This window comes from Stigmatopora argus, chromosome 11 (assembly GCF_051989625.1).
Source record: "Stigmatopora argus isolate UIUO_Sarg chromosome 11, RoL_Sarg_1.0, whole genome shotgun sequence".
Lineage (NCBI taxonomy): Eukaryota > Metazoa > Chordata > Actinopteri > Syngnathiformes > Syngnathidae > Stigmatopora > Stigmatopora argus.
In genome coordinates, this window is record NC_135397.1 from 6836513 (window position 1) to 7085000 (window position 248488).

Genomic DNA, 248488 nt, shown 5'->3' on the forward strand with positions numbered 1-248488 from the left:
CAACTATAAAGCACATCATAGTGACCCTTCCAAACCAATAAATACTATACAATTCATTCTTGTTATGTAAACCGTTATGGTCTACATGTCTTCTAGTTTACACGTTGTACATGCTATTGCAAATGTAATTCCACTTTTCTACCGCTAGAGGGAAGTATATGTTTTGGCTCCCTCAATGAAAAGATCTCAAAACAGATGACATTTCCTAATTTTGAGCAACGTGGACTTGTTGATACTATCAAAAGTGGGGATGCCCTTAAAAAAATCTTATTAATCTTTGCCTGATTGGCGTTAAGTGAATTCTTATCTATTGTTCAAGTCTCCATGTTTTATTAAGTGGACATCAATTTAAAGATAATTAAATCCTGCTAAAATTATTGCACATTTTACTTTTGAAATTATGCGTTGATAGTGTCCATAAATTCTGCAAGTAAAATGTATGGTCGTCCCCAAGTGCTGACCTAGAATCAATAAACACGTTGCAACATTTAAATAAAATGCCTTTCGAAACACCAGCCCCACACTGATTTCAACAGAGAATTAATGGTTAGTATTTCTTAACTAGCAAACTTGAACGTTTTGTTATTTGGGTGCCTCTGCCAGAATGACGTTGTAGGGAGCGCAACCATGTTGGTATTTATGTTAATGACTACCTTCTCGACCAATAACCGTGCGCCTGTGATAATCCTCAGCCAATCGGGAAGCATCACTGTGACTCACCAAATAAGGAGCGACAACACCATATAAGGAAAGAGTATCTCTTTATAAGGAGGAAGCTAGTCCCCGTGCTGTCGTATTACTCCGTCGGTTTGAACGCTAGTCCGGAATATTGATTCTTTATCGATTACAAATCGCGAAACGTTGCCTGTTGAGTCTCTGAGAGAAAAGCATGTTTTATTAGGTCGATCGCTAGCTAGCATTTGCGCTGGTAACAGTTCATAAGCCGGACTACGTGCTACGGCGGAGCAACATGGCGGACGCTTTCCGCCTTTTCCTTTTTGAGAAAGTGCTGAGAGTTTTTGGACATTAGAGGAGGGCGAAGCGAACTGAGGCGCCTTGCGAAGGTCCTTCGAGCGGCATCACTTGGCAAAGTTTGTTGCCCATCTTTCCCGATCTCCGTCGAACTGCCAACGGGTCCGCTTTGTTTTCATTGTGTAGCCCGGTCGTGCATGCGATTTGTTTGTCCTTAACAAGCTCCAGCTTGGTGGGCTGGTGTCAAACAGTCGCGCGACTGATTAGAATGTTACCGAGCCAGGTTGGGTCGGCACCACAGGGAAACGCGTCATCTTCGGCTAGAGGAACCGTCGGACTCGGCTCGGCTTCCGTCGTCGGCGGGATTCGTCCCGTCTTGATCCGATCTGGGCAAGCTTCTGTCGGTGAGAGTGCGAGCGGGGCAGGGCGGCACGGAACCAGAGAGGCGCTCGGGATGCTGGGGGCGAACGGTCCAGGGGGTCCGCGTGGTGTGCGATCCGGCAACGGGACCGGCGTCAGCCCCCTCCAGGCCGCCATCCAGGGCAGCATGGTGGGTCTGAACGCGGGCTTGGTGCTGCCTCACGGCGCTAGGTTCGACCCGGAGAGGGAGAGCGTGCCTCTCTGCAGCGGCTCGGATAACGACTCGGACTCGGGGGATGACGACGACCCGGTGGCTACGCTCGGGGACAGCAGGAGAGGGGTGAAGCGGGAAAGAACCGAGCTGGAAGCGGTCGCCACGGGCCAGGAAGTCGGGGGAGTTCCCGGAGCCTACGGCCTCGTTCCCGGGGGAGTAGCGGGGGCCAAGCCGGGGAAGAAGACACGTGGGCGCGTCAAGATCAAGATGGAATTTATTGACAACAAGTTGAGGCGCTACACCACTTTCAGCAAGAGGAAGACTGGCATCATGAAGAAGGTGAGTCACAACATCTCGTGCTGCAGTCCTTTTAATTGGCACTCGTTTTGCCTCCATTGCAGTCACATTGCATGTACAAGAACACCTTTAGCCTTTAGGTAGTATGTATGCTCCATACTTAGGATGTCTAGCAGTGAAACAAAATTGCACTATGACTATCAGATTGCTGTCTAATATGTTGCCAACAACATTATATGGGGAACAGTTTCCGTATATCTGTTTAGGTAGGTGTACCTTATGTTTGGATTTGTGGTCATGAGTGGAATTAATGCCACAAGTATAATGCAACTCTTTAATTGAGCAAAGGTCAATATGTGTATCTACATACATCCAAAAGATTTGGAAAAACTGCAGGTTGCCCAAGCCAATCAAATTACATTAACAAAACAATGTACCACCTGTAGCATGCTGTTTTTCCCCAATGTTAAAGGATGTCAGAGTACATGGAGGAAACCCAAGATGAAAACATGCTGGAGCCAAGATTCGAACACTGAATCTCGGTAATGTGAGGCAGACTTGTTAACCATACACAAAACTAAGAGTGCACGACGCAAGTATCCACACTTTGAGGGATCCTGACAAAAATCAACACAAGTACACTTGGAACATGCAAACTCCACACACAAAAGCCATAGTCCCTATTTAAGGCATCTGAACGAACCACTCAATCAGCATGCTTGCTGAACCTAGCAATTGTACTTTAGTAGTTTAAATCCAAGTCGTCAACATTGAAAACTATTTGTAATATTCAGTGAGCGAGGGCACGACAAGAAACAGGTGTCAAACAGACCTAGGGCAAATAACACTTCTATTTATGACCACTGCGCCCGCCAACAATCACGCACATTCACATACACTCCCTCCTTCCTAAACGATGCTTCCAAACTCACCGTGATCGACCTTGACTCTAGGTTTTATGACCTAGTGTGCGTGAGACACAATGCACCGGAGCCCTTCAATGCGGTGAACGGTTGCTAGGACAGCCTTCGGTGCACAGTCTGTTCTCGGTGGTGCCGAAGCAGTGCGCTGCTCGCCGGCGGCGGCCATGTGGCGGGCAAAGTGGCATCAGTCCTTGAGGTGCCAACAGCTGACTAAACCCACGAGGCACGCACAAACCAGAGGACTGCCTGACAGCAGTCGAGCTGCATGTGCGCGCCGTCGTGTCCTCTGTGTGTTGGTATGTCATTGTATTGTCCACCTCAAGGTAGAGCTTCCTCTGCTCATCAACTCAGTCACAAATATTATTCTGATACTCCTGCATTTTAACATGATTATACACATGCACGACATAGCCTGCTGCATTGTGCACGGTTTGTTCTTCTATGAATCTCAGATGGTTGTCGTGGAAACTGAGGTTTCTTTATGTAGGCTCTTGGAAACATGAACATCATGTGAAATGCTGTAAGAACGGACTGTCGTAAAGTGCTGTGTAGATTACAAAGATAAATCTATTTTGACGAATACTTGGTCAAGAGGATTAAGGCATGTTCAGGCCTGCCCGGTTTTTCAGAACATGGCTTACGTCACGTACCTATTTGCAGGTAACAGGCATTATGGGAAATGTTGTTTGGTTAGCAGTACGTCGGCTAACATGACCGAGCCTAGAGCACAACAATCCCGTTAGATCATGCATTATTATTATTATTTTGTATATTGAAATAAGGATGGTACATATTGAAGAAATTTTCAAGCTCATACTGCGATCAGACTATCTCCAAGTAGACGATTTATTCATTGTATGGTCTGGCCGTCGGCCAGTTTTCTGTTGATGCTTGACACTGCTCCTTTTGCAGAACTAGTTTGATCTTCTTGCTTCATCCATCTTCTGAGCATCTTTATTTTCCCTCACTCCAATGGATTTTGCAATGCGCCCACGTGATCTTTGAGCCAACAGCACTGGGGTCATTACATCATTGCAATGCTAAAAGTACCATGCTCGATGGTGTGCTTCCATTACGCTGTAATAAAACAATTTAGCTAACTGCCGCGCTGGTTCACGTCGAGTGTAACAAGATGATGGCGATGGCGCAACCCCTTGGCTTCATCACGCACATCCTCCACATAAGTGGTGACTCATTTAGATTTAGAGGCTCCTTCAGAAGTTGATTGTGAGTGCAGTCTCGCCGTGTTTTAACTCGTTTGCGTGTCGGGTTGTCGGCTGACTGGACTCTGTGTCTTTCTGCTGCATTATATATTATGATAATGCAGAGTGCTGGTGGCCGTGCAGTTTTAAGCCAATCATATCCTGCCCTCAGGCTGGCCCACTGTCACTCCCCCGTCCAGTGCAACCTGCTGCCCCACTGCAATCACTCTCTCAACGGTATCACATGCTCTATTCTGGAAGTCTTATCTTATGTTATTTTGGCTTCATTTACACGACAAGTCACACTTGACTGGTAGGCTATTTTTAGTTTGGCAATGTTTTCTTAACCAGGATGTTTGATCCAGATGTTCACCTTTGGGGTCCTCTACATCCCGCCCTTTAAAGTACAGCGTCACAATGTTTTTTTTCTGCAGCTACAAGAAGAGGGAAAAACATACACAATAAAATTCAAAATAGCAAGTTTTCAACCCCCTCACTCGAAGCACTCCACAAAGTAAACACAAGACCTTTATGCAACATACACCTTAGGACAGTCCTCCCTATTTCATTAAATATTTCCTTTTTGATTTTTACTGTTCAGGAAGGCCCTATTGTTCAAATCACACCAAAGGTTTCTAAAAGAAGAAAATACACCATTATTGAATTAGTCAAAAACCATACATGGGTGTTGTGGAGACAGTACTTATCCAATGTTGCCCATGTTTCAGCATGGCTGATTATCCAGGCCAGAGAAACATTTATTCAACTTAATCATTTTCATTGCTTTGGATTTTGTTATCAATGATTTCCCTTTTTGTCACCATACAAAAGGAAAGAACTAAAGTTAGACTTATGATTTGCACATCTCAAAAAGTGAATGCAATGTTAATTTGGACCGATCTCGTCCCACCAGGCCTACGAGCTCTCCACCCTAACAGGAACCCAAGTCCTGCTACTCGTGGCCAGTGAAACGGGTCACGTCTACACTTTTGCCACCCGTAAACTCCAGCCCATGATCACCAGTGAAACGGGAAAAGCGCTGATCCAAACATGCCTCAACTCGCCGGACTCGCCGCCCCGTTCGGACCCATCCACAGACCAGCGCATGAGTGCAACGGGCTTCGAGGAGACGGACCTCACCTACCAGGTGTCTGAGTCGGAGAGCATGGGCGACACTAAGGTGAGTCATTAAAGCTCTGTTTCCACCAAGTAGTATAGTTGGATCGAGATTTTCTTTCTCATGTGGAAGCTACTAAATTAATTTATCTGTAACTAAAGGGTGGATCTAGACACTGATATGCAGTATTACCTCTAAACTGGTCAAAGTCCAGTTTGTTTAGAAGAATAAAAATCCCTTAGGAATGGATTATTCATCAGAAAACCTTTGACTGTACAGACATTTTCTTTTCATCTTAAAAAGTCAGCTGCCGCTAATAACCGCAAAAACCAGGCAGAGATTATTTGTCCTTGTTTATTTAGGGGGGCTTGATGTAAATTCCATTCCTCATGTAGTAGCCTAATCCCAACGCTCATAATTTGGTGCTGAATCAGAATTAGTTTTTTTAAAAACTTAATTTCATTCTTTTTGTTGGGTGAGCTGAAATAGAATATCTACTGCCATCAGTAAAACCCTGGATTTCTAGCCCACTCCTTTCACTCTATATGTTGGTATGGGTCATTCATAACTTGACCATCAAGATTTGTCTACTCCCTCAGGAGGACAGCCATGCCACATCAAAGTGGATGTGAGCCATTCCTTCATTATTCATGCTGTATTATTATGAAGTAACTCCCGTGGGTTTACAGTAAAGGCTTAATGAAAAAAAACAACTAGAAACTGATACGTTATTGATGAAGAGCACCCGACTCTTTTTATTTGAATTGTGATGAGTTGGAAAAACAGAATCTTTTTCTTTCTTTTTTTTTAATAAAAAAAAAAAGATTCTAAGGTTAAAACAAGAAATGCTGAATGTCTTCCATTTTTGTTCCTGGTATTCTCTTTTTTTATTTTATTAAGCAACATGCGTTCATTGTTCACTGTTGGCGTCAAAACTTTCAAAATATTTTTAATGGAGAAAGTAAGTTTGGTGGGTGATTGCTCTACTAAAGGTTTAATAAGTACATTAAAATTGAAGCCCACAAAGCGCTTTGTAAAATAATTGTTTAAATTGCCTTTGTGTACGAGACCTAAGCACCGTATCACTTGTGAAAATTAAAAAAGTTCTCAACTGGGGTTGAGGCTGATATGGAATCTGTGTGCTGTGAACCCTGCTGACCTCCCCTCCAGGAAAGACTTGTAACACTGCTTGAGATAAATCAAAGCAGATCTGGTTTGTGTTAGGGTGAGAAACACGTAGCCTGCTATATGAAGCGCCTCCATGTTTATCTACTTTAGCTATGGACGAGACACAGAGCTGCTAAAATCAGTTCGGTGTCTCCAAAACATCACGCTCACTCAAGAAGCCCCTCGGATTAATGATAACATTTATTTTTAATGGGCTCCTAAAAGATTTCACAGCCTTCAGCATTTTTTTAATCTTTTGCTCAATATTACATCATTACCAAATTGACTAATCTGGCACACTAGCTCAAGTGTTACACTAGATTTTAGTAGGCATCAAATTGCACTCCGCCTAAATAATTTTACAAGCCTGTTCGAACCCTTTGATTTAAATTACTCTACCACCACTGGTGATATAGTATACGGTATTTAGATTAGAAAGGGTTTTTGTTGCAATATATGTTAGTGTTTGCGTGTTGCTCAAAAAAAAAGATTGTATATTAAGCGTATCTTTTGCATTTCTGAATTTTGCCTCTTAAGGGCAAAAAATGTCAATTGAACCATGCTGTAACGCCATCCATAGATTCTTAATCGGTGGAGTAGTTTCATCATCATTATTGAGGGCAGGCAGCTAGAAAGCGAAAATAAACACACAGGCTTATGTTTGCTTAGCCCGTTGTTGTGCTCGGGACACTGCAGTATTACACGGCAGTCTCAAGTATTCTGCAGTAGCCCTTTTTTTCTTTTTAGTTTTATAGATTCAGAGAAAAATACAGTAGGCCTTCAATGCAGTATAGAAAAGCAAGTGCTGAGTGGATACTGTGCAGTGAAAAGGCAGCAATTTTCTGTTCTTCCCATTTGAATCGGTCAAATAAATTCAGTTGTCTAGAGCCACCCTTTTAAAAATGTACCTTTTTGGTGCATGCAATTACACAAATACAGATAAGTTATTCTGGTATTTTTCACAAGATTTGAAAATTACTTAAAAAAAAAAAGTAAAGAAAAGTGTACAGTACAAATTGTAATCAAACTGTACTGCCTGGTGTAAACAGGCTCTAAGGCTCTAAATTTACAAGAGTGATGGATTAATCTATTAATGTGTGTGATGTTCTTTGTAACTTTGAGCTTTAGCATCTTGTGCTTTTTACTTCATTCATTCATCTCTTGCCTTGTGCTTTTTCTGCTTTGGTTTGGTGAAAGACTAACATTTAGCCTGCGTTGCCATAAATGCAACCACCCATACCTAAAACCTAATAACCAATTGCAAGCACCCATACCTACAACCTCATATCCAAAAAGACCTTTCCTTTGAGCTTTTTCAAGATGTATTTTTTTGAGTTGGCAAGAAGAAAGTGCTTACACAGGTCCTCCCAACTTTTTCCACTTTTTTTGTTTATTTATTTTTTAAGCATCCCAGCTGTTTTTTGTCTACAGTCGACTCCAGGGACGCTGCGTCTCTGACTTGCAGGGACAAAGTGCACCAACGCTGCCCCTTGGCTCACTTCCTGAAATCAAGTAGTCATAAAAAGAGGTTTCCAGGGAGGGTGAAGGAGTGACGGGATCTGAAATTATTTCATATGTTAAAACCTGGGATCCTTCCTGTTTAAAATATGAGCCAATAATGACCACAAAAAAAGCCGAAAACGAATTATGTTCCCCATGCGGCAGAATTTAGCCTTTAGAAATGATCATTAACTTCATAACCATCCCACACATCTTTGTCAATGACAGCTCGGCTGGCTTCAATTTCATAGCAAAAGACAGATTCATTGCTAAAATGAGCCAATCCCACAATAGCTAAAAAGAAAAATCCTGCAAGAATGTCTCTAATTCATGTTCCTTGGGGTATTTTGACAAATGCACACCGCAAACACGTTATTAGGCCACCTGGGGAACCCGTTGGAATCAGCTCTCCTATATTTTTCATCATGCAATTGCAATTATTATTCCTCATTTCCCACTGGATGGCCACAGATTGCTTTGAGTTGCAAGGGAAGCTATTAAATTACTCAACAGACTCCCTCGGTTGTACGCACCTTCGTGCCATCACGTGCCGAAGCCCAGATTTCCCTCAGTGTTTAGACGGATTAATTTGTCCAATGGACGATGGACCATGGACACGCTCTGGCCTGTTTAATTGCGTGCTGTTTTTCTAAGGCCTTCACTAACTCGTACATACTCCGTCAAGGATGGGAGACCAAGCTTTGCATGTTAAGCCACTCTCATGCCCGCTCCGCTCATTGATAAAATTTAGATTGTGCCTGTTTCCATATATGGTATGGTTTCCCTGCTTGCTGTCTTGGCGTGAGGCCCCTCGCATTCCTTATAAGCTGCAGCTGTCTTTGGAGTCCTGTGATTCCCCACCTCCCACCGACCCCACCACTCGTATAGTGATACGGAGTGTGTATGTCCGTACGAGTGGTCGCGATGGCTTTATTTGAGTGATCATTTGAGGCCCATTTGTGAAACTGATGCAAAGTTCTGATCAACATGTACAATGGCCAGCAGTATTTTAGGTGCCTATGAGGCTTTGTCCAGTTATTGCCAAAGTTCATTTCTGCATTTAAACATCAGATGAACCTCTAAAGCGAATGGCTTCCTCATTTGGAAATGGGTAAAGATCAGCCAAGATGTTCTAGGATAATGTGTCTGTAGAAATGCCCCAACATTTTATCCGTGACTTCAAGTCAGACCAGACAAAAAGATTAAGTGGATAGGGTTTGGTCTGTTCCATGGGTTTTTCCCCATTCTTTTGCTCGTTGTACCGAAAAAAAAAAGGGATTAGGGTTAATGAGATGTGTTAAGAAACTAAGAATCTATACAAGAAGCTATCTGTGAAGTAAGCGTACTTTGTGATGTATAGCTGCACTTTGATAATTTCTACTTCTGCTGCGGTTTGACTGGTAAAATGTTTGTAGTGGTTTATAGACAAAAAAATCTTCTCGGTCTTTTCACACTAGCAGCAACCTTTGTGAAAGGGCCTGGTGCAACGTGCAAATATGCCATCACCTGCTCACTAGCGTGACCATATTTGGAAATGCTGACGTACACGGCTGTATTTTAGGAAGTAAACAGCAAGGCTTTTCGTCATCAAATGCTATAGTAGTCCATTTCTCAAAGTGTTGAATTTTTCATTGTTGCACAACAAAGCCTTAGCTTGGCCTTGAAATTTGGCACAACACACCTGAAAAACTGCTTTAGGTGAGGCCGGCATCTCTTTATCATTGTTCTGCTGTCAAATGAACCAGATACAAACACAGAGTTAAGAGTTATGGCATGAAATAAGGCATGACTCCTTAAGGTCATTTAATATTTTTTGTGAAGTTGCATCACAAAGTTAAAACTATTTTCAATAGCATTTTTTATATGCGTTCTCCGGAACTATACAACAATTAGTAACATGGCATGGGACTGAAAAGATTTAGCAAATTGTCGGCAATTTTAAATCTGATTTACCCATTTAGGTTTCCTATGTGCACCTTTTGCAATCTGGCCACTTTTTATTAGTGGTGATGTCATATAATCGACAGTATAGTCATATAAACTGTTGAGTCTGAAGTAGGTGGGAGTAGCAGAAAGAAGAAAGCTGTTGCAAAAACTGGTGAGAAAGGCATAATCCCATTGTCTGTTTAGGCATTATGCATTCAATATTGACAAAACAATATCCAATGTGAGGTTTGTTATTTTCTCAGAATATCCTGTGATCCAAAATAGCTTCGCAACATACTTCACGCCTGATTATTTAAGCCTTCTGAAACTTTTGTCCCATCAGAATGAGGTCTTTTGAAGATGCCTTGCTGATACTCGCTTCTATGGAGTTGGTCAGGTCGATTTAGTTTCTTGAGCGTTTGATGGGGAAGAAATGACCGTTATGTCAGCCAGCTCAAGCTTACATGCAATCACACACCAACACACACACACAATCTCCCACCCCTCCACCTCCTTATTTTACAGCAAGCAACTGGACAGGTCAGCAGTCATTGGCTGCACCTCCTCCACTTGGGCTGCCTTGCCTTTTTTAGCAGTCCCAAATGGAGCTGCGAATTCCATGTTGCTGGCAGGGTGACAGCCTGGGAGATGGGATCCAGCAAATGGGAGATTAGATGAGGGCCGACCAGCCACCACTACACTATACAATGGGTTGTCCGACCAACAACGGTGCGGTCTGCCAGCCGTCACCTTAAACTTTGAATGAATGCTTCATTACCAAGAGCAGCCTGTCGCTTTTGAAAGTCTGAGGTCATCAGAAACGCGATTCTACCTAAGGAAACCCATTCGTTGAAATGTGTCAACAATGTGTGTGGTGGTGAAATACAGGAAAACATGTCGGACGCCAACATATTTTGGTTTTGTGGCACATCAAACTGACAAACAACAAAAGTAGAAGCCAGGAATGGCTCATGCTGGCAAAACAATTAATTTTCAGATATCCCACTAAGAAGTGAACTTTTAGCAATGCAAACTCACCGGATGACTTGAGTTGAATGCCGGTGGCTTTTCAATGTATTGTTCCTCATTCTTTTATGATAATGACACGTATTTTCTACTATTACTGCCATTTCTGTATTGCAACACACGGTCAGTTTATGCCCCACATAGGCATAATCCATTTTAATGTCAGTTGCTTACAATTCCTACATTTTGGCATTTTAATCATCTCTTCAGTATTTCACAGTATTGTCTCAGCATCTAATAATCAATATAGTCGTTCACAATATACATATATCATTGCCAGAAAGTGACTGGATTTCACCATGTAAAACACCACAGATTTCCAATACCTAAATATACTAAGTATACTAAATTAGTATATATAGTGTAATATAGGTGAATTGCTGCAGAAATGGGTGTCTCTTTTGAAGATTTGGTGCTCTGCATAGAGGGCCACCTGATCACTGATGAGATCTGTCTCCTGTGTTGACCCCCTGTAGACCACTTTGTACCATTCCAGATCATAGCCAATCAGCTGAGTTCACCAATTAGGCTGTTGTAATTTCTCTGTGATAATCTGTTTTTTAGTTTTGTGGCAATGTCTGGGTATACTTACAGTATGTACAGCATTGTCCTTAAATGCAATTAAGCAAACATTTCTACAATGTTGTTCACGTGTACGGCCAAGGCACATTCATCCCAGGATTTGTAGTAATATTTAAATGACATGACCTTTTCTTAATGAATTTACATTTCCAGCTACTGGCATGGGATTCATCGTCGGTATGGACATTTTAAAGCCTCGTACTTGGTTGCTATAGGCCGTGCAACCTACCCTAAGATTGCAGTTGACAGTTTTTCAGTGGCCTCAGTTGGCCAGCAAGCGGTTAATTCCCCCGGTGAAGCGCTCGGGTTTCCCGCCAGCTGTCAATACCCTCAGCTGTTTGCACTCCTGTCCCTACAGCCCAGACATCTCGGTCTGCCACACACTCGAGCACACTCTGTGGCACAATGAGAAAGAAGGGGTGTGATAAATGCCACAGTCGCCACATTGAAGCTCTCCTGGTACACCACCCTCTACTTCATTTTCAACATCTGAATTGGTTCAAAACTACTCCACCGCATGGTTTAACTCATCTGTAACTCAAACAAGAGCCTCATGTCTAAGTGGTGTTGGGTGTTAGGTAGCAAACGGTGGATGGAACTTAGCACAATTGTTGTCCCTGGAGTTGAGAGCGTATGGAAACTGCGAGTTCTTTTATGACCCTCTGCCACATTAAAATTTGCCGCTGCTGTTTCGAAAAACTGGAACTGCAGCGGCAAACGACCTTGAACTCTTGGAGGCCCCGAGAAGAGCCAGGAGCCGCAGATGGACTCCACACTCAACACATTTCTTGTGTATTCTTGTGGTGACTCACAGCGGAACACACACGTGCAGCTATGTGTACGTCATGTGTATGAGAAGGCTGGCTTTGATTAATTATTAATCATTTAAGTGCCATCAAATACAAGCACTGGAGTGTTTGGTCTTTGCAGTCCTGTGATGAACAGATGAGCTCTCCCTTTTGCGTGGTTCTTATCAGCTTAAATGCCTTATTTGATAACTAAGTCAGTCATAAAAAAACAGCAATGGTCTCACTCTCATTGCTCATGTTGACACAGCTCTTTTTTTTTAAACAAACCTGGTTCCTCTTTGCTAAGATTGATAGTAGCTTTGTCCTGTAAGCCAATGCATGCCTTTCCACGGATGGGGCCAAATTGAGCTTTCTCTCTAGAGAATGCGGTCCATGTTTTAAAGTCAAAAATGGCATTTGGGGTGGGAAAACCCCCTCAAATAATTTTGTAAGCAGAGGCCAAATAAATGGTGGGGGCAATTTTTATTGAGCCACAAAATATCAGGCAGATGGCAGTATCGTATGTATTTGCAGGCCAAACTCAATGAAAAATGTGCACCAAACAGGTAAAAGTTTGGTTTTGCTAAAATGATGGGTGCTACTCAAAATATCAGATCTCATGTTCTAGTTGGGCTTACGACATACGACCCTGTAAATGCCCAATCACGTCTGATATGGGATACTAAGCAGGGTCGAGGTTATTACTTGGATTGGAGACTGCCTGGGAACATCAGGGCAAACTCCACACAGAACCGACCAGGATTTGAACCCAGGTCTCCAGAGCTGTGAGGGTGCAAGGCTGAACAGACTAACTACCTAGGCCACGGACAGCCTCTAGAATTTGTGTATACTGGAGATCCCACTGGTTCTCAAAGGCTGAGCAAGCACTTTAACACTTGAGCTGATTCCCCTTCGTAACATAAGAGTTTACAGCACCTGGTATTCCCAGGCTGGGATTTGAACCCAGGACGCCAGAGCTGTGTGAGGCTGATGCACTAACTACTGAGCTAATAAATTGCCCAACTAGGACATGGGATCCGATATTTTGAGTAGCACCTATAATTTTAGCAAAACCCAACTTTGTCAATGGTGTCAAAAATGTTTGACACCATTCCGTAGGCCAATAGTCACTGATGACTATTTAGTGATTGTACAAGGCCAAAGACTAAACTTCTACAGTACATGTACAGTACATGTGGATACAATTAGAGGGGTTCCAGCCAATTTTCTGTACCTTGTTTGTGTCACGTCTGGTTCCAGTCGCCACTCTTATAAGCCCCATCATGTATCCAGCTGCTTTTCGGGGGGAAATCCCCATTAATGGTGTTATTATAACTCCCCACAAGTCCAAGTCTGGTCCTACCTCAAATATATGTCTGTAGAAGCAGGACAAAAAATGCTACCGACATTCCTGCATTTATTTTATATACCTCTAATCATGTTGAGTGTCAAATCTGAGCTCGATTGGTATGTAGAGTCTGGATGTCCCAAAAACTAGTTTTCATACCAATATGATTTGATTGGCCATAAAACAAATTCATTTGTAAGTCAAGGGAACGGTATTTTGTGAAAAAGTGTCATACTCACCTAGCTTATTTTGTTAACAGTTGACATGATGAAAAGCTTATATGTCTTGTTTTATATACGTATAATATAAAGAAATGCCACAGGCATTTTAAACTTATCTTATTATTTTGACCTTTGGTTTTTGGGGATTTTTTTTGCCTCTGATTTTGTTTTGAGGCACTTATGTATCTCAAATCTACACAAACACTTGAGCTGAAGGGAAATAAAGAGCACGAATGATACTCGCCTGCAGTACATTTAAGCAAGCCGATCGAAGCAATTAGCCACTTTACACTAAATCCCAAAAATTACAGTAGGTTGATTCTTTTTTTTTTTAATCCATTTAAAGTTTCCTTTTTTAAATGACGTTTACTTTTGCTGAGCCCAAAGATGATTAACCCTATCATCTTTCTATCGCCTCAGGATACTTTGAAACCCACATTCACAGTAGCCAGCCTCCCAGGCGGCACCAGCAGCGCCCAGGTCACTGTGCCCACCACCTCCACCAGCATGCAGGTGAGCAGCGGGCCCAACTTTCCCATCACCAACTACTTGGCGCCCGTTTCCGCCAGCACCAGCGTCAGTGCCAACGGCACCGTCCTTAAAACCACCGGCGCATCCACGGGGGTGATGCAGCTGCCCGGTGGCTTCACATTCATGCCAGGTATGTAACAGACTCGTGTTCCCCTTTTCTTTTTCTCTGCACAACACGGTCCGTCAGAACCGCACTGACTTGTTTGTGACCATGCTGCTCATGGGTAGATGATTAAAATTTAAATGGAAGCTCGCCAACATCTCGGGCCGGTCGTGCTCCCCTTGTCAGGCTGTTTACATCACGCCTCTCAAAGCTAGTCACACACACTCATGGCCTTTGATTTCCACTCTCATGCCGAAATAATTAGGTAAGGGGGACACAATAGACCTAGTAATGAAGGCTGCACAATATGGCCCATAATTAGTCATGATTATTCAGTAAGATGATCAGGACTTGTGCTGACATGAAACAGTAGGTGAAGCTACTGCTTTGATGGTTCAAAATGGCAGGTGTAACTATTATCAGTAAAATTATGGAGCATTCTGCTAAAGGCTACCATATATTGTGTACATGATAGTATAATGCCTCAAATGGGGGCTAGCCAACTTTGTGGGTAAACATTGGAAAACCATTTTTTTCAAGGACATCTTAAAAACCCTCAAGGCAATCAAACAAAGCCATTTGAATGAGGCATTTTAAAATGAATATTCATTAGGTGCTTAAAAGAAATTGAAATGGGTTGTCTTGAATAAATATTATACTATATCGTGTACTATTTGATAAATGGAAGAATTACAAATACTAGGGTAGCAGGACGGCGCTTACTTTCCCTAAGTCAAGCCCAAGAATTAAAGGATGGCTGATGGACAGACGAGCATATATTTCCTTTAAATAACTATTATTTCTGTGTGGTGATTCGGGGGCTGCTGCTTTACGTTCTTTACTGCTTCTATCTCTGCCAAAGGTACTTTCCTACCGCAGCATCATCTTCTCACATTTAGTCCTACGCCATTCTGTTCTGTGCGCCTGCCTGCGTGCGTGTGTGTGTGTGCGTGGTTGCGTGGACGTGGCGGCACATTCAGCAGGCACTCCTCTCCCCCCCGGCACCCCCACCATTCCTCTGAGCCAGCTGCAGCAACACTCCCTGACCCTCCAGGGGCAGCACGGTCAGACCTTGACCGCCGCCCCTCAGCCTCAGCAGGGCCAACAGGCCGTCTTCCGCTTCCCCGCCGCTGTCTCCCTCTCAGGTGACCTGCTCTGGCTTGCTACCATCACCGCCACCACTGCTACCACTACTGCTCTACCGACTCACTGAATGGCTGACAATCAGGCACCCAAATGCACATGACTTTAACCAACACACGGCTACAGTTGAGATCGTTACACTTGAATGACTCGTTCCACGTGTGTGTGTGTGTCTACTTTTAGGGACGGGTATGCCTCAGCAGCTCCAGGCGATTCAGGTTCACCCCAACGCCCAGCCTATCTCCAACAGCGAGGGCAGCCCCGAGATGTCCCACACTTCTACAAACTCCACAGGTATACCAAGTCCATACCTGTCAACCTCTGCCGATAACTGCCCTTATAAATGATTATTGATTCCCCTTACAAACCCCCCAAAAACCTTACAAACACCGTACGAGTCGTACGGTGTTTGTAAGGTTTTTGGGGGGTTTGTAAGGGGAATCAATAATCATTTATAAGGGCAGTTATCGGCAGAGGTTGACAGGTATGCAAGTCCTTCATTTACCTGGAGAGCAATCCAAACACAAAATGAATCCGACATAAAATCATGGCCCTTTGAATGTGACTTTGACATCTGTGTTGTAAACCGTTAACAAAAATAATGGCATAATTAAAGTGGTTGCTAAATGAGTATATATTATGCACCCGCCCCCCAACTTTAAAATATTAACTGGTTAGTCAAAACCTCATCCAACATGAATGATTACACCTTTAACTCTCATTCTTATGTTTTCTGCAACGGTTTTCGCCTTGTTTTATACAGCCCACGCATGTCCAGTAAATAGAAATGACCGCTAACCCAGCGGGACCAAATCTAATATATGACTTTTGCTACCATGGCTACCAGAGTGTATCTTGTGTGCAAAATGATTACAGAACAAAAGAAGAGACATTTACACCAGTGGCTTCCATGTCAGTTTAAATATTAATGGAATTTGTTGTATGTGGCTCATCATCCGGCCAATCACAATAACCATCCGAAGTCTCAACCGTACAAAACTTGATCAGTATTTTCTTCTAATTTGCTTAACAAATCATAGACCTGAAATGGCCCAAGTCAGTTATTTTGAATGTTTGAGATCCTATAAACATTTTAAAAAGACAATCCAGGTGCTTCATGGCAGTCTTGTCTTTCTCACACTTTGGTCTAAATATATTTTTTAAAGTTACTCTTTAACTAAGCCAAAGGTAAAACCTAACCCCTTTGGATTTTTTTTAAAGATGCACTTTAACCAGCAGTGTTTAAGCAGTGATGTATTGTTCAGCATGCTTTTTTTAAATCATTTCTGATACACTTTTGCTATTTAATTGAACTGGAAACAATTTTTGGGGCCTAACTGTGTGTCCCAAATGGACAGTTTTTTTTCCAATTATTTTTTTCCATTTAAGATAAGCGCTACCTGCTGGCGGCGTCCCCTTCGCCTCCACACCGTCTTCCATCCGTCTCTCTTGTCTCTCTTTCTCAGCTACCGTGAGTCTCCCGGCAACCATCGTCACCTCAACGGTGCCGTCGACGATGGCGGGTCACATGATGTACCCCAGTCCCCACACGGTGATGTACGCCTCCACGCCGGGGCTCGCCGACGGGGGGCTCGCCGTGCTCAACGCCTTCTCCCAGGGCACGTCGGCCATGCAGGTGTCGCATGCGCAAGCCCATGACGCAGGTAACGGACACGTGGGAAAAATAAGCCTTCACTCCTTTCATTTTCTCATACATATTGAAATATATATTGCCAAAGTAATAATGTAACATTGGCTCCATTTGCTCACCCATTGCACCCACTCACGCTTCCTTTTGCCTCCCCCTACCCAGCGTCTGTTCCCCAGGTGTTCTTGACGGCCCCCCCGGGCACGGTGCAGATCCCCGTTTCGGCGGTGCAACTTCACCCAGTACGGCAAGATCTGCATTTTACAAGTGAAACTCCGCTATTCCCTCTGCAACCGGCATGTCACGTGATCTGGAAACCCGCTAACCCAAAGAACTACGCGCGACCAGAATGCGGACGGCACGCTCGTGTCTTGCGGCCAAACACTGCCTGCACTTGACTAAACAAACACCCCATAAAAAAACGCATGGAGAGCACATCTCTTGCTTGTAGATGCCGTAATTCTTTGTTGATTTTCATAAGGCACCACTCTCCCCTAAACCTACCATATACCACAAAGACAACAATATAAACTATTTCATATCAGTTATTGTGAGAAACTCATAGATAGGAAAAATACAAATATTCCCCCCGCTCTGTTTTTTAGGCACATATGCTGCCCACCCGCTTTGCACAAATCACACTTAAAAGTTTTGAACTCAACTACAGGTTTTTTCGCACTAAGTTACACCTGAGTAGCCAAACGATGCACATCTAAGAGCATATATATATATATTCATACATATATATATATGTATATATGTATATATGTATATATGTATATATGTATATATGTGTATATGTGTATATGTGTATATGTGTATATGTGTATGTGTGTATGTGTGTATGTGTGTATGTGTGTATGTGTGTATATGTGTATATGTGTATATGTGTATATGTATATATGTATATATATGTATATATATATATTCATACATATATATATATTCATACATATATATATATATTCATACATATATATATATTCATACATGCGTATGGTCAACCACTGCATAGATGAAACCAGCCCAGTATTTCAGTATTTTTGTATTTGTTTGGAGTGAGTTTTCCCTCAAATTTGAATGAATTTATGCGTAAATGAAGACAACCTAGGACATAGGTTAACACTCGTCTTCTTTCCGTATTTGTGTTCCAGATGGTGATTGGACCCCAGTCGAGCGGCAGCAGCGCTAACCTGACCGAACTACAAGTGGTAAACTTGGACACGGCACAAAACTCCAAAAACGATTGATGGCGGTCAGCTAAACCGTTTTTCTCTATATTTATTGATGCCTTTCTACATCACACTTTTCAACGTGACCTTACTCACAGTGGAGCAAAAAAAAGGATTTAGTCCATCCACCCATTGTGCAAGTTTTTCCATTCTCAGTGGCTGACTACATACTTTTTTTTTCTTTTTTTGCTCCACTGTACGTCAAAACACACAATCAAGGGCCTGTGTCTATGCGTGCGTGCGTGCGTGTTTATTGCCCCTTTTGCGCAAACTTTTGGTATATATATAAATATATTCGCAAATGCATCAGACGTATATCGCTACACGTGTCATCAGAATTCTATTTTCTATCTTCGACGGTATTTTTGTGTGCGTGTGCCTTTTGTTTTGGAATTACTACATGAACACTCAGTTGGGTGTCACCAAGTGTCACACCAGCCAAAGACATTTATTTGAATGTACACACACACACACGTGTGTGTAAATGGAGAATTATGACTTTTGCTAATGTATATAGTTTTTTTCTAAACAAAAAAGGACAATTGTATTTTAAGCCTGGTTTAGTTTTGTGTAATGGCATGTATTTTTTTTTTTTTATGTTGTGGTTTTGTATGTACATGACTATGACACAAAGAAGTCAATATTTACGTGTATGCTGTATGGGAATTTTTGGATTAATTCGCTGTTCATACTATCGTCAAAAAGGATTTATCAGCTTTATCATGCAGAGACATCATTGTCATGTGGAGTTCAGACTGTTAGTAGATATGCATTGAAATTAGATTGCGCTGAAGCACACTTCAATTGGACACGTGGTTAAATAAGTTAAAATACAAGTTGGCGTTTGAAGTACAAAACAATGTGTACATTGTTGTGAGGTTTGACTTTGGCTTCTTAAAGGGTATTTACATGTTAGTATAGTAACATATTGAAGATTATCTTCCTTAGAAAAAAAATGGAATTTTGTTGAATTTTTTTTTACTGCCTTATCCGTCAGGCGTTTCATTCTCAGTAAAACTGAGATGGACATTAACCAGGATTGATTCAGATTTTAAATGATTTATTGGCCTTTTGAAAATCATGTGAAAAATTTTCTCAACATTCAAAGAGATAGACATATAATTTGTATTTAACACCATAGTGCCTCTCTTTCCTGGGCTAATGTTCTATATCATTACTCACTGGGGTTTTTTTGCAAGCCACCTAAAATGAATGCAGAGCTTGGACATATTTTGACATGCATGAATTCAAAGGTTGTAATTTACTTCCAAAAAAAAAAAGGTGTACCAATGTCTCCTGACGCAGGTCAACAAGTCAGTACCCAGTACTGCTGATCAAAAAGATTGCTAATTAGTAAAAGAGTACATTTTGTTTTATTGTACAGATATTTTGTAATAAAACCAGTAATGAACCAAACTGATACACTTTTTCATTGAGATTGATAAAGTAGAACAAAGCACATTTTCTTGACAGCACAGAAATGAAGTCTGCTGATGAGGGAGGAATAAATAAAAAGCTGAGGAGAACACAATGCTTGCTTTTTCAAATCCATACATGCATGCATGCATACATGCATGCATACATGCATGCATACGTGCATTCATACATGCATACATACGTGCATTCATAGATACATGCAGGAAAGGATGGATTTTGTGTACAAATAAAAATGATTTTTTGGTGAGTAAAATGTGGCTATATTCCTAAATAATATTTCAATTGTATGATGTTATTATTGATGCTTTTTGTATGTGTCGAAACTGTAGCTGCTGTAAAGGTTTTATAGCCCTAAACTAGTTATTGAGCAGGGGTGGCCAAGTCCGGTCCCCGAGAGCCCCAATCCAGTCTGTTTTCCATATCACCCTCCTCTACCACACCTGAATCAAATGATCAACTCATCAGCAAGCTGTCTGGAAGCTTCATACTGATCCCGGTTGTTTGATTCAGGTGTGTTGGTGGAGGGAGACATGGAAAACAGAGACTGGATAGCGGCTCTCGAGGACCGGACTTGGCAACCCGTGTTATTGAAGGTTGCTTTGATTCAGACGTAGCAATACTGAAGATGTGAAATGCACAAAAAATAGACACAAAAATATACATTAATTTCATAATAACGTGTATTAGTCTAATGCACGTTATTAGGAAAACTGTTTATTTTTCGTGTCAATTTGTAATGCGCATGACCGAGGTTATAGTTCAAGTGGGCGGTGCCAGTCTTCAGAATGGTGGATGAGGCAGGAGCCAGTGCGGCAGTGGGCTCCACAGCAGCTCAGAAGTGATGATTTACCGAAGAAAGATCTGATAAAGTTCTTACAGCACAATGCAGCGCATTCGGTACGTTGTCATTTGGGGATTTCGAAGCCCCAGTTTTAATTTCGAGAGTGCCTTTTGACGGGAACATGCTTCGTTCGCTTGATGTAGCCCCACGTGGAGGGAGACTGCAAAATGTTTGCTAACAAATTGGCTACATTGCGCGGCTACCTTCTAGCTCTTTATGGTTAAAAATATGTCATTTCATTGTGTTTTTCAGTTCCTCAACGAGCACAGACTGCTGGGAAACATCAAGAATGTGGCCGAAACGGCGAAAAAAAGAGAAGCTTGTCGACGCCATAACGAGCTGGTTGTCAGCAAAGTAAGTCCATTTTGTTTTAAATACTACTTTCTATTTTCTCTGTCCGTGTAATAATTACATGGCAGCGTTCAGTATTCAAGTCTTTGCTCAATTAGCTTATTTTTTAATATGATGCATCCAAATTTTGAATTAAAACACCCTGGCCTGGTGTTGATTTTTAATAGCAAGAACCTGCCATCAATAGAGGTGTAAAGGAATAAACGGTACACTTATTGAATAACTTTACCCTCGGTTTGTTTTCCCTTCAGGAAGACCTCAGGGCTTGGACCTTTTCATTTTTAGTTTTAACAAAACCCTAAGAGACATTCATTCAATGATAGTGCAGGGGTCATTTTTGACTCAAGTTTTGACATGTTAAAATAACAATTTTTCCTCAGTGTATGGAAAAAAAACCGAAGCAATGATGACTTTTAGGAATATTTATTTAAAAAAAAAATGAATGGATTTGAAATGATTAACTGGAAAAACTCATCCAGGATAAAATAACATGGGAAATGAATGTGGGTCATTTGTGCATCAAAATAATTAAACAAGCAATTACATCATCACGTTGTGTTTTGTAGAGGTTTAAAGCCACGGAGATGGTGAAAAAAGCTGTCAAAATCGACGAGAAGACCAGAGAAGTCGTGGATGAGGTCGCACCCAAGTGTTTCAGGCTATTTTATTTCTTATTTTCATGTGATTTGTACTAAACCTACTCATTTTGTATCTTGCTTCTCTTTAGGGTCCACCCGAGTAGACCAAATCAACACGAAGGGTGACACGGTGAGCTGCTGCTATATGGGGGCATTGCAGGATGGCATATTCTTTGACACCAACTTCCCTTCAGGGTCTCCAACTCTGGTACTCGAGGGCCCCTGTCCAGTGTGTTTTCCATATCTGCCACCACATCTGAATCAAATGATCAAAATCCTGATTATTTGATTTAGCTGTATTGGTGGAGAACATGGAAAATAGACTGGATAGGGCCCCTGGAGATCCCTGTTATGACTTTGATCACCAAGCCACTGACAGGTATGTCTAATATTTCTTGCTTTTTGCAGTGGGATGGAGGAACCCTTTTAATGATAGAAAAAATCTAACTTAATATAGATTTTTTTTGTCAAACTCTTCACGACACTACTCTTATTTTTAATGTTGGACTTAATCTATTATCTTGACTCTTTTTTCCCCAGCCAAGGGGAAGAACATTGCTGTCTGTAAACTGATGGAAGATTGCCCTATGATGTACCTCCAAACTGCATAAATAAATGTTCTTAAAATTTATATATGTCTTTGCTTCACTTATTTAGTGGAAAAAAAAAGATGCAAGTAATTTGCAAAGTGAAACCTTTTTATTAACAGGACAACATTTCAACTTAGTCTTTTCTCCACCAACACAAAAAACACAGTACATATGAATTTTTCTTTGACAAGATTTATTCAAAAAAACACTTAGTCATTTTTTTCCCTAGAATATATGACTTAGAAATTTTAAAAAAGAAAAAAAAGACCATTGAGGGTCTTGGGTCTTTTTTTTCCACCAAGTGTTTAAAAAAAAAAAAAAAAATACAATTGTTGCTTAAATCTACTTTCAAACAAATTAAATAAAGTTTTAAAAAGAGTATCTTCTGTCTCACTTTGCCACCATGAGCCAGAAAAATCTGGACTTTACCTAGAGGGGAGGAAAGTAACATAATTAAAAGCTTGAACATCCAAGTATTCATCTCAATTAACAATAAACTTACCTCTCAGAAGACTGCCAGAGTTTGGAGATGCATAAACTTCAAGTGGGCAACCTGGGAATACCACCTGGTCCTTCAGAGTCTGGATATGGGCCTGACACGTGCAACAACAACAAAAAGCAAAAGTTATCATAAACTACAGAGACTGGAGATTCAACAGATAGTATTAGGTGTTTTTCTGGAACTAGTCTTACCTTAATCTGGCCCAGTAATCTCAAGGGTGTGACTGTTCTGGTGATGCAGGAAGAGCTGCGGGAAAACCTAAAATAGAAAGCAGAAGTTATCATAAATAGTGGAGAGAAACAATTACAGAGAAGTAGAAATCTTACAAGAAATTTAATAAATCAAGATAAAGAATGAAAATAAGTTATATCATAAATAGAGTGGAGAGAAACAATTATTACAGGAAAAGAGAAATCATACAAGAAATTTAATGAATCAAGATCAAAAATGAAAATAAGTTAGTGAGTACTCCGTGCTATTTTCCCTTTTCCAGACAAGGCGATTAAATACAGACTAACGTTAACAGCTAGGATAAAGTTGGCGTCACAATTTTTGTATAAATGATTTTTTTGTGTGAAAACAATTACAAATGGGAAATAGGTGTTTAGCTAGCACTCGCAGTGAAAACTATCATTTCATGCAACACGCCAGGTGCCTCTGGATGTAAGCTTTGAGTGAGTCCTTACCCAGAAAACTGTCCGTTGATGTCTCGGCTTTGTTAGATTACATTAAATGTCTTTCTACCCCACTCAATAATGGAGAGAAAACGGACAGTCCAAATCGGAGGCGTCGTCGTGACGCTAATGCTAAGCTAACTAGTAGTATACAACACACGGTTTGGAAAAGAAGCCCAAACTTAAATTGTCGACGGCGTGTTAAACTTGGCATTAAACTAACAGATTTGTTGGCGTTTTGGGCTCAATTGATTCCTAAAAAACGTGGTAAAAAATGCACTTAGGACAGTAAATTGCTCACCGCCTTACCTCGTCGGCGTGCTAGCCATCCGCCAGCGTCGAAAGGCTGTCTGAAAGGGCGCGATGCTGCGCATGTGCGTAATTTACGCACCTGCGCCGATAATAGGGGGTAACCACGCCCATATTGTCCTGCTAAATTGAATGTGGAAAAGACGGTGTCTTGCCTACCGAACTCCACGAGGGGGCTTGTCCTCCCAACTCAATGTCTATGTTTTGAAGATGACGTAGGATAGTCGTGATTTTTGTGGTCTTGATCCTATAAAACAGTGTGTCTCATATCATTATCTGAACCGCTTTAGCCTCACTAGAGCCTGAATGTATTCATACATTCATACATACATGCATACATACACTAATACCTACGTACATTCATTCATGCATAGTACATTCATGTATACATACATTTATACAATCATACATACATATTTACATTCATATATACATTTATATAATAGACATTACTTACTGTTTTCCCCCCAAGCCACCTATGACGAATGCAGACGGACACATTTTGACATGCTTGAATTCAATCAAAGGTTGTAATTTACTACCCAAAAATGTCTCGTGGCGCAGGTCAATAAGTCAATACCCAGTACTGCTGATCAAAAAGATTGCATATTAGTAACAGAGTACATTTTGTTTTATTGTACAATTATTTTGTAATAAAACCAGTAATGGACCAAACTGAGATACATTTTTTTTCATTGAGATGGATAAAGTAGAACAAAGCACATTTTCTTGACAGCACAGAAGTGAAGTCTGCTGATGAGGGAGGAATAAATAAAAAGCTGATGAGAACACAAGGTTTGCTTTTTCAAATCCTCAGTGAAACACCAAGAGGAAAGATCATGCACCTTCATTTGAATGTTACACATCTGCATTGAGGCGGCCCGATTGGTTAGCACGTTGGCCTCACGATCGGGGTCCTGGGTTCAAATACAGGTCGGTCTACCTGTGTGGAGTTTGCATGTTCTCCCTGGGCCTGTGTGGGTTTTCTCCCACATTCCAAAAGCATGCTAGGCTTTTTGGACACTAGATTGCCCCTAGGTATGACTGTGAGAGTGTATGGTTGTCCGTCTCCTCGTCGTCCTCGGCCGCCGGGCCGCCTACATCTGCATTGCATAAATCAAAATAGTCCCCCCCCAAATAGACTCCAGATTATCTCATGACAGGAGAGAAGCTACAGTGGCTTCTCACCCAACAAAAAGCACAACATGATCCTTCACCAAACCATGGTGGGGAAAAAAGCAAGCTCGTATGGTAACTTAACAGATAACCGAAGTGGAATTAAGGCAACACGTGTCACTGAGAGCCATCAGCCTTCTGCTCTCTTCTAACAAAGACCATAACGCTGCAACATGCATTGACAACAGGTAGTATTTTTCTATATTGCTATTGAACACACAATACACAACCAGATACTCAAAAATCGGTAAGATGGCTGAACACAAAATGTGCATGATTGCCCATTTGAGGGCAAAAAACAACAACAACCAAGACTTATGTAAAACGTGAGATACGTATTTTTTGAATTTTGGTTTATGAAAACGGGGGGGGGGGGGGGGGAATAAACATCTTTTGTGGTGCATATTTACATAACGAGCAAGAGTGAAGAAATACAAATGTGCAAATGTGACCCTGTGCAAGCACTCGTGTCAGCTCGGGACCGGAGAAGGAGAACAACACTAATCTCTCTCGCGTTCCCACTGAAGTGCTGAAACACCAAACTAGGAATCTAATCAAACACAAAAGAGGAGAATCTTACTAAGATATCTCTTCCATGTGCCAAGACGTCGTCGGTTTGAAGCGACCAACACCTGACTAGAGAATACATAAAAGTACGGTACACTTGAGTCAACAGGGAAACAACACTGCTTTTAAATACAGGTTTGTAGTATAAGAAGTGATAGCAACTTTAAAAGAGGAGGCTGTTCACATACAGAATGGAAGCTTGAGGCTCAGACTCTGTACAAATGGTTAAAAAAGCGAGCGGAAATGTAACAAGTGCATGTGCAAAAGTCCCCCGGCTTTTGACAGAAAGAGTTTGGAGGGTGACATCTTTGGATGACGCCGGGGAATGATCATTTTGGATGATGAAAAATCATCTGCTCGTCAAACTGCATTGAAAAGCGTTCCAACACTGCGTTGGTGAAAAAAAAAGGCAACCTGAAAGAAAGCAAGGCTGGAAAAAGGGTGTGGTTTAAAGCCCAGGTTAGGGATTCAAATTTGGGTCAGACTTCCAGATGACATTTTTAAACTAGTTATGCTCTGAGGGCGGCCCAGTGGAGGGAGTGGTTAGCGCGTCGGCCTCACAGCTCTGGGGTCCTGGGTTCAAATCCAGGTCACGTCCACCTGTGTGGTGTTTGCATGTTCTCCCCAGGCCTGCGTGGATTTCCACCAGGTACTCCTAGTTTCCACCCACATTCCAAAAACATGCATGGTAGGCTGATTGGACACTCTATATTGCCCCTAGGTATGGGTGTGAGTGTGCATGGTTGTCTACCTCCTTGTGCCCGCCTCTGGCCCGGAGACAGCTGGGATTGGCTCCAGCACCCCGCGTTACCCTAATGAGGATAAAGCGGTTAAGAAAATGAGATGGAGTTATTCTTTCAATTTGGGGTTTAAACTACATTTGGAATTTCAAATGAGGGTTTTTCAAACTAAAATTGGGGTTACAAACGTGGCATTGAGGGGGTCATATAATAGTTTGCTCATTGACCACATTAAAAGCATCCCAACACCGCATTGGTCTAAAAGAAAGGCAAACTGAAAGAAAATCGATTAATAAATAAGTGGACTTGGCATTTGAACTATAATGATCATTGGTTGGTTAACTGAGGGCTTGAAGACAAAATGGAAAACGATGTGCTTCCGCACTAAGGCGATGACGTCCACAACTGGAAAATAAATACACGCGCACACGAAACGTCTGTGACGATGAGGAGGATTGGCGAAGCAGTTGAAGCACGGATGAATCGTGTTCAGTCTGCGTCTCTGTCCTCTGCCGGGCAGGCAGTGTCCGAGCTCCAGAAAGGCAAACGCAACCTGACGGGCGACCGCATCGCTACGGCGGCGACGAGGCGGCAGCGGCGTGGTATTTGACGAAGGCGATGGCCGCTAGCTCTTTGCAGAACTCTTCCAGCACGATCACCCCCTCCAGTAGGGTCATGTGCTCGATACTGCAAAGAGCACCGCAATCAGAAGGCACTCCGGCGCCGAAAATTCTGCGCGGCTGTACGTACGTGACGCCTTCGGGCTCCAGGGACAACAACCTCTTCCTCACTAGGAGTAGTTTGGGGGTGAAGTCTGGGATGCGATGAATCCTTAACATGAGGTCGCCCACCACCTGACCACCGGAAACGAAACACTTGGAATTCCGGGAAATGAAAGCCTCGCTGCCCAAATTTTCTGAACTAACTCAATGGCCGTCATTAGCGTGCGATAGACGTCCAATCCAGCGATCCAACTCTCGTTGGGGGAGGAAGTGCACTCACCCTGACGATGACGGAGAACAAAGACCGGCACCCAGGAGCCAGGTTGATGTAAGGGTCCAGCAAGTACTCGTGCAGGTGGGGGTGCGGTAACAAGGAGAGTTTGGACAGAACTGCCGTCACTTGCAGGTTGACGTCGTACGGCTGAAAGACGACGAGGTGATATTTTGGCGTGAATAAGGTCAAGCTGCTTTTGACGCAAATTTTTATGTGTTTTTGTAGTACTCAAGCTGGGGGCTTGCTAAAGATGGCTTTATCCACTCATCACAACGACAGCAATATTGGGGTTTGCGATATGTACCATTTTAAAAATATTTATCGACTATCAAACGACATAACCTGCAGGTTTAGCGTATCGTATACTGACCTGATCTAGAATTCGCCCCATCCTGTCGAAGAGGACTTTGAGGAAGTGACCCTCAAAGAAGGGAAGCTCCAAGTTGCATTTCTCAAATGCTTTTGGGGTTCCTCTCCAATCCCAGCGCTGACAGACGCCGCAAAAGTCTCGGAACTGATGACATCAAACATTTTCCATTTGAAACATGCTCTTCCACAAAAATCCAAGATTCCAGAGTGCTCACCTGTCTGTGCGCGTCACGGAGGTACGTGTCGTAGCCGCTTCCTTCCACAAAGTATGACGACTTCGCCTCATCGGGCACCAAACACAAGAAGCTGCGCAGAGCCATGTTGGGAAAATTAGAACCCCAAACTGGCCTGACGGCAACATTTTGCAGTGGCTCGTGAACCTGTTGACGATCTTGTGGACTTCGGTTTTTCCTTCCGACTTGTAGTGGTCCGGACTCTGAGACGGAGAGGGGTTGAGCCAATCGGATGACAGTCTGCTGTCTGTAGAGAGGTCGTCGCCAAATAAAGGGTCTTCCTCCAGGTCGCTGAAAAGGAAAAAAAAATGACGTTATCATGGTGCATTTGCTCGTTTGCATATGAGATGTTTGTGTAGGAGATCCTTACACAGCATCGTGAAGTTGGCCGTTTTCAATGGGCTCTCGCTCCTCGGGAGGTTTGTTCTCCTGGTAGTTCCTCTCTTCCAGGTTACGCAGCACTAAACTGTGCAAGATGTGCTGGTTGGGCTTCTGGATGAGTTGCTCAAACAGCCTTAAAGTCATGATGCTGATCTGCGGATGAGAGCCAAGTGGAGGAATGAGGCTCAACCATCAGCCACATGCCAAATGTTTGCTCGCTGACGGCTATAGACAGCCGACAAAAGCTGTCACCAACCTCTGATATAATTAATCCTCCATTTTTCTGAGGACACCATGCACAAAAGCTCTGTCAGAGATTATTGGATCACTTTTGACATGAGTCACTGGAACGCTTTTTAGTGGTATTTTCAGAACAACGATTAAAGAACAAAGGATTCTCAACAACTCGGCGCTGAACGTCTCCAAAACCAGATAACTCATCCTGGACTTTCGACATAACAAGGCTGCTACATCGCCCCTGTATATTAAGGGTGAATGTGTGGCGCAAGTAGAGACTTTCAAATTCCTTGGAGTCCACATCTCTGCTGATCTCACTTAGGCGGCAAACACCACAGCACACATCAAGAAGGCGCAGCAAAGGCTACATTTCCTGAGAGTACTGAGGAAAGAGCAACTGATCACCAACATGCTGGTGACCTACGCGGTATCAGTGTGGCACTCAAGCTGCACAGAAGCCGACCAGAAAAGACTGCAGAGGGTGATCAACACAGCCCAAAAGATCATCAACTGCCCCCTACACACCCTGTCCAGCATCTACGAATCCCGGTGCCTTAGAAGGGCAGAGAGCATTATAAAAGACAATACACATCCCGGCTTCCACCTCTTTAACCTGCTGCCCTCTGAAAGGCGCTACGGAACTACAACTGCCAAGACAAAAAGACTCAAGGACAGTTTCTTCCCAAGAGCTGTCACCATACTCAACTCGAGTTCTGCACCTAGGACCTAATCAAGACTTATTATTACTACTTATACTTCTTATGTTGACCACTAATTTATCTATTACTATTTCGTGATTATTCATTTATCATCACTATATATTGATTTTCTATATGTAGAAAAACCATGGAACTCATCCTGGACTTCAGGCGGAACAACCCTGCTTCACTCTATTGACCTCACTTGGACTACTTAATTATTAATTTCTTATTTAGTGATTATTTATTTGTCTGTCTGTTGTTATTTGTGCACCATGTGGTGAAAGCTTTAAGTCTCATTATACTTGTATAATGACAATAAAAGCATTTAATTCAAAGACAAAGGGAAAGGCGTTTCAGAAATTGACAGAAGGACTGAAAAGTGATGATGACCTCATCTGAAAGGTGGTCACAGTGCTCGATGAGGCGGTGTCGGAGGGGCTTCTGAGCGATCGTTGACGAAGCCTCTGCCTCCTTCTCCTCCCCCAACAGGAAGTACACCATTTCCTGGAGCAGCGCCTCAGACGTCACCTGCCTGATGATCCTGTTCAGCAGCGCCGTTGACGTGAGGATGCCCACCTCAGACCTGCGGAACAGCAAACGGGCGTTGGGGAGCAAATTCTGACATAGAAATACAAAGCAGGACGGCTGACTGGAGACGGACGGGACTTACGTCTGCATGAGCTGCGGTTCCATAACACACACAAAGAATCTTTCTCGCACTGCCTTGGCCATCACAGAGGCCGCCGACTGAAAGCGCAAAACACAGCTCGTTTTTACCAAGTTTGTTTTAGCGACAAAGTTTACACTAGAAAGAGCTGCTAAAGACCTTTTGAGCCTCCTTAATGAGCTGGTCACAGTAATCCAGCCAAGAGAGGAAGGAAATGAGTGGCCTCTTCCCTGCAAACACTGCTGTGTCCTCCTTCACATTATACACATCGAGGCTGAAAAGAACAAACCAGAAAAGATCGGTTAACTACTTTACTATACAACAGTGCTGCTATAACCAATTTTTCCATACTAAACTAATCATCAATTGTTATTGCAATTCGTCGACTAAACAGCTATCAGGGTATCCATCGTTATATTGTGTTCACTTTTTTTCCAGCGTTTCGACTTCTTATGAAGAAAGTCCGTTGTTTTGAATTCCAGGTATCAGAGAAAAGTTGCTGTTTTCCCATGTTTTAAATAAACAAAAAAATAAGAGAATAATTTCTTCTTTTAATAAACAGAGATTTAACTTTTCTCTTTTTTTTTTGCAATTTAACAAAGAAAAATGACTATGAAAAATAAAATAGGTGAATATTTACTATTAAATACCAATGTTAGCGATAGACATCACACATTAGTCGAATATTTCCAACAGCATTGCTATTAATCAAGTTACTTCATGGTTATTGGTAAAAAGTAAAAATAAAAGTGTACCCCCAGTTGATAGACTCTACTGTCTCAATGTCCAAAGGGTCCATGGATGGTGGAAGGGCTTTGTAAAGGGTGGCCAGCCTGTCGGTCAAAAGCTCACAGAGCTCAGTGTTCTCGGTTAAGCACCTAGCAGCGGCAGGTTCTGGTAAGCTGACCAGCAGCATAAGGCCTTCACAGGCCTTCACCACGATCCTACCATCCTGAACAATGGAAAATAGGATGCAAATAAGAAGAAAAATAAAGCTTTTGTTCTAGAGGAGCATCTAAGTGTGAATGTTACTCACAGGGCTCTTTGTAAGGTTGAGTAGCGAGGTCACCAGATTATACTTATTGTTGTTATTGTTGTTTGGACTTGGGACCGAGGCAGCAGCTTGCGCCACCGCCTCACTACCCTCTACTTGTTCTTGACCTGTGTCAGGAGTCAACACGCCATCCTTCAGCCCATCCGTCCCACCTGGAGTCTTGTTCTCACTTCTCCTACTCTTATTCTAGAAATAAGAGCACAAACAAGTGTCCACCGATCACAGGTTTCTGCCTAATGAATGATTTTTGACAAGACTGAACTGTTAATCTTGATTTTTTTTCCCCACTAACAACATTCAGAATATCTTGTTTTATTGTAAAACATTGAAAATTACCAGTGAAACACGATAGAGTTAGCTGCACATACAGTAGTTCCCTAAAAAATTGAAAAAGCAAAAAAAAAAAAAAGCAAAATGCTGAAAATTTATTTGTATTTTTCATCCAATTAAGTGCCATTATGACTTCACTACCACATTAACAGAGACCGTTCAATGACGATGCTGTGTTTTAAAACGACATCAACGTCAGAGAATGAAGGACCACCGGGAAATCACAACCTACCTCGAGAAAGAAGTTGACTAGATATGGATCCTGCTTCAGTTTGGCACAAACTATACAAAGGAACTGAATTTCTTCATTTTCTGTAGGAGCGGCAGCCACGTCCCCGCACAGGCAGATCAGTTTCTGGCAGAAACAAGTTCAATGTGTTACACAACTCCGGGGGGTAAACTGCTATAAGCTAAGTGTGACTGACACAAATATTGCAAATACTCATCATCACACCTGGACTGGTCTGTGAACATTAATGTGTGGCAGGAGAGGTTGACGGATGTGTGCTAGTAGCTTCGTGTAGAAAGTTAGCACCTGCTGCTTCATTCCTGGAGGACACTAGTAGAAAAGCATCCTTCAAACAGCCATTGGGTTCACATCATACTCATCCTCAACATGCTCTACTGGAAACATCCCTATAACCGTCAAAATTCGTCATTGTCTTACATCTGCCTTGCCCAAAGTGTAAAGCGTCTCCAGGATCTTATGATGCAGGAGATACTCCATGCAGGGACCCGTCTCCCCAGATTCCCTTTCAAGCTCCTCCTGAGTCAGAATTTCCAGCATCTGTTCCAAATGGCATGGGATGTTGGTGTCAGTGACTGGCGCTTTGTCATCTAAGAAGGGAAAGAAATATGTAGCGATAAGGTACTAACCGACATTTTGCATCACGGAATCAGAGTAATCTTTAAAATAAATAATAATACATTTAAAAAAAAATCTACAATGATTATCTCAATGACTGGCTGAGCAAAAATGAGAAGATTATGTTAACTGGATGAGGATCATGCTTAGTATTAACTAGATGTGACTGCGCCATTGTTGCCTATTCCTTCATAATAGGGCGATTATTTTCCAGGTTTCCTGCAACAGTGCAATAATCTTTGGAAAAACTCAAACCGACAGCACACTTCACTCCTCTATTTATTCATGTTGCAGATAGATGTCAGCATGATACCTACATGTTGAAAAAGCAATAACTCTGCCCAGCAGGCCACAAGAGTAAGACGATAAACATACAGCTTCGTGAACAAATTGTGACATATTTTCAAGCATAGTAACCCAACAACATGCCTAAACAGCATTGGTTTTAAAGTTAAACGCTTGGAATGCCAAGCATTTAACATTCACTACTAATGGCAGAAGTGCAGATGTTAAAAAAACTGTGCATGATCATATTTTTGCCAATCATTTAAATAATTTCAAATTGATTGCTGAATCAATAACACCATGTTGTAAAATATTTTTTATATTTTACTTGAAATTAATCTTACCTGATGTTTCAATGTAATAATGCGTAATGGCCTTCCAGTGATAGACAAAGTCCTCCTGCAATGGTAGCGATGGAGCGAGCTGGGGAAGGGTGAAACGTAATGGATATCATTATAAAATGTGTTTAGCACAAGTGGGACTCTATTTGCGTAATGGCAAACTTTTATTTCACTATTGCAACACCAACGTAAAACCACGTCTCGCTCACAAACACCTAACATTAGCGGCTACCTAGCCACGCTCGCCAAGCCCCAGTAAACAAAAACAGCTGACATTCATGAGGACCAAATTGGTCTCGGAAGTCCAACATGTTTCGAGTAGTTACGCCAACTATGAAAAATAATAAAATGTATATTTTGCCCGTATTTCCCACGTGAACTTGCGGAAGTAAACGCGTGTTAGCATATGCTAGTTCGCTAGCTTAGCTTTACGAATGATACAGTCATGGTTTTCAAATACAGGTCAAATATATCATTTAAAAAACAAACAAAAATAAATGAGTTTATTCGTGCGCTTGCTTAAGACTTACCGCTTCCACTGCGTGTTGGAGAATTGACGTGAATTTGGAGAACATTTTGTTCTTGGACTGGACAATTTTCTCCCGAGAAGATCTAGAGAATTCCTCTATCTTCTTCCTGTTGCCGCCTCGATCCAGATTGGAACTTTCGTATAACGACCCTTGAAACGAGAGAATCCGTGTGCGTAATAAAACAATAAAACGTGTCTGACCGCGATACTTCGCAGGCCATAAGCGCGGTGGCTGTAAACAACAAGACGTCTGGCAAGTAGAGTAGAACCGAGTGAGCTCACTTTGGACACGGTGGCACTTGCAGCACCACTACCATTTTTGTCCAGCAGGTCGCGCTAGATTACAACAAACACGGTCCTTATGTGGACGATGTCCGATGCATACAAATGGGACAGAGATGTCTTTATTGTGCTCTATATTCTCAATTTGGCTAAAAATTTAGGGTTTTGATGGTGCGGGATGAACCACATTTAGTTTTGAGACGTAGAAAGGCTTCACTGAAGTCAATTTAGCCTTTTACGAAACCAGTAGTATAACGTTGATCCAGTTGACACTTTTGTGCAAATCAAAACGCGCAAGGCAACGCGATAGTAAAGTGGAGAAAATGAAATTAGTGTATCGATTTTGTTAAAAATAAAACAAGATGACCGCATTCATAACATCAAAGTCCATGCTTTACACAATGTCAGGCATTTTCAGGCTGATTTTCGGATTAAAATAACTAGAAAATGATTTATTAGAATTAAAAACGAAAGAAAAGTGATCTATGAATACAATATGTCCAAATTAGTTTGGATATAGCGGAAAACTTAAGAAACAATAGGATGCTGCCTTTTCCCGGACACGCCCTACTGCCACCGAACGTGCCATCCTCATCATCCTCATCATCTCCTCCGTTAAACAGCAGACCCCGTTGCCCATGCGTGCAAATAATCTAGAAAATGCCCGACGAAAAGTTCAAGTCCAGATCAAAAATTGCAGATCGAGCCATGTCCCAGTTCTAACAGAGCCGACCTTGCCTTCTGTTCATCTCTGCAGAGAAAGATAGTCTACCTACCCGGCATGTCCGCAAAAGGTGAGTGAGTGCCTTGTATTGCAGAAGCTTTCACATCTGAGGATGCAGAGGTAGAATTTCTATTTATTTGAAGTAAGAGGGAGTATCAAACACGAGTCTGTTTGGGAAGAAACCCATTCTCATCCACCAGGGAGCAATCCACCAACTGTGTAAGTAAATGGTCATACTGGCACCACACTACTGCAAGCTCAAATTTTATAAAACAATGTGTCCACCTTGTAATCTAATAGCAGACGTTTAAAAAAAACATTGATAGTAAAATTCTCCTAATTTGATCTTCACGTCTCATGATATTTCCCATGGATGCTCAATCACAGCATACTATTTTACTTCCAACTGCTTTAGCCAAAACTGTCATTAATCAATGGTTGTTGTTCAGCGACATCTCTGGTTTGAATCTGTCATATTAATAAAAAGAAAATTATACTAATGGGTTGTGGTACAGTGACTTGCTCTTGTGTGAATGCAGGTGGTTGAATGGAGCAGATGTGCTTGCACCTTGTTGTGTGAGTCATGGTTAGGATGATGGACTCATAACTGACTAGTAGTGATGAATTGATACTTTTGAGAATCAATATTAAGTCCCTGGGTATGTACTGACTTTCGTCCAGGAGGCATGGTTTTTTTGCAACTTAATAACTGAGTGACGTTAATAGTGTGTCTTTTTTTTGTTGCTCTGTGATTGACTGGTGACCAGTTCAATTCGCTACACCAGAAATCAGTTGCGTTTGGCTCCATCTTCCTTTGATCCATAATATAGTTCATTATGCAGTACTACTAGAAAACAAGGTGCCTCTGTAAAATAAACTACCAGAAGTTGCCCATTGTTTTCTCACAACACAAATGGCTTCCAACAGTCTGGTATGATTGTAGCCTTTAGACCAGGGGTAGGGAAACTATGGCTCGGGAGCCATATGTGGCTCTTTTGATGGGTGTATATGGCTCTCCGCTATCCTGTGTGGTAAAATATGGCAACCGCTGGTGAGAGACCTAAGTCCCTAACGCCTTTTTAATCATAATTTTTCTTCATTGGACTCTTCTGCATGCATACTCTCATTGATACTCGTTGATTAGAAACAGTGAAAAATGACCTTTTTTTACTTTCAAAGTGGTGAAATAATTAATTACTAATTAATAAATGCACACATTTTCATGTTTTTTTATTTATTTAAATTCTCAGTATGGCTCTCAAGGAATAATGTTGGGAAATATGAATTGTTTATGGCTCTCTTCATCAAAAAGGTTCCCGACCCCTGCTTTAGACTGACTGGATTTGGATGTTGTGGTTGTGGTGTTTGATTATTAACAAATTTGAGTTTTAATATTTTTGCACTTTTATCATTTCATTTGCCTGTGCAGGTGTGAGTGATGTTGTGTATGATGAGTATAAAATACCTTCCTCCCTGTCAAAGCTCTTTTATATATCTAAATATAGCTTGGATGACCTATTTGCATGGCCTTTCATGTGTTAAAGCGAATGTCTTCCTTTTTGATGAGTTCTGGAGATCGATAGAGCTCAGGGTCCGCCGCATGATATGACCTGATTAGTCTACTTAAACCACAGGAAGCCAGAAATTATTCATGAACAGCAACCTTGCATAGACCACGAAATGATTTTATATCATCCATGATGATGAAACAATACCAGAAAAAAACATTCTCGATGTTTTTACATGAGATGATCCAACATTATGAAAGCTTGCTCAGGTTTCTCGCTCTCGGCATTAGGTGAAAATCTATATGTGGGCTTTCAACCAAATTTTGATGGTAAATACAATAGCACAAGGGAAGCAAAAAGTTGAAAAAGTCGCTCTTAGGAGCAAGCTTAAAATGATGGGCCTCATTCCTTCAAAAGGCAAGTGTACCAGCCATCACTGTACTCTCAGTCTTTGTTTCACTTTCTACGAATCTCTTTCTATCAATACAAGGCCATTGGCTTTTACCTTGGCAGTGTTTTCCTTCCATTAGTGACCTGATAAAAGTGCAATACTCCCCTGTGGCCCCGATGCTCTATCAGGGTCATCATATTTCTACTGCGCTAATGTATTTCGGACTGTTTTTTCCTTTTATTTTTAGAGAATGTATTTATTTTTCTTCATGAAACCATCCTCACTGAATACTAATATTTAATTTGGCTATTCATCTGTGTACAGGTTTATTAATCATGTAAATCTTTCAGATCAGTTCCATCACGGGATCTTCAACTAAGAAGAAATCTGGCATCCACAATGTGGGCCAATGTTTTTCATTCCATTTCCATTTTACCCTCTACTGGTCTGCAAAATGTTGACTTGTCATATTTTATTTCATGTAACATCAACAGTCCTTTGGGCCGTGAATTGCAGATATGAAGCACTTTTTATTGTTAGTGCTACAGTAGGAAGACTTGAAAACGAGACCATTCAATGGAAAACCACATTAGAGATGTTAAAAGGCAATAATGTACAATTTGCTACCATGCTTCCAATTTCACGTTGATAAAATGTAGTAAAAGATTCACTTTTTTGTCCTCTTAACAGAAGAAAACTATCCATATTTTCCAGAGAATGACTTCTATCAGATTTCATCTGATAGTATTTGTAGCTCAGCCTCTCAATATTGTGATATAATATCCACCCAGAGCTTCCTGGTACCTGCTTCAAGTACAGATTCCTTAGGAAGGGTTGCTGCACACTTTATGTATTGCACTTAATGTTAAGATCAATGATGGATTAAAAAGGAGGCTTTATCTTGCCGTAACACAATATACCGTCTCCTCCATAAGGGACTATTGCAGAGAGTGCCGCACGCATCCCTTTGCATCAGCACTTTTCTCAATTTGCGTGCGTTGCATGAGGGGGCTCGTGAACGCGCGTGTGCAAGTGTCCTGGCAAAAGCGTGAATAAATCATGAGCAGGGAAGGAGTGTACGCCGAGCTGGACGGGGCAGCGTTTGTCTGCGATTGTCTGTAGTGTGTTTTGAGATGGGGGAGAAGAACACAGGGATGCAAGAGCAGGGCTACGACGGGCTGTGCAACTACGCCCAAAAAATCACCTCCTGCTTCGGACTGGATGGTAAGCAAGAAAAGGATGCTGTTTTTGCAAGGGAAGCTGTGAACTGTCTCATGTGGGTGTCTTTTGTGTGTCCAGATATAGATGGGTTTCATTCTGAGCATGCATGTGCTCCTATGTGCGAATGTGGGACAATGTGTCGTAGCTACATTTGTGCAATGGATGACAGTTGGAGGGCAGTGCCACCCTGCAGCAGAGCAGCATGCTCTGAGCTAGACTCCCATCAATGTCTTTATTTGTATTCTTCAAAGACTCAGATGCTAATTTCTAAGTTTGGATGTGTTATCAAAAGTATATTTGATACTATTGAAATGAGTTCATGACAGAGTTGTTAGGCTTGATGATGTTGTTGATGATGACGACAGGGCCTATGTTCGATTATTATATTATTATTATTAATATCTGCCAAATTGACTATTTACTTTATTTACTATTTTTATTAATTCATATATTCTGTGTGGTTGTTGGGTCAGATTCGGGATGAGCAATGTTGATAAACACTCAGCCAGACAGGCTTTTACCAGATGAAAGAAAGTTGCCATTTTAGATAGCTATTAACTTCAATGAACACGGTCAGGTTTTTTTTGTTGTTGTCTTATTTCCATACTTTATTATTGTTGTCCCTGAGTGTCAACTTTTTTTTACCACCCAGTTAGGTGACACATCAGTGATCAGTCTCAGGCGCAAGGTCACATGTTGCCTTATACACTGCTTTCAGTAGATGATAATAGAACCACTTATCCACTATCTCTTCTAAAGAATCATCTTCAAGATGATCTGTTTTGTACAAGTTTCTGACCCTGTTAAGAGTCAATCTGTCATGAAAGTGTTGGATTATCACTGCACCATCCTTATTTTATCTATCTTTGCACAAACTCACCAGCACTTCTTTAAAACCAACATATTGGTCAGGGTACTTCTAAAGCAACCTCTTGGCATGGGTGCTTTATATGTTTTTAAAGTGTTCCATACAGAGATATAGGGTTGTAGTTTCTGTCAGATGTGTAAGAAGCAAAGCAAACCTGATGTGGGAACTACCTAGCCCCACCCAGAAGATAATCATAGGCTCAACGTCAGCCATAAGCAGCTTAAGGTCCCAGTCTGGTTGGTCTGAAGACACTCATAGACTTCTTTACCAGTGTTTCACAAGACTCTACTTGCAACAGTGGGTCTTGTCTTACCTGATGTTTTACTTCTCCTGCGCAAGGTGGGAAATTTTTTGCTTTTATCGTAGATATTACCAAAGTGGATTGCGCCGGATTTTATGGCATTGGAGTTCACCCTTGTCTTGGATTTGGACTTGCCTAAGCGCTGCTCTTTCCTCATGTCGAAAGATTGCCTGCTAAAGGGGAAGAAAGCCTGACCCCTGGACACTGGCTGACCTCTACCTGGAGTGCTTCACCTGCCTATGTGGCACGGTTGAGAGGGATCAAAGCGTCATGCCCACTCTACCTAACCTCGACAGCCTGGGAAAGCTATGCAGCTCCAATCACAGCCAAAATATAAACCATGTACGGTTGAAACGTAAGAACTCCATCAAGCGCATGTCCATCATTGAGGATGGCCACGTGGCCGAAGTCCTGTACCTGATCCCTAAGCAATACATGGAACAGCTACCCTACCTCAACCCAAATGACTACTATCTGAGTGAGAAGCTGCATGATTTTGCTTCAGGTAGGAAGGGCTAACAAACTAAATATGATCATTCCACTGAAATAATGTCACACATCTAATCATCCAGTTATCATACTGAGTTAAAATCAATAACAGATAAGGCAATGTCTGTTTTTTTTCTAGAGTTCTGGCTTTAAGCTCTCCTGAAGTAACCGTTGAGTTTTTTACTCACGTAACAAATTTTAAATTGTCTGCCAAAATGGGATGCATCTGTGCACAAAATATACTGTATTTGACAAGTGTCAGTGCAACTGCTGAAAAGCAGGCAGTAAGTTAATCACCTGGAGTTACATAATATGCTCCCACAGCATACGTCAAGAACTGATGCATTTGGCCAGCAAAACATGACCAAACGACATGGTGTCTTACATCAAGATTATAGGAGGGAATGAGTGCAAATTGCGATTTCCAAACTTTCTGCACACACTTGGAATGCATGCTAGATGGATTAACCTGTGTTACTTGGCATATTGGTCCAATTTGGACGTTACGATCAGATGGTGTGTTTGAGTTGATTGACGTGACATCTTAAAAATTCATCAATTTGTAATGCGTCAGTACAAAATGCTTTTACTGCATTGTTACTGTTATAAATTGCTCGCTGTGTACTCAGCCTGATAGTCGATTTCTGAAATAGTTCTTGTTGACAAGATCCACACCCAGCAATAATTTGAAAGATTTATTTCATGGTGATAAATAAACAATGTACAAACCTTTCATCACTTTCACAGCCATCATTGTACAGGATGTTTGCACTACTTCCATCCTTAAATGGTTGTGTATTTTGTCACTTACTCGTTTTAGTGGGTTGTTTGGTGTTATATTTGTCAGTGAGTAAAAATGAAACCATTACACAGCAATTTTGATTTTAAAGCATCAAAACATTCAGAAAGTCACAGTTCAAAGTAGGACAAAAGCAGTTGCAGTGTACAGGATAGGCAAGTGTTCCCTCATGTGCTCTTAAATGGGATTCAAAAGGCCCACTAAGCATATTAATTCAACGCCCATGCTAGAGGTCATTGCCTTTTGAACTATGAATTTAAACGACCCTTTCATAGAAAGCACAACCTGGTCAAAGCAATAGGATTACTAACAAAAATCGTCCTTTAGAACCTCCACAGACTTACTTGATTGTTTACACTTTGAGGCAATCCTAAATGATGCAAATATACAAATGTTTTTATTTAATTGTTGATGGCAATAGTTGTTTATTAGCTTTAAAAAATATATATATTTTGGCATGGCCAACAAACAAATAGCACACATGACTGTGCATGCAAATACATACTAATAGTACAGAAACCATGCATTCACTGCACAAAATTAAATGGATTTTTAGCAACAATATGCACACTTGCATTTACATGAATTGAAATCTAAAACATAGTGTGTCATCTCGTTGAGAAATATTATACTACATGAGTAAGTAATACTCTTCTGTGCTTTTTAATCTTTTGTTTTCATTTGTACTGTATTTATTCCTATGAAATGTGAAATGATCTGAGGTTACAGGTTGTGTGTTTTAAGTAATCTGCTGGGGGATTTGGGGTTATGGGTTCAGTTCTCATAGAAGCAGCAGCAGCCACCAGATTGCTGCAGTGAGGAGGTGGCTGACACAACAGAGGGACAGAGTGAGGGAGTAGAGGGAGGAGTGGGCAGAGGAGGCGGAGGAGAAAAAACAGGGATGTAGCAGCAAAGCAGGCAGTCGGAGGCAAAGCCCTCACTGTAGCAGTGTTTTCAGGAAGAAAGCATCGAGCATCTGCACCTCCCCCTTGCTTTTGCTTGTCTTGCCACTGTACAAGAATCCAGCGGTTCCTATGTCATTGCTGAAGGATACTTCAACACGTCTCTTTTGCTGATTTTTTTTTGGATTCCGATGGTCATGGTCAAAGAAAAAGGTATTGTCTAGTTAGTGGTCTGGGATAAGTATGCCTTTGTGAGCTTGTGGGAACCAATATCTTATAATGTCACTTTTTGTAGGGCAAGTGTTTCTGACAGCTTGTGTTGTGTGTGTGTTTGCTGGCTCTAACTTTGAAGGAACGTGTTCCCTTTAAAGAATGCATTGGCTCTACCATTATTAGCACACGATATATGGGATGGACTCGGTAGGCTTAGTTTGGCAGCATCGGGTTTTATGTAAATGTATGTCGGAAGAAAGCATCTGGCATTGTATAAAGAAAGGAGGGTGACACCGTATGGTGAATAATGTGCGTGAAGTGTTTCAGTCAATGAGATACAGCTTCCTATTCAATGCAGATGAAACTATGAAATATCAAAAAGTGGACCACATCTAGTGAAGCACATTGCGCAGAGCTCTCTCTTTGCCTCTCCCTCTGATGCTGTCTGCAGCCGTTTCCATGGTAACCATCCAAAAGGTACACTCCATTGTCAGCTGTGGCCTCATTCATAGCACCCTGTTAAAAAAACAAGGTGGTTCTTCCCACCTACAAGCAAGGTCACTATGCAGAAGATCAAGGACTGAAGCATATATTTATATTTAACATTGCATGTTTCTGTATACTGTGATCCAGGGTTTGATGTTATTGTTTGTTTGGAATCTGCTACAACAATAATCTACCTTTTCTTTTATTTATTTAATTTTTTTTCCCTTGTCACAATAAATTGATCAGCAGTATGTGGTAAAAAAATAAAAGATCTTTCCCATGTCTAAAGCAAGGTCACGTTTAAAAATGATCTTTGATTTAGCATCTGTTATTTTCCTTAAATACTCTCAAACATTGTCATCCGTATGTGCTGTGTTGTAGTAAAACAGATTTTCTAAGTTGAGTTTTTAGCCTGTGCAGACTGCTTTTTTTTGCTGTGTGTGGGTGTTATGTGATATTTCTGAGGTTCTTTGTCAGGAAAAATATTTCCTCAACCAAAAAAAAACTTCACTCATTTCTTGACCCACAGAAGTGTGTAGGTTTATTTATCGAAACGGCGCTCTCCAGGTAGAAGGCCGCGTCCACGCCTGAAATTGTCGTATTGATGTGGGCACAAGCGGCTACAGATTTGAACTGATGCTTCCCCATTGGAGATCTGTCAAAAGAAGAATTCTTTTTTTGGTTTCACCATCTAAATTCAAGAGCATTTTTTCTTTTCAGGTCCACAATAATGTTATTATTATTATTATTTTTAAATTTCGGGCATTTTTTTTTTCATATAGAAAGAAAGCTCAGTAGGAAGACCCTCTATGGCCAGGTGGGCTTTACCTTCAGCTGTTCATAGCCACCTAACTGAAGAACACTATAGTACACTGAGAATGGTGCATTACTAGCTAGAAATTGCAGTGTGAGCATTTCCTGACTGTGCAGGTGGCTGCCCTGTTTTCAGTACGAGGCAAAAGCCTTAAATAGTTATTAATTTTTCAACGTCATGTGTATTATGAATCAGGGATGCCCTCTTACTCTCATATGTGTGTAATTGTAATACTACCTGGTTGAGATGTAATTTATTTCCTGCAATTCTCTCCACTAAGCTGAAGATTTAAACCGATGTAACGTAACTGACATGAATGAATTGTAAGGCATTTGTGTCTTATCTTTTAATATGTCTGATGTCTATTCTCTGACAGCAGTGTTAATAACCTCTTTCTCCAACATGTAGGCAACATGCAACACATCCACACACACGCTGTCCCATTGAGACAATGTTTGTATAGATGGCACACTGGGCCAGAAGATACAGATGAGATAAGTGGTAAGCCAGGATGTGAAAGTCACTGACCTAAATGAACAAGTTAAAACAACAAGCTAGACATGAGAATATGAAACATTGTGCTCATCAACAAACATCCTCTTTGCCCGCCATCTATGCTCTTATAACAGGAAAAAAGATGGTGGCGTGTGGATCATCATTCTGTATTCAAAAGCTAAGAGCTTTTATCATTGCCACATAAACAAGCTTAGTGGTTGTGTGCTTTGGGAACCAACTATTGTCTCATTATAGATGGGGCCAATAGTGGAAGTCCCTCCAAATGTTGATCAACAATTGTTGGCTATTTGACAAATAGCAAATGCTTTGCTTTCTGCTAAATCATTATTCAGAGCCAACTCCCCAAGGAGTAGTTCAGGGGGTCTGGCGGAGTGTGATAGGGTCCCCCCCATGTGTTTGAAGTGCTTTGTCTTGGGTGCTGGTAGCGGTACAGAGATGATGCCTGGCAGTCATACATATTCATGGTGTTGAGGGTTAAGAGCTCGTTGTTATGGCTGGTGATAAAGAGCCTTGCAGACCCTCCCCCATGGACCGACACGTACATCTGACCTTGCATTGGGATTTAACTGTGTCTTTATAGGTCCTCACAGTCCTGTAAATATGGCCATTATTGGAGGTAACCACATCTAGAAGTAGCTAGACTACAGAAGCCGTAAATATGCAGAACGTATATTGGCTATTTTCACTCTAAATATAGTGTCTATACGTATAATGTTAATTTTTAGGTACAAATTTCCTGCAATGTATTTTTGTTTTCTTTTATTTTGCTAATGATTAAGATTTTATCCAATTCATAGCATGTCAGAGCTAGTTTAAAGGTTAACTTTTGTTGTGAAGAGACTCTCAGGGCAAAACATTCCTTTCCCATAACTGAAATTGTTTAACATCCTGCTGATGCACAGTGTAAGTTGAGGAATTTTTATCCCCCTTACTGCTAGAAATCTAATATTCCCAACTCAAGTGGTTCAAAGATACGGTATTTGGCTTAAGAGCAGACTTGTCAGGACAAACCTGAGGGGGGTGCAGGAGCATATCTCAGCCAACTATGAGCAGCAGGCGAGGGATGCCCACAACCCAAATTGATTGCCAACCAATCTCTGAGCACAAGTAGACGGACAACCATTCACACTCATAGTTACGTTCAATTTAGACTGTTGAACTGGCATAAAATGTATATTTTTGGGATGTTGGAGGAAACCGGAGTACCCGTAGATAACCCACGCAGGCCTGGGGAGAGCATGCAAACTCCACACAATTAAGTAGAAACAACAGTATTTTTTGCAGGTTGCAAGATTAGACATTGCTGTTTTTCCTCCCTTTAACCCCTCCACAAAATACAGTTTATAAATAAGCATGGTCGTTGTGCTTTCTATGTGTCTAGGCCACGCCTTCTACGCTAGACGTCACACTTTCCTTCATCCTTTGTGTAGATGTCAAACAGAATGCCCTCACAAAATAAGGTCAAGAGCTCGCTGGCCAATAGAGTGGATGAGAAAAGCGGTCACATCTGGAGTCTTATAGTATGGGATGCAACCTCTTTGTCTGATTTTATTACCAACATTGGCATACTCCTTTGGGGATGTTGTCTGTCTGTGCCCGAAATGGTGTATATTTTACAGTAGCAAAATGAATATTTGATCAGAGCTTTCCTCTCTTGTCTGAAGTCCTGGTTCCCTGCTGTATTAATTCTAGCACGTGGCATTCTGATGAATTTAAAGTTGTATGTTCCCACATTATCACTGCTAATATCGTCATTTACCAGCAAGGTGTGAGACTAAAGAGTTTCCCTGTTATCCCTTGGTTATTGTCACCATGGCAATGCTCTGCTTTTTTATGAGTGAAGGGTAGAAGGGCTTTAGGGGTGAGGAGAGAAAGCCCACCGTTTATGATTCTTCACCAAGCTTCTGCTGTTTTTTGCTTTATCAGCACAATGGTTGTGTGTGTGTGTGTGTGTGTGTGTGTGTGTGTGTGTGTGTGTGTGTGCGTGTGTGTGTGTACATTGTATGTTGAGGCTCATATTAGTCATGTTATCCCTCCATGAAGAGAGACTTGGTTGTACTTTACACAGGAACAAATTTGTTTCTGCTATATGTTTGAGTCAGTTTTACTTTGCTGGATTAGCAGTGTGCAATATTCTTACTTATTTATTGTCTTATATAACACATTCTTGTAAAGCTACGATCAGGACGACATCTAAAGGTTGCAATAGAGAAATTATTTGACATCTACCATCGCAGATGCCAGCAAATGATTTAATATGCATTTATTTTGCTGGCTGCTGCTGCAAGTTAACCAAGATGTCACTAATGGTCTCAAAAGTTCCATGTTCCAATCTGCTTGTTGCTAAAGCTCTTTGTGTGATTTGAAAATTTAATAGAGTTTGCCGTAGCGTGCCTTTGCATAGCGTACGCTTTGCTGAAGCACACAGCAATTTAAAATACCGCAAGCAGGCCGCATTGAAACAGGAAAAACTCAGCACACCCTTTCCAATCCAAACCTTGGTGTTTGATCTTGGAATCTTGCAACATTAGTAATGTTGGCTTTCTTCATGGAAAAATCATTGCCAATTCGGCAATTATTTTTTCACGTGAAGTAGTCACTGACGAAATTACGTACCTTGCTGGAATTGTGTAGATTTAAGAAATCAAAAAGTACAATACCACTGAAGCTGATTTTTATGTTTCTCAAAATCTAGAAAAGGTTTAGAGTATTGAACTTATTATTATTATTATTATTTTTTGCTGTTGTCAGAGACCCAGATGGCCTGTGGTTTTGTTTTGAGGTGCAATGTCACACTCCGAGATGCTGAGACTTCACTGTCTGGTTCATCCAGAGATGACTCATTGCCCTGCTGAGCGTAACTACATCAGAAAAGCGGTGCCTGCCTCTTAATACCCACATTCTTTCCTTCCATGTCTTTATCCTCTTTGCCATTTTCTACACAAAGGAAGCTTTGTAGGACTGAGACACTGTTCCAATAGTTTTAATGGTTTATTTTTCCACTTGAGGATGACTCAAACACCGATGAAATGTAGCAAAGTCTATTTTACTCCATCATCGCGAAAGTACTGAAATCACTGAAGTGGAGGTAGTGGAACTGTCGGGTGATAATTTTAGATATTTACACTTTTCTTTATGCTTTTACAGCTTCATGAGTCATAATGAGAAATGCATTTAAAGTGGGTGTGCATATGCGAGAGTATGTACGAGTGAGTGAGGTAAAATCCACGTCTTGGTGTGATACAATTTCCTTGAAAATGGCAAGCATTGACTTAAATTGATCTGATTTTTACAGCAACTATGCTTAATCTGTAACCGACAATGCCAGCCAATTAGTTAAAGGACACTTGTGGAAACCTGATAATTGGTGTGAGGCCTGGTAATTGCTGTGAGGGAGTCCAGGTGCAGGCGTGCACAGTTATTACCGACACACCTTACCCTTTTTCCAGTTGACCTGCCATTTGTATCTCTCCAGGAGGCATGTTGTACTATACTCCAGTATTAATCATGCATCTACTCTGTGTAGAGCCGATAAGATCATATTAAAAGCACACAAACCCCTGTTAACATGCAGTTTTGGTGATGTGAGATAACAACTCAAATGTCTAATGTGACATATAAGGTCACATGAATGGCATAAAAAGTTTGGAAATTATTTATCTTGGTCGAAATCTTTTATTATCACACAAATCTGGCTTTTGACAAGGGCATGAGCAAATGTGCTATGTGTATAGCCACTAAATTTGTAACAAAGAAGAAGAAAAGGAGCAATGAAACTGCAGAAGCTCACATGGAGCCATCGTGATGAGTCATTGTCATAATCCTGAGACCATCAGTAATGCTAATGTGTCTTTTTCTTTGCAGTGGCTCATGCGCAGGACACGCACAACGACTCCAAAGAGAAGCCACTGATCCAGTGCTATAAGTGCGGGCAGCCATGCAAGGGCGAGGTGCTTCGAGTGCAGAACAAACATTTCCACCTAAAGTGCTTCACATGTAAAGGTACGATAACCACATGGCTGAATATGCAAACATACAAATCCTAAGGTCTCATGTACATACTATACCGTATGCACATTATACTACATGGGCTTTTCTCTATTTGTACTATTTTTGTACATTTCATTATGCATTTTAATGTGGGTTTTAACAGTATTTTACCCAAGATATTGGGTGCTTTACATATAGGGGAAAGGAAAAGGGGGAAAACATGGCATCTCCCCAATTTATTGCTTCAATTGGCCTTTTTCATACCATTTTAATTTGCGTTTTCCAAGCTCGCTATCCCGTGTGTAAAGTACTGATTGCCACTGAAGTGGACACATGAATTTTGTAGCTTGGTATTATTCATGTAACAGAGATGAACGCTGCCAGTTACATAAATCTAAGCCTCACTGCACTCGCTTCTTCTGCATTGAAAATATTTGTCACTGTCACGTCGCAATTGATCTAATTATGTTAAAAAGGACAACTTGCATTGGCCTTCTGAATGTGGACATGAAAACGTCCTTCTTTACTGAGTGCTCTCTTAAAGCGAATAAATCACATTTCAACTGTTATAGCCTCATATCTATCATTTTATCAAAGACCGAGGATTAATCATGAGTTTTATTCTGTTAGTCTATCTTCCTATTCTAAAATAGCATAATATGCATCATTTTTACTCAATGTGAGACAAAGACTAAGGGAAAATTGGCGATTCGAGGTGGAATGTTATTCAATATATTGTTAATTTCAGCCCTTCCAGTTAGTAAAACTCCTGCTTTTCCCTAAGTCCATTCACAATGTTTTTGGTTCAAATTGATTCCCCTTTTTTACCCACTGGATTTTTTTTGTTATGGTCAGTGGGGGTTGGATTGCAAGGTGTTCCAATTTTAACTGTAATTCAAATAGTTGTCACTCTTCTTCAATCTTCACTCCAGTTTAACCTCATGGTTTACGTCTATTAAACATGAATTGCTGGCCGCAACTAACCCAGCCGTCTCTTTCTTAAAGGCTTAAGTCGTCGTAGTGAAACTTTTTGTAGTTAATCCTTGACTTGTGTACTGTTACGGCTATCAACAAGTACCTAGAATAACAAGCTTTAAATAAACACATGCTCAGATTAGTATCTATTTCCATCCTCAGAAAGTGGATGTACATGCCTTAGTGGCGATGTATATGTTTGTACGCGACCGCAAAAACTTGTCAATTGAAGTTGTACTCTCATAAGTCTGGTTCGTCAAACTGTGTTAGCGGTTTACTCAATTTCAACTATTACATATTATCCTTCTTAAAGTAATGTGTATTCTATTGTATTTACATTTCTTTCTTTTAGGGAATAAATAATAAACAAATCTCCAAGATAATATTATATATTTTTTGCTGTTGATGCAATAAAGTTTTATTTCCCTACAAAATGGTCACCATTACAAAAACCACAAAATCTCCATTGCAGCGTTGTTCTCAAATCAGTTAGCTTACAAGTTTATCTTGTCATCCCCGAGCCCTAATGCAATTAAATCTTAGCCTTTCCCTTACGTGCTCCCATTCATCCACATGCTTTAGCTTATTACATAACAATGATTAAACCACATTATCTCAAAAATCTAAATATTTTGTCCTGTTCCTGTGATATTTCCAAATGTGTTTTAAATTGCATGTCCCATTCTACAATGCTGGAATAATAAATGACAAAATCATGTTTGAAAAAAAAAGGGGGAAAAAAAATGTAATGCCCATATATATATTTTAGAGCAGCCCAACAGTCAAGGTCAAAAATCAATAAATGGAGCTAACAACATAGTGTAAAATATTCAGAGCCAGTTATCTTGCAGGTCAAAACAAGACTGTTTCCTAAGATGAACCATTGTACAATTGTTGCATTAGGCAATCAACACTGAAATGGTTACGCCTTGTAGTAACAATTTTGTAATTCAAGATAGTTATTAGACCGTCCCGGAAAAATGATTAGCATGGTGTGTTTGGAATTAAATATTTGCTGAATATTTCTCCAGCAGCAGTGATCTTATCTTGAACCAATCAGTCGCGACAAAGCACTCTGAATAGTTGTTTCTTGCCTGTGTGCCCCCCATTCAGCGTGCGGATGTGACCTGGCCAAGGGGGGTTTCTTTATGAAGAATGGCGATTATCTCTGCACTGTGGACTACCAGCGCATGCACGGTACTCGATGCAACGGGTGCGGGGACTTTGTGGAGGGGGAAGTGGTCACAGCACTGGGCAAGACCTATCACCCTGCCTGCTTTGTTTGCACCATCTGCAAGTAAGTGGGAAATGTATTATCCAGATCATAATAAGCAGGTTAATTTTAACATGCCAACATTTGCGATAACATTCATCGCAGGGTGTCAGCTCACTTCATATTGATTATTATCTGCCTCCCAGACGGCCGTTCCCTGCTGGAGACAGGGTGACCTTTAACGGGAAGGACTGTCTGTGTCAGTACTGTGTTGAGCCCATGTCTCCAGGACCAAAAGACATCCTGGGTGCTAGTAGTAAGTCATTTTTCATGGTTAATGCATGCAATTTATGCAGCGGTATTAAAGTTAGCATATGTTTTTGCTTCAAAATAGCAAGATTCAAAATCCACACTGTAGGGACACACCTTTGATCGAATCCACGACCTCAGTACTGCGTGGCGGACGTACTAAACACTCGGTCACAATGCTAGACTGTAATCAATGAAGGAAAAAAAAAAGACTTTCACTCATGGATTTAGTTTACTTATCAAAAACTTTCTTTCCAAATTAGGTTGGCAAGTCTTTCCAGTAGAAAAGTAACATTTGCAAGCCAATCCCATGCCCTCTAAATATATGTTCACTCCTCTCACCCTCAGCGGTCTCTCCGCTGGCATATGAAGAGCTTTCAGACAAGGTCACCTATAAATAAGAGATGCTTATTTTCCTCACGTAATCATCACAAGCCCGTCATGCCGTACGTCCTCACGTGGCCTTTGCCTCACGCTCATCCTCTATTTATTGAATAAGTGATGATGGGAGTTTATCATTCAGTGCGCAAACCAACCTCTCCTACTGTTCAGAGACGTCCTCCTGTTTCAGTATGGATGGACTTCTCAAAGCAATAATTAAAGCGATTTCATGATAGAAAGAGGCAGCTGTCAGAACTTCCGTGCTTTGCGTCTCAGATATTTCTTGCATTATTGCTGGTCAGGCTCTTCATCTTAATTCATTTAAGTGACAAGTGTGTTTTTCCGTCAATGTTCACTAAGCCAGTGCATCTTTTATTTCTTTAGATTGTGCAGGATGCGGACGAGATATTAAGAACGGACAGGCTCTCCTGGCTTTGGATAAGCAGTGGCATCTTGGCTGCTTCAAGTGTAAGGCCTGTGGTAAAGTACTAACTGGAGAGTACATCAGCAAGTAAGAAAATTTAGCCCCATTTCTAAGATGTACATTAGTTCAATTTGTATGCGTTTTTTATGATCTCAACTAAAATAACTGATTTGTACCATACCATTAAAAAAGAAATCAAACAGAGGAACATAAAAGCCTTTTGTACTGAAGAATAACAATAACAGAGGATATCCTGGATATCCTTTTTTGCTATTATTGGGGTTCGAGCCTTTGACTTTTTATCGTTGGTCGAATTTCCAAAGCTAAATAATTCCATTTTAAATAGATTCTTCATCTAGAAAAATGTTAAACTTGCAATATGTATGATTATTAGGAATTATATGACAATAGCAATCGTGATTATAGTAAGTCATCTCAACTGTAGGTGTCATATTGTTCCCTACAATGGCAAGATGAACTGAATTGAACTGTTTTGGAGAAACCGGGCTTGATATTTATTTATATTTGTGTATTTTTAGAAACTGCATTCATGATGTTCAACACTGACTTCCTCTATTTAGGGATGGTGCACCGTACTGTGAGAAGGACTACCAGATTCATTTTGGAGTGCAATGTGAGGCGTGCCATCAGTTCATCACAGGCAAAGTACTTGAGGTAAGTGACAAGGCTGTTAGTATTAAACCATAAGTACACTAACACTTTGGAAATATGGTCCATCTAAAGTTGCTTTTGCTTTTTTTTCGGTTTCAAAATATGGATTTATGTAACGTTCAGTTAATATCTAAACTCAGTTGGCCGTAAATGTAGTCGGGTAATCTCTGTTGTAATCTCTTCAACACAGAGCCAAACAGTCTCTTGACATGAAACTGTTCCTGTAAAAGATTAATTCTGGGGAGATTTTCATCTTTTTTGTATCTAAATGCTCGTGCACTTTAGTTTGTTTTGCCGTCATTTGCATAAATATTACATAAAATGGCCAAAGTGAGGATTGCTTTGAAACCTTTTGCATAAGTGCCCCTTCTAACTCTATCTGAAAGAAGTTCAATTATAAATACGTATAGTGTTTTTTGGTCCAAATATAGTGAAGATTTAAGACCTATTGCCCCAACAAGATGGGCCGGATTCATCCAATCGAAAAGTGAATCATTTATTGGTATAAAATGTTACTGCCCGCCAGTGAAGTTTATAGTAATCCAGTATTAAGGCTGGAATATATGTGAATAGGAAAAAGATCTCCTGAGCCCCTGCCAAAGCAACAGTGCTGCTAAAGTGATGCCAGGCTTGTCTGACAGTATAATCTGACAAATTAAACCAGAGGTTAATTTTATTTCAAAAAAAACCCCTGATAATTAGACCACCACTGCATAAGTTTATGTCTCAAACGCCTAAAATGTGGATGTCTCACATTGTCAATGCCAGTCTTCCACGTTTATGCTCAGGTGTATTGACCAAAAATTAGTTCTGTTCAAGGTTAAAGGAAACAACCAATTATTTTCTATTATTTCACATTTTTCTAAAAGACAATGTGACTGAGATGTTATTAGCCCTCTCGCTGAATATGAAGGTTTTAACAGGCTTTAGGATTCCGAGCAGATAGGAATAGCTGAGTGAAGTGAGATTATATTGGGTTTATTTCCTGCCTCATTGATGTCATTGATTTGTCCATTTCTCCAAGGTCAGGTCTTTTCTCTGTTTGGTGTTTTGCAGGCGGGGGATAAGCATTACCATCCCAGCTGTGCGAGATGCAGCAGGTGCAACCAGATGTTCACGGAAGGAGAAGAAATGTACCTGCAAGGTAAATCCATATTCTGCCGTGTTATGGGAATTCTGCTAGATATTTAAGATGAAACATAATGTTTTGTTAATGCCGGAAATAATTGGCATCAACAAGTCTTATTTAGCTCATGCCAATCCCTTTTAGAATGGCATGCAAAGCGAGCTAAGTGACATTACTCTCACATTAAGAAACATGTCTGACTGTACAGGAATAATTTACAATGCAAACTGGGGAGATAATCTTTACGTGGTGTGCGTTTAGGATCAACAGTATGGCATCCTGGCTGCAAGAACACAACCAGAACAGAGGAGAGACACAGGGAGAGGGTAGGAATGTTTCATTATCCTTGACTTTAGCCTGAATAAGAGCATTTTCTGTTGACAACATTTTGTGGAAATTTGTTCAAAAGAAATTGTTGCCCAGTGTGATATTTGTCAAGGCAGTTTCTTCCGCTCATTGAATGCACGTGTAGCTAACATTTTGCCTATGAAGTGTATGCAGGGCTTCGCAAGGGGTAGAAATGTGCCATCAAATTTAAGGTAATTCATTGGCTGCCATTGACGTCGAATGAAATCCAATCCATTGAACTCTAACAATCCAACCCCCCCAGTTTAAATGGATTGGATGCCATTTGCCATCAAAGGCATTTATACAAGACCATGCAATGTCAGCCATCCCAGTTTGAAGAAATTTGACCTCTATAACTGACAGAACAATAGTCAAATATTTATCGGGCTTTGCCGATTTTACCAACGGGTATGTGCAAACATTTGCGTCCGACTGGAGAGGTACAAGCCCTACGTGATGTCCTGTGAACCCCTTCTCCCTTCCTCCACAGCTACTGCCTCCGTCCCTCATTTTTCTTCAAAAAACAGAAAGGCAGGTACTGTATTCGCTATGAGCTGTGAGGCGGTATCATTGTGTTCCACCATATGCAGTGAATGCTGCCATCTGTTGGACACAGCTTGCAGTGCCTTATTCGTGATTCCACATGAAGCCATTCAGCATAACGACTAATTTGTTTTCCTAAAAAAAAAATCCCCATTTACCCATTAGGTTAAAAGCTCATTCAATTCGACTACATTCAAGATTGCTGCTGTCATCCAAATAGCTCATTTTTCATACGCAGGCAAAGCTACGCTAGGGCACCCTCATTCATTTTGCACATTTGCAAATGAATGACCTCATTGAAAAGATTTGAAATGACTGCATAATTTTTGGAACGTAAATACAAGAGTTGTAAATCTCTGCCATCAATCATGCTCATAAAGGCCAAATGATACCATTGGGTTTGGGTTAATATGCAATTGGTGAGGTGTAGACAAACTGGCTGTCCAAGCGAGTTTCTATGACCAAATACCGCGTGTGTATGTTTTCCCCTGTGTAGCCTACGAGGTCGTCATCTGAGAGTATTTGTTCCAGACCTGGTTCAAGCATACCTGGCTCACCGGGTCACACAATCTATGTAAGATTAATCCCGTATGTCCCAATAACTGTGTCTCCGGTTCCCTCTCTCTGAGTAAGAAAAGAGCCCTTCCCTTCTTACCTTTGTGTTTTTTTCCAAGACGAGAAAGGTTTAAGTATCTCTTTGCTCATGTCTGTCTTTGCATGTTTGTGTTTGTCTCCTTAGGCAAAAGTAGACAATGAAATTCTTGATTACAGAGACCTAGCTGCCATTCCAAAAGTCAAAGCCATTTATGATATCGAGCGCCCTGACCTTATTACCTATGAACCCATGTACACCACCTCTTTGGAGGAGAGCGAGGAGAGACGAGAAAGTGTAGGAGAGGTAAAACAGACCGCATGCTCCTCCTCTCGCATGCACGGCATCCTTGTCGTCATGTTGAACAGCAAGGATGCAATCCCTAAACCTATCCTCTGTCTATAGTTATCAAATGTACAATATTGCTTATAGTTTTTTTAAGATTAGGGCTGCAACGTCTACAGATAATAACAAACTTCAATGCCCTTTGTAGCTCCTCAATGCCAGGAGGGAGCGGTCGCCCATGCCTGATGAAAAGGTGAGTTACATCAGATGCTTATCCATTCGAAAATATATGATTTTCTTTCTATGTAGCAGTGGAAGATTTCATCATAAAGTTTGTTTTTATTATTTTAACCCTTTTAAGGACAGTAATTGTACAGCTAAAAGTTTATGCTTGACAGCAAGTGACTATTTTTGGTCATTTAAATAATGTAAACATTAGCAATTGTCATAAATACTTTTGAAAATCTATTAATTCATATTGTAAACGTTGCTAGACGTCCAATCAATTTTGACTGTAAGTCATTTTGACCTGTTGTTTCAGTGCCGGCCAATGAGTTAAAAAACAGTGTCTTATTAGTCATTAGAAAAAATATATCATTTGTGCATCAATAGGCTCAAATGTTAAAAAAGGCAGATTTTAATGATGCTTTTTCATATTTTCAGTCTTTCCGAACCATGTCTCCAACCTTATCAAATGAGGTAAGCTCTGTTGATGTGTAAAAAGTACAGTTAAAAATGTAACCTTATCATTGTAATTAGTATTTGGTCTCATATGTAAATATCTGTGTGTACTGTCTGTCAGGGATGTTATGACAAAAGGGAACGCATTCTCCAAAGGTCCACCAGTCAGGGCTCCTTAGGCTCCCCAGTTTATAATCGCCATGGTTACACACCCACTCTGTTAAGATCCCCTCAGCACTTTCACAGACCAGGTGAGTTCTTATGGATTGGTCTTGCAATACATTTATGATTCACAATTGTCAAATTATCCTAATATACTAGGGTTTTCAGTTCCTTAATTTTTAAATTGTTTTGCCGTTAAAATTATACTTCACGAAAATTGACTGATTGGTTGTTATGCATTTTTTGATTGAACCGAATCAAAGAAATAATTGTCGTATCCCAATAACAACCAAACAGACAATTTGTCTCATGAGCATCACCCTTCACATTTTGACTGCTATGTTAGCGAGTGGAGCTTGTTTTCACCTCTGATTTAATTTCTTGGCGCGTTTCAATTTTCAATGCCTGCAAATCTTCCTTCCTTTTTTGATTTCCCCTCACTTCCTCAATGTTGTCAACTGCTGTGGTCGAACTCCCTTCCTCCCAGCAGAAGCTTTGACAGGCATGCAGAAACTCTGCTCCTCCCTGTGCAGTAACAGTGTGGGCTCCAGAAATAGTGACTCCCGCCCCTCCTCCCCTTTTAGACATCACTTCCTCCCCCATAGCCAAGGTAAGCCTCCCCACATCCACCATGCCACTATATTCACGCCCTCCCCCTAAGAAGTACATCACCATCACACCCTGGGTGGGATGCAACTGTTGGTCTCATCTGTCATTTTTGGATACCTCACCTTTCCTCATCACACAACTCTGTCATCATTAATGACACTGGCACTACTTTAAGTTCAACAAAATTACAAGCTATATTTTCCATGCGACTGGGAGATGTACTCAACCAGTGGTATCAAACGTGCGGCCCGCCAGTGGGACCGGATCCTTCCCGCTTTGCAGCTCATTCATACCATACGTACAGAATAAAATCCTGTTTGTGAGATCAAGTGTATGCACTACTGCACTTTCCTCAATTCCCTATCCGAAATCACATTCGTTCATTCCTCTACCGTCAAAACATCGCCTTCAATGGCAGCTAATGAGTTAATAAGGAACCTTAAAATGCTTGTTCTTGTTGTGAAAGTTTACAGCATTGTTGGAGGCATCCAAATTATTAACAACAACAAGCAAATATATCATGTTCTTTGTCATGTAATCCTCTTCATGACTATCCACTCACCTTCGTTCCGGAGTAAAAGATGCCTCTCTTGTCCTTACATGCTACCCCATACACACCGCGGTACCCCTTAAGGATCCCTGTTTACATTCCTTTCTTGCTTCTTCTCACTGGAGGCACTGACCCACCAAGCGGCCGGAGCTCCCCTCTCCCGATACGGCCCGAGAGCCGGCCGGGCACGCCGCCTCTCTGTCTGACCCCTAAACATTTTCACCTTCCAGGTAGGAGTCGGAGCACACGTTGTCACTGTTTTCCCGTCCCCTAATTTCCTTCTTTTGCTATCTCTTTTTCTCACAAGCTTGTTGAGTTTGCTTTTTTTAACCTTTTATTTCACATGTGAAGAGAAATAAGAATTAGTCATGGGAAAATTATGTTATACAATAATATTAATAATATCATAATTCATTTTAGATAATGGTAGTTATACGCGCCCTATAAGATGTTTAAATATAATTCTCTGTATTTGACCAATTTCAGATCAGGGAAGTAACATCTATAGGAAACCACCCATCTACAAACAATACGGTAGAGTTTCTTCTATTTATAGCTTATTTTCTCATCTGAATGTGACTGACCATTGATGTTAGTGTGTTTGTGATGAGTTCAAATTATGAATGTGCTGTGTTGAAAATGTTTTATTCAACCTATAGTAACCTGTTGTCACTACAATGTATGTGTTTGAAGTCTGCCTCTGATTAACTTCTGTCTCACCAGCAGCATTTAATGAATATTTAGTATACAACTTTCTACGTATGCCGTATTTTTTGCTTTAAACGCAGCTTAGTAAACACCTGATGAGGAAAATCCCTCCCAGTGGAAAAAACACGTCTCCCCTATAACCTAGACACAATATAGTCTACTGCTTTGTATTCATTGACTTGTCACGGAAGAAATAATTTGCTTTGTGTAAGGCGCACACGGCTCCTATGTCGAAGCTATATGTGGTTGAGGCCGTGACAAACGCTGATAGATCAGTTGCCATGGTTACCAACTTATATACAGCTGCCATAGTACGTCAAAGCAAGTCGGCTGATGACATCATCAGATCTGCCACCTTCCCTGCCGCCCATGCTCCCTCACCAGACGACTTCTCACAGAGCAAGGGCGATTGTTGGCCCTCCTCTAATGCCGTATTAGGTACAGTAGGCTCCTAATGGGCATGCTTGCACGGCAGCCATGTCGTGGCAAACCTCACCTAACTAATCCTTCTTTTCCCCTCGGAGCCGCTCGAAATCCTCAACTGCATCCCCGCTTGCGCTCACACCAGAATTCTGGTTTCTGGCTTATGCCTGCACAAAAGAGGACGCTTCGTTTGTTTTGCCCCCCACATTTTGTTGCCTTGAGGTAGTATCACTATGACTTTCTGTTCCTGCGCTCTTCGGTGCAATAGATGTACGCAATTTAAACCACAAATGACATAGACAGAGATAACTGAGACTGACTTCAAACTGACATATCCATGTGTCTTACATCTGTGCTGTTCTGTGTATTAGACATGCAGTAAATCCAGGGGGGACATGATTGAAGCCACCAAATCACATCATGTCAGCGTATCAAAATATTACAAAAAGTCCGCTGTCTGTCTGTCTTGTCAACTCTGTCTCACATTTGTGTTTCTTTTTATACCCTGGGCGTTGTCTACTTCTTATTTGTTATAACAATTGCACTGGTATCCATCCAAATGTGTGTGCTTCTTGATTTTTTTTAAGCAGAATGTGCATTTACTTTAATGTACTAAATCTCTCGGGCGGCTGTATTTGGATGCCGCAGGCACAGAGGGAAGAAGACGATCCAGAGAGGAAGAGGAGGAAGATGCCTTAAAAAGAAAGCAGCTTCAGGAAGAACATCTCAACAAGGTCAGATCAGGATAGACTCTAAAAATGAGACGTATATTCAGTGTATTCACAATGATTCTGTCCGGAATGGCACTTGACGAAAATGCGTATGTGTGTTTAGATTCAGTCTGGTTTGGGAAAACTCATTCTCAGGGAGGAAATGGAAAAAGAGCAGCATAGGGAACGCCATTCAAGGAGTGCCTCTGCTCAACGCTATGACAGCAAGCAGGATAACGGTGATGCAGGTACTAAACAGATGAATCTTAACATATTATTTTACGGATTCAAATAGACAATAAGTTGATGTGATGCAACACATAAGGTTTTGTTTCTTCCAGATTCAACTTCTCCAAGTAAAACAAACTCTTTGCCTGGGTATGGGAGGAATGGTTTACACCGGGTGAGAGCGCTATGATACTCAAAAACCAAACATTTAGGCCAAAATTGAAAAGTTAAGATGTTCGGTAAATGTGCTTTTGACAATCTGGCCAAAACAGCAACCTTATCTAACTCTTTCAGTGTAACTGACAAGGATGTGGTTGTTTTTATCCTTCTGCCGGGAATTTAAATGAGTTTATCATAAGTTTATTACTAGTAGACGTCCAATGGATTTGTGGCAGCGAATGTTAAACTGAATGAAGCTATTGTTTTCCACCTTGCAGCCCCAGTCAACCGATTTCATACAATACAACAGCTATGGTGACATGTGTGGTGGAGGCAGGGGTAAGCACGGCCACCAAAACACAAGACTTTCACAATAGTTATTCCAGTAGTATTCAGAAATGGGCTTGCTTCGCGTACATGATGTTGCCATGCATTTTGAAAAATCAATTTGATGGTTCCCACGAAATGTTTCATAAGGACAAGACTGTTCTAGATAGGTAGCCTGACAGGAGCTGTGACAGCCAAAAACCATTAACTGTGAGTCTCATTTTCTGTCCCATTTTGTCCTGCAGAGTTTCAGGTATGTCCCCCATCTGCTTTTCCACATGGCATGCTTTTTCACCTCACTCCACAAAACTTTCTTGCACTAGGCATCTTGCCCTGAATGCACACGGTTCACTCGTTCTCACATGCTTGCATTATGGTTGCACTTGTTGCTGTATGTCACCTAGTCGTCACATACAGGCAGTGCAGGTGTTTTGAAATGCACTGCCCAGTAGTTGAGCAACTGTATTCAATGTGCAAAAGTGCAAGCTTCCACCTCATGTGTTGTTTTTTTGTCTGTATATGTACAACAAGACCCAAAGTAATTGTTGGATTTCAAAATGAATATTTCAAAATTCACTCCAAGGCGCATAAACATACAACTGAACAACCGCCCATCTTGAATACTAGGATCCTGTGCCGTAGTCAAGCTCCTTGCTCCATCCATTGAAAAGTTTGCTCACTGTCATAAAACAACAGCATACTCATGCCATTAACCCTACAGTCGCGTCCTACTTTATTATATTTGTGTATGTTCTATTCTTTAGCACATTAAGGATGGCCGTGCAGCACTTGCAAGGATGGACAGGGGAGTATCTATGCCTAATATGTTGGAGCCCAAAGCAAGTATTTTCTTTTTTTGTACTGATGGCAACAATGTGAACTACACTGTATGGACAAAAGTATTGAGACACGCCAGCTTGTCCATTGCCTAGTCAATCAGGGTTTGGATTTTAATCTATAGCTTATATGTTGGAATTTGCCTGAAATGACAAACAAAGCAAAACCCGTTTACTTACGGGCTTGCGTTTATTTATTTTTTTCAAGTGGGTTTTGTGCCATCACGTTTTCAGGATGCATAGTTAATACATTATTTGATGTAGCTGAGTGACAAGAGCGACAGTGTAAAAAAAAAGCTTATTCTGAATGGAATGGCCACTTTTGAAAAGGAACTTTTGTGTTGCAGATTTTGGGGTACCAATTTTTCTAATGCTGGCTGTAGGAAACTGAAAAAAACAGCCTGAAATTAGATTTAGCCATACATATTTGATTTTTGTCTTCAGATTGAGGTGCCAAAATGCTCGCTGGAAAAATAGAACATAATTCGTGTAAAGAGGATGACAGTAGAATTGCTCATGTTCTTCAATGATCAATAGTTTTATTGATTTATCTTGTATGGAGGATTTTAAAAACATTTCCAATTCAAATTGCATAGTTAAATAAAAGAGAATAATACATTCTGTACTAGCCAGGCCCTCTTTTAGGTCTAAAATGTTCTTTTTGATGAATTTATTCCTCCCGTTTGCCCGATAAACACAGACGTTTTGTGCAGTTCTGAGCTTTAATGGCTAGAGGTCCTAATACTTCTGTTCATATATTGTACGTTATAACGTATACAGCTAACCTACACTAACAATATGATAATTGATCATCTTAAAAATCAAATGCGATGATGTTCAGTGTCCGTCAGTAAGCAAACAATGGAAGTTATTTCTGTATATTTTAACACTCAAGTTGGAGAAGTTTCTGATTGATCACGCTGCTTTATTAGCTTCAGTCCCACTAGTGTGTAGCATGCCGGCTTCTTTCATGTTCATCTGCACATAGCTTTGAAATCGGGTGGCTGGATACTACTGTATGTGCCATACAGTGGAGAATCCAACACCTATAATCCCATCTAAAGCACTCATACTACTATTTGCCGTAGAGTCAACTGTATACGAGTTGTGTCAGAAAAGCTCCACTGAAACGGAATAAATTGACAAAGACTGGACTTAGTGATGGAAGGAAGCTGATTGGTTAATTTAATGGAATTAAATCCCCAACAGTAGACAATACAAAAAGTAAAAAAACAAGGATACCAGGCAAGGCAAGGAACAAAACAAACAGAAAAAAACAAAAATCCAAAACCAGAACACACACCGTGACAAAGCTGATGTCACAGTTATTTTCTCCTGTATGATTACAAGACCTAGGCTTTACATTATTAATAATATTTTAAAATACCAATCCTGGAACTTTTCTGACATACCTTGCAAGAGATTTTTACTCTTATGTGGTTATGAGCTGAGCTCGGAGAATTAAGAGAAATGCAAACACGTTGCTTATCAAGCACATCAACCCATATTGTTACATTTCCCAGGTACTATTTCAGTTTTGCTGTGATCAAAATAATGTGATTTATTTGCTGAGCTGCTCTTTTTTTCCGCATTCATGTTTTAAATAGGTTTGTATTATACATTGACCTCAAAATAGCAGTCCTCCCTAACCGTCTCCACCCATTCTTTCAATTGCACGTTAGCGTTTGCACAACATAACACCCAACCAGCACTTTGCCGCAAGACAGTCAGCCACCGTTCACATACCCCTTCTCCTGCCCAGTGCCCCCTCTGTCATAGTGACAAACACATTTACACACTTATCTTTACCATATAAAGATGTTCTTGCTTAAGCAACTTGTTTGCGTGACCCCCGTGGACTGACGAGTGTCTCCCTCTCAAGGTGTATCCCTATGAGATGCTCATGATAACCAGTAGAGGGAGAGCTAAACTGCCCAGGGATGTGGACAGAACCCGTCTGGAGGTATCAGCTCTTGCACGCCATTGATGCTAGATTTGTTTAACTTTGTGTAAAAGCATGTTACACAAATGGAATAATTGCAAGAATGTGCAGTATTCATTGCTTCTCATCATTTTTGCAGAGATCATTTTAACGGCTGTGGTGTTAACCCCACCTCCCCTCCTTTGTTGTCTCCACCTTTTTAGCGCCACTTAGCACCTGAAATGTTCTTTGACATCTTTGGAATGGAGATCCAGGAGTTTGACAGGCTTCCCCTGTGGAAACGCAACGACATGAAAAAGAAGGCCAAGCTTTTCTAACGCTGGCAGCAGCATGCGGACTCATGTACATTTCAAACAGACCGTTTACAGAAACTATCGTCTAGACTAGGCTTTGTTTTTCTATCTTCTGACATCAACTTTTTTTTTTGCTCCGACACTTCCTGAGACTGTGAGCTGAATGGTGGGACGCATTCGATTGGCACGGGGGAATCCATTTCACGTTCAAAAAATGACAAAGAATGAATGAAGAATAGGCTTACGGTGTTTGTACAGACGGCGCTTCTTCGTTCTTGCTTTGCTTCCTTCCTTTGTACGCTCGTCGCTTCCTGCTATTTGTTGCTGTTGATGCCTGTGGAAAATTGTAAGTGCGGTAGAACCTTATGATGCCACAGAATGTCCATGCTTCTAGCCTGAACATACGTCTGCTTTCCTTTGCTTGGACTGGAAAATATTTGGTCCAAAGTTTGCAACAATTGGCTCAGTGAGTCTTCGAATAACAGCGTTAAGTTCAAAGAAAACATAGGGAAAGTGGAACGATTTAAGCATCTATCCTAAGCCTTTAACCTTGACCCTTGTTCTCATTCAAGGAGGCTTCAAGAGAAAATCACCCCACTCAGGCTTTCTTAAACATGTCCAGACACTCACTTTTGACATGAATTAGAAAGTAAAAATATTCATATATTTTATTGCCATAGCCAATATACAATAAATATCAAGTAGACAACACACCCTAAATAAAGAAGCCAGTGTCCGGAAGTGTTGTTTAATGAAGGAAAACCCACCCTGCCGATTGTTGTGTTGAAAACAAAGCCAATAAATCTTAAAATCACCATAAAGTACAAAATCCAAAGCTATACCAAAGCTACTCAATGCCTTGTTTGTGTTGGCTGTTGTGTTTCTCCATCAAGCACACACTGTGTCAGAGGACATTAGTTAAGTCTTTATACTCAAACACAGCTAGTTGTTCAATTCTGGGATGAATTGACACAAGAAAAATAAACAAATGTCACCAATTATGAATTAGCTTTTAAAATTATTATGCAGGACGATGAGTGACACAACAATTTAAGAGGTAATGCACTAAGAAATTGAATATATAGTCCTTTTTCATATCTGATGAGGCACAGTAATTTGCAGTTTCAAGTCTTCTGAAAAACCAGTACTACACAATATAAAAAGGTAAATAGTGTGGTATATAAGAAAATAATCTGTTTACTGGTTCAAAGTATCATAGGACCGTGGATCCTCTTTCTTCACTAAATTAAAACAGCTAGCACAACATGGTTATAGACACCACAAAGTATCACAGAAATCATATTGCAATTAGAGTATACAAGGAAAGCTGTAATGGAACATGTTAAATGTTCAATATTTAAACCATTCTCTGCAGGAGTTGTTAAAAAGTCATCAAGAAATTCTTAAGATGCAGAGGGAACTAGTGACAGAGAGACAGAAGAGCCTGGCTGCACAACAGTCGGAAATAACTGTAAGTCAACAATGCAAAAGTCTCTTGAGCTAAAAGTCATTCACAAATTTAAATAGCAGTTACTGTAAAAAGTCATTTGCTTTCTCCTAACTCGGGGCAAGTGTGGACCAGTGTTCCAAAATGCCACCTGTGGCTCAATCCACTTTACATACCTCGTCTTTCACATCTGAAATAGCAAAACCCCATGCTAAGTTCATGGTGTCTGTATGCTGTGTTGACTGCTGTGATGAGTTGAAAGCTGATGTTTCTGTGTTAATTGCAATAAAAATTCTGTTATCTCCAAAAACATCCAACATCTTGTGATTTTACTGTACTGTAGATGTGCAGTACAATACACTGATGAGTGCTTGTACCTCAGAAAAAGTCTTCTGCGATAAAGGAGAGCATAATAACAAAGCATCTGGAGATCCAAGTCCTCCTAGACCACAACCTGAAGACCACACTGTCTCACCTGGAGGCTGAGGATTGTGCTGCCGTCTCATCTTTAGGCTGGCTCATGGAAAATAACTTGTCTCAAATGCAGGAGATTGAACAACAACTGGCTGGAATCACAGTGACACTGGACCACCTGGACACTCGTGATGATCTAACGGTGAATAAGCAACATGTCTGTTAAATAAAAATTAAGCAACATGAGATACTATACTGTATTATGGGTAACCTGCTCCAGGTCACTTGCAACTTATCTAAGAATATAATAATTATACATTTGTGTCAGTATGTGGTATAGGAAAGGGATTTAGACCGTGTTTAGTAGATTGTTCTTCTGTTAAATATCTGGAAATATGGGCGGAATGTGTTTTCTCTTCAATCCCCATCCGTGCAGCAGACCACAACTCAAATAAAATAAGTCAGCTGGGATAGGCCCCAGCACCCACCGTGACCCTAGTGAGGATAAAGTGGTTCAGAAATGAGAAATGTTCATAGAGGACACAGATAAAGTCAATATAACATTGCTAAAGAGACGTATATAACGATGATTGAATATATACATCTCTTTTTATGCTGAATGTCTTGCTTCTTCTCAGTCAGACCACCAAAGTCCAGAGGTGATAGACAGGTACAGATACAGACTGTTATCAAAATGCAACTATTATATCATATTTTTGTATTCAATTTACTCTTGAATCTGATTTGTTGCAACATATTAACATGCTTTTCTTTCTGGTTAACATCCAGCAGAGTTTCAGGTTTGCTCAATCGCTCAGAGAGTTGCAACGTACGCTTGGAGGACGCCAAGGCTGAGCAGATTCTCAGCCACACCAACAACATACTTTTGCTGGTCTCCTCCCTCACTCCTACTATGAGGAACCTTGTGAAAAGCTGTTAGTTTCAGCACCCGTTTTACGAAGCTCAATTGTATATTTTCACTGAAATGATATCAAATGTCCATCTTCAGATTCCAGTGACGTCTGCTTGGATCCAGATACGGCCCATCCCAACCTTCTCATCTCCCCAAAAGGTGACAGTGTCACCTACACAGAAGCAAGGAGCAAAGAGCTTTCCGACAATCCTTCACGCTTTGACACCACTCTTAATGTCATCAGCTTGCAAAGCTTCAGCTTTGGCCATCATTACTGGGAATTGGACGTCACTGGGAAGACTTACTGGGAACTCGGTGTCACTTATCCGAGCATTCGACGAAAAGGGGACGCTGAGGACTGCTGGCTGGGGCGAGGAGATGATTCGTGGTGTGTGGAGTTTTTTGACGGGGAGTATACAGCCTGGCACCGAGGCGTGCCGCGTCGACTGCTTGTCACAAAACTGTTTTGTCGGATTGGTATTTTGTGTGACTTCCCAGCCGGGTCGGTGACCTTTCTCGGCGCAGATGATATGTCACTGCTATTCTCCTTCTGTGCAGGGAGCTTCTCTAACAGCCTGCATCTGGCTTTGTGTCCGGGCCACTCCCACAATGGAACAAATGCAAAACCTATTGTCATCTGTAGTGCAACATCACCATCTTTGCTTGGTTAGTTTTGTGAAAATCACTTAAATGGCGCTTGGCAGTAAAACCTTCTGATCTGAGCTAGTTGTGCTATAACACTCGGACCATCATTTCTTTTCTGATTAGTAGTGCCAATTATTTCATGTTTGCGTTGCTATCCTTTTTTTCCTGACTTTGAAATGAACTTTATATTGAATTTCAAGGCCAAATAATCCATGAATTACAATAAGCACCAGTCTGATGCTCTATCAACTGAATTCTTTTGAAGAATTCAAACATCTGTCAGCCTGAGAAGTCCATTAGGCAATATTTTCATGGCTATTCAATCCCATTCGTGGCTGAAATAATAACTCTGATAACACTGAGATTGTGGTCAGTGTAATTAGAGAGTGAAGACATATTTACAACGCAGTGATTTTCAGGTTTCATCATTTTGAACATTCTGCTATAAATGATGTTGGGAATCCATATAATAACTTCCAAAATCCACCTTATAGGCGGGCTTGTATACTGCATTCAGCTTGGGGTAAAGCGAGTTTAAAAAGTACTCATAGTTTATCTTGAAAGTTAGTCTGTGTATGTAGATCCAAAGTCTACAGTCAAGCAAATAGATCCATTGCCAATGAACCTTTCCTCAGGGGCAGACTTTGACGATTTTATTAGCTTGTACTATAACCAAAAACAAATAAGAATACTGTTGTACCAAAAGGCATTATTTTGGTAACGTGAATGGTTTTGTGAAGCTTCTGCTTAATCGTGGAACCCTTATATATAAAAGAAATCTCTATAAATGATTAAGTTAGGTGTTACTCCATATGTATCCTCATAACTATAGAAAAAAATCAATATCATTGACCGTTAGATGTTAGACAAAGTGCAAAGGTTTGCAGTTTGAGAGTGATGGACTGTCCTACACACTCATTTTGTTGTGTCATATGAGTTGCGGCCATCATGAACCTGAAGCTCCTCTTTCTTTTATTCTTTCTTGCTGTGATCCTGTGCACTGCTGAAGTATGTATTTCCTGTTTACTATTGGTGCTGAACTATTGTATTTTGCTTTAGCAGTTTGTGTGTCACGTTTAATTGAATAAAATTGATATATCTAGCAGGGTGATTTAATGTTGGTGCAATTATATCAACAAATCACAGTCAAAGTGACAACAGTGGCTTTACTTCCAACGCTAGAAAAGCTCTTTGGGAATTCAGGAGAAATAAGCGTAGGCAATCTGAAAAATTCCATGTTCTTCTGTAATAGTTAACTTTAATGTGTTTTTATTTACTGTGAATATTGATGAAAATACAAACTACAAATAAAAATGTTATTTTTTTCTCCTAATGTCCAAACTCACGAGCAAAATGTGATGTGCCTTCAAATGTATCACCGTGGAAACAAACAAGACAAATATATTAAATGTTTCACAATGGAAATCTATTTGACGATGCATTTTTACAGACAAAACCTGGCAAGCACAAAAAGCGCCATCGCCATCGTCATCTTCATCATCATCATCATGACGATGAACATGATCATGGCCCTCGTGATATGCGGGTTCACAAACATGGAAAGCATGCAAAAAGGAGAGAAAAGTTTCAAGATGTAATTAATGGTAGGTGCATTAAAACATTTTCAATTGCCACAAATTCATTCTATTTGTTTATTTTTTATTTTTTAGACTTTTTCTTTGGATTCACTGGAGAGATTCCTGATGATGAGGATGATGATGATGACCCAAGTGAATGGCTTTATGACCTTCAAGAGCCAACGGGTGAGAAACTCTTCACATAACTCTTTTTCTTTCCATGAGTGTTGAATTTTTGTAATAACGTGCTACATCCCAAACCAAATCTCAAAGGCCGACACCTTCCTTTTTCTCAGGCCAATGTAACCCAAACCCTTGTGAAAATAACGGCATATGCAAGGAGAAAGGAAAGAAAAAATTCAAATGTGAATGTCCAAAACCGTTCAAGGGAAGACGGTGCCAGAAAGGTTAGAAACACTCTTGTTGAATACGGCTTGTCATGTTTGTCAAAATAATCCATGTTAAACTTGTTTAATGTTCTAGGACGTAAGGTTTGCAAGAGAGGTACTTGTGGCCGTGGTGAATGTGTACTGACTTCCACTCAACCTTTCTATGAGTGCAAATGCAAGCATCCCTTCCAACCTCCAAACTGTAAAACATGTGAGAAAATATTTCTTCTTTGACTATGGAAGCATGTACTGTAAATGCCACAAGAGAAAAAAAAGTTTAGTATATAGTTTTATTTATAGTATGTGAATTAGATAGTGTTTACGTTCTAACAAGATAAATATAACGTTTTATTCAGAAATATTTGTATTTATTTTTCTGCTCTAGCAATAGCCTGCTACAATTAACAGAATTCACAAAAATTGCCATCTTATGATAATTAAATATGTCGATCATATCTTTACTCCCCTTCTCTTCAGATACTCTTTGTGAGCCTAATCCATGTAAGAATGGAGGACAGTGCAGCAGGAATGGTACCGAGTTTGACTGCAACTGTCCTTCAGGTTTCAGAGGTCGTTTTTGCCATGTTGGTAAGTTTCACAACAGCGGAAGTGAAAAAAATCTCCACACAAACAAATCCTTCCCAGTTCCAATTGTTTTCATAGCAGTTTTTAAGCCAAACATGTTCCAGTTTGTCTGAACTTTATGGTGTACTAAATGTTTTACCAAAAACAAGATTTTTCATTGTCATAATTCCTAGGCCCAAATGACTGTTTCGAGGATGATGGAGAGTCATATCGAGGTACCGTCAGTGAGACAATTGACGGCGACGAATGCCTCTACTGGAATTCTCATTTCATCCTGGCAAAGGGAACGGATCCTTTCAACTCATTTGAAGACAGCGACGGCCTTGGCCCACACAATTTCTGCAGGTCAACTTATTCTCAAAGGATGCAGCTGAAAAGTCCTACTTGCTAAAAAAAGGTCTAATTGAGATATATTCTATAACCCAGAAACCCAGATGGCGACTTGACACCATGGTGTTTTTACAGAAGAGGCCAAAAGCTGCTGTGGAACTACTGTGATGTAGATGAATGCCCTGAAGGTTCATAGATGTAAAATCAGTGTACAATATTCAATTTTAAGTTAAAAAAAAGTTTCATTTTGTATGTGCGATTGTTTTTTCATTTGGTTGATGCTAGATTTAAGTGACCTTCCACGTTCCACTGCATTCCCAGTTCCTGTGGCTCCCTCTGAACCACCAACTCCTCCTAGAGCCACCCCTGCCCCAACCCAAAAGCCAACACCTACCCCAACCCAAAAGGCAACACCTGCCCCAACCCAAAAGCCCACCCAGCCATCACAACCCGACGTAGCCACCCCAACTGCAATAGCTTCTTTAAAACCATTCAGCACCTGCGGGAAGCCTCAGCCTAAGAAAGTTATGACCCGAATCTTTGGGGGTTTGAAGGTACCCCCAGGGGCATTGCCTTGGCAAGTGTCCCTGCAAGTCAGACCCAAGAGATCCACTCGGCCATACAAACACATCTGTGGGGGTGTTCTCATTGAAAGCTGCTGGATACTAACAGCTGGACACTGCATGTAAGAGCAATTCAGGCGTTCATGTTTTTGAAAACGTTACAATATTTTCAGATGTCACATTTATGTTTGAACAGTGAACGGGGAAATGAGATGCAGGTGGTTATGGGAGGGCTCTCTTTGGATGCTGATGAGCCCACTGAACAGGTCTTTAATGTTAAAGATGCTATTGTTCATGAGGACTACAGGGAGACTCCAATATCCGTTCACAATGATATCGGTGAGAAAATTTCTGTTCTTCACAGGTAACGCCCACTTATTGGTGGTTTTCTCTGTTGAATCAACCCTTTGCTATTGGTGTAAAAACATGTCTTTTGCCAATATCTGAAAGAATAGCAAATTCCTGTTGGCAGATTGCTGCTAATAGGAGTGTATAGTGTAGGATAGTGTTGTAATACTCCAGGCTGGACTTGGTCTTGTATCAAGGTATCAGAGGTATATCAGAATTAGAATGTTTTTATGGTCGTTGAGCAGAAGTGCAACAGAATATTTGTTTAACTGCATGTCCAAATACATAAACTGACCTAGTTAATGTGCTATCACTGTGTCAGGAGTCTAAAAATTCACTTCTAAGATAACAGCGTACGATTGCATTTTTGTAGCGTTGCTGCGACTGGAAGGCTCGGATGGTTTTTGTGCCAATGAGACCCAGTTTGTGAAGGCAGCGTGTTTGCCTGAGGGCCCGATAGATGATGGCGAGGAATGTACCATTTCTGGATGGGGTGCCACTGAAGAGTGTAAGTCCAATTTCCATTCGTTATAGTGATAAAGCACAGTTTCAATTCAAAATATTTTGTAAACCGTGAATCAATGATGTCACACCCTTTGTCTCATTACACCTTATATTTGCAGCTGACTATGGTTCCAACCATTTGCTGGAGGCTAATGTTCTACTAATCAACCAGGAGAAATGCTCTGAGAGTAAAATTTATGGCTCCTCTTTGGATAATACTATGTTTTGCGCTGGCTATCTACAAGGAGGAGTTGACTCTTGCCAGGTAAGTGAGGAGGTTAAATGCTAAATTCAACAAAAATGGGACTGATTTAAATTATTGAGTGTGGTTGCTGATTAATGAGTGTGGACACTTGTCCTTTCAGGGTGACTCAGGAGGACCACTGACCTGTGAGCAGAACAACGTTCATGTTCTTTATGGTTTGGTCAGCTGGGGAGACCGATGTGGAGCCAAGAATAAGCCTGGGGTTTACGCACGGGTCAGTAATTTTCTGGACTGGATCAAATCAAAAACTCAGGGATACTCTGACTGAAAAGCATCTGTATTACAACTCTAAGTTTGGGGCTGATGATACAATGGAGTCTGGATTTAATATTTGTGCAATTGATTTATTTTGGACACTACATGTAATTACAAATAACAAAGTTGTTTATGCACCGCCTTACAGATACATGTATGAAATATTGTTTTTTTATACATAAGAGAAGAAATTATACGTCGAATTACAATCCATTCATATTTGTTATTTTCTTGGTGATTTGTTAAGGTGAACAGCAATACACGCACAAAGAAATGCCACATAAATGTATATTTCAATTTGATTGGGTACATTTTCTATGTTCCATCTGCAAGGTACACTGACAAGAGCCACTGACCTTGGTGCTGAAGTGTGCTCACAGTTACGTAGCCATGGGGGGAGGGGGCAGCAATGCACGTCATCAAATCTGTGAACTGCATTGGTATATGGCCAAGCAAATTAATGGTTCATTTATTTACAGTGTACTCTGTCTGAAGAAACATATTCTGTAAAAAGCTGAAATAAAACACACAAACTAAATGCTGTATCATAATTATAGAGCATAAGATTGGTCGCACATGATTTTTATTCCATATTATGACAATTTGGAAAATCTCTCATCACCTCCATCTGTGTTGACACTCCAATCCCAGGGGTCCTTAATCCAAAACATAGTCAGGGGTTGCCTGTTTAGTCCATTCACATCAATGCAGGGGTTTAATATTGGAAAAAGGGGCTCTTTACACTCCACGCAAAAAGAGTGAAGCAGCGTCATGGTGTCCGCATTGAAGAAGGACAGTTCCCCTTTTGGGAGATTTACCAGTATGCCCAGCTTTTTAACTTTCTTCCCAACATTTAGCTGTTTCTCTTGGGTGTCATGGCACGCCATGTACTGTCCCTCACCATGGTATATGCACCAGGAAGTCTTATTCACACCCGGGCCAGAATGCTTCAGATCTAGGTCTCCTATGACTGGACCAGAGGTGATGCCTATCAGCCAGTATGGTTTCTCCTGAACAATGACTTCCCAGTAGTGTCGGCCACTAGTAAAACTCTTCTCGGAAAAAATACTGTATTGGGAATCGTACGGCCGAGTGGTTGGAGGACCACCGGAAGGTTGCTCTCCCCAGCACACTTGTCTACCATCCTGGGATATCTCCAGCTTTGGGTGGGCTGTTTTTAAGTCAAGAGCTGGACAACTTAAATCTGCAAAGACAAATTATTAACCAGTGCAGAATTAAAGAATGAAATAAAATCCAGCATTTGTCTTTTTCATTTCTATTGTCATTTAATATCTTTGGTCTGTTCTATTTTCCATGCATTTACCCCCCAAAAATTGGGAACTGATCATGTATAGGTTTGTATGTAAATAAAAGATACTTACAGGACCACATTCGGGGAAAATACTGGGACAAAGCCACTGACAGGTCATCCACAAGCTTCTCTACTGTTCTCATTTTGTCAGGTTCACACAGCTCTTTGTCTAATTTTTGAATGGGTCCCAACTTTGGAGGGTCACTACAGTTCAACAGAAATGTCAGCAGAACAATTACTACTGGTGAGCTATCAAAATTAAGAAATTAATTACACATACTTACCACATATCTTGTGCAGTGATTTGCTTTAAAACAACCATAATAATTAAGCAAGTTAATCTGGTACACATCTGGCAAGGCCAAAACACTAAAACAAAGGTTTAATGTCACCCGTACCTGTATGAAGGTCAAGTCATCTGTTTCTTGAAGGAGTAATTTACTGGACCTTCTTAGGTCATCAATCTCCTTGATGTGAGCCTCCACTATGCCTCTCTGGGATTCCAACCACTCGCTCATGCATTCCTCCTCTGCATCAATGATCTGCATCATCAGACGTTCATCGCCATCCAGCACAACTCGAATCCTGTTGTACTTGTCTGAGATTCTCTCTCTGAAATCTGCTGATGAATTCTGCACGCAGACCATTAGATGATAAAAGATGACGCACCATCTCCGTATAGCAAGTACAAAAGAAGATTTTGTATTCTACAGTGACTGTACCGCTGTTTGCGTATACATGAACTCCAAGTCTTTGATGGCGTTCTCTGCTTCACATCTCATCTGCAGCAGTTGTTTCACAGTTGTCTCCAAGATGTTCTAAAGACAGATACAGATTGTTCTAGGAAATATTAACCTGACGTATAAAGATGATATGGCAAACATAATAAAGACCTTTAAGTCAACGCAAGCATCATGGAGTTGGGTAGCTTTGTGATTCTTGTGCGCGCCAACTAGGACACACAGACAACAAACAGGGACTCTGTCCTCCAAGCAAAAAAGCTTAAGCTCATCGCGGTGCTCTTTGCACTTTAAAGAAAGCAGGTCCTGTGTCACATCGACCACAGTGTGATCCCAAAGAGCAGATCTTTGCTGGTGCAACAGGGCATGAGCCTGGCACAGAGAGGCGTCACAGGTTAGGCAGGTCCTAATCGCCTCTGACGGTGTCTCTATGCAGTGATCACAGCAAATAGTCGAAGATTTGGCTTCTGTTGATGATTTCATAATGAATTCTTTCACCTTGTTTTGAAGGCTTGAATCTATTTCCAATGTAAGGTTGGATGGTAGTAGGATCTGACATTCCGGACAAAAAAGAGGACCGTCTTCACAGACGGTCTGGATGCAGGTCAGACAGAAGTCATGTCTACATGGCAGTTTCACAGGATCTGTGAATAAATCCTGGCAGGCAGGGCACTTCAGACTTTCTTCGACAGTTCCCATAGCTCTGCTTGGTGTTATGGTAGCTTCATGAGAATGAATACCTTGTGCTGCTTGTGCTGCTCATGAATGTTTCACAGACTTCTTTCTACATGGACAGCCACTCAGGTGACCCAGTGTCACATTACTGAAGATCTGATGATATTTTACTGTTTCCTGGCCTGGCTTACTTTGAGGAACCATATCCGAATCAATTTTCAGACAGTGCTTTAACTTGAAATCGTCCAGCCTGTCTATATAAGAACTAGACCTATTTAGTATCTATCTATCACACTGCTTCATTTGTATTGTACCATAGCTTGAGTCAGTCTACTTCTGGTCTCTAGATCAGGGGTCGGGAACTTTTTTGACAGAGAAAGCCATAAACAATTCATATTTTCTAATGTTATATCTTGAGAGCCATTCTCAGAATTGAAAGGTAAAAAATACATGAACATGTGTGATTTTTTTTGTCATTTCACCACTTTTAAAGTACAAAAAATCTCTGAATTCTTTTGACAACAATGTTATGCTGTTGCTAATAAATCAGTATCAGGGATAACATGCATGCAGAAGATTAATAAAAACAAAACAAAATTATGATTAAAGTGGTGATAGAGATAGTGTCAAGGCCACAGTTTCCACATTTTACCTCACAGGTTAGTGGAGAGCCCTATGCACCCATGGAAAGAGCCACATATGGCTCCCGAGCCATAGATTCCCCACCCCTGCACTAGATTCTCACCACTCATATTTCATCTATCTTAAGCTACACTTTTAGCGATACAAAAATAGTCAGCTTTCATTGACTATATTGACGGAGTCCGTAAAATTCTTTGTCTTCTATGCCTTTGAGATACTTTCATTATACTATACTGGACGGAGCAGGTGTATAGTGTCCTTTACCGTAGTAACGCCAATTGCCGTCCACTATTTTTGCGTACGCTTAAAAGACTCACCGGGCGTTTCTCCGTTGCTCCGTAGACAAAGTTGACGTAAACGCCTTTGTGAATTGCGGTCCTGTCACAAACCCTCAACGTGGGCTGTGGATGTGGCAGCCCGGCTGACGTGTCTTTATCCCAGAAGTTTACTCATCTCTTTTTGTCACTTTTGGGTATTGTGAGGTAAGGACCCGTTTCCTCAATGTAATTTTTGACTTATTTGCAAGATCGGCATCTTTTATAGGCAAAAATAAATTGTTAAGCTAATGCTAAGCTAGCTAACATTTGCAGCAATGCATGTTGAGTATAATGTACAGCCTGAAACGATCTAGTCTCATTAACACTATCTACTGTGTCTAAATTTAGAGTCAATAGTGTTTATATTTAGCAGCCCATCACCACAATCAACTTCCAATCAGTAGATGTTATAACCATAAAACCCTTGGTCCATGTTCTAGGATCATTAAGCCATAGTTTAATTTACTTCTCTCATTCATAAAGTACGTACATCTTAAGCAACATTACATCATCTGCTGCCTTCATATAAAAATGTACTACTTACTCATTAAAACAGGTCCTTTGTATTAAATGGGTATTAGTCTATGTTTTTCCTTTATTTTAGGTTTTGGGGCCATGTTTGCCAGACTTCACTTGTGCTCTTACTTGCCAAACAGAATCTGGCAAGTGAAAGTCAATGCTGCATCTAAAAGAACATTTTCCCAAGAAAAATGTAAGTATAAAGCTCATTTTATAGTTGATCAATAAAATGTTAACTTCTGTGCTTCCAATGTGCACTCAGTTTCGGACCTGCGTTCCCATGGAAAGTCTTTTGCCCATCGGAGTGAGTTAAAGCAAGCCAAACGCATTGTGGTGAAACTTGGCAGTGCTGTGGTGACGAGGGGAGATGAGTGCGGTCTGGCACTTGGGCGCCTGGCTTCCATTGTTGAGCAGGTAATAGACCATTACTATTGTTGATCGCTGACTTTGTATTGGCAAGCGGTAAGTTGTTCAGGTTTCATGTCATTATCATTGTTTGATCTTCTAAGGTGGCCATGCTGCAGAATCAAGGCAGGGAGATGATGATTGTCACCAGTGGTGCTGTGGCTTTTGGGAAGCAGAGATTGAGACATGAAATCCTGCTCTCTCAAAGTGTCAGACAAGCTTTGCATTCTAACCAAAATCAGCTGAAAGAAATGGTGATCTTTAATTTCATTGGAGAAGTGTTTTTCTTTTTTTAAATGTACCATAGCCATTTTCACCAGTGTTTTTTTCCAGGCAATTCCAGCTTTGGAAGCAAGGGCTTGTGCAGCTGCCGGACAGAGTGGTCTGATGGCATTGTATGAAGCTATGTTCACCCAGTACAGTATCTGTACTGCACAAGTAGGACCTTGAGCTTTTTTTGATCCACTGAATCAGTGCTTTTTGAAAGTGCTAATGTCTTGTTTTCCTTTTCTCAGATTTTAGTTACAAACTTGGACTTTCATGACGAGCAGAAGCGACAAAACCTCAACAGCACACTTCTGGAACTTCTGCGCATGAACATAGTTCCCATCATCAATACCAATGATGCTGTTGTGCCTCCCCCTGTTCCCAACAGTGACCTACAGGGCAAAAATGTTCGTACTGTGCAAAGGGCGTGCTGAGAATAATGCTAAGTGTGTATGGGGATGTTTTTAATGTGAAGGCATGGAACAATCAAGTACCTTTATCGTGTTTCTACTCGTTGTAATTCTAAGAATTCTAACTGTTTTCTATGGATACATTTTTTTTCTTTTCTACACTAATACCTTGTGGTAAATATTCCTACTTGTATCAGCTTGAAATAGGTTAACTTTTAACCACTTAATTAGGCTTGCTGGCTTTTACCGAATAATGTCCTAATTATTATTGCTGTCCTTTTTCATTTTGAAAATGATTTTATGCATTTCAGGTAATAACCATCAAGGATAATGACAGTTTATCTGCCCGTCTGGCTGTTGAAATGAAAGTGGACCTCCTAATTGCCCTGTCTGATGTTCAAGGTACATAATTACCAGATTGTTGGTTGTTTTAAATATTAATTCTCTTTCTTTTGTTTTTATAATATTTTATTAATTTCTTTTGAATACATAGACTGCACTGTTGGCATATAAAAATAAACATGACAAATACATTCTCTTTTACAGGCCTATATGACAGCCCTCCGGGAAAAGATGATGCCAAACTCATTGATATCTTCTATCCTGGAGACCAACAGTCCATCACTTATGGAACCAAGTCTAGAGTTGGCATTGGTGGCATGGAGGCCAAGGTTGATACATTGCGTCAACACAAAGTTTAGTAAAAAAAAATATATATATCATAGTCAAATTTAACTCTGTTTACTCATACAGGTCAAAGCAGCCTTGTGGGCACTACAGGGCGGGTCGTCTGTGGTCATCGCCAACGGCACAGATCCCAAAGTCACAGGACATGTTATCACAGATATTGTGGAAGGGAAGAAAGTTGGCACCTTCTTCTCAGAAGTAAAACCAGCAGGTTGCTCTAAATAAAAGAAAATTGAACTTCTCATATTTCCAAATCATGTATTTTCATAATGAGCTGATTGAATATGTTTGAATGGTACTTAAATCACCATCAGGTCCCACTGTGGAACAGCAGACAGAGATGGCCCGTCACGCTGGAAGAACGCTGGCTTCGCTTCAGCCAGAGCAGGTGTGCTTCTCCTTAGAAATGAATATTTCTGTTTTAAGGAGAAAAAGTAGCAAGTTGTCAGACAAATGATGAAGTACAGATACTTGAACAATCTAAGGACAGCATTACAAATACTGTAGATTTCCTTTCTTTCCAGAGAGGAGAAATCATCTGCAGTCTTGCTGAATTACTTACTGAGAAGAAGGATGAGATTCTCAGTGCAAACAAGAGAGACATGGCGATAGCAACATCATCAGGTAAAGCTGACCAAACAAATCATTTGAATCAACATAATTTCCCTAAGACCTTACGTTTAAAAAAAAAAAAAAAATGGAGGTTTGTGTGGTTCTTTCAAACTCGTTTGATTTTGGAATCTATTATGAGCAAGAATATTTTTGGGGAAATTGTCAGTTTAGAGTGTCACATCTTACTTTGTTACTAGATATTTCAAATATTGCATTTTAATTTTTTTAATTGATTTAAATTCCTCATAGGTCGTTTTTCTCAGGCACTGATCGACCGACTGAGTCTGTCTACAGCTAAACTTAACAGTCTCGCTATTGGACTTCGTCAGCTGGCTGTTTCCTCCGGTAATAGTGTGGGAAGGGTGCTCAGGAGGACCAGAATTGCAAACAACTTGGAGTTGGAGCAGATCACTGTTCCTATTGGTGTCTTGCTGGTTATCTTTGAGTCCCGTCCTGACTGTCTTCCACAGGTAGGTATTGTTCACAATACACACACAGATAATTCTGTGTCTCAAAGATGATCATGCTTTAGTTATGATTTTTCTTTAATGTGTTTCACAGGTGTCTGCTTTGGCTATTGCAAGTGGAAATGCTTTATTGCTTAAGGGTGGCAAGGAAGCTTCAAACACCAACAGAATTCTGCATCAACTCACCCAGGAAGCACTTTCTATTCATGGCGTCACAGATGCTATCCAACTGGTAAGATTAAATTAAATGATGTACTGTATTGAGACATTATTTTTTTCATGGGATGAGGCTGATCATGTTTTTTCATTGATTGCCCCATGCAGGTTAGCACTCGAGAAGAAGTGGAAGATTTATGTAGATTGGACAAAGTCATTGACCTGATAATTCCAAGAGGTTCGTCTCAATTGGTGCGAGACATTCAGAGAGCAGCTAAGGGTATTCCAGTACTGGGTCACAGCGAGGGTGTCTGTCACGTCTACCTTGACAGTGAAGCAAGCATTGACAAAGCGCTTGAAATTGGTATGAAGACCCAATATGTCAATTTTTCACTCAATTTCCTGCTAATGTTTGTGTTTGATTTGTGTCTAATTGTTCTGGTATCAAATCGTGCCTTTGATTGGCAAGGCACTTACTTTTGCTCTTGTATGCATTTGTTCCAGTCCGAGACTCTAAATGTGACTACCCTGCGGCCTGCAATGCAATGGAAACCCTCCTAATTCATAGAGACTTGTTGCGAACACCAATGTTTGACCAGATCATCGATATGCTTAGGACAGAACATGTAAGATGCATATGGTCATTTCTGTGACTTGTCCATTTTAATATCATGCAATTGGAAAACCTTAATTCCATGCTTCATTTGTTTATTTTATCATGAAAATGACTATAACTCGCCTTTTCCCGCCCTTTCTTCAGGTTAAGATACACGCTGGGCCTCGGTTTGCATCCTATTTAACATTCAGCCCATCTGAGGTCAAGTCCTTGCGCACAGAGTATGGGGATCTGGAGTGCTGCATCGAAGTGGTGGATAGCATGCAGGAGGCTGTGGACCATATCCATAAATATGGCAGCTCCCACACAGATGTAATTGTGACAGAAAATGAAGAAACAGGTGAACAGTTCCTGCAGCAAGTCGACAGTGCTTGCGTATTCTTCAACTCAAGCTCTCGGTTCGCTGATGGCTACCGCTTTGGTCTGGGTATGTACAATATTAGTGTAACCTCATAGTGTTGAGAGAATACCACACAAATTGAGTGAGCTCCTTTGATTTGTTTTGTTTTGTTTTGTAGGTGCTGAGGTGGGAATCAGCACGGCACGCATCCATGCCAGAGGTCCTGTGGGTTTAGAGGGTCTACTGACCACCAAATGGGTTCTTCGAGGAGAAGGTCATACTGTGGCGGACTTCTCTGAGCAAGGAAGCATGAAATACCTTCATGAAAACATCCCTGTTCCACAGGGGAGCTTCAGCTAGACTCCTGCCAAACAAGGACTCAAGTTTACAAATGTCAGTCGCATTCAAAGATTTGCGTCTGAAAGTAGCACAGCTGCTACGGATTCATTTCTTATATGAATGAAGTGTTACTACAAAAATAAGAATTAAATTATACACCCAACAGGTCTATTTGCTCCAGTGCTAAAGAAAAACATTTTTTACTGGAACATTGGGAATTTTTAACTTATTTTTCTACCAACTATATCAATGCCTTTTTTTGCAATTTAATGCAAGATATCTTTTCAATTCTGTGTTGCAGATTTGTTTAGTGGCCTATTTCTCTGAATCAGAAGCTTAGAATAAAAACTTACATTATGATAACAAGTGTTTGATTTGACTTTATTTGCTTGATGTTGCACACAAATCGGATTGTCATTTTTTGCTCTTTATTGTCAGTGGTCGGGAATAAAGAGGTATAGTAGGCTGAAAATATTGAAGGTGACTATTAGAATATATTGTTATTATTGTCTGTACTTGCATATACATAAAGAATGTTTACATAATTATCCTACTTCATGAGAATTTGATTACATTCGCCACCTTTGTGTTCCCTGAATGAAAAAATGCTTGTTAATTATTATAAATAAGTGCCATTCGCCACCAGTTGACAAAAAAATCCCACATGATGTACATTTTGCAAATCACGTTTAATTAAGCACACTATATATTTAGGATATTTTCCCCATGTGATGACGTCACACTAAGCACATTAAGATAAAATGGTCATGAGTATTGAGTGAACGCAATTATTTTGTAACACATCCTATACTATAATCTTTCTTTTTTTATTCCCCGAGCATCAGGGAGTGCACTACGGATTGAAACGTAGCTCAAGTTATTTATTTAATTTCCTCTACGAAATTGTACGTCACCGGTGCCCCTTTCAATTCAAATCATCTGCCATCGGTTTTCGCACTGAAGATGGCAGGAAACAATTCTTATACTATTGTTGAGTATTTTGGTGGGGATGATGGTCATCGCTGTGGTTACTGCAAAAATGAAAAGGGAAACTTTTCTCACGGTAAGTGTCTTATAAGATAGCATTGCAGGCTAACAAACTAGCTCTTCCTGTCAACGAACGCATTCGCCGATTACACTTGTTTGATATTATACATTCTCAACCATTATAACAATACAACTACTACTTTAGTAAGGAAGGTCTCTGATCGATTGTACTTTGACCATAGGCTATACTGAAGTTTCATTATCTGTCACATCAAAGACAAAACAATCAATGGAGATCGAGGAATATAAATTGTCATTAAATCATCACGATTCTCATGTATGATTTTATTTCAGCAGTGACGCTCTCGTGTTCGCTAATGATAAATATTGCAACATTAGCAGTCATTTAGTACAGCTGTTGTGTTTCCTACTAGCATGAAACTAGCATGAAGCTAGCATGCGCTAAACATGCATATTTATATAAGATATGCCCTCCGATGCAGTACTCCATGTATCTCACTCCTGTGTCATTGCTGGAAATTGTGATTTATGTCCTAAAGAGTGGCAATAGGACTAGTGGTTAATACTGTAAAGTTAGCCTTCTGGTACAGTATAAACACTGGCATTCTGTAATATACTACTAGTAATAGTTTTTGCACTTTGACTGTAATTAATGGTTGTTGCACAGTACTCAGTGACCTTTGACGATTGCATGACGTTCTCTCTGTGCATCTCAGTAGGTTTGAGTAATATCAGCAGAAATATATGCAAAAAATGGTCTTAATGTATTTAAACTTCCAAAAGCTAGTGCAAATTACACATTGCAATTACAATTGTTGAGAAACAATGAACTTTTTATTTATTTATACTGTAACAAAGCAGCTTCATTGTCTGTCAGAACGGATAAATCAGGTTTACTATAGAGAGGATTCAAGTAGTTACTAATTCAGACAGCGACCGAATGGGTCACTAATCTAAAACTAGAGCGGTAATCTGGATTTATCGCATCATGGGTCCAGGATGGATAGTTTAGGTCTGGAAAGATAAACAATTTGAAAAATGTAATCTAATTTTTAAATGTAGTGGGTGAGTCACCCTAGCTCACAAGATCTGTGTATAATTTCAGCAGACAGGGTCATAGGTTGAACTGGGATTTCCGCCTTCAGTTCTGGGAATCTAAATGTAAACTGCTGTTGCCAGAGACAGTAAATATGCATGTGTTTATTGGGGGAATTGTTGTTGGCAAAATATCCACATTCTGATGGTGTGCTTGTCCTGTTAATTGTATCTAACATTGGGATGCTAAGCGATTTATTATTTTAGGCTGATTGATGTTTTTGTGGTAGTAATAACACTTGCAACTTTAAAATGGTACAGTATATCACTGTCTCAGAGCCACTGCTTTATGAAAGCACAAAAGCACTAAAATCACATTACTCTTTTACATAAGTTGTAAAATAAGGCACTGTTGTCTGTATTGCTTGATCATAATGTTTTTCTCTTCAGGCATGTGGTCCCACACCATGACAGTACAAGACTACCAAGACCTCATAGACAGAGGATGGAGAAGGTACCAACAAATTGTCTGCTTGCAAACAACCAAAGATACATGCTTGCATACATACATATATATTTGTGTGTGTGTAATATATTTTATTTTGAGTTCTGTATATATTTTTGTTTTCATTAGAAGTGGGAAATATGTTTATAAGCCAATAATGAACAAGACCTGCTGTCCTCAATACACCATCAGGTAATTATTTCGCAACATGATAATTCTTTATAAGCATGCACATGCCCATGTTGTTTGAATTAATCCGACAATTAAGTATTTTTAAAGTATTCTAATCAAAGCTGCTCTTTTCTTTTAGATGCCATGCTGGGAAATTCCAGCCTTCCAAATCCCATAAGAAAATCTTAAAGAGAGTCAATAAATACATTTCAAATGGCATATTACCTAAAGATTGCATACCTGGTTAGTATGCTCATCAATATTTTTGTCTGTGTGCTTTTTTGGATCATGGTTTATTTAATAATTTTACCCTCTGCTTGTTAAATTATATATTGCTTTTAATTTCCCCCATCGCACTTTTTCTTAGGGGAACCAATGGATTCAGCGTGTGAAGCAGCAGTTCCCCGAGAACCTAGTAAGGGAATGGAGTGTGCTATTACAGACATTCAAAATGAAGAACTGGACTGTGCAGCTATCTTAAAAGTTGAACAGAATGAAGCAGAAGCCGAACCCAGGGAGCCAGAGCTACCTACAAAAGCACCAGCAATTATCACTGAAGGCAGAACATCAGCTACGCCTCCTAAACCTGGTAAGAAATCAGATGACATGTTACCTAAGGCAGGGGCGCTCACACTTTTTTTACCCTAAGATCTACTATTCAATGAGCCAACCTTCCGTGATTTACTTTCTTTTTAGGATTAGAATTCAGGGGTGGGCAAAGCAATCCTGGAGGGCTGCTGCGGGTGCACCTTTTTGTTCCACAGACACTTTAACCAATGGGGGTTGTGCTGAAATGAGAAGCACTTGGCTGCAATCCACCGATTGCACTTCTAACATACCACATTTGTGGAAAAGTATCACAGTTGACTTACTGCGAGGGTGTTCAAACTTTTGACAGAGGGGAGGGATCAAAATGTAACTGTCATGCGATCTACCAATAAATAGTACCTTGGTGATCTACTGGTAGATTGCGATCTACGTAATGGGCAACCCTGATCTAAGGTTACTGCTCTTTGTGCTCAATAGTCCTGAAAATAGTCATCTTGATTTGCCTCTACATAGGGCCTCTCTGTATGTACTCTAACAAAGAGAGAATTACTGCCATCTACTGGAGTAGATGTAAAATGGCAGTTTATTCTACAATAGCAAGGTCTGAGAAATTCAAACCCAGATAATCTGTCTGAAAAGCAGACACGCTATCCACATTGACCTAACCTTTCACCCCACACCTAAAGCACATTAAACATACTTACATTTCTTTTCGAGATTGATGTTTATGTCTTGACATTTTAATGACAATAATATTTGTGTTCAAACTGCCACCTGTTTTTAATATGATCGGACCTTTTTATGCTGTTATCATAAAGAATAGTACTAAAAAATTGAAACTGAAAGCAGTATGTCAGTTTGAACCGACTTTGGGGAGGAAGCGAGGCTGTATTTTATGAATTGCTGAAGTGGGAGCATCTGTCTTTCACAGAAAATTATTCATCAAATATAATGCTTAAGGTGACCTCATGAAATCTCCTCTGGATTTCCTGAGCTGGGGTGAATTGTTCATGGCTTAGTTGGTCTCATAAATAGTCCAGAAGAGACCCGTTGACTAGTGTGTTTCTGTTTTATATATACGTACTGTTAAAAAAGTCGTATTCCAATATTTCTGGGATTTAAATGTAATATGAAAGGATTTTGAAGACAGCGTTGATGACTTAACGGACCAAGTGACTGTCTTTTCAGTTACATTTCACAGAGCAGAGGTCTGCTCCGTTTGGAAAAAAAAATCTTGAATCAAGAGTTGAACTGTGGGCCAGGCTTCCCTTTTACTCTTGTCATGACTGGGTAAACCTCTCTTTTATGTAGATAGAAGGGAAAGTGAGCATTTGGCTGCATTTGGCAAATTGCCAAGCAGGAAATGGTCTTCGTTTCCTTATTGCTCCAAACAGGATGTGTGCCTATAAACTTTAGACATGGGATGCAAGGAAAGCTGCAGGGCTTGGCAAGAGTCCCAAGAGATGGTGATGGAAAAAAAAAGTGGGAGAGGGCTGGGGGAGTATAAGACAAGACAGCGTGGCCACATTGAGTTGATTGTCTAAGTCACACTTGATGCTTGTGACCTTGACAATAAATTATATCATCAGTGAAAATTCAATGTGGCGGGAGGCTGTGTTGTGCTCGTGGTAATGTCAAACCACTCATACACACAAGCCAAGATCTTTGATCTTTGTGAAATGGCAGATGCCCATCTATTTTATTACTGTCCCCTCTCTCTGGTGTGCAGGTGTAGGAATAGATTCCAACCGGCCTCCTTGTCGGAAGGCCAAGGATTTAAGGATAGAGCGCCGCCATCAGAAAGAGCAGATGAAAAATAGCAGTGTTGGAGTCTCCTCCACTTTGACCACTAGGCCTTCTACTCCCACTCAGACCAACAAAACCAAAACGCTTGAAGAATTCTTGACTGAGACATGCCCTGACACTTCATCTCATCGCCTGGAGGTAAGCTGTAGTGTTTTCCATTTTCTTATTTTATATGTCACTTGAATGAAACATTAAGCTGTAGTGGAATTCTTGCGTGTAATAAAAGGGTGGGCAAGCCAGTCCTCAAGGGCCTCTGTGTTTGCAGGTTTTTGTTCCAACCGATCCAGCACAGACAGTTTAACCAATGGGGCTTGTGCTGAAACAAGATTGCATTCCGCTGATTGACATTCAAAGCTTTGAATTAATACTTTTTAAATGAATTTATCAGTCCCCAAATTGGCAAAATCTAGTAGTTATTTAAAGACCTGTTTCATAAGACACTAGTGTTTCGGACAACATCAGGATAACACCAAAACAAGCACTTTGAACACAGAGTTCAATGTGGACATGCGTAAAGAAGCCCTAGAAACACTCTAATGGGCTGTGAGATTATACATTGTTATTAATTGAATACATACAATAATTAAAATGATTCCTGGCCTTTATGTTGATGTTAAGCTCTCACCCACCAGAGGGCAATGTAGTGACATGATTTCATGCCCTCATAGCATCATTCTTTTAAAAGCCACCCTCGCCAAGACATTTGTTTTTATTATAACTATCCATTCTACAATAACATAGTTAAATGAGAAAGTATTATTGCAATGTCTGCGTGCACTTTTTTTTTTTTTTATCCCTTCCATTAAATATGGGGATGTATGTGTTTGTATGTGAGATTTCCATTCTTCATTGCCGCTGTCTCTGAGTTACCATTTTCGCATTGATTTTCCCCAATTGGTTGTTTACTATTGTCTGCCCATATTGTTTTTTGAAGGTGAGGCTAGTGCGCGCCAATCCCCCTTGCCCGCAGTTCAAAGCCTCTTTCGACGCTTCCCACCAGGTGTACAAACTCTACCAGATGGCAATTCACAAGGACCCCCTTGACAAAGACTCCGAAAGCCAGGTCAGGAGGTGGCAGGCATAGGTCAGGCTGCTGTTGGACTTCTCATAGGGGATGGCAGACGATGTTTGTCCATGCAGAGGGAAATCCGCTATGAGAATCAAAATGATAATAATGTTAGAAACAATAGTTGGTGACAATTATTATTCTGAACCATTTTGATTCAGCTTGTTGAATCATTCTTCTTCTCACTGTCGTCCAAGAACATAATACGCCACAGTATTGTCATGCATACACAAGGGACAGACTTAAAAGGAAATTTAAAACAAAAAAGAAAATGAAAGTGAAAATTATTTGGTTTCCATCTGAAATCACATATGTGTCAAAGAAAGACAAAGAGGGAGATAATTAGGTGAAAATGTTTCCATACGCCAGGGTTGAGAGCAGTGTTGCTCCAGGTGTCTTGAAGTCTTGAGTCATTTGGTGGAGTATTTATTCTGGACTTGTTTTTGGGGTCATTTTTTTTTAAGTCTCATTGGTGAGATATAGGGAGATTTTTATGTTATGATTATTTATTAGATTATTACATTCATCCTATTCCTCTCTCCTATGCAACCATGTTGAGAATGCCACTTCACATAGACTGAACTGAAAGGAGTCGCAGATTGGGTGTTGTATTTGCCGAATAGGGGTTTTTGTGTGGTGACTGTCAACAATGAGGGGTCAGGGCTTAGTACCAAAAACTAGATTAAAGTCGGGAATGCTCACTGTGGAAGATATCGGCCCGTGCACGAGCCTCACCTTCAAAGCTATTTTCAAACGGTTTACATTCAGTTTTTAGTAATTTGTACTTTTTGTACAGTAAAAAAAGTAATGTCAAGTTATGACAATTGCAATTTTAACCATGAACAAGGAGACTTAAGTTGCAACCAGATGCGGCATAAAACAGCACTCAATGAACTTTATTGCTTATCCTATTTTGCACGTTGTGCTTGAAGGCGAGGCTAGTACCAGTCAGCTTTGAGGACCCTCGATTTACAGCATCATATGAGCAGTCTGTGGCGCTGTACAGCCGATACCAGATGGCCATTCATGGGGATGACCCCAGCGAATGTAGTGAGAGTGAGGTACTGCACAATTTTTATCCTGCACTGCATAGAACACAATTACAGTTTGTTGGTAAAAACTGCACTTTCCTCTGTTATATATAAAATGAACACGCATGCCCCCCTACGTGTTTAGAGAAAATGGTTAAGTCAGGAAAACGCAGGACTTGCCCACACTTTTCCATGAACCTGAATGGGCCAATTCTTCTTGGGGGTTTGGAAAAATAACTGCCTCCTTAAATGTTCTGCCCGTAGTCTCCAGTAAATGACTGAATTCTTTGTCTTGTCACAGGCAGGTTATTTATTAATTGTAAAACCAGCATTATTTTGGAAGGAGGAATAGCAGATTCTTTCCCAGTGCCTTACCACTGGCAGTGGTAAATAAATATGTTTGTAAGATTCAGCTCCATTCTGTAACCTTGATAGCCTAATGAAAGTCACCCTCAATGCAATAACATGGATGGATGTTTATATCAGTGATTTTCTGTTTTTTATTTACTGGTTTGAAAGTCACCTGAAAACACTGCTCTCAATCCTGGCATAAGAACACTGAAAATAGTCAAATCTACACGTGTAAAAAAGTGCACTTTGAGCCTTCCGGTTACACTTTCCCTGTGAGATATTTCTCAAAAGCATTATCACTCTAAATTGCAACAATTATTGTCTTATCCAACTATATCCACCTACTAGGATAGAAAAAATTGAGACCAGCTTGAAACATTCTTGGCTTATCCTGCCAACTGTCACTATCTCCTCTTGTCTAGTTGACTCTTTTTAAATGTTTGCATTTGTGCAAACAGTCTTTCTTTTGATGGGCCTTTGTGATTGTGGGTATATATTTAATTTGTAACACTTGGGTAAAGAGAGCATTTTAAGGGCTGACCTATTCTTATGTTAGTACACATTTGGAAAGTTAACACTAACCCTCTTCTCTTATTTCAATTCAGTTCCGGCGATTTCTCTGCGATTCACCACTAGAGGTAAGTATTTTCTTTCTTTCTTTGCCAGTTAATTTCTGTATTGAATATAACCCTCTGCTGCATATTGTAAATATTTGCCTCAATCTGGAGAGTGTTGCACTGTTATTGCCCAAAAGAAATATAAATCTACCTGCAATGGCTTTTGGCATTGGACTCACGAAGATTGTTATCTTATTAATCATAACTAAGAGGGAGCAGCTTTTGCAAAAATGTCAATTGAAATGTGATGTCCAGATTGTAAAAAGGTCAACAATATGAGCGCCTATAATATGCCTTTATTAAAATGGACAGATTTGTTACAGTATGGATTCATGTTCATAGTGTGGTATATTTTAGGATGTTGAGTACAGCCAGTTACATTGTTTTTTTGTGAACTTTTGTGAACTTTAACTGATAGAAACATCAGTGGTCATATTAGCTTAGGAAAATTACACCAGCATTTAGACCGAGGATGGATACATAGAACTTCCACTTGAATTATATTGAGGTTCCCCCAAATCCCTGTAGTTTTGTAGTTTGGCTTCCCTCAGGTCTTCTTTAATGAGCATCATTAGCGTTTATAGGTGACACGCTTTTATCACCTCATCAAAGCTGGCCACGCACATTGAACAGCCCCTTTGGACGCACACAATTTGGGGCACACTCCCTCTCATGTGCTGCTTTCACTCACTCTCCACAGATGAATTTAGCATGCCAGCTCCACTCGTATGACCCCCTGTTGCCCAACTTGTTTTTATTCCTGTCTCTGATCTCCCGCCCAGCCCTCCCCTCTCATGTCAAAGTTATTGTATGTGGCTTTTCTGTTCTGCCTCTGCGTGTCGGCCTCCATCTGTTTCCAATGTGAGGGCTATTAAAATACATACACTCACCACGTGGTGTGTGGAGTTCACGTTGACCAGCATTTATATAGATCTATGCAAAAAGTATCATTCTACGACTTTTTTTTACAGTTGTATTCATTTTAACATAGCTTGCAGAAGTTTTGTATTAAATTAGACTACAGGTACAGTTGTGCATGTTTTAAAAATACATTTGCATTCTCCTACACAGCAATTATTTTTTGGTATCTCGTATTTGGTTGCACATCATGGAGGGTAGTAAGTAGAGGGGGCTCAGATACCACCAACCCACATACCAACATCACTGTAAGCACATGTTGCAAAGTGGAAGAATTTATCCAAATTATGAAAACATGAATTAATATACCAGTAATATATATATAGGAAAATATTAACATAACAATAAAATTTGTATAATGAACCTATAATAATATAGATGTAAAAAATATAGTATCTTTCATGACTAGGTGGATTAATTATTGAATTCATAGCAATTTTGAAGATAGGTTGAAGGTAAGTTTAAATCTTTACTATTTATAGTGACCCACCCCACTTGCATGCCATTGAAAACTCCACGAGCTGCCACTGGTTAACGTGATGAACAGCAGCCATACATGTGTCATTTCACATGACCCTGGTGAATTCAGATGAGGTGTGTGCTGTAGAATGTACTAGGCAGATGTTCATATTACGACTGAAGGCAGCACCCTCTTAATGAACATGCAGCCTCCATCTTTTTAGACAAAAGTTATTTTGATGATGTCAATATATGCTATCACAAAATTTCAAATGAATGCCTACACATTGGCTTTACATGTAGTTTTCCTTAGATTTCACGGTGATTGTAGTTTAAAGCTTAAGCGTTTTTACATTGTCACTTACTGCCTAAAAGAACTGGCGGCATTGCTACTAGTACCACCGTTGCATTCTGTTCCTTTTACAATATCCTGTGGCGCTAACTTCATGATGTAAACAAGTCCATAATAAGCTACCTTCATAGAGTAAGACTCAACCCGAATATGAGTAATGCAGCCTAAAATAAAATAAAACTACTCCCTTATTGTCACAAGCCTACTGCTCATATGCAAGTGATTTGGTTAAGCACAGGATGCTCTCGGGTGACTTAAAGCATTCCAGAAAAGTTAAAATTGTTGTTACAGTGGCAAGGACACAACCATTAAGATGTCTTGTGAGGTGACACACAGGTTAGTAAGAGAGCATCAGCCTTGGACATGGTATGAACCTATGAACAAACAAAGAAACTTAGACAGCTATTACATACTTCTGCTGAATGCATAGAAATCATGCACATTCAAAGTGGGGTGATGAAAATGTATCTTTTTGAACACTCTAAGCACTAAACGCATGCACACACACCCACGGAGCCAAGTTTTTTTTAGACCTCTGACAAAGACTCCTGTGTTTTTCATAGAACTTGTGCCAAGTAATAACAGACTGCCTGCTTACAGATGGACATTTCACCCAAGTTTGCACAGACCTACATGCTCACGCACAGACAGCATCTCTTAATTCCCCCTTGATTTTATTGGCTGATTACCAGTTAGTCATCTTTAATGTGCCGTGTACGAGGCATCAACACTTACAAATTATTCGCCTCTGATCTAAAGCCCAGAAAAGAATGCATTTATTGTACTTACACAATTGAAGTTGAAGAAATTTAGTGTAGTTGATGTCACCGAAAACAGGGAGATTCATTGGACATTTTGATTTGAAATGGTTGGAAAGCAAAACTGAAGCTATACTACTAATAAGATCCCTCAAAGTTCTATTTCAAAGGCATATAACTTTGTGTCATTAGCCATCTGTTTTATGACTATAATGCATGATCAAACACCAAATTCTGAACATTTGTAGTTGCAAAGCATGATACCATGATGGGGAATGCAATGTTGTTTCACTTTAAGAAGATTATTTTTTTCATTTCAACTCCATGACTGGCACATTAAATTACAAAAATGACAGTATTCTGTGAGCTAAAATGGCATGGAACGACTAACTCCGTGCATTCCTGTCATTACACAACTTAATTATGCCACAGTTTATACACACACACACACACACACGTGTATTCCATTGCACAGTGGTCTCACTCATTGCTAACACAAGTGATACATTTATGTACCTACAAAGCATAATGAAGACATTATTTTTGTACCACAGGGTAATAGGAGACACAGACAATAGCTGCAAACTATCTAGTGAAATGACTATTAAAAAGTTCTCTGCTGGAGTGCATCTGTTGCCAATACCAACCTGGTTTTATTATTCACATTTGGGAGTCATTAGCAGCCTAAATGTGAGGCTACTGTACATCTATCTACGCAATGTGTGAGGACTGGATGAAAGATTTGGTTTATAGCATTCCTACACCAAAACAAAGAATTTGTGGGTGAAACTACATGGAATTAAGTATAATCATTTTACTTGGATAGCAAGCTGAGTATTTGTCAATGACACATTCTTATTTTTTTCCAGGCAGAGTACTCGGTTGATGGGCCTGAGATGGGTTATGGCTCCTTTCACCAGCAGTACTGGCTAGATGGCCAGATTGTGGCAGTAGGAGTGATTGATATCCTACCTACCTGTGTATCATCGGTCTACCTCTACTACCACCCAGACTTTGCCTTCTTGTCTCTAGGGTCCTACTCTGCTCTCAGGTTTGTGGCCAGTGCTCACGTTGGTTAATTTTAGCACTTTTACTTTCATTTAAAAAAAAGGCAAATCAATTTTCCATAAACATTGACTTTAAATGATAGACTGTATTGCCTCTGTCAATATAACACATTTAGCAGAACTGATTTTTCTTTTAGACCAATTGCTCTAAAAATATTTCTTTTGGTACATTATATAGGCACTTATTGTACTGTATATATCATCCTGGTCAGGAACATTCCTCTTTCTTCACATTTGATTAGCAGAGGCAGTTCTCCAGTTGTGGTTTAGCTGGCGACAGTTCTTTCTGCCAAGATGAAATTGGAGCACACATACGTATAATACACTAGCACACACTACAGACGTATTTCTTGGAGGGTCAGTAAAATTCATCTCAATTAAGTAAGGAAGCATTTTGATGTATTCTGCAGATGTTGGTTTAATTATGATTGTGTGAATTTGCATTGTGTTTGTGTGTATTAGCTCCATAAAAACATGAGACTAGTTCGGACAGGTGGGCGTTGCTAGTGTTGAAGGGGGCACATTGGCTGCCTGCTTTCTATCATGTTTTATTTTAGTATGTAGTAGAATTCAAGACTCAAAGTGATTGAGTCTGGAGGATGTTTTCAAGCAGGAAGCCAAGTGGTCCCAAGTCCTGTTTGTTTACAGTCGCCAGAGAACACGATGTCTTTAATCATTTCTTCTCCCTGGTTACACTCCCCAAGCTGTCTGCAGAAAAACCGTCAGAAGTTTCAATTCCTGTCAATACTGAGTGTCCTTGAGTCCATAAAAACCCCTTAATTGCATTTTCAGCGTTAGTCTAAAGCAGGGGTGTCAGACTCGGGTTGGTTCACAGGCCGCGTTAACATCAACTCGATTTCATGTGGGCCGGACCTTTTTAGATATGATAATTAGATTTTTTTTAATACATGGATTAAAAGAACTGGATAAAAAGACCTGAATATTCAGTTTTTTATAGATTTATTTTAGCTATTTTTAAAATATATTTTGAGATTTTACAAAATGATTTTTGAACTAAAAACACAGAAAAAAATAATAATAATTACAATTATTGATTTAAAAGGGGGAAAATCAGGAAATTTAATATACATCTATACTCTTCATTTTAATTTGATCCTAAAACATAAAGTCGGCACTCATGATTTACTTTCCCGGGCCACACAAAATGATGCGGCGGGCCAGATTTGGCCCCCGGGCCGCCACTTTGACATATGTGGTCTAAAGCTTTAATTAAAAACCAATGATAGATTTGTTATTTAAATTAAACAGGGTCAAAAATGTGTGGGACATAGTTGAACCAACTATGCAGCCAACTTTTCATATCCAACGTTTGAGTTTTGTATGTGTGGTTTCGATTTAAAATCTGAAGAGGGTAGTGTTGAGTATTTTCTTCCATGAGTAACTCTTCCTTCTTAAGGGATGTTAATGCCCAATGCTGTATAAATTCTAACACAAAGGTAGTGAAAGTTTGGTGAGATTATACTATTTACTTGGGACCTGATGCAAATGTCTCACTATACAGTAGATATAGAGAATTTTGCAACAGTGAGACAGCAATACTCATGTGCTATATTTCTTTTACAATTACATCTAAAGTTTACTATTCATTTAAAATCAGTGCAAATGGCAATATGAAAAAAATTCTAATGGTTGCATGAAATTTAAATGCATAAATGTAGTCTGTGTTTGAGCATTTTTCGCTTTATTTCCCACAATCATCCTTTTGGATTAAAGTCCGCATGGCAAATCTTCAATCTTCCTTGCTAAATTGCTCCATAATAAAATTTATCGCCACTTTAGCTCACACCCTTATAATTTAAATTAAATTTGAGTCAACATTGTGATAATACAATCCTGTCTGTATAGTTATGCCATTGTTGTGATGCATTGCGACTTTCCTTCTTTTTCATTTCAGCTTAAAGGGCCAGAATTGATTTTAAATTATTCATACTTAGTTATACTCCAGCACAAATCACTTTAAAGGCAAAGTTCCATCCCCATTACTATTCATAGTAGTTTTGTGTTCAAATAGTCCATTTTGGATTTCCCACTGCCTTAGATCTTTTATAAACAAATCAAGACATTTTAGTTTGTACGCGTTTTGTGCCATTTTGTGTGGTGTGCCACAATCATTTTGCCGTTACTAAAACTGGCTTTTAAGTTGAGGAAACGGCACTTGATGAATTGAATTGTTATTCCGGCAACCTTTTTTCATATAAAAAGAAATTCCTCCACGCACTTCTCATCTAACAGTAGATAACGTCACACCCAACTAATTAACGCATTTCGTCGGTGTAGAAATGTTTAATCGTTCATAATAGGCTGCACCTGTGTTGATGCATTTTTGCATCCGTGTGTGCGTGTGTATGGTGGTGATGGAGAGGGGGGGGGCTTATGTATGCTGCACTCATCAGGGCTTGATAATTGGCCTGTGCTGGAGTGTCAGATGGCTGAAGAGGGTATAATAGTAAACTCAAGCTGCTTCCATTGGGGTGAGATTGGGGGTGTGAAGGGCTCAAGAGAAAGGAGGGGGGTCTACAGGGCTTTTTGTGAATGGACCCCTTACTTTTCTTGACGCCCCTCTCTCAATTCAGGCCTTTTGTGGAAAGGGGATGGGAACCCAGGAACCTGGCAGCAAGTGGGTGACCTTCTAGCACCTCGCTGTAGCTGCCTCTCCTCAGCCTTCTTTTTGCTTTCTCCAATATGCTCTTTTATATTCCCCTCCTGCTCTCTCTCTACATCTTTCTCCCCCACTTTCCTCTAGGCCTGCTTTGTTCCATGTCTTATTTTTCAGAGCATCTATTTTATGTTAAGGCTTTTTCTCTCTCAATCTAAAGTATTGAAAGAAAGGGAATGCTCCCCCTTCAGTTGAGTGGATAAAAGGTGGTAGACGGAAGGGTGAGACAAAAGGAGCTGGAATTTAGTTATGGAATAGCGAAGGAAATAGCAGATGGAAGAAGAAAATGCACGCTTAGTAAAAGGATGCAATTAGGGGACTACCGTATTGGGGAAGATAAAGGCAAGACATTTACTGTATGTGAAGAAGCTGTATAAATCTCCAGAGTTCTAAATCTTCTCTTTTTTTAACACCTGCTTTTGTATACTTAACGCCTGAGTACATATATATATAGAAAGAAGCTCATTGTTTTTGCCTAATGAAATGAGACAAGAAAAGCTGCTTCTTTCAATGTGGTTGCTTACTTCCGCTTACTTCATCTGGTTTGGCTTAAAAATATTTATTTATTTTTTGTGGGGTGTGGAATTATTTTTCATATTACCTGTATTAAATGTTGTGATGAATGTTGCTCTGAGATCTTTTTTTGTTTCATAATATTTTACATGCTACAGATAGAATGAAGTATTATGTTTTTTTTTTCTATTTTAGGGAGATTGCTTTCACAAGGCAGCTGCAGAAACAGTCCCCCAAACTGTGCCACTACTACCTGGGCTTTTATATTCACTCCTGTCCTAAGATGCGGTACAAGGTGCGTTTGCCTCACATTAACACATCAGTTTTTTGTGTGTGTGCAATTCTCAGCTAACAGATTATTTGAATATGCATTTGTTCAGAGACCATGCCACAGGTGACATTCATTTTAATCAGGGTCTCCAAACTATTCCACAAAGGGCCGTAGAGGGTGCAGGATTTAATTCCAACCAAAAACGGCAACACCTTTTCACCAATATGGTGTTTTATAAATGTAAAAACCTCATTGATCAAATTGTCTGTGTTGGATTGGTCGGAACAAAAAAACACAGCGGCCCTGGAGGACCGGTTTGGAGACGCCTGATTTTGCTGAACAAAAAATTGGATGTTCATCCCAGGCTTTAAGGCTGAGGGACTTGCATTTTCAGTCTCAGTCTGCAGAAGGTCCCCACCTTCTGGACTTCCTATATGTGGCTCCAGTTTTTTTTACCTAGGTCTACAATGTCTTGTCTGTCTTTCTTGCGAACGCAAACCAAGGAAATTTCCCGAATACGGGATGAAATAAAATTCTAATCTAATCTAATCTAATCTAAACACATTACAAGGGTGAAAAGGTTGCAGAGTTCCCACTTTGGGTTATTGGGCTCCGCAGAAACCCTCCCATCCACCCACTACTTGTTTCGTGTTTACACACATCTCTTCCTACATTGTTTATTTGCATATGTGTTCAAGTAGTTCATTCATGCGCACACATACTGTGCAATTGTTCAAGACGCCCCGCCTCATTACCCGTTTCTGGATCTCAATCCTGTTTTGCACTTCTTCATCAATCAAACCAACAATTGAACACAGTTGGATACTATAAAAGATTTTTGAATACAAATCATCTTCATCATGCTCAACATTTGACATCCTCCTTTCCTTTTGTCATATTTCATTGAGACCGTACTAATTTACCAAACTGCAGCATTGTGGAATACTCTGATGTGATGTTATTCTATGATTATAGACAGGCCAGGCTGCATGTAAACTTTAATGAAGCCATTCCACAAAGCACTCTTGATTATCTTCACCTTACTGTTATTTTTGGCAATTTTTGTGTACATAGAGATGTTTAGACAAGAACAGGCCCATGGGTGATGGGTGTAAAACATACCTGAAAAGTAGCAGCACCCAAGAGTGGTGTCACTCGAGATTTGGAGGCCACTGCAGAAAAGGAGTTTGCCTGGCCAGTGTCAGGCCATCTCCTTTGTTGTCAAATCTGAGACTGCTCGTCCCACAGGGCCCTCCTGGTTTGGCTGGTGGTTTTGTGGATGGACGTGACATCCTGCCCCTGGCTTTTGTCCCTACTCTTTTGGCACTCCCTGGCCTTGTGATGTTGATCTGTGGGCAGCAGAAGGTGAAACTGTTGAACCTTAAATGAGCCGAAAGGTCTGACCCATTCTGAAACGTTTTTCTCAAAAGTGCCTCTCATGGATTCTCTGTTTAACATTTTCATCTAGGTAGATTAAGAATGAGTAGTCAAAACTTGAGTTATCTAGATATGGGATTTCCATGTCTTTTCAAGAATGTTGTGTTATTGTTTTCAGTCTTTTTGTTCCTATAGGCAGTCTAAAATGTCATTGACTGTGTACTTTCATAGATCTTTTCGTTCCCTATGTAATACTGAGCATGTTTGATTTTTATCTTCCATTTTATCTTGTGGTAAAGTATGTGCTACAATTTAGAAGCGTTTTCACCTGGCTCTATCTACCCAGCCTCTCTAACAAACCCTCCAATTGTGTTGTCCGACTTAACTCCATAGGCGACCACCAATGGTGAACCTCTCAACATAGACATTTGTTTAAATATTTTACCATTACCCTCTTTTTTTCGCCCTTTTTTGCCACATCAACACGGTGTTGTAGTTGTGTATCTAACAAATCACTAACAGACTACAAGCTGGTCTTGTGGCAGCCAGCACTTGGCAACCCCCGGGAGCAGTGCTGACAGGGTGAGGGTCTGACAGAGCAAAGTTCAATGGGTCAGGTCAGGAGGAGATTCCATCGCACTTTAGATTGAATGATGCAGTTGGGGGTGTGAGTGCTACCATGGTTAGCCCGAGGGGGAGGTGCGAAGGTCGCAGGGCTGAAAGTGAGAGTTTAGAGATGGTGTCATGCTGAGCAGATCCAGAGCCCTCTAGCTGCCAACCAGAGGTGTTTGCTTTACCATTACCTTTGCCACTATTTATTTTTCAAAACCGTTGCATCTGTGCCATTTTGTCTCAAAAACGGGTCAAAATGTGTTCAGATCTTTTTATTTTAGAGCTTCTAAACCACAATTACAAATCAGTTTTTTTGTATTGCGGAGAGAGTCAGTTGGGCTTCTGATACAATCCAAGATTGGGTGTTGTAATTCCACTTGTTGCTAAAATGTTTTTAGTTTGAGACAGATGTCAGGCTTGCCTGCCTGTAAAAACCAAAAGTGATAAAGAGATAGAAGTGCTAAAGCTGTGAACTGATACCCCTAACAGCTATGCCATTAATTCTCAAGAGTCAGTTGAAATGTGATCCTATAAAAATATTTTCTCCTCATTAACCTGTCATCCATGGAGCCATGACACACTATTGGGCGAGGCATTGCTAGGGGTGGAGTGGGTAGCTGTAGGGATTCTGAGGGCTGTCTTGGGGCCCGCAGCATGGATACTTTATTTGAAGGCTCTTCTGTGGTTATGTGTTGACTCGGGTGAAAAAGCCTTAAGCAGACTCCGTGTGTTTAAACTGCTGCCCACAATATAAATCTCCCCTAAAACATAGACTCCAGACATGTTCAGGGCCTTTGCAAAAGGGCCTCCACCGTTACATAAATACACATATTGTTGCAAACTGCAGTGGGTGTGTGGGTCTGTGTGGGGCCCCATTCACAGTCATGTCTTGTTTGGAAATGTCTTTCAGTGGCACTATCCTCGTGTCCAGGCTTCTTGGCCCTTCGTGGTATTTTTCTAGCTGCATGTCAGTGTTTGTGCATCGTGCTGTTTACGTGTGTCCGTCAACGGCCTCGTGTCTGGGCTATGCCACTTTGTTGGGCGTTTTTCAACGACAAGGAGAATGTGAAAGTTGTATGTTTGCGAAGAGGATGGATTGAAGGGTGATTGCTCATGTTTGTTTGTTTTTTTGTACGACTAAGATTGGCGGAATGTGACCCGAAGGCAGGGCACAACCCGGGCCAGGCTGGTTTAAGTCTGAATGGTTCTGGTTCGATCACACTAGATTTATTTGAATACTAATTACTGTTAATTTTTTTCAGGGTCCAATTGAAACCAATTGAAAAACCTCTACTGATGAACTGCACATTTGACGCAGTGACCACCAATTTAATAGTTTCGTTAGAAGTGGTACAGATTTGGTACAATTCTGTTAAACATAGTTCTTGCATCACCTACCTTGTTTGTGAACCCTTGGGATGGGAGATGGGAGACACTTTAGCACAGTTGTTTGAGGGAAAACGTAACAAATGATATCAATAGGAAATTAGCAGCAGATGTGGGTGTTTCAAAGAAAAGTCACACTATGGACACAAGATCCACCAAATCCAGTCTTCTCGTCTTCCTCTACAATGACTTAAAGTAAACAACTTTAAACAACGTTGCAGTCCTCTGTGTAAGAATGTGCTCTTAGTTCTCGCTTGTATTAACTTTAATGACTTCTAAAATGGCTTTGTTTTTTTATGTTTAGCAGTTCAGTTTGCCAGCTTCTTGTTCACTACGTCTGAACAACACATAGGAGAAATAAAAGTTTTTGGTTTAAAAACAGCATTCGTAATAAACGTGTTACTTTTAATCAAAATTGAGAGATTGCAGTCAAGAAATGGAGAAGAAAATTAAATAGAAAGTGGTGTAGGTTTTCACAAGGATTCCTTGTTCATCGTAAAGGGTAGGTGATTTATGTATTTGATTAATTGACTTTCTTATAAATCATTTTTACAGGGCTGAGGCAATGGTCCTGTCTTGATGTGTGATGAAAAAACCAAGGTCGATATGAATGGCAGATTGCCAAAGACCAGAATCTTTTTAAGACATTGGTGATTTTCAGTTGCTCCCATTGACACATGTTTACTAAGAAAAACATTAAAATCAATTTTGGATATACATGATGAACAGAAATAATGTATGACCTTTTTTGAAATATAAAACAAATGAATATACAATATACCACGCAAATTTATGGTACATTTAGGTTCCATTTTTTCTGTCTTTTCTCTTTACCTTTTATGTCACCCACTGTCAACCTTCTTGCGTTCTCCACCTTCAAGTTCCAACATCTTTTCTTCACATTGCTATGCTAGAACAGCAAGCAATATTCAACTCTAGTCATGATTTTTTTGTGTATGTCTTTTAACATAAAAGCCTTTCTGCTTTTCTTTAATTCATGGTTCTCCACCTTAAAGTTCCAACATCTTTTCTTCACATTGCTATGCTAGAACAGCAAGCAATATTCAACTCTAGTCAGGATTTTTTTGTGTATGTCTTTTAACATAAAAGCCTTTCTGCTTTTCTTTAATTCATGTTGTCATTTTGTCCCTAAAAGGGCTTTCAAAAGTCTAGCCTTGAATCCATGTCTAGACATGCCAGGATGGAATGAAAAGAAAAGGAGGCATGTTGACGGATTGGATCTCATCTCAGCAATCTTAAGGGCCATTTTTGTCCAAATTACAGGAACCTTTACTTCATGAAACATTTTTTAACAATTTATAAAAATAATTAACCTCAATAATGAACACATTGAGTTCTTTCGAATTTAAAGTCAACTTCATTTCCTTATGCACGACTCGTGAGACTGCTACTAGGTAATGCTCTTCATTGCTGGAAGTATCGTATGTTATTATTATTGGAATTCAGGAAAACCAATTGAGACTGATTTTGTTGAAAAGTTTACTGTACACTACAAATTTGTAGAAAAAAAAGCGACAGTTAAATGGTGTTGGACCTGGTTAGGAGGAGGAGTCATTACATCATCAATATTCATTGTCACTTAAGGTCAAATGACTTTATTTTGGCCTTTTCCAAAACCCAAATATCTTTAATAAAATAGCATAGGAATATTTTCTGGGGTATCATTCCATGTCTGGCTTCCTGCTCAATTTGAGCTGCTGAGGCCTGTGTCATTATGCACCTGTGTTTTTAAAGGTGAGTTTCCCAACAGTGTTGAAGGAGTCAACATCGGTGAGTTAGAGTTTGTGAGTGTCAACTATTTGTGCTGACAGTTGTAGAAAGCTGTAGGCTGCCTTAACATGATGAGCAACAGATCAATGTGTGTGTCTATTACAAATAGAGCTTCAGAGCATTCCTACTATGCCTGCGTCTGTTAGCACAAGCACTTAAAGCATGCTTTGTATATGTTCTGTTACATCTTTTTCTTTAGCGACAGCATACATTTGCTGATTTGGTTTCGTCTTGAAATATTTGTAAGAAGGCAGGTACTCCATAATAAAATTCTTCATCCTTTCTGTTCTTTTGGTCAAATGTAGACTCATCAATTGTACGAGCACTTGTCACAATGTGCAGTACTGGTTTCATTTCACCATTTTACTCTACTTGTAATGGCATAGACAAAGAGAACACGACTTGAACAAAGGAAAGAGTCTAATCCTGTGTTCAGCCTTTACCCTTAAAATGGGTTACCTGTGGGGGGCTGTTTACAACTTGTCTCACCTTTGACCTTAAAAGGTTGAGTGCCTGGTTAGAGATGGTTGCCAAAGATTGCAGTTCCCAATTTTGTCAAGTTTAAACATGAATAGAATTTTTTGTTTGCTGTGTTGTCCTAGTTGCTGACAATGCACACAGACAAAAAATAGTCTTTAAGGTTTGTCTGTAAATGACTGTTGTTGAGCAGCACAAATCATTTCATCCAAAAATAAGTGACGAACATTTGTGAACAGCATGTGTTTGTACTCTGTAATCAAACTTATCCTTTTGCCTTGTCTTCCCTTTACTTTTCAGGGACAGTATCGGCCTTCAGATCTACTTTGCCCAGAAACCTTTGTCTGGATCAACATTGAGCAATGCCTTCCACACCTTGAGAATTCTCGATATGCACGTTTCAACCCGAATTGTGATGAAGGTACAACAACACAAAAGTATTGTCTTGTTACATGGTAGCCTTTAAGTGAATATCATAGCTGTAACGACTTAAAATCGTTAAAACATCATTAATTCCCAGCCATTAACATCACTTTCAATACCTCGTTGGCCAGATAGTCAGGGTAGGCATTTTCATTGAACTAATAGCCTTAATCCACCAGTAGACACTAACACTGACTATGTGTCATGGTCAGAGTTTATATTTGCTATGACAAGTTTATATTTGTGGTGCCTCCATGCCTCCATAGTCTGTTGATCTTGGCCAGAGACAGACATTATTTAAGGCCTCACTGTTCAAACTTACTGTCAACATGTTTCAGTGCTGGTCCTTTGAATATTTAGTTCTCGGCCAGCATTGTTGCCAAGCTTGTGGGCCTGGCCAGCTGTTGGTGTGGAGGTTTGGGAGTAGTATTCCAGAAATACACCCTGTGGTGTGACCGAAATGGCCTTCCATGTGTCGTAATGACAACATAGCTTACAATTTAAGCCTATGTGTTGGACATAGGTGATGATTTATGTTATTTTGTGATTGAATTAGTGGCAAAAAGCCTTTTAATTTCAACCAATGCCCGCAGCCCAGTGGTGTGAATGATATTGGGTACTTTTAGTTAACAAATAAAAAGGAAATTGTAAATGTTTGATTAACCGATCAAAGCCGTCCCACATCCATCAAACTACCTTCAGTAATTCACTAAGAACTCAATGTGGCCTTTCATGAGTGCTTGCACGATATTTACTTTTTCTGCACAACACATAAACTCTCACACGTTCACTATCAATGTTTATTTGAGAGAGTGAAAAAAAGCAAGGTTCATTGTCCATTCTACTGAATAAACACAGCAACGAATGTTCCTGCGGAGGGGTCAACCCCTTGAACGAACGTGCAGCGACCAGTTGGGTAACATACACCAACTGAAAATTTCGAGCCAATCTCTTGGGGTTCCACAATTTTGTTGCTCAAGTTGGTTACCTCATTCTAACATTCAGCCATATTTCCTTATTTTGTCATAACGCATATACACATTTAACTGGTGATATCAAAAGGTATATTTCAAATCCACTCTACTATTGAGAGGTTTTCTTCTCCTGGCGTCTGAAACACTTTCCCAGCCTTCTCTGCCATGCCTCCATACACTCCAGGAAGGTGTCCAGATGAAATGAAACCTACTGACATAAGAATATGAATCCCGCTCATTCACTCAAAGAATATCTCTACCCCACACTGTCATGTTGGCCTCTTTCTTTTCATATCCATGGATGTTCAGCAAGAGGTTAAAGAAGTAGTCATGTCCAAAGAAATACTCAATGGTATGCCTTTGACCAGCATCTGATGTTAAACGTGTTTTGAAATTTTGAAATGGATTAAAAGAGCGAGGAGTGTGGCGAGGTGTCCAAGCCTCCAACTCTAGCCATGACCCTCTCACTCCCAGATCAACCCTTACCACTCCTCTTCCACCGACCCTTGAACCCGGATGCTTAAAAGCAGTGACCTCAAAGTAGTATGTCACTGAACGTCCGGAAGATAGACGGAAAAGGCGGTGCAGAGACGATCTGGAGTCACTCAAACGGAGGATGGTGCATCAATGAGGGGATAGATAGAACATGGAAGCTGAAGGAAGTTGTTTATGTTCACAACGGATGTTTGGATTGCTGCAAGTGAAAGGAGGCAAATGGTGTTATGGCTCCACTCTGAGCTCTGGTCTGTATTAAAGTGGAGGTTAATAGAAAAGCTGTGTGTGACTACACACAAAGTCTGTGCAATGTTTACAGAACATATTCTGAACAGAAGGACAGTGATAATTTATCCTGGGTGTCAACCTTAAGTGGTTGTCACTCTGATAATTAACATGAGGTAAAATGAGGCCATAGCTTTTGAATTGACATTTTTTTCTATTCAATTTTTGTCAAGACAGTTGAAATAAAAAAAAATGTCACTCTGTTTAGTGTCCTAATTTGGCACTAATACTATAGTATTTGATCATTTACATGTAGTTTTTTTAATAGTAAAATATAAAAATCAATACATTTCCATGGTCAGGCAGGCTTTGAATTGGACAGATGAATCCAACCATGTTTTAAAAAGATCTTAAAAAGATTTTTTTTTAATCTGCATATTCAGTAATTTATGGCCGCACCATAAATGACTGAATATGCAGATTTTTTTCCCCCCACATTTCTTATTTTTGCTAAATCTCCAATTTAGATGCAGCCTTTGTGGACTCCTGACCTTGATGTCAGTGGTGGCTTCCATTTGTATTGTGTGCCTTGCCACAATGTAGGCAGTTCAAAATGTTTGGCCTTCAAATTTCTTCTCAAATGAAAAGCCGGTGTGAGGCCGCTGTGGTACATAATAGCCATGGAATGTTTTGCTGAGAACCAAGAGTAGATCAATTTCTGTATAATTGCCAAAATCGTAACAGCTCACTCGAAACACACAAGCTGTGGTTGCTCTTTTATGGAAGTGTATGAAGAATAGAACTCAGGAATGCTTTTTAAAATGAGAAACTGGGGATGTGGTGTTAATGTGGCATAAATGGGCATCTGAATAACTTTTCCAGCTGTATCATGAACTCTTGGAATCAACAGCATCCAATTTCAGAAGGTTATTTTTAAAAATGTTTTAAAAACCATGTGCAATGGCATATGGCCAAAATTGCAGAAAATTATCATCACAAATCCTACTGACATGTTAATGAAAGCTGAGAAATCATCAGTATAAACACCTCCTGGTGTCACAATATGTGTTGTACACATACTTCATTCTTTTCCCTGCTGTGTGCTCTCTCTTACTCTTCCTACTGGCGCCGGCTGTGAGTACTTTGGCTTAGCCCTTCTCTCTGGGAGGTGGAGATTTTAATATCAAAGAGAAGGTCATCATTTTTCACTTTTTTTCCCAACCACCTCTCCAGAGGACCACATTTAACTGAACACGCACTTTTGGTATTAACAGTGTTTTCACAAGCTTAATAGATGCTGGCTTTGTATGATATGGGACCTAATGAGATGCTGAGTTTGGCACGCAAGCATGGAGCAAGGCCACATAAACAAGGCAGGCTAACATTGCCACTAGTTTTTAGGGAAGAGAGTAGTTATATTGTTGTCTGGAGTTAAATTGCTCTCTGCTCCTTCAACTGCTTCTCGGAACAATCAAGCAACTTTGCCAAGTCACTCAGAGGCGAGAGATGGTGGAATTTACTGTGTTACACTGAATTTCCTTCTCATTTGCTAACGTGTGTTAATGTAACCCTTCACAATTATGCAAGGTCGGGTAATCACGTTTAAAAACAATTCCTGATTTGCAACATGTTCTCTGCAAACATGCTAACATGCCGAGTGATTTAGAACGCTGTGTGCTCACGCTTGTAAATGTTTGATTACGAAAAGTAACTTTAACCAAATGTTTATACTTGCTGCATGTTAATGGAGCCTGTATGTTTTATTTCTAGGAGATGCTCGGGTTTTAAAAGATGTAGGAAGAAGTCTGGTGCTACACAGACGGACCGTCATGCCCTACGCTGTCTATTCCCGCAAACAGAAAGGCTCCAATGACGAGACAGAGGTGAAGGAATATGCTAGCTTGATTGGCCAGAACTGTGCTGAAAAGATGTTGCTCTACCGAGCCTAACCTTACACTGTTGCATTTAAAAAAAATCTAACTCAGAAACAACAGTCTGCCACTCAAACCTCCTTTCAACCAATCAGGGTTTGGTTCCCATATAGCAGAGCTTGTCCTTGGTGCCCATTTAACAGAATGTGTCCTCTAGTAAACAAACGTGCTATTAAAATGAGGAGATTTGATGTTTTCCATCCTTCTGTTAATGGCTACATATATCAAAATTGATCGTGAATATGATGGCTTGTGACAATATTGAAAACGAATGCGTATTATCCGATTGCCAATAACCATCTTGCCTTCCCCACAATGAAAAGGCAAGAAAGAAGAACTTAAACTGTACTGTTTAGTGGAAATGTGGGGATTTTGTCTTTATCTGTGATTAGATTTTCAGTTGGCCCTCCGTCCATATTCTCACTCTACATATTTTTTCACTGCAATCTTATCCATCTAGCCCTTCATTGCTAGGCCTCACTTATCAGGTACTGTATGTCTTTATTAAATATAGTTGATGTATAACTTCAAAAGATTCGGTCCCATAAATGAGTTCATGCTTAAGTAATGTATTAGGGTATTTCTTTTTATTGCTAAAAGAGCAGCAACTTTATTTCTTTGATAATTGACATTATAGCCCAAAATCCCATTCTCATAATTAACCGCATTGTGACAGCAATTGTAACAGCAATTGTAACATTAGGGCCTTTTTTTATTCATGGTCATCGGTGTTTGTGCTTTCTTTCAAACCTGACTGTGAAATAAAGGGGTAAATATGTAGCCCATTGGACCCCAGGCTGTTGTTTTTATCTGAAGTATTGAAAAAAGCATTATCTGGTGTTTGTAAGCAATGAGCATGGTGAAGTATATACTGTAAAAATTCAAAGAAAATGTGTGTTATGAAAGAAAGGATTGGACTTCTTTTTTCTTCTTTTTTCCATCCTTTCCCTGAACCCCTCACAATCCTGTACAAGTTCAAACCTGTCTGCCTTCAACCAAACCAAGAACACTGTTAACGATCAGTCTTCAAAACCTTTCCATGTTCTTTAAGCGCAACCTTTTTTACAATAAGACTGTGTCCTCAACTCTTTCAGTGCCAGTGACGATGATAAATGTCCAATCATAGCTCAAGTCAATCTCCTGAGAATTTGAATGACTTTGTCGGTAATAGATTTCACATCCATTTGAACAGGGAGTGTTAACATCAAATGAACGAACATTAAGAATTAGAACTCTAGGACAGCATTGCAAAATGCTGTTGACTGCTCCTCAAAATAGGTTTTCACTCATTACAAATCCACAAGCGTTATCCAAAATCTAAATTGTTGTTCGTTTATGATTTAATGTTGTGACTCACAGGGGCTTTTTCCTACTAAAGAGGATTGGAGTCTCACCAAGACTGTTTCAAGTTTCATACACACACACACACCTGGCACTGTCATGAAAAGTTAGTCTTGGTGGAGGCCACATTGAACGAGCAGCATTAGTATTGTGGTAGACTCCGTGTCAAAATAAGTGATCTGGATGGTTCAGCTGTTTTTAGTGCGTTCATAATGTTGGATGACACAGCATGGCAGGCCCTGGAGCCTCGGACCTAGTGCAGGTCTAAGTACCTTACTGCATACGAGGTCTGTTTGGACCTTTAACTGCCAATGACTTGATTCTGTGGTCTTTACACTGAAAAATAAAAAGATGTAAGTATCTCCCTGCAATGATATTTAAGGTGGGTGAGATTTATTTTAGCATGAAATAGTGTGTATTTTTTTAAATAATTAAGGAAAGTCATTTGAGTAATATTTTAGCACTAGGACAGAAAGTATATCCATTCACATTTAAAAGACTTCTTTTTATCCGTATCTCCCCCCAGATTTGTAGTCTACTTATTTAGTCTGTCTCATTCCACTCAATATATTTTATCCCATGTGTGTCTAAACTGTACATCTCTTTTCAGCTCCAGTGTGATTCAGGCACGTATTATTGGTACATGTTTGCACTGGACCCACGGCAGGCCTCCCAAATCAGCGGAAGCTAGCAAACCAGAGGAGGTGCCAGAGTCTTTTGTGAGCAAGGCCACCCTGGATTAAGCATATCTCATCCTAAATGCTCTTTCTTTCTCTTGAGGATTATTGAATAGGTCCGGGCAGGGGGGAGAGGGCTGTCACCCAGATTCAACACACTATCACCAAACCGCTCTTGAGTGGAGGAGAAGCATTGTGTCCCTGGAAACAGTAAGACGAATATCTAATATAATTCCAATTTGGATATGGTGAAAGTTTCTACAAGTATCAACTCCAGATGTGAGAGGTAGAAGATATTGTTGGTAGGAGTAAGCCAAAAGTTACAAGTGGGAAAATGTAAACGTCAAATACAAAGAGTTAAACCTTAATTTATGTTGCCTATTGAGCCGTGTCAAACTGGACAAAGACAAATAACTGATTGCGTAATTGGCTCATAGTGAAGGATGGGACATTCATTGTGAACACAGAATTAAAACAATTTTTACAGGTTGGAAAACCATCTTTTAAAATGGGAAAATCTCGTCTTAACCATTGAAAGCCGTGTTAGAACTAAATGAATAATTGAAGTGCAAATATTAAATTGTTTCTCTAAGTAGAACATAAAACAATAAAACCAATAGAAAACATTACATAATAAAACAATAGTAGCAATGTTAGAAGATAAAGAATAAATGACTATGACAGTGTATTGAATAGATTAATATGTCTTAATATCCGGAGTCCCTTATCTATGAAAATAAAACTCCTTTGTTAAATTCCATTATGCCTTATTGTTCGAAAATACAATTTCCCTTTGTCAAAGCCTAATATGATCTACATATATAACATATTGTAATGCATCGGAAGAATAATAGAGACGGGGACGCCTTAAATATAATGACATCATTTACCACCTCCATGTTTTTGTGCTCAATCTTGTTCCAAACACATAAATGGTCCTCCCTGTCTTCATTGTCTTTCTTCTGCCTCTCTGGCTCAGGCCTGTGTATCTCAATTCTCTTGAAAGCAGTCATACATATTCCCACTGGCATTAGAATACTAATGGGTCCATGTGAATAGAGTCAAATCTTAAGGCGGTGGTGGGAGTTGACCAACTCGCCTCCTCTCATACGTGCGCTGTCTCCTTCGGAGAACCTAAATCTTCCTTCACTCCTTCTCTCTCTGGTGTTTTTCCTACCTAAATCTCATTTATCTCCAGCAAGGAAACTGCCCTCCTGTGTTCTATTGGATGTGGCAAAGCTGCTGAGAAAACAGGTGGAGGTTGGAGTTATTCACTCCCTGGCCAGGCTCATGAAAGCCATGAAGCAGTCAATATTTGCAGAGCTTTAAATCTTGGCCTCTTCAATGCTGCTCTTGTTGTCGAGGGGGGTGCTTGGCATCTAATGGGGAGCTGGCTTGTGGAAGAAGGCTAAAAATTGGTGCCTAATTAAGATGGTAAAACGCTTGATATTTATAGCTTCATAAAACCGACGGACCCTCACCAGTGTGCAGGGAATGATGTCATTGCAGGAAAAAAAACACTCAGACGGCCGACAAGCAATTGTTCACAGGCAAAAACAAAAGGTTCATTGAAAATTTTAATTTAAAGGAGTGTTTTTAAGACAGGTGGCCCAAAAATCGGGGCGCACAACAACCTCTTTTCCATTGGGTTGCCACATAAGTGCTTTGTAATGGGGAATCATGCTGAATTATCATAGCAATGTTGCATTTCAATTAGAAAAGACAGAGGCTAAAATAAATACACATTAACGTAAACAACTGTCATGTGAATATATAGTATGCTACTACTTGCAAAGGTACTGTAGATATTTAATCACTCAGTCACAAAGCCAAGCATTGTTGTCCATTAGGTTGCGTTAGTCTTGCATATGTGAATAATAACATTTCATCCTTATACCAATGCTTAATATGTTGAGTATGGCAAATGGAACGATATTCAACTAAACAATTCCTTTGGTATGAATTCAGAGTGCCTCGAGACAATTGATGGTTAACCACAATTGTTTGAAATATTCTTGTGATTGCTCTGTGCTTGGAAAGTGTTTGTGTCAAATAGCACATTCAGGTCTCGGTTTTGCCTTTGTGGTTTCTTCGTGGCGCCTGCAAATCAAACCAAATAAAGTCCAGAATCCCTGCTCACGGCAAATATGAATTTTAGCTTTATACAAACATAAGATTATGGATGGCCCCAGTAATGTGCCATGGCATTCTGCCTCCTGCCTGTCATTCAGTCACTTTGGCTGTTGAACTGGGAACTCATCGTTGCATGTTACCTCATGCAAAGAGACTATTTGTCAGGGTGGATTAAGCCATTGAAATTTGGAGCTAAGGAAGAAAAATCCTCTCGTGAATTACTCCTACTTTGTTGTGTGTTAACATCCATTTTTTGTCCAAAGTTTGTTTGTTTCTTTGGCTATGTGGAAGTTAATGGAAAGAAAATAGTATTTGTACTTTTTTTTTTAATTCTTACAAGTTTATGTCCATATTGAATGAACTAAAAAAAATACAATATGGATAAAAAAAACTGTTTGTGCAGAACCAACAGACCGTTACTCTGGTCAGCATTTAGGGCTATAGCAAATACAATTGTGGTTTGTGGGGATTTTGGGGGGAAAATTGCCCCTCTACTGGCTTGGAAACCACAATTTGGAATGATGCCTTGACTTGAATGCACACAAATCAAGGGGTATCAAATGCTAATAAGAGAAGAAAACATTGAGCTTTCTGACAAATATAATGCTCATTCTGGGGAAAGATGAAAAATGGGTAGAAATAAACATCATTGGACTGGCTAGCCTCCTGTTTCATTTGGCCAATTGAGGCGCACAGCTATATTACAGCCCAGTCATTATCCAGGAATCTGGAGTTGGGGAAAATAAAACCAAGCTCTTCCTCTCTTACTTTCTGTACTCAGTACTTTCTGCTTCCCTTTAGATAATTTAAGCTATTTACAAGATTTGCCATATGACCCTTTAGCTTTATGTACAATGTCATCTTTTGGCATCTTTGTAGCTTGTAAAAGTCGGATGCAGTGCAGGCAGTTTTGGCCTGTTTGGGCTGAAGAATAAAATGCATTCCATTGATGTTGACAGTAGTTTTTGAACAATACACTCAGGTTGTTTTTTCATAAACCACAATGACATCACAACAAAATAACATCAGGAAAACCTGCTGTGGGAAAGTTGAAATATCCTCGTGTTAGATGGCTTTGTGGAATTATTCACTCGTCAGTGGTAAGAATGAGGAGCCACATTGGCCTGCGGTCTCTGCTTTTTGCTGCTCGGTAAACAGAAAAGGGAAGACGACGGTCCCCACCACACGTGGGGAGAAGGCTCGGCATTAGAATATAAAACGTCTGTTCAGGAAATGGCTCGAAGTTTGGTGCCAGCTATCACCACAAAGGATGTGAAAGGGATGAGGAAATTCGAGGATTTTACAGTTGGCTGCTACAGCATGTTGCTTGTGTATGTTTGCATATTTATTAGCTTCATGCACTAAAATGCATAGGGATTGAGTTACAATTGAAATTACCTATGTAAACGGAATAGAAAACACTGACTTGCCGATAGCTTTTTTTTTTTTAAATAAGTATAGGTCCTTTTAGATTATCTCGTTATCTATCTAAAAGCCTACCCCCTTCCTGGTAATTTCACTTTAATTCTTATTCACTTTGGAAATGAAGCTGGTAATAGACTTGCTGAAGTGAGCTTTTGGACCGTAAAGACAACTTTCCATCAATCTAATGTGTATTGGAAGCAGGACCGGTCTTTTGCTGGCTTGGACATCCGCCTTCAGCCCTGAACAGCGGGTTGAGATGCAGGTCTGCGGTCGGCTACCTGGCAAGAGCAACAAAAAAAAGAAGGAAAATGTCGGGTAGATGGATGAATTGGGAATGTTTTTAAAAGCGGATAACCTTTCAGGGCAAATTTGTGGTGTGTAAGTGCAGTACAGCTCTTTTCCCAAGACATGTTGATGTATAATTACTGTAAGAAATATCCTTTTCTTTATGGAATAACATTAGACTGATGAAACTAAGATTTCCAAGATTAAGCAATACACTACTCTATCATGAGGTCAGGATAAATCTAAAATGTGCTTGTACCATGACAGGAGCACTTAACTCATTGCGATTTAAGCAGTTTTCTGTTAGTTTTTTTATTTCTTTATAATCAGCAAACATTCGCGATATTTGAGGCGTTTTAATAACCATTTCTTTGTGAAATTTCGCAGACCAGACAATGTCATTTTTAATGTATATACAGATGGGAAAAGGGAAGGGTGTTTAGGGGAGGGCATGAGGGAGAGGTCTATAGGGTGACTGCACTTGTCAATAATAAAAAGGAGTCTGACAGACAGAGACTGTGGGAAGGCAGGGGCCATCCGGGGCCTTCATGGCATAACGTGGGGGTCTTTTATGGATTCATCAACTTGCTGACCTGTCATCACCCCATGTTCAGGAAGCACACTGACAGATGAATGGAGAGATCACATCAATGAGAATTATACAGCGGTGGGGGTTCGATGGTCATAATGATGAACTTCATGATTTTTGATGGGGACTTATGAAAGCTTTATGACATATAATCTGCCCGAGGGGCCTCTGGTTTGGAATCAGTAGCAAAGTGTGAGTAACTTCAACCATTCTAGCTATGGACTGATCAGTAAACTGTTTAGATTTCAAATTCATCCTCGAAAGGCCAGAGCGAGCCTAGATGATGTCAGCATATCAGCCTTTTTCCCCTTTCTCGCGTAAAATGTAGGGGAGCACACTAATTTGACTTGCAAATTAAATATTCAAATGTATTCCTTTTTTGTCTCATTACCAATACTTCAAGGATAAGTGCGCAAGTTGCCGTGTTTTAAATTAACATTTTATCGTGCAAGATTTGACACAGCAAAAACACGAGTTCCATTTTGTACAACTTGAATACAAACAATTTGGTGCAGTGGGTCACGGTTCTCCCCCAAAAAGTCAATTTTCAGCAAAAACGTAATTTACAAAGACTCGTAAATGAAAAATATTTTACACCTTTTCCTGTATAGGATGTCATACTTCACGGTCTGGCAAGTGAAGCACTGTTTGCACCAATATAAACAGAACATGTATGAGGCATTGAAAGAATGGCAGTAAAATGAGATGGGCCGATGAAAAAAAAAAAGTGAGGCTGAAGGTTAACAACCGAAGGGGGAGATTTTGACAATAATATTGAGTTGAACCGTTGTCAAAGGTTTTAGGAAAGAATGTCCTGCACTGACAGACAAATGATCTTCCATACTAAACTGAGTGTGGTCTGTGCATGTCCAATTCCTAACACTGCAGTCAGCATTATCACGCAACGAAAAAAGCCTCCTAATCATAGTCAGACTTTGTGGCTCGTCACCACAAGCGTCTCCATGAATCTTTTCGTAACTGTCCTGTCAAACAGCAATGCAACTGTCCACGTTGCTCCCTCTTTGTTAGACAACCAAGACAATAGCATTAAACGTTCCTGTGGGGCCAAACAGGCTGCGCACATGTATATGGGGTTGACCTATAGCCTCTATAACTGGTGTTGAGGGCAGTGAAAGTGAGCTACTGGGTCGTGTCTGCATGTGTGTCTGTCAAGGTTGTTCTGCTCCAAGATGGCTGTCTGGCCTCTATATGGCCCTTGTACTCTGCGTCTGCATGTCTGGGATTGCTCGTTCTGCGCTCTCAATAGCATCTTATTTTTATTTATGACTCGACTAGATCTGAGCCCAACTGCCTTAGTCAGAGACGAGGCTAAGCGACGACATAACCGGCGACGAGTACATTCCTTTGCGCATGGCTGACGAAACAACTTGACTTTATTGGACGACCCTCAAGATTAATTTAACGAAAAGTGCTGATTCAACTGTTGGTTACCCCTTGGGACCCGACAGAGATAGTTAGGCAGGAGACACTCCTGATGCTGTGTCATCAATGTTTTTGCTGTGGACATGTTTTTCTTCTTGAGTAAAAAATATATACTTGGCATTAAGCCCCCCTGGTAATTGAGTGCAGAACAAGCAACACCCCCCTCTCCCCTTCCAAAACATGAATAGTTACCTGATGCATGAAAAAAAATTCAGGTGAGGCCTTGAGAGAATGTAGAGAGAGTTTTTTTTAAAGGCCCGCTGTCCATGAATTCTGCAAATTCCCCACAAACCATTAACAGTAAACAATTTTATTATTATTATGCAACATAAAACGTATTCATCCTGTGCATTTTTATTCCTGCAAATGTCCTTCATTTGCTGATTGTGTATATTGGGCGTGCAAAGGAGAAAAGAAGGATGAGTGTTTCACTGCACATCGCGCACTCGTTTTTAGATGCACTCCTACTTTTTGTGGTTAAATGCTGCGGAAAATTAGATGTCCTGGCAAAGCAGAGGTGGATGTTTTCCCCAAAGCAGAGTGCGGATGGAGCACATTCCAGGGGAAAGCTGTGTAAATCCCTCCATTGATTTGGTGCGAAACCCTCCTGACCTCTGGAATACATTAGCAGATTATCCATGGAGGCCATGTGCACACGGTTTTCCCGGCTCAACCGTCAGCCTATTCAAACGCTATGGCAAGGCTAGCCGTGGCCCCCCAAATACTGAGCCCGGATACCAAGGGCAGATGGGCCCACACCCACTCCTATACTCCAAACCCAATTCCACCTTTGTGTGTGAGTGTGTATTCATTCATGTGCTAGTAGCTTAAAAACATGTTTGTTTCATTCACCACCCATGAGCCACATTCCCTTCTTTTAGTTCCACTTTGGTTAACACTTCATTAAAAAAATAATCTTAGCCCTCATAAAATACAAAAGTTTAGTTTTATAAAAAGTTAAGGCTGTTTTTCTTTTCTAAAAATTGATTTTTTTAAAGTGTCACCGACTATAGCTGAAAACAAAGTTATTTTATTTACTGCTTTACTGTATTGTTGCAGCTAAAATGTGTATATTTAGACATTCTCCGTGTATCAGTTGAATTTAAATCTTACATTATATAGTGCAATTGTGCTCATCTTCCACCTTCACATAGTTTCTGACAATCCACCCTCTTACTAAAAAGTACTTCTGATAATGTTTTTTTCTCTACTTTTCTGTTGATGTTGAGATCATTCCATGGATTGTATTCAACCTTCACTCGCTTTACCTTTACTGTGCAGAAAGCCAAGCTTATCTTTACCATGGTATAAAGTAACAAGCCATTGTACGCGTGGTTTTGTGCTGCTATATCACATTCCACATTCCTTCCCCAAATGACGGCAGGCAGTTAAATGCAGTTTAAAAACAGGTTGTAATCTCAGCATTGCTCGACAAAGACTGCTTTTATAATTCTACTATGAAGGAGTGTTACTGTGTTTGTGACGATAGCGTATGCATTGATATAACATCATTAAAAAATATCTTCCATGCTCATTTATAAGCAAGAGAACAGTAACAACAAGCATATACAGGGAGCGATGATGGGAAAATGGGAAAGCAAGAGGACGGAGTATGGAAGTTGACCCACCACCTTCGCTTTCTCTGAAAACGCATAACACCCCGCCACTATCTCTCGCTACCCTAGTTAATGTTTACACAGATCCTCACCGTAGCTAAACAACAAGTGATCACCAGAAATCTTGGAATCAGATTATCTGCTCACCAAGCAGAAGCTGACTATTTTGATTATTGCCTAGAAAGCAATGTAGTGAGCCCAGAGGCGTCATGTTCTCAGTCACCTGTGATTTATGCCTCATAGACCAGCAGAGCCTTGGTTCATGTTTCTCATTCTTTTGCTCACCCTCTTTTGCACCATTCCTCCCTCCTCCCCTTTCCAGGCATCGTTCCTATTTCTTTGCCTATTGGGTAGTCTCCCTTTTGCTACTCCCCCCTCACATTTTATTGTCTGCGCTACAAGCAGCCTCTCATGGAATAAGGAATTGCACAAACCCTCCATCCTAACTCAGCATTTGAGAAGGGGCGTGAAACTTAAACAACCCCTTCTCACCCTTATGCTGTCTTTTGTCTGTGCCAAGGTGTCAGAGGTCACCAACCCTACTATTTCTCAAACTATCTTCTCCGATGACAGGACCGTATGAATTGTCAGGCTCATTTTTGTTGCTGTCTTTCAGTCCTCACAATGGCAAATTGCAGCTTGTTTGAAAAGCTGACCTATCAAATTATTTGTATAGGAGCAACCATTTTATTTTAAATCCAAACTCTATACAACATGTGCATGCATTTATTTGGACTGGGGGGGTTGTAGGTGGCGCAAATAGTCCTATGCTTATGTATAGTGGCAACAGCGACTAAATCTGGGTTTGCACAAGCAGGAAAGCCACCAGACAAGTGCAGCGGAAGTTTCTGTAAAGGGGATGAGGGGATTGTTTGGGGGGATTGTCTTCTGCCGCCAGAGTTTATCTGGGCAGTGGCAACAGGGGAGGAGTGCTCAGTGTGAACATTGGGATTCTCAGGGATCGACTTACAAGGTGTGTCTCACACTGCGACTTTCACTGTTACAGTAATTTAAAAGCTGACTTTCTTTCCAGCAAACACATTTTTTCCTACACTGCTAATACATTGAAATTATGGCAAGCAATGACAGTTTTGGCAAATTTAGATTTTATGTGGGATTTATTGGGACTGTATACTGCAGGATTATATAATGCATCCACGCAGCTGTACCCAAGTCATCCCGAAAAGCCAATATGCCATGCTAGGGGCCTGTTACTATTGCTATGAATATTTTTTCTTTGGAAGTTTTGCACTTTTCAAGAAACTGAAGTCCGGGATGAGTGTCACTTTTTACTACAAAGCTACTAGCCTCTGCATCCAAATATGCAGTGGCATTTGAATGATCTACGTCTTTGGTTTTCTGCAGATATTGTGGTCTCAACCATTAAAAAAAATTATGTTAGGCAATTTGAAGACTCCAAATTTCTCACAATTGTGTGTGTGTGGATTTGTTTGTCTATAACTGGTGGAAAATATAAAAAATAATGACTAAGAGCCAGTCACACACACACATACACACACATCTCCACAGTTTACACTACTTTGTGACACAATTCACAGTTAATCTTACTCACTTTGCTGAGATGTGCTCTCTTGGAACATTTGTGCATGTTGGCCTCGTCCCATTTTTCCATCTTGACATGACGATGATTGATGGAATCTGCACTAACAGGGTATCCAAACTGTTTAAAGTGCTTTGAAACCAAGTGGAGCATTGAACTTGATTAATTTATTTGCCCAGTGCTTTTTTTTTCTTCCAACGAAGACATCCATTAGTCACCACATGTTCCGACATAAATGCCTGTTTACACAAGAGGGATTCCATAGATTTTCCTTGGCATGTTTAAGAGGCTTGTTTAACCTTAATCTTTTATATAAATGACTTGGACAAAAGCGCTTTTGTCTTGAGGTGGATGTATTCAGCTTTTCACAACAGTCTGTCCAGGTGTATCCACTGATGCTACCTAGTTTTCATGCCTGTAGGATATTTTAAAAAGGCATCCTGCTTTGCACGACTTACAGCTTCAGACATTGCTCAGGGCAAGGGGTGGTGGAAATAGAAGCTAGCGAATGCTGAGAGATGCCTTTTTAAGGAGACTGCAGAAATCCAGAGCATGATTGGGACTTGCAAGATGTGGGACAGAACAATGTAAATCTGTCAGTCGGAGACGCTATAGCGGGCGTGCTGGAACCTGACGCACTACATCACGTCAACTCACTTACAGTTGAGACTTGTCAGGAAGTACAGGAAGCCGTGTAAACATTAAGTATAAACTTATAGTGGATTGTTTGGGCTAAGGAACTGTCATGTAGAAACAGAGATTGTCAAGGCATATATAAGGAGCTCTTCAGAGAGCTAAAACTTCCGTAGAACCTGTAAAAAGAAAAAAAATCAAATCATTGATTTTAGAAAATAGCTCTTTTATGTTTCAATTAATATTTGTATTTATTGTTTGTGTTCTTCGGTCTCAATTTTTGGATGTAGTGCAGAGGTAACATGTGTCAAAGGGGTTAAAGGGCAGGGCCCTGGCGAGGGGGTCGCACCTCAGGAGACCGCTCAGCTCAAATTAGGCTGTGGATTGGCGTTCACGGTCAAAATAGTTAACCTTAGCTCACCTTGCTATCCCTTAAGAAAACATATGCTTTGCCTCAATACCACACTTTCATTTTTAGCCAGGACAAAAGTCTGCACATCCCCATCAGTCTACAGTTAGAAGACATTTGGGCTTTAAAATTCTTGAAAGATAAACTGTGACCTTCAGTTTATATGCAAATTATAAAAATAGCATTGAATATGGCCCACAAAAGAATCTTCGAAACAGCCTACGTTCTGTCGCATTTCTCCGCTTTAACACTAGATGGAAGTAGTCACTTAAACAGTGCCTTTTCATTAGTAATTGCAATCGATGTAGGAAACATTGGGGGGTGCTGGAGCCTACCAGCCACTGTGAGTAGTCGGGGACGCCCTGAATTGGTTGCCAGTCAGTGTATGAACTTGTTTTTTGATGTCTATATAAATGACTGTTTCTTCTTTTCCTGTTAATGGATATAAGTGTATATAAAGGTACACGGCAATAACAGGCGGAATTAAATGTGTGAGTGGAGATCTGAAAACAGCACATTGCCAAGGTCAAGTCTATAAGTGCCACCCTGCACGGTAATTTAGATGCTGTGACCAGGGGGGCTCGTCCAATCGAGCCCGAGCCCAGTGAGTTAGGGTCTTACGCAGGAGGTGTTGAGAGCGTTGGTGGTAATGACTCGCTGATGACATCAGAACATAGAGCAGAGTCTTTTCCTGGCGGAGAGGTCGAAGGTCAGACAGCCCTTTGGCTGACCTTGTGATTTATTCCCTAGGCCCCCTCGATCTATAAACACAATGAGCGCAATGTGTATGCTGAGAATGTCCGTCTCTCTAAGGTGGCCACGTCAAAATGAACCTAAGTACACAAAGCTTGCTTCCACAAGCCTATTTAGCGCTCATTTTGTCGCAAATCGAGTGAAAGATGGACAAACTGAGCTCATTTGCTGAAGGTGAAAAGACTCACAATTGCAAACAGATGCTTTGACGCCCGAGTGAAAACCAATCGCAAAAACCAAATAGTAGCACTTTTATTAGCAATAATGATTTGTCTTGTGAGTTATCACATCCGTCTTCTGCATGAGGAGGACGAGCTGGTTTTGTGCTCCATTTAATGTTTAACCTGGCATCCTGTTGCTCCCAGGAAAGAACCTCCCGGGACCATTGGAGTCAGCACAAATGTTTAACCGAAGACCCCGGTCCCTCCAAAATGGACCATTTGGCAAATCACACCAGTTTCTCACAGTAATTTCATCTTGCCACTTTTTTTATTACATGATAAACTAATGAGACTTCACTGTTTAATTTTTAAGTCAGCCATTATTTTTACAGTGAAGGTAAGATTATTGCAAACCTGCCTGATGTTTCCAGTTGCTTTATTTATGCTTTTCTGAACCCTTACTGCGCTAGTTTATGAATATGAACTAATTCGACGGTGTCAGCCCAGGCTGACATCACCACAAACTATGAATCATAACCAGAATGAGTGACATGTTTTTAACCCTAAATGAGCTGTGTAATGCGCTTATGTGGGTTTGTTTAATACCCCATGTTTACGAACCATAAAAACACACGAGGATAATATGTAGACAATAAAAAAACATGGGAAGGATCGAAAAGTCATGTTCATATTTCATGATATGAAACATAGAATGTTGTCAGTTCTGCTTTTTTTAGTTTCTCCTGGGAAAAATCCTGCATTACTTTTTAAGGACACAAGACATACTGCAGCAGTTCTCACTGTTTCCCCAACACACTTTTCTTTTACTCCAACTTTAAACCATACAAATATTCACTGGTTTACTGGAAACTTTTAACTTTCCCCCTTTGTGTTGTGTTCAAACATTTAATGGAGTTGCAGCAGGCATCCCAACTATTTCAAACAATCTGAGCCGGTACTGAGGTGGAAACATTTGAGGAATCTTGAGACTTGACCCTCCTTTTCTCCTCAATCCATTCTTGCTATCCATACATTCTTTTGCCTGCTGGTTTAAAAAAAAGTGACCGTCATTTGCTACATGGAAGATGTTATTACAATAATATGCATTGACAAATGTGGCACACAGGTGACCAAAATCCAATTTGAGTGTAGCCTTAATTTGTCAATGTAAGAATTAATAGGATAATTTTTAATTCCCATTTGTATGACAGTGTTTAAATTGTACTTTTCAACAATTATAATAGGTTGCCATTTCCATGACACATTTTGTCAAAATTTGAATAAGTCACAGGTTGCCCATTACACACTATTTCAGCATAGACTGTGTTTTGTAGTACCATTTTTTTCTCGTAAAAAAAACCCATTCTCACCTAAACATTCCCCCTGCAGAGAAGCTATATGGTTCAAATTAAATCCGAGGCATGCGTCTATTTACCTTCTAGTTGCATTTGGCCCATATCCCCAGCCACACATAGCGCTGTACATTTGTTTCATACTATATTGCACAGGATGTGACTCACTTGTGTTTGATGTTTTAATTATACAGTCAGTGATATCTTAGCAGAGTAGGAAGGGGGTCCACTAAGAATGGGTGTAGTACACTTACAATAACATATTGCTGCCATTCATGATTTAAGAGCAGAACCTCGAGGTGGACAAGCCTGAAAAGGACAAGTGTGTGTTGTATTCTGTGAATATTTCTGTAAGGCCTCCATATAGGAAGACATGTTTTGCTTTTCTGGTTCACTAGATTGAAATGGAGTGGAATGCACCACTGCGGCAAAGGAGCTAACAGTGGTTGATTGGTTTAAATTGGACCACCTCCACAGTCACCACTTGTGGTTTTTATTGTAAGAGCGGTACAATTATTATTATTTTTTTTAATCCATACAGGACCCTCATTCAATTAACTGTTAACCATGTTGAACGGAATGTTGTCACTGAAACATACATGAGCATTCACAGCCAGTCCTCCCAGTTAAAATGGATTAGACGTCTACTGGTGAATAACTCATTTAAATTTACAGCAAGGGCCACGTGACTAGACGTCTATCCGCAACAATGGCAGTGAAAGAACAACATCCCTTGACAAGAAAAGATGTGACTGGGTGGACTCATCTATCAATTTTCTATGCAGTCCACATGGGGTAGGTAAGCATAATCTAGTAAGTGCCTGATGACCGGTCTCCCATGGTTCACCCATGTTAGTTCAAGCTGTCTTTTGAGCAGATTTACTGCTTAAAATATTTTGGAAAAAGCATCATGAGTGGCCTGGAAAACTCAAATCCATAGAGATTTTTTGAAATTGTTGATGCTTCCCTACTTTTTTTTCTAAAGGCTTCTGTCTCTACCAGAAAAAAACACAACTGTAGATGTAATTTGGAATAAAGAATTAGGAATTATGGAAGTGGGAGTGGCACTGAATGTTGTGTTACATAATGTACTATTATACCCCCCTGCATCTCCATTGCTACAGCATCTCATTTTCGGGTGGGAGAAAGACATCAAGCAGAGTCTCAAGGACTTTTCACTGCACACTACATGGAGTCAATGCCCGGCACTGTGGTATCCATCAACATGTCACTGATGTTCTTGTATAATGTTTTATTTGGTTCTCTTGCTTCCTCAGTCCTGCTGGTCCTCTGTTTGAAACAATGAAAGGCCATGAAAGGGAAAGAACGTGGCGGTGCAATCTGAGCAGCGTCTGAGAGCAACACATTGATTCCCTATTATTGCTCTTGTGAGTGATTAATGGAAAACTTCACTGTAAGCATATTGAAAATTGCTTCAATTAAAAAAATTCATCGCTGCAATAGTCATTACTGGTAAGGCCTTTATATGCTATTGAATCATCCCTCCTGCAGCTCCACACATTAAAGCTAATCAACAACTAGTCTCTTTTTTTTTTGGTGTAGCTAATTTCTCCCCATTAACTTTCTGTTGTTGTTGAGCCAGTGATAATAACTTACTTGGTGCATTCTCTCAGTTTTTTTCTTTCAGGAAGTGTCCACCCACTTTGGCCCATTGATGCCAAAGCAAAAACGGATTTTACAACCTTTTGTAAAAAATATTCAAGCTTCACAACTCACAAAGCATATCAGAAGAGAAACCCAAGTTTTAGGTTCAAGAAAATGACCAAAGCTTTTAGAACTGGACTAATATTCTTAAGGGTAATGTACTATTTGTTTTTCATAATATGAAGACATTGCATCCAAATGGGATTCCAACTCATCTATTGAAGACAATAGCTTTGTTGAGAACGGTGATTGGAAATGAAATAGCCCCAAAGGCCATGTTAGGTTCAACAGCCAAGCGTCACTGCCCTTGAAGTCGAAAGCAAGTCAGGCTGACACTTTCCGGGCAACTACTGGTGCAAAACCGCATTGGCTGCATGAACTCTTTGCAATACACTTCACTTGAGAGCAGCTAACGACTTTAACTGAGCCCCAAAGTTACTACGTAGCGTTGGGACAAATTGCCACATGCAAACATATACAATTAGTTTTGTTCGGCTTCGTTTATGTCATCTAAGTCATCAACGTTAGTAGTTGCAAAGAATTTAATCATTGCATTTCTTTGACGGCGATAGACGTCAAATTCATTTCAACTAAGAGGACTAGCTGAGAATGCAAACATTGATCCTTTCGCTGTTCGCTCCCCCACTTCAAATAGATTGGACAACTACTGCTGTTAATGGCAGCCAATTAGTTATTGACATAACTTTGCTCTGAATTGGCCGGTTGCCAATCTTTTAGTGTTTTATTATCTAAGACGATTATGCTTTTTGTTATGGTACGGTTATAATCTTGTATGCATTATCGCATGATTACATTTTAATGCGTCTCCCTTTGTTTGTGAGGCCATAAAAGCAACTTTTATTTCAAATGATGGCTGTGCAGGGATTTCGTTTAGGCCCAAAAGTTAGTCTGAATTTGTGTTGGTAAATAATTTAATGATCACTCATGCACATTACTAGCAGAAATGGAAGCCCTCAAAATTATATCTACCTCAATTACTATTGAGCACGGCTGTCAAAGTGGTGGCCTGGGGGCCAGATCTGGCCTGCCACATCACTTAAATGATGTGTGTCCACTTCATATTTTATGAGGGTTATAAATGTACAGACCATTTACTCTTCATTTAAAAATAATTAAAAAATACACATTTTAATCAAAAACATTTTATATATATTTTTTCCTTTTGTTTTTTAGTTTTAAAAAAAACCCTGGCCAAAATATTTGCAAAATATTTTGCATATACTGTGGTTCTTTGCCTCGTTTAATGTTTCTCTTATTTTTATTCTCTCTTTAAACACACTCAAATTCATCAGGAGCCATTAAAAACAAATAATAAATTATTAATTCATTTCATGAACCGCTTTATCCTGACTAGGGTCGTGGGGGGTGCTGGAGCCTATCCCAGCTGACTTCAGGCCAGAGGCAAGGGACACCCTGAATCGGTGACCAGCCAATCGCAGGGCACGAGGAGACGGACAACCATTCACTCTCACACTCATACCTCGGGGCAATTTAGAGTGTCCAATCAGCCTACCATGCATGTTTTTGGAATGTGGGAGGAAACCGGAGTACCCGGAGAAAACCCACGCAGGCCCGGGGAGAACATGCAAACTCCACACAGGTGGACCAACGTGGATTTGAACACAGGACCCACAGAGCAAATAATAAAGGTTTTTTTTGATAATTTGAGCGTTATAGTAAATCATATGGTTTGAATTATGTGTCTGTCTCACAGTTTAACATTTGTACCCTTTGTGTCTTACAGTTAACTGAAGGGTGGGCAAACTATTCCAAAAGGGCCACAGTGGATGCAGGTTTTCATTCCAACTCATAAAGAGGACACCTTTTCATCAAGCTGGTGTCTACAAGTGCAATCAGTGGATTGCAATCAGGTGCTTCTTGTTTTCTACAGAAATCTCATTGGTCAAAGTGTCTGTGCTGGATCGGTTGGGGAAAAAAACCTGCACCCACAGCGGCCCTCAAAGACCGGTTTCTAACTCGTTCGCCAACCCTGGTCTAGTCAGATGGGGACCGTGGCATTGCACACTTTACACGCTAGAGGGCTCTCTAACTGCGGCTCGCGTTTAAAAGCAGTGGTTGGGTCTCTCGCTTTGGAGCGAGTTGAACACGGTCACACACGCTTGGGTGCGCGCTTGCTTGCATGGGTGGAGGAGGGAGGCGAGGCCCAAAAGCACTGCGGCCAGGAAGAAGCTCAAATTACAACGAAAGGGGGGAGCGAGCGAGGGAGGGAGGGAGGGAGGAGGAGGAGGCCAATGTGTGGAGACGTAAGGAGGAGAAAAAGCGAGTAAACCTGACAAAGCGTCTGCGTAAAACACTGCGAGGAGCGTCAGCAAAGACAAGAGAAGAGCGCACACGCTGATGGATTTTCACACATTTTGCATCGGACATCTGTGTGATCGTTCCTCTTAATCTCAAATCCACAAGACTTTCTTTTGACTTGTCAAGTGCACAGCTGGATTTTTCTTGCCCCCTGGAAGAAGAAACTTGCTGGCGAGGACTAAACTTTCGGGGTTTTACTTCGCTGTGCTTTTTTTTTAAACTCAACGTTCAAGGATAAAACGCGTAAAAAAGGGGGATTTCTTTGCATGGCAAAGGGATTGATCCACGAGTCCGGCTTGGAATATATGGTGTGATTTAATCGGAGTGTGGATGAGTTAACTCCAAAAAAAGATTTTCTTTTCGGAGCGTTGAGGAGTTTGGGAGACATTCCTCCGTTTGGATCGAGCCCATGTTCTGTCCTCCTTTATTCCTGCATGCCAAAACACGACTACACGATTTTACTCCACTCTGGTAAGCCTCTTTTTTTGTGTTTGTTTGTGATCCAAACCGGCAGGATAAACTCGTATGACGTGCATCGGTCGTGTTGCGTGTGTCATTTTCTGTTTTTGACTTTTGACACTGATATAGTATACACTATACAGAGATGTGCATTTCTTACAAAGATTCGTGTTGATCTCAATTTGAATAATGATAATAATGATTTCTCCAAAGAAAAAGACCCTTGTTTGTTTTTAGTGGACAAATGGCCGGCCATACAACACATTGCATCATCACTTTAGATCCCATTAATGTTTGGCCTGGTTATTTATCACTATGCTTAATTTTCTGCACGGTCTTTACTGTGGCAATTATCCCGTGACCGCAGTTGTTGTTTTAGAGCTCCGGTCCCGGGGCCCCTAAATCACTGAGAAGCTCCAAATGGCCCCCCATTGAGGAAAAGCCAACTGATTTGAATTTCAATGGGAATTCAACTCGCGCCTAGCAATTTCATTCAAAGTCTGCTTTAAATGAAGGCAGCACTCATTTTGGAGCACAAGCAACTACGTTTGACATGGTTTTAAAATGTCAAATGTAATGGAAAAAATAATGTGTATATTTGCGTATTGATAATGGGAATTATGGTATGTCCATTTCCCGTCTCTTTCATTTTATGATACATTTTTATGCCAATGTGACTGTGACTGCAATTCTCATCAAGTCGAAAAATCTTGGTACGGAAGAAAAATACAACTACAATAAACAACAATAAAACAAACTTTGGCTTAATGGAGCGATAAAGGCGTGATAGGTTTTAAATTCATATAAGTATTATAGTTAATTATGCAAAATGGAGTGACGGAAATACACCCAAGTGTTCTGGTGCAAGCAACAGGTTGAGCGCATTCTTTGTGTGCACGGCAATTATTAGTACACGGCCTAAAACGTGTGATACAAACTGGATGTTGCACGGTAAAAATTTAGCGTTAGTTGCGTATTATAAAAAAAAGTGTAATATATAAAAAGTGCCAATTCTCCAAGTAACCAATTTGCTATTCCACTTTCAGCCCAGGTGATCGGGTGAATTCCAGTGCGTGACAGCCCGACCTGGCAGCAGTTGATGGTTGGGCAGACCCCCGCAGATGGGATCAGTGTCCAGGGGGCGGCGGAGAAGGGGGGCATGGGGAGCGTTGGCCCCCTCTAACGGGATGGCCTCGTGGGTCTGGCTGCTTGCTGCCGTCCTGCTTTCCCTGTTGACCGTGAGTGTGGCTCGGCCCCCCATCACCACCACCAAGGAAGAGGAGGTCACTTTGGAACCCGAAGGTGAGTTGTCGTAACGGTAGAGTGTGCTTGCGCTTTCCAAATGGATTTGTTTTTAGAGAGCAGGTGTATATCTCAGGCTGGTTGGTGGTCCCAGGGAGGGTGGGACACTGTTTCTACTGGCAGGCTGGCAGTACTTTTGTGTCCTGCTTGCTTGCCTGGAATTAAGTGAGATGGAAAAGGGGGGTTGAGGGTAGGAATGGTACCGTATGCTTTCGTTGGAGTAGAAAAAAAAAGTATTGTATTGTGCGATATGGTGGATGATCGCATTTGGTCGAACTGTTTAAATGATACTGGTGACCTTTTTAACTATAATGTCAACTACAGGTTTTTTTCATCAACTGTATGTGTATGTCTGTGCTTGAATAAGTGTAGCAATCAGTCGTGAGTTTGGCAGAACAAAATTATTATCCTGATGATTTGTATCTAATTCCTTGAAGTTACAGATGGAAAGCATGCAATCCAGCAATTGATAGTCATACAGTATAGCCTTGCTTCAATTATATGACTTTGATGCTTGTCTTATTGTTCCATTGTTACTTTGAAGGGTTTTCGTGACCATTCATGTTGTTTGTAAAGAAAGTGTTGACGTTAAATCTGCCCTATAACATTCCAAAGCGCTTTATTGTACTGAATAATTATCATGCAACTTGTTTGTTTAGCAAACAAATCACTCTTAAATCAACACTTATACAGTATTCATCCTACACCTTCTCTTGCCCTTTACTGTTGACAAGAGGATGCCTTGCTTTTCTCTAGCTTCCGGGACACAATTTCTACAGTTCAGGTGTTATCTAAGACTTGAGTATATTTGACTCGTTCTGTGAATAACATAATATAGAGCTGCACAGCACAGAAATCATGTGAATATAGTTTTAGAGGCTTTTAGTCATGCAAAATTTATACTACCATATTACAGCCACTGGCGTCTCCAGAAAGGCGTTAATGTTAGGGAGACACAGTGGCTGGTGGTCCCACCCTCTCTGTCCTAATAACACCCCCTTATGGAGATGTTTGGGATTCCCTCCAGCCCGCTCTGCCCTGCAGCAACGCTGTGAGTGCGCGTGGGAGTAAAATAACTTTAGATGCTTGAGATTGCATATCAGTGTAGTCTCACTAGAGCTCGTGTGGCCCTGCGAGTTTGTCTACCTGTAACAGTTATAGCCGAGCCGGCGTGCTAGTTAAGGCTCGACACAACAGAGCCTTTGTTGTCACCGAAGCCGCTGTGGTATCTGTGGGAGCGTGTTTACCTTGTCCAGGCGCACTCCGTTTGCACTCTGACAATGGCGGCAAACACAATCCATTACATTGGTTGACTCTAGTTCACTGGCCTTCGCCTTTGCAGATATAGAATAAAAGTGGCACACTGGAAGGCAGCCCATAAGCGAGTGCAGCTGACAAAAGTCAGTTCATGACTTGGCCCTTGTCCTATGCTCTCCCTGCCAAACTTTGTTCTTTAAAAAAACATTTTGCACTGCGTGTAGACCAACTCCAAATAGTTGAGTGGTTAGGTAATTAGAGACAGCAAAGTTGAGTCTCTAATGTGGAAACCGCCACCAGTAACATCGGGACGTTTTTCACGAGAGCGTCTTTGTCTCTTTTGTGTTGAATGCTGAAGTTGCGTTCTTGGCAAAGACTTGGGATCATTTTACTTTACACTCATTTTCAAAAAGGAACATGCCTGATTCCATAAGCAGTCATGGTCATGGCTGTTCAGTCTGTGAGAAGATATGTTGCTTGTTGGGTGTTTATTACCATTTTGTTACTCTGTGCAATCTCAATAGTAGGAGGGCAGCTGTAGAAGTATAAAAGTGTCAGATGGCTAGCTAATGACATAGAGAATGTGTGTGTTTGAGAGGGGGAGGGTCGTGATGTTGACAATAGACCTGAACTCCAAACTAACACCTAATGTGTCATTGGTCCACAGCAGGAGGGAGAGATGATGATAGAGGAAAACAATAAGAAATCACTACATTACAGCTGTGTAAATTACTATCTAATAGAGTTTGCTTTTAACACATACTTAACAATTTCCATGTGATTCGTACCCTAAATTAGGATGTGTGATGATCAGCGTGCTTAGCTTTCTGAATACTTACAATAAAAATGTACGTATAGTCATTCACCACTTAAACTTTGAGAAGTCATCTTTTAAAGGTGGACATTTTCTGCAGATAAATTAGGATGTCATTCAAAACTCAAACTAGTTGTCCTTTCCAATCGGACTGGAAGTCAAAATGAATTGTGTATATATATATCAATGGAAGTCAATGAGTTAAAGGTTTTGACTTTTGCTAAGGTTTGAATAGGAGTGTTTATCTGCACGAGCCATTCGATAAACTGGTGACCACTCCAGGATCTATCTGTTTTTTTGCTTGATGTTATCGAAAACATAATCCTAATTAAGATATGGTGCATTAAGAATGAATGGATAGGTAGATCTAATGTTACAACTATTCAGAGAACAGAATATCATCCTGACCAATTATCTCTGAGCAGCAATGTAAGATAAAATGAAAAACATTTTTAGGCCGGGCACATTAACCTAAAAAGAGATAAGAGAGAGAGTTAAAAGGGTCGGGAAAGGTTCAGGAAAAACCTTGATTGGGAAAAGAGGAGTGGGGGGTGAGGCAAAATGAAGGGGGCTGTTGCCATGGATGTTAGCTGGGGGCCAGTTCACGGAGCCGTTCCTTTGTCATAGCGAAGAAAGCAAAGGAGAGATTTGAATGTCAAAAGAGAAAAAAGAGAAAAAAACAACGAGAGGAGAAAAAGGTCCGGGGATTTACCCTCGTGAGCAGGATGCAAAAGGATGAAGAGAGGAAAAAGAAGGGATAAGAGGAGTTGCAGAGATAATTTGATTTGCTAATGTGTGTTGCTGTGGGTGCTGAGATGAAATGGCAGTCATTACATTTAGTCAATGAGAGTAGAGATAGAAAGGAAGACTTTTAGCTGAATAAGCTTTTCCGCAGAAATAAAAGCAAGATAGGAACATTCTTTTAAATGAATCTTTAGTTTGGCACGCATCCTTGTAGTGTTTGTGTTTTCGTGAGTATTCATGTGTAATAGGAGGCGTCATTATTAACAACCCGAAATTGAAATATAGTTTATAGTTTATTGTAGTTGCTGATGTCATCTCCGTATGTTTCCGGTGTATTGACATATGACGAAGGTTCCCATGAACAGTCGGGCGTGCTGGAGGTGTCAACGGGGTCAGGTCAGCCGGGTCAGGGGTGACAGTGCGGAGGAGGGTGTTGGGGACGGGGGAAGAAGAGGGCAAAATGGAAAATGAGGTGAAAGAGAGAAATAGAGAGGCAGCGGGAGGTGGAGTTGATGGAGAGGGCCAGATGGACACAGCAGAGATAAAACAAGTGATCAGGGCAGAACTAACACATCTATGCTTTCTTTAATTAAGCTCGCCATTTGGAAGCCCACTTCTCCCTGTTGTTTGTATTTATGTAACACAATCTGGGCCTGGGCAGTCCTTTATCTCAGATTTGTTTGGATTTGGGGTCAAAAAAATCCCATGCGAAATCAGAGAAGTAAAATCAATGCATCCATTCACAAGATAACTGTCATCCAACTTGTATCAAAGTCACATATTAATACTGGCAGGCAATATTTCGGTTGTACTTTGTTAAGAAAGCTAATATTGATAGCAAATCATTCAGATTGTGTAGAAGCATCAGCTCACTTTTGTGCTTGTTATGATCATTGTACCACATGTTAACATCCAGGTGTTGTGTTACCATGCCAAGGAGGAGTGCCTTGGCAGTCTCAATATCTCCCCCAGAGCCAACAGGCTGGAAGCGTCACATCATAAAAGATCCCATTATTCAGCCTAGACCCCTTGCTTATCAGACCACACACAAAACGTAGATTGATGAAGTAAGCATTGCTTATTTCCGATTCGTAGGCAAGCAGGAAAGAAAAAAAAAGACAATGCAGGAACTGTACCTGTGTGTTTATACGCCCAGTGGGAACGTTTAGAGGCATGCACGCATGCCGTGGCTGCTGGCTCGCTGCAGAATTTCCTTTCCTGTTCAGGCTACAGTGTATACTCCACATTTAACACACACACACGGCAGGACATCATGTGGGTGCAACGTGTTTGAAAAGATCTGTTTGTTGAGGCACAGGAAAGCTCAGGAGTGCCACAGACTCGGTAATTATACCAATCAACCTGTAACCAATGCTCAAAATATCCATTCATCATCATGCCACACCATTACTGCCATTTTCCATTTTCCCCCTCCCTGTGTGTAGCTGTAAAGACTTTATAACAATGCAGCTGGCTATATTTGAGAGTCTTGAATGTTCACTATTCTGTAGAAGTAGTTTCAACCTTAGAGTTATTGAAAGTTCACCTACTCCCAGGGCAGCTATCTTAGTATAATAAGGTCACGGTGCACACACAGGCATTCATTGGCAGGTTTTTGATTTTCCCTTCTATTTGGAGCAGAGCAGGGTCTCGATCCTCCTCCCTTGCCAGCTGATATTATGTAGAAGTTGTAGATCTTCAATGGACAATTTATGGACTAGAATAAAAATGATGGAAGTGGAAAACGGGAGTGTCAGACCACTGCAAGCTAGAGAAAGAAACAAACAAAAAAGACAGAAAAAGTTCCCTTCTGCCCGTCAACTTCCAGACGGTACAGAAAATTGAGATTTTGGGTTAGTTGTTGTTAAAAAAAAAATCCCACATGGCCGTGCCACATTCATTGATTTTGAATTACTCTACCTGCCGTGGCTTTAAATGCATGCTCTCCAACCAATAAACATAAGTCACACTGCACACTTGTCTTTGTGACTATTTTCCAAGGGCTCTGTTTCAAATGACTCACTGGGATTTTGTTGGAATTTTACTCTGCCTGCATAATTTGATTCAATTGCATCCAGTTGGTGGTGTTTTGGTGTTTTTGTTTCTTACACTATGGCTTGTTTCTTTTTCTTTTCCAACTTCCTGTGCACCCCTTTTATCCACTTCGTCTCCCCCTTCTTCCTCTGCCTCCTCCTTCACCATTTGCTCTGCAGACGCATCGAGTAAATACCAAATTTCTAAACCCACGGTGTGCTCTGTGCACCCGGGGGAGGTGTTGAAGCTGAGCTGCCCGCTGCCGGCAAAGGGGACCATCACCTGGACCAAAGATGGCAGTTCTCTGGGCATCAACAACCGCACTCTGATAGAGCAGGAGGTGCTGCAGATCCGTGATGCCACACCCAAGGATTCGGGGCTTTATGCCTGCACCAGTGTGGGCAAAGACACGGTCTGCTTCATAGTCAATGTAACAGGTGAGTCAGGGACAAGTCAGGAACAGGACAGGGCAGGATGAGTTTTGGCTTTTGGATGTGAATCCAACTAGTGGGGTCCTCTGGAAGTTTGAGTGGAGCTGACAATGAGCATAGAGAAACATTTTGTGTTCTGAAGATGAAATTAGTAATCAGCTATCAAAAGTCATTTCCCCCCAAGTCATGTCTTAATACTTAGCACCTATGTGCAGATGCGCCTGGCCTTAGAAAGTAGGGGGTCAGTAACCCTAGTTGATGTGTGCAGATGCCATCTCGTCGGGGGATGATGAAGACGATACAGAGCGAACAGAAGATGCGGGGGCGGACGGAGAACAACTAAGTGAGTATGGGAGGAATTACCGACTAAAACACCTGAAACCAATAGAACCACTAAATTCTTTAGGGTACAACAATGTTCATACCACCAAAACACAGATTCGTCCACTCGCATTCCGGTCTAGACCCGTGCTTGGGAGTGTGTGCGCGAATTTTCATGGCTCCGGAGAATACGCAGATTCCTAAAATTCCTTCAGCTCGTGTCTTCCAGGTAGCCAAGCCTCATGGAGCCATCCTGCTAGCCAGTTAGTCAGCTGGGCTCATCTATTACAAAAGACAAGCATCTGGACTCAGTTACCTACCTGACAGGCATACGTGTTTGAGTGTGTCTGAGCTGTGTGTGCAAGAGGTGGTTTTACCCAACTGATTCCAAGAGAGTCATGTGTTTGCGAATCGTATATTCACAGTAGTACACAACTCAAACACCAATCCTTGCTTGAAAACCGATAAATAAAACTGTTGAAAACCCAAGGACAGTCTTTCAAGTTACGCAGAGTTAAATTTTCTACATAACTACAATGAATTAAGGAAAACATAACAGAGAGGAGGATTGCTGCATGAAACCAGCTACTTATTTGAGCATTTGGTGGAGCACTGGCCCCCAGCCCATGCCTGGAGCAAGGGAGGAGGAGGTTGTATATAGGCGAGGGTGGGAAATAGCCAGCCTTTTCATATTCGTTGCTTTGAATAAACACAGAAAATATTGGGCATCAGGAGTGATTTACTTACAGTGTTAAGAAGATTGAATGCCTCTGGTTGTTAGAAGGAACGGACAGTCTGTCTGGTTGGCAGCGGTAGCCTAAAAGTGACACAGAAGTCTGTCCTTGTGCGGGAAGCTTTCTTCAAGTGAAGGGTGGGTAACGCTGATGTCATGATGAAGGCAAAGAGCCAAATTTTTGTCACAGTTGTTCTGGTTGACAGCTTTTCCCAGTATGGTTTAGATCACCAGTCACGGTTGACAGAGCTCCATTTCATAGAAACCTCGCAGCGTAAGATTATAAGAGAAATCTATCCAAGATGAAACAAAAGTCAACACTGCAGAAGAGTAAAATGGAAAACTTGTATTCATAATTTCAATTTAATCTGACCTACGTTTTCACACGTTCAAAGATATAGCACATAATGTTCATTGAAAAAAAGTGAAAAAATGTACACTGCAGCAGTGACTTGGACAACACTTTTGACATCTTAATAGATATAGGATGTAACACCACTGGATTGCTAGCTTGGACCAAGTGATTTATCTTTCAGGGTGACTATGCATGAGAAAAAAATATATAGTTTAGGAGTTAGATAACCTCTGGTCACTGCAGGCCATCCTCAGATAAGATGCCGTGACTGTCAATCCAGATGTGTTGTGCTTCAGAAGTGAAGGGCTTCATGGGGACCACAGCAGTTGGTCACTTCATCCGGAGAGAGGTTGGAGGGTCAACTCGCTTGAAAGCTTGCACCTCCAGATGAAGGGCATGGGAACAGCAATGCTCACCTTTCATGACAAAGGCTCATCCTCCATCCTGACTGCCACTTTGAGGTCAGAGGTTGACTTGGTGAGATGAGCTTGTAAGTGGACAGTCTTCGTCTAATCTGTCCGTGTGAATGCGGGCAAGGAGAGTGGAATTGAAGGAGAGTGAGGGATAAAGATACCAAGGAAAAGGGACATAGATAGCGAGGGAGAATGTCTATAGCTGAAAGGACTAATTATAGTTTGAGCACTCAGTGTACGAATTCTTCCGAAATGAAAGTATGCCTTGTGGTATTGAGCAATAAAGCCAGAATATTGTCATTACTATACACATTTGAAGACAGTTGTGGTCTTATTAGTGGGAACTCCCTCTGTTGTTTGTCAGTTATACAAGAGAGGAAGTGATTGTGTGGACGACCGTTTAGATCGCTGTTAAAACTTTTTCTTTCCCTCTGAGCTCCATCTGCTTCAGCAATCATGCTTCCAGGTGCAGGGAGAATGGGGCGGGAGGGCTGCTTGGAATTAAAGCTCGCTAGCTGCCTGCTAGGCAGAAATTTTGGGAAACTAGCACAAGGTGGTCAGGGAGGCAGGCAGTTTTTGTAGAGGGACTGGGTTTGGTGAACTAATGACATCTTTTTTGGTAGCTTCTATTTTCTCTTCTGAAAGCATGTTAATAATAGTAATGGTTTTCCAAGGCTGATAAGCATATGTGAGCCAGATGCATCTTGCCAAGGGACAACCGGAATAAGAGGGGAGTTTTGGGAATTTGAGGAAGTGGGGAAAGAAAAGCTGCTACGTTAAATGAAATGAAATTGATTGTTATGGTCCAGTTACCCTCCTGGCAAAAAACAAGTGCATCCCCATTAGAACTGAAGATTTTTCCACTCTTGGAACACACTTTTGTGTTTATGGCATAAATGGACTTTTATTGTCCTGCGTGAGTGTGTCCCTTTGGGTTGGGTTATTTAGGCGACACGTGGATTGGTGTCGTTAAGGTTTTTGTTTGGGAGTGCTGCTTGTTTTTTTTGGGGAGGAATGCCTGATTTTGGCTGTGCGGCATCTACAACAGTGGTTCTTAACTTGGGTTCGGTGAGTCTGTCCCGGGGGTTTGAGCATCACTGGCTGCAGATGATCACGTGACATTGCTTGGCCAATCAGTGCTGTGAGGAATTTATATATCTTGAATTTGAAATTATTATTATTTTTATTTCACTCTAAAGTAGGGTTCAGTGAATGCGCATATGAAACTGGTGGGGTTCGGTTACTCCAACAAGGTTAAGAACCACTGATCTACAATGATCATCATCAAAGATTCTAATGGCAGCGAATTAAGACAAAAAGGACGTTTCACCTAACTGAAAACAACAACCCTTTTGTCCTTGCAGGCGCCCCATACTGGACCTCGGCTGCAAAGATGGAGAAGAGGCTGCATGCAGTACCAGCTGCCAACACAGTCAAGTTCCGCTGTGCCGCGGGGGGCAATCCCCGGCCCAAGCTGCGCTGGCTTAAAAACAGCAGGCCATTCCATCAAGAGGACCGCATGGGCGGTTATAAGGTAGGACAAACAACAATAAATCATACAGTACTTCTGTTGGTATTTAATATCAGACTTTCCCCTCTCTGGGCTAAAATCATTGCAGCTATCCCGATAGAATACTTCAATTTGATTTGTTAATAATACTGAGTGTCCTTTCACCCCGTTTTCACGCTCCAATGAAGACGGAGGAAACGAGGGCATGGTTTCTGGTGCGAAATTGGAATTGCTCATCCTTGAGCTTTTTCTCACCAGGATACTTTGCAAAGTCTCTCACTGTAACTCATTAGACCTCAGGCATGGGGCTTGTGGGTCAAATACCCCCACGGACAGTCAAGAAAAATAGTGACAGGATTGAATTGAAATGGGGCTGAGGTAACTCAATCAGGGAAAACATCCCTCTTACTTTGGTTTCTTGTTATTCCATGGCATTTGCAAGATGATTAATGATTAAACTGGAGCAGGTTTCTGTTGAGATTGTGCATGATACAATTCTACATAATGTTATGAACAGAATAAAACATATTTATTTTGAAGACTAATTCTACATAAAAAACAGAAAGCAGACACTAGTGCTGGTGACAAATGATAGCCAATGCCTGACAGTTGCCCCACCAGCAGAGTTTAGGGTGGAGATGATGTTATTGTAGCTACTAAAATTGCATCCATTCTGCCTTTAGCAGGTTTGTTACAATACAAACAAAAACAGCCAGGCGAAAATGATACATTCAGCCTGTCTGACACAACACCAGCAGCTCATTTCCTTTTTTCGTCAACAAATGTTAGACAAAAGCAGTACCTGAGCCCAACCCTGTAGCATAAGACCGCTTTTGTGTAAAAGGTTGGCTTGTCTTTCTCCAGTCCGTCTGACTATACGCAGAAATTGTTACTATTGTTGATTGTTAATGTGGTCCCACACGCACAAAGATAACCCACGGTGTACAGTGAAATGATACAAATAATGGTCGGTATCACACCCTAAATTCCAAAGTAACGGACACAATGTATTCTTCTAGGTTGCACAACAGCATTGAGAATATGTTGAGATGCAGCACATAATTATTCATTACAGTGATGCATGCACTCGACCATGAAATAGTTATCATACAAATGTTATCTGTAATAATCATAACTTTACTACTGACTGTTAGATCCTTTTTTCTTGTGCTCGTCTAATCAATTTACTTGCTTTTGAAGGTACGAAGTCAGCACTGGACCCTCATTATGGAGAGTGTGGTTCCATCGGACAAAGGCAACTACACTTGTTTGGTGGAGAATGAGTTTGGATCCATCAGCCACACTTACACTCTGGATGTTGTCGGTAAGTTACGACACAATGCACAAATCTTGGTTTAGGCTAATTTTACTGCACTGAAAAATGGTGATGGGGAAGGGTCTTTTTCTTCATGAAGTCACTTAGAAGTAACAATTCTGCAGTTCATTTTGTCGTATCCTAGTCCTTAAAACAAAGAAAATTAACCCGAAAGAGTTTTATATAGTTTCCATTAAAAGTTAATGCTATTAGTAAACGTATCAGCTAGATTATAATTTAGTGTCACTTAATCAGAAGCACAAGGATTGCTTGGTCAGCACCACCGCACTCATCAAACTTGGTTAACGCTTTTTAATGACCTTTGGAATACACAATGCTATGTTTTTCTGCTGAGCTATCAGAATCAGTATTCAGCAGCAAAACAGTGGGATAAGAATTCAGGATCAATGTAAGCCTATATGTTACGGTCTAGACTCTCCCTTATTTGGACTTGCTTAAATTGCTTACAAGTGGTAATCACATGGACTCACTTATCTGACCAAAAAGGTCAGAAATCCGCAATCGGACCGATGTTCAGCGGCAGATTTTTAAGGGTCCACTGGTCACTGCATGAGACTGTTGCGTGCAAATACTCACCATTTTCTTGAACAGACCTTGTAAACCAATGTTTCAAGTCATGTTTATGTCTGTGTTTTATCAAATGTAAATGGTATATATCTCAGGGCCAAATGCACATACTACACACACACACATATATTTATATACTAAGCTCCTCTCCACTGTGCCGCGAAGCAAAGATCTGCTTTACACTGGACATTTCTGTTTTTGTTCAGTTTTATAGCCGAGTAGTAAAGCCTCTAAATGTCTGGCTCCACAGCCACTGCCCCCTGCAACCTCTTGCTTCATTTTACTCTTTTATAGTGTGCTGAACAAAGAGGGTTTGGAATAGAAAAGGAGGGGAACTAGAAAGACTGCCGTTATCAGTGTTTTTTTTCCAGGATTAGTTGTTAAAACAAAGCAAAACCAGCCATTTCTGGCTCAAACTGGCCCTATGAAGTAAGCGCAGCGGTTGGAAAACCACAAGTGGACACGCGTGATGAGAGGTCACACATGGGGAGCCCAAACAGACGGCGGCACCCAGTGACCCTTAGTTATTTGGAGTTTCTTTTTGCTGTTTTGTTCTGTGCAGTTTTTTTCTCCCATGGCAGCGCTGAGGCCTTAGTATATGCAGAAAGTCTACTTAAACTGTACTCTGTCCAAATTTGCTCCCTTAACAATTAGAACTATTAAGAACTGAATATTGAATAAATTGAATTTTTAAAAAAAATCTGCCATCATGCTTGAGAGCAGAAGTTTCTCTTTAGATTAGAGTTCATGCCTGAGTTCACGTCCTCCCCTCCTTGAGTATTGCTCTCCCGTGTGAGATGGGATGCCTCGCCAATGACTCCTGACAAGATTGTTCCAAAATCGCGTACTTCCGAAGAACATTAAATGGTGACAGATTATTCAGTTTTGCTAGTTACTTTTTATTGTCACTTGTAGTTTTACATGAACATTGGGAGATCTTAGATTATAACATAGTTCCCCTTTCTGTGACTATAAAAATATGCACATTTTGTGTTGGATATAAACCTCGAAGGAGGATATAGATGCAAGTGGGAATCATTCATCTGCAGATTTTCAAAAAGATTCCAATACAATACTATATTAGAGGCATACTTAAAAAATGCTATTGGAACAACAGTAATGGAATAAACATGCGTCGAAGCAAGCAGACACTCAATATATTTACTCAATTTCGTTATATAGGAACTCTGACTTCCACGGCCTTCAGGTCGTAGCTAGCCTCAAGTTTTCGTTGAAAGTCCTCACAGTCTGCCAATAGAATGCACAAATGAACCTACATGAACATGCTCAACCAAAGTCAATTGAATCCTGCACTGCCCTTACCTTTAGGCATTGTTTGAGAATGCAACGCAGTGCCTCAGGCTGAGTGATGTCATTCCCTGTGAATGTGTGTGTGTTTCATGGCGGCGAGTGGTTGCTGTCAGTGTGGGGGTTGGTGGGGCTCGTCAGTCCGCTTGTGGCGGCCCGGTGCGGTTTGAAAGGGAGCATTGTTCAACAGGTCTCGCTCTGTTTGGATTTGCAGTCCAAATGTTTGCCTGCAGAAGAATGCAGATAGCACGACATGTGGGGGTACTGTGAAGAAGATGTTTCACTTTCCAGGACACATGCAAGCATAAATCTCCAACTCCCATAGAATCTAATACCAAATGTTATAGAGGTCCTACCCTTGCTTGAATTAAGCATATATGGCCATGTCTTTGTATTATCTTTGTATTGTGTGAGGACTCCAAAATATCCTGCGATAAGTGGAGAGCAGTCATGTTTCTGCCTGTCCAAGTTTGCCGGAAACTCTTTGTACGCACAACTTAGGAAGTCCCAGAGATACTGTAATCGTTAAAATGAAATTGATGCTCAAATGATGTTTACCATGTGGTCTCGAGACATTTGACTTTATGATAGGCATTCGCATCAAGTTGAACAGTTCTACCGGCTTGTGTATTCGCTGCAGGCTGTGTAGGTGGGAAGACTACATATGCGTATTTATTGTGACACCATTCCGTACTAGTGCGACACAGTGTTACCCATTAATTATTCAACTAGAACGGTAATGAAAGACAGTTTTATGTCTGGTCTCATGCACTTAGTTCTTCTTTTATTTGTTTATCATGGGAAGACCGACACATTTGGGGATCATTTGGTGATTTAGGGCTTGATAAATAAACTTGACTTGACCTTTGGTTGCACGCTTGATTTTACGTCAACCATAAATGAACCGTGATCTCCCATGGTTGCTCAGATAAAATGGTTCCATAATTTTGATCTGTTCCGAGAGTGGAAAGTAAAAATAACCTTTTCTCTGTACAGAACGGTCCCCTCACCGACCCATTCTCCAAGCAGGCCTGCCCGCCAACACATCCGTCTATGTCGGGGAAGACGCCCGCTTCGTCTGCAAAGTATACAGTGACGCCCAACCTCATATCCAGTGGCTGAAGCACATAACCCAAAATGGCAGTCGCTTTGGTCCTGATGGGCACCCTTATGTCAAAGTGCTGAAGGTACATCACCTCTCGTATTTTCCGGATAGGACTCCAACACTTCTCCCTTTCTTTCTAGTGTTTCCCCAGTGGTTGCAGCTCAATATTTGCATAAATGTTTTCTCCACGTTTCCATAGAGAGAGAGAGACCTTTGTGTGTTTTTTTCTTTTATTCGTTTCAGAGAAGCGGTTGTCTTCGTGTTTGCGCATCTGCATGTTTCCGATTTTGATTTTGTCCTGTCATAATATGTGGATTACAGCGTTCAGGCATTAACAGCTCCGACGTGGAGGTGCTCACCCTCACCAACGTGACGCAGGATGACGCTGGGGAGTATATCTGTAAAGTCTCCAATTATATAGGGGAAGCTAACCAGTCGGGCTGGCTGACTGTCATGCCAGGTAACCCCAAGACTTGACCGACCTTCCCTCCTCTCCCGGTGTGGTTTCCTGGGCTTCAACCCTGACCCGCTGTTTGTGGCGGTCCTAGTGGTGGTTTCTTGGTGATCCCGGTTCCTCACAAACTTCTCCAACCCCATAATGGTTCACCTTTGTGTTTCAGCTGCTGAGTGACTCAGCATTGGAAGCATTGAGCGGAGCTGCCTACCTAAACACTAAAATTGTCACAGCACACACATTTGTTGCTTATCGCTCACCTGTTTACCCTTATGCTGTGTCAATATAGTGTATGTAGCTGTTCTCTCGATGCTCTCTGTCTTTGTGTGTGGTTTAATGTCAACTCTGGAGTGGTCTCTAGTTTGTCTCTTTGTATGGTTATGGAATGTTTTGGCTTTAATTTCATGTGTTTGGGCTCTTTATTGGGCTTTTGTTTTTTTCCACAACATCTTGGCGTTAGATGGGATTTCAACATTGGACATCACACTCTTACTACTATATCTTCTTTGGTGTTTTGGGTCTCATTTTTTTTTCTCTTCTCCGTCTTCCCCCATCTTTCCTATATAACCTTGCTTCCACCCCCCACCCCCTCCCCTGCTCTTATCATCTGCCCTCTCCTTCTTCTTTTCCACCTCCTCCTTCTTCCTCTCTCCAGACCGCGGGTGTAAACACCACAGATAAGGAGATAGAAGTTCTCCACTTGCCCAATGTAACATTTGAACATGCTGGGGAGTATACGTGCTTGGCGGGTAATTCTATTGGGATCTCCTATCACACTGCTTGGTTGACGGTGCTTCCAGGTAAATACACTGTTTGACTGTCCTCTCCATTTCTTCCTTAATCACAGTCCACTATATTTGGATTGTGTGTGGTTTTATTGGTTTCGAGAAGGCAAGTCCTCCCACTGGAGCGCAAGGCACACAGCTCAAATTTTCGATTACTTAGAGGAACTTACATGGTGTGAACTGAGATACCGTCATGCAAGAGCAACAAGGGGCATATATTTTTTAAGATGATCTGGACCGCAACGCTATTAAAAGCCCAAAGCAGATAAAGGAGGTCATTTGCAGACAAATTATTATAACTCGGGGACGGAAGTGGAGCTCCCAGTGCAGCTTGAGTGTCTCCAGACTCCTAAAGGGAGGGGAGGATTTGTCTCTCACCTTCTACTCTGTCACATTTCTCCTGTGGCATTAGGAACACATTTCGGTGCCAAGGATTTTAGACAACCTTTTGTCTCTACACATCTTTTTTTTGTTCATTTTCTCACATTTCCGGGCTCTGATAATTGTCATTATCAGTCTTTATTTCTTCTTGGAATAAAGCGGCAAAGATAAAGCTCAATTCATGCATGTAATAGGGCTTTACTTTCTAAATTATCAGTGCCCAAACTTTTAGCTTTTAACAATTTTATTTGTTTGCTTATATTCATCTAGCACTTTTGTCGTACTATTTTTGTACACGACTAAATGACAGGTCTGGAATTATAAGTGCTAGAGGAAAAAAGAAGTAAAATTTTCCTTTTTGTTTCAGCGGTTTATCCTAGAATCGACGCTTCTTATTTAGATTTAGATGAAAACCTCATTGGCTGCATGTCATGATATAATAACTTAATGAATGTCATATTTAGGCTTACTTAACTTTATTTTACAAAAAAGCATACATACTTCAATCACTATGGAGCAGTTCATCATTGAAGCACAAACACATCAAGGAATCCATGCCTTGCACTCATTTGTGTGTGAAATCAAGTAAGACGTGTGTTGTCTTTTTCTTGGTGTGCTCACATTAGCTAGTCTCTCACGTGGTGAACTCTGCGTGCTGTAGAGGTCGTTTAGTTCAGGGTTTAAAATTACGCGAGTCAGTGTGTCAAGTTTGTCTATTTGTACCTTTCCTTTAATCAAACATCTCACAGTTCTTTCTTTATTTGCACCAGCCGCAGAGAAAAATGTGGAGCCCATTTCTCCCGATTATGTGGAGATCGCCATTTACTGCGCGGGCGTCTTCCTCATCGCCTGCATGGTCGGCATCGTGGTGGTTTGCCGAATGAGGAACACAGCCAAGAAACCGGACTTTAGTGGCCAACCTGCTGTTCACAAACTGAGCAAACAGATCCCTCTGCGCCGCCAGGTAACAGAAAGTAGATAAAGAGTTCTAAGACATCTAACACCTCTAGAGGAAACAAAACATGACACAAACATGACTTTTTAAAAGATGCATGGTTGTAAGATTTCAATACACATTAAAATAGTACATATTTAAAATTGTATATATTTTAAAACCATGGACCGCTACTGTAATATGTAGAGCAAGTCAACTCCTTGCAATTGTATGTTTGAGCTTTTCCTTCAAGTGGAAAAAAAACATGCATAAAATCTCAGACGCACGCTGCAAAGAGACTGAATCGTGTTTCGAGATAAGGTGAGGTTGGAAGAAAAAACACACACACACACACACAATGTTGCTTATCGCACATTCTTGGTGTTCATTTCGCTGTAATCAACACTGATTCCTATCTGAATAGAAAACAGGAAATTCTGAAATCAGATTGATTAATTTGTTAAATGACTTCAGTCATGTGTGAAGGAACTCCACTAGTGATGTCTTGGAGCTTAGTCAGACCTGTTGCCTAGATAGTGGTGATCAGCCATTTTTTTTGGGTGGGACCTGTAGGTGTCGGCTGATTCCAGTTCATCAATGAACTCCAACACGCCACTCGTACGCATTACAACGCGGCGGAGTTCCGCTCACGATGACCCAATTCCTGAATATGAACTTCCCGAGGATCCACGTTGGGAGTTTTCCAGGGACAGGTGAGCAGATGGTTCATCTTTATCATAATCTTTCCAATAACGATGCTAGGCATTCAATTCATTTTGACTCTGCAAGGCTAGCAGCAAATGAACGCTCCCAAGTAAAAATGAATTGGATGCCAAAGCCAACTAATGGGTTATAAAAAAAAAAGATGATCATCAATTGCCCTCCCACGGTTTAAATGAGATTTTATGGAAATTCATTCATTCATTCATTGTAGCACCAACAACATACCTGTACATTAACAAGAAGGGGCCGTTTATCATGACGCATACTATTTATTTTCCGTTTTATTGTGAGCAAACAAACAAAGGAGGCATTTTCTTCAGTCTGAATTAATGTCAGTGTATTTATGATATACTGTGCTTGTCACCCAATAGTAGAGGGTTCATGTCAGAATTCTGAGGAATGCAAACACTCGTGGCTCGTGCGTAGGGGGAAAAAATAACATCAATTATGTGTGGCCGTATGGGCAGAATGGTGGCCATTGAGTGTGGCGAGTGTGTGGAGACAGATAGGGGATTGTGTTACTGTGGAAGGGTGCTGGCCTCAGGTCCTGGGAACATGTTTCAGCCTGGAGTGAAAGTTTACCTAACTGAGTTGCTTAAAATTAGAGGTGAGGCTAACACTTGTCAATCAGAAAAATTAAGGCAAAAACAAACAAACATTTGACAAACACTACTAAAACACAACTAAAACTAGATGCCCGGCGCAGTCATTGAAAGTCTCTGTCAGCACCTCAAAAGCTGCCGAGGGTGCTATATTCCGCCGTGCTATCGTTTACATTTACAATATGGCATACCAAAAAGTTAATTACATTTCCATGTGGAGCTGTAGTTAGTCCCGCCAGTGTGGCAGCACTTTGGCAGCCATCCACTCGTCACAAGTTAATGTGTCTGGCTTGTGTAATGGAACAACTAAGTGTATATTAGCACGTGCCAAAGCTTGGTAAACAGTTTAGAAGTTAAAGCCTTCAATGTTTTTGATTAGATTTTGACTTACTGGTCGGTCTGCAGTCAAATCACTATCTGATTGAAACTAGAACTGGTGCAAAATGTAAAAAAGAAATAACGATGCTTAGACATAGTGAGCATGATTTTGAAGGAGTGGAAAAAAAAGTTTTGATTTTAGCTTCTAAGCAGAGTCCTGTCGATTTTATTGTTTGGCGGCTGCAGGTTGACCCTGGGCAAACCCCTCGGTGAAGGCTGCTTCGGCCAAGTTGTCATGGCGGAAGCTCTTGGCGTCGATAAAGACAAACCCAAAGAGGCTGTAACTGTTGCTGTCAAGATGCTGAAAGGTAAGTCGGTCCCCCCATAAAATTCTCACAACGGGGATGCCACCTTATGCCACTTCGTGGGCAATCGAGTGCATTCTATATGTGATGTGATATATATAGTCCAGCAAGAGTTTATTACTAGACAAGGTTGAGCCCGGGGGAGTCATTATTATTTCTTATTGGTGGTTGCTGAATGACACCTATGGGGACGGTAAGTCGACTAGGTAAGACTTTAGGAGTGGTCACATAGTTGACCCCAAAGCAGCAGCTGGTTGGAGCTCATTCAGCACCCGCACAAAGACGCGAGTCAAACTGCTGTTATTAATGAAAGTAAGACTGAGTGAAGGGGGGGTTAGGTAGGATCAGGTATAGCAGCAGAAAAAGATTGTCTTTAGAAATGGTCCCGTTAGTGGAGGAATTTGGGCAATGTGACCACAGCAACTATAAAAGTGAGCTTGTGTACCAGAATTAATCCAGACAGAGCATCTTTAAGTCATTCTGTTGCCCTCCCCTCAGCACTGAAAGGGTGCCGCTGCCGTCAGCGCGAGGATCTCCCCTCTGTGCTGTAACTTTAGTCGTCCACATTTTCTGTCAGCTGCATTTAATCAAAACGTGCTACAAAACAAGGTGCTGTCTGACTGGCTGACAAAGAGCTCTGAGTCAAGGGTTAGACGGATGGTCGGACGTGGGCTTGTTTCTTTTCCCTGAGCAATGTTGGATCATTCTTCTTCTGCTCTTAGATGACGCCACCGAAAAGGACCTGTCTGACCTGGTGTCAGAAATGGAAATGATGAAAATGATCGGCAAACATAAAAACATCATTAATCTGTTGGGGGCCTGCACACAAGATGGTAAGCAAAATGTCCTATTTTAACTTATTAGCTGCTTTTGATGGTGCTTTTGACTGGGAGGCTTGGTAGTGATGGTTCGCTGTGGATGTCGAGCACCGTCAATGGCAGCCCATGAATTAAATCTGTCTGACTTAAAGAAGAACTACGATCACATTGGGACTATAAATTAAATCTGATTTCATTGCCTGTACGATACACGCATCTGATTTTTCAGTGTGAACATTCCCCAATTAACATTTTTTCAAAGCTGACTCAGTTGTATGTGAAAATGAATCGGGTAATTATCCAACACCTCTGCAGTATAAATGCAGTATAATCCATATCTATGTGATCTATATGTCATTAATAAGTGAAAATTGCCATCACTGGTTCACTAAAGAAACTAAAATAAGATACATTTTCTTTTCTATCAAGTTTATAAAATGTTGACTAAAATCGATTTAATTCGGTAAAAGCTGCAACACATGATGATGTAGAAGTCAGCTTTAATAAAAAACTTGGTAAATACTTTATTTTCTCGACTATAAATCAGGCTTTTTTCATGGATTGGCTCTGCCTTTGTGTTGTAATCCTAAAATATGGTAGTCATATGCCAAGTTTTTCAAGTAATGGCAATATTTCTTCTCATGCAGGGCCTCTGTATGTGATCGTGGAGTATGCCTCCAAAGGTAATCTAAGGGAGTACCTCCGAGCCCGCCGGCCACCTGGGATGGAGTACTCCTACGACATTGCCCGCGTGTCTGACGAACAGCTCGCGTTCAAAGATCTGGTCTCATGCACTTACCAAGTGGCGCGGGGCATGGAGTACCTGGCATCCCAAAAGGTAAAATGTTTTTCACAATCTGAACCAATGCTATTGTGTTAGATGAAGGAAGGTTTTATTATGGCCGCAACTTGTGAGTCTCTGTGGGAGTTTTATCTAAAAAAACACTGATGTCACCCCCCGTCCAACCCCTTCTTTGTGTCTTATCCCATGACAAAGGCCCCTCTGTGTGGAGGAATTGTATTTTTTTTTCACAATAGTAGTGGAGCGATGTTGTCCAAAGACAGCCTCACGCTCCCGCTCACTGTCGGAATGTGACACTCTCGCTCGCATACACGCACATTCATGCACATGCGTGATCTACTGAACTGAGCGTGGCTAAAGAGGAATCTGACATTTCTGGACACGTTTACAAAACTTTGTCATGTGAGGTTATTAGAGGTAGCGCTACCTGTTTCCAAGAGATCAGAGTTGATTTATTTATAGAGTGACGTCGATGTCTATAATTCTTCTCATGCCCTCATTTTTTTCCATTTTGTGACCCCCCCCCCTCTCCTCTCCCCTTGTATTTCTCACTTTCTCCAACCTAGTGTATACACAGAGACCTGGCAGCCAGGAATGTCCTGGTCACAGAAAGCAACGTCATGAAGATCGCAGACTTCGGTTTGGCCCGCGACGTCCATAACATCGACTACTATAAAAAGACGACCAATGTGAGTCATCGACCTGCGTGCGGCGCACATGGCATCGTGCGCTTTTAGGGACGGGGGCTGTCTTGGGGAGCAACAAACTGATTTATTTACCCACCCTTCAAATTCGCTCTCTTCCCTCATCTTTCCTTTTCACTCTTTTCTTGGATCTGTGTTTTGGCAGAAGCTTCAGGTTCCCAGGCAGCTTGTGAATGTTGGGATTCTGTAGACTGCCTTGTTTATCCCGCTCCCTTTAGTTTCATAGGCACTTATACAATTAGCCAGAAAGAGAGACACAGTGAGAGGGGGAGCAGTTTAAACATAATTGACAACTGCATAGCGGCGCAGTGGTGTCTTTCTTTCCCACCGCAGAGCAGCCCATCCGCACGCCCTCATTCCGTATGCATGGATGCCTTTTCATCCCATGCGCAATCATGTTGAGAACAAGCGGTCAACAACAACAATAAGCAGTGAGGTTGAGAGTAATGATCATTAATACAATGGGAGCTAGGACAATAATGATGATTTTTGTTGTATTTTGTCATAAAATATGATTTTATGATTTATCTGCCAAATATTGTTATATTAACAAGGGCATCCTGTTTCCACTCTATGTACCAGTTCATTTTACCCTCCCACTGCACATGAATGTACTGGATTTTGATGATAAAATTGTACCACATTTTCCAGGCTATAAGTTGCATCACCCAAAAAATAGGCATTGAAAAAAAGTCGCGTGTTCAGTTCACTTAAATAAACATCTAGGCAAAGCCACCAAACGCATATTAATCATATTGATCGTTGGTGCCTTCCAGTCAGTGCTTTAATAGCACAAACAGATACTACATAATACACTGCATCAGTGGCGGTCTGTGCATTTTCTCGTAGTTCCTTCAACAAATCAATCAAAGCCTCAAAAACTATTTTATGGCTATAAAACCGCTGCGACACATAAAAAAATAATAAATAAATCAATGCACAAAAATGGGGTAAAATCCACTTCCTAGCAGCATTTAATGATTAAATACAAATACCGGAGCTTTTCAGACATTACAACCGGGCCAGCCACTGCTGTACATTAGCCCTGACCTCTATTTCTTTAACCATACAAATGTTCCTTTGACACTCGAAATAACGATCTCCAGAAATGACAGTCAATTGATCATTTAGTTGGATTTTTTTTTCCTTGTCCACAGGGTCGCCTCCCTGTGAAGTGGATGGCTCCCGAAGCGCTTTTTGACCGGGTCTACACGCACCAGAGTGATGTGTAAGTAATTCTTAACCTTAAAATATGCCACGCCCTTTGACAATAGGGCTTGTCAAACCATGTTTAGTTCTCACTTTTCATGAACACAATATCCGAAGCAAGGGGGAGAGATGGAAACTAGTCTGAGGTGTTTGGTGGGTGGAGCGCTTGCTGCCTATAGGGGGGCCAATGCTGGCCAGTTTGCGGCAAAAGTGAGGATTTCACGCTAGACTTGGAGCCAATGCTGTGTTACTAATCTGAGCAGCTTCAAAGGGCCCTGGAAGGAGCCCAGAAACCACCAGTACCTACTCTCCCACTGATTCTCATTTTAGACCCCACGCCCCCTTTTTGGGCCCCCGCACTAGTCAAAACCCGACAAAACTGCAGATCTGCATGGCAGTCGTCTTCCTGCTTGAGCCCCCCTGCCTTTACCTCCCTTTGAACACGAGGCTTGTCATTTCGAAGATGCTCAAAATAATCCCTAAAACCTTCTTTCACCCCCACCCCTCTTATTTTCATTCATCTGGTATGTGAATTGCTGACCCGTCGCTGTCTTTTTTTTTTTAAAGATCGAAGAACACTCGTTCTAAAAGGAGAACAAAGGCAGCGCATTACTTTCTTTTTGGTCTTTGAGTCATATGCGACCTGACAGCGTCGTTTGAAGTTTTTGCTCCAGACGCAGGCGGCAGAGGGTGTATATGGCAATTAGGTAAATGCCTTGCAAGATGGCCGTAAGAAAAGGATTTTGCGGCCACATGCACCAGTAGCAGTCTCAATATGGAGCTTTTCCAATTCAGTTTTGTTGTGAGATGGCTTTCTCTTCATTTCACATCTCTGTGCGCGCGCACGTCCTTGAAAGTAATATCGGCATGTACACATGATGCCATCCATTCATGTTCCGCAGAGGAGCACCAATCAATCATAACGGGAAGCTGGATTTGAGTGCTCGCAAACCTCTTAGTTAGCTCGCCGCTAATAACATTTCGTCACTCACTTTCAGTGATTGTTTTCTCCATCACAGAACACGTGGAAGCAAAAGCAAGGCGGCTGTATGAAAAGTGTGTGTGGAGGTTAACTGAACACCACAGGCACAGGCTTATGACACATGACATAGATTAAATGAATAACAATGGAAGTCCTCCCTTTTCAAAGTAGACTGGTGCAGCTCAATGCTACAAAGAACAGTTCTTGCAGAGGGTGGAGATTGAATAAGATAGAACAACAAAAATGCAGGTCCAAAATATCTTCTCTGGCGAAATGGAACCTGTATATAAGGTGAGGGATAAGGTCACGCCTGTGTGTTTGCTTGTTTGGAGAGTCAAGGATGGGCGCACAAATACACGGGAAATAGGGTGACGCAGTGCTGAGAAGCATTTACAGAGTAGCTCAGAAAGGAGAGATGAGTATGTCAACAAGAGGAGAGACCAGCATGAAGCTGGTACTGCTTGTGTAAACAGATGGAAGGAACTGATTATTTACTAGTCCTACTCCTCACCTGTTGGTTTCTTGATGCCTTTACCTTTGAAAGCCACTGTTTATAACATAAAGATTTTAAAGGCTGACGTTGTAAGGATTCGGTTTCTAAAAATATTCAACAATCGGATGGATCACGCACTTGTCTATTTTTACAACACGGAAGTCATGAAAAGTTAATCAATAGGTCAATTGCTCTTTCCTCATTTCTCTGCCATTTGGGTGGTCTAGTTTGTTTTGGTGTGGCGTAACTAGACAAAGGTGGTCTGTGTATTTTTCACAGAGTGCACAAAAGCCATTGTTGAGATGAGGGCACTGGGAGTGGGTTTGTATCACAAGATGAAAGACGCCATTGACACCAGCAACATGCATGCATGGCCCAATGTAAATAAGACACTGGGTAAAGTCTGGCAGTGAGCCCAATGACCTTTTGAATCACGACAGAATATGAAGTTATTCCTCTTTTAGGTCTTGATAGAAGAATGTGCTGAAATGTGTGTCCTTTTGAGGAACATTAGTGTTGGCTGAGTATGTCTATTGTGAAGGAATTAAAAGGTGGTTGGCAACATTGAGGTCAGGACTACCCACCCAAGTTGAAAGCATAGTATTAATTAACAGGCATTTGTCCAAAACGTGATGTGAATCTGCGGTACGTTTCCTTTTGATCAAGCCGGTGGTGTTCTCCCTTAACAGGTGGTCATTCGGGGTGCTGATGTGGGAGATCTTCACCCTCGGGGGCTCCCCGTACCCCGGCATTCCTGTCGAAGAACTCTTCAAGCTGCTTAAAGAGGGCCATCGCATGGACAAGCCTGGCAACTGCACCAACGAGCTGTAAGAGTCGTCCTTTATTGCACGTTAAAATATAAATAGAAATGGTCCCACATCAGATCCATGACGTAGGGCTCATCCGTCTTCTTGATTCAATCTGTTAGTGTCTTTTGTCAGACAGCCAACACTGGCTGCTATCAGTGTCTGTCTTTCAATGAAAGGACAATGGCAAAGCTTTGTAGGAGTATCTCGATATTGGTAGAGCGATAGCAAAAGCCGAGGCAGGACGCAGAAATGATATCTTGTTTACTCCTCTGTTAAATCAACCAACTGTGACATTGTATCCCTCAGCTATATGATGATGAAAGACTGCTGGCACGCCATATCATCCCATAGACCAACCTTCAAGCAGCTCGTCGAGGATCTGGATCGCATTCTTACACTCAGCACCAATGAGGTTAGTGCAGTATTGGTTGGTTTTCCCCAAAGAATTCCGGGTGGTTTCAAAGCATAATCTCCTCATGTTTTGGTTTCCTTGCAAATGAAAGTCGACCTTTTGAGAAAATAAAATGAAAATATAGGATACATTGTTACGCAGCGCAACACGACTTTTGATCCAAGCCAAAGCATACTATCGCCAGTGCACGCAGGGTTCAGCAGAATGTTGCTGAAAACTTTCAGAGCAAAATCGTCACACCCACCAACACACGCACACAAAAAAGCATCCAAATTATTTGATCCAAGGCCACCAAGGCTCCATAAATTTGACTGATCGTTACGACCATGCTCCCTATTGCGAAGCCCATTCCCTTTTGTGTCTTTTGTGGTATCTGTTTGCTGAGAGGGGGAGATGGAAAGCTGTCAAAACTAAACTGCTCTGGAACGTCATGAGTTGACGCCAAAAAGCCCAACTTTCATTTTGAACTTTTGAAATATAATAAACCCCCCACACTCCCCACCCTCTCTTCTGTCTGCCCTAAACCATTGGCAGATGTGGAGGTCTTTAGGAATGTGAGCCCTTTCATTTTGAGCTAAGAAAATGGAATCCAGTTCTCTTTTCTAGAAAACACCAGTAAGTAGTCTCCTTCACAAGTGGAACTACAAAAAACAACCAAGATCGCAAAAAAACCACAAGACACTTTTTTATTTGACTGCTTTCCAGCTGATTAAATCTTTGTTTTTTTAATTCAAATTAATGAATGTGTTAACATATGTACACATAACAGTATAATTTATACATTACATGCACAAATAAGTTCAAGACTTGGTAGGCTTTTGTGAAAATCTGATTTGCTAAGTTAGTAAAGTAGTAGTAGTTCAACAATTTATAAGAATCTGCTTTTGATTAATAACCTATGACCACACAGTGATTCTGATAATATAGCAAACAGACCTCATCAAACCACTATATTTTGTTACATTATACCATGATTGTTTTACATGATGCATTGCTGTTTTTCTTTATTACAAATGTAACAAAATACGAACTTAAACGCATATGAACATAATGTCCCCAAGCATAAGTGATTTCACCAGACCTGCTGTCTGTGTATTCAGGAGTATCTGGACCTGTGCTCCCCCACCGAGCAGTATTCTCCAATCTTCCCCGACACTCGCAGCTCTTGTTCCTCCGGCGACGATTCGGTGTTCTCGCACGAGCCCTTACCAGATGAGCCGTGCCTCCCCAAGTATCAGCATATCAATGGCAATGTCGAAACATGAGCTCCCGCCTGCACTCTTTACCGAAACTCCCAAAAGATCACTCGGCAAAGACACCTGCCCTGAAATCCCCCCCCCCCCCCCCCCCCCCCCCCCACCTTTCTGGTTACTTTTTCCACTTTCTGGCTTCCAGCCCATTTATGGACCCCTTTGGGACCCACGCTGGCAGCAGCGTTGTTGCACTGCCTTTTGCATGCACTACATCCTACGTGCCCTCAAGTCTTACCAAGAGCACACGGAGCTGACGCAAGTTGAGCTTTGACAGATGGGACGAACTGTCATTCTCCAGGGTCCCTATTTCTTGTTTTTCATATTAACAGAGACTTTATGTATATATATTCACATATATATAAAATCACTTCGTACACTCGGAGATTTTGGAATGTAAAAATGTTTGGAGACCTCATTGAAGTGGCTGGCATTCCAAGACTTTGAATTGCTCCTGAAGGAATGTATGGACCAAAACAAACGGAAAGAAGAGGACTAAAAATAGGAAAAGGACTAAAGAGACAAAGCTTTGACTAACAAAACCGTGGAAGAGGAGAGTGTACGTAGAAACTGCTTTCCTGTTTATTTTGTAATATTGACGCTTTTCTTTTTTCACTTCTCCGCTTATTCTCGAAAGAAAAAAAATACACAGTATAATGTGTAGTCCTGGGTATATTTTGTAAATATCTTCAAATATGTATAAAAATATATTATATATTTACAACGAATTATTTTTTGTATGGACTCAGAAATAAAAAGGTACTTAGCCCACCGTACATCACTCCCCTCTACCCAACTTGGAGTAATAGGCAGGTTTGCACACAGTTTACACTCATAACATACACACACACACACCCACACACACACATTTGCGTACTTAAAAGCCTGTCTCACACTCACTCAGTAACACGGTTAAATTTTTGGCTTTCAGGGACTGAGGTAGCATGTTAATTTATTGACTTGTGATGTTTGTATGAATTAGTAAATCTGGAAAAAGAACAAAATCAATATGATGTTATTAATAATGAACATAATGTCTAAATAATCCTTGAAATGTATGGTAATTTAAAAATGATCTCTGCAGTAATGGGGGAAACAAAGTGGCTTATTATTAGTAGGTTTTGATAGAACCATGTTTTCTAAGTTTTATATACGAATGTGAATATTAAGTTAAATTTTGGAAATTTGTACATTTTTATAGCAAGCTAATTCTTTTCTTATGTAGACCTTGATGGCATTCTCTGTCCAGATCGTTAACCTTTTTGTTAGCTTTATGTTGGGAAATGAACGTTTTCTGGTTCAACAGTTCCAGATTTATCGACACTAATCATCTGCTGCCTCTTTTTTTAAGAAACCTAGAATTCCAATTTAACTTGACACAATCGAACACTAGAGTATGGAATCATTCAAGTGGTTTTATTTTCTACTGGACCAACGTTAAGCTGTTCCGTTGCAGATGTTTTTGTCACATTTGCAAATAAATAATTAAAACCAAAATACAATTTTGGCTGTGACTTTCTTGTTCTTTTGCCAGGTAGGGTTTATTACTTTGTAAATATTAGATATTGTAGAGCAGTTATTAAAAACATGCTTTCGGCTTATACAAATGTCGCTTTTGGACAGAAATGGCATTTTTTAAAAAATAAAAACTAAAGCTAGCGTAATTCCAAGCAGGTTATTCTTTATCTGCTCATACAGTTAAGAAAATATAGCACGACCACTTAGTCGATACAATCACTTCAAATGGGGAATACCAACTCAAAGCAATTCCAATAATGAAGAAGGAAGAAAAAAAACACCATTATCATGATACTGTAACGGCTGATCCCCTATCAGACAAAGAGCCATTGTTAGACTCTTGGCAGTCTAATGACTGGCCTGATTAGTTGATTGATTCAGGTTTTTTTTCTGTTATCAGAACAGATTTAATTCTACAGAGTGAGTCTCTTTATCTGCATTCATTAAAGTTAATCAAAGCTGATTTATTGGCTAGCTCGGCTCGATTCGGGTGCACCGGCTCTTCTGTACGTAAGCAGGCCCATTAGAGATTTTTGGTTGTTGGTCTCCAGCCTACAGTGTCAGATTATGGTCCCCATTTTATAACAGTTCCTTTTTTATTTTACGTTTTTATTTGTCCTATTGTCAGGTGTCATCCCTAGAACATCATCACATCCCAACTAGTCACAAATATTCCATTGGACGTGCCTCCTCATGTCTCCGGAAACCTTAAGAGCTGAAAGGGGAAATTCTCTCTTGAAGCATTCCTCTTATTCTTTTGAATTAGTAAAAGAAGGCAGTGAAAGCCCTTAAGGATTGCCGCAATGAGGGTCTGAAATGTGCAAATAGAGAAAAGATAAGCTCACTTACACCTGCATTAAAGTGAGTGGGAAGAAAGGCAGCCGGATATCCTTCCACTTTTGTTCATGTAAACACCGTTATTAGATTGACTGTCTATTTTGTATCAGGCTGATGGCACACACACAAATTTGATGGAACCAATGAAAAGAAGCACGCACAACTACTTACTAGAACAGACCTGGGCAATCCGGTCCTCGAGGGTCGGTGCGGGTGCAGATTTTTGTTCCAACCGATCCAGCACAAACACTTTGACCAATTAGATTTCTGTAGAAAACAAGAAGCACCTGACTGCAATCCACTGATTGCATTTTTAAGATATCAGATTGGCAAAAAGGTTTCCTCTTATATGTTGGAACGAAAGCTTGCAGCCACTGCAGTCCTTTGTGGAATTAATTGCACAGGTATGTAGTACTAGAAGATCCCAATAAGCGTGCACAATGCAAAGTAGAAGCTGAAATTAGAACCAGTATTTTTGTTTGACCACTTTGGTTTATATTTAATGAAAAAAACGAAAAGTAATACACAAAAATGAGGTATTGAAAAGTTTGTTATTGGCATTATTTAGCTGTCTGGCTGCTTCTCGGCAGTTTCCCCTCCCCACTCGAATTCCCAAGAACTGAGTGTGTAGTGATATTTTTCTTGACCTAATCTGATAAACATGACCCTCCACGGTCACTCAAAGCCTTAAATTACTTTTTCATTTGAAGAGCTTTTGGCTCCATATGCTGGCAAGATTAACCCCTGAACTCCAAATATTAGTTTTGTGTGACATTTGGGGCAGTAGCTGGAACACGTTATTATTTGCTATTTCATTGGCTATTCATGCTTTGCTCAAACTACACATGTTTATTTTTTTGTTTTGTTTTTCATTTTTAAAGCCTGCATGATTGTCTCAACATCTTGGGGACTGAAATCACTGTGTTGTTTCTCCCTGTCCCTCATAATCCCTCCTCAATGTCCTTCATCCTTGCCTTGTCCTCCCTTTGCACATCCATCTGGTGGGGCATGGTATGTTTGCGCAAATCTTGGTCCTGTGGAATGTCAACACAAGGCTTTGCAGAAAACCAGAGGAGCCCGAATCCACAGGAGATAAGACACCCAAAAAGTCAGAGAAGGGGCTTTAGTGTGATGGACAAGGTGGGAAACTAATTGAAGCCAATGTGATGGTGATATGACCAACTTAATCCTGCACATGACTCCCTGAAGCTTGTTCAATGGTGACTTTGAAGTGCGGAAGATCTACCGAACACGTAGCTAAAGTTTACTTTTAATTAGTCTTAGAGAAATATGTATGCCTATTGAGCTGCAATGGATGAAAGGATAGACCAAACATGTTTTTCTTAAATGTGTTTTCATTTGTTTTGCAGGGAGAAAACGGCAAACAAAAAACTCGATGGTGAGTGAAGAATTATTGCAACCTAGAAAATTGAAACTCGTGAATGCATTACACTTCCCCTGAAATCTTATTCATCAGATATGAATACTACAACATATAACGGTACAGGAGATGAATGATAACTGCCTTGTAGTTTGATAGATTGATCATTTTTTTTATATGTTGTTATGATGGTTAAGATTGATAGAAATGGGAGGAAGTTACCCATTTTCACAATTTCATCCACCTTTGTTAAACAGCAAGTAATTGCACATTATTTTTAATGCTGCATTACCATACAGCAGTTAGTTTTTTTTACACAAATATCTGTATATCTTTATTTTTTTTTAAATGCCATCAAGGATATTTTTTTAACACGGTGTGGAATCTGGCTGCACATTCCTCTGCACACTTATTTGCATTAGGTAGCAGATAATGAGTGGTTCAACCCAAGGTCAGCGTGAGGGACGGACGGGTGTGCTTATGTTTGATTATAGACTGGAAAGGCATCATGTCTGGTTCTGCATGGAAGGATTACCAAGTCGCGTGGATGTTTGTGTTTGGGATTGATGTGCATGTGTGAGTAAGGGTGAATTAGCTTTGTTCCAAACATTTGCAGTTGTGGCTAACACGTCCAACTTTGAGTTAGTTTATAGGCTGACTGTACTACGTCTGAAGGTCTGAGGTAAGGCTACTTGATGTGTAATCAGTGAGAGAGGAAAAGCAAGAGGTAAATTGTTTGGAGAGAGATAACAATCCAGAAAGTACTGTCAGGACTGCTTTTGTGCTGACCAGATGAATGGTAATACTAATGTGCCTCTTTTTTAACAATGTTTATTAACTGCACTCATTATGAGTGCTGATCCAATACACGATACAGAGAGAGTTTTGATAGTTGGTGAAAAGCACTTTAAAAGGATGTTGAACAGGTCTGGGAGGGTGCTAGAAATGCGCTTACACATAATTTTCCTGCACTGCAATGCCAATGACAACAACCTCAGCATCATTCCCTTTTGGGTTGTCCCGCGGTGATGATGTCGTAAGTGAAAGTGAGGTACGGGAGTCATGTCTGGCCAATGTGTCAAATCCGAGGTGTATTTTTTCAATCATATGCACAAACAAAAAGTGAGTATTAATGATTTTGGCTTAATCATCAAACCTGTGTCTCAAGTGGGTTTAAGAGAAGGGTTTGACTTTTAACAAATGAAGGAAACAAAGTACTGGAAGGGATTTTACATTCGCAAAAATCCCTTTTGATTACCAGAGTAAAACAATTGGTAATCGCTCCAACATCTCAATGAGCTTATTTAGCCCCCTTAATATTCCAGCTGTATAAGATAATAATCAAATAGGGATCACCATAATTTAAGAGCAAACATCCAACAGCATTTATAAAGACTACATTTTATCGAAACGATCAATTTGGAATAATTACAGACAGCGACGACATGTAAGAAAACATGTTTTTTTAAGCAGTACATGTTGTGTCGCCTGACTTCATGAGACAGATTGGACTTCATTTCTATTGCTGTCATGAGTAAACATGAGCCAAGTCAATTAAAAAAAAAAAACTTGTATGAGCAAAGACTTCTCATAAATGATGTCTAATTAAAACTATGCAGGAGATCCGTTCGTCAGCGCCATGCTCCCTGGAGTTGTTGCCGAATGAGGGAATGTGGTGAATGCGATGACGGTGTGGATTAAGAGAAAGTGTAATAAAGTCACATTCACACCAAGGAAAAAAGATTCGGTACTGAGAACATTAATAAAAGTGGTATAAATGCAGGTATTCTTCTTTACTGTATCGTACACACCATACTATTGCTGTAGGGGCAATACAATGCTGAAGGGTGAAGCAGTACAGGCTGAATATTGTGAAATCTTTCACTCCATCCAGAAATGCTCCAATAAAGCATTTATGGTGTAATTTGCCCATTGCGCTGCAAAGCCACACAACGAGCCTCACCCAAATGAATCGATTACCATTCATGTCAGCTCTGCAGAGTGAAAACAAGGTGCCTTTCCCCCTCATAATTTGTAAGAAAGTAATTCAATTAAAGTGTTTTTAAGAGTTCTCACTTTTAAGGCCTTACTTAGCATGCTTCTCTGCTCGCGAACAAAAACAGGCTTGTCTATCCTGCCCAGGCAAGAAGGGATAATTATAGCACTTAATCACTTCAAAGATGATTTTTAGTACCACTATCCAAATCATGCACTCTGGTTGCCGCCACCTGCCATGTTCAATGTTGCATTATTATTAATTTACATTTTTCTTCCTAGACAAGGGAGGGTCTGTGTGAGAGGTTGAGGTAGTTGGTACATGCACAGAGACGCTAACAGTTTAAATGCGCTGCACTGTCGAATCAGGCACTTTGGGAGTATTGGGTTCACTTGCAGGTTAGCGCCTGTCATCTCTACATCGAACACACACATAGAATATATGTGCGTACAGATATGCAATGTAAAAAGTGGGTGCAAATATCTGTTTTTTATCTGATTCACTTGGCAAACGATGAATGCAAAGGTTGAACCCACACCCATTTCTGTGGTGAATACTTTCCATCGCAGACTTTGCGAGGTGCTTCACCCCTAGCTGTGCGGCAAGAGGGAGGCGAAGAAGCAAGGGCCCCTGAATGAGGAGCTTTGTGCTGGTTCGGGAGGGCTTGAGGCTTTCGTCTGTCAGAAATTGTGGTTGTAGGCCGGCAGCCAGGCCTTCAGACGCGCTCGCTGGCAGAGAGTGAACTTTACCATCTGGATTGACGGCTTCTTCCTGCGTGTCTCCGTGAGCTGCCTAAAACCAGGCTGGTTAGTGAAGCCAGCCTGAGACCAACCAAAGGGTTGCGAAAACAAACCTTCAGTGCTTTGGTCTAATTCTTGAGCTTTGAGTCCATTTTTTATTTATTTCCTGAGGGAAAATAACATCCACACCCTTGGAGGAGATGAAATGACACAACTTGAATTGCAAGATGATTTTTTAATAAATGTGGCAGTGATGCATGTTTTTTTAGCTGATGAATAGAAGACAAAATATGATATAATGTATCACTCATCAACTATGAAATTAGGTTTAGAGAAGACAACATCTTATCTCTTTTTATCTTTTATGTTGTCATGGCCTAAAGCTCTGCCTGGCACTCCTGATTTACAATCTTTGACTCGCTCAAACAGGTTTGATATGATATTTTTAACTTGCAAATGAATGAGTATAGGTTGAATTGAGACCATCTTTTAAACCTTTCACGAACAACACATTTGTGTTTGACATTTCTAATGTCAATAAATCCTGTGCCTATTCTGTGCTTGACTACTTCTGTCAGGTAAAAACTTTCCTACTTTACTAGCCAAGAGTCCAAAAGTCCAAATCTTGCAAAGAAAGACACATATCTGGTATCTCATGCATTTCAACCACCTAAAAATGATGATAAAGGATCTTTACTAAAGTGGGTGTCTATAATTCTGCTAACATTTTGACTAATCTTCAGAGACCACCCTCAATGGTTGCGTCGCCCACCTTTCACCTCGTGATTTTGAGTGGCTCTACTTGGTGTGAACCACTCAAATGGTCCTGTTGTTTACTGTAGTGTTAAGTGCATGCCCCTCTAGGAACGGTCAGAGCCATAATCCCCTCTTCATTCCCACTGAGGCCCAAAGTGTGTTTAAGTGGACATGGGTGATGGCAGACAGGGAACGGCTCGCCAGCCCACCCATCCGTTTTAACCCCAAAGCTTCAAACACATGATGCAGCCTTATTTAGTCCCTCGTTTATACTGATTGCTCTATTGCATTGCTGATTACTATATTGAATTATTATCCACTTGAGCAAATAATATCTTAAAAAACTGAAAAACAAATGATTGGCCCTAGTATGAGATTTTGCAGTGGTGGACCGTCAGGGCCTGCACGGCCTTCTCTGCTGGCCTAAAAAAATATCTGAATTACAGACTGATTTTAATTATATTTTGCTCATGAATAATGAAATAATTCCAAATTGTCTGTCAGATTCCTTTCATTGCTTTTCCCCTGGTTGCGCTGCTTCCAGATGTGTCTTTTCATGTTTACATTCACGTTTCAGCCATTATTTGTTGCCAGGGTCAGAAATCTACCAGTACCTGGCGGTCTTCACCATCATTTTTGCCCTGCAACGTAAAATCAGCGTCGATTAAACTGTGGCTTTAACCAATCAGATTTCGAGTTGGCGACACAGAAGTCTTCTCCGAGGGGAGGGTTACGTCATCGCTTTCACAAACTATGATTGGCTAATGATAGAGTGGCCAAGCCAGAGCTACCAAACAAGCAAATACGTATACTATACTTGTTGTGTTGATTTAATAGCAGTTATGGCTAAAATAAAAATAATTTTTGGTGAGTAAAATGTGGCGATATTCCTAAATAATATTTCAATTGTATTAGGTTATTTTTGATGTTTTTTGTATGTGTCGAAAGTTCGAAACTGTATCTGCAGTAAAGGTTTTATAGCCATAAAATAGTTATTGAGCTGGGGTGGCCAAGTCCGGTCCTCGAGAGCCCCAATCCAGTCTGTTTTTCACATCACCCTCCTCTACCACACCCGAATGAAATGATCAACTCATCAGCAAGCTGCCCAGAAGCTTCATACTGATCCTGATTATTTGTTTCAGGTGTGTTGGTGGAGGGAGTCATAGAAAACAAAGACTGGATAGGCACTCACGAGGACCTGACATGGCAACCCTTGTTATTGAGGGTTGGATTGATTCAGACGTAGCAATACTGAAGATGTAAAATGCACAAGAAATAGACACAAAAATATACATTATTTTCATAATAACGTGTATTAGTCTAATGCACGTTATTATGAAAACAATGTGTTTATTTTTCGTGTCTATTTTTAGTGCGCATGACCGAGGTCAGAGTTCATAGGGCCGTCGCCAATTTTCAAGATGGCGGATGAGCTAGGAGCTAGTACAGCAGTGGATTCCACAGCAGCTCAGAAGTGACGATTTACCGGAGAAAGCCCCGATAAAGTTCAAACAGGACAATGCAGCGCGTTCGGTACGTTGTCATTTGGGGATTTCGAAGCCCCAGTTCTCATTTTAAGAGTGCTTTTTTGACGGGAGCATGCTTCGTTCGCGTGATGTAGCCCAACGTGGATGGAGACAGAAAAATATTTGCAAACATTGGCTACATTGCGCTACCTTCTAGCTCTATATTTTTAAAAAGATGTCATTTCATTGTGTGTTTCAGTTCCTCAACGAGCACAGACTGCTGGGAATCATCAAGAATGTGGCCGAAACGGCGAAAAAAGTGCAGCTCGTCGACGCCATAACGAGCTGATTGTCAGCAAAGTAAGTCATTTTTTTTAAATACTACTTTCTATTTTCTCTGTCAGTGTGATAATTAAATATCAACGTTCAGTATTCAAGGCTTTGCTCAATTAGCTTGTTTTTTATGATCCATTCAAATTTGGAATGAAAACACTGGTCTGGTGTCGATGTTTAAGTGGAGTTGTAAGGAATAAACAGTACACTTATTGAATATATAAATGTACACCTTTACCCTGGGTTAGTTTTCCCTTCACTTTCTTAAAGGAAGTCCTCAGGGCATGGACCTTTTCATTTTTAGTTTTAACAAAACCTAATAGACATTCAATGATAGTGCAGGGGTCATTTTTGGCTCAAGTTTTGACATGTTAAAATAACAATTTTTCCTCCGTGTATGGAAAAAAACTGAAGCAATTATGACTTTTTTGAATATTTATTGTAAAAAAAAGAATGGATTTGAAATGATTGACTGGAAAAACTCCTCCAGGATAAAATAACATGGGAGTCATTTGTTCATCAAAATAAGCAATTACATAATCATTGTGGTGTTTTGTAGAGGTTGAAAGCCACGGAGATGGTCAATCGACGAGAAGACCAAAGAAGTCAAGGCAGAAGTTGTGGATGAGGTCGCACCCAAGTGTTTCAGGTTATTTTATTTCTTATTTTCATGTGATGTGTACTAAACCTACTCCATTTTGTATCTTGCTTCTCTTTAGGGTCCACCCGAGTAGACCAAATCAACACGAAGGGTGACACGGTGAGCTGCTGCTATATGGGGGCATTGCAGGATGGCATATTCTTTGACACCAACTTCCCTTCAGGGTCTCGACGAGAAGACCAGAGAAGTCGTGGATGAGGTCGCACCCAAGTGTTTCAGGTTATTTTATTTCTTATTTTCATGTAATGTGTACTAAACCTACTCATTTTGTATCTTGCTTCTCTTTAGGGTCCACCCGAGTAGACCAAATCAACACAAAGGGTGAGACGGTGAGCTGCTGCTATATGGGGGCATTGCAGGATGGCTTATTCTTTGACACCAACTCTGGTCCTTGAGGGCACCTGTCCAGTGTGTTTTCCATATCTCCCACCACATCTGAATCAAATGATCGTTTGATTTAGCTGTGTTGGTGGAGAACATGGAAAATAGACTGGATAGGGCCCCTGGAGATCCCTGTTATGACTTTGATCACCAAAGCCACTGACAGGTATGTCTAATATTTCCATTTTTCCTCCTGTGTTAATAATGTTGCTTTTTTGCAGTGGGATGGAGGCACCCTTTTAATGATAGAAAAAATCTAACTTAATATAGATTTTTTTTGTCAAACTCTTCACGACACTACTCTTAATGTTGGACTTAATCTATTGTCTTGACTCTTTTTTCCAGCCAAGGGGAAGAAGATTGCTGTCTGTAAACTGCCCCATGATGTACCTCCAAACTGCATAAATAAATGTCCTTAAAATGTATGTCTTTGCTTCACTTATTTAGTGACAAAAAAAATGCAAGTAATTTGCCAAGTTAAACCTTTTTATTAACAGGACAACATTTCAACTTAGTCTTTTCTCCACCAACACAAGAAAAACACAGTACATATGAATTTTTCTTTGACAAGATTTATTCAAAAAAAACACTTAGTCATTTTTTTTTCCATAGAATAACTTAGAAATTTTAAAAAAGAAAAAAAAGACCATTGAGGATCTTAGGGGTCTTTTTTTTCACCAAGTGTTTTCAAAAAAAAAAAAAATTACAATTGTTGCTTAAATCTACTTTCAAACAAATTAAAGTTTTAAAAAGAGTATCTTCTGTCTCACTTTGCCACCATGAGCCAGAAAAATCTGGACTTTACCTAGAGGGGAGGAAAGTAACAATTAAAAGCTTGAACATCCAAGTATTCATCTCAATTAACAATAAACTTACCTCTCAGAAGACTGCCAGAGTTTGGAGATGGGCAACCTGGGAATATCACCTGGTCCTTCAGAGTCTGGACATGGGCCTGACACGTGCAACAACAACAAAAAGCAAAAGTTATCATAAACTACAGAGACTGGAGATTCAACAGATAGTATTAGGTGTTTTTCTGGAACTAGTTTTACCTTAATCTGGCCCAGTAATCTCAAGGGTGTGACTGTTCTGGTGATGCAGGAAGAGCTGTGGGAAAACCTAAAACAGAAAGCAGAAGTTATCATAAATAGTGGAGAGAAACAATTACAGAGAAGTAGAAATCTTACAAGAAATTTAATAAATCAAGATAAAGAATGAAAATAAGTTATATCATAAATAGAGTGGAGAGAAACAATTATTACAGGAAAAGAGAAATCATACAAGAAATTTAATGAATCAAGATAAAAAATGAAAATAAGTTAGTGAGTACTCCGTGCTATTTTCCCTTTTCCAGACAAGGCGATTAAATACAGACTAATGTTAACAGCTAGGATAAAGTTGGCGTCACAATTTTTGTATAAATGATTTTTTTGTGTGAAAACAATTACAAATGGGAAATAGGTGTTTAGCTAGCACTCGCAGTGAAAACTATCATTTCATGCAACACGCCAGGTGCCTCTGGATGTAAGTTTTGAGTGAGCCCTTACCCAGAAAACTGTCCGTTGATGTCTCGGCTTTGTTAGATTACATTAAATGTCTTTCTACCCCACTCAATAATGGAGAGAAAACGGACAGTCCAAATCGGAGGCGTCGTCGTGACGCTAATGCTAAGCTAACTAGTAGTATACAACACACGGTTTGGAAAAGAAGCCCAAACTTAAATTGTCGACGGCGTGTTCAACTTGGCATTAAACTAACAGATTTGTTGGCGTTTTGGGCTCAATTGATTCCTAAAAAACGTGGTAAAAAATGCACTTAGGACAGTAAATTGCTCACCGCCTTACCTCGTCGGCGTGCGTCCGCCAGCGTCGAAAGGCTGTCTGAAAGGGCGCGATGCTGCGCATGTGCGTAATTTACGCACCTGCGTCAATGATAGGCGTAACCACGCCCATATTGTCCCCCTATATTGAATGTGGAAAAGATGGTGGAAAAGATGGTGGCTTGCTTACCGCGCTCTACGAGGTGGTTTGTCCTCCCAACTCAATGTCCATGATTTGAAGATGATGTGATTTTAGTGGTCTTGATGCTATAAAACAGTATGTGTCTCATATCATTTTCTGAACCACTTTATCCTCACTTGGGTCACGGGGGGTGCTGGAGCCTATCCCAGCTGAAACAAGCATTCATGCTCACAGTCATACCTAGGGGTAATTTAGCGGTCCAATCAGCCTACCATGCATGTCTTTGGAATGTGGGAGGAAACTGGAGCACCCGGAGAAAACCCACGCAGGCCTCAGGAGAACATGCAAACTCCACACATTTGTGTCTTGTGACTTCCATTTGACACCTATTCATAAATACTACAGAGATTTTTACTGAATAGTTTCTTTTCCCAACTGGAACGGACCCGCCCCTTTCTCTCTCTCTTTTTTTATTTTTTATTTTTTATGTCATGTCACCTTGTAAAAGCCTTTACGGTCTTTCCAGGTCTCACGACTACCAGTGGAGTTCAAGACAAGGCTTGGGAGCGGTTCAGAACTCATCTGGGATTGTTTTTAACCACTTTTTTCTATTTTGCATAATATCCTCCTTAACTCACTGACTGCGACTGATCGTGGTAGATGTCCAATTCACTTGAAGTGGGAAGGTTAGCAGCAAATAATTCGCTCTTTCAAAATCATTGATTCCAATTCCTGCCAACCCAAAAGACACCAAATAAAGAAACCTACAGAGAATACTAAAAAGTCACTTCAATCAATCACATCAATATTAATTTTCCATACTTGAATTCCTTATAATTTACACAGGCATACATGCAAATTCACTCAAGATAGGAATATTAAGTGGAGAGGAATGCCCCCTCTACACTGACACATTTCAACAGCATTTCATGAATTATAATGATGTCATCAATAAAAGTGGATGTAGATATCCATTTATACAGCCCATATTTTATTGACTGAATCAGTTTGATGGAGATAGTGGCCTTAAGTCATCTATCAAACTAATGCCCCTCCTCAGATATGATAACCTATCATTCAAAGAAAAAAGATAAATCAACCCAACATGTTGCCTTCAGCTTTTAGGGTTCATTTACACTACATGATGCCAATATGAAGCCATAGAGTGGGAAATTGTTTTGGATAAATTGTTACCAGCACTGCAATTCAGAAGCACATTAGGTATATTTTATACAAGGAGGATAGATAGGTCAGTACAATGGTTTTCTTTTGGAGTCATTGCAGCCCAAGAATATGTTTGTGTGCTGTGTGCATGTACTTTGAATGATTTCCTTCATGGTATAGTCTCCATGTTGTGTTTTTTTTTTTGCAGGGAAATTTACGATGGAGAAGTTTTGGTCTTCCTACGACGGGCAGGAAATATTGTGAAATAGCTGTCAGCAATAAAACAGACCAGAATGTTGTGCTAATACACTAACATGCAGACAGACGCATACAGTATGTGCACATAAGCGCTATTATTGGGAGTATATAGAATTGTGGGTGTCTGGGATCCTTGGTATTGCTTTCATAACTTACATTTGAATATATATATATATATATATATATATATATATATATATATATATATATATATGTATATATATATATATATATATATATATATATATACATACATATATATACATATATATACATATATATATACATATATATATATATATATATATATATATATATATATATATATATATACATATATATATATACACATATATATATACATATATATATATATATATATATGTATATATATATGTATATATATATGTATGTATGTATGTATGTATGTATGTATGTATGTATGTATGTATGTATATATATATATATATAGATATATAGATATATAGATATATGTATGTATGTATGTATGTATGTATATATATATATATATATATATATATATATATATATATATATATATATACATATATATATATATATATATATATATATATATATATATATATATATATATATATATATATATATATATATATATAAAACAGTGAGATTTCCCGGTATTTGCCCTAGCCTGCGTTTGTGTTTTTTCAGGTGCTTATGTTGAAAAATGAACGGACCATAAGCATGCACAAACAAGCTCTCTCCTTGTTGATGGGAAACAGCAAAGACTCTGTTGCACATTGTAAAAGTGACCAATTCGGCGAAATCCACATTAAATGATATGATCGGATGTTGATCTACATTTACAATTTCTCGCTCCTATAAGAGTGTAATTAAACCTTGCTGCAGCTGCAGACTTTTTCCTGCCTAAAAGTGATAGATTTCCTTCTATTTGAGCTGAATAGCCTTTGGATTGTGGTTGTACCTCTAAAAGCATGCAGGAATGCTGACCCGCACTGAAATAATATGCAGTATTTGGCAGCATGTGAGTTCAGGAAGGCTACTTAAATGTTTAAATGGGCCTTTTGGAACTATCACTCCACCTCCCTCTCTCCACATAGCCAATGTCTCCACAATGTGGCATACAGTAAAATTATGGCCTAATTAAGTTGGGGGTCGACGGGGTGGAGGCGTGCTTAGATTTCAGGGTCTAACTGCTGCTACAGCTCTTGGAGCGATGCTATCTGCTCTGGTTCAGGGGAGCTCAGTGAAACATTTAGTCTTCACCAACCCCCTCCCTCCGACAATCTATGGAGGCAGACTTTTTGGTGCCGTTACGTCCGAAAACAGTCACCGACTGAGGAGAGAATAATGAGCCCTTTAGTATAAAATGAGCTGAAGTTTGGAATCATTTGTTACTTGGGTTGCAGGGATGGTGGTTAAATTTGACAGGGTCTATCATTCTTTTTGAAAAGCACATGAATCCCCTCAAAATATGTATTGAGCGCTTTGTTTCTTGCAGTTTGCGACGTGGAATAAATAAATTGATATAAACCAAATGAGCACTTGAGTGTTTTGCCTGCAGCTGCGTGCAAATTGGCCACATAAGTATTGTTAAGAGTTGAGGCAAGCAATGTTTTTCAATATCGCTCCCAGTCAATGGGTGTCGTTCCACAAGCCTAAACAAATCAATTCGTTTGTGACAGCGTCATGATGAATTACAAACGTTCTCTGCAGTGTCAAGACCAACGAGAGCCAAGTGGTCTTAAAAACAAGGATGAACACAACTAACAGCTCACTCCTGACCATATGGTGGCACTTAACGAAACCCAGTGTCAGCATTCGATTGTTTAATTTCAGATATGCCTTCCTAAGAAAGGGATATGGCAAAGTTGATTCTTCGACACACAATTGGGATCTGTGCAGTGGATAAATATTTACCAGTAAGATAAACAAGTGAGATTAATGAGGGTCCTCTGGATGAGAAGAGCGAGAATTGTTGGTGCTCTTTCTTAAACAATACGCCTCATGAAAGGTGTTTATATTTTAAGCTGATGTCATTGTGTCCTGTTGCTTTCCATTAGTGGAAGCATCACCCTAAGTGTTGCAACATTTGAAACCTAAACTAAACTGTGACATCCCGTTTAGTTTCCAGGCCGAAAAACCTCTAAAAAGGTGGTTCTTAAAGTGTGGTGTGCGGGTCTCTGGTGGTACACTTTTTTAAAATATTTGTTTGATTTATTACGTCATTTATTGAATCAAAGAAACAAACTATTTTAATCAATGAGAGTGCATTAACCACGTCCAGTTCTTAAAGTAAAAAATAGTCTATTTTAATCTTTAATAACCATTTCTCTTATAAATTTTTATCCTGTAAAAACAAGAAGTTGACAGAACTTGAAACTTCAACTCACCCAAATTCCTTTAAAAGTTCACATTTTGAAGGAAAACCTAAAAAGAAAAACCTACAGGTTTAAACACAGCATTTTTAGTCAACTAGACTTTTGTTAATACGCTGGTATAATAACTTGCTCTATAGCAGGGGTCGGGAACCTTTTTGACGAAGAGAGCCACAAACAATTCATATTTTCAAATGTTATTCCTTGTGAGCCATACTACGAATTTAAAAGTCAAAATACATACATGTAAACGAGTGCCTTTTCATTTTGGGGGGGAATTTCACCACTTTTAAAGTGGAAAAAAATGAATATTTTTAAAAAGATTCTTATGCTGTTGCTAATCAATGAGAGGGTGCATTCCAGAAGAGTCTACTGCAAAAAATGAAGATTAAAGCAAAAAAAATGAAGATTAAAGCAGTTCTAAATGTAGTATCTCAGTTCTGTCAACAGCGATTTCCATATTTTAGCTCACAGGTTAGCAAAGAGCCAGATGCACCCATCAAAAGAGCCATAGGTTCCCTACCCCTGCTCTATAGTATAACCAGTTACATAATAGAACTGCAGTATTTCAATTATTTTCTTTAAAATCTCAAGTTAGCATGTGTTAAAGGAAGTTTCCCCCTTCTAAAATTCCAAAGTATATCAATATTTTTTGAGCGCAATGTTAATGCTTGAACTGTGGTTTATAACATTTTGTCTTAGTAAGTCGCTGCAGACCTTCTCAGTCAAAATGGAATGCAGAATAAGTCAAGTATTCTTTGAGATAGTGCTTGCTATAATACCATAGGTTTATCATCAGTATTATGGAAACAAGTCGAGGTCTGATGAACCTGGGGCTCGACTGCCTTATATGAGGTTAGTCTAAAGTTACCAAGTGGATGATTCGCCACTCATCTAACAGCAGGTCGATTCATTGAGGGGGTAAAAGGTGATCAATGGTCCGTTGCATCAGATAAGCACCTGGCTTGGTGGCTGGAGAGATCCCCTGACACGGCTCCAATGTAAACAAAGCAGTCTTGGAGTCACGCGATGGCATTGAAAATGAAGAAACAAGCACTCCTTGTGAGGCGAGCGGGCCAGTTGGATACGGGTCAGCGAGACTACGGAGGCAATATTATGTCATTAACATACAAATAAAGTGGTTGAAAGACGATGTTATATTGATCCCAATGCCTGCAGGGGAGACGTTAAGGTGCAAGTGTTGCATTAAGGGAGAAAGACAGACACTGTTTGGCAGTATTGTTGATGGATGAAAGGATAATGGTTTACAGATTGTAGGCAGAGAGGAACTTGCAAGTGAGCTTCAGCACCTGTCATGATCATTGGTTTGGATGTGGGATAGCACGATAGGAAAAATACTTTGCAATGTTATGGAGAAATGTTATTGTTGCATGCAATACACTTGTGTTCAATCTGGAGATGTTTTTTTTCTTTACATAGTTTCCTGCATGAAAGCATGTAATATTGTTTTTCACGTTTTTTTGTTTGTTTGTTTTGTACGTGGAGAGCAAAAATGGGGGGGAGGTCTTACACATAGCCTTAACAAAACCCAGTTAAATGATATATACTGTGATCCAAATGTGGTGGTGCATTCATCATTTGAGATAGGAGTTCATTTTGCAAGAGTTAACTATGATGGACTTTTTCTTTAAATTGGTCTCTTGGTGAAAATAGCTGCGTGTAAAATTAATTCCACGTGGGTGCTTGTGTTTACATTGTTTCCATATGCACTTCTGGTATTATGGCTATGGTAATGATAGGCATGTGTAATTTTATCAATGAAATCAATTTCACTTTTAAACTCCCTGGTGGCAGTCACATTGCGCTTTAAAATCGCATTGTATAAAGTTATAGAATTTAGAAGCTGTCTTGGTACCAATTTACAGTATTTTAAAATACATTTATTTTCAAATTAATTTCTGGTCGATTAAAAACGATGATGGAAGGTATAGGCGTGTTATTGAAGACAAAAAAAGGTTCTAGAGAAAAATCCATTAATTCCCTGTTAATCAATGTTCTTATTTTATACTTGTGCAAAAAATATATATAAATAAAAATACAGTATTGCATGCCGTGCATTCTGGATTGTGAATTCTCAATACTTCCATGTGAGTCAGAGTATTGCTCCAGAGGGATAGGTAACGCTAACTGAGCCATGCCTGATATATGTCGCAGCACCAATTTACAATAACGGAAATGCAGATACAGTGTGTGATAGGCTGCATTTATTTCAGCGGTCCTTCCGTGTATGCATGACAGTAAAGATTCAAGGGTACCTAGATGATGATACTAACAGAGCACAGGAAGGAAAAGAGGTTCAGTTTGTGAAAGAAAATATGTGAGGACGAAAGCCAGAAAAACATTTAGTTGACCTGCGCAGTAGATCATTCTCACTCAGAGGTGCAGTCAGGCTAAAGCATCCTCCTAAATTGACTAGTAAAGCAAGAAAAACTAGATAGATGTGTCAAAGTCAAAGCACAATTAAAAGATGAAGGGGATTAATCTTCATTGACGTGGTAAAACACATTTTTAGAGCAGAAATATGAATTGCAACTCACTCGGTGTATTTCAAAATAGAATTTGTCCACATGCTGTAACAAAGAAAACAAATGGCATTTTGTCAACAGTATTGGAAACCGTTTCATGGACTATCAGAACCAAATGCAAGTCCGACCACCTTTGACAAGTTCTTCCAGATGACTGGACAAACATTTCCAGACCCGCTTGGAAGTTTTCACCCCAAATTTTCCTAGAAGCTGTCAGCTGCACAGACTGTCATTATTTTCGCCCATTTTCACCTTTCGTTCTAATGTCCAGGTGTTAAAGTACTTTTTCTTTTCTTTTGCCCACTTCTGCCAGTTATCACAATGGCTAGTGCAGAACCATTTTCTCCACTTCCTACTTATATTGCCTCACAGCTTTCACGACTGTTTGAATCAATTTTCTTTTCTTTTCATGATCTTGGGGGGAGCTACCGCACAACATGTCACAAATGCACTGTATAGTCTCGATTTTAAATGGTGGAAAACTAATAAAAGACGGAGAATGCCGTCTGGTACTGAGCACATGTTGAGTCATTTTTACCACCCTCAAATTGAATGATGAAGGTTGTTTCTGAAATAACAGATTTGTTTGCTACAGTAAAACATCATCTGCAGCCCCTGGTTAGTAAAAGTTGGTGATTAACTGCCATTTGACCCATTTTAGTCCTAACTGTTCTAACCACATTGAAAATGAAGAAATCATGAAAAGCACGGTGCCCGAAAATCAACTAGTAAACTCCATCTTGATTATTTTGAAATACATTTTACAGCCAATGACTCAGACTGAAGTCATTCTGCAAGACGATATTCAGTAAGCTGTCCAACCAAGCAACCCTTCTGCCAGAAAAGCAACACTCTTACTTACACTTAATTTCTCTAAGGGAGTATAATATCCAGAATTGTAAAGATTTGCTTTTCATTCTGGAAGCATTACAATGCTTAGTCAAAGTTTAAAGGAGTAGAATTGAAGGCGTCATCTTTCTATCCCCAAAGTCTGAATTTCTGACGCACTATAACAAGACCAGCACACCCAGAGGCTAAGCATCCCATTACCCCCGAGGTTTTGGTAGCTTCAAAATTGGAATTATTTGAATTTTAATCAGTTTTGATTATTTATAGCATCCTGCATCAACCAATATGAATAGGACAAATTTACTGGACAAAACCACACAATGCATTCACACGGAGAATACATGAGAAACTCTGGCAGGCTCAAGCAAGTCATATTATTTGTTTGTAGTCAAGCATGGTCATAAATTAGACCCGTGGTCATTATTTTTTCCAACTAAACTTAATTCATACCACATATTTGGTCTTCTGTAGTTTTAATTCATTACAAAATGCTGGATCAGCATTTTTGTTTTATTAAGCATGTCATGTTTACTTCTTGGACTACAAGGGACATTTTAGGAAAGTACACAATGGAAAATAAAGAAAGCAAAACATTACTTGGAAAAATGTTACATGGACTTTTTTGTTTTGTTTTGTTTACAATAAATGGAAATTTTGAAATCTAATGTTCTATTGTTCCTATAGAATTTGTAGGTTTTTTGTCTGCAAATACATATATATGTATGCGGTATTTTTAAATCTATAATTGTCTTGAGAAAAGCAGCGATAATAATGAGCACAGAGGCACACAAAACAGAAATTTCCTCAAGCTTTGTTTCACTTCCTCACTAGCATCTTTTGTCCTGCAAATGTCATTTTCTTTGCTTGAATTTTCATCTGGTGGGATGCAGCACTGTCCATCGTTTGGCAAAAAAATGTGAAAATTTCAGGCCACGAGGACACATCCTCACACATGTAATTGACATTTGGCTGGCAATAAGTAGCAGGGAACCTGTCAGGAGTATATCAAAGTTGACAGACTTTGGCACAGCGGGCCAATGTTGCAAGGTGAACCAGAGTATCAAGCAGATTTCTGCACCAGATATCAGTTCAAATCCATGCTTGTTCAGATCATCAATTTAAAGTTGTCATATGAAGACCAAAATAGGTTGGAGATTTCAGCCTGAGTTTTTTTTATGGTTTGCGGTATAATATCCTGAGAGCTTCTACTTGACAGCTGTAATTTTGTGTTTGAAATTATAGTACAAAACACACTAATGAGTATGTTTCAGAATTAAAGGTTGCTCGCAGGTTCGACCACTAAAAATAAAGGTGTTAATTTTAGATAGTCATGTAAAATATACAAATAAATAAAATGATGTTGATGTACAGCTAGGCTACACAATGGGGCATGTATAAATGAAAATAATTGGCATCAATATTGGGGAAAAAAATCTCAAAATAGCCACAAAACCTTAAAACAGTCAATCCGCACGCGAGATTTGGCAGAAGTTTCCCGGACAAATACCTTTCCTGACGCGATCCATGGCCTCTACAATAGCAGCGGGGCACTCTGACCACTGAGCAACCACCCAGGTTCACAATAACCTTAATGAATTCCAGAATAAAGATAATTATCCCAACCAATAAATCCAAACATTGCTAATGGCAAGTAACGTAATGTGCTTCAGATTCCATAGAACCCAATGTAAAGGAACTTAGTAGTAACCTTTAATAATCCAACACAACCACCTTAGGATATCTCTTATACCATTAACACGATGCGGTAACATTATAGTTTGTTTGCATGTCAAGCTGGTCAACATAGTCTTTCACCAGAAAAACACAATGTTGTAACATTAGAATGTGTATGAACTGTATATGAGTGCGTAGTGTTGAGCTGCCCTTTTGGGAAAACTTGTTTCTCAATCAGCAGCAGGAATCTGAGAGTTGAGCTCAGTGATCACAAGGGCAGTTAGCTGCGAGGGAAAGGCTGCCATTGGCTTGGACTGCAAAGGAATCCTACAGCAGTAGCTCAGGTGACAGTGTACAGTTCTACTTTGACACAGTTGAACGGTCTGCTTCCATGCACTCAATGTGTTTTGGAAATGTCTCGTAATTGCAAACATGTGTACACATGCATCTTGCAGTGGAGTTTTCCACTTGAAAACAGCACTTAGTAGTCATTATAAGTCAACCCTAGGTGTTTTCGCCAGTGCACCTTTGGGCTTATGCTTGTTTACGCGTGCTACGGGTGTAACTGGAACCCAGTGTGTGGGACCGGAGCAGGTTAAAGCTGCTAGGCCAGCCTTATGTGGGCTACCAGGGCAGAACGGGAAAGTCGATCCACCTGAGAACTCTTCGGGGAATTGTGGATCTTTGTACCGAGGAGAAAGGCAAAGGCCCTACAGCGTGTGTCTACTGAATGAGGGCCACTTGTGTATTTTGCACCACGCACAATAACGCCACCGCGGGATGAAGCAATAGGATCAACGTGCTATTGTTTACCACTGTGCTCTGACCTTGTATGCCAACACCAGCAATTATCACTTCCCAAACCATTCTCAGCTGACGGATAGACAACAGCGGGGTAGAATGTGAACAGCAAATACCGGAACATAGTAACACACCTAAACTAAAAGTGACATTTAACGGCAGTTAGTGATTACACATTAATTACTAACAATGACTAACTGCCACGCCTAGCTCTCGGAATGAGGGCTCTGGATTCTCTTTGAGAGCTCATTCAGTCCTGCAAAACCTGAATCTGATATAAATAATATCACATTTTAAATATAGAAAGTGTGGCGTGCAATATTTTCTCATTGTTTCTGATGGAAGTAAATCAGGTCACCGTCATAAAAGTCCAGTTGGATGCCGCACACTACACCCCTGAAAATGACAAACACATTATTAAACATAGTTAGGTAACATATCTGTGTTGTCAATCAAAGTGGAGAATTAATAAGCCTGTCATGAGACGTGAATAATTTTGTTACTGTTTAGTAGGCATCGCAGGTGTATTTAATGTTGGGGCCGGAGGGCGGGCATTGCCTTATCGCTTTACTAGTTTTATTCATAAATGCCACACTTGCATCTGTAGTTTGTCATGTCAAGACGCTTTCAGGAGGAATGCTTGGTGGGAGGATGACTGATGACACATGACAGGTAGAGCCTATGAGGGCTTTAGCAAAAGAGAGTAAAAAGGGGCATTGGGAAGAGGGTGGGGGGTGTCAAGGGCAGGACCAGACACATGTGGCTGGAGGTGAAAATCAGTCATAGTAAAATCTTTGTGGAGTTGCCAACACAGTACCTCACAAAAGTCATTGCGACCTAAAGGCATTTGTAATTATTTAACATTTACTGCAGATTACAACTAGCCTAAACACACTTGATTTTCATTTTGAGCCAAAGTTGGTCATGCATTTAAAACCTTTTTCTTGCTTAGGGGTATCCAAATACAGTGACCTTGGATTCACGTCTCTACCTGGTCAAAATGCCTGACAGTCACCAGACACAACAGAAAGTCAAAGAATGAAGGAGGAGGGGCTGCTGTCAAGCTCCCCTTTGACCTCTTCAGCACATTCCATCCCTTCTCTGCGTATTAGTCATTTATTAGCTTTTCCATTTGTCTATGCTTCCCCCTGACGGCCTGCGTGTTGTTATAAGGTCGGTATGAAGCGCCGCGTGAAACCAGAAGAGAGGCGGGCACAAGGGTGGCTTTGTTTTTCCAGACGCAAGGCAACCGTGCAAACTGAAGCGTCAGTTCAGCCCGTGACAGCCAAAATGGATTCAAAGTAGAGCGAACGTGTGTATGTGTGTGTGTGTGGAGTGGTACTGTACGTATGTGGAGGTGTGTGTGTGTGTATGAATGTGTAAGCTGCAACACTCTCAGTCAGTACACCCTTTCTAGCCAACACCTGAAGCATATTAAACATAAATCTCCGCTGCGCCATCGATGTAACCTGAAACCCATATTGCCTTTTGGAGGGGGGGCTTCATAAATCTTTTTTTCTCCCCTCCTGAGTTTGCAGCATTTCTGATTTTTTCTACAGAATGTAGATCCGGAATGGGGAAAAAAACAAGTTTTGCACCTTAACACTTAGTTCAATAGTAGGTATGCTAAGCAGATCTAATAATACGAAGGCAGAGTTGTGTGATATCTAATATTATAAAAGTTAATTTTTCCATGAAATGGAAGCAAAGGTCATTAAAACGGAAAACCGCAAGCCTGTGCAAAAATGATAGTTTTGATTGGAATGCGTCCAATCCATTTTGACTGGAAGGGCAAGCAATGACCATTCACGTTTCCGGTCAAAGTGGATTGGGTGTTAGTTGCAGCCGACAAGTTACAGCAAAAGAGCGCCTGGCGAAATGTTAAGGATCATTAATATATACTTATATTTAAATATGTTGAAAAATTATCTTTGATTTTGCTGAAAGGAAATAATAAAATATAGAGGGAAACTATCATTTTGCATTGCCATAAAATATTTCTGACACGTGCTTTGTTGGGGGTATTTGCTTTATCTTTGAGATGACTATACCAGTGGGGAAAAGCCGAAAATATGATACGACGACTTGCGAGTACACCAAAGCCCTATAATATATCTGAACATCTGGGTGCTATTCCCATCCAAGCAAAAAGACACAGCGGCAGGATGTCTCGGAATGGCGGGGAGGGAGCGGGGGCCCTGGTTTGAATTTGCGGCCGCATCACGAGCTGCCACTGCCAGAGCTCTGGGCTTAGAGCCGCAGAGTTCACGACACGCTTCCCTCCCTGGAAAGAATGACTGCAGTAAAAAGCATCATAAAAAAAGGGCAGTAGAGTGATGTGTGTAAATACGTGGAATGTGTGCGTGTGCAAATGTGTCAGTGGACAAAGCGGTGGAAAGTGAGAGTGGAGTCCTGGTCGAGAAGTGTGGCGGTGTTATGATCCGGGGATGTGCACAAAAGACCCTCTGTTGCAGGGGCAACCCTTGTGTTGGTCACTTGCCCTCAATACAAATACGAACATACGCAAGTCTACCTAAAATTCCCTTTTGGGAGATCACATAAATAACGTGACAAATATAAATAAGGAACATTTACAATAGGAAAGAAGGACAGATTCATATTGCACATGGATTTCTTTTTGCAGCAACAATGTCTGATTGTTTTCAGAGGTGGGGATGGCCGAAACCGCAGAAATTGAAGAATGTGTGGCTCTATTTTATAACCCTCATTTTTTTTCTCTTGTTAAAACATCCCTCGAAATAATAGTTGTGCTCACGTACATAAGGTCAAAAGTGATTTCTATTAGTGAGTGCACCATTGATGACATCTAGCCCCGAGAGGAAAAACAGATATAGTGGCATTTCTTCAACGAAAGCACAGGTGTCAAAGTGGCGGCCCGGGGGCCAAATCTGGCCAGCCGCATCATTTTGTGCGACCCGAGAAAGTAAATCATGAGTGCCGACGTTCTGTTTTAGGATCAAATTAAAATGAAAAGTATAGATGTATATTAAATTTCTTGATTTTCCCCCTTTTAAATCAATAATTGTAATTTTTTAATACTTTTTTTCTGTGTTTTTAGTTCAAAAATCATTTTGTAAAATCTAAAAATATATATATAAAAAAAGCTAAAATAAACATTGTTTTAGATCTATAAAAAAACGGAATATTCAGGGCTTTTAATCCAGTTCTTTTAATCCATTTATAAAAAAAATCTAAATATTATATCTAAAATGGTCCGTCCCACATTAAATTGAGTTGACGTTAATGCTGTTCATGTTATAACCAGATTTTGGTCTGAAAATTCAACTATGTTAATTGTCAAAAAAAAGTCATAAAGTGAAATGTTATCTCTGTGCAAAACATACATTTAGATTTATTTGACGGATTCGATGAACTAAAAATATTTCCAAAGGTAAAAAATATATAAACTGAACCCTTTTGCGATCTCAATTATTTGTTTAGTGTATCAGTCACTCCACATGTTTGCTTTGTTGTTTAATTTGAGCCACTTTCCTCAAACAGAAACTCAAATATAACACATTTAAAAGGTATCAGAAAACCTGACTATTAAGCTTATTTTGAAAAGAAACTTCTTTCATGCAACTTTCAACCCCTTTGAAAAAGAAAATAAAACAAAGGAGAGTGGGAAGCAACCAAGTCCTCTAAATCCGCTTGTCAGGTCTTTCTAAGCCTTTCCTGCAGACAATTTTCCATATGAAGCTCTGCTAACCATAAATAAAGATTAACTATCCGAGTCTATCATGAGAATCCACACAATGATGGGAAACATACGAGAGGTGATATTAGTGGAACATATTCCAAAGCCAGCCAAAATCTGAGCGGACGACATTAAGGATCCCAGAGCTCCTCTGTGTCCTCAAAGTGCTTCTGATAGAGGCAGTGATGCAGATATTCAATTAGAAATACATGCATGTTAAGGCTATTCTTGCCTCTCTCAAATCATAGTCTACCCCAAAAACTCAGAAATGCAAGTAAATGCCTAATTAAAAAAACATTTTTTAAATATCCCCCCTGGCTAGGTCAAGAATGAGCCATACAGCTCATTTTGGAGTCCCTGTGGTTGACATAAACAGAGGAGACAGAGAGAATATAGTTCCTCGCAGGGGGAATGTTTTCACATTTCGGAGTGGAAATTCGGCAGCTGCCTGTTCGAGTTGACGCATGTCCTTTCTACCTACAATAATTTCCTTTTGCTGGCAGGAAGCGATGTGATGTTGACATGCTTGTGCTGCCTTTACTAAGTGCTTCTCTAAAGGCGAGATACTGAAAAAGTCCAGACAAGAAAGATGTAATCAAGCCTAGGTCTGCAAGTTGAATGTTATCGGGTAGTGAATTTAATCCACAAGCAAGACTCTATCCAAAAGAAGCAAACATAGTCACTAACTCTTTAAAACGGTTAAAGTCGTAACGGTTAACATATTTATTTTTGCGTGAGGTATATCAAGAAAAGGCCAGTCAGCAGACCACAAGGTCCTGACAGGATAATAAAATGACATAAAATCTATTGAGCATGGAGGAAACTGTAAAGTGTAATATTGTATTCAATTTTAAAATGAACAGGGAGCCATAGTAGATACGACAGAATTTTGCATGGCCTCAAGTTCACAGTGTGTTTTAAAGACATGCCTTTCTGAAATTACTGTAATTGTTCTCTACAATAACACCCGACATGTTTGTCCTGGCGTGGAATGATATGTGCGAAAACGGGGCCCTTTATTTTCTTATGGTATCTCGCTGCACCGTAGACTGCCAAGACCATTAAGGGCTGAGGGAGTCGAATGGAAATACAGTATGTGTGAGGCATTGCTACATTGAAGCCCTTTCTTTCCCACTGTCGTCGATTTGCTGTGTCAAGCAGTGGCCAACACGTACTGTTCACTGACCCGCTCCCTTTTCCACTCTAGGATGTGGTGACGTCACTGCAGACTCACTTAGGTGTTTGTTTTGGGGGTTAAAAGGTGCCTCAGGCGAGCATACAGGAGCTTAAACTTTTGATTGGCAGCTAGCTTAAACCTGGCCCCAAAGGTGGTCCAGGTGTGAAAACTGAGTTCAAGTCTGCCAAACAGACCAAATAAGGAGTTTCAAGATCACCGAGTCATGATTTTGTTATCGTGAGAGAAGTTATAAGATAGAAGGGTAGCTTAGCGCACAATTGGCACACAGATTTGGCCACATTCTCCAAATAAAATAGTCTTACATTTGAACTAATATTGTTCAAAGGTTGGGTGATATTACAGATATATTTGCTTTTTTTTTAATTCTAAAAGCAACAATAATTTTATCCTAACACAATACAGCTGCAGTCTTATTGAATAGCATCAGGCTTGAAGCATTCTTAAGTACTTTGCGTGTGTGTGTGTGTGTATGTTTCGCTTCAGCCAAGCTTGAATTCCCAGGCATCCACTTTCACCTAGCCTTACTGAACATCTAGGGACCCCGCTGCCCGCCGTCCAAATGGCTCAATTATCTGCAATTTATGCTCCGACAAAACGTCTCGCGTCCAGAGTAAATGAAATCTCTCTGAAGAAAAGCAATTAGTGACACCTTAACATAAAGTCATGCTATGTGTATGTTTATGTATTCCGAATTGCTGTTTAAAAAAATTCTAAGGTTTCTGTGGAGAAGCAAAACAAATAAAAAACATTGTTGTGCCAAACTTAATGTTTCATTCATCACACTCAGATCAGCAGTAATGAGTGATGAGAAACACAAAACAATGCGAGGCCAGTGTGTCGCCTTTTGAAATGTTACATTAATCATTCCAATGAGTCTGGACCAGATGTGCCAAAAAAATCATCTATTGTTCCTGCTTTCCCTTGTCGTTCAGCTGTAGTTATTTCCTAATACCAATGTAATTTACAGATATTATGCCAGAACCTACTTTATCGATCTGAAATGCTAACTCTAGCTTTGAGACATCGAGATAAATGAGGGTTGATCCAGACTCGGAAACACAATCTCTGGTGCGTCACCTCAGACTGAGGACACATCAAGAGAGGACGATATCTCTCCGAGAACTGGGAACATCGTTGGGGACAGTGTTTAGACAAGCACTTAAGTCTGTTTTCCGCTATAACTCTCTGCTTCGTCTCCTTTCTCCAGCAGCTCCAGGAACTGGAAGTGATGATGCCGGAGACAGAGAAATGAAATATTAAACACTTAAAACTGTTACAGATAAGCAGATGCACATCATCTGTTAAAAGAAATCTAACAACCATTACATCACCATCAGCAAATACCCTCTATAAATAAAATTCAAACCAAACAAAAAAATGTTTAATATACATTTCTGGGGTGGTCAAATCCAGAACAAATGATGGGTATTGAGTCATCTGCTGAGAGAAATTACCAATGGTTCGGGTGAGAATTCCTTTCTAATTAAATATTAATGGGGCAAGAAAAAAATTAACTTCGATTGATTTAACCAGATCGACCATTTAAGTTCAATAAATGGTCCTAAAACTGGTACCAAAGTACACATTAATGAATAAAAAAAATAACTAAGGAGAAAATATAACAACTAAATACATCATAACAGCATGTCTCCAATAACCTAGGTTATGTGAACCACAAAAACAAAGGTCCTCAGACTTGGGGCCCTGAGTCCATTTACTCAGTGGTGCAATGTTTGTGCTTTAAAAAGCCACATGGCAGCCCTTATCGGAGCCTGCCTTACTATGGCCCACAGAAGGCTGTGGCTATGCCACACTATCTACTACGACAAGCCTCAAACAAAGGAGAAAGAGTCAGATTCAAGGAGTTACAGTGCGGGACGAATAACAGAGGATTGTTGTTCCTGGATCTTTGGGTAATTTCCATAAAAGGGCTCTCATGGAGAAAAAGAAGTGGGTGGAGGTATAAATCTATCATCATGCCCTAGAGGGGCGGTGGTTTTGACTGAGGAATGGTTGAATAAGGCAAGCCTAAGACCCTGCAGACACGCACAGCTTGACTGGCTATTGCTGGACAGGTCTAGCCCCAAAAAATGAGTATAAGGGTGTTTGAGGCTCTCACAATGTGCACATCAAAAAGTGGACTGATCTCAAGATGATTCTTAAATTTGAGTCATTATTGCACGGAAAGCAGGAAAATCCTAGCACAAAAATGATTTTGTAGTAACTGAGCCAACTCATTCCAGCCTCTTCTCATAGTATCTAACTTCATTGCTGTTCTTTACTTTTTTTTACCATCGAGTAGAAATTGCAATTGGTATTTACAACTTCCATGTTTGTCACCATTCATATCACACCCAATTGTAATACGAACCTTAACATCGTCTCAACAAATGTGGAAATATCTAAAATATATTTCCATTATGTATAATTCACTATCCAAAATGCAATCAATATTTCCTAAGCAAGATTAGCCTTTGGTTAGTGCCAACATTGGTTTTGGAAATATTCCCAAACCCTGTTAAAGAATATTGTTCCAGCACCCACTTTGTAACCAAGAAGCTTTCGTTCCAACCCACATTGACTCTGGTTTTCCCCCAAAACCAAAAGAAAAATAGGATACAGGCTAACCAAACCCATAAAGAGGATACGTAGACGGATTAATTGCTCATTTTAGTCTCCAAGTGTCAGAAGATGTTAAGAGTATTCCTTCACACAGATTCCGGTTGATTTGCCAAAAGAACCCATACTGATCCAAACAGCCTCGTGCTTCCTTGCCATTACCCATAACTTTTCCATAAATATTTTCCCTGACAATGACCCCTGCCTTGATCCCAGCACACCGACCGCTGCTTTGGAAGCGGTCGCTGAATAAAAAAACAAAATGACGCTTACACAGCTTGTGTAGTTAACCATTATAGAAACATTAAAACAATATTATGATCACTAATAAATGTTGTACATTTCGGCCACCTGTGAGATAAATGTAAAAGTGATGGTGGTCCAATACACTAGGTGATGGCCTGATTGATTGAGGCCAGGGGGGCCTATGCCAGCTAACTAGAGGCATTAAGTGGGGGACTCTGTGAACTGGGGGCCAGCAAGTACATGTAAGTTGGGTTAATAAAAAATAAAAACAATATCCATCCAGTGATTTCCTAAAAATCTAACAACTCAGTCACTCAAATATGCTTTGTTTTTAAGTCTAAAAGCACGCAGTGCAGAAAAATCCTCAAGTTGAGTGTGTTTGCTCAGGGAGGGTGCAAAGCCTGCAGAGCTACAGCTTGCTTTGGGTTTCCAGGAAGGCCACCTGAGCTGCAGAGAGCTTGCACACCTGTTCTCTGTTTGTCCAACAGTGCAATCATGCCGCGGTCATACGGTCCAACACTATCGCTGACAATCTGGAGAGCAATAAGGCACTTATCTCTTATTGGCTCACATAGCAGTCATTGAGGCCAATTAGAAGCACACCCTTCTGTTGTGACAGCGTTCTCTCGCTAGACGGCTGCTGTAGTTCCTGGAACAGGACGAGCCAAGCGGGAATTAAAGTTTTAAGCAAACACCACAGGACATAAATTCGCATGTAAAGATGTGTTTGCAGAGAGGAATAAGGTGGTGGGGGTGCTGCTCTTACGACCTGCTAACCATATCCCGATCCATTAAGTTAAATGGAGAATTTCATGGATGGTTCGTCAGCTGTGCATCAGGGCTAAAGTGAAAAGGATATCTTAATTGATTGGGATCCACATGATCGACTCAGTGTGCAAAAAGGCCATTGGTAATAGTAAAGCACTTCTGAAGTCATTATTACTAAGCACATTGGCTATTAAAAAGTCATTTTTAGTTTGCCTTTTAATTGCAAGGTATTCACAAATGTGTATGGCTTTTACAGTCCCATGCAAATGGAAGCCATAGTGAACTGAAAAGTACATATGCGTGCACATTTTGTTGTTGCATTTGCATTAGTGTACTTCACCAGACTGCAAAGTTTGACCATCACAGTGGTGATGGTTGCCAGCCTGATCATTAACACTGAGAAAACACAGTTACTTATTAATGAATGCCTTGAAATATTCAAACACTATTTTTATAATAACCCATAATCTGAACGTGCATCACTCTGATGTAAATCTCGCAACAGCTGAAACCAAGCGCACTCTGGCTGGACTGCTAAGTGAGGAAATCAATTTGAAAAACCAATAAATGTCATATGTTTTTGGCGTTTAACCCATGAGTATTCAGCACATCCTCGTATATGTCGAAGGCACCCATTATTTTGTCAAATGTATTGGCTCGCACATTCCTGGGTTTAACGTTACTATAACACACCTGAAGTCAAGAATCCTGTCTATGTCAACGTAACTAACATTGACACATTCTTCAAACATAAATAATATTGACCATTCTATCGAAGGTATGGTTCAGAAATAGTGGAACAGTGAGCTAAATTTCTCAATTTTTACACCAACCTTTGACTTAAAAGAATGAAAATGTGATTTACGGTAAATGTGGAGGGATAGACACAAAAATATGAGAAATATACTAAAATGATACACATTACTTCACTTTCTGATCTCAAGATATGGTAGAACCTTGGCATAATCCCAACTACTACTGTATAACCATTATATCATACTCATGTTGAATACTTTAAGTCATTTGCAGTTTGTAACTGACAGAGATCCAGAGACTTTGGACATGAGCTTTGCTCTTCAAAGGGTCTTTGCTATGATAGTCGGTTTAGGACCATCATCCATCTGCGTCGTAAAGCTCCATCCTTTGAGCTGTACAGTATTATGTTGAAAGAACGCAGGAGTGTAGCCCTTTACGTCTCACAATTCATCTTAGGTGAAGGCCTGGTGACATTTGGTGATGTCCACAGACTCCAGACTTTCACACACTTTAAATTGTAAAGGCTCAACCCCCATACTGTAGCTGATCTCTCAGTGAGAGATGCAAGAAATAAAAATGGAATCAATGACTTACACATGTTAGAAAGTGTACTATGATTTTTTTTCACGATAGATCTTATTCTCTACTGGAGAAAATTGCTAATTGAGGGGTAGCCAAGCCACGCTGCAACCACTAAAAATCAAACACAAAGGACACGGTCCATCTGAAAGTCTTTACGGACTTTGGTCTTCGTTTCATGTGAGCCTTCCTCAGTCATCCTGCTCTCGTCATCCTCAGGGCTGTGTAAGCTCTGTGGTTTTGGCTTTCCAGCACACACACACACACATCTCCGTGGTTCTTCCTTGTGCGGAGATCCACTTTTCCACTCGCACACAGCTACAGTTCACAGATCAGTTATCGTAATTATCATTTCACCACAGGGAGTGATGATACCAAGCAGCTGCCACGGAGTTTATAGTGTCGGCTGGGTTCGCATGATATGTTTGGATTCGGCAGTCACTGTCTTTAATTTGGATGTTGTTCCCATGTGCATCAGAATAAGTAACACACATTGATTGATGACATATAAACAGAGATACCTGCAATTAAGCTGTTTTAACCTGTTTCCCCACCCACATTTATGCATGTATCGTTTTTGACATCAGGCAGCCTTATTTAATGTAAGCTTTTTGGAATACTATATAGTAGTTATGTTTAAGATTGTTTTAATTAGCAGAGCAAAAATATACATTTTTTTCAATATGACTTTTAGAAACAGTATTTCATCCTCTCTGAGAGTCAGCCTAGAGATACTATTATTATTATTATTATTTTCACATTTCTCTGTTAATCTTCCCTTATGTGAAAAGATTCTCCGGGATAGATTAAATTAATTTCATTGGATGTTGACACAATAAACTAAAATGATGCAGCAACAAATTACTTCCTGTGTTATGGCTTTGTGCAACACACAATCCCAAACTTTTTCTGCCTGATTTAACAGCACTCAGATAAACTTTGGATGTTAATTTTGGCCTGAAATTTAGCCTTCATGTTAAGGAGTACTTTACAGTGATTGCTTTTTAAAACAAAGTCTAACAACTTCCTTCGAACCCAATCCCATGTAAAAAATGCTGTTATTCTTGGTGAACCCAAAGCATTTTCTACGAGTTTTTGGAGCATGCTGTTCCAATAAGGTTCATTTAGCACCATTAAAAAGTGCAACCAGCCTAGGATGGCTGCAACCTGCTCAAAAACACATCTTTACATTTTGATCCAAACACCATTAGTCAGGTGGCTGAAATATTGACTATGCGGCATGAAATTATTTGAAAAAGATAGATGAATTAACTGCATGCTTGAGTTTAGATTTAAAAAAAATCCCATTAATATTGTGAAGCAAAATTGAGCATGTCTTGGCTTTTCTCATTGCAGATCTTGTCACAACTGAAAATGTTTAGAAAGAGCCTGCTTTCCATTTAAACGTTTCATGTAACTACTTAATGGCTGCTGAACTACTTAATGGGCCAAGAAAACAAATCCACTAGCGTCATTTATTTCCAGGTGTTAAACCCAATGCAGATTTTCAGGTTTTGTTGACTTGTCAGTACTCAAATGTCAGGACTCGTAATATCAAAAGCTCATGTCACAATTCATTTGAATCTGTCCGGCAAAGCCAATTTCACTGTTCACTCTGATTAATTTTCATTGAGTAGGTCTTTTGAAAAGCACTAAAAGGTGTTGCGACAGCCTAGCAGAAAGACAGCATGTCTGCGTACGTCAGAATCTTTTAACTAGCTGCGAGGCTGAATGCAAAGAATTCACCCTCAGCAAAATTAATATCCAAAGAGCCATCTTGGTGGTAAATGTCATCCAGGTGCACGGTAAACAAATGAAGATGTGCTGAAAATCAGGGGGGCTTCAGGGCTACTCTGTTTGTCCAGAAAGGCTGTCTTGCTGCTGCTGACTGATCCTCCCTTCCCCAAATGTTCAAGCAGCCATGTAATGAAGTCTTAATGAGCCTGTCACTCCGACCATCACACCTCTGACACCAAGTACAAGAGAATGTGCCGCTGGTTGCAAAGGCCTAACGTAAAGTAAATAAAAATACATCTAGGGTTCAATAAGGGCCAGAGGAGTCAACACAAAGAATTACCTGTGTAAAAGAACATATTTAAAGACGAAGTGAGTTACATTTGAGTTTATATTACTTTTAATATTTTCTAAAATTGTATTTTTCTCTAGAATGTTAACTACATTTTATAATAAAATAATTGATTAACCCTTTAAAAGCCGAAACCAGTAAACAATGGACTTTTACTAATTTTGAGCCTTAAATAGTGCCACGGAAAAAAACAAGAAAAAACGTGAGAGATGATAAATCTGTTGTGTTATGTCACATTGCTAAAAAATTGATGCATTAAAATAAACCCTAATGTGATACATAATCCCTATTCAGAATGGCTAATCCTAAAGGTGTATGAAATGTAATCCGTGGTCAAACATTTACTAATTTCATCATTATTTCTACATACAATGCAATTTAATTTCACTTTCCTTGCATGTTGATAATTCAAACCATAATGCATAAGGTTTAGTCCAATGGTCCTGCACCGCGTACCCAGGTCAGGGTTGCGGGGGTGTTGGAGCCCATGGTTCCGGCATGTAAACATAAACCTAAGCCTGTCTCAAATTCTAATTTAAAAACAGATTGAAGAGGAGAACTTAATCTAGGTGTATCCTCAAACAGATTGTGTGCACTAATGGCAGAAAAGGTGGCACATTCAGACCACAATATTCAAAAGAATTAGGAAGTGATGGTACTGGAAGTAGAAGACAAAGTTCATTTTAATCAAAGGAACCATGTGGGTAAAAAGATTGAATGTGGGGGTGCGCAAGTGGCACAAGATCAATAAATGCTTAATTGAAGAATTTCTCGAATGTATGGGTGAGTTTATGAGATCAGAAAGCTGTGATTAACATGGATAAAATGTCCTTGTTAAATGCACGTGATGAATGTGTAGAATACAAGCGGGCTGCGTACTGCTTTATGGAGACAGAGAGCCTTTCTCCACCAACAGACAGAGAGAAAATGCTTTCATTAAAGAAAAGTGGTGCAAAGGAAGGAGTAAGGTGGGGAAGAAAAGGGGTACCGTTGTCTGGGCAGTGTGCAGAATTGCTGATTAAAAGCATGTGCATAGCCCCACTTTCATGCTCTAACAGAAAGACTAATGCATAGACGCAAACCTGAACAAACATCCAATGAACATCTAAAAATAACAAATGCAGATGTGAAAATGAGACTATTTATTTGTCCCATAGCAGAAAGTCAAAGCCAGATCAGCAATGGGTGAGCGGAATTTGAAATGATAATGATGTATAAAAGCTGTTAAAGCAGTGATTTAAAAGAAATAAAAAATATTTACAGGCTTAACGAAACACATGGAACTTTTAAAAGGTGATGTGGGAGTGAGCCATTCCAATTTGAAGAAAGTTTTCATACTTTCCTCCGTGAAGTTACTACAATTGGCTCCGTTTTGAAAATTCCAAATAACAATACAACTAGTAGACGTGTTAGAGAAATTCCGACCTCCGTGCTATTCTTTTATAGATGCTGGCTCTCACTCTCACGGTAAACCTCCTGTTTAAACCAGCTTTAGGGATAAAAAAAAAAAACACGTAATCTTAAGAGTCAAAATGTGTGTGCGGGTGTTTGCGAGAGTGTCCCCAGTATAAGAGTGTCCCTAGTTTATGATGCAAGACGAAAGAAAATGACAAACAGAAGCAGATTAAGTTAAAAATGACGTCATTTAAACACAATAGACACTTATAGGACTCCGTGTATTGTTTTCCTAGCGGTTTCTATGTTGTCAAAGCATTCAAACTGAGACTGAAGAAAACACAAAGCATACCGCATTGAAATCGTCCCCCTACATTTTTCCAGTTATTCTGTTCCACTTTGATTGTGTGGCTCTAACTGTGGAATATCAAATATTTATCCAATCCTCAAAACACATTGCTCCGTCTTTTCTCACTGGTATGGGTTTCAAAAACACACTTGCCGACAAGTTTATTTCTAACAAAACATTTTTTAAGGAAGGTTGCGGGGGTGGAATTTGTGTAAAAACACATCCATCTTTGTATGTCAGCACAGCCTTGACACAATGGGGATTTTGAATGGCACAAAGCATCAACACGGGCGCTAAATATTCATTTCTCTGCCAGGGAGATGCCAACTACAAGTTTCACTTACCAGCACAACAGAAAAAGAACCTAAACCTGCATTTCTACATGGGCAAACACAGTCAACCAGCAAGAGCATGTAGCTAACCCTTAAACTTGCTGAGAAAACATTGTGTTCATGTGTAAAAAAATGATATGGAATTGGAGGGGAGGAGACGGTTTTTAACATAAGTGGGTGGTAAATCGTCCTCCAAATATTTTCCTCATAGCTGCAGCAAACGTGTACATATGGCTATTGTAAACATTCGGGGATTGCTTGTATTATGATGCTGTTCTTCCGCCTTGCAGGATGTGAAAGCTAAGTGCAAATTCTTAGTCAATCCTCTTTTTGTAAACGTAACATTTTGCTGCGCTGGGATGAGCCAGCTCACTTGTCACAACTTGAATTGTTAGGAAATATCACACTTTGAACAGTTTGGCGTTACTATGAACAAATAAGCGATGCGGTGTGTTGCTAAGCAGGTCATTTTTGGAGCAAACAGTCATTTCAACTGGTGTTTGAAATAAATAAATCATGTGTCACCATGTTCGCTGAGGAAGACCTCCAGTCATGCCCATGAAGCATAACATAAAAAACACATCATCAGCCGTATTATACATATTATCTATATAAACTGTATATATTTATGACAGAATCAAAGCACAATTTATCATTCAGCCACCGTAAATCCCAGGCATCCATGTGTAAGACAGCGTTTTGCGTCATATTTAACAAGATAGAGTGCAAATAGAATGCTGCTCAAACACATTAAAAGGACATTAGCATATACTTTGACCTTATCTGCTAAAACCAGGGTGGAGTTATACAGTAGACGAGTGGTCATACTCATTTATGATAACCCAAAACCAACAAACCCATTGGCCTCCATCTCTGTGATAACAAGATGGAGCCCCAGCTGATATCGCACAGCACACGAGTGATTCTGAGAGAAACAACGTCTGTTAAGAAGATAAAAGTCTTGCTAAAGCAGAGCTCTTTCGTTGTAATGGACTCTGCCCCCACGCTGCTACACTACCCAGCTGCCCCCTCCTAGAAAAGGCTTGCCTGGGGAGACCACCACTCCATCCAGAGGCCCTAGTGTGATACCGCCGCCAGTGTCAAGTTGATGGAGAGAGGTTATCACCTCTTACACCTCCCCTCTTCCAAAGAATGGCCTGGGAAAGGATAGGAGGCCACATAGATTGTGGAGGGCATATAGTGAAACATTAGGGTGTTTTACCATGCACGATCAAGTGTAATTTTTAAGAACTGTGGTCCTAAAGAATGCATTTTTACTGAAATTGGTAGAAGGAAAAATATTTTTTCTGGACAGGACCTATTCTCTATACAGTGATTCAAAACAGTAAGGTCAGTTGACTTGATTGTGTTCCATTTTAAAATATTTTGTAGCGGTTATTATAGTTTAAGGCTCCAAAAATTCTACTAAAATGTGAACAATGAGCTAAAATGACGCAAAATGGTTAACAAATTCATTGCTATTGAAAGTGATATACATCAATTCCATTTGAACTGCGAAGGCTAGTATTGAATGGACATGTGAAAAACTATTGATGGCGTTCAATTGGGTTGGACGTCTGGTGCCGTCATGGGCTGCCAGTTAAATGGGGGGAACATGGATATCAGCCACATGTACTCTGGATTGATGTTGATGTTTTATGAAATGCAATTTAAAAATGTGCTATACTGAATCCACAATTTCATAATAATAGAATGGTGTATTTGCATTATCACAACTGTGATAGATGGTAGTATGGCCTGTTTGGCTAACCAAATTAAGATATGTGACTACACGCGTGTGCATGCCAGCCCGGCATGTGAAAAGTAGCCAAAATACATTCAACTAATTTATTTGATCTTTCTATTTATTGATCATGAAGACTTCAAACACTTAGAAACTGGAGCCACAACCATGGCCAATGCAATTTACCCTGATAGACGGGAGGGGGTTGGGGGTGTATCATATAAAGTTAGACTCCTCACAGCAAAAAAAAAAAACGATTCTTCCTTGATGGCGACCCACTGAGAGGACTGAAAGATGAGACACATTCTTTGTGAGCCTCAAGCCAGCTACCTAGTTTATTAGTTTGCGTCTCTATTACAAATCTTCATTACTCTGTCACACACCTACCAAGCTGACTATGTTGTATTACTAACTGGGAAGGGAGATGCCATTCCAGGGCACAAAAGTGACGATACATCAGGTTGAGAGCCATCACTCATGTCAGCGGCAACTGATGGACCTGAGTTTATCTGAACATAGATTCCTGGACCAATAAAGAGTTTTGTAAGTAACTGTAAACTGGCGTACTTGTAGGAAAAGCCATGCAAGTAGTACTCTAAAACTTCACACAGGAAAGTCAAACCCATAATCACATAACTGTGATAAGCACAAAGGTATTTGCTCGCCTTGTTTCTCTTCTAAGGATTTCTAAATAATAACAAAAAAAGAAAGCACTAGGCAGAATGCAGACCTCCACCAAAGTGGAAAGAATTTGGTCTGCATATAAACAATGAAATACTGGCAACGATCACTTTAAATTATATTAGTCTTAAATGCCAACCTCTCTAACTTATCATCATTGTTATTTTTTTAAGAATAATATTTTTGAATGTTTTGAAATTGGCAATATGCAGTAGTTGGTGATTCATGTAAACAACAAAATGATGTACATATTTGATTAATTTTTTGGTTGCACTGCACATAACATAAATAAAATACAGCTTTTTGCACTGGGACATGATATAGTGTCCAACAATAGAAAGTTTCTTAATAGGGTCTCCTCTGGAGCTCACTTTCGCTGAGGGTCGCTTCACAAGGCAGGAATGTGACCCACTAAAGATCTCCAACAAGGTTTCGAGACCCTCTCAAGTCCAGCTGGGCTTTACTAAAGCGTCTATGCCTCCGAAGGGCTATCGGGTTACGTGGATTATGGGTCAACGAAGCCCTCCTGGTTCCACTTTGAGACCAACGTTTCATTATTTTAGATTTATCACTGCCATATTTGCCTGTTGCCGTGTTTTCCTTACATATGTGCGTCTGCCTGTGTGTAATTCATCGGGTCTAATAATGAGCAAAGCAAGTGATTTGAAGCTTGGGGCTGTTCCCATGCTGCCAGGATTATGAGCTGCGAGGGGGGCTTGGGGTGAAAAGAGGGGGTGAACTTATCCTTAGCAAAAGGATGTGCTCAGTGGAATGAACATCACTGCGTATCTATTCGATCTTTACTTGATGGACTGACAGGGACCCGCACCCTGCTTCCAGCAACTCCCGGGGGAGTGCACACTTGCCAAAGTTGTGTCATGGATGATTTGCAAATCTCTTTAAATCTAGAATGCCATTATGTGATTGTTTACCTTGGTTAGGCAGAACATCATTAGGGTATCGTTAATGGTGGCATTTGAAGAAGTGGCCCTGGCTTAAGGGAAAAGGAAGATTAACCCCTTAGGGCACCTTTATAAGTCTTTGCAAACTGCTTGCAGAGGTTGTGAGGGCTAACACACAGCAGGAGGAGGTGTGAAGAAACAAATTACAAATACTGCTATGGTGCTAAAATATATTTTTCAGGTTACAGTACTTGAGTATTTAGTTTTCTGAAGACTTTTTCCAGTTCAAGGTAAAAAAAAAAACAGCAACTAAGGATGGACACTGTGTAATATATATAAGCGCAAAGTGTGAGTACTATTGCCATCTCTGAAAGCAGGTCTACAATGAAGGCATGCTTGTGCATAGCTTCCTAAGATCAAAAGAAGGGACAACTTCCTCTTCAACATTGTTAATTGTACCTGCTCCTTATCTTTTACTCTACATCTATTGTCTCCTTTTTCCATCCTTCACAGTGCCACCTATCTCTCCAGTCTGCCGCGACTACACCTACCCAGAGGGCCATTATTTCAACCTCTGAGACAGTCAATAAGCTGAAGGTTATTCGATATGAAGCAAAGCGGTGTAAAAATGAAGTTTTCGCGCACAGTGGCTGACTCGGGTGTCAACCGTGATTCAGTACGCGAAGCGGTGTCAGATTGTCAACGTGGCAGCGGATACTTGGCGCCAATGTGCATAAACATAGCAAGGTGTTATGAAATGGACCTGAAACCATTGGTCGACGCTCACAGGCAACGAGGCATACCACTCAGTCAGTCAGAACACACCTAGCACGTAGACAGTGGAATGTGGAGCTTTTTGTTAGGAAATCAGGCAGTGAACCTCTGGTTAAGCATGCAATTCCAGGACAGAAATAGTTACAATTTGGACTGGAAAAATAAGACTAAAAAAATTTAGTTTGATGAAAGTTTTAACTAGGAAAGTATAATTTAAACAAAAGTACCCTTGCATTTCATTGCAATAGTTGCTTTAAGAATTTGATACTTTTTTACATAGGCACACCTCTTGGGTAATTATCTTGGTATGGATTATTTTTGATGATCTTGGTAAATGTAGTAGTGGTGGGCATTGTACTGTGACTCTACGGTTAAATAAGTGTATTCCCTCAAACCAAACATGTTTTTAGGTCCTTTGCTGCTCTCTGCTGGATAATTTTATTTCTAGGCATGCCCAATACTATGTGCTATAGTTCACCAAAAGCAGCAGTGCAGTAGAAGTAGTAAGCCAAAGAAACCTTTAAAAAATACTACAACTGCCAAATTTCACACACAAAAGCAAATTTAAAATCTCTTTTCAGTTCAAATTTTCCTGAAATAGTTTTTTGTTGAAAGATAAGAACTGAATTGGGCATCTTTAGGTCAGCGCATGCTCTTAAAGAGTGTTCTGTTTACTGTGACTGAACAGAGTTGGGGCTGCTTCTAATTTGGCAGCGCAACACGTGCGTATCCTCAGGAGTCTACGCACGCATGGGCTGCCGGTAAACAGATCCCAGTACTGAGCCTCCAACTTGGCTCCCCCCTTTTTCACCACCCAGTGTGTCCGGTTGTATGCGGCAGAGAGGAAACGCATATACTCTGCTCGACTAGAAACAAAAACACCCAAATCCATCAGGGACACAGCAGGAAGGTGGCCAGGCCAGTGAGAGTGGATAACTAACTGTACATTGTACGGAGAACATTTTCATTAGGACAGTTACACATACCATACGTGCACATCTACACAGGAAATGGTTCAAGTGAAGAAGGTATCCTTTACTTCCTCCACTGGCTATCAGTGAAAGGGAATACCTTGTTTCTTCTGAACGGGCCCCAGTTAGTCCAACCTGTAAGAGGCCATTTCCTTCACAGTTATCCCTGATTTCCCTATTTATAATATCCCAAAGCACACTGACAGTCAGCCAAGGGAAGACCTAATCCATCTAGGGAATCAGTGGCATGCATATATTGGGTTTTGATACCCTGTCAATTTCGGAACCAAGAAAATCCCTCTTCATATTTTCTGCGCCGATATTATCTACACTCAATACCGTCAACGCCAGTCCCCTTTTTCATGAAAAGCCTCAACTGCAATGTGCACACGTGGAAGCCACAAAGAGAAGATCACAATCTTAGGAAAAAAAGATTACCTTGAGCAGAACTCATTACTTAAGAGTCGATAAGCGCTCGTCAAGGAATAGTAATGTTCCGGAGTTCCTGTTGTGCCCCTATGCAGCCATAGTCTAGACTTGCGTCCCACACCTCTCTTTCTCTCCCTCGATGCTTCCTTGAATCAGAGCAGTGAGGTGTTGTGGTGAGTTGAGGCCACGGTCTACTGGCATTCATCTAAATGGATCAGATAAAACTGAAGGTCTAAATACCTTTTAAAACGCAAAACATAGTCTGCTGCTGCCTCAGTAGGGTCGCTGCCTGGAGGGCAGATTCTGCATAAGGAGGCAAAACCGAGAGGAGGGAAGGAACTCATTTGACATCAAGCCGCATCAGATCAGATTCATTTGAGTGACGTCTCCTCAGCTTGCCTGCCTGGTGGAGGACACAAAACATTCGAAATAGATGACAGAAGAATACTACCATTCTGGAAAAGTCAGCTATGGACCAAAACAAAAGGATGACACTACAGTAAAGATAATATTAAGCAATGATTATCGCCATAAAATGAATCAACGGGCAACCACTTTTCCCTATCGAGGGCCTCCCTATGTCAAATGCTCCAGAGAAAATGGGGAATTAGCTCAAGGTTAACCCACAGCATGGAGGCTATTGGAAAACAAGCTCACACCTGCCCACCTTTTATGGACACGAAGCGATCTGTCTGTCAGCACCACACGATAAAACACTCATGAGAACGGAGTGACCTGCTGCTCGTGTTTTTTTTTCTCCCCGCATGGTGTCGCATACAAAGGGCTGCTTAATACACTTACCATTCAAAACATGAGGTACACTTAAACTATCTAATGCAGGGGAGGCCAAACTGATCCTCGAGGGCTGCAGTGGGTGCAGGTTTTTGTTCCAACCAATCCGGCACAGACACTTTGACCAATGAGATTTCTGCAGAGAACAAGAAGCACCTGACTGCAATCCACTGATTGCACTTGAAGGACACCAGATTGGTGAAAGGGTGTCCTCTTGATGAGTTAGAATGAAAACTCGCACCCACTGCAGCCCTTTGTGGAATAGTTAGGACACACCTGATCTAATAAGAACATGGACATTTAGCTCCTCCCATGTGGTTACCAATTTCACCATACACAGCTGGGTATGATGACAATTAGGCTTTTGTCGAGTCAATGATGATGACAAAGCCTATGACCGATTATTATTATTACCAATTTTTCCAGATGAAGCATCACTAAGGATTAAAAAACAATGAAAAATGTGTCTTTACTACAAAAACAATGGAGAACAACAGAAGCAATAAAGTCATATATAAACTGAAGTATTGGATAGCTAGTACTCTGTATTGGTAAATTCTCAAAATGTGACTTGGGTGGAAAAAATATGCGAATGGGACAATCTGAGTATAAATTTTGGGCATAGCTAAATTATAGTATTTATAATCCGAGAAATATGGTATTTCCAGGATACATCTAATATAATACAAGTGGTACTATTAGAAAGTCAACCAATATATTCAGGAAAAATCAAATTTCTTGAATGTAATCATCTCACATGGTAAACTTTGACTCCTTTTATAAGAGTATCAGATGGAAACGAACCACACTGAAGGAGGAAGGGTCCAGAATGAACAAATGTTTGGCACAGGGTTTCCAAGTAAGCCTAAGAAGAGAGGAAGACGGAAGTTAGAGGGGTTGTATGGGAGCCAGCTGACTGGGTGGTGGGCAGCAAGTTCAAGAAGAAACATAAATGCAAAGTAGAACACTGAATACTGATGACCAGGTTGTAGCAGCTGGATGGGGTCCTCGGTAGTTATTCATGGGGCCATTACAAAAGAAACACAATCAAGTCATTTGTGTGTCCTTCTGTTTCACACGGCTTTTATTCTCTTTGAGCTCTGAGGAACAAAGAACATAATGCATGTTGGTGAATGAATAAATAAATGTGAGGCAAAGAGTGAGCCAGCTGTTGGCCCTCCTTTGGGGCTGAGAAGTAATGAACGGCGGAAACGGTTTGTTCAAGGCCTGTTTCACTTCAAGACAGTTTTACGATGGGGTGTGAAGAAATAAAATAACTGCAGATAGGACACAATATAGTTGGGCTTCAGCTAAGTGCCTGCTCCTGACTTGTAAAATCCAGCAAGAAAGCCCAAGTCTGCCCTCTTGTGCGCATATTTGAAAGTATCTCAATGACAATTCTGTAAATAATCATGGTATCACCACTTTGTATAGGGGTATTTTATTCGACAGTAATTTACATTTAGCCTAAAGTACTGTGTAACCATCAACAATGAAAAAATATTTTGTTTACAATGATTGTTTGCAATAAAAGAGTACTCTTGCTAGACACTGCAACGTTGCACGTTATTTTTGTGCATATATATACAAACAAAAACACCAGGTAGATAGAGGATAAAAATAATGAGATAGTAATCTGTGTCTTCCATCACAATACTATCTGCATACATCCACATCTACAAGACAATACATCTGCGGTGCTGACTGTATAGTAGTTCTTCAACATGCGATGGATATAAAAAGTCATTACGTTAAGGAGAAAGTATCATAGGATAATGTGGCATTCTAACAGTGTAGACATTTTACCTCCAGTATAGGAGTGGGATGTAGTTTGACACTGCTTGGATACAAAGTAGGCAACAGCACTGACGTGTTTATGAAACACAGCAACACACTGACGGCCCCAGAGAAGATGCTTCTGTCTGACTGCGGGCTATGCTGATACGCAACAAGGCAAATAAACATACACAATCTGCCAATTGCTGTATGCATATATGCTTCTAAATTGTGTGTGTGTGTACATCAACAGGAGAAACACAAATTGTGAGTAAAAAAGGAGCCAACCAATGCCAAAAAATAACTTCGGTTGAGCTAAGCATACAGTATGGAAGGTCATTGGTAAACATGAGAAAAACATTTTCCTAGTAATTTTTTTGGAAGAAACAAGATTTAAATCCTTGTACGTATCCTATTAATTCCTAGAGCTTTCCAACTAGCTATAATTGTGTGTGTGTGTATGTGTGTATGTACATACATACACACATACAGTACGTACGTACACACAACCACACACAACCACACACACACAACCACACACACACACACAACGACACACAACCACACACACACACAACCACACACACACAACCACACACACACACACAACCACACACAACCACACACACACACACATACACACAACCACACACACACATACACACAACCACACACACACACATACACACAACCACACACACACACACACAACCACACACACACACACAACCACACACACACAACCACACACACACACACACAACCACACACACACACACACAACCACACACACACACACAACCACACACACACACAACCACACACACACAACCACACACACACACAACCACACACACACACAACCACACACACACACAACCACACACACACACAACCACACACACACACAACCACACACACACACACAACCACACACACACACAACCACACACACACACACAACCACACACACACACAACCACACACACACACAACCACACACACACACAACCACACACACACACAACCACACACACACACAACCACACACACACACAACCACACACACACACAACCACACACACACACAACCACACACACACACACACACACAACCACACACACACACAACCACACACACACACACAAACACACACATACATATATATATACACATTTATTTATTATTATCTTTTTTTTACCCTTCTGTCAGTGAAAGCATTTCCATTAAGCAAATGCTCATTTAAATTCAAAATTGGGCTCGGCTATGTAGGGGTGCATTTTACCGTTTCGTGTCTAACAGGAATGGGTTGTGCGTATAAATGGTATTTGGTCACTTTACATTAAACTATTGGAATGGTCCTGCAAATTGGAATTTTTTTTAAGGGTGAATCCAAAGTGCAATGTTTGGGAATTCAGTGGTGGAATAGGTTAATAGTGAGGGTAACCTATCAAGATAGGGTAAGGAATTCTGGCAACTCGTTGCTGAATTTCGTCAAAGCAGCAGAGCAGCTAAATCAATTTAAAACAAAAAGCAGGCACATGCATTTACTCAAAACAACCATATTAAAACGAATTTGACAGTTAAGTAGTAAACAACAATGTGCATTACTTCACTTGTAGGGGGAATTAATGCTTCTTTTGAAGCAGCAACATGCAAACAGCTGCCAACGAACATCACAACTACTACAACAAAAACATGACGTAACGTCAAAATCGCCATAGCCACAGATGCAGGTATACCATAAATGAACCCAAATAATACGCTAGAGCCTCTTTTTCTCTTGCTATTCGGTCTTGACAAAGAGTTAATGACCACATTTCCTAGGTAGATGTGAATTCTTAGTCCCTTCAACTTCCAGAGTCTGTCACTGACTTGGCTTCGTTACTGTCAAGCAGGACCTCGGGCCCTCCTCCCTCGCCCTTGAATAGCTCTTCCATCAGCTGCTCGCCAACGGTGCCGGCTCGTGACGCCCACAGAGCGGCTCCCTCTCGCAGGCCTAGCGAGCGCAGAAGCCGTGCGTACTCCAGAAATGAGGTTTCTATGAGTTTATGTGGAAATATAAGTCAAGGATAACTTGTGGGTGTCTATCTGTGGGGGGTACAGTGGGTCACGACAAAAAGTCATTTAGACCTAGTGCAAGTAAACTTCTCTATGACACTTCATCCATCGCGTGTTCATTAGTATAACACATTTTTATGTGACTGTTCTTCTGTGTGTATATATAATGTATAAACATTGTTATCCTGGACTACAAAATATAGAAGATAGGCATGCTTATTTTTGCAGATTCCCTTATGTAAGCTGTATGTATTGACATTGGACAGATGCTTTCGGGAAATTCTACGCTCAGTTCTAAGTGTACAAGGCATTTCATCTATTAAATGAAAATGCTAACTGAAATACAGTCACAATCCATACAGTAATAATTTACTGTTAGCCACAAATGAGTCTGAGTTCCTTTGTTGGCTGAACTGTCAGTTCTGCAGCAGTAGCAACATTAAGTCCATCAATGACCCTTTTGAGCGGCCTGATGGGTTTTCAAAAAGGATATTAGAGGAGTCGTTGGCCTCCATGACCCCGTATTTCAGGCAGGCTTCGATAAAGAGAGCGGCGCAGTCAAAGTGCCTCATACTGCAAAGACACACGCAGTTGTCCAAAAACAGCATGGTGTTGAATTTAATGGGATTGAATAACCTTACAAGCCACATGCCTTCTGAAGGCAGATATTTCAAAATGGGACTTCCAGGAAAGAGTCGACTAGTGGACAAATGAAGGGACTAAAGTTTTTGTGCACTTTAACATTTGGGAACAATAACGTAACAAAAGTGAAAGTCCAGATAAAGGCAATTTTGTCAAACCTGTGCAGCATCTCTCCCACTTTATAAAAGCAGCCCAGGGAAAGTAGCACCAAGATGGCTTTAGACTTCTGGTTGACTTGTGGGGAGCACAGATGCTCTGCCCACCGCTTTAGTACATCTGAACTCTCCGCCGGGCTGAGACGAACCTGTCAGAAGAACAATGTATAAACACGCAATATTGTGACATATCCTTGTCAGCTCACATCAGGATGATGTAGCGACTGGTCCCATCTGCAACTGTTGTGATCAAATAGGAGGCAGCACAAAATTGCAAACCTTTATAGATATCACTTTCCTACATTACAATGCATGCATTATTCAGCGATGAGTTTAGGAACATGTGCAAAGATGCCCATGCAACAAAATTTTAATGAGTGCTCCCTTGGCCCGAGATTCCTTTTTCATAAGACTGTGTGTGTGTGATTTTGCCCATGAAATCAAAAGCCAAGGAAAACACCCCAGGAAGCAAACAGAAGCTGACTTTTACCACTCACATGGAAAAAGTGAGTCACCAAAGCAGAGACACAGCTTTACTCCAAGCACTTTGTGTAACCTTTGGAACTGTTGTCTAAGAAAAGTGCTATATAAAGTTTTAATGAATACAAGCAACAATTTCTATTTGCACCACAAAGCCTTTTCAGTTAAAGATGGGGAAAGGCTGAGAGGTCAAGTAAGTTGCTATTCAAGGTAGGGCTCAATTGCTTGAATAGTTAGGTAATATTCTTGTCAATTAAATAAAATTACTCTCTGACAGCATCAATTGTACAGTAAAACTGCCCTGTCTCCTTACTGTCAGTGTTATTTGGATAAGGTTACAGAACTGGAGTTTTGACAACTACTCTTCAATCTCAGGAGGACCATCCAATGCGCCACAAAGATGGATCAACTCAAGCACTGGAACAGGGGACTTTTGCTTGCATCTATCCAGAAGCACAGTCTTTCATTCATTATTCATTCTTTTGCATTGCGATAAAACTGGGATAGAAAGCTTCCATGTTGTTGGTACGCACCCAAACTACAAATTACTGGTACTATGTCGTATTAGCTTGCTGAAATCACCAAGACACAGAAAATGCAAAGTGCCATAAATGTATAAGATTAAATCAGAATACATGCAGTGAACAAAAGTTAGAGACAACATGATTTAACTAGGATGGTAAGAAATAAAGGATGGCCCAGGGGAGGAGATTCCGAGGTTTTCTGACAGCTCAGGCTAGGAAATGTGATGAAGCTTCGGCTTCACGTTGACTAACGTGGGTGACCAGGAAGATACTGTGTCGTTATTTTGCATAAAGCAGCAGAATACACAAATCCAAATTAATCAATCCAGCACTTACAGATATTCCACCCTATTCATGCTTGTAAGTATCTTAACTTTTTCAGCAGAACATCTGAATATTTTGTCAAAGGCGTCATGTGTGCTTTTGCAATTATAATACAGCTTGTTTAAATTGGTCATGATTTTTCTTTTCTTTTCATCATTTAGCATTTTTCTTTTTCTTTTTTTATTATTGTGGTAATATTTTTGGAAGGTGACTACATTTTATGAATTTTGGTAACACTATTTGTTTAATAAAGTGTTACCAAAGTTCATAAATCCTTCTGTTTGTGTGTGCCCATCGACACAATCAATTGGCTTTTGTAATATGGAAAGAAAGAATTGCACAAATACGCAATACATAAAGAAGTCACCTTAAAATGTAGTCAATGATGTCAATGTTTAAGTGCTACTATCAATATTCAAGCCATTTATGACTTCCTACCTCCAAGAAATAAAGGCGCATAACGACCCCAACCACAACTCCACACAAGTATATGATGCTTCTTTTTGATGAAAACATTTCTGCTTGGTTACCTTAGCAAGCCAGGCGGCGCGATTCCATTCCCCGTAGGTCTGCAGGTAGCGGCAAGCATCTGCAGCCTTGTCTATCAAACACAGCAGCTGCACGCCCTCTGGTAACATCAGATGAAAAGTTGTAAGGTGTTAACGAGCGATGATGGCCCACTCTGGTTTATTTCTTCGCTGTAAACCTGCCACGCTCTCGCACAGTACTTGGATGGGATCCAAAAACTAATTTTAGTGAAGCTGTTCTGTGTGAGTGTTTGCGATGCGATGCCACCACTGTGACAAATTACATTAAAAATGCATTTCATTTAATTACCAGACTAGAAATTTCATGATTCAATTGAAACTATATTACCGCCGCAGAAGCAGACGTTGGTAAGTACAAAAGGTAGCAATGAGATGTCAAGCCGTACCTGCTAACTTGCCGTTGGCGATCATGTTAGTGGCCACCAGTTTGATGGTGGACTGGGAGGGACCAGACGACGTGATGGTGGTCACCAAACAGGCTTTGAGAGAATCACAGTAGTAGCTAGGATTGTCTGCACTCGTTTCTAACAGTAATTGGACTGCACGATCCGTCTGAAAAGAGTGAAATGGAACGTAATGGTATGAGGTATGTCTGAAGGTAACGATAGCCAGTGAAAAGCAGGGAGTAATGGACAAAATATGGGGGGTATATTTATTATCCCTTTTTATCTGGCGGCGATAATGACTTTGTGCTGGTGTTAGGGCTGAATGACCTCTGTCTGTCTAGATAGGTACGACTCATCCAACACAAAGGCTGCTGATTGCAGCCTGTGATTAGAGAGGGAACAGTGACATTGGAGGCGACTACAATTCCCATAGCCTGAAATCTTACAGAAGATTTGGAAGGGGCAGTTATCCTCCATCTTGCTTCATTTGGCCTACAACGTAAACAAGGATATGAGCCACAAATGGACAGCCACACTACCATGGCAACAGTAACCCACTTTGGCCAGCCACAATAGTATGTATGTACAGAAATATATTACACAGACCTTCAGGTGGCATATTTAAGATAAAGGGAGAATAAATGTTTAAGAACTTCCAAGATCATGCTATAAAATTGAACAGTAATCCAAATTATAGCTGTAATAATAGAATGTAAAGGCTTTGATTGCAGAGATGCGAGTGGACTGTCATTCTTCCCAAAATGACTTTAAAATGTAAAGAAAATGAGTATTCTTGCTTTCTTTGCTGGAAGTAATGAAATGTTGCACCTATTTTTGTCATATTTTTTTAGAGCACATGCTGATTAATACTGTACAAGACTTTAAGTTGTAGTGTAGGACTTACCTGGCCCAGAAGAAGAAGCTGGTCAGCACATTTCTTAGTATGCTCATAATTGGAGCGCTTGACTTCCTGCAGGTGGACACGATCCAACTGGAATTTCTGTGGAGAAATCAAGATTATAGAGATGTCAGCAAGGCATTGCATGGCTGGAAAGATGATCAAACAATACATGACATCCAAATTGAGAAAAAGAAATATATATATTTAATATTGAGGCATTTCCCTTTGAAAATGAGCACATTGTTCCTTTTATAACACAAAGCGCTCAGTTAGGGGATATGGTATCTTTATTAGAACAGTGAAACAATGAAAATTCAAAGTGGAAAGTGTGTTAATTAGGTGGGAACTCTAGGAAACAGAGGGATAAATATAAAAAAGTCTGCCTATGCGGCAATGTGCAGATGTGTATAAACTGACAGTCACTTTATTTTTATTATATAATTTTTACATGGATAGTTAGACTAGCGCTCAATTCTTCAGTGACTCACAGTTATGGTCAGAAATCAAATACGCTTAGAAGCTTTGGAACTGTGTGCTCACTGTTGGTGTCTTACATATTAGTAATTACAGTCCGGCTTCTGCCACCGCAGCTGTTTTATGTCCAATGCAGCGACAGACTATTTGGCCAGTTCTTTGAAATTCTTCTATTTATGCTTCTATTTGTGTTGACCGTAGCAAAGCTGCAGTCAAACATTCATTAAAATAAAATTGAAAACTTTTTTTAAGAGTCAGTGAGTGGGCAGTTCTAACTGAAATTTGTCACACAGCATTTATATTATTCAATGGCATTTGAAGGACAGTTCTTTTAATTTGTTAATTTTATGGGCGAGGGTATCTGCAGAAAGACACTTAATCATGTAAAGGGAATATAAATCATGTAGTTTTTGTCTGTCTTTGTTCATTGCTACACATGGCATGAAGAGTCAACTGCTATCATTTTGAGCCTAATTTGTCTGACCTAAAAAAAATTTTATGGAAGCTTGCCAGAAAGTAAAATGCAATCATTTAAACATTGGAATGTTTAATGCTGAACTGCTCAGTTAATTTGAGAATAAATACAATTATTCAATAATCATGGTGGTTGTTACACAAGCTAGGACTGAACTGTCATATTCTAAAGAAACATTTTTTTCAAGAGAGTTATTTTTCACTAAATTCTTCAGACTTGAAAGTGACAAGAAACAGAAATTTGAATATTGGCAATACACCCTCAAACCCCAAACCCTAATTTATTTCTTAGTTGGACATATTGATGGATTTTTCAAATTATGTACTGTACAGCTGGAAGTTTGTTTATCTGTATAAGGTGCCATCTGTTCTCCCTAAGAAGCTCTGAGCACTTTTACCATCGTATCAGTCATAACGCCAGCTGAGGACCTCTCAGTTTCTGGGCAAAGATCACCTCAAGATGCTTAGATAAGTTAGCATATTCCAACATAAACTACATACGAATTGAATATTCCTGATCTAATTTGATCAAAAGGCTTTGAAAGCCTGTGAGGATAAACCATGTAACAAAATACTGAACAATATGTGAATATGCATGTACTGATGATGCATGCAAGTAGAAAAATAAATTCAAACTCAAAATAAAGACGCTTCCGTCTTATACTGACCTGGAAATAAGAGCTCTCACACAGCATGTCATGACAGATGTCCAGGTGATTTTGAGGGGACTGCTGGGCTAATTCACTTGGAACCTGATTGGTCGTTGTGGCCACACTGAGCTGACGAGCCTGGGCAAATAACTGGAGGTAGTGTGAAGCCACTGTCCAAAAGTGAAGGTCAGACTCGTCCCCAAACAGCCTGTGATTTGCAACATGTCTATGGTCAAAATCTACACATTCAGCTGTCTTTTTGAAATTGCAGATCTCTAATGGGGGAACTAACCCCTCTAAAGCACATATTTTTCCCCCCATCTTGCACCAGCAGTCTGAAAACCAGGCTTTTTTTTCTTCCCATTTACCGCTCTTAGTCTCTTCCAGCAATCCTGCACTGACACACAGCTGTTGCCAGGTTACCAAGCCACATTAACAATGCCATGCTTGGATAGCCAGATGCAGAGGCATTACAGATTCATGAGCTCTATGAAAGATTCGGATTATTTGCAAGCCAAAAGTTTCCTTCTTTCGCGGAGAGTCATTTTCACGCAAGCCAAATTGCTTCGATTTGTCTGAGAAAAAATGAAATGAACTGAAGCAAGGGTGACGGCAAATACAAATACCGGTAATGAATAATGTCCTGTTTTTGAATTGAGAGACACAAATTTCAAAATGTTGAAATCCGACTGGATTTCTGGAGACAAAAATCACCTGCGGGTAAATTTATATTTGAAATAATTTGAACTTGGCATCCTTTCCTAGAACGGCAGATTTATTATGGGCTATAGCTCAAGACAAGAGCACAGTGTATATTGACTACAACTCACCTTGAGACCAGGAGGCAGCGTTGCAGCAGGCTGAGCTCGGGGTCCTGCAGCACACTCTTCATGTCACTGGGGAGCCATCATAGATATACAATGGCAGCATACATTAGGCAGAGCATGCAATGTACAAGACAACAGTTCTTTTATTTCTCATAACCTTATTATAAGATCATCTGCAGCATACATATTGACTGCTTTCAAAAATAAACCTACTTTGACAAAGAATTGAGCTGCTCCTGGATCAGACCTTTAATCTCATCTTTCTCACTGTAGTCTCTGAAAAGAAAGTCACAATCACAATGTCAGGGGGGCTCCTTCCCTAAAACACAGCTTGAGCCGGTTCCATCTCGATTCTTTGTGCGTAAATATTGATTTTTCTAATCTTGTAGATTGAGAGGTTCAATGTTAGAGGAGTCACCATCAGAATAGTGATTTTATGGACCCTGTGCCTCAGTCAAAAGACAAAAAAATCACATGTATATTAGCATTTTAAAGTCTTTTCTTTTCTAAGTGCCACAGTTCAACAAAGAATGATCATAAGTCTATTTTTTGGGGGGAAAGTAAGCTCTGTTCTTGCTGGAGATACACGTATATAAGGCAATAACAAGAAGGACTTGGACTTACACTTGTGTTATGTCCATGGTGAAGGTCCCCGACCATGGCTGGAGAAGGAGGAATGCTTTAAGAGTAAGGGCAGCTCGAGGTAACAGCAGGTAGGGACACCACACTGAATCTGGACACACAGAAAACAATGCTTGGGAGAGCGGAACTAAAACATGCATAGGCAAACTATGTGTTTCGTTTGTCTTCAATCTTTTCAGTTTCTACTTTCACTAGGCAGTTTACCACTGAGATCCTGTTCATCCATGCGATAACTAGCAGACTTCATGGCCATTTCCAACACTCGAACACAGCCGTCATCTGAAGCCAGCACGACTTTGTCTGAGGTGCACCAGTCAATGTCCAAGACGCGAAAGTTTACGTTGCGACCAATGCGCATGCTGCTGACCATTTGGACCTGCAGGAGGTTGATAACCAATGAAGATCAAATGAGTTATGTTATTGGACAGGAACATTACTTGAATGCTGCCCAAACAGTAAACTGCCATATATATGGCCGAAGTAGCTTAGGGAAGAAAAAAACATCTTAAATCATGCTGAAAAAACAAAATGTGGGGCTGCAGAAGGGAAGACAGAAAAAAACCTTGTCAAGGGGTGCAAAAAGCTCTCTGGTTTTTAATATGCAGAAGTGTTGAAGGCAGTTGTCAGCAGTGCACTAAAGATTTGGGGAGATTTTTCCTGCTCCTCCCTTGCTTCTAAGACTGCTTCCTTCTGTAACTTGATCAATCTACTGTCTGACTTTTATGATTGCGGACTGAGCAGTAGATCCTATCTCAGTTCCTATAAAGATTCACCTTTCTTCTTGCAGCCTACACTGGTAAATACGTTCAAGAAATAAACCCGGGTGTACCTTTGCAGATGGGAAAAAGCTAGAGTGACTTACTCTCGCAGTCAAATTAAGTTGTGTAAAAATCCACATATTGATGATGGTGATAAATATTTCTTTCTTAAGTGGGTAACAAGGCAGAAGTGTGTGTTAAAGAGCAAAAGTAATGATCATCCCATTGCTATTTTACAATTTAAAGTCAGCAACTAGCAAGCTCTGTCACATTAATGTATTGTTGTAATTTCAATTTGTTTGGTAGAATAGAACTGAAACATTTAGAAAGCAAAAAAAAAATAGAAAAAGTTCTTATCAGATGGCTACACTTTGTCATACCTCTTTGGTGTCCCAGACCTCTGCTCCATCGGTATACATAACCAAGAGTTTCTGGTTGCCTTTTCCTGGTGCAAAGCGAATTTTTTTCACCCAGCCACGGTGAGTTGGTATTCCCCTAGGTATCAAAATAATTGGTTCAGTCAGTCATCCTAAAATTTGTGTTACTGCAAATACTGCAAATTTTCTGGTGTGATCGGTGAATTAATATATATAATTTATTCATCTACTAGGAATGCATTAAAAAATATTTAAAGTCAATGTATTGAAATTTGATTTAGTATTCAAAAAGGGTATGTCTAACAAAGTAACAGCTGGTTGTATTTGTCAGAAGCTGATTATCTGCAATGTGAGAGCTACGATATGAGTTGCCTTGATAGTTATAATGCATGAATCAGACAGACATTGAAAGCATGTACTTGTAATTATTATCATTGTAGACCGTGGTTTAAAGAAAAATACTTCAAAAACAATATTGCATTCATCTCAAATTCCAAATTGTAGCTGATGTTGTTTAAATGATTAATTATTGTTGCATAAAAGGCATAGCAACCTCAATGAATTATGCCGGTTAATATCATAAAATACCAGTGCAAGAGTGAAAACTCAAATTACCTGGACAAACGTGCTTTAAGGTCCCAGAAGTTAAGATTTCCATCTACATCACCGAGCACCAAAGTGTCACCTTTCCACGCGATGCAGGCAATACTACCCATACTTCCCTGCAACATATTCAATAAGCAGAAAAAAATGACAGGTCCCCATTCCCAAACCTTTTATTGCATAACTCCATCATTGACACTTGTGTTCTGGATGTGTATGATAACTGGAAGAGGTATATTAATATTTATGAAAGCCAGGCGGTAAACATATGGGTGAGTTAAAGTTAGATTATGTCAATAGACAACAATGGCGCTTTGGAGTTACAGCATGCGTCTTATCTCCAGCTGTGTGGGGTGGGTGAAGGGATAAAACCTTTTAGGAGAGTCTCTGTCAGTTCGCTGACAGAGATATGAAGGCTGCAAAGCCTTTGGGGTATGCAAATGTTTGTAAAATCAAACTGCATCAGTCACATAGAAGCCACAAAGGAGGTAAAATCCCTGGGTAGCCCTCTGGTCTCTATAATAATAGTGTGAAAAGATGCAGGCACTGAGAGAGGGGTAAAATACTCTGCTTAAGAATCCAATGTGTAGCTTAGGAACACAATGATACTTGATTGTGATTTCCCATGAGGAAAAAAAATCAAATTCAACATACATGATCCTCTGAAAAGATTAACTGAGAAGCTAATAGGATAACATAAACATTGTTAACTGATTCACTGCCATTGACAGCATTAGATCCAAATGTTACGTTGACTGGAATTTTGCAATTATCACTATTAGGTGCTATTATAAGCCTTTCTTTAAAATACTTCAAAGCAGAGGCATACAAATAGGCTCCATCTTGAAATACCGAATAGAGGAAAGTCATTTTATCTGTGTCCTTAATGGGTTTCTATTGTGTTTTATATTAGTAATAAAGCCAAGTTACTATGTGGTCGATGGAAAAACGGTTCATTTTAAAAGCTGGTTCTTCTATCCCTGTCAATGGCAGCCAATGCGTTAAAAAATATATGTACATATCATTTGGACCTACATCAGGAGGAATACGGGCTCCATCTTTGACGGTGTTGCCTTCTACAGTGATATGGTAGACCTGGCCGTCTGTGTCAGTAAACACAAAATGTTCCCTGGCAGATATGGCCTGGCTCATCTCTGACTTGCTCTCTGCATCCTGTAGCAGACTAGTGTAGGAATAAAACAAAAAAGTGAATTCCCTTACTTTACATACTGATCATTCGAAGAAAAACAGTTTGACAGATAAGTGTTCCATTATTTTTTTAGCGCTGACCTGATAACTGAGGATTCAACAGTATTTTGCTCAGTATCTGACACTGTTTGCCGAGCCATGGCCTCCCTTGCTGCAATCTGCTTCTTCTTCAGACTCTTCAAATTGTGCGATGGAGACCATTCCTTAAGACACACAAAAAATGCAAGTAGAAGACTCGAACAAAACACAGGCAGTTCACACCAAAATTGTTGTTGAGCCTGAAAGAAGAGGTAAATTGAGGTGGTTTTCCGCTCAGGAAAAGCAAACAAGAGTTAATCCTCAACCTTACTCCTTAGTGGTAACTACTTGGAGCACTGTATTGGTGGTCTCGGATGTCTTGTTTACAATCAAGATGGGAATAAGACAGCAATATGGTACTAAGGAAGGTCAGCATGTATTATTAAAGATATCGTTGGTTTTATTCGTGCTGTAGAAAAATTTACAGCCCCACTGTAAGGTTTCTCCTACATAACTCTTGTTTTATGTGCATAGCTGGCCAAAGGATGCACTGTGTCTTGCTGAGCAGGGATATTTTGTGGGGGAAAAATATTTCCAATTGCCCACATGAGCTCAGGGAGGTGCAGAACACAAAAAGAATGTTGGAAATTAGTAAAAGGCTATGTCAACAACTGTTTTAGCTTACCACTTGATTATAATAATGGACAAAATTGGACACAGTAGACACTATGCACATGCATTTTTCACTTTTTGGTTACTGTGGATGGTGAAAATCTCATCATGCAAAAGAAAAATACTGTAGAAACCAAACTATACAAAAGCAAACTTTCACAAGTGCCTCATCTATGTACCAGAGCTGTAACTGTAGGGAAGTTCTTTGCCATCTCTCGAAGAAGGGTTCCCGTCCTGATATCCCACAACTCCAGTGGTTTGTCTCTGAACACCACAACCAGGTACTGCCTGAAGCCAAAAGCATGACACATTTTTCATTTGTGTATAGTCCCTTTTTAGACATAAATATTGCAAAATGCGGATGTGACCCGCATTTTACACCGAATGGTAATGACAACATTAAGTGAAACAGCTGATTCGGTTCACACACATACGTAAATACTCTCACATTTTGGGACTTCTGGGTATTTCTGAAAGGTGTGGCAGTCTTTGCTTATCACAAATCCCTCACGTTTTGGGTAGAAGTGTGTGGAGGCAAATGGTAATCCAACGTAACACAAGGTAGTCACAGTAACAAGGGAGACTGGATAATACTCCCAACATCACGTCACAAAACAGTCCCATTAAATAGATGTCACACTGGCTAATTATAAACACGAAACAGGTAGCTTTGGGAAGAACGGAAAACCAGGAGGGACACGCTCTGAGACGTACAAATCACCCAAACAGTACACATGAGGAAAACACGCACACACAGAGAAACACCTCTACCCAAAACACCAACAAAACATGACATCTTGAATGCCAATATTAACTAGCAGATTCAGTGAATTGCGTTATGTAAACTTTTGTTTTATGAGGAATGGAAACCTTTTTTCTTCTCAAGAGATAGGTGAAAAAACACATTTGCATAGATGCAATCTAATGCAAATGCCATGGTAACCTTCCATGCTTATGATGCCATTATTTTGTGACTGTTATGTGACCTTTGTCAAATATCACACATTAGGTTTCAATAAGCCCTGTTCCTTGTCAGTAATGGCTTTCCATCTTAAATTAGGTAAATTTTAGGTAATTGCACACATTCTCTATTTCACTATAACTCAGGTCTGGTGGTGGAAAAAAAGAGAGAGTTTTAATTTAGCAATGTATTTGGCCTTAACTGAACCTAGCACAGATAAGAAAGACCCTGACAAGAGCAACTACTGAAGAAATGTTGATGTTTCTTATCCATGTTTCAGAACAGGTACTAACAATTGCATGCGTTGGTTCGTTGTGTAAATGGGAAACAAAACTCACTTTAGATGTGAAACTTTTATCATCTCTATGGGTGGCTCATCATTTCCTCGCTCACCTCTGAATGCAAAAATTCGTCCTGCCAAATACAAACATCAACAAAACTAACGTGAGAGAGGACGCACATCAAATGCACTCAAAAGACGGATTTGTACAAATTCACTTTAGTGCCGGCACCTCAGTGTATTAACCCACTTTCAGAGAGTTAGAAGAGAAAACGACAACTTCAGCATACTAATGTGATACACTATTTTGCTCGGAATTACTAGATCAGCTTAAAGTTTTGTTGAACTGACCACTGGAGTTTGGCCTCATTTTTACACACGAGCCTTGAGTAAATCAACCCCTTGATGTTTTTCTCACCAGTAGGCATGTCAATGTACTGCAGCTCATTCCGAACCAGGCCCATGTTGTTAGGAGAAGAAGTGGCAAAAGACAGAAAACTGGTCAGGCTCACCCACTCAATACCTCTGCAGAATGAACACACATGAAAAGTGTCAAAATTGCGCAAATGCACATTAAATCAAATCAGCCAAGTGTGCAAAATTACATTTTTTTAGAACAGTGCAGGCAGAAACTGTACTATAATAAGATGGTAAGTAGCCACATGATGAATTAGTCCATTTTCCCTGTAAATGTAAATGAGATGCTAAATAGTTTAACCACCTTGCCCTAGTTGGGGCATATGACTTCTCGACTCTTGTGCATTAAGGCTTTTTTTTCACCTCTACAAATATTCATCTAGTACACTTTATAGCACTAGACTCAAAATCAGCACTGTAAATGATGGAGTCATCTTAGCAGGAGGAACTTTGGTGGTGATGAAAAAACTAAATTAAATACAGATTTTATTGAAAAATACAGCAAAAAATGATGGAAAAAAGAAAATATAGAACATTAATTGTAATTTTTTTAGATGAAAAATTAATAATATATTAACAAACTCCTGCTTTGTTAGTTTTTCCCCAAATTTATTTCTTGAATATTTTTCAAATGTTTTAACCCGTTAGCGTATTTTGCTGTTTAATATACCCCCCCCCCCCCCCCCCCCCATTTAATATACCCGGGTATTAAATGGCGCACAAACGGGAGGCTCAAAAAAGCAAAAATCATTTATTGTACCCAGGTATATTAAACGGCAAAATACGGTAATCTGTTATGAAAACATTTTTATAGCTAGTAAAAAGTGGCTTGAATACCATTTATATAGCTGACTATGAGTTGCATGCCTTCACATGATTCATAAATTGGGATACCGTTACACCTGCTCTCCTTTTAGCACCAATCGCCTATTTCATGCTATGATGCTGCTTCTGGTAAATATTGTTGTTTGTCCAACTCTTAATTTTCTTATTTTCCATGGCTGATCCCAGAGAGGAAGCATAAATATTTAAATATCCACATCAGTAATGAGTTAAGAGTCAGAAAAAGATCAAATAATAAACCACGTCTGGCAGTGAGTAATATTCAGACTTCAAGAATGACATACTTATTGCTGCTCCTGGAGGAAAGCCTTCTAACATGACTGCTCAATCACAGTTTTCTCATAACGGGAATGAGCAGATCATACCTTACTTCACAGGAATGGACACTCAGCTCCTTGTGGAGAAGACCGCTGGTGAGGTTGTAGACAAGCACAGACCCATTACTCGTGCCTGAGAATAGACAAAATAAATTGGAAAAAAAAGAAAAGCTGTGACAAACAAGTGTGCTGCCTGTTATTTTCCAAACTGAACTGTATTATATACATTTTATATACTGAGTGCTGTAAAATAAGCCCAAGATGCTACAATAAAGTATTAATATGAATACATGTGTAGAATATTTATACCAGTAGTGTATTATTGTTTTGTTTTTCTCCTTAAAAGATTAAATGTGCGAGTAATAATTCAGAATCCCCGTTGAAGGTTTTGCATAATTTTATTTCTCTCTGAATTCTGTCCAATCAAGGTCAAAATTAAAAAGCTGTTGGAGGAGGACAAATAATCAACACTTTACTCTGAAAAAGAAAGACTAAATTATCACGACTGTCTATAGCTGAACAAAACAAAGTGCTTTGGTGGCCCTTCATTTATAGTGAGTTCTCCTGTTTTGACATTTTTAACAGTCATTATGGAAATGATAGCAACTAATTTGAGTCAGCCAGCTCACCAGGCAATCATGCATAACATTCAACCACTTAAAATGTGTTTTTCCATCCAGGAATTAAATTTATTATGCTTATTATAATTGCTCAAGAGGAAATTCAATTTACACTCTGCTGTATATTTTGTGTTCCACACCACAGAGAGAAACTCTAACACAGCAAGCTACCAAACGGAATACTAAAGCTTTAGTTAGTAACAATATTAAGTCTTATAAATAAAAAGATAGATCTTAAAATAGTCATGAAACAAATTCCCACACTTCTCAGTGACTAAGACTTTCCTCTCGTGTGTAAATGCAATGAATAATGTTCAAATTTGTAGCTTGATGAAAACTATACTCCCACTCTATTCAAAGAAAAGTGAGTCTTTTCCCTGGATGGGGCATTTTTCATAAAACTTCAAAGGTTTGCTTAATGAGAACCATTGCACACTGGCTGCAGTGGGGTGGGGGGAGATTGGGGTCTTTTGAGTTCTTCCTCCATTCTACATACTCTAATTTACTCAAACATCAACAGTTTTAATCAGAGTGAAAATATGTGTCCGTAATCGTGTGTGTGTGTGTTTTCAAAATAACATACCAATAGCCAGCATCGGTTGGTAATGGTTGAAGTTTTTGGTGGTCAAAGGCGGACACATACGGAGGGCAAAAGGTGGCAGTGGCAAACCAGAGAGAAGGCCAGTCAATAGAAACTTTAGCTGGACTTCTTGCTGGTTGGAGGATGCAAGAGGGGCTTCACCAGCTATCAAAGTTTGACCTCCACAGAAAAAAAAATACACATTATCGACCATTTGCAAAAAAAAAAAAAAAAGCTTTTGTAGGCATCCCTGGTTTAAATGATGGAAGCGGTCATACCGATCATGTTGTTGAGAGATAGATTCTGAATATGTTTCTGGTTTGGAGCCAAAGGAGCTCCGCAAAAAGACACTGGGGAGTAGAGCGGAGACAGCCCTGAACTGCAACAAACAAAGTAAGAGAAAATATATTCATCGAATATCTAATACCTTGCAAGTACAGCATGCATGACTTAAAGCAGGATAATGTAAAAAATACAATAAAAAAATACTACAATTTATTGCCAGGATTTGACATTGCAAAAAACAAAATATTGGTGCACATCTTATCTAGTCAATATCCAGACTAAGCCAAGCCAGTTGTCGTTTACAATTACAACATTGCAAAGATAACTAAATTATCAACATGTTCAGCCTAAAGATATGGTATGAATAAGTTACAGGTAAACACAAATATTCGGTTAATTTTCAGCAAGCTGAAACTGAGATAACTTTAAGCAAATTAATTGAAAGTAGGCAAAGCTATCACCAAAAATGACACATAGTATAGTATATGCATATATTATGTTCGCCGGGGCTTATTTGCCGCCGTATATTAACAAATAGGCAATGAGCTAAAAAGGAGAATTACAGTTGTGTCTCCTCGATATGCGCTTGGAAATTTCCCATCAAAGGAAAGTGAGATAGCTTAAGTCCTACCTATGAAAGTCGCTAAGAAGCTAAAATTTAGGTCAGAGGATTATACCGTTTTCAAGGAAGTTTATTTAAGGTGACTGATAAAGCAGCATGACTCTCACCCTTACCTAGCTTTTCAAAGCTGTTTCTACCAAATTACCACCGGAATATGAAGCAATGTGTGTGTTTTTGTGTACCTTGGATTGACAGAAGCTTTTCCTGTAATTGCTTTAAGCTCCCACAGCATAACTCTGCCATCGCTGACCATCAGAGCAGCATTGTTTTCAGAGACGGGGCAAATAATCATGCGATATGGCCGGACAGTCTTAGTGACACGGATAGCGTCACACTGAGAACGCAGGTCATAAACAAGCTCCTGGGAAGTCTGTTCAGGGTCTGAGGATAAAAAAAGGAAACAAACCACGTAGGTGTCACTCAAAATTGGACGATGATGGATGAATGGAGAGCACAAAGGCAGATCGAGGGAGGGCATAGGAAGAAAACAGGACAAGTTTGAGATAAGGCATTGATGAGTTGTTAATCACATAAAAAAGCAACGCGAAGATGAATTGGAGGAGATTGCAGAAAAGGTATGCGTGAGGGGAAATGAGAGTGGGACAATAAAGTGAGAGGATTTAAGGAGATAAGCGCCTGGAATAGAAATAAGCGTATAAATGAGCGTGTGAGAGACTCATAAAAGAAAATGTCAGAGAAGCAAGAAAAGAAGCTGAAGAGACCAGCAGGGAATAACTACAAAGAGAGAAACATTTGCTGAGACAATATAGTCCCACTGGCCAATAACACTAAGCCAAAGATAAACGAGATGGTAAGAGTCTGAAAGTCCACTGGGGCAAAGAGATAGGCTTCAGGCTATGACCGCAATATGCTTCGGCTAAATAAAAGAAGCGGAGACAGCGTCAGGTTATCAATGAGCTTAGTACATACAAATGGCGCCATTTTACTGGACTTCTACGCTATGTAAGATGTTGTCGTGGTTTACCTGTTACTCCTGATCCTTCTTCAAGAGCTGTAGTGGAACGGCACACGCGAAGTGTGATGCATCCGTTTTCGTGGAGGCAGTATAGGGCATCCCTCTGGGCACAGGGAATCACCTGAGACAAAAAGATGGATGATGTAATTGGTTGCTAATCTGCCTCCTTGCTATTGTTGCAATAAAATGTCTGCATGTTCATAAGATCACTGCTTGCACAATGCTGCCCCATTTTTCACCTAAATATTTATAATTTTTAAAAGTATTCATCTTTATAAAAATGTTTTCCACAGAGATATTGACATGTATCATCACCAATTAGGAACATTCTGTATTTTGTCCTTTTAATTTGATTGGGAATATTTACACGCAAGCCAAAACACTCATCAACAAACAGAATTATAATATATCTTTTTAATCAATAAAGTGACAAAATATTAACTGATCTTTCTTTTTAAATTACAGTCAAAATATATCAAAATTAATGAATTTAAAATAAAAACATCTTGACGCTGACTTTTATTTTTACGACCTTTTTTTTTGACAGAAGCTCATTACAATAGACATCAGCTTGTATGGTTTGCCAAGTCTAAATTGATTTTTAAAAGGTAATAAAAGGTATAATGCAATATTGGGGGTATATATTCATACTTAGAACTCACCACTCTATATATCAAGCAAACACAATGCTCATATTAAAAGATTTAATATATTTTATATTAAATGTGTGAATCAATATCCAACTTTCAAATTCAATCAATTTTAGACCTTGAAAAATCCAGAGTATAATTGGAAATCTAAACAAATGTCTCTTTTAAAGTTAAGTCGGCCTGATTTGTAAAGGCTTACATGCATAAAACCTCCCTGAAACAAGTTTAATGCTTTGAATTTGTAAATCCTCACCTGGAGGAAGGGGACTCCAGAACGCTCAATAGCAACAACTCCAACAGTCTGGCTGAGCTCAAGGTCCAGGATGAGGATTTCTCTGGGATAAAGCAGCAACATGTGGTTCCGTTTGGACGGCAGGTAAGACAACTGCAGGCAGTCGTTCAACGTCACTGCCTCCGCGCTACATACAAATCACAAAGTCGAAAAAAATGGCAAAGTAAGAAACAAGTTTTGCCAATTTTTTAAAGGATCTTTGTTTCACATTCAATACCTATGTTATAATTGCATTTTATTTTATCAGCATTATCTGAATACCTAGCACATACTTTACATAATGATACAAAATTAATCATTTTCATAATAATAATAGATTAAAAAAAGTATAAATACTATAAGAATTAATGAGATATTATATGACTGTGAACGTTATGATTTCCCAAAACAAAGGCAGGCACTAAGATTCACTTGCCAGGAACAAATAGGTGCCAAAGTGTGATTACCACAGGGCCAGCTCCATTGTTTTACGTTATAATCAAACAGAGTAGTAACAGACAAACATTTGTGAGAAGTTAAAAGGAAGGTCTGGAAGAGAAAAATGACTCGTTGATTAGCATCTCATTGATGTGGGCCGGGAAAGCATTGAGGCCAGAAATGTCTGACATCCAAAGGAATCATTAAAAAAAGAAACCATTAAAGACTTCCAAGTCTTTGATGCAATGACAACAACAACGCATCTAAAAATCAAAGGAAAATGTGGCAATGGAGGCATAACAATAACCTATCCAATGTTAGTGACTGCTCACATTTACTTTGGAAATTATATTATACCTTCAACAGATGTGATATAAGGGCTAGATTAACTCATTCACTACCAAACATCATATATCACAATAGGACACAATAAGGACAGTTTAGGAGGATCTAGGCAAGGAAGATGATCTTTAAAACCTCCAGACTACTAAGGGACTGTGCGGTAACCTCAGTCTCAATCCACCTTGTGGACTTCCTGTGTGTGGCTCCAGTTTTTTACCTAGGTCTACAATGTCTTGTGTGTCTTATGTCTGTCTTGCTACTGCAACCAAGAAATTTCCCGAATACGGGATGAAATAAAGTTCTAACCTAACCTAAATATTTGTTTCCAAACTTCAGAACAGAATGTATATAAAATAGCTTTAGTGTATAATGTGTTCATTTTTTTATCAAATACAGCTATCAAAATGGGTAAAAGCTTTAGCTCTTACGTGGGTTTTTCATTGGTGATTAGCACTTTGACCTTGTTGAGTGCCTTCTTGGCACCGGTTGGAGCTGGAGGGGCGGTAGGTGCAGGCTTGGTATGCGCAGGACTTGCATGCGGGCTAGCAATGTAAACCTTTTTGCCCGCACTCCCTGGTGGTTTTGAGTGGGAAAAGTCTGTGATGAAGACTATACCTTCACTTGTCAGTACTGTTGAGAAAGATAAAGAAAGAAAAAAAATGACTTACATGTATTTGTTTTCATAAAATTAGATTAGATGATTATTTCATTGCATGTTCAATGCAATTATTTTGCACATACAAGCCATGTTGGATGGGTCGAATGGGTCAAAGGAAAAGGACAGGATGTTTTCAGCATAGCTCTTCTTCCATAACTTGGTTCCTGTGTCTCCATTCCATAGAACGATGTAATTAGGTGGGTGCACGGCCAACAACAGATCACGGGACACATCCTGATTCCATAACCACTCCAAATCTGAAAGAAAGGAAACAGAAATGAATGAGAGATATATACAGTTTGCTGTTTACAGCAGGACCAATAAAGTGATGGCAATAGCAATGTAATGAAAACAAATCTCACACTCTTTAAGAGTGACTTGACAGAATGAATTGTTTTCTTGGCAGGGAAGGAATCAATTTAAGATACTAGAAAAGGTAGGGGGGATATCGCTTACCCTGGATAGGTTTGGAGTGCTCTTGGATCTCACAATGCGCAGTGCCACTAACGACATCCCACACGATTATCTTTCCAGAGCTATCTCCAGAGGCAAGTCGCAAACAGTATGGCGAGCTCAAATTATGATAGTAATTCTCTTTCGACCACTTCACCTGGAGAAGACACATCAGGTTATATTTTGCTCATGCTCATGTGGAAATAGGGTTCATTTCGTATAAGCCATGCGCCACAAAAATCTGTACTTTTGTATACAGAAGGTATTGGTGCGCATATAATATAAACATTGCCAATTCAGATTAGGTTTAAAAGGCATGTGCCAACACATTACATAACAATAATAAAAATATAATCAAGGTATTTAAGATTCTACTCCAATATAAATTAACTTGCTATGGTATAGCATGCCTTCCTTTATTTTAGGGGAACAGTCATTATAGCATGTTTGTAGCCAAGCAATTTTGGATGTGCTTACCTTGACCACAGTGGCTTTGTGTTTTTCCAGTACTTGGATAGTCTGTGATGTCTTTGGATCAATAATAAGAATGCTTGAATGACATCCTTGAGCTATCAGCCCTTGCCAGCCCCTACAAAACACAATAAGGCAGTAAGAAAAGATGTTTGTAGGTCAACACATGCTGTGCAGAAAAATGAGATGTGAAGAATAAAACTAATATAAAAAAGTGCAGAAACAGAGTATACCACAAAAATGTATATTATATAACAACAAAAACGGGGTAACTATCAAGATGCACATGCAGAATGAGTAAGTAGCTGCAGAATATTGAATTTGCGAGTCCAACTGGATTCCTCATCCATCCATTGACTTGCACATTGTGTCCTGCTCAGGGTTACGGCTGATGAACGTTTTCCCAAGTGACTTTGGGTGAAAGGTGGACTACATCCTGAACTAGTTGTCAGACAGTCTCAGGGCACATACAGTGACAGATAACATACAGACTCATGTATGCAACTTCATCATCAACAAAGTAAGGAAAATGTACTGACTCCATCATATGTCAATGTCCATCAGGGTTGCAACCAAGCGTATGTATTGACAAAAAGTCAATATCCCATGGAAAAATTAATCAAAACATAAAATATTCAGACTTGTACAGATAATTAATGCCTCACGAGGCAATACTAATAGTTGGGGAGCAATGTTGGATAGACAGTCAATATCTAACAATAAATGTATTTGACATCTTTTTCTAGTTTTAATTGTATTGCGTTTTAATCCTTAAAAAATAAATAAATCAATAATTACATTTGATCGAATCGAGGTCATCTCTAAATATTACTATGTATGCAAATATAAGGGAAAAACAAGGACAGGGATTCAAAAATCACACAGGCCCAATACAATACATGTCACATGACAGGATGCATTCCACGTTTTTTCAACATCTTTGACTATATAAAAAAGACAATAATAAAGAATAAATACAGCTTATTATACGATTAAAATGGTACCAATAAAGCAATCTGCAACCACCCTTAAAGTAAAGCGATGAGTGGCAAAAATGTAAACACCGTCGTTCCCAATGCATGCTAAAGAAAAGCTGCAGAACTCACCAATCTACTGCAGTTTTATTCTGCAAATTAAGCGTGCCAGTTAATGTCCGGGCAGCGAGTTTGATGTTGACAGTGTGTGGAATCATAATTATTGATCAACGCTTGCGGATCATTCACATTTGGGTCGTCGAAAGCAGTGACAGTTTGATAGCTTCCGAGGCTCTTCTCTGTTTTGGACGGTACTAGGAAGTGAAAAGGTGTTGTTCTATAACGGCGTCGTGTAGGAATAAATCCAAACCTCTCTGAGGTTCCGTGTGTAAAAATGAGACTCGGTGAAATGAAATCTGTACAAGGAATTTATTGGTTACTATGGAGAAGCATTTGCAAATTATATTGCAATTTTGCACAGTAAAGTAATCCAAAACATTTTCCCCTGTGCATTAATTGCAGTACCATCAACAGAAAATAACAAAATAAGTATTTTCATTCCTTCATTTTCAGAACCGCTTATCCTCAAAAGGTTCACAGGGGGTGCTGTAGCCTATCCCAGCTGACAATCGGCACCAGGCAGGGGACACCCTGAATTGCTGGCCAGCCAATCACAGGGCACAAAGAGACTGGCAACCATTCACACTCACACTCATAAATAGGGGCAATTTAGAATGTTCAACCGACCTATCCTGCATGTTTGTGGGATGTGGGAGGAAACCAGAGTACCTGAAAAAACCCACACGAGCCCAGGGTGAACATGCAAACTCCACACAATGAGGACCGACCTGGGATCGAACCCAAGAACCCAGAACGGTGAGGCTGACACACTAACCACAAAATAAACAATGATGATGATTTGACATCCTGAGTATTCAATGAAGGTATTATAAATAATAAATCCAAGCATTTATGCTTACCTTCAACAAAAAATTCAGCTCTACTGATTTATAACAGCTTCCATCTCCATCTTCTGCTAGACAAACCAGATTTCCCTATTCCATATAAGTGATAATAAACAGAGAAATGAGAGCGGCTGTGGAAAGTGGTCAGACGTCGAAAAGTGTAAAACATCCCACGAAAACCACTGCACGTGTAAGCACCAGGGGCCTTTTAGTGAAAACTTGTGGAATCGTGATTTGCTGCTGAGGATAAATATGCGTAAAAGGTTTATGTTCCATATAATCCAAATAAGAGAACCTAAAAAAAGGATGGTTATGTGAAATGTCATCGTTATCCATGCCACACATAGTTCTCAGATCTGATGAATAAATCCAGCCATTGTGTTTAATGGTTCTCTGACAAGAGATCTAATGAAAAAAATGCAGAATGATTCCCCCTTTGCTCTTTGTGGTCCTATTGGTCTCCAGGCTCTCATTTCTGCCATTGCTGACAGCAATCATCTTGATCTTTATTTGAAATGAATACCGCTGGTGAGCACAGCAGGCAAAATAAAAAAGATAGAGACCAAAGAAACAAACAAATTACTGCAAAAACACTCTGATTTACACCGATTGATCGTTTTCCGACATTTCCCAGGTTGCCTAAGTTTGAGACGACTAAGAAAACATTTTTGGCTTCTCCAGCTATCCAATACTTTGATTTTTTTGGGTAGATGTCAGAATGAATTATGATATGCTTGGTTTGTTCTTATCATCTAAGCAATTATTGAACATCTGCCACGTCTAAGTTATTATTAATGAAGCCTAAATGAGATGTGTAGTAAAGGAACTGTCAGCTGTGTAGTTGACAGCACTGCTTCAATTCCATTTGTAGCTATCAAAGGGATTCTAAATTGCTAGTTTGTAACATCAAAAAGAGTCATTATATACATAACAATCAATAATTTCAAAGTAGAAAGTGATGGATTATGGGGAAACACTTATTTAGTTTAGACGTGTTAGAATGGATAATGGGAGTGTGGAACATATGCTGTTATGAATTGGTATAAATAGTGTTCACGTCTATACAAGAATGGCAATTACTGTACCCACACCTTCGTGCTGCTTAACAGATCCACGTAACATACTATATTCCAACAGACATCTGTCTGAAATGACCCAGAGTGCAAAGAAAACACAGATTTTTGTGTAATATATAAAAGTATCAGTCTTTGAATGTCATAACATCTGATAAAAAACATGTAAAAAGAGATCAAAAGATCAGAATGATGAATCCTGAGGTGAGGTTTCTTTTGGCCGTTTTCTTTTATCACCTCTGAAGAAAGTGTTTTGGACACACAATGAAAATATTTTGAAAAAATACACGTTTTCAACATTCAAGAAAAGCCTGATGATTCACGAAAGATGGTCACAATTGGGAAATCATATTTATTAGCTGTCTTAGTGACTCACTATACTTTCACTTGGGAGAAAACCAGATTAAAGTGGATAAGAAAAATTGCTTCACGATTTGAGTCTGCAATTATGTCACCTTCTGTCACGCCTTCCACCACATTGCATAAATACTTTTCTCTTGGATGGTCCCTTTTGAATCTTCTTTCTTTAAGATCGGCTTATTTGCTCTCATACATTCCTATCTCTTGAAATCGGAAGCGTACAAAACACTTTCAGTTTGTTGATTGGTCTCAGACTTTGCATAAAAGCATCTCAATTGATATTCTAATAAATGCAGACTCAGATAATTTTTCTCCGTTAACTCCAAAAGCATTAGTGTATATTCAAATTTAATTGGATGAGAACTCTGCATAAAGCAGATAATGAAAGCAAGGGTAGAAGCCAAAAACAAGCCGGTTATCTGCATAAAAACAATCTAGGGAAAACTGAGATCCTTATGATAAATTTCCGGCTAAACACGCTGACACTGAACTTTCTTTGGCTTCATTCAACACCTCTCTCCTTAAGTGTGTACTCTGTGCCTTGTTGTCCTTGAATTGTAAAAACTACTAATACACAGTTGATTCGGTGTGTGTGCACAGGGACTTTCAATTGCTAGGGAATTCAATGCCTCATTGAGATTATCTGGCACTTGGGAAGCAGAGTTGTCATTTGTTTAAAGAACAATTATGCTAAGAGGACTTACAAGATGATATGTATACAGCCATCGTCCTTATTTGAGCCTCTGGCAAATAGCATGGATCAATGCTTGTGCTGGAAAATGAGCATTGATGGCAGTGCATCAATAAATGCGACCGATTTCTGTCATGAGCTGGTAATTAAATATTATAGTTTCTTTGGTCATGAAGTCTACATAAAAGTGTGAAGAAGGAGAGAGAAAGTACTACTGCAAGTAAAATAAATAGGTCTCATGGTCATATAATAGAGGAGTTGGTTAACAGAGTGGATATGATGACTCATTTTGATCATGTTCCCAGCATGTCTTTCTATCTGGAGAGAAAAGTTTGAAGGGCATACTTCAGGAGATGTCATTATAGATCAACTCTCTTGCGTATTATCATAAAAGAAAATTTATATCCTCCAATCTTTTTATTTTATTTCCATTTTAAATCTCCCGATGAGTTGACTATGTACCGTTTGATTTGTGAGCAATTGAGGCTACAGCCAACCTTTTCTAAGATGTGGAATGGAAGATGGATGGATTTCAAGATCTTTTTTGAAGGATTGAGTTAAAATGTGATAAGATGACCTTTCAGGAGGGTTTTGAATTCTAAATGGGGGCATTCATTTAACACACACACCATCTAAATCTAGACCAGCATGTGTGTAAGCCAAGCAAAGGGATGTTTTAGACAAGCTTTTGGTAGTTTTAGATTGCTATTTAAATGTGGATGGTGAAAGAAAAAGTGAAAAAAACATTAAATTTCATTGGGACCTCATTTTAGTCATATAAATTACCCGTTATTAAGAAGTGAAAAGAAGTGACCTTTTCTGGCTCAATAAGGATCAGATAGAAAATGTTACTTCATGTCAATGACTTTTTAAAAGGAAACAGTAAGATATTTTTTCATTTGCTTTATGAGCAATCAAATATCACGTATATTGATCCAATCCAGGTGTGTAATTTATCAAGACTTTAATCAAATAGGAAATGGCAACGAGGCATACAGTACGTACATATAAAGGTCAAAATCATTTGATGACTTGCTTGGTGAATTAGCGTTCAACATAAAAATGCACAAGGCAAAATCAAGCAATTTAACTGCAGCATAGGATAGATGTTCTTCACATGTGAACTGACTGATTTTTGTTTGTTGTCTTTAATATTAGAGCTACAAAATTCACAAATCCACCTGTTAGTGTCACATTTTGTTGAAAGTTTTGGGAGGACGGGTGCGTTTTCCTTGTGTGTTCTGTTGGCACAATTGCAACTTCCTCATTCATAAAACCTGGCCATCAAACAAATACAAGGTTTAAACACCCACAAAACACATCCTCAAGTTTGTATGTGATTCATGTTGAGTCTTTGCGTATGAATGGCGAAACGGCATGCAGGCCATGGCTTTTAGAAGAGGTTGGTGGTCTTGTACCCACACGGTACTTATTGCAAAAGGCCCTAATACGTAGTGTTAGATATATACTAGAACATACTTTAGTAAAGTAGTACTAGTTTGAAAAATGTGTCATACTAAGCATGGAAATGGTTTAGTGATGTGCTAGACAGAATAAAATGCTGCCAAAATGCACTGCCTTGCTCTGCAACTATCTGCACTGCTATTTGGCTTTTTATGTGTCTCCGTGGTACATTCCGTAATGGAGACTCCTAATGCTCTGACTTAATAGTGGAGCTGTTTCCCCATACAGAGAGGAGCAGGATGGCCCAACAACATGGTGTGGCCACAAATCCTATAATGAGCAGCAATTCCGCCACCGGACCAAGTCAAGCACAACAAAGGAAATTAACGAACCCAACTTTGTGCTTCTGAGGCCGAATAGAACACAAAGGTGATGAAGGCAGAGGTTCTTTCTCCGCCTCTGCAATCACGTACTTTTCTTCCTGAGGTTTTGTTAAACATTCCAAATGAAAAAAGAATCCAGCCACACAGACTATAAAGGACTATTTTGAGGTCATTTTTTCCTCCCCTTTTAGTTTGATTTCACTAGCTTGCTGTGCCTTGATCTGTAAGCCTAAACAGATCTCTGTTGTAACTTGGAATTCATTTAATTACAGTATTTTAGGCTTCCAAGAGCATGTTTTTTTCATTTTAATAAGCATGACAAAAGCTCCTTTCTATTCCTGGAAAACACTCATTAAGAGGAATGGGGAATAAAAATCCTAATTGTTTCTCAGCAATAAATTGGAAAAAAATGAACGGTGAAAAACAAGATCAGTACAGGTCGAGTAATGTTATAACAAATATATGAAGAAATAGGTGAGACGTGTAATTGTTCTCTTGAAATGTGTGACTTGCAATCCTATTGAATTGTAATCTCGCTGAGTCAAACTAGTAATTCAAATGTGAAAATTCCTAATGATACACTATTGGTTACATCATATACAGGGTTCCCTAGGGGCTTGATAATGACATGGGCGAGGGTGACAATTTATTCCGGGTTCCCTTTGGATAGGATGGCATGGGAATCCAACAGATGGAAAGTGTATTGATTGGTCTTTTTCCCGCTTCTCTTGACCGTACCTTCCTCTATTTTTAAAACAGTACAGATACTCATCTATGGGAGCGAGCGTAATAGGGCACAAGGTCAGAGAGGCTATGCCTCGTTGCTGACCTTATGCCTGCCTCAACCATTTTTATGGCTTATATTGCAGCACATTGAGTACTGTATACATTTTTGAGTGGTTGCATTTCCCTTTGCATTCTGAGCAGCCAAGAATATCCATAAATCATGTATTTGATAGTCAGAAGAACAGACATGTTTACTTCATCTGTCTGCTGTTTTTGTTCCTAATTATGTTTATTGATGATTTGCATTTTTTGGAGAATAAGCGAATGAAAAACGTCATGTCACATTTTTTTTACCCAAGAGACACACTGTACTGAAACTATATCTTTTATAAATAAACTATAACTTAAATTGTGAATTTGCTAACAGTCCTAAAACAATCATTAAAAAAAATTGTACCTTTTGGTTCTTCCAAGTACTTTGAAATAAGTATCTGGATACTACTTTATAAATCTGTGATTAAAAGATAAGAATAACAACTTGTACCTTCAGGCGCTCCCAAGAAAATGGAGCGCAAGGGAATGAGCAGTTGTAAACCCACATGTTTATTTAATTTATCAGCAGTCTGGTAATCCATCTTGTTCTGGAATAACAAGATTTAGAAAACAAAACCAATAAGTAAGAAAAAATGTTGGTGCTTCTGTTGTCCTGGACCCTTTCCTTCCACGGCATTTTGATCAGGGAATTAATACTGCATGATGGAAAGGGTCCTGTTGGAGAACAATTTATTCATTCCCTAACTACATTCTTTGACCTTGAAGTTTTGGATCTATCTTAATTTGTGTATATATAGTTATTGAACATTTATGCTAATTGGACCAAATGATCAAAATTATGTCTATCTTAACAGAAATGCATCTTTCCTTTTGTACAGGAAAATTTCCACTGCACACAAAGCAGTCATTATAAGAAATGGACCGGAGTGGGCAGATGGAATTCATTTAGTGCAAAGTTGGATTTTTTACACCACAGTAACCTTCTTAAAGGTTAACCACAAAGAATTGGCCTTTGAGCAATGAATGCCCCCAAAGAATATCAGAAAATGTGAAGTTGATGGAGTATTACTGTTGTGTTGCTGCCACCAGGTTTGCAACTAACAAGCTTTTTTCATTCTGTAATTATAACTCACTTCACTGGCCTTGACAGTGACAGGCATCAAATCTATTAAACTGGGATGGTTGGCATTCTGTGATCATGTTTCAACACCATTGACAAGGCTGTAGGTCGAATCCAAGTTGAAATGAAGAGGACGTCATGCACTTTTGTCAATGGAAGTCAGTCAACTCTCATTGTTCAGTCTACAAAGACACTCAGATTCACATTTTCCCTACTGAGCAGCAATTAAGTTAAGCAAGAAAAATGCTGAACTGAAACTTATAAGAAAAAAATGGTGCCAAAATCAGTCAAGTCTGACATTGGGAAGGTTTTTTTTTTCTTATACTGCAACACATATGTGCCAAAACTTTCATGCCAATTTTGGGAGGAAGTTGGCTTGTTAAGAGCTCTGACCCACTATACAAAATATATCCTAACTTTGCCGTTGAAACCCATTACAATTTATTCTCTGAAATTGCCAATTAAACAGGAGCTTTCTGAGCCAATTGATCAACACACACGTGCCAGAAAGTCAGAGTAGTCCCATTTGAGCAATATTCTGTGTTTAGAGTTACATTTTTGTGCCATGTCACTGATCTTGCTAAAGTTCACTTTTTCACTTATTCAAAAAGTGTGCGTTCCCTTTCAGTGACAGAATGTCAGTAAGAGGAAGTTGTCTGCCTGTATATGTGGCCTGTGATTCATTGTTAATCCACTCCAGGGTGTAACCTGACTTGTCAAAAGATAGCTGGGATTGGTTCCAGCTCCCCAGAACTCTGAACGAAATAACCATTAAGAAGTAATGAAAATGGAATGATGCAGGAAGACTGAAATGAGGCAGTCAAACTAGGCAATTATCTTGGGTCAGAGAGACAGGTGAGACAGTTTGCTCTATATCACTGACAAAGCATTACTTGAGACAATGCAATGACATGTAACTGTCAGGAATCCTCGACACAGGGCCAATTCTTGCTATTTCTGGAATGTGGCTTGTAGGGCACCCCGTGAGACAGCAGTGATTGGTTCATATTATGACACAAATGCAATGAGACACACCAATGACTTGTCAGCTTTGGAGAATCTCCCAGGGGTCCCTCTACTCGACTCACTTGCAGGCCAGCTATAAACAGTGTAACAAACAAATGTATATTGCCCGGGGCATATGCACACTACCTCAAAACGCGTCTCTTTGGTGGAAATGTTCTAAACGATTTAAAAAAAAAATTACATTGATGATGAATAGTACAGTAGACCCTCATATTTTGCGGGGGTTAGGGTCTGAGCATTGGCGTGAAAATGCTAAAATCATGAATACATAAAACCTCCTAAAAACTGCCCAAAGTTGAACTCACTGCTGTTATCTACAGTTAAATTCATCCTGCGAGCAAATTGAATAAGATTTTAGGCTTGATAATGCATCAGACAAAATATTAACATGAATTATAGAAGCTGACGTTCAAGCAATTCTTCATCAGTGCCGTTTCATTCAGATAGTTTAAACAACAAAGTAGACTCTTACACATTCAGACATGCTCAAATACACATTCATTTCAGGTTAGGAAAAAGCTACTAACAGTAGATGATAAATCAAATAACCATATGTTTAAACTGTGTGAGGTTAGATATTTTATTTTATTTTGCTCTATCTTTTGAAGAAGGTGGTTCAATTGCATGATATATTCTACATTTTAGAAGGACGAAATGAGCAATTCGAGATGTAACGTGATCTGGGGCGTTCAGTGATTGATGTCCGGGGCTGATGGGTATTGGCAGCAATGCTACTTGGCCAGATCAAGAGAGGACAAGCAGGGAACGGGGACCACAGCTGGCCTGAATAAGATTTGCAATCACGAGTGACAGGAACCTGGTTTCAAGGGACCAAACACTGCAGAAGGGTAGCCACTACCGCATGTGCTTGTGTGAGCTTATGAATAAAATATGATATTTTGCATCAACGAAACAAGGTAATGTTCCCATACGGAGAAACAATAAACCTGTATGATGTTGAGAGATTATGGCTGTAGTTTAACTGGTTAAATAAACCATGTTGTTTTCTTATTCTGCCTCTTATGTGTTAGGAGACTCTATGGACAAAAGGATTTGGTGCTGTGTGGAAGAAAAAAAGATTTTAGATTGCCATTTCATTGAGCACATGTCAGTCATGGATCCCTAGACACATTTCTTCCCCTCGTAGCAGAGAACTTGGTATTATTAATCAATTTCCGACACGCAACTGTTGTTTTGTAGGAGATTGTGGTGTTTAATATATAGCAAACATGGCACGTCATTAAATCAAAAGTGACCATCAAAACAGAGAGCTTCAAAATTAAGCCGTTTATATTCCCTGTCTCATCTCAGAGACCTGATCATTTCAATACGGGGTGTTTATCACTTCTGGAGTGAGTAAGATTGTGTGTCTGTCAGCCCTCGGCGCAATGCGGTTGGCAGGCTGTCATTTTTGGGTGACTATTTTAGTGAGATCATTCAGACGGGAGGAAACAAGGTTAGTCACTTCACATTCTTGTATGTATTGTACATTTTCATTCTTTCATTTATATGTTTGTCTCCTTGTGCCATGCAATTGGCTGGCGACCAATTTAGGGTATACAGGCTATAGCACCCCCGTGACCCTTGTGAGGATAAGCAGCATGGAAATAGAATGAATGAGTAGGAATCTAAATTACATGTATGATATTAGTTACCTTCTTGGAGGAACAGATAAGGATAGATGATTAAATCAACTTATCACGATAGATAAATAAGTCAACTTATCAATGAGTAAATAGACGAGTCTATATTGGGGTTTAAACTGTCAATTGTTGTCCCGACTTTTAAAATTCAGGTTTTTTAAATACATTTCATTTAACTGCGGGCATATTGAACTCCTTTATGACAGATTTATTTGAATTTTTTTAAATTACTCACGATCTAATAGTGGCTTTGTGCTGCAGGAGTTCCTATTTCAGAAGAGATGAAGAAGCGGGAACAATACAAACCTTTAATTATTATATCACTTGTGGCAGAAATGATGCAGTAATTTGCAGTTAAGCCACCTAATAAACAGTAGTGGTGGTAATACACAGACTGGGAAGACTAAAATAATAAAAAATGGATTCCAATGTTGCACCGTTGTTATGTTTCAAATATATCTTTCCCCTTATACCATATTAGTATCACATTTGTAGATGATAAATAATAATTATTATAGAGTTACCCATGACCTGGCAATGTCAGCCCTTTATCAAAGGATCTCCTTCACATAGTAGGAATTAATTAATTGGCGGACGTGGTAATTTCCCTCAAAAAAGGAACCAGACATTTTTCTTTCAAGCTAATCAAAAAGGGGCACAGGTACAATCCGCCCCAAGATGTTAAATTAGAGCTTCAAGGTTAATTGCACCCCCAAGGATACAAGATGCCGAAATGTCAGAATTTCCCAGACAGATGTAAGCATAACATACGCCACATTATACAATGTACTGCTTCTGGGTGGGAGGCAAAAGCCAAATGTTAACATTTCCATCCCAAAGTAGTATCTTTTTATTATGTTGTTTATGCACTTAGTGCGCTTAGTCCCGGCACTTATCATCAAAATCTACATACGAATATTGTCCCAAAGTGCTTAGTTATATAATATTCATGATTGTACTGTAGACTTTTTTATTTTGGTGCAACTAAACTAGATGAGCAGCACTACTTCAGTTTTATATTAAGATGAAAGACTATTACCGCAAGTGTAAGATGTCATAGTACTGGGGACCATGCAGAGGTGTGTTACGCTAATCCATCATATGTATGATTTATGTATATGATTTTGTAAATTGAGGCTGGGAAAAAAACTAATCAAGATCGGAGTCAACATCACTTTGGCATGCTTCGTGAAATTTAAAGGCACCAGTAAGATACACGTGTCTGGTGACATATAGCTGAGATCAACCAATCCGTGTCTATGTGCCATCATAGTATTGGATCTGGTTGGACCCACAAAGTTCAATCAAAAATTATTTTTTTTTCGGGAGAAATTGCATGGGGATGCTTTTCTATGCTGGTGGTTTGACTTTGCAGATATTTCCTGTGTAGAATTTTATTTCCATTTTTTTATATTTGCTTATTGGTTTATCGTTATTCTATTTTTCTCTTGCAAGCGTATGCATAGAAGTGGCTGTCCCTTTTCCTGTTTTTATCAGGTCATTCACTATTGATGCTGGGACATTTTAGGCCACGTCCTGCTAATTGTAAGGCATTTCTGAGTCACCGCTTGCTCTCAGGGGAACCTTCTGTTGAGATAATTTATCCAGCGCTGACATCATCCTATAGAAAATTAAATGGCAGTCATTATCATGGTGAAATTTGAAATTAAAATAACAAATTGAAATGATCAGCTTTTCTTTTCCCGACTACACTCAAATCAGCCAGTAACTTTTGTCCTTTGCTAACTTTAAACTCACAAAGTAAATGAAGAAACTTATGAGCTGTGGATCCATTGTGGTCTGTGACTAAGAAAAATAAAAATCTTGGTGACAATGAGAGGCACAATTGCACGCAACAACAATCTAAGAAAGCACCCTTGAGAGTTTGTGGTGGGTTTGGCTCTTTGGCAAGTTTGCAGTTTGTGCATTAATGAGGCAGATATGACAGAAATTACTAGGTTGCAATGTGGCACAGTACTCGGCGGAATTGACAGGAGCATGAGAGGTACATCTTCAGCTGTCTTCTTGTTGCTATTGATCTATTATGAATGTCAATTTCCTCTTAGGTAGTGATTCATGCCAAGCTGGTGGGTGTAACGTGCCCGTATACAAAATGTTATTGTTATGTAAAATGTCACTGTAACAGAATTTTCAAATATAAATTCGATCCTACATAGGTATCAAGTTAGTGGGACTCTGCTTTTAATAAATCATGTTAGAATGGTAATGTTTAGTGGCATCTTTCCAACAATGACATGCCGTTTTTCGATATTTTTCTAGAGTGCGTCTGGATTCCATGCCCTCTTTACAGATGAGCTACTGCATCCACGTCAAAGTGAGGTATATTGTGGACCAACATGAAAAAAATAAAAACAGAAAAGATGTTTGCTCATGACCTAATCCAACTTTTCTTCAAGACAGGCCTGCATGAAATCCACTAATAACATTTTTACGTTTGTAGCATGGTGAGTAATGTGTTCTGACATATTTAGAGGGCAGCTTATCCATCTCAGAAAAATGTGAACATATCCGCTTGCAAACTCTAATATATGGAAAAGGTCTGCAGAAATCTAATACATTTCTTGACTGCGATATTAATTATAATCCAATATGGTGACTCTTTTAACTTCTCTTCTAAAGAGACTCAGTTTATAAATTTTTTAGATATGCCAGCGGTCCTTATTTCTAGGTAAGAATACATTGAAAGAAAGCGAAAGATTTTCATTATTAAAATCCCACGCTCACACTGCTCGTTACAGAGAAAATTAAGAGTTTAGGACTTTAATAAGTGACTTATTTCTTTATGTTTTTAGTGTATAGTGTATACCCACCATTAACAATAGCAACAAGTAATAAAAATATACTATTTTTAATTTATAATAAAAATGAGTTCCATCACATTCATAGATTTTAAATAAACTACCTCACAGGAACTCATTGGCTGCCATTGAGGGTGCATGACGTCCAATCTGATTGGACGGGGATATTCATTCATTCATTTTCAACAAAAACAATGAAGCTTAAATATAATATGTAAAAGAATAAGATTGAAAAGTGTGACTCTCAATGTGGTGTTACAAAGGAAAGGTTTTTAAATCCGATTTCTTCCCTGAGAAAGGTAAGCGAATCAAATTGATTTTTTAAAATGCCAGGCTCTGATTTGTAATACAGTACTGCAATCAGATTCCCATGGCAAGAGTTTCATTTCCACGCCATCATTCTGACATCCCTCTTTGGCTCCCCCTGTGCATGTGGTCTTCTTCTCTGTGTGATGTAATACTTGCAACTCAATATCTCAAGCAGAGTGAAAACTGAATTTTCCTTTTGGGATTCAAATTAGAATAACACATTTAATTGACTTAAAAATATCAGCCTGCACATGCCTTCTGTCTGATCAAATTATCAAACCATCATAGAAAAGAGCTCTGAAAAATCCCTTTGAGAGATGCTCAATTATATCAACAAAAGGCTTTGAGTTCTTTTTAAATCACATCACACACATCAACGTTGTTTGAAAATGACGCATACAAACATTGCCGCGTTACAAAATTTTGTGGGTTTTTGTTGTGGGCTTTTCTCAGTTAAACGATAATAATCTTCCGTATCGAAAAAAAAAGTCTGTTTGCTACAAAGAAACCAATGTCTGGATTTAATAGTCATATCATGCTTCATCTTTAGCATGACCCTTGCCTTTAGATAACTCCCAAGAAAATGAATTTGTGAATACTGAAACACTAAATTATGTTTCCTTAAGGATTTGGGCAGTCAAGCGCCTCAGGCTGTAAATTTCACATCAAGGGAACCAAGTTAAGGAAGCTCTTTCACCTATAATTGGGGCAATATCAGTATGTCCGAAGACCCCCTGAGGGCACAGAATCCATTTTAGAAATGCCTAGGAAAAGATGTAATATTCTTTTGGGTAAAGAAATACCTTTGTAACAACATAGTCAATACTTACCACAAATTTAGTAGTAAAAAGAAAAGAAAATTGACACCTGGATAGTATAAATATAAGAAGCCTTTATTGTCAATGAATTAAACTTCACATTTTGTTTACTCTTGCTTTGGAAAGGCTGTATGACTAAAAACACTTCCTAACACCACTGCAGTCTTCTTTTCTTCATAGACATATTTCACAAAGTTGCAGTCCTCTATTATACACACGCACGGTATTGAAATGTCAGAACAAGGCAAGGCATGCTTTTTCTTTACAAGAAAAAGAATCAATTGTATTTTCTTACAAACCGAACTAGCATGCCATGAACAACAATTCCTAGATCCTACACACATTTATTCTTCTGACATTTTTACCATGAAGCAGATAATATAACTCATTGAACTTCAATTACCTTCTCCGTCCCTTGAGTCCACTGTGTAGTGAAGTGGGAAGAACAAGTAGCATAAATTAGCATTTAATTATAAACAAAACAAAAAAAACACACACAAAAGAAGTTATCCATTTCTTTACCAAAGTAGTGATGTTTTGACATGCATTTTTTTTTAAACCGGACCATTTCTCTTAAATCTATAGATGGTGCCATATTAAAAACAAACAAAAATACCCAAAAAATAGACATGGAAATATATTTTCTTTTTAACCAATACAAATGCAAATATCAGGACACCAAATCAAGCAATGTCACAATTAGTGAATTTTTCAAAGCTCACAGTTACACATTTTTTGACTCTCAATACAACCTGTGGCGATAAATCTTTTCCAGTCTCCTTTGCTGTTGCACCTGTGTTTGATTTTATATTACTTTCTTTAGAGCACACATGCATGCATTTGAGCGCACACACACAAGCGAACATGTTAGAAGAATTTTGAGGTAAGATATTGAGGCTGAAATACTATGTATGGAAAAAAATGGTATGCTGAGGGAGTTCTCTATTACATTTGAAGTGGTTATTTATGGAAAACAACCATAATACACTATTAAAACAGGAGTTTACTTTGTTTTTAGTTTAAAGAAACCTTTGTGCCCAAGGAAGAACTGCAGACTGAAGCTTTTTAACCAATGATGTGACTGTCATAGCGTGATCATGCGTACCTTGGGGTAATTATAGTCATATCCACCTCTGGAAAAATTCTAAAATCCAAACGTACAATATGAGATTTGTGAAATTGGGCTGAAACCTTCAAACTCCCCATTTAAGACAAGTCATTGCAAAACTAATTGTTATGTAATTAGTTCCTACAAAGACAAACTTTGTGTGACATTGGCTTACAAGTTATGTTTTACAATGTAAAAAAATGGGAAGTAATCTATACAAAATGAAATAAAAGGTACATGTTTTTTTCTGGTTCAACAGCCTCAATTCACACAATGGTGATTTTTTTTCTAGTTTGACTGAAGCTATTTTGGTGTTTAGGTGTGTATTACAGAGATGCTGCATTGTATATTCATTCATAAGATTATAGTCTGCAATACATGCTGATTTGCAGTTCTGGGCTTCTGCTTTGGAGGCTCATTTATTGGCGGTGCCCTCATTAAATAGAAGTTGCAGTGACCCCACGTAATGAGGATTAATGCAGGAACAGTTTGGACTTTCAGTGAAGATAAACTTCCACCCTGCCGTCCCCTCCTGTCTGGTATTGATTTAGTGGGAATATGTTAAGCGTAGTTAGATCGTGAGACAACACAGAATGGTAAGGAAGGGAATGTGGTAGGAAGATTGGATTTAAAAAATAATAATAATAATAATAATATTCAAGCGATAGAGAAAAACAGCAGTGACAATTTGCCGGATTAGTAGATTTCAGTAGAATTTTACTGCAGTGGCCATAAAATGTATTAGTTCTACATTCATCCTTAAGTAGCTATAGTGACTTAGCCAATACCGCAGCGTCAGAATTCAGAGTCTATTTTTAATTTCAGACAACATAATGCCTGAATTTCCCAAAGCAGCATCCAAGGTTAAAGGTAAATTGAAAGCCCACTCCACTCAACTCCAACAGTGGAAAACCACTTGTACTACACTAGTGTGTGCCTCTCATCTGAGACATGAACAAAAAAACAGTGTGTGGGTTGTGCTGTCAAAGTGTTTTGGGTTCATAGAAATGAATGCTACTTTTTAACGCTCCGGAAATGATTGATTACTTGAACTGTTCCAGCAAACTGACGGAGGGTAAAACTTCATTATATCATGCCTATCCATAGTTAAGGATGCTCTCACGGTTCCTTAATAACTATAAAACCGTACGAATTTATGAAGATAAATGGCGTAACAGTTTCATCCACCCTTCATTTTATGAACAATGAACAATTCAGAGTGCATACATTTCATCAGTCTGAATTATTGTGCTATAAAGAGATAAATTAATTTTTAATTATTTTCTTTTTATCTGATATACCACTTTTTTATGTCCATGTGAGTTAAGATTGGGTTTTTTGAAGTCAAGATTTAATGTTACACTCAAGCCATGAGTTAACCAGAGTCTGAGCTACCGTGTATTTGTTTAAAAAGTAGATGTGTCTAGAGCGGAAGGCACTTACACTTTCTGTCCCTTACCTTAAATATGTTCTATAATAAAACAAATCCTAAGGCGTAGACATGTGCAGGTACTCAGGCCTTGTCATGATCCTTTTTGCTGACAAAAATTCATGGCTACTGGTTTCCCAGACTTACTAGCCATAAAGTATTTTCTCTAACCACAATTTTGTTGTTCAAAAATCGTGTTTATGTGCACTATATTCATGTTCATGGAAAAATTGGTACGGGTAAATACCAAGTCCCATAGGGGGAGACTGCAGCAAATCAATGACTTTTGTTTAGCTGTAAGACTACCAAAGATGACAATATTTTGTTAGTCTGCCCATAGTTTATACAATACCTGTATTAAAAAAAGATTCACAATTGCCCTAAGACATCAATTGGAAAAGAAATAGAAATTTCGGCATGTCTGAATTTCTGACTATCATTTCATCATCCAGTTGCTTCAATATCATTGCAGTCTGCACAGATTTTAGTCATGTGATGGTTCTTATATGTTAAAGAGTACCAAGAGATTCCCACTGGTAGCGGTTAGATTGTGAGTGTGAATGGTCGTCTACCTTTCTGTGTGCTCTACGGCTGATTGGCGACCAGTCTAGGGTGTAGTCTGCCTTTCACCCAAAGTTAGCTGGGATAGGTTTCAGCGACCTCCGCAACCCTTACGAGGATGCGTGGTATGGAAGATGATGAATGATATTGGTCGACCTAAAATAAGTAGGGTGATCTTGCCAGGATAAAAGAGGGAATCATACTACATTGGTGTATGTCCTACAGCCAAACATATTGCAGTAGGGCCTGTTCCGTCTTGAACCTTATTGGGATTCTTATCAAAGTCTGATGGGAGCTTAACATCAAGCTACCTTGGGGAAAAAGATGGTTTGATGGAGGTTACTAGCTTTGGGATGTGTTAGATATAGCACCATAAGCTCACAAACATGAATACACAGTTAAGTCAGGGCAACCCTTTTTCATTACATCTAAGGATGCAATACACTTTCATGTGTTTACAACCCCGCTGCCAAAGATTGCTTTTTTAAGGATTCTTTTCTAAACAGGGAATTTCAAGTAACGACAAAAACAATCAATTTAGCCTGTTTCCAGTTGCAATAGTAATGTTTCATATTCTTAAGTTCTTGACATAGACGATATCAACATCAAGACTTTCACAGTTGCTAAGCAAGAACAGTATAAAACAGGTACACGGAAAAAAAGGAAGTAGTCAAGACTGAGACGGAACAAAAGTGAATGGAGTGGCTTACTTGTCCACTGGAATGTACACGAGCCAACAGGTCACTGGGAATGTGGAGGTGGGCTGATTGGCTCGTTTGGGGTGTTGATGGTAGTCTCAGAGGTGGCCACTAGTCATAGTGGTGCTTCAGTCAAGCCCTCCAGGGGGAGGGAAGTGGCATTGTCAGTTGGCTGCTGATCCGCCTGAGGATGCGTTGATGTGTGAGCGGTGGCAGCCAGGTTGGCGTAGGCAAGGTGACAGTCCGAGTGCAGGAAAGGGGGGTAGTACTGGCGGTAGCTGATGTAAGCGAACAATAGTCCGATCACTCCTCCCACAAAGGCATCTGTGCAGTCACAGGAGGGCATATCATTTAAACACAGTTCATTTAAGTCTGATAATACCCGCAACAAAACAAAGATTAATTCATTCATTAATTTTTCCGACCACTTATGCTCATGTGGCCTATCCCAGTGGACAATAGGCAGTAGGTGGCGTATACCCTAAATTCATGGCCAGTCAATCACAGTACAAAACAAAGAGTGCAACGGAATGTATTATTCTGCCTCAGTGTGTATATTCTTTGGAAAATCGTGAAAATTAACTGGAAATGGAAAAGTTTTCTTTTTTTTTTACATATTACCATCCATGAATCACATCTGTTGGATTAGTATGGTGACTATAAAAAGACAGATCCTGAAGGAGTCACTTCCACGTTATGCAGAAAATATAGGCTCTTAGGTCCCATTAAAACTCTTTATTTTATTCTCCATCTGGCGGAAAAGAAAGATTTCAATTCTCAGGATTCAGAACCTATATAATGCATGAGCATGTTCAATGAATGTTTCATTGACTCCTGTCAAATATATTTAACAGTCTAAGTTTTTATGCTATCAATTAATATGATGGCCTCTGCATGACATTAACTGGAAGGCATAGCTAAGCCTAAAAAGACCGAGCTCACATAAAAAGTGTAGGTGGGGCGATTAGTATTTATCAAGCACACCTCAGCTGCCAGCCTAATGGTGTTTCCCAGCTTGTGTTTACACTGAGTGCAGACCGAGGCCCCTCAGGTTTAATGGGCTGCACCGTTGCTGCATATGGTGCTGGAAGAGGAAGGGGACAGCATTTGTGGGAGGAACAAACAAATGGCAATGGGGCTTAGAATGGACAGTTTTTTTTATTATTATTTAAAGACTGTCTTCTTTGGCTCTTGAACTTGCGGCTGTCCTTTAGTTCATTAGGTAGTTTTGTTTTCAATTCCACAGGGTAGCCCGAGTCTAGTTTCCTTCCTGTCTCATGTATGCACAATTTACTGCATGTGGTTCATTTCAGTATTGTGGTTCTTTAGTACTATAATGTTTGTTTGATTAACATAGGGGTCATACTTTTTTTAACTGATAAATATCACATGAAATGCTGTCAATACATAGTAGAGCATCAGGGTTTTACATTCATCGTTTTCTCTTTCATATTTAATGGGTGGAAATGCAGTCTTTCTAGACAATGTACTAATGATTCCTACAAGCCGCTTAATCAAATGCCCACTCACTTTCAGAGGATCAGTTTTATACTCAGAAGCAATTATCCTTGCCGCCCAGTGAAAAAAACTGCATGCTGTCACATATATATGACAAATCTGTTGGAAGGATTTCGGATTTTGCACACGCCATTTTAATTCCTGTTCTGCTATACATCAGCTTGACATAGCGGGGCATAAATTTAGTTTGTGTTGAACATGTTGATGTTGGTTCTGTTTATTTTAACTTTTATGTCTGGCAGAATCCAAAGCACAGTCTCTTTTGTTTAACCCCTTGTTTTGTAAATAAACAGTTCCACGTCATCCCATTTTCCATCAAACAAATGTATCTATTAAAATAAATAACCTTCTTAGGGGCTTAATTTAAACATGATTAATCCAAGAAGAGTTTTTCTTTTCATCTCATGAATACGGTTGTGGTGTGATTTTTATTTAATGGAACTAATAATGCACTGCTTTAAATCATGGATATTTGCAATCAGAACACTACCTAAAATTCCCATCCCATTTTTGGGGGTGTGAGACTGACCTTGCCAGTGGTGCTTGTAGTCACAGGTCCTGGATAAAGCAATCATCATGGCGCTGTAGAGGGGCAGCACCATGGCACAGAGGCGCCAGCTACGACCTCGACCCTGATCGGTAAAGCACTGCAGTTTTCCCGCCAGGTAGAAAGAAGTGAATCCAAGTCCAGAAAATGCAACTGATGAAGAGTAAACATGAACAGAGGCCAAGGTTCAAATACAATTGCTGTATTCAGTTTGTATCCATCCTTGTGCGATCGGTATTTTTGATACAAAATTTCAATTTGTACCAGGATAGATGATTTTACCTTGGGTGATAACAAGGTCAATTTAACATTGGCTGTCATTTGGATGGACAGCCTTTGCTGTCAATGCAGGGTGCAATACAAAGAATTAAGGTGGCGCCATCATACAAACAAAAGTCGTGAATTTTCCTTCAGTTCCCTAGGTGACTGTATGAGACATGGGATGGGGGTTGAGTTCGTCCTTCAAATTTGTAAGCTTCAAACTCATTATAAATGACATAACAGAGCCGTGTGAATGAGAATAGCAAAAGCTGGGTCAAGGATGTGTAGTTTAGCACTGAAGAAATATGGGCACACAGCATGATGTTGGATAAGAATGGCTTTAAGAAGCAGAACTGAAAAGCAAAAAAATATAAAGAATAGAAGAGAATAGTCCTTTATTCACCCATTCGATGGTGTAGTGGTTCATTCGTCTGACATTAGTGCGGGCAGCGCGAGATTGATTTGCAATCGGTTGTGGTGTAATTGTGAATGTGAATGGTTGTTTGCCTCTTTGATTGACTGGCGACCTGTCTAGGTAATTCATTTTAAGACACCCACCTGGAATAGGTTGAAAAAATAAATAAGAAACCATTTTTTATTAAATTTATGTGCAAAAATTTCAATTCATAATTGAATTACATTAAGGTTTACAAGGGATGTAATTTGCTCAAACAGACCGCCAAGAAATATAATTCCTTATAGTGTGTTAACAATGCATAGACTTTAATTCCCATGTCAGTCTTTATTTTAGACGCAATAGACATTACGCCTCCAGTAGAAGATGTACTTTTTACATTATGATAAATTGAAACTATTCAGGTCATTGAGGCTAAAATGGACCAATACCAATACTGGGTAGATGGAAGACATAATCTCTCCGTGCAAAACATTTGACTGCCTCCGGACCTTGGCAACCTGCAATTGATTACTTTCCATGGCAAGGTGAAGATTGTGAACAGTTTTGGCATAGCAACAATTTTTGCATTCGACTCACAAACAAAAGGTCCATTGTGGAAACTGTTAGTTATCTAAAGAGTTATTGCTATGCAGTCTTTTCTTAGAACACAACACCTTGAAACATACAGACCTCGTCGAAGGTTATAAAAGCAGCCAAAGATAGATGCGCACAAGCTCTTTTGTCTTTTACAGGTAATCTATACCAGCAGCAGGGCACCTAGAATCCTAAATTATTTATCACCCGATGAAACTACTTTTCTTTTCATGCACACATTTCGGTCAGACAGCTCTGGGGAATAATCGCCAAACAGAAAGACATAGGAAAATAGTTTGTCTTCAAAGTGGAAGCTTCACTTTCATCAACTCACAATTGTAGCGAACTCATCTCTGCCACTTATTGTATTTTTTTTCTCTCTGAAGAACTGTCATTTATTCATGTACCATACTGTGCACCCTCATACGGGTTGCCAAAGTCTGTCCAGGCCGACTTCGGGTGAAAGGCAGACTGCATCCGAGACTGGTCGCCAGTCAGCCGTAGGGCACACAGAAAGACAAACGACCATTCACACTCACAATAATATTACCACTAGCGGGAATCGCCCCCATGCCTGCCCACACCAAAGTCAGGCGAGTGAAGCACTGCACCATTGAGTGTGAGTGTGTCCACATATTGGAAGTGATGCAGCTGCTACTCACAAGAGGAATGGCTGCTGGGAAAACTCTTACGGCCCTCTAAGACGAGATGTGGCTCGCCAGTGCACTGCATCTTTGCATTCACTTGTCCATCTGGGAAGCACCGCTGGAAGTAATCAGGCCTCGGTCTGGGAGTCAAGTGCAATCATTAGAAGACTGTTTTTCCATGCAGATTTATGCCCCGTATTAACCCACCCACCCCAAAAAAATTGGAACTCTAAGTGTTAGTACATTTTCCCACACTAAGGCGATTATTCTGTGTTGGACCTCCACATTGGTGGTGTGTCTAAAACAACCCTTGCGCCCCAAAAAACTGCTGTATTTTGTATCACCACCTGGAGAGAATATTCTCATTACTAAAATTGCATTTTTCAGCTGAAGACGAAGCAAAGGTTTTTATTTTTAGATGGTTTGAAAGACTTCTCTAATGTTTTACCTATAAATTCATCCTTTTATTTGCTTTGAGATGTATTCTTAATTGAGTGGGGGAGCCCATCCAAGCTATTTTGGGACAAGAGGCAGCTGGTGCACTCTAGCCTTGTTGATACCCAATTGCAGATATAAAAGATATTTGTTTGATTAACTGGACAATTATATGCCATCTTGCTGGCCTGCTTTTTCTATAGTGCGTTAAAGGCTAAAGTATAGTACGCGAGGGATCATAACATTCCGAGCACTGTGATTATTTTTTTTACATCCCAGTTTTATTATTTCACTTTTTGTTTTTTTAATTTTCAATAAATGTTAAACTCCAAACAGATGAAAAGCCTTAAAAACAATTATTATGCATCTGGGGTGAATTTGGAAGAAGTTGTTTGCAACTAGCCCCAAATGAACATTACCCTGTTTTCAGTAATTCTGCAGGACTTTTTTTAGCTGGAATTTTTTTTCTTTACTTTTAAAAATGCTAAAATATATATTCCAATATCAGTTTTTTTTTATTATCACATTGTGAATAATATTTTTGGGTTGCCTTTTTAACGTATGACACAAACAATGCATACTAAACTGTGCTATAAATTGGGTTTGCAGTAACTCCATCTGATCTGTGCGCATTATGTACATAAATCAATTTTTAAATCCTGCTTTAAAACTGTTCATTTCAGTTTGCATACCTTCCAACAATCAACTTGATAGTGTTGGTGAAAACACCGTTCAGGGCAAGAGCCAGCGACACTGCTGCAGGAGGGAACAATGCAAATATACACTGAAATATACATCTTATATTGATATACATCATTATTTCAAATCAAACTTGTCCTTAAGAAACTGTAAAACATAGCACTCCTCCACTGAGGTCTAAAATTGATTTCACTCTCTAAGATAATGCTGCACAAAAAGGACATTTTTGACTATAATTCACACCTAACTATTAATCGCACCAGCCAAAGAATAGACAATGCAGAGGTAAAAAAATAATAATGATACAGTCATCTTGGAGTATAAATCACATTTTTGTGAGGGCAAACCAAGAACAAACATACATTAAAGTACCAAGAGTAAAATGGAGAACAAACCACTAAATAAGATCTGTTAACCTAACAGTTTTTTTCCTGATTACTATACTATAAATAAACAACACAACAGGATTTTGGTGGTCAGACAGAAAAAAAAACCAGTCCGTAATTGAGAATTAGTTGCAGGCCCAGGCAAACTACGATTTATAGTAAAAAAAATACAGTAGTAGTTTTATTTTTGAGGGGAAAGTCCACTGGCAAATGTAGCCCTTTAAACTGCAACCCCCCAACAAATTAAACTGATGGCATTGCTGCTTCATTTTAACTTTGATAATGATGACAAAGAGCCCCTGTTGGCTATTCATGAGTCAAGATATAATCCATAACTAATTAATATAAACTGAATTCAACCCACGTAGCCAGTAAAAAAATGAAAAATGTGTAAATGTTTCAGAACAACTTGCTAATTTAGACAAACTGCACAAATGAGGCATGATGTGTCTGATGGGTTGTTAAAGTGAACAACTCCCATTTTGGCTGTGACTCTCATGCCACATGCGTTGTGTCATATTGAGCCCAGTTTGCTAATTACCATTGGGATGTTAGTATGTGTGTTCTGGCAGTATCCATAAAATGACTGAGACAGTGTGGTGTGCTAGTCTTTTTTATAACTTCAACTTGGCATGAATAAAATCATTTTTATAGTACCATCTAACCTCTGGTCAATTACCCATGGAAAATTTTGTTACTGTGTTGTAAAGTAACCATAAAATCAAATGCAAAAAAACTGTTTAATTTGACTCGTCAAGTACATTCCAGATGTGTCAGTATTAGACTCAAATCTACTTACAAAAAATGCAATGGGCTATATTTTTGGTTGGCACGCAACAAAACTGAGCCTGCTCAAACATCACTAACAGTCTTAAAGTATACAATCATTGCATACAACTTTAACATAAAGGGGACAAAGCTTTTAGTTAGATGATCAAATTTGCTCAAAATAATCAACTCCACTTACCTAAGCATGCTTCTTTAATTTCCGTCTTGTCTGTCCTCTGAATTATCTTCACCACAAATATCACCGCCAGTGGAGTCAGGAAAGAGATGGCCTGAAATAAATCAAGATGAACGGTGCACTGTTATTACATTGGCATTAGTCACGTTGCTTGTTAAGATGAACAATATGAAATTACATCTGCCTCAGGGTATAATCTCCATCTATACTATATTCAATATTTAATTTTCAACCTGACACCTTAAGCAGGAAAAGTAATTCCTTTCATTGCACAGACCATTATTTTGACATTCAATTTTTTTCTTTATTCTCTAGCTTGAAAACGGTTGCATCATTATAACAAAAAAAAGCATACGAGCCAGTATTGTATTATCATTTGTCATTGTTATTTTGTTTTCTTATGCATCCTTTCTATTCGGCAGTATGGTGCCGAGTGGTTACCACGTCCGCCTCACAGTTCCAAGATCAAGGGTTTAATTAATTTTGTCCCCTCCCACATCCTAACAATCATAATTGGTAGGGTGATTGAAGATTGTGTGTGTGTGTGTGTGTGTGAATGTTTGTTTGTCTCATTGTGCCCCCGCCTATTGCCCAGTCACCTGGAAACTGCTCCAGCACCCCCTCAACGACATGGAGATGAATGAATGAATGCATGTGACATGCTAAAGTGTTTAAGTTATTAATGATTCCATGTTGAGAATGTACAACGAGTTTGGATTGGATGTGTTTATTGGTGTTCGATTGTGGATACCTTGATCCACATGGCAAGTGGTGGCATGTTAAATAGTATCAGTATTCGATTATTGATGCCTTAGCAGATAGCTTGGCAAATACATCAATCGACAACAGACAGATAAAAAGGAGGTACGGAAACACGTTCGTTTAAGTGTTTGGATCGTTTGGATGGTTTCATGTCACTCTTCCTTTTAGAAAGCTTGTTTTTTCATTCGTGTTTTTACAGGAATAAACTCCTCTGTGTGGTTGTCTTTTCAAGAACAAGCACCAAAAATATATGTACAGCTTAATTTGAATAAATTTGCCCTGAATCTTAACTGCTTTCAAACAGAGGCGAGTAGAAACAAGGAGACTATTACATAGTCACTTTGAACCTAGTTTTACCTCTGGAGGTCTAAAAGACCCAAAACAGCAAGTTGGCCATTTGTTGTGGACTCCTTGAAAACATCATCCAAATTATATTTACAGAACTCAATCCCTTTAGGACGATTTCTTTTCTTTTTTTAAATTGCTTTGTACATGTTTTTTTTAAATTCCATTTATCTTTTGTGGGGTCTGGCAGAAGTAGTAGTCGAGGATGGACATTTGCTTGTATCCATGGACTTGTTCTTTCTCAGGATTATAGAGGAGAGTATAAATATAGATAGGGTTTTAAATTGAGGGTGTCACCTTAAGGTCCAGGTCCTTCTTCACCTTGACAGGATGATTCAGAGTCCAGATCACTGTAGATGCATCACCGTAGACACAACAATGGTCTACCTTTCTCTTGGCATTCTTTTGTAACTTTCAAATCACTCCATTTTTCTTGGGCAGCAAAGTGTTGGAAAATGGGCCTTAATAACTTGGCTTCTGCTCATGATAACCATGTGACTGTCTTTAAACATATGTTTCTTAAAGCAACAGATTTTGAGTTATTGTGGGTCTGTTTAAGAAGAGATTTCAGAAGGACATCTACAAAAAAATACTCACTTTTATCTGGACCGCTACTAAAACTTAAGGGGCTGTTATCATTCTGCTGCTTCTGTGCAAGGACAACCAAAGAGATGATTTATAGTGTGATGGAGGGGTTGTAAATAAACCAGATGGGTCTCAATTGATGTTGTCAAGGAACTACATTTAACTCCACTGCATCCGAGCACTAGTGTAGTGTACTTAACTGTATTGTACAGTACTAAATTGTTCGGTACAGTATAATGGTATCACTGAAGGTCTACATATTATACAATGTGCATAAAAATGAAAAGAGTTACTAAGTGGATTAACCCTTTTAGAGACAGTGGCCACTATTTTAGACAGGTATTCAAAAGTAAGACCTTTATCCCTTTATAAAGCAAGTGACATTTTTTTCTTGTCGTCCAAGACGTCTTATTTTGCTCTTTCAGAGTTAAAAACACATCATTGGTGCAGGATGAAAATAAAAACTAAATACAAACCTTGAAATTTCAAGTTTATCTCCTCGTATGCGTGCATTCTAGTTAAAAACATTTTCACTGCCCTCTGTGGCTCCCAAAAGTGCCGTCTCTTCCTAATCAATTGTTTCTCACCTCAATTTATGTGACAAAAAGCACTTTGCATGTTTCCATAGTTTATATGTTCTGAGCTGTGCCCAATCTGCCAGAACTAAGGCTGTTAATTGGATATCCCGCGGAAAACAAGCAAACAAACAGGCTGTTGTTGCACATGAAATACATCATCCTGCCTTACCATCTTTTCAACATTTGTCGGTGACTTGAAATTATGATTTTAAGAACTTCTCCCATGATTACAATTACACGTCTGTTCTTACCGCACTTGGTTTAGTTATAATTAATGCATATTTTTTGTGAAACTATTTTTTTAACTTCAGTGTTACATTGTAACATTGTGCTTTTTTTTTACTTGCGTTTATTATTTATAGTGAGCCTTCTCATCTCCCGTTTGAGCATTATGTGCAAACCTGAATTGCAATCAGTATTGTTTCTAGCCTGGAATGTTTTTTTTGTTTTGTTTTCTTTTCTTCAGGCACTATATATACGTACATAGAAAAGACAAACACACAGTAAAATATTTTCAGCCAAGTGTTGCTTGAAGTATACAATTGCTTCATGAAATTACGCAACAACAAAAACAATTATTAAAAGAAATAAAATAAAATAAAAAAACAGCATTAAGTTTTAATGCATTATTTTAAAATGCATCAACATTGGTGCTTTTGACCAAAGGCTGCATAATACCTGCTGGTTCCCTGTATTCAAGCTGTTCTTCTCTTAAACCAATCTACTGCTACTTTTCTTCCCACTTGCCCTGCAGGTTTCTATCAAGCCAGTTCTATTACCAGTCCCTCTTATCGCCACATGTTCACTGTTCCAGACTATAGTTCTGTATAGCATATTTGTCGTTTAAGATTGGCCCTGGCTTTTAGATGGCAATACATGGCAGAGGGGCTATTTGAAAAACATTCCATTTATTCATTCATTCTGGCCTGGGATCGAATCCTCGATCCCAGAACTGTGAGGCCGACGCGCTAACCACTCTTCCTCTAAACCGCCACATTCCATTTATTGAAGCTATAATCCCAATTGCTACATTTTGAAATTTCAAGGGGGCTTGAGTCAAAGTAAATTGGTGTCTTCCATGGAAACATGTTTCCTATTAATATGTATGAATAGGACAAGTGTTATGGGAAAGTAAATAAGGCTCTTGTCAAATATTTTCCATTACAAGCATACGTAGCACTTCAGTATATAATGGGGAAAAAAGATAGTGTCTCCAACTCTCTGTGGAAAAGGATTTTCTCATATTTAGTGTATTGTATTATAGTTGTCAGCTGACACATTATTGAGTTCAGGCCTCACAATAATCTTTCTAGACATCTTCCCATTTTAACACCACCAATATTAATCAGTTCAAGCCAGCCTTATCATAAATACTAAGAGATGAGAATTCATAGCATTCATCATCCCAAATGAAGGGGTTTACCACTGCACAAATTAGTGAGAATTAAAAAAAAGAAAGTCTTTCAGATAGAGAGAAATAATGATCAGTTATATGGCTGCTAGCAATTCAACATTAAAAGGGAATTTATAATTACACAGCCGGTACTTACGAACATGACCCTTTTGGGAATGTGATCAGACTCAACTAGCGGATTCTTGTAGAGCCAAAGTTCTTCAGGCTGGATGACTCTTTCGAAGGGCTCCAAAAATTCCGTAAACCTGCAACAAAGATGACACATAAAGATTTTAAAGAGTTAAAGATAAAGAGGTTAAAAATAATGAATGCCCCTTTTACTTTTAGGGGTTGTAATGCGTGTTACAAGGTGATTAAAGAGAGGTCTTGAACAACAAGAAAAAACACAGAGGCTTCACTACAGATCACCGTCACTACAGCACCCTGCTGTCTCGTGCTCTCACAAGGGGGACAAATGAGCAAGACACTCCTGAGCCACCCATCGATGTGTCAAAGTCGACCTTACTCACTGTCATCTCTGCAAAGGTTTGCTGTCATCTCATTTCAAGTCAGTAGTTTATTACACTCTTCTACATGTGATGCGTGAGATACATAAGGTGTGGTTTTAAAATATTTAATGCACTTAAACCAGAGCAACTGATGATAAAAAGATCAATGTGATAGCAAATATCCCAGGCAAGAAAATTTGTCACCTGTAAAAAGATTTTAAATTGAAGATGTTGGAAAAAAAGGTAGCTTTTTTTTTTCTCAAAACCAATAAGATCCCACATACATCATGGCAGGTAATAATTATTACTTTTTGGACTGCTACTAATAATACGGATAACTTTTAGTACATTTATGCATGTTTTTTTTTTGTTATTTAGTGATATTATTCATAACTGATAGTGCACTTCCTAATGTAAAAATGTTTTTTTAGTAATACAGCACATTAAAAGTGTTGCCAAACTTGCTGTTACAGATGAAAAACAACTTAACAGTTTAGCTACTAATGTTAAATTTGGTCATAGTGTAGCCTTTAAAAAACTAATTTAATAATGTATAAATGATCAAGATGAAATGCATCACAGAGACAATGTCTGGCTTGGAATCTCATGTGAAAATACCGAATAAGAGGCATCAAAAAGTGCACAACATGGTCGTGTAATAACTCCCTAAGTAAAGTCAAGTAATTATGTTGGCCCGTCACTCCATTAGTGACACACAGCACGCTTCATTAATTACTCCATTTCCAAGATTGTGCTTTCAACAGCAGCTTTGTTCAGACATTAGTGAGTGGGAACGTTATCAAAGTGCAAAAGTTAAAAACACAGATACAAAGTAGCCCACACACCATTTAGATTATGAAATAGTGACTTGGGTCTACCTGTCATTCTTTTAAGGCTTATCTCAAATTCAGTAGGTGGTGCTTCAGTGAGTTTGTGAACAACTCCCTCATGAGAAAGAAAAGAGATTTAAAAAAAAAACTTTACCAGCATAATGCTCGAACACAGGAAATTATTAGAGAGCCCAATGAAAATATAGGTTGTTCAAACGTAGTTCAAAAGGACTGAGAAAAATAATTGGTAAAAATATTGACCATATACTCTCACATTAACAGCTGTCTGTTAATTCCATTTATACTCCTTTAGTGATGGTATCAGCTTTAAAATTAAGAATTTGAAGAAGTCAAGGTGATTAAATTTGTTCCCCCACAGGACATTTTGTATGGGGTTATTTGTATATGACAATCACTTAATAATATTTTGAATGATGGATTGATATTGCCATGGCTTGGGTTTGCATGGATTAATATGAGACAGGCTCATTAATCTTCATTGATTGAAAACAACATGATGCTAATGGCATCATAACTAATTGACTCAAACATTTTATCTGCAATTTGGAGAAAGGCGTATTCCATCAGATCAATTTGTGAAAACTTGACTTGACACTAACTAGAATTACCTTGTATTGTAATATTTCCATTGATGTTAATTAAATTCCATCCTGTTCAGGTTATATCAGCAACCAAGCTCGCCCACCCTTCTTTCTGCGAATTTGTACCCAATTATCCCTGATGAAACCAAACCAGTCTAAGAGGAGTTCCCTTGGCTAGAGATTCAATTTTAGATCAAGCCTCATTTTCCCTTCTTAACAAGAAAAGTTAAAATAAAGACTTGAATACAATCTACACCTTCTTGCATAGGAGAAAATGACTCCCCCATTGTTGTATTTTGCAAGCTTTCTTGAAAGCAGACGGGTGTGAAAAACTCACAGCCAACACATTCATTTTCCCACAAGACGGTCAAGCGTGGACATTAGTGAATACAATAATGACGCTTATTTTTTATAGTGACACATAGATAGACATGATAGACTGCAAGCCTGACCTGCTGTGAAATAATTGGAACTACCCAGCGATAACAAGATAGTGTACAGTGATACACTTCATCCTTACATAGTTGAGAGACGGGACCCCAAGATGGCTACAAAGACCAACAGGCCTTAACTCATCTCTAGATGCTGGCTACCTTGGGCGCACTTTGTCCTTGTGTATCAGCATTTGTTTGTTTTGTATACAGAGGAAAGCCTAATGACTTCTCCAAGCTCCATAACGTCATAAATCATGCCGTTAAAAGTTTTCATGTAAAAGTGAAGTTGTTTGAAAAGCTTAAATGCAAGTTTTGTTTTCTTAAAACACCTTTCCTTCACAAAACTAGTGTATTGTGTTGTTTCTTTGTCATATTACAGCCTTTGTTGAACCTATTCTAGAACCAAGAATGATGATCGAAACCATGACGGATAAGAATGGAACACTGTAACATGACTTCAATTACGTGCAAAGATTAGGAGTATTGCAATTCTTGTGATACCAGGACTGATTATTCAGGTTTTATTTGTAAACCCACCACCTATTGTGGTTAATCAGCAAACCAGTAGCATACCTGTCAACCTCTGCCGATAACTGCCCTTATAAATGATTATGATTCCCCTTACAAACCCCCCAAAAACCTTACAAACACCGTACGAGTCGTACGGTGTTTGTAAGGTTTTTTGGGGGTTTGTAAGGGGAATCATAATCATTTATAAGGGTAGTTATCGGCAGAGGTTGACAGGTATGCAGTAGACGCGAGATGATCACTCGACATTTGCACTCTCAAAACATTACAAAAGAGCAAATTGCTATGTATGAAAATTACTGGCACTTGTTTTATCATTTTAGTGTGGGCAACTGTCCTTGTGGACTGCTGTGGTAATGGCCATAACCCTGTTTGACCATCGTTATAAATCATTAAAGTAGTTGGTTGTTGCCATGGTAATGAGAGAAATGCAACATCCTTATTACAAGACAGTGAATCCAAATAATTTTAAAACTGGACCTGATAAAGGATAGTTATGCCAGCATGATATCACATACTGTATATCTCAATTAATTTCAACCAATTTCCAAAGCAGGGTAATTCAGTTGCTCTGACCTTTTCACACCCAGAAATCTCTCTACATTTCCTGTTCATCTTCATTACAGCCCTGCAAATAGGTCATTTTATCTTGGTTAGCCAATTTTCAAATCTGCTCGATAGTCCACAATAGAGCAGGATGATTTCTCAAGATTTCTATCCCCTCCCGCGGGCCGATACAAATTTGTTCAATTTACCGGAACTCATTATCAGGAATACATTTTCAAAGGTTGACAATGCACAGCGGACACGCGTCGATCTGAAATCAGCGTGTCTACGCGGGGTGCAATCAAATGTCTCGAGCTCTTATTAAAAATCTGTCAGCTAGTTTAATCAACAAGCGCGATGAGGATAAGGCATTACACAATGGGCCAAAAGTCACCTTGAGAAGTTGTCAGATTAAATGTATTACAACAGTCTTACCATTTGTGGGTTCAATCATTGTTACACTCTGCTGACATATTCCCAATTATGTGGATACACGACACATTTGATTACACCTCATGATGGAAAATCAGTTTTAGGGAAATTGACTGAGCTGACCATCTGTTTCATCAGGGTAGGAAAGGGCTTTTCTCATAGGCAAATATTTCTCAATGTCCATCACTATGTATAGATATGAACTAATGCATCATAATGCAGGGCACTGTTGAAAACTGCTTAAACAGATATAGAAGACAATGATATAAATTATGTGCATCAACTTCATGTTTTTCATTAAAATTTAATTTCTGCCATCCAGATATTGGAGAAAATCTATTAGATAATTTTATAAACAATGTTCACATTTACTGTTTTTTTTTCACCCCCATTGTTTTTTTCAATTAATTCCACAAATTAAAAAACAAAATGTTACCATTTGCCATTACAGATAAATAAAAAAGCAGAACAATAAATAAGAAAAGTTAATTATGAAATAAAAGTATTTCCCTTTTTAGTTAAAACAAATAACATTTTAAAAAGAAATATAATAATATTAACTGAGTCTTTAACGTTACCAAGACAAACTAAAAAAAATAAGGCTAAGTGATATGCACAGTAGATGAAGTTAATATCATTTATTGTCCATATACATATATAGCTGCAAATGATCCCATTGTGAGTTATATTTATAATTGTTTTGTTATATCACAGCTGGTGTTACATGTTGTGTGACCATCTGTTTTGCCAATGATGGAACATTCTGTGGCTGATCTTTACAGCATTTGTGAAAATAATAACAAGTTTATGCAATGCAATGTTAAGGAAAAAGAGAACTTGGAAGGTAATATTTTTCTTTAATCATTTATGTCCAAGACTGTCAAATTTTTGGAATTCATTGGTTTCTCACCCATGACCGACATATGAAAGCAATATTTGGAATTATTCAAAATTTGGTCTAAAACGCTCCTTTGCATAGGAAAATGCAGTCAAATCTACTATGTATGAAGGATTAGGAGTAATAAAGGCATTACAAAGAGGATATGGACTTCCAGGTTCTATTTATAGGGGGAGTTGTGAGACAAGTGTGTATGTAATTGGATGGAGCCTCTTTCATCAACTCCAGATCTCACTTTGCACAGATAAGAGCAATGGGATGGATAAGAGACAAAGACAGGAATGACAGTGATATAATGAGGGTTGGGGGTATGTACTTTGTGAGCATCTATATGTGTGTGTATTTTGCACAGGAGGAGAGAGAGAGAATTAGAATGACATTTCTGATTTTGATAGGAGAAAGATGCTTCTTCCTTGACAGAAAATGGGTGACCTACCAAATCTCTAGGTTGTGCAAGTCTAGGCAAATGGACAATGTACATTTGTAGCAAAAAATACACAACTGCATTCATGTTTACTTCCACTCACATTCACCTAATAAAAGGTAGAGGCTACATTGGAAAACGGCTCATTCAAAGAGCTAGCTGATTGTGTTGCTCAAGGACTTATTACTGGAGGATGCGGAAAAAAGCAGTCATAAAGATGCAAAGAACATAGTGTCTTTGTAGTATGGATAAGATTCATCATAATTATCACCAGGTTTCAAAGTTACCTTTTTATTTTACACCACCATGAATACTAAACAAAACTCCAATTTTACTGAGGTTGCCCTGCGATTGGTTGGCTACCAATTGGCGATAAGTGGTTCAGAAAAAGAATGAATGAAACTTTACTGAAGTAACAGAATATCCTGTTTCTCTTGAGTGATCCCAATATAAAGTGAAGTCAGATAAAATCAGACCAACGGTGTAAATGCACTTTAAATTATTTGATTCTTCTCTTAAAAGCTCCCATAATGACAAAGACTGAATAATTTAGAATGTGAACACCATGGAGAGCTCTATAAATAATGCAAGAACATTATTAAATGTACTCAACAAGCATAGTCTTATCTAGTGAGAACCAGAGCTGTATCAAGAAATAACTTTTGATTGACGCAATTATCGTAGTTTAATTTAACAATGATTTGGAAATGTACTGGTGTTTATAGCTGTGCTATTTCAAACTGTAATTCTTGCCCACGATCCACAATATGTTGCATTCCTTCTTGTTTACAATCTTCAGGCAGAGCCAATTAAAATGGTTATGCAACATTGCCATAAATTCAAGTGGTGTTAAGGCTCATCGCTTTATCACAGAAAAATCAATACATGATCGCAGCTGGGGGTCACATCTGTCGCATGATTGTTTTCTTCTGTAAATTTATGTTTGCAGATAACTCGTACATTGTCCCCACAAAACCAATGAGCCCTCAAGATTGGACGGCATCCAATTTAGGTTCTTGGATGCCAGCTGCCAGAATAATAAATCCTAAAATATGTTGCATCATGAAATAAGAGCAACATAAAAAATAATATAACGACAGTAATATATTAAATTCGAATTATTACATTCAAATTTAGTTCAAGATGTATTGATCGTTAAAGGACGGTATGCACAAAGCTTGTCTTTTTGGTTGTTTTTTTGTCAGGTTTTGGTCTGACAACAATAAAATCTCATCTATATTGAATTTACATGAAAAATAAAGTATATCTGACAGGTTTTAAGTCATCTTTCTAATCTTAGCTCTAAAAGGCAATACATTCAGTAACTTTAGTAACCCTTATTGTTGGCTTTAGCCATCATTCACCAAGCACTAAACTATAAAACATGAAATCCATGAGCTAACCTAACTAAGAACATCCTCAATTTTATCTGTCACATTTCTTTTCTCCGTGCATTTATTGTCCTTAATTAGACT

At 39.8% G+C, this 248488-nt stretch overlaps 12 protein-coding genes and 4 long non-coding RNA genes across 69 annotated transcripts in view; 10 read left to right on the top strand and 6 right to left on the bottom strand.

The window, feature by feature from the left end:
* The first annotated feature begins 774 nt into the window (after positions 1-774).
* Positions 775-19716, top strand: srfb (serum response factor b). Of its 4 annotated transcripts, none has more exons than XM_077613107.1 (8): positions 775-1885; positions 4882-5148; positions 14064-14304; positions 15258-15422; positions 15604-15714; positions 16887-17084; positions 17234-17310; positions 18223-19716. In XM_077613107.1, the coding sequence occupies exons 1-8, from the start codon at positions 1241-1243 to the stop codon at positions 18316-18318; spliced, it is 1800 nt and encodes a 599-aa protein (XP_077469233.1). In that variant the 5' UTR covers positions 775-1240; the 3' UTR covers positions 18319-19716. The 4 variants fall into 4 exon arrangements, with proteins under 4 accessions (XP_077469233.1, XP_077469234.1, XP_077469235.1 ...); XM_077613108.1 differs by having other exon boundaries at positions 15261-15422; XM_077613109.1 differs by having other exon boundaries at positions 4882-5115.
* A 139-nt stretch (positions 19717-19855) lies between these two features.
* Positions 19856-22198, top strand: LOC144084561 (peptidyl-prolyl cis-trans isomerase FKBP3-like). Of its 4 annotated transcripts, XR_013303850.1 has the most exons (6): positions 19856-20634; positions 20831-20932; positions 21496-21587; positions 21657-21697; positions 21762-21946; positions 22108-22198. XR_013303850.1 is itself a non-coding variant. In XM_077613114.1 (5 exons), the coding sequence occupies exons 1-4, from the start codon at positions 20530-20532 to the stop codon at positions 21669-21671; spliced, it is 294 nt and encodes a 97-aa protein (XP_077469240.1). In that variant the 5' UTR covers positions 19856-20529; the 3' UTR covers positions 21672-21697; positions 21762-21867. The 4 variants fall into 4 exon arrangements, 3 of the variants coding, with proteins under 3 accessions (XP_077469240.1, XP_077469238.1, XP_077469239.1); XM_077613114.1 differs by lacking the exon at positions 22108-22198 and having other exon boundaries at positions 21496-21567; positions 21762-21867; XM_077613112.1 differs by lacking the exon at positions 22108-22198 and having other exon boundaries at positions 21657-21849.
* A 199-nt stretch (positions 22199-22397) lies between these two features.
* Positions 22398-24194, bottom strand: LOC144085033 (uncharacterized). 3 transcript variants are annotated; one of them, XR_013303991.1, is made up of 5 exons: positions 24100-24194; positions 23643-23889; positions 22851-22905; positions 22660-22750; positions 22398-22586 (listed from the first exon to the last, which is right to left on the bottom strand). It is a non-coding gene; the product is annotated as an uncharacterized LOC144085033 (long non-coding RNA). The 3 variants fall into 3 exon arrangements; XR_013303990.1 differs by having other exon boundaries at positions 23643-24188; XR_013303992.1 differs by having other exon boundaries at positions 23635-24188.
* Positions 24195-26234: 2040 nt separating this feature from the next.
* Positions 26235-33439, bottom strand: fhip2a (FHF complex subunit HOOK interacting protein 2). Its single transcript, XM_077613990.1, has 17 exons — positions 33115-33439; positions 32588-32666; positions 31761-31930; positions 31548-31652; positions 31326-31448; positions 30746-30949; positions 30465-30661; positions 29869-29983; positions 29713-29789; positions 29433-29625; positions 28094-28257; positions 27871-28014; positions 27706-27796; positions 27492-27635; positions 27128-27268; positions 26876-26979; positions 26235-26812 (listed from the first exon to the last, which is right to left on the bottom strand). The coding sequence occupies exons 1-17, from the start codon at positions 33157-33159 to the stop codon at positions 26698-26700; spliced, it is 2211 nt and encodes a 736-aa protein (XP_077470116.1). The 5' UTR covers positions 33160-33439; the 3' UTR covers positions 26235-26697.
* Positions 33440-33946: 507 nt separating this feature from the next.
* On the top strand, positions 33947-61963 carry ablim1a (actin binding LIM protein 1a). 22 transcript variants are annotated; one of them, XM_077613981.1, is made up of 25 exons: positions 33947-34189; positions 46492-46629; positions 48706-48889; positions 49012-49121; positions 49880-50006; positions 50501-50594; positions 51648-51735; positions 51979-52043; positions 52556-52600; positions 53105-53182; positions 53348-53506; positions 53694-53738; positions 54149-54184; positions 54288-54417; positions 54816-54938; positions 55613-55717; positions 55974-56021; positions 57267-57352; positions 57453-57576; positions 57670-57731; positions 57994-58054; positions 58288-58295; positions 58807-58881; positions 60761-60841; positions 61024-61963. In XM_077613981.1, the coding sequence occupies exons 1-25, from the start codon at positions 34177-34179 to the stop codon at positions 61135-61137; spliced, it is 2199 nt and encodes a 732-aa protein (XP_077470107.1). In that variant the 5' UTR covers positions 33947-34176; the 3' UTR covers positions 61138-61963. The 22 variants fall into 22 exon arrangements, 19 of the variants coding, with proteins under 19 accessions (XP_077470107.1, XP_077470102.1, XP_077470110.1 ...); XM_077613976.1 differs by lacking the exon at positions 33947-34189 and adding an exon at positions 37014-37242; XM_077613970.1 differs by lacking the exon at positions 33947-34189 and adding an exon at positions 38360-38913.
* A 149-nt stretch (positions 61964-62112) lies between these two features.
* Positions 62113-65236, top strand: LOC144085032 (putative E3 ubiquitin-protein ligase TRIML1). Its single transcript, XM_077613994.1, has 5 exons — positions 62113-62584; positions 62943-63176; positions 63613-63644; positions 63767-63909; positions 63984-65236. Exons 1-5 carry the CDS (start codon positions 62453-62455, stop codon positions 64556-64558), a joined length of 1116 nt encoding a protein of 371 aa, XP_077470120.1. The 5' UTR covers positions 62113-62452; the 3' UTR covers positions 64559-65236.
* Positions 65237-65380: 144 nt separating this feature from the next.
* On the top strand, positions 65381-69886 carry LOC144085029 (factor VII-activating protease). Its single transcript, XM_077613991.1, has 13 exons — positions 65381-65540; positions 65983-66136; positions 66203-66295; positions 66406-66516; positions 66593-66709; positions 66976-67086; positions 67257-67428; positions 67510-67601; positions 67699-68098; positions 68173-68315; positions 68698-68832; positions 68948-69093; positions 69194-69886. Exons 1-13 carry the CDS (start codon positions 65481-65483, stop codon positions 69359-69361), a joined length of 1902 nt encoding a protein of 633 aa, XP_077470117.1. The 5' UTR covers positions 65381-65480; the 3' UTR covers positions 69362-69886.
* Positions 69309-71641, bottom strand: LOC144085030 (zinc-binding protein A33). Its single transcript, XM_077613992.1, has 6 exons — positions 71554-71641; positions 71383-71478; positions 71059-71292; positions 70945-70967; positions 70731-70864; positions 69309-70552 (listed from the first exon to the last, which is right to left on the bottom strand). The coding sequence occupies exons 2-6, from the start codon at positions 71440-71442 to the stop codon at positions 69942-69944; spliced, it is 1062 nt and encodes a 353-aa protein (XP_077470118.1). The 5' UTR covers positions 71443-71478; positions 71554-71641; the 3' UTR covers positions 69309-69941.
* Positions 71642-73040: 1399 nt separating this feature from the next.
* Positions 73041-78208, top strand: LOC144085031 (delta-1-pyrroline-5-carboxylate synthase-like). Its single transcript, XM_077613993.1, has 17 exons — positions 73041-73199; positions 73639-73746; positions 73816-73967; positions 74063-74212; positions 74292-74396; positions 74474-74632; positions 74947-75037; positions 75182-75306; positions 75389-75533; positions 75637-75710; positions 75847-75946; positions 76184-76404; positions 76496-76633; positions 76726-76921; positions 77062-77183; positions 77318-77600; positions 77692-78208. The coding sequence occupies exons 2-17, from the start codon at positions 73650-73652 to the stop codon at positions 77871-77873; spliced, it is 2340 nt and encodes a 779-aa protein (XP_077470119.1). The 5' UTR covers positions 73041-73199; positions 73639-73649; the 3' UTR covers positions 77874-78208.
* Positions 78209-78695: 487 nt separating this feature from the next.
* ate1 (arginyltransferase 1) lies at positions 78696-103478 on the top strand. Of its 2 annotated transcripts, none has more exons than XM_077613967.1 (12): positions 78696-78915; positions 80346-80409; positions 80530-80592; positions 80711-80814; positions 80939-81160; positions 82850-83064; positions 84925-85053; positions 85980-86012; positions 89348-89529; positions 92931-93030; positions 98950-99070; positions 102537-103478. In XM_077613967.1, the coding sequence occupies exons 1-12, from the start codon at positions 78816-78818 to the stop codon at positions 102713-102715; spliced, it is 1512 nt and encodes a 503-aa protein (XP_077470093.1). In that variant the 5' UTR covers positions 78696-78815; the 3' UTR covers positions 102716-103478. The 2 variants fall into 2 exon arrangements, with proteins under 2 accessions (XP_077470093.1, XP_077470091.1); XM_077613965.1 differs by lacking the exon at positions 84925-85053 and adding an exon at positions 83861-83989 and having other exon boundaries at positions 78700-78915.
* Positions 103479-120533: 17055 nt separating this feature from the next.
* Positions 120534-149312, top strand: fgfr2 (fibroblast growth factor receptor 2). Of its 12 annotated transcripts, none has more exons than XM_077612609.1 (18): positions 120534-120632; positions 122586-122841; positions 127870-128127; positions 128390-128464; positions 131308-131477; positions 132654-132777; positions 135661-135851; positions 136879-137023; positions 138160-138359; positions 138897-139036; positions 140213-140334; positions 141054-141164; positions 141797-141987; positions 142518-142640; positions 143813-143883; positions 146029-146166; positions 146455-146560; positions 147661-149312. In XM_077612609.1, exons 2-18 carry the CDS (start codon positions 122661-122663, stop codon positions 147823-147825), a joined length of 2511 nt encoding a protein of 836 aa, XP_077468735.1. In that variant the 5' UTR covers positions 120534-120632; positions 122586-122660; the 3' UTR covers positions 147826-149312. The 12 variants fall into 12 exon arrangements, with proteins under 12 accessions (XP_077468735.1, XP_077468737.1, XP_077468738.1 ...); XM_077612611.1 differs by lacking the exons at positions 120534-120632; positions 136879-137023 and adding exons at positions 121019-121551; positions 136091-136229; XM_077612612.1 differs by lacking the exons at positions 120534-120632; positions 136879-137023 and adding exons at positions 121019-121551; positions 136091-136229 and having other exon boundaries at positions 138160-138353.
* A 1182-nt stretch (positions 149313-150494) lies between these two features.
* On the top strand, positions 150495-154690 carry LOC144085072 (uncharacterized). Its single transcript, XR_013304004.1, has 4 exons — positions 150495-150569; positions 151220-151305; positions 151536-151564; positions 154112-154690. It is a non-coding gene; the product is annotated as an uncharacterized LOC144085072 (long non-coding RNA).
* A 1378-nt stretch (positions 154691-156068) lies between these two features.
* Positions 156069-158286, top strand: LOC144084746 (uncharacterized). 4 transcript variants are annotated; one of them, XR_013303901.1, is made up of 6 exons: positions 156069-156571; positions 156764-156864; positions 157397-157466; positions 157557-157697; positions 157787-158045; positions 158225-158286. It is a non-coding gene; the product is annotated as an uncharacterized LOC144084746 (long non-coding RNA). The 4 variants fall into 4 exon arrangements; XR_013303902.1 differs by lacking the exon at positions 158225-158286 and having other exon boundaries at positions 157397-157486; positions 157787-158164; XR_013303903.1 differs by lacking the exon at positions 158225-158286 and having other exon boundaries at positions 157557-157717; positions 157787-158164.
* A 249-nt stretch (positions 158287-158535) lies between these two features.
* LOC144084679 (uncharacterized) lies at positions 158536-189376 on the bottom strand. Of its 7 annotated transcripts, XR_013303876.1 has the most exons (7): positions 189301-189376; positions 189070-189206; positions 160081-160572; positions 159716-159965; positions 158932-158998; positions 158756-158831; positions 158536-158684 (listed from the first exon to the last, which is right to left on the bottom strand). It is a non-coding gene; the product is annotated as an uncharacterized LOC144084679 (long non-coding RNA). The 7 variants fall into 7 exon arrangements; XR_013303881.1 differs by lacking the exon at positions 160081-160572 and having other exon boundaries at positions 158932-158968; positions 159724-159965; XR_013303878.1 differs by lacking the exon at positions 160081-160572 and having other exon boundaries at positions 159724-159965.
* Positions 189368-214851, bottom strand: wdr11 (WD repeat domain 11). Of its 2 annotated transcripts, XM_077613312.1 has the most exons (29): positions 214645-214850; positions 213545-213656; positions 213071-213224; positions 212698-212871; positions 212385-212586; positions 211159-211324; positions 210265-210376; positions 209462-209660; positions 208651-208751; positions 208376-208552; positions 207221-207305; positions 206014-206120; positions 205654-205729; positions 204534-204642; positions 203746-203867; positions 203491-203638; positions 202468-202574; positions 201856-201970; positions 200922-201093; positions 200700-200808; positions 200289-200351; positions 200079-200144; positions 199267-199456; positions 197654-197749; positions 196750-196915; positions 196346-196443; positions 194491-194636; positions 194181-194263; positions 191278-193679 (listed from the first exon to the last, which is right to left on the bottom strand). In XM_077613312.1, exons 1-29 carry the CDS (start codon positions 214728-214730, stop codon positions 193480-193482), a joined length of 3741 nt encoding a protein of 1246 aa, XP_077469438.1. In that variant the 5' UTR covers positions 214731-214850; the 3' UTR covers positions 191278-193479. The 2 variants fall into 2 exon arrangements, with proteins under 2 accessions (XP_077469439.1, XP_077469438.1); XM_077613313.1 differs by lacking the exons at positions 191278-193679; positions 194181-194263 and adding an exon at positions 189368-189463 and having other exon boundaries at positions 214645-214851.
* Positions 214852-225182: 10331 nt separating this feature from the next.
* plpp4 (phospholipid phosphatase 4) overlaps positions 225183-248488 on the bottom strand; it is a 30300-nt gene continuing 6994 nt past the window's right edge. For 2 of the 3 annotated variants that reach the window (XM_077612598.1, XM_077612599.1), the window contains exons 2-7: positions 241968-242076; positions 238151-238241; positions 236791-236854; positions 235679-235803; positions 233747-233917; positions 227958-232023 (exon numbers count right to left, since the gene is read on the bottom strand). In XM_077612598.1, coding sequence (XP_077468724.1) covers positions 231815-232023; positions 233747-233917; positions 235679-235803; positions 236791-236854; positions 238151-238241; positions 241968-242076 — 769 coding nt within the window. In that variant the 3' untranslated portion in view covers positions 227958-231814. Of the gene's footprint in view, positions 225579-227957; positions 232024-233746; positions 233918-235678; positions 235804-236790; positions 236855-238150; positions 238242-241967; positions 242077-248488 lie in introns of those variants that run through there. The other variant, XR_013303768.1, reaches the window with a different exon arrangement.

Excerpts from the sequence above, each read along its gene's own strand:
- LOC144085030 (XM_077613992.1), bottom strand. The coding sequence starts at position 71,442 with ATGAGATGTGAAGCAGAGAACGCCATCAAAGACTTGGAGTTCATGTAT. Across the intron at positions 71,293-71,382 it reads TCATGTATACGCAAACAGCG|AATTCATCAGCAGATTTCAG; the intron begins GTACAGTCACTG and ends GTCTGCGTGCAG. Across the intron at positions 70,968-71,058 it reads ATGACTTGACCTTCATACAG|CAAATCACTGCACAAGATAT; the intron begins GTACGGGTGACA and ends GTTGTTTTAAAG.
- srfb (XM_077613107.1), top strand. The coding sequence starts at position 1,241 with ATGTTACCGAGCCAGGTTGGGTCGGCACCACAGGGAAACGCGTCATCT. Across the intron at positions 14,305-15,257 it reads TGGCTTCACATTCATGCCAG|CAGGCACTCCTCTCCCCCCC; the intron begins GTATGTAACAGA and ends CGGCACATTCAG. Across the intron at positions 15,423-15,603 it reads CGCCGCTGTCTCCCTCTCAG|GGACGGGTATGCCTCAGCAG; the intron begins GTGACCTGCTCT and ends GTCTACTTTTAG.
- fgfr2 (XM_077612609.1), top strand. The coding sequence starts at position 122,661 with ATGGGATCAGTGTCCAGGGGGCGGCGGAGAAGGGGGGCATGGGGAGCG. Across the intron at positions 122,842-127,869 it reads GGTCACTTTGGAACCCGAAG|ACGCATCGAGTAAATACCAA; the intron begins GTGAGTTGTCGT and ends TTTGCTCTGCAG. Across the intron at positions 143,884-146,028 it reads TACACGCACCAGAGTGATGT|GTGGTCATTCGGGGTGCTGA; the intron begins GTAAGTAATTCT and ends CTCCCTTAACAG.
- LOC144085032 (XM_077613994.1), top strand. The coding sequence starts at position 62,453 with ATGTTAAATGTTCAATATTTAAACCATTCTCTGCAGGAGTTGTTAAAA. Across the intron at positions 63,645-63,766 it reads AGTCCAGAGGTGATAGACAG|AGTTTCAGGTTTGCTCAATC; the intron begins GTACAGATACAG and ends AACATCCAGCAG. Across the intron at positions 63,910-63,983 it reads GAGGAACCTTGTGAAAAGCT|ATTCCAGTGACGTCTGCTTG; the intron begins GTTAGTTTCAGC and ends GTCCATCTTCAG.
- ablim1a (XM_077613970.1), top strand. The coding sequence starts at position 38,679 with ATGCCCACTCTACCTAACCTCGACAGCCTGGGAAAGCTATGCAGCTCC. Across the intron at positions 51,736-51,978 it reads AGAAGAAATGTACCTGCAAG|GATCAACAGTATGGCATCCT; the intron begins GTAAATCCATAT and ends GTGTGCGTTTAG. Across the intron at positions 54,185-54,287 it reads CTCCAACCTTATCAAATGAG|GGATGTTATGACAAAAGGGA; the intron begins GTAAGCTCTGTT and ends ACTGTCTGTCAG.
- LOC144085031 (XM_077613993.1), top strand. The coding sequence starts at position 73,650 with ATGTTTGCCAGACTTCACTTGTGCTCTTACTTGCCAAACAGAATCTGG. Across the intron at positions 75,534-75,636 it reads CTCAGAAGTAAAACCAGCAG|GTCCCACTGTGGAACAGCAG; the intron begins GTTGCTCTAAAT and ends AATCACCATCAG. Across the intron at positions 76,405-76,495 it reads GTCCTGACTGTCTTCCACAG|GTGTCTGCTTTGGCTATTGC; the intron begins GTAGGTATTGTT and ends TGTGTTTCACAG.
- fhip2a (XM_077613990.1), bottom strand. The coding sequence starts at position 33,159 with ATGTTCTCCAAATTCACGTCAATTCTCCAACACGCAGTGGAAGCG. Across the intron at positions 29,626-29,712 it reads GAACCGCAGCTCATGCAGAC|GTCTGAGGTGGGCATCCTCA; the intron begins GTAAGTCCCGTC and ends GCTGTTCCGCAG. Across the intron at positions 26,813-26,875 it reads CTGGAGCCCGAAGGCGTCAC|TATCGAGCACATGACCCTAC; the intron begins GTACGTACAGCC and ends TGCTCTTTGCAG.
- ate1 (XM_077613967.1), top strand. The coding sequence starts at position 78,816 with ATGGCAGGAAACAATTCTTATACTATTGTTGAGTATTTTGGTGGGGAT. Across the intron at positions 80,815-80,938 it reads ACCTAAAGATTGCATACCTG|GGGAACCAATGGATTCAGCG; the intron begins GTTAGTATGCTC and ends ACTTTTTCTTAG. Across the intron at positions 83,065-84,924 it reads CTTCATCTCATCGCCTGGAG|GCGAGGCTAGTACCAGTCAG; the intron begins GTAAGCTGTAGT and ends TTGTGCTTGAAG.
- wdr11 (XM_077613312.1), bottom strand. The coding sequence starts at position 214,730 with ATGATTCCACACACTGTCAACATCAAACTCGCTGCCCGGACATTAACT. Across the intron at positions 208,752-209,461 it reads AAAGCTTCTGTCAATCCAAG|TTCAGGGCTGTCTCCGCTCT; the intron begins GTACACAAAAAC and ends TGTTTGTTGCAG. Across the intron at positions 193,680-194,180 it reads GGCCAACGACTCCTCTAATA|AACTCATAGAAACCTCATTT; the intron begins TCCTTTTTGAAA and ends TATTTCCACATA.
- LOC144085029 (XM_077613991.1), top strand. The coding sequence starts at position 65,481 with ATGAACCTGAAGCTCCTCTTTCTTTTATTCTTTCTTGCTGTGATCCTG. Across the intron at positions 66,296-66,405 it reads TGACCTTCAAGAGCCAACGG|GCCAATGTAACCCAAACCCT; the intron begins GTGAGAAACTCT and ends CCTTTTTCTCAG. Across the intron at positions 67,429-67,509 it reads GGCCCACACAATTTCTGCAG|AAACCCAGATGGCGACTTGA; the intron begins GTCAACTTATTC and ends TCTATAACCCAG.
- LOC144084561 (XM_077613112.1), top strand. The coding sequence starts at position 20,530 with ATGAGGCAGGAGCCAGTGCGGCAGTGGGCTCCACAGCAGCTCAGAAGT. Across the intron at positions 20,933-21,495 it reads ACGAGCTGGTTGTCAGCAAA|AGGTTTAAAGCCACGGAGAT; the intron begins GTAAGTCCATTT and ends TGTGTTTTGTAG. Across the intron at positions 21,588-21,656 it reads GTCGCACCCAAGTGTTTCAG|GGTCCACCCGAGTAGACCAA; the intron begins GCTATTTTATTT and ends GCTTCTCTTTAG.